The sequence below is a fragment of the Acinonyx jubatus genome, chromosome B4, assembly GCF_027475565.1.
Source record: "Acinonyx jubatus isolate Ajub_Pintada_27869175 chromosome B4, VMU_Ajub_asm_v1.0, whole genome shotgun sequence".
NCBI classification, from domain to species: Eukaryota; Metazoa; Chordata; class Mammalia; order Carnivora; family Felidae; genus Acinonyx; species Acinonyx jubatus.
The window spans coordinates 69,258,155-69,537,670 of NC_069387.1; the positions used below are offsets into that span (position 1 = coordinate 69,258,155).

The window sequence follows — 279,516 nt, forward strand, 5'->3', positions numbered from 1 at the left end:
GCCATTGCAACTGCAGTTCCTGGAAAGTTATGAGTAAGTAAAGAATGTTGGGGCTTAGCTGCCTCCTAGATTCTCAGATGAAGTTGTTTTCACCGTAAATTCTTCACATCCTATGAAAAACATTCCCTGAAGGCATGAAGGGAAGTTGTATTTATGAGAGAGGTTTTTTGAATGAGCAACACAGGTTTGTAAATCTAAGAATCGAGACCCTCCCTTCTCAGCTCCCATCCACCCTCCATCCATGGTTTTACGCTCTGGTCAAGTGTGCTGGTGGCCAGATGAAGTATCAACGTGCTAGTTCCACTGCAAATGTTGTGAGGACTTCCAGCAGGTTATAGAAATGCTGCTGAGGATCAGATCTACCCACACTGCATTGAAGAAGAGACTCCCTCAGCAGCTGGCTGTAGTAGCTATTGGCAGAGTCCAGGATTACATGTTCCAAGGTGATCTGACATTCATTTCCTTCTAGAATATGCTGTTAGTGGTGACAGCTGAATAATTTCAACATTCTAACATTTGGAAAGAAGGCCTGCCAAGTATGGTAAGAACGAGATCACCAGTAGTAGGTGAGTAGTAGGTGAGCCTGCTACTGTGCCTTTATCAGGATAATCCATATAGGGACTGGGGTAATCTTCACAACTACTCTGTAAAGCAGAATCTATTATTATCACCATTTTACCCAAAGTGGCCAAGTAACTTCACCAGTGTACATGGCCAACTTTGCCGGATTGTACTAGGGTTTGATCTCAGCTGTCCAGCTCCAGGGTCTATGCCTACTTTATGCTAGCTCTTCTCACCACACTGAGATATTCTTTTTGGGGTGGTACAACCACAGCTGAGCATCATCTCTCTCTTCTGAGTTCTCATAACACCATCTTTTGTCTTCTTCTAACGCCAGACTTGCTGCTGGTGGTTTTATTGTTTCATCGATTTATGTTTTTTCTGTCCACTTAAATTGTAAGGTCATCAGGGCAGTATCCATATATTCTTCATTTTTGTAGGAAAGGGCACTTACAAAATGGGTGGTAATTCACAAAACAGCATTTTGAATAAAGCTATTAGACTCATAAACTCTCATCAATGTATTCATTCATTCCACTAATACTTATTAAGATCCAATTGTATGGCAGACCAGTTTCTAAGGGGTTACAGTGTTAAATCAAACTGCAGATGAGGTTTTATGATATAACGAATGGATTAACTGTTCCAAGATTTTAGTCACAAGTCTTCCATTAATGCACCTTTTTATTAATGGTTAATTATTAATAGAAAAGTAGTTTGCTAATCTACCTAACATTATTATTGACAGAGCAACTCAGAGATTGTCCATTGTATGTAAGAAGCTTCCTGGGGAGCATTTTAGTATAAAATTTAGAGGCATTATAGACAGAAAAACAAATCATTTCTACAGTAGCAATGGATCAACGGTGCAAATAATATAGAATTTTCTAATCTTTGGATATGGATAACCACTTGGAATGTGTTTCCAATAATATTATAAAAACCTGGCAGAAGGTATGCAGACATGGAGTTCTTAAGAAAAAATGAACCAGAATCTAGTTCTGTTTTATTCATCCAGTAGATCAACTATCTTCCACAATGAGTTCAATTTGACTTGGAAAGGTAAAATTTATCTAACATTATTCCTTTCTGGGTGGAGCTTTTTTGCCCCCCAAAGAATTTTCTTTAAGGTGCTGTCCAGACCTGATCCTGTTTATCAGATAATATTAAATCAAATAGTCTCAACTTGTTTTGACCCCTGATGGATGACATTTGGGAAATGACAGTCTGGGCTCCATGGGAAATTGCAGTTATGTTGAGTTGATTATGATTGTGTGTGGTACACACTTTCATTTTTTCTGCTTGGCCCATCTCAGTGGATAACTTCTAGCAAATCCAAATTTGCAAAACAAAATAATCTGACAACTTGTAAGGGTGGGAAAGGATGTTGGTTCATTTCCCTAAAGACTTATCTCATAGAAAAGCCATATATTATATGAAAAAGGAATATAATTCAACATTTCTCTGCCAGAAAAGGCAGCCAAAATTTTTATATTGTTCCAGGAAGAAAATGATCTTTATGCAATTTCCATTTACTCCTTCCTTACCAAGCCTAGAACTTTAGTCTTTTGGAGATAGCAATGGTATTGCAACATTTTCAGGAAGCGAAGCTTTAAAGTACAAAGAAATTTTATTGCACAACCCCCCAGCCTCCCTTCTTTTTCTCAGTGGAGACCCATTGTTGTCTTTAACTTCTCCGCTCTGAGTTCTGGCTTCCTGGTTACCTACATCCTCTGTTCCGGTCTTGTCTGACCCTTCACCACAACACTGTGGTGTTCACTGTAATAACAGGTGGGCCAAAATGAGCTCACGCTTATTAACATAGAGCATGTAACGTCATAGGAATTTTATTATAATTGAGCAATAATTCTTGTAGAGCTATTTTTTAAATGTATCTGTAGAGCAAATTATAATAGAGTATTTCCCCAAGGCTCATAACATTATCTGTTTTTAGGAATTCTTTTTCATGCTGGTACTTTAAACTAATGAGCTCAATAGTCTTGACAAGAGAAAAGATGAAAGAGGTAGAACTGTTTAAAAGTTATTCTTAGTCCAAATCTGGGCTTATCACTGTAGCAATGTGTCCCCTTAGTGCTACCCTAGGGCATCCAGCCAAAATAATCAGAGTGAAATAGATAGGAATCTAAATTGAAAACCAATAATCTGCTGAACACCTATTTCTCCATTATTTTATCCTACCCAATCCTCATTATATATTCAGGTACAGGTAGGATAAGCATTTAGTTCTCGCATTCAGTAGCTTACTGTGGATTATTTTCTTGTTTGTTCTGTCCTAGATAGGTTGCAAAAGGGGGTGGTTATCAGGATAGATCTTGGGGTGGAGAGGTGAAAAAGGAATGTTTATTTGTTCCTATATAGATATTAAAGTATGCTTTACACGTATCCTCTTACTCAATGCTTGTAACTAAGCTGTGAGTCGGTTAGTATTGCCTCCCATAAATGACCAAACTGAGTTTTCAAGACGACAGTGTATCCCAATCTACTGGTAATAGTTTTTTATCTGTTTAAATGCTACAATTCGAAGCAGAGATGTATGCAATGGAAACGGCTTTCTTCTCCATTCTTCCTTCTCTTCAGTCTCTCTTGCACACATGCAATGACACATGGGTGTGTGTGTACACACTTAGAAAATCATAGACCTGTCCCACAAGACTCAGGAAAGCCTACCATCCTGAAACAGAAATGCAGTTAAACTTCTCAATTTGTAACCCCTAACAGAGTAGTTTAACTATCAATGCGATTAACACTTAACTGCCCCTAAATGTTATTTCTTCACCCTCTCACCCCAGGTGTCGCCTCTTATCATTCCTCATGTTCCATGGAACCATCCCTACTCCTCTCACATCACCAGTTCTTAGAACATGTTGTCCCAGCCAAGTCTGATGATTTTCCTACGGACTCTAATAACAAGTCAAGTAGAGCAGGCCTGGCCTTGGGGAAATGACTTTTAACTCCCTCCATGCAGTGTAAGCCTGGTCGATGACAGAACAGAACATTTGCTTTCTTTCCTTTGTTCACTTTGTTATTTTTCCAGCAATCCAATGAACTCTTTCTTTCCTAATTCGTTTTCTGCTCAGCGGCTTATCAACGGTGTCTCTTTCAAACTGCATAGATCAAACAATGCTAGATCGTTGTCAAGAGACAAGAAAGTTAAATCATTGGGGAGAAGGTAAAAATAGCTCTGACTAAATCTCTACTGGGCTTTGGAGAAAACTATAATATGTTCGTTTTTCTTTCATATTGGCTGGCTGGCTTCATTCTTCATTTCTAGAATGACAGTAAAGTGCATTATTACTACTATTATTATCATCATCATCATCATCATCATCAACAGCATGGCAGTGTTTAGATAAAGCTGGGTAGCCCTAGTCAAACTTCTCCTCTCCTGGATGGAGACAAACAAAACATCATGTTGTGTCAGTATGGACAGTATGGATTTTTCTCCACCAAGATAGTCAGCTCAGTTCTATATAAATGTTATTAAACTCCACATTAAACAGCATGTTTGTGTGGGTACCAAGCCCAGAAGTGCTTGACAGCTAATGAATAAACATATACTTTATTTCTAGCAAGTCTTTTTTAAGGATACAGTGCCTGAATACTTTTGGCAAAAAGACACATTTATTTTGTTTAAAAAACACATATGCTCACATGGAAACGCAAGTAAATCAGGCAGTGTCACTCCAATTCTTGAGTATATAAATAAGTAAATGTCTGATTATTTTGCCTGAAGAATGTCAAAGGGACTAAATCCCAGTCAGTTCAGAGAAAATGCTGCTGCCACATTTCCTGCTCCGACCCCACCCACTCAAGGGCCTGGTGTCACTTACCCATCTCAGGCGCTCTCTGGAGCACGTATCTCTTTTTCAAAACACAAGGACTTGTGAACACAAAGTTCAAAGGGCTTTCCAGAGCACAGCCAAATTAGCCCTTATTTAGAAAGAGAAACATGGCTTTTTTAAAAGAAAAACCTAACAAAGACAGCAGGTATAACCTAATAATAGAGTTTAGAGCTGGAATTTTCGTCCCTTCTCTCTGTGTAAGTATTTTCATTCATATTTGTTGGCTTTCAATACTTTACTCCTTCTTGAAACACATATGTGCCTAAATTAAAGAGTTTACCTTCTTTTGGCATCATCATTAAAGAAAGGATTACTTGTTTTCTCTATCTCACTATTACTGAATTTATTAGCCACATTTCCCTAATTTCTCTGGGGGATCTTGGGTCGTTGATAGCCAAAGATGTTAATACAGAAAACTACTTACTCTAAATGTACAGCATGAAGTTCATACATTCAAATGGTGTATGGGGAACTAATAAAGCCAGAACAGCAAGTGTGATAGGAATATTACATCTATGTGGAATTTTCAAAGACCAAGACTACCAACCACATGATATTCTCTCCTGGTTTACCAAAATGAGAGGAACTCTTCTGGTAACAGTTACTTTTATGGATGGCTAAAACTTACATCACCCACCAAGTACAATGAAGCACTTAAGAGCTGGATCCCTGAGACGACGTGGACCTGCTCCGAAGGAAATCCAGGGCAGTCATGGCTGGTGACTGCTCCGTGGACAGTGTCACGGACACACCTTTGCATCGTCACCTGGGCACTGGAACTGTGATTAACAACCGGTCAGCCTGGGACTGAGAGCCTCTTAATAAACTCCGAGCTTCGGAACAAAGCTATCATTCTAAGGAGTAGTTTAGTGTGTTATAATGAACTGAAAGAAGGCAGAAAGTAAAGGCAGGGAGACACAGGCACTCTGCTGGAAAGCACAGTCATTAAAAATAATGAGCAGTCTTTCACTTCCTTCTTTTTATTAACTTTCTGTAAAGGACAACCCGACACTTTATTATTTAGCGCAGTCTCCACTTTTACTAATATCCGTTAGCAGATGGCTAAGAATTTTTCCACAACATGCTCCATAATACTTAGAACCACCCTGGAAAACACTCAGGGTCTTTTCCTTTCCCTTTTTTGTTTTGTACGTCTTAGAATTGGCTTTTCCAATAACTGCCTCTAAGCTAAACAAAACTTTGCCATCCCTCTCTACTTCTGAAATACACAACGGTAGAATTTTAGGGGGAGAGTTGAACACAGAGAGCAAGGACAAAGAAAAAGACTTCAAGCGCTCATCCTAAACTACTGTTCGGTCCAAATTTCTCCCTCCAATTGCCCCGGCGGTGCTAATTTATGTCTAGGAATCTGTAGGCATGGTGTCGACACTTAATTGCTGGCACCGTTTGCGTTAAGAATTCTGATAGGAGAAGAGAAGGCTGAATGAACCGGATGGTTGGTAAAAGGCCAGAATTTTAGTCTGGAAGAGATTTCTAGAATGAATTATGAAGCTAACTGCTCTGAGTTAGTACTTTGTTCCCTTGGAGAACTGCTGCATTAGTGCCACAAATAGCAGAACTGAACTCTGATCTCTTTCCCTTGTAGTTAATAACTTAAGCCAAGCTTTTGATCAAAGGGAAGGAAACACAACAGCTGAGACCCAGGGAAATTACTGGCTTGACCAGAAGTCCCTCTGACCTGTGGATCCAGGAGACCCAGGCCTCTATTAATCAAAGAGTGGGAGAGGAAGTGGTATTTGAACACCTATTAAGTGTCAGGCACGTGCCAGGTACTTTATTTATGCTATTTCATTTAGTCCTCACACTAACCCCAAGGAATTGGCATTTTATCCATGAGTGATATATACAAGAAAGGTTAGGATTCACGCATTCATTCATTCATCAAATATTTATTGCACAATAACTATGTTCTAGGCATCATGCTAGATGTTAGGGATACAATGATAAACTAGACGGACATAGCGCTTGCCTTCAGAGAGCTCACAGTTTAATGGAGATATTGCATGAGTAGTGAGAAGCCTGATTAGCATCACAGAAGGGGCAGCAGGTGCTTGAGCAGGTGTAGAAAATCGATGAATTACTCAACTGTTCAACAAAGGATTGTTGGAAGCCCGCAAGAAGCACTAACTTTGAAGTTTACCCCAAACTTTGGTCTTGCTCTTATGGAAATGTTCTACATCTGTGTTAATACATAGACATGTGACTATTGTAGTCTATGTAACTGAGGGACTAAATTTTTTATTTTATCTAACTTTAATTAATTTAAAATGTAATTCTAATAGAGATTGAGGCTTAGTAACTACCATCTTTGACGGCATAGTTATAGATGATTCTCATGGGGCCGAAAGTATTCTGAAACTTATCCCCCTGCCATTGCCTTTGGAGGGATTTGGTATGAATTGCTCTAGGAAGCCTAAGGAGTTTGTTTCTGCTGTAGTTATATACTGAGACCCCTTCAATCTGTAGGTGTCTTATATTTCTGGGGTGGTTCCAAGGAAGATATAAGGTAGCTCTAAGAAACCAGCTTCAATATTGACTCCGATTGGATTCAACTACAAATAGACCTGGATGAGTTCGTATATCAAAGTATTCTACTGGGTTTAGTCAATATAGAACTAATTCAGCATTGGGCCATTTCACACAACAGCAGAGTCCCAGGTTCCCCTGCAACCCCTCAAACACGGTGGGTCCCAAGCTCTGCTTTAGTCCCAGTTAGAGCAAGAGATGAAGAGGCAGATTAACCTCTGGTTATCTCAGTTGTGTAAAAGGGAAGAGGATTCAAGGTCTCCCCCAGGGTCAGAGCAGTAGTTGCAGGAAACACCGTATGTGTGCATGAAAACATAAACGCAGGCACGTATATACTCCCACGCAAGCACAGATACACACTTGCCTTCAGGTGTTGGTATCTCCAGCGGAGCTGGCGATATATATACCAGACACGGTAATTTCGTTAAGAGTTCTAATCAAGAATTGAAGTAAAGGAGAGGGTGATTTAAGCCTAAATAGAAGTGGAACTGAAAGTGTTTTAGATCCTTTTGCCAAAGCACCTAACTTATTATATGAGCTTGTTTTAGATTAAAAAGATACTATCTATCGAGCAATAAATAAAATTAGTCCTGTCGGATATTTAATTGTTTATGATAAAATTTACTTCTTTGCTGCTGACTTAAGTTCCCATAGTTGATCCGTCTTTTCGCCTCAGAGACATATTCTCTTAGCTCCAGAGTATTTTTTAAAATAACATGCAGTCAGGTATACTTCATATTGCCTCCTGGATGGAAAGAACTATTTTTCTTTCTCTCTGCTTTGAATCTACAGAATGCTACCTTCTTAGCCAGCCACTTGACCTCACACCGCCCAACTATGAGATGATGCTCTGCGCTTCTGACATGACTGCACCTTATTACTCACTTGGACCATTACTGACAGACTCCCGCCTACGGGCTTGCCATGCAATCTGGCAGCCACATCAAGAAACAACAGGAATCAGAGTCACAATTATCTCTTGCTTTATTCTTAAAGAAAGGAAAGGAGTCAGACCATTAAAAATATGATACGTATTGTATTTTAGTATGCTTGCTAGTTGCCAATTACCTGCTCAGAAATTGGGCTTATGCAAGCACTATTCAAAAGTAAATTGGCTTGGTGCATGACTGACCTCAGATCATTTCATGAGATAGTAGCAATAAAAGCTTCCATTTATTGAAAGCCAATAATGTGCTAAGATATTTATTACACACATTCATCATTATATTCAGTTTTCACAACCACCACTAAAATAGAAACAATTATTTCAGTTTTTCAAGGGAGGAAACACAGCATCTATGAGTCAATACAACTGGTGTAAGATCACACAGTTTGGAAGTCACAAACTCCTATCTAACTCCGTGCTATTCCATTTCACCATTCTCTCTTCCTGTGAGTAAGGTCCCTGGGAGGAGAGATGGAAACAGAAGGGGTGGAGGCACAGGGAAGAATGCCAAGTTATGTAATTTTTTTCAAGTTAGTAGAAAATGATAAAATGTTTGTCTTTCAATTTATGTCCTAGCACAATACTAGGCACAAATGAGGTACTTATTGAATGAGAGAACTTTTATTTTATTTTCTTTCAATGTTTATTCATTTTTGACAGGGAGGAGGGGCAGAGAGAGAGGTGGGGACAGAAGATCCGAAGCAGGCTGTGTACTGACAGCAGACAGCCCGATGCGGGGCTCAAACCCACGAACTGCGAGAGCACGACCTGGGCTGAAGTCAGATGCCTAACCCACTGAGCCACGCAGCCATCCCGGATGAGACAAATTTTTAAAAATCTGTTTTCAAATATTCATTTGAAATACAGTTTTGAGTGTGTATTACATGCAACCATTTTGTTAGGTACAAAGGCAAGAAAGAAAATGTCCTTACCTTTGAGGGCTTATGTTCTGGTAGAGAAAACAGTACAAGTAAGCACAGCAGTGAGCAATATACCAGGTGTTGCTGAAAGATGTGAAGAAAGTAGAACAGAGTGACTTGATCTGACGCCCCTCGGGGCTGTGAGGGGCAAGAGCGCTAATTCAGATTGAATGCTTGGGAATTACTCACTGGGGGGATGGCTTTTGAGCTAGGAGCTGAACGCCAGCAAAAAACCATCAGGATCCTCAGAGATCTTGATGTGCCAAGGAGAGTAGACCGACAAAAGGGAGTATCCTACTGCATGGACAGTAGGGGAGGGGAGGAATCAAAGATGCTGCCTAGAGTTTGGTTTCAGCAACTGGGTAAGACATTGGCCATTTCACCAACACCGGAAAACTTGGAGGAAGCAAATGGTGTGGGGGAAAACAAGAGTTCTATTTAATTTCCAGAAGACATTATTGTATTGCTTACTTTTACCAGGTAGACTGAATAAAATACCTTAATACTGGTGATTTTATATGGAGATTTTAGACATTTAGTGAACCCATCAGATATTTCCACTTGAAACAAAAAAAGGTTTTTTTTGTTTACGATTATTCTTTTATAAGTTCTATTTTGAAGTTTGTCAAAAGTTACAAATTGGAAACCAATTTGACAATAAATTTCATATATTGAAAAAAAAAGTTATAAATAAGTCATTGGGATGTAATGTACACCATTGTGTCTATAGTTAATAATACTATTTTGCACATTTAAAAGTTGCTAAGAGAGTAAATTTTAGAAGTCTGCTCAAGAAAAAATTTCAAAACTATGTAAAGCGATAGATGTTAACTAGACTTACTGCGGTGATCTTTCACAATATATAGAATATCTAATCATTATGTTGTACACCTGAAACGAATAAATTGTTACATGCCAATTATAACTCAATTAAAAAATTAGCTCTACTTTATCAATTTTAATTAAGGAAAACAGGTGGGGCATCTGGGTGGCTCAGTCCGTTAAGCATCCAACTTCAGCTCAGGTCATGATCTCACAGTCCATGAGTTCAAGCCCCACATAGGCTCTGGGTGGATAGCTCAGAACCCAGAGCCTGCTTCTGATTCTGTGTCTCCCTCTCTCTCTGCCCCTCCCCTGCTCACACTCTGTCTCTCTCAAAAATAAAATAAAACATTACAATTTTTTTTTAATAAAGGAAAACGGGAACCTTTGAAAACGTCATTTTCACTTTTTCAGACTGTCCAGAGTATTTTTAACTAGTCAATAGTATTCCTGAACATGTTTTTAAAAGAAAGTTTGTGTTCAATCAAAATTCAGTTTTTTATTGGAACTACTCAAAAAGGTACATAAAATTTTGTGAGAAAATTCTTTTTTCATGCACCTACATTCCTTTGACTCAAAGAAGATTACGAATTAGTAAAATTTTTCATTTCAAAGTACAACGATTTAAGGGGTGCCTGGGTGGCTCAGTCGGTTAAGCCTCCGACTTCGGCTCAGGTCATGATCTCACAGCTTGTGGATTCGTGCCCTACGTTGGGCTTTGTGCTGACAGCTCAGAGCCTGGAGGCTGCTTCGAATTCTGTGCCTCCCTCTCTCTCTGCCTCTCCCTGACTCATGCTCTATCTCTCTGTCTCTCAAAAATAAACATTAAGAAAAATTTTCATTTAAATACAGTGATTTATAAAGTCAGTTCTGGAAGACACAATATCATAGTTACATTATTATAATGCAATAATTGCAACCCAGCTGGCAAACGAGAATCATCTACCTGTTGTGGGGAAACAAGTCAAATCTCTTAACCCAGTCTTGGAAGAAAGTTCTTCCTTAGCAGTCAAATGTTGGGGTTGTGGGAAAGACATTCCAGGCCAACACAGTCACAGATGCTTGAATCTGGCGGGGGGAACACAATGTGCCACATGACTGGACAATTTAGTTTTCTCTAGGCATATCCACCCTAAAAGAAAAAGAAAAATCATGTGGAAGCCTTGGGATCTGATCTGTCTTGATGTTTTGTTGAGTTTTATCAAAGTACCTTTTATTTCCTACATTTAAAAGTATTTCAGAACATCAGAAATGAAAGCAGAATTTTAAAGGTGGACTGACTTTTCATGCCATTACTTATTCCTTTAAAACTATTTCAAAAACATTATTTGATAATTATAAACTTAATTATATACATATATGGAGGGATATTCATTTGTGTGTCAGCATTCTGATATTTGTATAAACAGAATAACTGGCAATTGGCTGAAATTTTTATTTTTTAATTAGATATTTCAGATTTATGCAATACTGTCCTCCATATCATTTTAATGTAAATGCCTTCTTATAACTTTTCACATACTTGGAGATTCTACAAGTAAAAAGCACATTCAGATACAAACTGAATTTGAATATAAAGTATACCTTAACTAATTTCTTGACCTAATGATTCAATCGCCCTAAGTTACTCGGAATAAGACTCTATTTAAAGATCATTATACAATCTAAATAATTTATTTAGATGTATTTATTTAAAGATAATTATAAAATCTATTTAAAGATAATTATAAAGTCTAAATAATTTAATGTGTGAAGCCTGTATGACTTGGTCAGTTTCTGCTGAGTAGCAATTATAATAATTAAAAATATATATTTGTTAACGTCAGTGGTCTAGATAAATTCTAATTTCCCCTTCTGTATTTAGATTTAGCCGGTGGCCATTGTGTATAGAGTTTGATGGTTTCTCATCGTTATCCTAATTGTGAAAGCAGTAGAGTATGCAAATTATCAGAAAAAAATCTCCTACTGATAAACTATGCAAATGAAACATCAGGTGAGTGGATACATTCTTCTGTGTCATTAATCAGTTGATTAAGCTCTCCTAAAATGCAAATGACATGGCTGACCCCACCTCTCAAGCCTCCAAAGAATCCTTTATGTTGCCAATAATGCAGCCAAGACAATAAATGCAAATTCCCCGTGTTTCCTTTTAAAAGCCTGGAGGCGTTTAGTTATCCTTGTGAAGGCCCAGTGCTATAGCCTATCTATAATACTATTTATAATAATAGCATTAGAATCCCAAGCAAAACTCAGGGTGAGTGCGCTGCTCAGTATGCAATGCGACAGTAGATGAGTTTTCCAGACAACAGTTTTGAGGAAGAAAACCTGTAGGAAAAGAAAAGGAAGGATTTCAAGCATTGTTTGTTTTCTTTTTTAACTTGGCTTTTCTACACTCCTTCTTCTAAGATGCCATTTGTACATACAAATCACTTCAGTTTATTTTTAAAACCCACACAGAGAGATATTGTTTTGTTGTGGTTACATCCTAGTCAGTAGAGACCCAAAGCCTCCCATCGTGAGAGGAAATGAAGCCTGGCTGGGTCTTTAAAAGGCCTCCGTGTACATGTGGCTCCTTTCATCTCAGGCCTGTAATTGCTGTGATTCAGCCCCGAGCTTATTTCCAAAGGTAGCCTACTGAGAAAATTCTCAGTATCCAACCCAAGATACATTAAAGAACGTTGGTCCCACAAATGAAGCAAAGGTTACATTTATGTTAACAAGCAAAAGGACAAAGTCACTCTCCTCCCTCGTCCAAAGCTCCTTCAGCTGTAACCAATAAGCTGCCCTTCTGAAGTCATCCTGCTTCTAGGAGAACCAAGGCACTTGGATAAAACACAATAAAATATCAAGGCAAATCAGATCCCAAGGCTTCCGAGTGAATTTTTTTTCAAGGTGCATAGACCTGGAGAATGTTGAGTTGTCCAGGCATGGGGTAGATTATGTTCTCTCGGTAGTTCCTGTTTGTGTGCCTGTGTTGGCCCAGAATGTCCTTCCCACAATCCTAACACCTGCCTGCTAAGGAAATGCTTTTCTTCCAAAACTCTGCTAAGAGTATCCTCAGATTTGATTCCCTTCTCCCAAAGGGGAGAGGATCATCTTCCTTCTTACCACCTCTGTAGCAAGCAATTGTGATGGTATGTCACCGTTTAGCAACCTGGCCTCCAGATTAGATTAGACCGTAAAGCCCCTGAGGCGGCAGCCTTCGCATCCTGTTTGTACCCTGTGTGCATGGCACGTGGTAGACCCGACTAGATATTTCATGACGTGAGGAAGCGTGGTCTGACCATGTGTCCAGATTTAGATTCCGAAAACTGGCCCACGCCCATGCTGATTCTAATGTCTTTTGATGATGATACATTTTCTGACAATACTGTCAGGTGAATACAAACTTGTGGACCCTGAATGGGGGCATTTAACCACTTCAGAACTGCAAATGCTCCTCAGAGAGAGAAAAGGAAACGAACAGCTAAAGAAAGCGAACAGAAACAGGAGGCAATAATATTGCCGGACAAAAACAAGTAATCGAAAAGTTTCATTTTTAGAATACTTGACAAGGCTAGCAGGTTCCCCCACTTTCCTTTATTCCTTTTTTGTGTACTGCACTTGCAGACTACCTAGAAAACAAAGTTTTGGGTTATTTGGGAGAGATTATTCCATCCTTCCTTGTACAAATATATTTTATGTACCTATGTGGTATATTGCTATTCTCGTACCGTGGTCTCTCTAATGCCTCTAATTGCCTGTAATTAAACATATTTAACAACCAGAAATAAAAATATAATATAAAGTCAATTGTTAAATCAAGATAAATTTTAAGGGTGCCTGGATGGCTCAGTCTGTTAAGCATCTGACTCTTGATTTTGGCTCAGGTCACAATCTCACTGTCCCTGAGAAGGAGCTCCACATCAGGCTCTGTGCTCACAGTGTGGAACCTGCTTGGGATTCTCTGTCTCTCCTCTCTTCTCTCTCCTCTCTCTCTGACCCTCCCCAGCTTGGGCGTTCTCTCTCAAAACAAATAAAAATTTTTTTAACATTTTTAATCTTTCTTATTTTCTAAATAAACCAAGATACAAATAACATAGAATTGCTTACAAAGTGATATGAGTCATTGTGCCCGTAGATCACCAAATCGTTCTAATAATTTAAAGTCATTTGTTGAATTTTAGGAATTATTGGTGTGCTCTTTTGCTTGATGTTACTGTTACTGGTTCAAAGATGCCCCTATCTGAACTGCACAACTGCACAATGGGGACGGTTTCTCCCCATTAAATTAGTAGTATTAGATGCCTGCTGGTACTTAATTGCTGCCTGCGAGAGGCTGGGCACTGAGCCTACATCCAGACACCTGACCCAACCAGCATCACTGTTATCCCCACCATCTGCCCTGTTATGTGCCTTGTCGCCCTCATCAACTTTGGGCCACTCCAGAGCAGGATATGAGTGACGTGGATGTTTCTGTCATTGGCCATCTCAGTCCACTCTGCAGCTGCTGAGAGTGACCCTCACCTGCAGGCACTGAACACCTGGGCTCAATATCCTAAATCATTTGCCATCTGGTATGGAAGGCCTGTGTTTCAATAATTGAATGGCCAGTATGTTTTCGGCAGTGCTTACCAGCTAACTGTCGGCCTGCCTAGAATGTTCTGGGCTCTATAGGTAATTAAATGATGAGAGTCTAATTTTCTTAAATTAGCCAAGTAATCATCTAGAGCCTGCATAATAATTTCTAGAAACTTGGCTTTGACACTTGTGAACACGAAATGAGAAGTTGAAAGACAACCACATACACTGTCTAATTTCCATGAATCAAATAAAAATGAGTACTTAGTACAACTCACGAGCTTATTTCATTTAATCTTTATATCATCTCTGTTTCGAGATATTATTATGATCATTTTATAGGCAGGAAAGTTGAAGCACAGAAAAGTTGCCCACGGACCCGTTCTCCGGAGTTGGAAAGACAGAATCAAAACCCTCATGATGTGTCTTCAGATGTGCTTTAAACCACTGTGCTCTACTGTCTTCCTAGTAAGTAAAGCCATTTTATGTAACTCATCAGCTGTGTGTGGTGAAATGCATAGAACTCTGGTTTGAATTCTGGTTTTGTCACTTACTGGCTGAACCTTTAGCAAAGTTATTTTATCACTGTAAACTTCAATATTCTCACCTCTAAACTGAAAAGCATAAAACCTTCCTTGAAATAGTTATAAGAATTAAATAATATAATAAATAACATAATTCCATTGTACCTAGAATATAACAAGCCTGTGATGAATATCAGTTCTGTGCTCTACATACCATGCCTCTCAGCCCTGTGAAGGCAATGGCTGTATCTGGTTCATTGTCACAATTATAGTGATAATCATTCTTTAACTACTCCATATGCAAACTTCATAAAGTGGCAGATAGTGTTCTTAATCTTTCACTTACATTGATTCATTTAATCTCAATTACCTCCAATACCCATGAGATGTTGTTATTATTATCATCATCCCATTATAAAGGTGAGGAAATGGGAGTAAGAAAATTAGGAAACTCGCTCCAAGTCACCCACAGAGAGTGAGTGGTAGGGCCTGGATTTTCCCACAGACAGCCTGGCTCCAGAGTCTGTGCTCTTAGCCACTATGTTCATTCTTAGCATTTACTAGGGTTTCAATAAATATTTGTAGAAAGAATGTATAATTCCTGAAGTTGCACAATTATTATTTCTCTTGTTAGCTTTAAGCCTTCCAATCCCTAAGTAACATGAATCCTACTGGTAGACTGCTATGATTTTTGACTTGAAGTCATGAATTTGTTTATTGGTCCCATAAGGATAACAGATTTTGATAGAAGAAGAGAGAGAAAATTATAAACAACAACAAATATGACCAAAAGAGACCCGTTTAAGAAGCTATATTAAAACACGAGACTCTAAATTTGGGTTCCAAATTTTGAGCAAATGGGTAAAATAAGATACAAATCAGAAAGTAATTCAATTGTCATTCATATTTTGGTCTGGATTATCTCAAGAATGAATCAAATTATTGTAAATAATTTTGAAAATCTTATGTGCATTTTACAAGAGGAAAATCTTCTTTGATTAAAAAAAAATATTTTTGATTACTTCACCTAGGTTGTCCTTCAATGTACTGGCAGTTTAGAATTCGTTCATATATCACTGTCCAAGTAAGCTGAGAACTATGAGACATAAATACTAACAAACCTAGTTCTTCCTAAATATAAAAACCCATTGTTTAGTATGGTTATTTAACCTCTGTTACTGCTTTTGAGGGTTTACACAAAAAAATGTAAGTCCAAAACAAACTTCTAAATATCTTCAATGATTTTTAAGGGATATAGCTTCTCTGGTTAGATTTATTTTCTCTCCTTAATTGATATTAGTGAAATCATTCCATGCATTGAATTTGCTACTAAATTTTCTCACATTTACTGTGTTGAAAAACCATAAATCTGACAAATGAGAATAGATTTTATATTATCCCTTATGGTGGTAAGAATCCTTTCAGACCTGAGAGGTTTTCTAGTTGGCCAAATATAATTTCTGAAGCTAACAGTCATCTCAAGGCCGTTTCAACCCGATGCTGCAGTATTGAGTATTCCACATGTGTCCAAATGTCAGACCATCCAAAATATGTTCTGTGGAAAAGGAAATCTGAAGACTAAGCCTTAACATACTAATAACCCGGAAGTTTGGCACACATCAGTTTTTGAAGCAAAAGTTCTTCCAGAGAGATGTAGGCAGTGCTCATTTCTTTAGGTCCAGTTTTTTTTTGTTTGTTTGTTTGTTTCTTTTTTTTAACATTTTTTCATTATTGAGAGACAGAGACAGACAGAGCATGAACATGGGATGGGCAGAGAGAGGAGGAGACACAAAATCTGAAGCAGGCTCCAGGCTCTGATCTGTCAGCACAGAGCCTGACATTGGGCTTGAACTCACAAACCGTGAGATCATGACCTGAGCCGAAGTCAGACGCTTTACCGACTGAGCCACCCAGGTGCCCATAGGTCCAGTTTTGAATTCTTGGGTGAAAACTAACCATTTGGACTTGTTTGGGAATTAAATGAGAAACCAAGTACAACCCATTTTGAGCTTTAGCAATGCTTTCAAGTAGAAAATTCAGAAGTCTTTTATTTTATGTTTATTTATTTTTGAGAGAATGAGAGAGAGAGAGCGAGAGAGAGCAGGGGAGGGGCAGAGAGAAGAGAGAGACACAGAACCCAAAATAGGCTCCAGGCTCTAAGCTGTCAGCACAAAGCCTGACGTGGGGTTTGAACCCATGAACTGAACCATGAGATCATGACCTGAGCTGAAGTCAGACGCGTAACCGACGGAGCCACCCAGGTGTCCCCAGAAGTCATTTAGAAAGACAAACTATATACTGGTATGATCAGGGGTTCTGGAGTCAGGCTAACCCAGATAAGTCTTGCCTCTATCTTTATTGAATCTCCTCTTAAATATCCTCACCTTTAATGGACTGTTGTAAAACTTAAATGAAGTAACACCTGTAAAGTGCTGAATACAGTGCCTGGCCAAAAAAAATCTCCACTAAACCTCCCATCTGCCAGCTGTTTGACATTACGCAATTCACATACTTCTCTATGCCTCAGTTTCAATTCTTATGTAAAAATAGGAAATATAATACAAATTTTAAGGGTTTGTTATAAGAATTGGAAACGTGAAATTTCTGACATTCATAAGGTACTTAATAAATGGTCATTATGCTTGGCATAAAGTAAGTCTCAATTCTGCAACATATATTGTGTATGTATATAGTTATGTGTAAATCTTACTCTACTATTTTTTTAAGTTTATTTATTTTGAGAGAGAGAGAGAGTGAGCATGAGCAGGGGAGGGGCAGAGAAAGAGAGGGGGAGGGAGGATCCCAAGCAGGCTCCCCACTACCATCACAGAGCTCCACTGGGGACTGAAGTCAGGAAGCCAGGAGATTGTGACCTGAGCTGAGATCAAGACTCAGATGCTCAACTGACTGAGCAACCAAGGTGCCCCTACTCTACTGTTTTTAAATGGCTAAAATGCAGCAGGGAGAAAAGAACTTGTACCTCTGCGATGTTGATGTGCATTTGAATGAGGAAAATAGTTAAATAAATCCTGTTATCTTAGCTTAAATTTGTTCAGATACAGTCAATCTATAGACCTAGGCTAGGAGCTGTTTTTGAAGGTCGGACATCCAAATGATTTCTTTGAAAGTATCTTCAAAAACTCCACATTATAGAAAAAGGCACAAACTCTGCCTTTTGGGTTCGGAGTTAGTCAAGCAGAATACTTTATAACTTGAAAAGTAATTTTCCAGGGTGCCTGGGTGGCTCAGTTGGTTAAGTGGCCGACTTCGGCTCAGGTCATGATCTCACGGTCCATGAGTTCAAGCCCCGTGTCCGGCTCTGGGCTGACAGCCTGGAGCCTGTTTCAGATTCTGTGCCTCCCTGTCTCTGACCCTCCCCCATTCATGCTCTGTCGCTCTCTGTCTCAAAAACAAATAAACGTTAAAAGAAAAAAAGAAAAGTAATCTTCCTATCTGTGTGTTCTGGATGTTCCTTTTGGTCCTTTTGAATTCCTTTCTTAATTTTTGTCCCTTTGAGCTATGGTCTGTATTGAAATGATTCATGATTTTTTTCCCAATAAGGAAGGACTTCTTAAAGTCTTTCTTGACTTTCCTTGGCTTTACTCCTGCTCAACACAATACTGTTTAGCAAGGAGCACCACCTGAGCATGAGAAACCATCTTTTAAAAGCTTGCTATTTTGTTAACTACTGTAGAAAAACACTAAAAATTTGGCTTATAAAAATAAAAGTGTTATCTATGTTCTTCCCACACTTAAGCAAATAAAACATATGTAAACTGCAAGCTGATGTCGTTTCATTGTCAGTCCCTATGTAGACACAAGATGGCTACACAGATCCAGATCCATCACCTTCATCTCAGAAGAGTGATGCCAATGTACAAAGTCCCCAGATCCAGTTGGATTGGGGCTTCATTGATGGGTTTGAGTCACTTACTCATCCCTGAACTCATGCCAGAGGAATGGCCTTTGTTGATTGGTTCTTGTGCATCCTATTGTCTTTCTAGTTCACGCCAAGTAAAAGCCAAACTTACTGAAAATGACCCAAGGGGCACCACACTCTGGTCTCCCAATTATGTCTCTGCCCTCACCTCCTATCTCTATCTCTGCTCTGCTCCAGCCAGTCTGGCCCTGCCACTGCTTCTCCAAAATCACAGGCCAGCTACTAGTGTCCCTAGGCCCGAATCATTCTTCCCTCAGATAGGCATGAGGCTCACTCCCTCTCCTCAAATTCCCTTCATTAAAACATTCCCTGGCCAGCCTAGCTCTGTCCTATCTGCTCCATAAACTCCCATTCCTTCTTCCCTGCTGGAATTTTCTCTATAGCCTTTATCACCACCTGAAACATCTATGTTATTTGTGATGTTTATTGTTGTTCCCATCACTGGAACATAAGGGCCGTGAGGTCAGGGGCATCAGATGTTTTGTTTCAGGAGTCTATGTCCCCAGCACCAGAATAGCGTTGAGCACATATGGATGTTCAGGAAATATCCACTGAATGAATGGATAATGTTCCACTTCTTTCATTCATGCCCCAGGCCTTAGTGTGGGAAATGTCCCCTGGCATTGCATGCCCTAGGAAAAGTGAGGCACTCCTATCCTGTACTTCATCAGCACTTTCTCCATCACTCTGGTCTCTACAACATAGATGCTGTTACCCTCCCTCACTTGTATTTCCCTAATGTCTAGCACAGAAGACATGCTCAATAGATACATAAAGTTGAATGAATAAAGAATGTTCTGAGTATGGCATTAACCGTGAATGCGCAGAAAAACTTCAGGAACTCTTATACCATACCAAATTGTCAGTTATCCCAGAGAGAACAGTAAATTCACATGAAAGTAAACTTTGTCAGTGTACTGTTTTGGCTACTGTATCATCCCACTTACGAGAAGTTAAGTATATGCCCTGATGAACCTATTCTAAATCAAACCAAAGACTTAAACTTTTTCTAGCCAATCACATTTTCTATTTTTCCTTCAACTCCCTTGCCCCAACGTGTGCACACACACACATACACACACACACACACACACACACACACCGAGACAGTGTATCATCTAATACAGCATATTACAGCAATATATTCATTAACACGAACATAGTAAGAGGAACTATTAAACTTCTAAGTCTCTGTGGCTTTCACGTAGTGTTCCGAGGAGTGGAATAAGAGGCAGAAGTCTGATCTAACACAAGGGGAAGTGGGAGGGAGGAGGGAAAGGCCCAGAGGTGATGCACCTATGTAGACTCCCACTTTGGCCGAGTAAACCAGGCAGGCCTCCAGCATGACTCACATTGAAGCCCCCTCAGAAGACTTGGCTAACATTACTTCCTGCCCCAGTCAGACTTGGCTCAAGAACTGGAACAGGCCAAAACATGCTAAAAAGTCCATTAGTAGATTCAACAGTCGGGAACTGGGGGAAGGGGAAGCGGAAATAAGGCAAGAACAGAAACCTTCTGTTAAAACAATATTAATTCCCCATTACTGTCATCTTTTATCAACAGAGCTCACATAGAAGGCTTGTGAAAGGTCTGAAATTCTAAAAAGGATTTTTTTTTTTGTGCTGGACACTCTTCCAGACCCAATATAAGGTCCAGAATAATGTTAAGTTTCTCACAATTATAAATCTGAAAGTGTCAGAACATCAAAACTTCCCAAAAAATAGAGTCCAAAATAATCTGACACAATTATTCTAGTCCACCAAGACTATATGTGAGTAGTCCGAAGATACCTTGTTTGGATATTGGACTACATTTTTAGAGAAAAAAATACATTGATAAATGTCAAATGAATTGAGACAGAAGACAGTTACTTATGGAATTGCACAGAGAAATAAATGTAGGTAGTTCAGAAAGTCAGCTTCCAATACTGTTTTTAAGACCTTCTAGGTAAACACTGACTTTAAAAATCGCAGTGCTACATCTCTTGGGTATTGTGGAACTTCTTGATTTTCTTGGATGATAATAATATTACAATACTGATACTATACATCAAAGAAGACATTCTGAGATACTGAAGATAACTCATTTAATCCTCATGACAGCTCTGTAATGAAGGCATGTTAACATTATCCCCATGTATACAGCTGAGCAAACAGAGGCACAGGGAATTTAAGTAGCTGCCCTCACACAGCAAGCAACCTAAAGAGCCAGGATTTAAACCCACACTGCCTGGCTTCTAAGATCACAACATCAACTATCTCACTGTGCATCTTCTGTGTGAATAACAGCCATTTTAGTAATCGCTGAATCCTTCTAGTCTATAGATTAAGAGATTCTCAAATTGGAAACCAATGATGCTGCTTAGGCATTCAAGGTATATCCTCCACCCTTTAAAAGGAGCTAAATCTCAGTAAGTTACTGCCTCCCAGAAGCATGTTGGGTCGTCTACATGTCCTTCTCAAATTCCCATTCTGTGATAATGAGCTACTTTTTGGCTGTTCTTGGCCTTGGCTCTTATTCATACTTCACACTATTACATTTGTTCTAGTTGGCTCTTGGATCTTCCTATCATATCAGAAAAAATGACTTTGCTTCACACTTCTACGTGACTTATCTCTCAGAATAGGATAAGGATCTGCTTTTCTCTGTCCTGCAGCTGGGATAAAACAATCTGGAGGCCTAGAATCAAACTGAATATTAACAATTCCATAAACAAATACACAATATGCTAGAGTGTCTTATAGACATATTTTCCCCCATGGGCCATGACCAAGATCATTTATATTTAGGAACATTCCAAATGAAGATTTTATAACAATTTCTCAAAATGACTAAACTCATCCTTAGGCTTCTCTCAAATCTTCTAAAAAAGTTACAATTCTGTACCTGGTGTTTGCAATATACAACGTGGCAAAAGCTATCCTTTGGCTATATAAGCTTTGTTGAACTGGAGACTAGAGATTTATCCAGATGCTACTGTCCTACATCATTCTAAACCAGTCAGTGGATTGTTGGGGAGATTAAGTAGCCACTGTTGTCAGCTTTCTTTATGTCCCAGCTATAAGTTTATGAGCAGCAGTACGAAGAGTTTCAGTAAGGGAGGGTGTATGTCTCACTCACTGGCCTCTATCCAGACTTAGCTGAAACTTAAAAGACAACTATGATTTTGATTTTGGAATTAACTCAACAAATATCTGTTAAATATAAATTGTAGGCTAAGTAGTATGATAGACTGTGGAGATATAAGAACCAAAAATAATAAATAATAGTAGTGGTTACTAATAAATATAGTAATGATTAAGCTCTGTGCTAAGTACTAAAAATTTATTTATTTCATTTGATCCTCATAACGTTATGATAATTCTATTGTGATGATCCTATTACCTCATTCTATAATGAGGAAACTGAAGCACAGGAAAGTAACTTGTCCAAAGTCACACAGCCAATAAGTGAAGGAGCTGTCTGGCTTCTAAGTTCAGTCTGAATCCAGGGTCCTCACTTTGACTACTCTATATACACATACGTTTATAGAATAGAGACCAAACAGATGTGCAAATAAACAATGTTAACACTGTTCCTGCTTTCCTTGGCCCATGAATTTAAAAATCCTTCTCTGGTAGACACTTATAGCTCTAGCGGTGTGCATGGGGCTAGAGGGCTCTCCTGCACAATGTCCAGAGCTCAGCCAAGCTAGTGTGGTAGCTCCACGCTAAGCAGTATTTTAGACATTGCTCCCAGGTTGTTAAAAGGCAGCAGAACGGATAGGAGTGTCTTATCCATGACTATGTGACCTTGAGTTTTTGTTATAACTTGTGTTGGCTGAGGTCACAGAGTGAAAGAAACAATGGCTGTTGTTTGTTGTTTACCTACTACTGCAGGTGCTACAGCATATTGTCACATAGTATTTCCCCTCCCACCAGTGTTGTACCATTGGAGCTTCACACTGGAGTGTCACCTAAGAGACTGGTGGCTATGGACTACCAGGCAATTCTGTCCTTCATTGGTAATGTTTTTATTTCTTTTCAGTTATTGGGGCTGTTGGCTAGTGAGTTAAAGCTTAGAATTATGGCCAGATAATAAAGAACCTTGCAGGCCAGGCTAAAAAGTTTAGAATCTATATTGTATATCATTTTTTTTCCAAATGCTTGACACCCTAACATGGTTTCTTCCTCAGGTCTAGCCACACATGTATACTAACATTTGGTAAAGTCTCTCTCCTTGACCAAACTTGAGTCAGATTCCTGAGTCTCCTTTGATTAGGTCCCAATCTTGGGTTCTCTCCTTGGCCTCCTTAGACCAATCTGAGCAAGAATCCTACTGGGTCAGTTTAATGATATCTTATCACTCTGGCCTACCTTCAGCAAGAATTCTGTACTGTCAGATTACAGAATCTCCTTAGCTTTGGTATTTCCTCTTAGTAATTCCATCCACTGCCCCCCACCCTGCACTTTGGTTATAAATCTCCACTTTTCTCTTTTGTATTCAGAGTTAAACCCAATCTCTCTTCCCTAGTGCAAAACTCCCATTATGGTAGCTTCTCTTGAAAAAAAGCATTTCCTACCATCTTTAACAAGTATCATGAAAAAATTTTCTTGAACACTTTTTAATGCTTTCCTTCTGTTTCATTAAAAAATACATATCTTTTGGAATCAACTGCTTTTTGTGAATATCTGATTAATCACAACAGATGTGCCATGTGTTTCTGCAGAATTTTAAACTTCATATCATTACCTTTTCAAGTGTTCACAGAACCCAAACGATACTGATTTTTAAAAATACAGAATTGTATCTAGTAAAGCTGCTTAGAATGTTTTTATAAATATATGCTCTGAACTCTGTCAAGTCCCAGAATTAAGCTCATAATTAAACTCATAAATTTAGTTAAGTCCCAGACTTTAAACTCTTAATGATTTTCAGTTGTCTTTGATAGAGAAATAATACTGGACAGTATAGAAAAAAATTGGTCTGTAAGTAAAGCCCAAGTCAAGTAAAAGAGCTGAGCATCTTTAATTTGAAAAAGACACAATAAATAAGTGACCAATAACCATTAGGGCTCAGATCAACTTGTAAACTTACTATTTTTCCTAAACAGAAAGTAGTTTAAAAATCTTTTTAATTGAAGAATTTTTCACATAATAAGGATATTGTTTTGAAAACTACATTTCAAACCAGAAAGGGAGACTTACTATAATTATATCAAAAATACTATTTCCTTTTACTAGAATGGATTTTCCCATTTTCTCACTTCCTGAAAATACACGTTGGTAACTAATAACTGGATGGACCACACCCAGAAAATGAAGAAGACCAGCTGAATTGTTAACATTCCACTTTCCTGCCTTAATCTCCTTAATCTGATGGTTCGGATCACTCTTACAAGGGTCCTAAACCACATTAAAATTTCTACCTGGGGGGCATTTCTAACTACTAATGAGATAAACAGGATGTGTTGGCTGTAATTCTAAAAGGCTTGCATAACTCAACTAGCAACTCTGGCAGTTACCTACCAAACTATTTTTAGACTTCAGGATCTTCCTCCTCCTGCTTTTTCTTCAAGAGCTTCAAGCATAGAAGCAGACTCATTCTATATAAATTCTACCGAAAACCTACTTTGAATGCTGGCATAAGGTTGACAGACCCCTCCTGCAAGGATATTATTTTATGGGTGATTCTAACTTTCACTATAGGAAGCTATGAGTTGACTTTCTCCAGGTAGGTAGAGGATGAAGAAGAAAAATTCCAAAAGATTTTGGTGTGTAAGTTCTGAAACTATGATGTAATTTCCTATAATGAAAAAAATTAAGCATTAAATATAAAGAATAATAAATAACCACCCATGTATTCACAACTGAAATTTATCAAAGTTGGCATTTTTGCCTTAATTTTTAAAAATATTTTTTAAATAAAGTATTTCAGATTGTTGAAGCTTACAGTGTACCCTTTCTAAGTTTACTTTCTTTCTATCCCAAATGTAACCACTATCTTAAAGTTGTAGCTTTCTATGCCCATAAATATTTTATACTTTCATCACAAATAATATATTCATTAACAATATGTTGTTGTATCTTTTGTATGGTTTTAAAAATTCTTGGGTGCCTGGGTAACTCAGTCTGTTAAGTGCCCAACTTTGGCTCAGGTCATGATCTCACAGTTCGTGGGTTCGAACCCCACATCGGGCTCTGTGCTGACAGCTCACAGCCTGGAGCCTGCTCCGGATTCTGTGTCTCCATCTCTGCCAATCCCTGCTCTCTCTATCTTGCTCTCTCAAAAAATAACCATTAAAAAAATTAAAAATTCTTTTCTGCAATATAATTTTTGTATACTTAAGATTATATGGCATATATACAATTTGCTTGGTATGTGTTTTTTTAACGTTTATTTATTTATTTTTGAGAGAGAGAGAGAGAGTGTGTGTGTAAGCAAAAGCAGTGGAGGGGCAGAGAGAGAGAGAGAAAGAGAAAGAGGAAGACACAGGATCCAAAGCAGGCTCCAGGCTCCGAGATGTCAGCACAGAGCCTGATGTGGGGCTCGAACCCACGAACCGTGAAGTCATGACCTGAGCTGAAGTCAGATGCTCAACCGACTGAACCACCCAGGTGCCCCTGGTTGGTATGTTTTTTAAGGTTCCATATTGTTTTTTACCCATTTTCTCCTGCTGATGGACATTTAAGTAGTTTCCAACTTTTTCCTATTATCATAATTCAACTTTGATGCTTTCACAACAAATGCAAACAATTTCACAGAACATCAACATCAAACATGGCCATTCTGTGGTGGTGATGGATCAGAACAAAAACTAGCAATGATTACTTTGTGATCATGCCTGAATATATACAAAGACCTGAATGCTGTTCAACAAAAATGACCCAACATCCCTCTCTAGCTAATATGACGGACAGCTTCTTCTTTACCAATTATGGCTTTAGATTCATTCTAGACTTCTCTCCTTCTAAATTAGATTTAATGCAATACTTGATTATCCCCTTATCCCACTCCTGTACAATTCAGAGCAAAGCCACACTTTGTAAGCCTTCTCTCGAACCACCTCACACAAGGTTAAATCCATAAGTTCTTTCTAGCCCCTCTCACTTGGGTGCCTTCCACTTCTCCATAGTGAGCATTACCCTTCATGCAACAAGAAATCCAAATTGTTCAAACTTAGGTATGGTCCTCGTGGCCTGTGGCTGGAAAGCAAGGACACTAATGAGCCTGAACATCTTTTCACACCTACGTTGGTCAGAATAACCATCAGAGGTGCGAGTTTATTTTGTCTCTAAGATAATTAGAGGGTCCAAAGCTGTCTATGGTCTCCTTTTGTTTTTTTTCTGCATTGTCTGTTTGTGCCCTTTGACCATTTGTTTTATTGCATTGTTTTTTTTTCATTTTGTTATATATTTATAGTCCTTCACATTTTTTAGATATAAAACCTTCACAGGTTGTACTGAAAATTTATGTTTTCATTTAGTCATCCTTATTGATTTTTTTAATGGTGTGTGATCTTTGTGACCCAAAAAATTCTTCCTTATATAAAGGTCAAGAATATATCCTACTTTCCTTCTATTTCTAATATTGAAGTTCTGCTTTTTCAAAGTTTGACTATTAATCTCTGAGAATTTATTTTGTGTATGGTGAGTGGTATTAATATGGTTTTATTTTTCCCAGAGTAACAAACTATTCTGATAAAATATATTGGACGGTCTTTCCTTTCCCCATCCCTATACCTGACATTTACCAAGCTTCTAAAGATGTGCGAATCTGGTTCTTGATTCTATCCTGTCCTAATGTTTAGTCTATTAATATACATTGATATACACTGTTTTCATCACCACTATGCCCTAGTCTTTTCCTTCAAAATACCTATAATTTGTAATTAAATGTGTTTTTTTGTGATGTCTAACTTTCTCAGAAGTCTATGTGTTCCACATGGTAGACTCAGCATTCTGCACCATGCCTAACACACAATAGAGACTCAATATATACTTGTTGAATGAATGAATAAATGAGTGGAAGAATAAATTAATGTTAGAATAGAGTCACAGTAATAAGTCAAATGATCTGACCTTTAGATCTCTGTGGCCTTCTGCGTGTCCAGTTCTCAACTCTTCTACTTTGGGCAGATTATTGGGGTTCAGTAAATGTCTTCTCGATTTATTGCTTCCTGTTCTTGCTGTTGCTCAGAAAGAAGAGTTCCCAGCTAGTTCTTATTGTTTTATTTTGATTTCATCCCTGTGTTTTATCAAACAGAGATACTTAAATTTTCATGCAGGTAAAGATTTTATTTTCTCTTTCATACTCTTCAAAGTTTCCCCCAATATTTGCAACAACTTTTTCCTTTATTATTATTATTTTTTTAATTTTTGAGAGAGAGAGAGAGCACACTGTGAGTGGGGGAGGGGCAGAAAGAGAAAGACAATCTTAAGCAGTGTGGAGCCTGATGCAGGGCTTGATTCCAAGACTGTGAGATCATGACCTGAGCCAAAATCAAGAGTCGGATGCTTAACCTATTGAGCCACCCAGGCACCCCTTCCTTTATTTCATAATAACAACCTTAATACTAAATGCTCATATAGTAAGTACTATGGGCCAGGGTCTACTCTATATATACTGTAAATATATCAGCTCATCTAATCTTCACAAATATCCCACGGGCATGTGCTCTTATCATAGCTGTCTATAGATGAAGGAACTAAGGCACAGAGAATTTCTTGCCTAAGGTAACTCAACTAAAGCATGCTTAAAACAGGATGTGAACCCAGGCAGTTTGGGTTTGGGTTTGGGGGAAGGAGAGAATTTAAAGTCTATATTTATGGCTTATTTTATGTAGACATTACTGATTCTATATTTTGAAATGTATGTCTAATCATATTACTTTCATAAAGGTAATTTATTAATTATGTAAGGGGGATATTCAGGGGTCTTGCTTCATTCCTAGAAACTGTGGAGCCGACCTCTTTAAGCCTGCACAGTTATATGGCTTAAAATCCTAAAGAAAGACCCGCCCTCTTTTAGAATCTCTATGTTAAAAAGTATCACACATACATATGCACAGATATACATTACATTTTCTTCTCTGAATTACCTATTTCCTCTGGAGTCAGATGTTCTCTAGTGTTAGACTGGCAAGCTTCTTTTTAGCTGGCAGGTGAAACCAAGAGAAGAGTCAGAACCACCACTAACCCCTCTAGCTAACTTGCCCTCCCCCTGCATAGCTTTTCATCTCTTTTAAAAGCCATTTGTTTAGCCTGCTTTTATGGTCTTTGTATGCATTAGAGTCGGGGCTGATGTTCGAAGATTTGGTTGCATTTAATAATTTAGAAGGTTTGGTTGCATTTAATAATTTTGTGTTTTCAAGCATGCAGTCCCATGATCAATTCATAGCCTTCCCTTTCCTCCCATCACTGTCCCAGAGGTATTGGAGGCTCTATCAGCAAGAGTGAGTTCCCACTGGTTTGTCCTTTAGAAAGGTTTAAATCTCACATCTATCTTTCAGTCGGGATTCTTCATAATCTCTGGACGACTGATATCCCTGTGCTGTTATGGACTTATTTTCTTCAGTGCATCTTTACTGTAATAAGGTTGAGGAGGGTGGTAAATTAAACGCATGTTCTCTGTCTGCCATCTTGAACTGGCAATCAGAATAGAAATAACTTATGAATTCTTGAGAAAGATTTCAAGTTTCCCTAGATGTGTCACTTGACTTTTACAAGTTTGAAAAAATTAATTTATAAATGAATACCCTGAACAAAATAGATCAACTGATTATAACTTAGCTAGAAGTATGCCAAAGATCACGAAGTAGGTAATATTTTGCAGGAAGTTATTGTGACTTCTCATTTGCTTGTAATACATTCTGCCACCTGCTTTCATTTGCTCGTTTCATTTTGGAATGAATTCTCCAGGGTAATGTGACTTTTTTTTGCCAGAAAAAATGAAACAAAGAACAAAACATTTTGCTAAAAATATACTAAGATAGTAATATATACTTAAAAAATCTGTCCATAGCATTTAATAGAGCTAGTTTGATCTATCAACCTCAACGCAAAATATGGGAAATAATTTTTTAATAAATTTTTTCTTGCTGATTATAGAAGTAGTTCATGTTCATTATAGAAAATTATGGAACACATACAGGCACAATGAATGAAATAAAAATAAACATATCTCCTAATCCTATCATTAGAATGAAGAATTAGTTTAATCTCTGCTTGGCCTGTGACTTCTCAGACTGTTTAATAATGATACCAAGAAATGTGTCAAACATTTTGCTTACCTGGTCTTCCTAATGATCAGTCAGTTAAGTTACTTTCTTAGCATCATGCAGCAAGCTGCCCTAATGAAGACTTTAGAATTACTTTTCTTTTTCAAAGGCATAAATTAGGCTCTAAAAGATTTGACGAATAATACTTTTTTTTATTCATACTCTCTCAGTCAAAATAGGGATTCTTTAGCCATTCGGTACTAACTCTAAAAGTCAGCAATTCCAAGCCTGGTTTGTCTGTATTTTTCCTTTTTTTGTTTGTGCAAGTAAGATTTGAAAAATGCATGTGGGTTTTGAAACTCCTGCTGCGCCAGCCACGATTTCCCATAAAAGGGGGAACATTTATTTGTGTATATGAAGTCCTGGACAGCAGTGCTTGGTCAGACGTGAGACAGATGTATGTGTGCACAGCTGTTTGTGTTTAAGGACAGAATACAGACATAAATAAGGTTAGATATCCTTGGTTTGATGCTAGAATATTTTCATACACCATATTCAAAGGAATATCTGTCATAACTGAAAACAAGGGGAAATTTATCAGAAACAGAGCACAGACCCTTTCCCCAGAGCCAGGATAAACAAAACCAATATGGGCCTATCAGGCTATGGTCTTGTAAAATAAACTTCATTGTACAAAAGAAAACCACCTTACTTATTCATAAAAATATTGTCAGATATTAAAGTCAGATAGTACTGTCCTCTATGAAATTAAAGAGTAGAGCAAGATTTTTCTGGCTTGTCTGTCAGTATCAAAATTGCCATTGTGTTTAAAGCAAATAACTCTAGAAAAGAATGCTTCGTGAGAGAGTACTGTTGCTGTTTTTGCCAGGAGACCTCCTTTCCTTAGCCAAACTTTTTCTTTACTGTGAAAAAGTTATATCGAAACAAAACTGCTGCTTCTATAGTATATTTCAGTGTAAAATGATTCCCAGAAAGATGTTTTTCTCTGCATGACACAAAAAGCACAGGATAAAAATGACAAATCTGAGATCTGAGGTCACAGATATTTTTAGAGAGATCTTAGAATTTGTTTTATGGCTATGATAACACAGAAGTTTGAGGAGTGCCTCGGAAAAAAGGCTAATGGGGAATATTGCTAATTCTTTTATTTATTTATTTATTTATTTATTTATTTAAATTCTAATTCTTTAGTCCAATCCAGTTAAGAGAAATCATTTATATTACATGCTAACTGGATAAAATAATTTATTGGTAAAGCAAAATTCACCCAAATGAATTTTTCTAATGCATGCTCTAAATAATACTCATTTTCATATTATAACTGCCAAGATTTTCACACCCCAAACCCTTTCCCTTTCCTCTCCCCAGGTCTTCCCTCCAAAAAAATCCCATTAAAAGTTCAGAGCAGGCCTTCAAAGTAACTGCACACTTTGTTTAGAAGGTACCCTTGTTTTGATGAAAATCCTAAAACAATTCCTTTAAAGGGTTTGTTTAAAAGAATCTGAGACACAGAGATATCCATAAGACTGAAATGCTATACTTTATTTACATAAGTTTGGACTTTGAAGAAGTGTTTTGTTTTGTTTTCTTGTCAACCCAATAAATCATATTGAAAATCATGGGTGACTTACAATGTTCAAGACCCAGAGAAGGCAACTTAGTCTGTCCTTTTAACCTCTACTCTGGTAACTCGGCCATTATTAGTTTAAGTCATATGATGAAAACAGAAGACTAAAAAATAGAATTTGCTGTTGCAATCTTTATCTGTGTGATTAAGGAATTCCACACTGTGTCTAAAAGTGGACACTTCCTAAAATTCTATGGGTCTTCAAAAATTGTAAAATCTCTTTGATATGTATATATAGCACTTGTGTAACAATTTTTAGAAGTACATATTTTGTGTCATCATATGTACAGAGAAATATAACAGGAAAACAATGGAAAGGAACAAAATTATGGAGCAGTGAAAAGTCCTTTTTCCCCCCATAAACTTGAATACATGAAGCAGTGTTAGAAAAAAGTTTATACCATAAAATAAAATGTGCTTTTTACTACCATAGATAAATGATAGCATCATCATTTGGAAGGGGAAAAATTACCCTAAAGACTTATATATTTCCAAGAGGAAGCTTTTAAATTATATTTTGTATGAACTTTCTTTAGAGTGTTCATTTTTTGATTTGATTATTTTATTCTCAATTTATTCTTTCTCAGAGTATCATGTTAATAATAAAGACTGAAAGCAGCTAGCAGAGATTTGCAAATTTACAAGGTAAAACACTATTTCAAGTCAAAGAAAAAAAAACAGCATGCAATCTTTGGTGATGCAAAGGTTTTCTCCTGATTAGTGCCACACCTACCAGCAGAACACCTACAACACTGGATGACAATGGCTTGTTTGCTTGTCTGTCCTTACTCTACTTCCTTTGTACTTGAGCCCCATGAAGCAAGATAAGACCATATCTTAAGTCATTCTTTTATTCCACACACTCGGACAATGTCAGTTTTGCAGGTGAAAGAGCCAGTTCTCCCACATGGAAATTAAGTAAAATATGTCACATTCCATCTGCTGATGTCACCAATCCCAAGTGTTCCATGTGGAGCTTCAACTCCTTAATATCACAGGAGCATCATCACTCCATCCTGCTTCCACAAACATGTGTCATAAATAGACCCTCTTTGGTCTGTGCCCCTATTATCCCATGCCAACACACACACACACACACACCATTTACTCTAAGATTCCTGAATCACCCAGCAGAGTTACTAGATTAAGTTCCGCCTTCTCCCCACTGGGTTTGAGCAGTCTCTCTGAAGCCCACCCATTGGTGTATTTAACTCTAGAGTCTTGTCAGCTGCCTCCTTTCCTGCCATGACCCACCAGTCTTGTTTATCTAGTTGCTGTGCCCACCTCATTTTATTATTTTTTAAAGCAATCTCTACCCATAATGTGGGGCTCGAACTCATGACCTCGAGATCATGAGTCACATGCTCTACTGATTAAGCCAGTCAGGCACCCCTCCACCTCATTTTAAATGAAATATCCCTAGAGTGGGAGAGAGCCAAAACATAAGAGACTGTTAAAAAACTGAGAACAAACTGAGGGTTGATGAGGGGTGGGAGGGAGGGGAGGGGGGGTGATGGGTATTGAGGAGGGCACCTTTTGGGATGAGCACTGGGTGTTGTATGGAAACCAATTTGACAATAAATTTCATATATTAAAAAATAAATAAATAAATAAATAAATAAATGAAATATCCCAAATATACAGAAAATTATGATATAATAAATATGTGTGTAATCACCACCAACCTTATTAATCCTCAATATTTTGCCACTTTCTTCAGATCTCTCTCTTCTTTAACGCATAGAATAGATATGGTTAAGCTTATCATGCCACCCACCTAGAACCTACTTCATACCCCCTCCCATGACATATGTAAAGGTCAACACTAATCCACATTTGGTGTGTATTATTCCCTTGCATGGCTTTGTACATTTACTACAAATGAATACATCTAAACATTGTATAGTACTGACTTACTTCTTATATATAAATATATATGTTTCATATTTTACATTTAACTCTACAAATTTTCTTTCAACATGATACGTTTGCAATTTATAGATGTTGGTTTTGAGTCATCTCTATGTTTGTACTCAGAAGTATATAAATAATTCAGAACCTAAAATGTCCTCTTTATAATGTTTATGCATTCTGGAAGGAATACATTCATTGTAAATATCTAAAATCTTTTTCTAAAGTATTGCATATAACTACAACAGCACTTCAAAAGTATGTCTTATTGCAAAACTGCCAAATTAAACTTTTAAAATTAAATGTTTGCCCATTTTACTAGTAGACAAGCAATTATTTTATAGGAAATTTCCTCAAGAATGAACAAATAAGTTGAGATACGACACTGAATGGCATATTCATTCCTTATTTGTAAGATACCAAGATTCTGGATAACTGCCAATATTCATCAGAATAATTTAGAAAAAAGAGTTTTCTTCAGCAAAAATAAAATTTTTAAGCAAACAGGAAAAAGAGAATTTAAAAAGATGCATGTGCATTTTGCTATTAATATTTAGGAGTGAAATACATTGACAATGTTAATTTTAATTATTGAAATGCTATCTGGTCCTCAAAAGCATATGATAATCTCTCCTCAATTTGTGTGAAACAGTATGTTTAATATTATATTTTTTTAAACCAGGAGCACACTGCTTAGATTTCCTAAATCAGTTGTAAAATATTTAACAATAAGAGAGAGCCTTGAATGAAAAAAATCCATGGATTCACATTTTTGTTCTTAAATTAGTGATGCAATGATAGTAAGGAACCAAACATAAGAAGGACATGGTGGACAGAGATTGAATATTGAATGAACTGTTTTATATGTTCCATTAATGTGCTGTCTGAAAGCTTACATGTTGTCGATTTTCAACAAATACTATTTGTTAACTAGGTTTAAAAGATTCCATTGACTTGTAAGATATTATTAGCATTGGCAATAACAATAAAAGCTGCATCTTATTGAGCTTCCAATATATTCCAGACACTCTATATAATGTACACAGTATACACATAGTATATTATACATAAAAAGATTACATTATATAATAAATATTTCATAATTTTCTTGATACTCCAGTAAGAAAGCTTTTTGTAGGATTTTTTGTTTGTTTGTGTTTTTTGTTTGCTTTGTTGTTGTTGTTGTTGTTGCTGCTGCTACATTTTATGGTATGGGAAACTGAAATTTAGAAAGGTGAAGAAAATTTTCCAAGGTCACCCAACTAATAAGTGGAAGATCCAAACCCAGATCTATATGATTGTAAAGTAAGGTTGCCAAATTTAACAAATACAGGTATAGAACAACCAGTTATTCTGAATTTCAGATAAACAGTGATTTTTTAGTATAAGTATGTCCCATGTAAGATTAGGGATGTAGATACACTAATTACTTATGGTTTATCTGAAATTCATATTTATCTGGAACTTTTGTGTTTTAACTGGCAATTCTACTCTGAAGTTGATCCAGTCTTAACTCTGTTATTGTGACTCTCAAGAACTAGGAAGTTTGCCCTGGATGAAGGAGACAGCCATTATTTTGCTTTTCTAGACAAGTGAAGATCAATTATAACTGTCTAGTTTCCCCTTCAGCATTACACCATAGTTCAGTGGTTCTCAAATTATAATAGCTGTAAATATCATCTAAAGTGCTTATTGAAATATGCATTCTCCACCGAGACTTTGGCTAAGCCTAGAAGTGTATATTTTTAACAAACACTCCAGATGTTTCTGATGTAGGCAGTCCTTGGCCTGTTCTTTAAGAAATAGTGAAATAGTTGGCCCACTCAAAAGAGATGTAATGTCATTGGAAAATGTGCTAGGAAAAGTAAAAATCATCTTAGTAGGCCATGTGGGTTTCCCTGTGAAGTCTGACTAAAATTATTAGAAATGCAATCTGGAAAAACATAAGCTGAGAAAAGATCCGATAGACCTCCATGTTGCCATGACACCTAATGGTCAAGGATATTTTTTTAAATGGGGCAACCAATTAAATCAATGCACATTTGATAGTCTCCTATTGTTCTTCTGGACACTGGCCATGGGAATTAAGGATGATGTCCTTGAACATGCTATAATATATCATATTTTAATAATTCTTTTTCTTCACTGCTAAGTAACTCCTTCACATGCAAAGCCTGTTCTAGCTATCAATGTTGGTCATTCAGGGCAGAGACAATTCAATCATTCTGACCTTTCAGATTTTGAATTACTTACTGATCTTTAGAACCATCATACAGATGAAGGAAATAAGAATCAATTTAAATAAATCAGTGTAACTAAATGTTTTTCTGCTAAATGCCTAAATGCTATAAAGGAGTTCAAATCCCAAGAAATCTTAGAAAGATATAATTAACTTACTTTGAGATTTCACCTCTCCACATTCTTTCAAATGTTGTCTGTAGACATTTTATTACCCACACTCTTTTTTTTTTTAAACTGAGTTGAATCCTCAGCAGCTTTTTTTTTCAAGTTTATTTATTTTTGAGACAGAGAGAGACAGAGCATGAACGGGGGAGGGGCAGAGAGAGAGGGAGACACAGAATCCGAAGCAGGCTCCAGGCTCTCAGCCATCAGCCCAGAGCTCGACGCGGGGCTGGACGCGGGGCTGGACGCGGGGCTGGACGCGGGGCTGCACGCGGGGCTGCACGCGGGGCTGCACGCGGGGCTGCACGCGGGGCTCGAACTCACAGACCAGGAGATCATGACCTGAGCTGAAGTCGGACGCTTAACCGACTGAGCCACCCAGGCGCCCCTTATTTCCAACGTTCTTAACCACTGCCATGTACTTCCTCGCTTTAAATGTACACGGTATTAAAAAAAAATCTTATCTCAGTAATTTCGTAACAATGAGAGCCAGAATTGGGAAAGTGGTATTATAAACATGGAGAGAAGAGAACAAATACTAAAAAAATTTTGATAGCAGAATCAATACAATGTGGTAGTTCATTAAATATGTAGGATGAGTATCATATCAATTTGTCTCTATTGTCATTATGATCATTTTATTATTAATTCTATCCTTCCAAGTAGTATGACATGCATGTTTTGGTTAGATGTTATTAGATGTGAAGGATTAATATTCTTTTTTCAACTAATTAGATAATGGCTGGTGATGGCTATTCTTTTAAATATTCACTTGTAGCCATAATCCCAGTGCCCCTGATTTATTGTTTTATCCCTCCTAGGAAGAGCTGAATGCCACCAGGAGACAATAGTTGACCAAGACTTCTAAATAAATGTTAATTTTATATGCTATCCAAATTATTTTCTCAAGCTATATATACTGAAAGACAATGTGAAATAGGTTTGAACCTGCAGTAAATCTTTTAGCCATGGATCCAGTAAACTGTCACAGTGAATCTCCAGAGACATTATTAGGTATGAATTATTTCCCAACTATATTAGACTCTGAAACCCTATTTTTCTGAGGATCCTGTCTTGGGTATGATATTCCATTAATGTACATGCACATACATACTCACTTAGAAGCACTTTATGCTGGGGTGCCTGGGTGGCTCAGTCAGTTAAGCGGACTTCAGCTCAGGTCATAATCTCACGGTTCATGAGTTAGAGCCCCTCACTGGGACTCTCTGCTGTCAGCACAGAGCCCGCTTCAGACCCTCTGCCTCCCTCTCTCTCTCCTCCCCTGCTTATGCCCCCCACCTCTCAAAATAAATAAATAAACATTTAAAAAAAGAAGTACTTTATGTTAACATGTTCTGAACTAATGGTGGGGAAAGGTTTCTCATTCCTCTGACATAACTTAAAGCAGGAACATCGTGTAGCCATTTTCTTCCTCCATGAAAACACTTTGTTATGTCATCAGTTTTTTTCTTGACAGCTGAGTTGCTGGGTAAATGAGATGGTGCTATTCTGTTCTTGCTAGGAATTATGTATTCCCACCAATAGATAGCATATGTAATTCCACCTACCTGATGAATTCTGGGTCCTTTTCCTTTTCCCATGAGTTCTTTAATAAGCTTATCGGTTTCTTCAAAACTGCCTGTTAAGATTTTGAATAGGATTGCACTGATTATTTTAGAGAAGATTGCCAGGTTAACAAAATTGACTCATCCATTTCATAAACATGGTCTTGTAATTTGTGACATTATCCCTCCATTTGTTTAAGTCATCTTTATTTCATAAAGTTTATTTTTCAGTTTAGAGTTACCATTTGGTTCTTTCTATGGTTTCCTTTTTTTTTTTCTTTTTTTTTTTTTTTTGCTCAATTTCCAGTTCTCCATTGAGACTTCCATCCATTGAAATCATGCTTCTTTGCTTCTTTGTTTGTTGTTGTTTACTTTATTGAGGGCAGTTATATCACTTGAAAAACCTTGTCCAGTGGTTCTAACATGCAGTTCGTCTTCACTCTAGTTTTTTTTTCCTCTTGAAAATTTCTTGGGAGGACTGGAAGGCTTAGTTGGTTAAAGGGCCAACTCTTGATATTGGCTCAGGTAGTGAACCCCCGGTGGTGAGACCAAGCCCCACATCAGTCTTCACACTGAGCGTGGGGCCTGCTTGGGATTCTCTCTTTCCCTCTCTCCCTCTCCTCCCTCTTTCTCTGTCCTCCCCTACTCGTTCATGCTCTCTCTCTCTCAAAACAAATAAATGAAATTGTGTTTCTTTTTCTTTTCTTTCTTTTTTTTAATATTTTGGATATTCTTGGATGTTATAGATTTTAATACATGAAATGTATATAATGTGTCTGGATAGTATACATTTTAAGTTGTGGAGATTCTGGATTCTGTTCTCTCTGATGAACATTGCTACTGGTTTAGCAAGTAATTTTCTCTACTAGGGTTGAATTTCAAACTCTTCTGGATTTCTGGAGTGGCTTCTCCAGTCTAGTTCAGGCCTTCTGCCTTTAGCTGGGCTGCTTTTAGTCTACTTCACATATGCATGGTTCAGGGGGCAGGGATTTGGGCAGACAGAATTTGGAGATTCCATTTTTGACTCTTACCCATGTGAGGTTTACCCACTCTCCCCTGGATCAGGTTTTGTGGATTCATGCTTCTAATTCAGCTGGCCAGGTCTGGGTCTTTCCACATGGATCCCCACCCCTCTGTCTGTATCCCCTGGATGGCACTTAGTCCTGGATAAGAGCTATAAAGAGGGGACTTTGCTTAAAGAGAGCTTCCTGTATTCCCTCCTCTGAGTGAACATGGAGTCTCCATCAGGTCTGTCTTCTGTTCACTGCCCAGTACCTTCAGGTAATTATGTTATGTGCTACCTCCAGATTTTATAATTACTTTCTATATTTTTTTTTTTCTGGTAGAGGCTTAGTCTGTCATTTCAAGAAATAGAACTCCCTACCTAAAAACTGATCTTCCAAACTACAAAGATATCATGGAATCTATGATTTCAACTTGGATTTGTTTGAAATACTGTCTTTACGCCACTAGAAACAACGCTTTTAATTGCTGGTGAGCCCAACATGACTAAACACTCTCAATTATTCTGTGTTGGTCATTTGTGAACATCTAGATTCCAAGAATTCTTTACGTGGTCGTTATACCATAGCCTTTCCTTGTCAGTATGGCCATTGACCTACAACCTCAAATAGCAAAGTTGGAAGTAATAAACTCCTGGTCATTGCTTTCAATAAAAACAAATAGGAGAGAAACTGGGCAGTTTTGACTCTAGTGAGATTTAAGAAATTCCACAGGATCTGTTTTCCCAAGCTAACCTTCATCCCTGTCCTTATTTTAGGTGTACAGCCTGCTGTTCCACATTTCTGCTTGGAACTAATTTTAATCACTCTCTTTTTATTGGGTGGGTTCATCAAATTACTCATTGCTATTTATTTTCTCAACTTTTAAAACTTCCCAATTGTATTTTTTTCTTTATTTATCTCTATCTTCCACGTTTACTTCACTTTTAGTGGACCATTCCCCACACCTGTAGCCTCCCCCTGATAAAGCTTTTTAATTGAGTAGTCTTTGTATTCTTCTTGCATTCTCAAATCTTTATACGTTTATGGCACGGACCTAATACAAGATCTATATTTCTCTCCTGCTTTTACATCATCCATTTTGTCCCTGCTAACTTAGAGTTCTTCTTGAAATTGTGTAAATATGTGCTTAGGATTTTGTTCTAATACCCCCACTCAGTGAGGCATCAGTAGTAATAAAACAGCAGGGACATGTCACAGGGAATTTTCTACATTCTACAACTTAATGACTAAAGGGAATCTTTATTTAATTAAAATTTTATATCTGTCTTATTTCCGCTCATACACAACAATGAATTTCTCAGGGCCCTTATTTGCATTTTCCATTTCCTTTACATTAATGATGTTTTGAATTCTTGGCTAGACCTCATCAGAAAAGTCATTTGCCCTTGAGTATGAGTAGCAAATGAAGTATACCTCTTAGACATACTTTACATTTCCCAAAAGCTTCAGAATAAAGCGGGTCACTGCCAAGGCCATCATCAGGGGTGTCCCAAATTCCACAGGTCTAGACATTTAATCAGAGAGGTCAGACAAGACACAAATAAACTGTCAATAATTATGTTTTTTAATGTTTTTTTTAACTGTAGGTTAAAAGAAAGATAATTTGCAGTTCTATACGGATACAAAATAGTTCTGCAGTCATACTCTGTGCGAGACACTGTTTGAGCACTTTACCAACATTAGCCCAACCATGGTGGGTTCTATTATTATCCTCATTCTGTTAAAGTTCAAAAACATGTATAATGTCATACATTATATGTATGACAGGAAGATTTGGCAGATCTGGGGTTTGATTCTCTGTGCTATCTTAGTATGTGTCATTTATGTCTTAATAGAGAAGAGTACTCTCCAAGAGAGGATCAAATCCAACAATAACTGAAATAGAGATGCCAAGATAAAATAAGATGCTCATAAAATCTTGGAATATATAAATATAAATGAGTGGTAATAAAGTGAATGGGAATGCATAATGTAAGTATCAAGTTACACCATATGAAATTGCCATTTTTGTGTATTGAAATGTCTGAATATCAACAATTTCAAATGGTTCAATCATACATTAACTCAAGATACTTGAAGTTGGTATTCAAAGAAAAAAATCTACTAGTAGGTTAGAATCTAAAGTATTAGCTGTTTTAGTAAGATCTGGGAATTAGTGAGATGGCAGATGTGAGGAAGTATGGGGAAGGAAACTGTGCTCAAGGTTTTATCTTAGTGAGGAGACACACAGCTGGGAACAAGAATGCGTTAGTGTAGCAGGCAGTGGGTTGGGATCTTATTTTTGTAGAAGAGTAGAGAAATATGTGTTTGATTACAAGCATCAGAAAAGGAGAGATGTTTCTGGGGAACTGACCTTCACTGAAGGCATGTAACCAGAGTCTGCAGAAAAGGCAGGTCAGGAAGGGTGGTGGGTGTTCAGGACCCCACCCTTTACAAAGCCCATTGGGAATGGCAAAAAGGAATTTCTCACACCTGGTCAGAGCTTCGCTCTCTGTGGGTGGTATCATCCACAGCTGTACATAATCTAAATATGCTAGTCTTTTATGAGCTGCCTCTGGTGGAACACAACAATGTAAAAATATTGTGACCTAAAGAAATTGCCCTACTTTGAACTCTAGGCAAACTTGTAAACACTGCTGACATTTCTTGATGTCAATTTGATTGTGTTTTCTAGCATTCTTTCTTAATTGGTTTTGACTGGACTGAGAGATACTGATGACTACAGTATTCTTAATAATTACATCTATAACTTTCCAAATTTTTTTAAAAAAACTAGAGCACACTAGTTTCACACTATTTCAACCGCTTGAGATAAAAATTTAAATATGACTTTAGTGCTTATGAGCATGAATAGTTAGAAGAGAATTTGAAGTAAAATCTGAAGAACTGGATTTGTCTCTAATGTCCATTTCATTTTGCTTATCTATTGAACAGAATGCTCCCTGAGCTATCATGATTTCCATGCTTGTGGTGTATTTGGTGTGCCCTTGAAGAACTGGGATTTCCTTTTTACTTTTGTACAGAATGAGGATATTTAATGGAAACAGCACATTTAGATCCAACTCTAAGGTTATTGAAGAGGGAAATGGAGAATTCAAACTTAAGGAAAATACTAATTTGAACACATTGTTTGATATGTTTATTTTAGCATGGTATATCAAATCTAGTGGAAAGAGGAGGAAATGTATTAATAAATTCTTATGTTAAAACAAAGTAAAAAAAGAGTTACTTGAATTGGAAGTAGTGATATAATTTATGACCTGGGAAAATCAGTTTTCTGTGGGATAAGTGAAATCAGTTGCACCCACCATAGGCTACATGTCCATGAGGATGCTTAAAAAAAAAAAAAATATATATAAAGTATACTAGAAAAAAATCATACCCACTGATGGGAGTGAAGTGTTCAACAATCAATTTCTACTAAAAATGGAGCAGGTTCAGAGAAGATAAATCATTCCATTAATGACAATGATTAAATATAGTTAACCCTTGAACAACATGAGAGTTGAGGCACCAACCCCAAAAATGGTCAAAGATCCAGATATAACTTTTGACCTGCCAAAAACTTAACTACTAATAGCCCATTATTGACTAGAAGCCTTACCAATAACATAAAGAGATGACTAACACATATTTTGTTGTTATATTATGTACTGTATCCTTATAATAAAGTAAGCTAGAGAGAAAAAATGGTAAGAAAATCATAAGAAAGAGAAAACATATTTATAGGACTGTACTGTATTATTGAAAAAAAAATCCACAAGTGGACCTATGCAGTTCAAACCCATGTTGTTCAAGGGTCAAACTTTGATATGTTTATGTGATAAATTACATCCTCCTTCCTATACTCTGGCTGTGATGTGAAAAATATTAAGAAGACAACAACAGAAAGAAAGAAAGAAAGAAAGGGGAAGAAAAAAAAAGAAAAAGAAGGAAAGAGAGAAGATAAAGCCCGTTAAACTAACACAGATGGAATTTTAGGTACTGGAATGTGTAGAAGGAGCTGACTTTAGACAAACTGAAGCCTGAATCTGCTGAGGAATGCTCTGGGTTTTTGGGAAATTGATCTTTGTTTTACCCAATATCTCAATAAACATTCTGGAATGTGCTAGAATTGTTTACATCAGCCACTTGCTTCTCATGAGCAAGGCAGTCTTTAGAACTACCAGATGTGAGGGAGATCAAGAAATAAAGCCTTCTGTAAGAATTACAAAAGGAGCTTCTCTGTCTTGTAGAATCCTCACTGTTTGTTAGTGATATTCATACTCCATATTCTTTGTTATTGAAAACATTTTGCATCTTCTTCTGTTGGCATTTCGCCATCAATAACACTATCACCTCATTTTAACAAAAGTGATAAAGTTTAGCAATTAATAGAATGGATACCTGAATTAACTTCTAAATTAGCAAGTGGGAAAAAAATTTTTAAATAGCAAAGTTAAAGATAGAGCAATATAAAAAGGGCAAAAATAAAATCATATACATTATGTGTGTCAGTGAGAAAGACCTTCCTCTGCCCCAGGGTCCTTCTAGCTATACTTAGAATCAAATTGACATGACATAGAGAAATAGGAGAAAATGAAATTTAATAGGTGAACGTACCAGGAAACCACACAGGCATGAGATTCCAAAGACAACGAGGAAACATGAAGTTTATATGGGCTAAGGAGAGGGGTAGGATCAGAGGATACAAAGGAGAGGAAGGCCATTAGCAGGAAGGTGAAAGGAGGTATTTGGGAAAAAAAAGCTTATCCTATTATGCAGATAAGTTCCTTAGGTAAAGGGGAGTCTCTGTTAATAGCTCTCTTCCTGGTACAGCTTCTCCTTTCTAATGTAAATTTAGGCAGTTGAGGGGGAGGCAGAGAGCTTTTCCTGCATGTGTTGGGTTTTGATTACTTTTAACTCAAAATAATCTTTATGCCAAAGTCGCACATTCTGGCCTGGCTCATCCTGCTCTCCTTCACCTGAAAAACTAAAAGTAATCAAGATTAATTTCTCTCTTTATAGTTTTTAAATTTTACGGATATGGATGAAAAATCAATTATTTTGCCACAAAGAAGCCTGGATGAAATCAAAACAGTAGAGATTTTACAGATAAATCATAAATTTACTAACCATAAATTAATAAGATATAAAAAGGTAATGGGGAAACTTCATTATATAGAACTACCTGGAAATTAAGAATTATCTTTCTAAAGAAACTTTAAATGACAAACTAAAAACTAAAATTTCAAAGCTATAGATAGTAAAAGGAGATATTATACCAAAAACAGGGTATAGCTAAAGTGGGAATACTTTCAAATTTAAAGAAGTTACACAGTATAAAATTAGAAAAAGACCAGCAAAATTAATCAAAAGAAAATAAATAAATAAAGTTAATAACAAAAGTTGGAAAAGGAGAAATCAAAAGCAAAATATTTAAGAAAGTATAGATAGGCCCAAAGTGCATTATTTGAGAAGGCAAATAAGAAAACAATTCCTAGCAAGATTAATTAAGGGAAAAACAAAGAAAGAAAAATGATACAAGTTTAGAAATGAGGAAAAGATATAAGTTATATATAATATAATATAAAAGTTGATAATATAAGAATTATAAAAGGAATGCCATCTACAATTCATGATAGGCATTTTCAAGACCCAGAGAAAATGGATTTCTTTGCAAAATATAGAAATTTACCCAAGAAGGAGTAGAATGCTTATATAAACTGATTACAAGAGAAGGGGTTTACAATGTGTGGTACATTCCTCATAGTACATACATCCATACGTGGTCGTTGTGTATTTTTTTCCCCTCTTGACTTTAGACTTGGCGATGAGACTTTCTTTAACTGATAATATATGGGTGAAAGGAGAATGTGGCAACCTGAGCCTGGTCCTTCAAAGGCTTCAGGTGTTTCTGCACTCTCTCTTTGCCTCTGACACAACCATAAAAAGGATATGCCCCTGCTAGCCATCTCTCTAAGAAGGATGTGAGAGACACATGATACAATGGTGCCCGCCAAGCCCACCAGAAATCAATGATCCCCAGCACGTGCACAGATGAATAAGGAAGATCAACTGAGATAAGCAGAGATGCCCCAGATGAAGCACAGACCTGTGAGAATAAAACACCACTGTTTCCATTTCTAAGTTTAGAGTTGGTTTGTTATGCAAACATTACTGAGTAAAAGTGAACACTTTTATCATAAAGGACACAAACAAAAGGTTTCACAGCTGATTTTCGCAAATCTTACATACAGATAATTTTAGGATAAATTGGGTCTTTCCTAGACCATAGTAAAAGAATGTAAAGCTTCTTAGTTCACTTTAACCACACATCTTAATACCAAAACCAGATACAGTAACAAAGAGGGAAAAAGAGACAGAGAAAGAAGAGGGGGAGTGAGGGAGAGACAGAGATAGAGAGGAAAAAAGGGGGAGAGAGAAAAAAAAACTATAAGCCAATCTTATTTTTTAATGCACAGCACAATTTATAAATATTAGTTTAAAAATCTGATTAGTAACTCAAAAAATTCACATTTCATGACCAAGATGGCTAAGGAATGTAACATTTGTTCAATTCTTTCTCTGTTGTCCTTCTGGCATAACAATTCTACATTTGTTAAGCTGACTGATGTTGCCCACAGCTTCTGATGCTCCGTTCTATTCATTTCAATCCTTTTAGTCTTTGTGTTTCAGTATGGGCAATATCTTTTGACCCATCCTCAACTTCACTAATGCTTTCTTTAGCTTGTTGAGTGTTCAAATGGGCCCTAACAAAGCCATTCTTCCTTTCTGTTACCATCTCTGTTATTTCTAGCATTTCCACTTGATTTTATTTTTATATATGTATCAAGCATACTTCAAAACCAATGTGATTATACTTTATATGTGTGTTAATTAGATCTTCTGTACCTTCTATACCCAATTAAGAAAGGTGAGTTAAAGTCTCCCACTAAGACTGCCAGTTTGCGTTATTCATCTTTTGAACCCATGTTATTGGTTGCATACAGGTTTATGATTATAATATCTTTCTACTGGAAGCTATCATTATGAAATGTTCTTAATCTCTAATAATGCTTTGTGCCTTAAAGACTACATTCTCTTGAGAAGTATAGACACACCAGCTTTCTTTTGGTTACTGTTTGTGTGATATAGTTACTTCCTGTCGTTTTCTTTTTAAACTTTCTGTGTACTTATATTTAAGAGGTCCCTTGTAAACTGCCTATAATTATCTTTTGGCTCTTTATCCAATCTGACAGTCTTTTTTTTTTCTTCTTTCTTTTTAAGTAATCTCTACATCCAACATGGGGCTCAAACTCATGACCCCAAGATCAAGAGTTGCATGCTTTACTAATTGAGCCAGCCAGGCACCCCATGACAATTTTATTCTTTAACTCAAACTATTTGGAGCCCTTACTGGTAGACAGATAGATCTTCAGGAAAGGCCTTGTTGCCCTACTGTAGGGAGTGTTATCAGCAGATTGTGTCCTGCTGTCAGCTCCTTTGGGGTCAGCCTTAACATAAGAGAAGCACTTCACCCAAGTCCTTTGGCTTTCTAGTGCCACATGCATCTGGTGACTGAGCAAGTTCTAAAGGCCTGGGCATTTCAATCCAACACTAGACAACTGTGCTCCAGTTGGCAGAGAATTTGTCATGCCTGAATTTCAGTCACCCTCTCCCCCTGCCCCATTCACCTACCTCTGGCTTCTCCTCTGTTGCTCAGCCATGGCCTATGATGGAAACATGACAGAAATCTGTTACATCTGATAGGGAAGAGTTTGTTATAAGAGGGCCAACAGGACTGATATGGAAATCCCAGTCCCCGACCAAAGACTCTCCTTCCGGTTCTTCTTACGCCACTTGCATGTGCGCACCCCAAATTCCTACTAATGCGGAAGTAAAAGACTGTAAATTGTTCCCTCTGCTTATGCTTGGGACTCACACCTCTGGAAAGTGATCTCCTCTGAGCCTGCTGGTATGAAATAAACCTCCTGCTTTCCAAGATCTTCAAGTGTCCCTTGGTTCTTCCACTGGGTGATCCAGACCAGGTTCCGTAACACATTAACCCTGACTGTCTGTTGGAGATTCAGCTCTGTTCTTCAGTGTTTCTAAGCCCTGTGCAAAGGAGCTCAACTCTGTCAAATATCTTATGAGGGAGGCCTGTGCAACGCTTTGAGACAGGTCTACATTTCCTAAGTACTACAATACTATAATACAGTTATTTTGCCTATAAAGCCTGAGGACCTGGCCCCTGGGCTCCTCTACACCCACAGCAGAGTTCAGCAAACATGTGGTGGCGGAAAAAAACCAGCGAATTTGAGTCCTTACGCCAGATCCCTAAACCAGTACAAGCTTTGTTGATTTCTATTTCGCCAGCAGAGATTCTTTCTGCTTAGGTAATCCCAAAGTTGGCCTATGCTCACACTCAGAATTGGCAAACTCCAATCAGGGAAAAAGAAAACAGCAAGAGATCATCAGCTCACTCAGGAAAGATCTTCCTCTTCAGAATTTTAGTTGTTCTCATAATCTGCACTTACACAGCCGTCTGCACACTTTAAAAATAGAATTTTAAAAGAATGATTCAACTTCTCTACCTCCTACAGTGGGAGTATTGGTTTGCTGTGACCTTCTACATCCTACTCAAAGTAGTCCCAGTCACTGATAAACCCTTCCCTTATTCTTCTCCTTCTTGATTTATTCTGCCGCCAAGTCCCATTGATTCTATTTTCCCAGGGTTGCTTGGATCTCATCCTTGTCCTCTTTCTTTCTGTGGCAACAACTTTAGTTTGGTCATTCTAAGATGGTCACCAGTTTCTCCTGCACACCTACCTAGACCCTGCTGTAGACTAACCACTGTTAAACACAGATCTAATGATTTGGGTTTCCAGATAGAATTTCTCCATGGCTTTTGCCACAGTTTAATCAAAAATTTTCCCCAAGGTATCTGCTTAGTGATTTCTATTGCTTATTCCTCTACATCTACATGCATATTCTATTCCCCTACATCTCCTTCTAGAAATCCTCCCCATTCTTCAAGCCACTGTTTATGCCGCCTCGCCCATAAAATCTTCATTTGTTCTCCAACAAGTTCTCCTGATTTTGCATTCTTTTAAATCTTCTGTTATATAGTTTTAACTTCTCTCCCGGTGCTTACTTCTTACTCCTTACTTGTGGTGCCATTCTACCTTATATTTGGGGATCTCCACTACTAAAACGAGGAATTTCAAGATCAGGGGCCTATGTGTACTATGTTGCATTAAAACACATTAATTAAACACATTTTGCACAGGGAAGAACAATCAACATTTGTAAAGGAATAAGAGAGTGACATGAGTGATCAAAAATAAGCTGGTACCTAATTGTATAGAGAGACTTTCTAATGTGGGAGTCTATTCTCCCCCCTTTTCACTTTGTTTTTCACCATATCTCTGCAATATTTGGGTAGGAGGTAGTCAGATTACCTGTAATGGATGCTTGGCGCAGGGTAAGGCTGGTTGTCTTTTCTCTTTTAGCTTGGTCACCTTCAAGCCATTGTTATAGAGAAACATGATTGGGACCACGTACAAAATGTTGCTCTAGGCAGCATAATATGTTTGTCTTAATTTACAAGTCAAACTTTAAAAATTCAGTATTTGTCTGCAAAGTGCTTTCAGCACCTCAGAGGAGTAACATAATCCAAATACAAAGTACCATTATGTTGTTATCTTCAGCTTCCCAGTTTATGAGGTCATGCTTATTACTCATGAAGTTGGATACTTTACATTTCTACAAATCCTTCCCAGAAATAGTCCCACCCTACATAAAACTGTTCAAAGTGAAGATCCTTAGTTTTAAAGTAAAAATAAATAAATGATGAAACTGGATAAAACAATCTGTTACACTCTACTTGGAACATAGAGCATCAATGAAAAACTTTATAAATGAAGCAGAGAAACATTTGTGCATCAGCTACACTCCTTTCTCTGTCGCCTACAGAGTATCCACTGTCATGTTCTATAAAACAGTGAGCTATGAGCTGCCAACAAGCACTTATCATTGCCAGTCATCAGTCCATGTGGACTTGGAGTTGGGGTAAATAAGCACAAGAGTCTCGAGCTTGAAATGATTAAGAACTGGAGAGAGATTGCAAACGGAGAGTTCTTTTCTATCCTTGCATATTCTGGTATAAGCTATTTTGGTGGTATCTATATAAGAAAAAACTACTTCATTCAGTAACTTGGTTTAAAAATAGACAAATTAATAGATAATAGAAGCTGTGCATCCTATATTTAATAATGTAAATCATGTAAATAAAACAAATATAGGGGCACTTGGGTGGCTCACTTAACCCTCGGTGGCTCAACTCGGTTAAGAGTCCGACTCCAGCTCAGGTCATGATCTCAGGGTTCGTGAGTTCGAGCCCCGCGTTGGGCTCTGTGCTGACAGCTCAGAGCCTGGAGTCTGCTTCAGATTGTGTGTCTTCCTCTCTCTCTGTCCTTCCCCCTCTCACGCTCTGCCCCCCCAAAATAAATAAATATATATATTAAAAAAACCAAATACATGTTCACTGATCTGCATAATTTAAAACCAAGTACCTTTATCTCTAAACTCCAGGATTAAATTGAAAAGCAGCTGAGGGTAAGCAGAAGGGTCAGGAGTGTGGACTCAGAAATAAGCCTGCCTGGGTTCACATTCCCAATTCAACAATGAACTATGTAGCCTTAAGCAAGTTAATTAGAATCGAGGTTGCTATGCATTGCTTACCTTGATTGGAGTGTGTGTGTGTATATATTTATATATATTTATATTTAACTGAACACTTAAGATCTATGGATTTTATTTTATATAAATTTTATCCGAATAAAAAAAATTAAAACTCAGCATTCCTGTAGGAAAGGAAAAATCACAGTAGTTACTACATGTTTGTTGTATGATTAAATAAGATAATGCATATAAGATGCTCCACAAATCATAACCAGTATCATTTGAATAAGTGATCAAAATTTTGCAAATAAATGTTCCTTTTTTTTATGCTTTAAACTAATGAGGAAACAGAGTCTCAGAAATGTGGACTACCTTGCCAAAGGCAAGCTTTAAGTCCTGATCTGTTAAATACCAAAGTTTTCTCCACTCTAAAAAAAAAAAAAAAAAAAAAAAAAAAAAATAGTATGGACTTTTTAAAGGAAGTTCAGCTGCAATGAACAGTTTAGATCCTCTTGTAACTTAACCCTGGGAAAAGAGCACAAATCATTCAAATGTTTTAGTGAGAAATAATTCTGTTCTCAGAAAATTCAAATGTGAAAGTTTGCAATAGAAAATCTTATACAAGGGTACACTAGGGAGGGAGAGTAACGTTATGGAAGATGGAAACCTCAGGCTTGCTTTCTGTTAGCTGCGGAGGGAATATTTTGTTGTTTCAAATATGTTTAGACTGGTAGTTTTCAGACTGACAGACTAATGTATGATACTACAAAACAGATAAAGAGGTAGGTCTTCCTTCAGCATGTGGTGAAATATACATAAACATGGATTTAGCTGCAAACATGTTGGTTATATGGTTTGAATACAAAGAAAACCACCATGAACTATACGGTTTGCCTATGTGAACCTATTTCCAAATGATACTTTGAAGGTTATGAAATATTCAGCTAAATTATTCCTGTATAAAGTATTTCTGTTAAAAGTGTTCCCAAATCTCTGCTAAATCACAGTTGAATTTAGTTCCACTTTTTAGCCATATGAATGTGATCTTGAGAATTAAGAAATATTTTTAAAAAGTTTTTTTAATGTTTATTTATTTATTTATTTGAGAGGGACAAAGCATGAGCAGGGGAGGAGAAGAGAGGGAGACACAGAATCCAAAGTAGGCTCCAGGCTCTGAGCTGTCAGCACAGAGCCCTACACGGGGCTCGAACACACAAACTGTGACATGATGACCTGAGCTAAAGTTGGATGCTTAACCGGCTGAGGCACTCAGGTTCCCCTAGAAAAAAATTAAAATAAATCATCAGTTTTGATTTTGTGGAAGTATTGTAAACTCATTCATATCTCATAATTCATTCTAATTTTTGAAATTCTGACACTTTAAAAAATGTAAAAAGCTTGACTATTCTTTTGGAACCTCATTTAAAATACTGAAGTGTATGGGTGCCTGGGTGGCTCAATTGGTTAAGCGACCAACTTCAGCTCAGGTCATGATCTCACAGTTCTGAGTTTGAGCCCCTCATGGGGTTGTCTGCTGTCAGCACAGAGTCTGCTTTGGATCCTGTCCCACCCCCCACCCCCGCCCCTCCCCTGCTTGTGCTCTGTGTCTCTCTCTCTCTCAAAAATAAATATCAGCATCTTTAAAATATTTAAGTGTCAGCATCTTCAATCACACTTCAGAAAGAAAAACAACCTGGGCACCTGGGTGTTCAGGCGGTTGAGCATCTGATTCTTAATTCTGTCTCATGTTATGGGATGTAGTCCTGTGTTGGGCTCAGTGCTGAGCGTGGAGGCTGCTTAAGATTCTCTTTCCCTCCCCCCGCCCCTCTTCTCAGCTTGCTTGTGCAGGCACACGCTCATGCATTCTCTCTGTCTCTCTTGGAAAGGAAAGAAAGGAAAGGAAAGAAAGGAAAGGAAAGGAAAGGAAAGGAGAGGAGAGGAGAGGGGAGGGGAGGGGAGGGGAGGGGAAGGGAGGGGAGGGGAGGGAGATGAGAGAAAGAAAGAAAGAAAGAAAGAAAGAAAGAAAGAAAGAAAAAGAAAAGAAAGAAGCCTGCACTAAGCGAGGTTGGTATACAAAGGCATCCTTAAAGAACTTTCAATTTAGCAAAGGGAAACAGAATTTATGCTGAAGTGACTATCATAGAAATCAGTACTTAAGGACATAATTTAACCCAAGAGCTGTGGGAGCCAAGCAACAAATATTTCTGAAAAGGCAACGTACTCTGCACAAAGTTCAAATTTGGAAAATCTTATATTTGATACAATAAGGATATAGATTTGACAGAGGGTAATTTAGTGAGAGGAACTAAAATAAGACACAAGAACACAAGAGCAGAGACTCGTGACTAGGAAAAAAACCAAGAAGATTAGTAGCAACTGGTCTAACTACATAGTTCAGGTAGTAGAGACATGGGAGATAAGTATTGGGATGGTTGCGACCAGATGGTGAAGGTCTAAGAATGCTAAAATACATTTTAGACTTTTAGTCCCCAGCTTGGGAAATCCTGGCCTTGTCTTTGTTCTAAGCAATGGTTCTCAAAGTGTGACCTAGGGAGCCTTAGGGGTCTCCATGAGACTTTCAAAGAGTCCACAGGTTAAAATCATTTTCATTACAATACTAAGACATTAATAGCCATTGTCACTGTCATTGTCTCACAAGTTCAGTGTGGAGTTTTCCACAATGTGTGACATCCCAAAAGACTGAATGCTGAAGCAGATGTAAGGATCAAGGTGTCTTCTCTTAAGCCAGACATTAAAGAGATGAAAACATAAATACATACCATTCTTCTCAATAACCACATTTTTGTTTTAGAGAATATAGTTATTTTTCATAAAAACATATTATTTATATTAACATATGGTTTATTACAGTTGGCAATAAATATTTTTTAAATTGTCACTTTTTACTCCTAATACTATATATATTTTTCTACATCTGTATATGTGTGTGTGTGTGTATCTCAGTATATATGTATGTGTATATATCAGTATATATAAACCCACCTAAACCAAAGCTGTTTGGGGTCTTCACTAGTTTTTAAGAGTTTAAAGAGATAAAACCAAAAGGTATGAAAACCATTGTTCTTAAGAGTAATTTGACCTTGACAGAGACTCAATCATGACCTCTAGTGGATACATCCAGCAATATTGTAAACTTGTGGGAATCTGATTTAATCACCAAAATAACAGGACATCATTTGCAATTCCATTGTCAGTTCTTCCAGAGACTTCTTCCTGTATCTGGGGTGCCAAATCCCGTTTCAGCTAGGGTCAGGGTCTCTCCCAAGATAGTCCTGGATTGCTGGCATGAAGCAGGCTTCAAAGGAAGTTCTTGGGCCCCTGTTAGGACTGCCAGCCATCGCTTGTGGTAGATCCTGTCTGCGTTCTATCAAGAGTCCCACGTTGTTCTTATGAACACTGCTGTTTAAGATTATTGTTTTAGTATATTTGTAGTGTACTTAGGTTTACAAAGAGGCATCATAAAATGGTCATTAAAACTCGCATGATATCAAACATTTCCACTCAGCTAGAATTTCAGTTGCCACAGATTTAAATGTTTTTCCACTAGTAGGTAACTTATTGTCAGGCAAAACTTGAGAAACTTGAAGTTTACCTGGCTTGTTGGGGGGGGGGGGGGGGCAAAAGTACCTGTGCTAAGACCTTAATTTCTCAAATACCACTCTGCTCTCATGGAACAGGAAAGTGGAGATTAAACCTGAGCTTCTAAGATTTTAATGTGCAAGGGAATCACCAGAGACCACAAAACCTAAAATATTTACTATCTGGCCATTTACAGAAAAAGTTTGCTGACTCCTGCTCAGTGCTCTTTAAATTTCAATAAATTAATCTTCCAGGGATCTTGTTAAAATGCAGATTCAGATTCAGTGGATCTGGGGTCAAGATTCTTATTTCTAATTAGCTCTTACGAGATGCTGCTGGCTTGCTGGTCACTTCAGAAAGGGGTTGAAATGCAGACCTCAGGCCCCACTGGAGCCCCACTAATTTGGAAGCTGCATTTCCCCAGGATCCGCAGATGATCTTCCTGCCCATCAATGATTACACCAGAAGCACTGAGATAGATGATTAAAAAAAAAAAAAAAAGCACGGCTTTTGACTCCAGACAAACCTGGGTTGGAATCTTACTCTTCCTTATTAGGTGTGGAAATGTCAGCATGCAATTCAAGCTCTCTGAACTACCTTTCTTCATCTTTAAAGTGGGGGCAAACATACTTTCTCCACCCACTTTGTAACTGTTATGAAAATCAAATGAGGCAACAAAAACAATTTATAAATAATAGCTAGCACATAACGAGAGTCTACTCCATGTAAGCCATTATGGTGAATAATTTACAAACAAATAGAGATTCTGAGAGGTGAAGAAACTTGTTCAAATTCACATAACAAGCTAGATAAGGGTAGAACCGGTATTCAGTCCCGGCCAGTAGGTACCTTGCTCTTACATACCTTACAATCATAATTGTGCCATCCCGAGGGTCTTCCAGCCCTATTCAAATGCCCATGTTGATGACTGCTATTATTTTTTTGCAAACATATCCCAAGACACTTCTTCATGCATAAGTGAAAGAAATATATAATCTTGGCCAATAGACAAAATGCTACAAACTATAATAAACACGTTGATCTTCCCCCAAAGTCAAAAGGCAGTGGAGCAAATAAAAAGTTGTCCTAACCCATGTTGGAACAACTTTGTTTAATTATGACCAAGCTTCCAGAAAACCAGAAACGGTCAACTCTTATGATGACTACATCATCTATTGAAGGAGATGGCAGTGTGCAAATACCTCAATTATATAGTCTCCTTGTCTTTAAAATCACCTTCGAGTATTATTCTCAGGACAGTTTTGGCAGCAAAACCTCCATCTGCTTATAATTTCCCTAGTGTTTTCATGGCTTTTTCAGTCCTTGCTGTTTTGCTCAGCAGGAAGTCAAATTGCATGAATCATTTTCACCAGGCAGTCCCCATCTCTGCAACTCACTTTCATTTTCCCTTCCTGCTCTTCCTAGAGGGTCACAGCCCTGGAAAGCTTTCTTTGAAAGAACACTTTATAAAAGATGCAACAGCATCCTCTACTGACAGTGGTTCAAAGTGTCAAAGGGGCACTGTAGTATTTGAACGTGGTTTGGATCATTCCTTCTTTAGTGCTTATTAGTACTTTTTATTTTCTTATTTTATGAGGTTTTTTAGTGAAAATGAAACATTGGTTTTTAATCTTTTAAACCACTTTACTGAAGTAGGAATAAATATGAAAAATTGTATATACTCAATGTATACACCTTGGTTAGTTTGCAGATAAGTATACATTCATTCAAGAGGCCATCACCACAGTCTACGCCATAAACATACCCCTGATACCCAAGTTTCCTTTTGTCCTATTTATTATTATTTATTATTATTTATTATTATTATTATTATATCATTGATACTTAACATAATATCTGCCCTCTTAGTAAATTTTTAAGTGCACAATATACTATTGGTAACTATAGGCTCTATGCTGCACAGTAATCTCTAGGACTCATTCATCTTTCATACCTAAATCTCTGTACCCTTTGACTACTACCTCCCTTCCTCCCCCTCCACCAGCCCTTGGCAAATACCAGTTTACTCTCTGCTTCTATGTCTATTTTTTTTATGTTTTTAAAATTTATTTTGAGAGAGAGAGACAGAGCACAAGCAAGTGGCAGTGGGGGGTGGGGGGAGGCACAGAGAGAGACGGAGAGGGAGAATCCCAAGCAAGCTTTGCACTAACAGTACAAAGCCCGATGTTGGGCTCAATCCAGTGAACTGTGAGATCATCACCCAAGCTGAAATCAAGAGCCTGACGCTTAACCGACTGAGCCACCCAGGTGCCCTGTATCTATTTTAGATTCCTCATATAAGTGACATCATGTTGTATTTGTTCTGTGTCTGACTTACATCACTTAACATAATGCCCTCCAGGTTTATCCATGTAAAAGAAGGATTTTCTTCTTTTTCAAGATTGAATAATATCCATTGTATTATATACCACATTTTCTTTATCCATTTATCTGTCACTGCACACTTAGGTTGCTTCTACATCTTAGCTATTGTGAATAATGTTGCAATGAACCAATTCACTGGTGAATTCCACCAAACATTTAAAGAAGAATTAATACCAATCCTTCTTACGCTCTTCCAAACAACAAGAAGAAACACTTCCAAACTCATTTTATGAAGTCATTATCACCCTGACATCAAAGCCAGAAAAGGACACCACAAAAAAAAAAAAAATCCGTGATGAACATGGATGCAGACTTCCTTAAGAAAATATTAGCAAACCAAATTCAGTAGTCCATTAAAAGGATCAAACACCATGATCAAGTGGGATTTATTCCCGGGATGCAAGAACAGTTCAATGTACACAAATAAGTGTGATACATCATATTAACAGAAAGGATAAAAATCACTTGATCATCTCAATAGACCCAGAAAAAGCATCTGGAAAAATTCAGCACACTTTCATGATGTAAACTCTTAAAAATTAGGTACAGAAGGAACTTATCTCAACACAATAAAATCCACATAGGACAACCCCCAACTAACATCATACTCAATGGTAAAACACTGATATATGGAACAAGGCAAGAATGCCCACTCTCATCACTTCCTTCCAGCATAGTACTGGATGTCTTAGCAATTGTCAAGAAAATAAAAGGTATCCAAATTGGAAAGGAAGAAGTAAAATTATCTCCATTTGAAAATGACATTTTTTTATATAGAAAATCCCTAAAGACGCCACCAAGAAACTGCTAGAATAAATGAATTCAGGAAACTTGTAGGATACAAAAGTCAACATAGAAAAATCAGCAGTGTTGCTATGCACCAACAACCAAATATCTGAAAAGGAAATGAATAAACTGCTTTTGAACAGTGAAATATAATGTATTTCAGCAGACTAGCATATCAGTTGTTTTGACAAGCATACAATTCTTCTCTCCAGAACCTTGTTCCAGCCTTGCTCCAGAACCTCCGAGCCTTGCATTATGACTCTTCCACTAAGTCTTATCACAAAATTCACGTATTTCCCCCCACGATTGTTACCTCCAACACTATCGCATCTGTCAGATCACATGGCCCGTGGCGAAGTTGCTTTCGCTCTGGGATCCATTCAGAGAGCTCAGACTAACACAGAACGTAGTATAAGGACCAAAGCAAAATCACATAGTACCTAGAGCATAATAAATATGTAAACAATGTTTCTTGAAAGAGAGAATAGTTGAATAAAGGACATGTTTTCGGGTTGGGAAATCTTAAGCATATTTCTGAAATGTAACTATAGTTTAGACATTTCCCAGACTTTCTTTTAAGGTGGGTAGAATAGAATCTCAATAAAATAGATCTCTGCCATTGTCAAATATATGTTTAACTCAATAAGAGAAAGTACTTATATAACCTTCTTTATAACAGTAGTAACAGAATAATATTGGAGCACTTTATGAAGAACATTTATATTCTGTTTACATATGATATGCATCCTCAGATGTAGCTGTAGAATAGCTCTCCTTGGAACTGACAAGATTGGCAAAAGGTATGTCCCACTAAAAATCCTCATTCAGATATTATGTATTTATTTTTAAATAAGCCTCCATACATTAAAAAATTTTTTTAATGTTTATTATTTTTTGAGGAAGAGAGACAGACAGGGGTGAGTGGGGGAGGGACTGAGAGAGAGGGAGACAGAATCAGAAGCAGGCTCCAGGTTCTGAGCTGTCAGCATGGAGCCTGACGTGGGGCTTGAAATCACGAACCACGAAATCACGACCTGAGCTGAAGTCAGACGCTTAACCAACCCTTAACCAACTGAGCCACCCAGGCGCCCCCAAGCCTCCATACATTTTAACTTTGGTAAAACTTTTTAGAGACACAGGCCTTTTATTCTGCCTAGTTGTGAAACTCTTATCTCTAGCCTCAAATTTTATTTACGAAAAAATTCAAAAGACTCAAGAAAATCATGCTAAGAAAAGAAATTTCACTATTTTGTGGATTATGATTTGGCATAAGATTAGAATCAGAAACAGAGCTCTCTCTACATTATTCAGAAAAACTACCTTTAGCAACCCTGAACAAAGACTGATAGTAAGTATGCCTGTATGATAATCGTTCTTTGTTTTGTTCCTCCTTGCTTCAGAAACTGATTTGGGTTTATCCAAGACCAAATAAAGTGTATCTGGTTGAAGCCAGGAAAAAGGGCCAAAATCATTCCACTAGTTGGTGTGTTGAAGATTCACTGATGTGATAGCAAGGCACTAGACTCCTCAGCTCACTCTACTGATACAGGATGCTTCCACAAGAGTTCCCACTGCTGTCTCTGGGCCTTCAGGGAGCGGTCACCAACATCACCATGTTATCAATCCGGATTCTGCACTGCCTCTGCTTCTTAGAGTCACTGACTTCTGACTAAATTCAGAGATAGTGCTTCTGATCGACAGAGTAAAGGTCATAACGACTGTGTTTTAAGTGCAAGAAAAATAAGACTGAAAATACTTTCAGTCTCTACACGGGGAAACATGGTCAACATGATAAGATGGGGCATTCACGGAGCCTGGAAAGAATGGCTTAGAGGCTACGCACCAAAATTAACGATGACTATCCGCCAGAGTCTATCTTTGTTCTAGATTCTGTGCCACTTTCCTTTTCAGTTACTTTCTCTCATATCTCACCCCCAATCCCAAGTCTAGGATTTGCCCTGCCTTCACTCCAAAGACACAATGCTTCATAGCTTTTGTTTTTGGGTTTGTTTTTGTTTTTAATGGCCCGTCTAATGAAAACAAAAGTGAAACAGAAGAAAACAAACAAAAAGTCTCTTGACTACTTACTTTATTAGAAGGTTTGGAAAAGCTGTTTATCAAACTATGCACTGTGTGATGGCAGGACTGTATCTACTTGCTCAACCATTCTTAGCTGAGTGTTCAGGCCAGAGTTAGTTTCTATAAATATATGCATAATGGCTTTGGGAAGTTTTTCTCTCCCTAATTAGACCACTAAGCTAGGCTCTGGAAGACTCAGTTCTTCCTGGCTAGCTACACCTTATTTGGAGAGAGCAGAGAGGTATTCCCATTATGTGGCAAATATGATAAATTGGTAGTAGTTACCCACAGAACTATACCAAGGAGAGTTTTGAGGATATATCTGGGCCGATTAGTAGAAACGTCTTGAATGGGTACCAAATGGAAAAGTCTGGTACTTTTCCTGGTATTTGCTATCTCTGGCATAGATATAGAGAGATTATCATTATTAAATATATTTTATTAGTTCAAAGCAAAATAGGGCTTCTTCAAAACACCCCTTTTATAAAATGATGGAAAGACAGAACCAAAAGGAAGAATGAATACTAAGTTATGGGATGGATAAAAGTCTCTAACAATGTGTTCATGCTAATGTAAAAGAAGTTGACTACTTTCTGGCTTGGCTGGCACTTTAACAGACATCATACTGACATAATCTTTTTCTGCCATCCAGGTAAGAAAGCTGCTGAGAAATCACTCAACATTACTTTCTAAGATGGTGTTATGATAGGTCATATTGTTGCATTCATTATGTGGTATGTTGAAAGGGAATAGAAATCAGTCAAGGGAAAAGAGCAGATGTAAAGGAAAAACCATAGAGTCTGAAGGGACAGAAATGGCAAGTGCTAAATGAGACCAGTATTGAGAGATCTAATGTACAAACTGGACTGTGGCTAATTACTTCCAAAGTGAGGGGTGGTGCCTAATTTAGAAGAGGTCAGGTATATAAGCAGTGGTGTTGAGTAGATGAAAGCATCAGAGTAAGTCAGATTGCCCAAGGAGATCTAACTGGAAACAACATATGAAAAAGCAAAAAGCCTTTCCACTATCCCTGAGGCCCTAGGTCTCCAAAGAAGCACACCCCCACCCACCTCCCTACACACATTTATATATGAGCTGTTTCTGAAGACAAAGGTACAGAGAGAGGCAGCCAACCACTGTTGCACAAACCCCTACAAACACACCCATTGTTGCAAGCCCTTTATCCTCAGATCAAAGCAACACCCAGGAGACTTAAAAAGCCAGTTCCTTTCCCACCTTTATTTTTCTTTTTCCCCTTTTGGGAACCAGATAATAAAGAACAAGACATAAAAACAGAAACAAAAACGAAAAACTGCTTTTGAATTTACAAAGCTAGCGTGCACATTCAGGGAGAGGCACAGACTCAGAAAAACCTGAGAAGACTTTAAATTTATACCCAGGTTGATCCTTGTTAAAGAAACAGCCTATATCAACCAAGACCAAAACAGAAAAAATAAATAACAAACCCTGGGTAAAGCAGAGAATATGACTACCAGAATTGCCACAAAATTCCAATGTCCAGTTTTCAACAAAAGAATCATAAGACATACAAAAAACACAGGATGGTATGGACCATTCAAAGGGGAAAAAAAATGAACCAATGAAACTGTCCCTGATAAAGACCAGATGGCAGACCTACTAGATAAGGACTTAAGAACAGTTGTCTTAAAAATGCTCAGATAACTAAAGGATGAGCATATACTCAAGAAAACAATATATTAAAAAATAAAAATATCAATAAAGATGAAATCTGAAAAGAAATTTTAAAAAATGCTAGAACTGAAATATATAATTTATGAAACAGAAAATTCAATGGCAGATTTGACTAGGCAGAAGAACCTATGAACTTGAAAATAGGACAATTAAAAGTATTAAGTCCAAACAACAAAGAAAAAAAGACTGAAAAAATGTGAACAGAGCCTAAGGGGCCTGTGGGACTCCATTAAGTGGACCAACAAATAGATTGTAGGAATCCCAGAAGGAGAAAAGACAAAGAGCCAGAGAAATAATGGCCAGAAAAATTCCCAATTTGATGAAAGACATTAATAAAAACATCTAAGGTCAATAAACTCCAAGACATATTAAAAGAGATCCACACTGACCCACATTATAATCAAACTGTTCAAAGCCAAAATCAAAGAGATAATATCAAAAGCAGCAAGAGATAAGCAATTCATAATGTACAAGAGTTCCTCAATAAGATTATGAGCAGATTCCTCATCTGAAACTTTGGAAGCTAGAGGCAATGGGCTGATATATTCAAAGTGTCAAAAGAAAAAAAAAACTTGTCAGCCAAGAATCTTATTATATGGCAAAACTGTCCTCCTAAAGCAAGGGAGATTAAGATATTCCCAGATAAATGAAAGCTGAGGGTGTGTGTTACCATTAGACCTGCCCTGCAAAAACCAAACCAAACCAAACAAACAAAAAACAACAAAAAGAAAAATGCTAGGGGCGCCTGGGTGGCTCAGTTGGTTGGGTGACCAACTTCAGCTCAGGTCATGATCTCACAGTTTGTGGGTTCGAGCCCCAGGTCGGGCTCTGTGCTGACAGCTCAGAGCCTGGAGCCTATTTCAGATTCTGTGTCTCCCTCTCTCTCTGCCCCTCCCCTGCTCAGCTCTGTGCCTCTCTGTCTCTCAATAATAAATAAACGTTAAACAAAAAAAAATTTTTAAACAGAAAAATGCTAAAGACTCCTGAAGGATGAAATGAAGAACACTTGCTAGTAACTCAAAGCCATAAGAAGAGATGAATATTTCAGTAAAGGTAAATAAATGATATATTATAAAAACTAGTATTATTATAACAATGGTTTGTAACTCCACTTATTTTCTACATGATTTAAGAGACTAACACGTTATAAAAATTAATTATCAGTTTATGTTTCAGGACACACAATGTATAAAGATGCACTTTTCTGACATCAATAACTGAAAGTAGTGGGAAAGAGCTATAAAAGAACAGGTTTTTGTATGTTATTTGAAGCTGGTATAAATTCAAATTAGAGTGTTATAACTTTAGGATGAAATTTTAAATGAAATTCTCATGGTAACTACAAAGAAAATAGTTATAGAATACCACGAAAGAAAATGAGAAAAGAATTAAAATGATTAAAGAAATCAACCAAACACAAAAGACAATAATAATACAGGAAATGAGGGACAAAAAAAGGGAAGAGGTATATATAAAAAATAGCAAATAAAAGAGGTCCTTATCAGTAATTAGTATAAAAGCAATGGGATTAAGCTGTCTAGTCAAAAGACTGAGCTTGGAAGAATAAATAAAAAACAAAGACAAAAACATGTTATTAGGGCTCTTCCTTGGCTCAGTCAGTTGAGTGTCTGACTCTTGATTTCGGCTCAGGTCACGATTCTAGGGTCATGGGAACAAGCCCCACATTGGGCTCTGTGCCGAGTGTGGCACAGAGGGGATTCTCTCTCTCTCTCTCTCTCTCTCTCTCTCCTCTGCCCTCTCCCCTTCTTGTGTTTTCCCTTCTCTCTAAAACAAAAACAAAAACAAAACAAAACAAAAAAACATGTTGTCATGTTGTCATCTCAACCACTATCTACAAGAGACTCACTTTAGCTCCAAAGACACCAATTGGGTGAAAGTGAAATGATGGAAAAAGATATTCATGCAAATAGTAATCAGAAAAGAATAGGAGAGGCTACACTAATATAAGACAAATTAAATTTTAAATCAAAAAAGTGTATGATACAAAGAATGACATAATATTATTAATAAGAGCTTCAACACAGTGAGATATAATAATTAGAAACATCAAGTGTGCCTGGGTGGCTCAGTTGGTTAAGCGTTCAACTTCAGTTCAGGCCATGACTTCACGGTTTGTGGGTTCGAGCCCTGCGGTGGGCTCTGTGCTGACAGCTCAGACCCTGAAGCCTGATTCAGATACTGCATCTCCTTCTCTTTCTTCCCCTCCTCCACTCACACTGTCTTGCTCTCTCTCTCTCAAAAGTAAATAAACATTAAAAAAATTTTTTAAAAACATTTATGCACGTAACAATAGACCATCAATATACATTAAGCATAAAATGACAAAATTGAAAGGAGAAACAAACATTTCTATATTAATAACTGCATATTTTAATAATCCACTCTCAATAATGGATAGAACAACCAGACAGAAGGTAATTAAATAAACAGAGGATTTAACACAATAAACCAACTAGACCTAACAGACACATGGAACATGCCATCCAACAACAGAATACACATTCTTCTCAAATGCCCATGGGACATTTTCCAGCAAGGACATAATAGGTGTTAGAAGGTAGATATACAGAGCTTCTTCTCTGACTACAATGAGATGGGGTTAAAAATCAGTAACAGAAATAAAACTGGAAAATACATACATTTGTGGAAATTAAACGATATACTCTTAAGTGATGAAGCACAGAAGAAATCACAAGGGAAATTAGAAAACAGTTTGAGACAAATGAAAGTGAAAGTACAACATAGCGAAAGTTATGGGACATAGCAAAAGTAGTGCTAAGAGAGAAATTTATAGCTGTAAATATTTACATTAAAAAAAGAGCTCAAATCAACGACCTAACTTTACAACTTATAAAACTATAAAAAGAACAAACTAAAATTAAAGCTAGCAAGTGGAAAGAGTTAATAAAGATTAGAGCAGCAATACACGAAACAGATAGTAGAAAAATGGGGGAAAAATCAGTAAAACCGAAAGTTGGTTCTTCAAAAATATCAGTGAAATTGAAAACCTTTATCTAAATTAAGAAAAAAAAGAAGAAAAAGACTCAAATTACTAAAATCAGAAATGAAACTGGAGACATTACTACAAATTCTATAGAAATAAAAAGAATTATAAGAGATAAATATGAACAACTCTGTGCCAACAAATTGGATAGCCTCGATGAAGTGAACAAATTCTCAGAAACACAAAACCTGATCAAGACAGAGTCACAAAGATATAGAAAACATAATTAGACTTATAACTAGTAAGTAGATTGATTGAATCAGTAATCAAAAACAACTCCACAAAGAAAAGTCCTGGATCTGAAGACTTCTCTTGTGAATTCCCCATACATTTAGTGAAAAATTAACGCCAATTCTTCTCAAACTTTTCCCAAAAAATTGAAGAAGGGAAAACAATTCTTGACTGCTAATTCCTCCTCTGAAGACAACACTTCTCTGATACTAAAGCTAGACAACAACACAACAAGAAAACTGTAGACCAATAGCCTTATGAACATTGATGCAGTCTATGCACTGGGAGAAAATATTTGCAAACCATGTATTTGATAAAGGACTAATATCCAGAATATGTGTGTGTGTGTGTGTGTGTGTGTGTGTGTGTGTGTGTGTATAATTCCCACAATTCAACAAAAAGCAAACATCCTAATTAAAATATGAACAAAGTACTTGAATAGACATTTCTTCAAAGAAGATATACCAATGACCAGTAATTGCATGAAAAAATATTCAAAATTACTCATCATTAGGGAAACGCAAATCAAAACCACAGTGAGATACCACCTTCTATTCATTACTATGGCTACTATCAAAAATAAATAAATGATGATGAACTTGTGGAGAAACTGGATCCCTTTTGTTCTATTGATGAGATTATAAAATGGTGCAACCGCTATGGAAAACAGTTTGCTTGTCCTTTCAAAAAAAATTAAACACAGAACTACTATATGATCCATCAGTTTCACTTCTGGGTATACACTCAAAAGAAATGAAAGCAGGGGCTCAAAGAAATATTTGTACACCCTTGTCCTTACCAGAATTATTCACAATAGCTAAAATATGTAAGTAACCTAAGTGTCCATTGACAGATGAACGGATAAGCACAATGTGGTATATTCATAAAATGAAATATTATTAGCCTTAAAAAGGGAAGGATATTCTGAACATATGTTACAACATGGATGAAACTTGTATAGGGAGTTATTATTTAATGGGTAGCATTTAAAAATTTTTATTTCTTCATTTTGAGAGCAAGCTTGCACATGTACGAGTCGGGGAGGGGCAGAGAGAAAGGGAGAGAGAGAAACCCAAGCAGGCTCCGTGCCGTCAGCACAGAACTCTACGTAGGGCTCAATCTCACAAACTGTGAGATTATGACTTGAACTGAAATCAAGAGTCCGATGGGGGCACCTGGGTGGCTCATTTGGTTAAGCTTCCGACTTCAGCTCAGGTCATGATCTCATGGTTCTTGAGTTTGAGCCCTGCATCAGGCTCTGTGCTAACAGCTCAGAACCTGGAGCCTGCTTCAGATTCTGTGTCTCCCTCTCTCTCTGCCCCTCCCTTGCTCACACACATTCTCTGTCTCTCAAAAATAAACATTAAAAAATTAAAAAAAAAAAAAGAGTCCAATGTTCAGCCACCCAGGCCACCCACGCACCCCCTGAGTAGCATTCCTGTTTTACCAAATAAAGAGCATTCTGAAGATGGATGGCAACAATAGTTGCACAAAAAATTAATGCACCAAACACCACTAAACTGTATTTTTTAACAAATGGTTAAGGTGGTAATTATTAAGTATTTTACCACAAAAAAAAATTTAAAGAAAAAAACCCCAACTTAAGTGCATGACCTAGTGCAATATTTTACAGATTAATAGTTTCAGCAACAAAATGAGAAAGGTACTATTACTATCTCAGATTTATAGCTGCAACCATGACATTTGGAAAGATTGAGTGATTTTTCTCAATGTCACAGAGCATACATAACCAAAGCTGGGGTTTAGGTCCCCCAGAGCCTGCCTTCTCTTCACTACATTACTTTCCAAGTTATCTCGTTTATTTTAAATGAGGGGGTGGAGCTAATTTAGTACTTTCTACTATTTAAAACATATTCACAAACAATAGCTCATTTGATCTCATAATCTATGTTAAGAGGGTAAACAGGGCAATTTTTCTTCTATCCCTTTTACAATTCCCAATACTGACGTTCAGATTGTGTGCTTTGCGATGAGACCCCAGAGCTAGAAAATGGCAGAGCATGTCAAGAAGTCACATCTTTTTAACTATGAAACACTGGGTATTAAACTATGAGAGGAGTGTATCTTTGCTTTGTTTGCTAATTTGAACACTTTCTGCATAACACACGTGGAAGAGTAAAGAGGTGATCTACTCTCTCACTGAATTGTGCTTTTTACTCACATTAAATACTGAATAGCTTTATTTATACAGCAAATAGTAACTGCCAACTAATGTACCAGACACAAATTACACATGTAAGTTTTTAGAGCTGAAAACACCTTAAAAGTTATTTATTTCAAACCCTTTATTTTACAGCTGAGGAAACAGACCTAATGTTTAATGTTACATTATTTATTAATATTAGAGTATGTTCTAGAAAGCTGGGGTGTCCCCAAGCTCTAACTCCCATCCCAAGTTTCCTCTGTTTATGGCATAAAGATTCTCCACAAATAATTATTGCATTAAAAAACAACTTCTTTATTTGTCCCTGGAAGCCAAAGAACATTTTATATTGTTAAGAATGTTCTCAGATCGACATAGTGAAAAGAATATATGCACATCTGTATGACAAAAATATAGATATGGCTATGATATGGTTAGAGGTGTCACTGTTAAGTTAAAATCAAAGACAGTTTGCCTGGAGCCTGGCAAGCCATTGCTCCACAAGCTCTTCAGAAAATTGCAGAGGAAAATCCGTTCGACACATTTTCTTTATTCCACTGGGGAATAGTTAAAAGTGACCAGCAGATGCCACTATTGTCAGTTGTAAATAATTTTTTACATTTCAAATAAAGGGGATGAGTAGCTACAGAAAGAAATGGGTTAAGTCACAAAATAATCATGTTATCTTAAAAAACTAAGTGATAAAGGTAATACATAATTGGATCTTTTGGCTTACCTTTAATTAGACACTTGGCAACTAAAAGACAAGAATGACTTAGAAAAACATTAAGGAAAACATTAAGTCTTCTATGTTTGAAAATAATGCTCGTGTTAACAATTAGAGGTTGAGGGGCGCCTGGGTGGCTCAGTCAGTTGAGCGGCCGACTTCGGCTCAGGTCACGATCTCGCAGTCCGTGAGTTCGAGCCCCGCATCGGGCTCTGTGCTGACAGATCGGAGCCTAGAGCCTGTTTCGGATTCTGTGTCTCCCTCTCTCTAACCCTTCCCCGTTCATGTTCTGTCTCTCTCTGTCTCAAAAATAAATAAACGTTAAAAAAAATTTTTTAAGAAAAAATTAGAGGTTGATGTGATGGACGACCAATGTTGGCTGATGGCTGTATCTAATAGCAAAGATATATCCTGATGAGTGACAGAGTAAAATTAAAAAAAAAAAAAAACAAAAAAAAAACTTCTTTGCTATTGTGGCATCATAAAAGAGTTTTGTATTTCTCAAACCTATACTCAGTTGTAAGTGAGTTCTTACTGTAAAACTTATTATTATGTTACTATCTTCTATTTTCATCAAGGTTTGTAGGTATTAAGTCTTTTTAAAATAATTTAAAACATTCCTTGAGAAAAAAATTCATGGTGGCTTTTGTTTACTTAAAAAAAATATTTTTAATGTTTATTTTTGAGAGAGAAAGACAGAGAGTGAGCAGGGAAGGGGCAGAGAGAGAGGGAGACACAGAGTCCAAAGCAGGCTCCAGGCTCTGAGCTGTCAGCACAGAGCCTGACATACGGCTCGAACTTGTGAACCATGAGATCATGGCCTGAGCCAAAGTCAGATGTTCAACTGACTGAGCCACCCAGGCGCCCCTATGTTTACTTTTAGGATGACCTCATAAATTCCACAGTGGAGCATGATTAAACTCTGTAAGAATACCAAATACCTTCCTGAACATATTCTTGGGATGCCTCTTCATCATTTTTTTTAAAACATTAATCTCACCAAATACCTATAGCTCATACAGATTTTTTTATGTATTTTCAGATGGAACTGAATTTCTGCATATTTTAATTTATTCACAATGAAATATCAAATCTATGCTGTATCTTCAACACTCTGAGAGTTGCTGGGAGGGATTCAGAAGAGAGCATAGCTTCTGTCCTTAGGCAAAAAATAAGGTGGAGCGAAAAGAAAGCCTTTGTGTTTGGACAGATCTACACTTGCTAAAAAGTTTCTGCCACCACATGACATGATCTGCAAAACAGCAATGTTTCACAAGGTTGTTGTAAAAACCAAATTAGAGGGGTGCCTCGGTGGCTGAGTCAGTTAAGCATCTCATCTTGGTTTTGGCTCAGGTCACGATCTCATGGTTTCATGAGGTTAAGCCACACATTGGGCTCTGCCCTTGCAGTACAGAGGTTGTTTAGGATTCTCTCTCTCCCTCTCTCTCTCTGCTCCTCCCACACTCGTGTTGTCTCTGTCTCTCTCAAATAAATAAATAAACTTAAACAACAACAACAAAAAGACTAAATTAGGGGTGCCTGGGTGGCTCCGTTGGTTGCGCATCCAACTTCAGCTCAGGTCATGATCTCACAGTTTGTGAATTCGAGCCCCACGTCAGGGTCCGTGCTTACAGCTCAGAGCCTGGAGCCTGCTTCGGATTCTGTGTCTCCACCTTCTCTGCCCCTCCCATGCTCATGGTGTGTGTGTGTGTGTGTGTGTGTGTGTGTGTGCGCGCGCGCGCGTGTGTGTGTCTCAAAAATAAACATTAAAAAAATTTTTAAAAAGACTAATTTAGATAAGGATGTAAAATGTCTCTCAATATCTGACACAAAATAGTAGTTAAATAAGTACTAATTTTTACTCAAATAAGTCTTGGAGAGCAGATAGGAGGAGTGGTCAAAGACCTAATCATAGACAAAGTAGCAAATAATAACAGAGATAAGGAAGAGAATAAATGCAAAATTTTAAACAAAATAATCCAGAGAGAATAGTCCAGGAAATTTTTATGGAGGAGGTCACACTGAGCTAATACTTGAGAGAAAATCAAGCATTTGAGGTGTAGAATAATGTGAGATAATTTAAGATACAGAGTGGGATACGCGAGAAGAACCAGTTAAGCGTGACATTCACTCCCATCATCATTCCTACCACTAGCAGATCCAAAATAAGTTGTGTGCTTTAAAGTCTGCTTAGAAATTAGGTGATGAAATTTTTGAATTTCCTAACTGTACTGTGGTTATGTTATAGACAATCTGTTTTCTTAACAAATTCATACTTAAATATTATGGACTAAAAATCAACCTACTCTCAACTTACTAAGATAAGTAATACATGTATATGCATGTAAATAATGTGTGCATTATGCACAAAAAATGTGTGCATATCTATATGCATACATAAAAAGAGAAAGGCAGACTGATGGAGGAAATGCGGCAAAATGTTAAAAATTAGTGAATACAGCTAAAGGACATATGGTAACTATTTGTGCTATTCGTGTATGTTGTAAGTTTTAAATTGTGTCAACATTTATAGATGAAGTTTAAAACTAGGAAGGTGAATTAAAGACATTCAGATAAATGAAAGCTGAATTTGTGCCAGCAGACTCAAACTGTAAAAAATTATGGAGAATGTTCTTCAAGCTGGGGAGAAATTATAATAGAAACATCTATAAGAAAAGATCTATAGGAAAGAATAAAGAGCAGGAAATAATAAATATGTGGATATGTATAAGGAATAATTTTATATCATCTTATTTATTTTGAAAGACACTTGGCTAAAACAAAAATTTATATAAAATGTATTTTGGGTTTATAACATATGAGGTAGATTGTGATAGGTTAAGGATACATCCTGGAATCCCTAAAGCAAACATTAAAAAAAGGGGGTGGGTAACATAAAAAGAGAAGTGAAATTGGATACAAAAATAATTAATTCAAAAGAAGGTAGAGAAGGGGTAATAATAGAAGAAAGAATGTACAAAACAATAGAACACAAATAAGACGGTAGACTTAAATCCAACTATATTAATAGTTGCATGAAATATAAATGGTTTTATATTCTTCAAGGAAAAAATAGTCAAGCTGGATTTAAAAATAGAAGCACAGAACAATTACAAGCGATTTGCAAAAGACATTTGAAATATAAAGATGTATTGTTTAAAAATAAGGGATGGCAAGATGTATCATGCAAATGCTATTTAAAAGAAAGCTGATGTAGTTATTTTACTACCAATGTAAACTTTAAGAGAAGGAGTATTACTAGAGATTATAGGAACATTTCATGACGATAAGAGTGTCAATTCATCAAAAAAGACATCACACTCATAAGCATATAGGTACCTAATAGCAGAGCTTCTAAATTCATGACAAAATATGGCAGAACTAAAGGGAGAAATAGACAAATCTACAATTATAGTTGAAGGATTTAACATTAATAATGGAATATCAATGTGAGCATATATTAACAGAATAATTAATAATTTTCAGTTAGAAAAATAATTGCTAGTACGATTAGAAAAAATCTCAATCAATACCATATTGACACTACAGCTTTAAAAACTGTATCTCTCAGGGCACCTAGGTGGCTCAGTCGGTTAAGCTTCCAACTTCAGCTCAGGTCGTGATATCACGGTTTGTGGGTTCAAGCCTCACATCGGGCTCGGTGCTGACAGCTCAGAGCCTGGAGCCTGCTTCAGATTCTGAGTCTCCTTCTCCCTCTGCTCCTCCCCTGCTTGCACTCTGTCTCTCCTTCTCTCAAAAATAAACATTAAAAAAATTTTTTTAATTGTATCTCTCAATAATTGATACTGCAATTAGAAAAAGAATAATAAAAATATAGGGAAATATTTGAACACTACAATAAACTAATAACATTATTTACTTACATAAATCTACATAAAATTACTGCAGAATACACATTATTTTCAAGTGCACATGGAACATGTACCAAGATAGATCATACACTAGATTGTTAAACAGATCACAGGATTTCATGGAACTCTCCCTTGTCAAATGCTATTCAGAAGTTAAAAGGAAAAAAAAACACACCTCAGAATATGTAATTGTGCTTGGCAATTAGGAATTCATTTGTGATTTTAGTTAAAGCAGTATCAATAAAATATTGAGGGTTGGAAGCCATGTTATAACGGGCCAATGCTGGAGTGAAAGGTGGAGATGAAGAGACCATGAGGATAACAGTTTCTCTCTGGAAGTTTCTCTCAGGATATAAGAGGAAGAACAGTGAGTAGTAGTGGGTGAAGGGGGAGACACATATTTTTGTTTTAAAATAGAGGGTATGTTGCTAAGTGAAATAAGTCAGAGAAAGACAAATACCATATGATTTCATGCATATGTGGAATCTAAGAAACAAAACAAAAAGAACAGACTAATAAATGCAAAGAACAAACTAGTGGTCCCCAGAGATGAGGGAGATTGGGGGGGGAGGGGTGGGCCAAATAGATGAAAAGGATTAAGAGGTAAAAACTTTCAGTTATAAAACAAATAAGCCACAGGGGGTGAAAAGTATAATGCAGGAAATATAATCAATAATACTATAATAACCTTGCATGGTAACTGGTGGTGATTGCACATATCATGGTGAGCACTGTGTCACGTTTGGAATTGTGTAAGTCAACTATACTTGTAAAATAAAACGTAAGTCAACTATACTTCAATAAAAAATGATACAAAATAAAGTGGAGAGAATTGAGCACTTTTTTTTTATTTGGATGATGAGAAGGAGCCAGTGGAGAGAGAAAGGAAAAAGGAGAAGACAGAAAAATCTGTGGGAAGAGGTTCTGGAGAATTCACAGTGAGAAGAAATCAAGAGCAGAGGTTGGGGAACTGGCCTTCATCATGAGCAGGGAAACCATTGCTCTTTAAGGAGTGGGGGAAAATGAATAAAATACATGTAGAGAATGCTTCATCTTAAATGATAAGCAAGAACAGGAAATTATTATACAGTACATATTAATATTTGCAAGTAATTTAAGGTAGAATCAAAAGCAAGCTTTGTGATAAGGGATTCTCAAATGTTTTAAATCACATTCACATAAAACTCCTTTTTTCCCTCATGTATGTTTTTCTTTCTTTCTTTCTTTCTTTCTTTCTTTCTTTCTTTCTTTCTTTCTTTCTTTTCTTTCTTTCTTTTCTCTCTCTTTCTTTCTTTCTTAATGAATTGGGGAGTGGGTTGGGGGATATGAGAAGATGGGAAAGATGGGGCAGAAGAGAGGCAAAGAGAATAAAAATAAGCAATTCTCAGAAAAAGAAACCTAATGGCAAAGTGTATGTAAAAGAATCCTCATCCAATCTAGTAATGAGATAAATATAAATATTCAAACAGTGAAATACTATGCTATATCCCAGCAGATTAGATTTTAAAAAATTCATTGGGGGCACCTGGGTGGCTCCCTTGGTTAAGTGTCGGACTTCGGCTCAGGTCATGATCTCCCGGTTTGTGAGTTCGAGCCCCTCGGAGGGCTCTGTGCTGTCAGTTCAGAACCTGGACCTGCTTCAGATTCTGTCTCCCTCTGTCTCTGTCCCTCCCCCACTCACGCTGTGTCCCTGTCTCTCAAAACATGAATAAACGTTAAAGAAAATAAAAAAAAAATTCATTTGTCATTCCTCAGTGATACTCTAAATGGATACTCAAAATACAAACTCAATGGATACTCTAAAATTTTTACACCTGGCCAGTGGTAATTTAAATTGATTTAACTGCTTTGGATAGTACTTTGACAATTTCCAGGAAGGCTGAAGATGGATGGGTAAAATGTATTCTTGTTTACAAGGACCTGCTCCCTCCCCCTGGGAGAGAATTCTAGGCCCTCACCCACTTGCCTGTGCCTGGCAATCTTGGCCCATGGGGAGAATATATTTCCCTGTCCCAGAGACTAGGATTTGGGTCATATGATTTAATTTGGCCAATTGAATGTGAATAGACATGGATATCCCTTGTATAAACAGAAGCTTTTAAAGGCATTGTAAGTTTTTGTCACTTCCTGCCCATAGTCCCTCTGCCACGAGTAGGGTATACACAGATAGGAGCCCTTTCCATCCCAACTGCAACAATTAAAATAAAAATTCTTGGAATTTCTGGAGTGGTTTTAGTGTTATAGACTTTTGGTGGAGGACTCATTTTTTTGCATGTAAGGAAAACGAAAACAAAATGCTAATGTATCACACAGATATGTTTATTATTTAAATGTTTGTAAGATTTTAATTATGAATGAAAACATTTCTAGAAAATGTTACACATTTTGTATTAATGATTGTAACTGGTTTAAGGCACATAGTGCAAAATACTTCATTTCTGATACAGAGATCCCTAAACGTTTATCTAACCACACTGGCACAAATAGCCTTAGTACCTTATATGGTACAATATATGTTTGGGAAAAAAGTGTTTGGGGAAAAAATAAATAATAATAAATGTTTGGGGGAAAAAAAACTTTGTGGGTAAAACTAGTATACTAACTATTTCCTGGCAAAAATCTATTAGTAGATTCATTTTTTGGTTTACAGAGAAGTTGCCATAGGAAAATACTATTTGTCTATGATTCTTTTAAAATCACATTATTATATAGTACACAAATTATTCACCTGAAAAAAATCTCTAAATACCTGAGAATTTACCCATGAATAGTTAATTTTTGTATACTATCTTTTATGTTTTGGCTTTGAAAACCTCAGATATAAAATAACTTGAACATCTCTAATAAAAATTTTGCATATGTAAACATAATTTTGTTTACCAAAATGGGATTTCCAAAATTTCAATTATTCTCATTTCTCTATTTGATTAATAAAATACGGTGTATAGTTTTTGAGAAACTAGATCTTTCAGAGTAAATATATACATATATAAGAGTTATTGAGACAGAATATAAACATTATAAAAACAACATATTGCTTTTGTATGTACAATCAAATTAGAGGTAGGTGTTTTAAGTAAAATTCTACTATATCATATCTTCTGCGTTATACCCACAAATTTTCATATTTGTATTTAACCCAAGCATATATTTTTAATATAAAAGTATACTGCATTTCCAGGATAATTTTTTTTATTTGAAGCACCATAACCCACAATTAAAAATTAAAGGAAATATAAAACAAGGTATCTAAGCTGTATCAGTAGAAAGTATAATGGCTATGTACTTTTTGATGTGACTATGGATTTGCTATTCACCTGACAGATTTAATAATGTTTATAGTTGTTTTAAATAAATTCATTTTCCTAATTTTTACTTGCTCCATTTTAACAAGTAGAATAAACATTTCATTGTACAATTCAGTACTGAGTAGATTTATATGTGCGATTATAGGTATAATATAACTGTAATCCATTCCAAGCTGTTTGTTAACAGCAACATCACCTTGGTATAATTCATTCAAATATCTGTATATTCTACCATAAATTATTGTGTCCTTTTAAAAAGATCCCGATTAGAATCATATATATGTTAAGCTTATTTTGAAGGCTTTGGAAAAATTAAGCAGTGATTTGATTCCCTGATGAGCACCCTGGAAAAAAAAAAAGAAAGAAAGAAAAGGAAAAGAAAAGGCACAGACATTTTGGATGTGGAAATCTCAGGAAGGGAAGAGTAAAGAAACGAGCACCGGTTATTCGCAGATATTCCAGAGAATATCTCCTCATACTTCCCATTTCTGAATGTTCATATTACTTGAATTGGGAGACCAGTAGTCATGTGAGGAATACACTTTCCACAGAACCCTCCACATCTCCCGTAGACTTTGGTTCCATCCTGAAAATAGGAAAAGGCAGAAATATAGGATAACCATACATGAGCTGGTATCTGTGCACACAGGCAGAAAGAGCAAATGCTTTGAATCATGGGGCTGAAATCATTTAGCCAAAGTTTCCTATAACAATTACATTTGAGGTCAAAGATCATACCGTTTCAGGCTTAGTTGAAATTTGTGGTCATGGGAACTGGATAATCTGAGATTCATATTAGCTACTTGATTATAATCCACACTAAAATTTAGACAATTCATCTCAAACTACATATTTTTTATCGAGGTGTCTATTTGCTTCAGCGAGCTCGTTAAAAACTCTCCCAGTTTGCTGTCTGATATTTACATGATTTTACATAAGCTTCACATAGGCTAAATAAAAAATATATTATACGAATTTGACCTTAACTGACAAGTCCTATTCTCCCCCATTAACCTTAAACATCTCACAGAAGTATTAAAAACGCAGTTTAAAGAAAAGTATAGAAGGGGAGAAGGTGATAAAATGGATAAAACTGGACTAAAAGCAGTAATTATAATTAGAAAAGGACTAAGAAGGGAGATTCCTCTCTTTTTTTCTTTTTTTTTTCCCACCTATTTTAAGAAAAGCAGAACCATTCACTGACAAACAGGTAGACAGAGGCTGGTGAGGGGGGTGTGATGCATGTTCTCTCTAGACTGCTTTCCATCTTTGACCAAAAGCCAAAAGACTGAAGACATTTTAATAGGATGAGGCAAAAAATAGTTTGAGCTCCTATATGAGTATATGGAGAAAATAAGGTTTTTTGTTTGTTTTGTTTTGTTTTTCATGTTAAAAGGGAGGGCAGAGAAGGAAACTTTGAGTTCCTAGAACATTTTGGGGTAAAGAATGTTTTGAGATCAGGGGTTTTTAAGTTGTCTTTTCTTTCAGAAGCTTTTTAACTGTCAAGAATGTAAGTAAGCAGAGAAGAAGAGAATGGCGGTAAAAATTCCCATTCATATACATACATTCTTATCCCCAGATTGTTTAAGTAAAAAGCTAATCTGGATAAAATGTCCTGGCAAGTAAAAAGAGGTTTGCATTTCATGCGTAAGTGTGGGTTCCACCCATCTCAGCTTCACACCAGGCCTCAGGTTTCAGGAAATGCTTTCATATGCAACATTTTTGATCAAGGTCGAAATTCTCAGTCGATTAAATAATTAAGCTTTACAATGGAACTTCAAAAGAAGCAAAAGGAATGACTGTACTAAATAGTCACACCTACTGGTGGTCTCTTTACAATACCAAAAAGATATCTAAAAGCTGGATAAATAAGGTGAAATATTTCATTGAGCTCTTTGCACTGAGACCTGCTCAGAATATACTTCAAGTAATTCATTTATTCCCATACTTTCTACCAAACGGGATTAGACCTAAATATGCCAAATCAAAATTTAAAAATAGCCATTTGTTCTAAAAGCCTACTTCTGACCCAAACGGCAGAAATGATAAAAATTTAAATTCTTTAGGTGTTCATTAAAACTCAGTTGCAAAGTCTTCAGAAATAGAATGTCTTAGTGTCTATGAATATTAGAAAATTGAGTTTCACTTACAAATAATATTGATACAAGTAGGAGTATAACAAAAGTAACTTCTATCAAAAGAAAGAAAAACCCTAAAATCAAATGGGCAGGGGCTGTCGATGGTGCTGACTTATGAGTAACACAGGTGAAAACACTTACAGATCCTGATTTACTGTAGATAGAGTCCTGCTATCTGAGACATGGTAACCGGAAGTAACAGGAACCATCTCATAAAGGGTATGTGCCAGGGCAGTGTATGAGCAAATTAAATGTGTTCTACATGTAATACGTGTGCTACAGTAAAAGCCAAGTACGATGTTATCTAGATAAAGGCAGAGGAAAATATGCATACACCCATAAAAATAGTCCTAATTCTTAGAGAAACTATAAAGAACAGATGTTAAACGAAAAATGGCTTTAACACCACCCCCATCACTGAATCAAAGCACTGAGGTAAATAAACCAAAAATATACTCCTCACTTTGAAATATTAAAACTACCACATCTTTAATAATTAAAGTATAGCTAACAGCACTACCTCTTTTTGAAGTACTGGCATATCAAGTCAGCAGCCCCAAACAAGCCAGATAAAATCTCTATGCCCTGGCATTTGATATTTCAGGTTCAAGGATCTGTAGCCTACACATGGATTTATATGCACGTAAAAACACATGTACATTAATAACAATGAACCCAGTTTCATTATTTCATAGATTAATATTATGCCCCATTATATGTAACATGCCTCATATATGCAATAACTCATTAGTCATTAACTTTATAACTCTAAAGTAGAGGTCCTTTAATTCCAGTTCACATCACAGTATTTCAGACAGGCATTTTGGTCCAGCAGGACTTACTTGTGATCTGTGGATGATGACAGAGGCATAACTCCCCTGAGCAAGCCACTTTGCTGTGCTGGATATCCTCATTCCAGTTCCTGCCAAGTTAATGCTGAACTGTCCCTACATTGTAAACAAAACAAAATAGGTGGAATTAATAAAATATTTAAGAATGCTCCTGGAGGCACGTCGGTGTCTTAGTTGGTTAGGCATTGGACTCTTGGTTTCAGCTCAGGTCATAATCTCACAGTTCTGAGTTCGAGCCTGGCGACAGGCTCCGTGCTGACAGTGGAGACTGCTTAGGATTCTCTCTCTCTCCCTCTCTTTCTCTATCTCTGTCTCAAAATCAATAAATAGACATTTAATAATATTATTAAAAGAAAAAAAGAATGCTCGGGACACCTGGGTGGCTCGGTCGGTTAAGCATCTGACTTTGGCTCGGGTAATGATCTCGCAGTCCAAGTCCGTGAGTTCGAGCCCCTTGTTGGGCTCTGGGCTGACAGCTCACTTGGAGACTGGAGCCTGCTTCAGATTCTGTGTCTCCCTCTCTCTCTGCCCCTCCTCTGCTTGCATTCTGTCTCTCTCTCTTAAAAATAAATAAACATTAAAAAAAAACTTAAAAAACCAGAATGTTCTTGGATAAAAGCACCTCAATTTGAATTACATAAGAAACACCTCAGATTATTTTTCAAGGGTCTTTCTTTAAAAAATGAAATAATATTGATATAATCTTACTCTAAAGGAAGTGAACCAGCTAAAGCTTTTTAAACATTGATTACAAACAAATCTCAATATGAGACATCTGAATCAATACCATATAATGTTATTTGTGCAAAAGTAATTCTGTCCAACCCTAGGACTCCACGGCTTGACAGCTAGAGCTCGTGTCCCTGTAGCAATAGGCAAGTCCTAAGAGATGGGGTGTTCACAGGGACTAATGCCAGACTTTCACATTTCTCCAATTTCTTTTTTTTTTTAATTTTTTTAATGTTTATTTATTTTTGAGAGAGAGAGAGAGAGAGAGAGAGAGAGAGAGAGAGAATGAGCGGGAAAGGGGCAGAGAGAGAGAGAGAGAGACACACACAGAATCCGAAGCAGGCTCCAGGCTCTGAGCTATCAGCAGAGAGCCCAACGTGGGGCTCAAACCACAAACCACGAGATCATGATCTGAGCCGAAGTCGGACTTATCCAACTGAGTCACCCAGGTACACCTCTTCAATTTCTATTCTTGACCTCTTCTTACTAACTTCTCTGATGAATTACACCTGTTTAATGTATTTTCTGGACTCTCCTGTTAATGTGACTTTCTCTGTTGCCATAAAAATGTTACTTCTTAACCCCCTACACAAAACTAGTCAGTGTAATATTATTGTCCCAGCTATTACATCCCTTTTTAAAGTGCCCTGAAGTGTATGATGCCACAGGATTTACACACATGGTCTGTGAGCCCCCTAGTGGCATTATGATCTAATTCTTTTCAAGACACAAGAACCATTTTCATGTCAAAATATTTCAGACTATCTTTGCTAAATATTAAACCTTAAATATCTGTTAATTGAGAAAATGTGTGACAAAACTGGATAAAATTTGGGCACATTTATGTCTTGCAGTACACAATTACACATTCAAAAGTAGAATTAATTAATGCTAATTAAGCTTATTGCCAATGTTCCATGTACACATAGATTCAGAGTGATCTTCTTAGATTACATCACTATATCCCATAGCCTAAGATGCATGAATCTTGAGCAAGACTGTGATAAAATATTAGGAGTTACATTATGTGATTGAAAATATTATCTTGTCATGAAGGCAAAGATGAAATAGATTTCAAATATAATTATAATGTGAATTATTACTATTGCTAAAACAATTATATATCAATTTAGTTTATTGCTAAGAAGTCTAAGCTATTTCTTAATTAAAATCAAAATAGAAATTCAAATACATTTATGATATAATTTTGATATATACAGAATTTCCCTGAAAGAGAACTAATGTTTAGATAAATTCCAAGGAAAATATATCACATATATCATTTGGTTATAAATTTAGAATATGACCTGTATGTTTCATTCCTGTATTCTCAGAGCCCAGAATATGGCTTAGTGTTTTTGAATGGATAAATTAAGTGCAACATTACAAATATTAAATTTTAGCATTACATACACATGAATACACAAATACACATATAAACTTTTCATATGCCATGATAATGAATGACATTAATACTAGACACATTGGTATTTTATATTGGCAAATACTAGACACATTTGGTATTTTATATTAGTAAATAACTAATTCTTAGTCAACCTGCTACAAGTTTGGCATTGAATATCTCCATCTCACATTAACTCATAAGTAGGCTTCTCACCAAACAAAACTCCTTAAAAATAGACGTATATTCTGTGATGTAGGTTTCCTGTGACAAGCCACTTACTGAGTGCCCCAGTAGGCCATTCGGTGTTTTCACAGCCTAACATTCTACACTTTCCTTAATTCTTTACCCTCCTGCTCAAGGTTGCTTGGAAGCATTCAAATGTATATACACTGAAAATGAAAGGAAAAAAATGACTGACTACTGACAGACTTAGGTGGTCATTGACACAATCAGTTGGTCTAGAAATATCTATTCCTCCATTTCTCCAGACTAATTTTCATGAGCTTTATTTATGTCTTTAGTAGGTAAAAACTTCCAGTTTTAAGATAAATTTTGGGAATATAATGGGCAGCATGGTGATTCCAGTTAACAACACTGTATTGTGTATTTGAAAGTTGCTAAGAGAGTAGATCTTAAAAGTTCTCATTCAAAGAGAAAAATGTGGTAACTATGTGAGGTGATAGATGTTAATTAAACTTACCATGGTGATCATTTTGCAATATATACATAACCAAATCATTATCTTGCACACCTTACACTAATGCAATATTCCATGATAATTATATTTTACTAAACAGGGGGAAAAATAAAATAGCATATGTATATAAATAAATGTAATGCATTGTAGAGAATTACAGGTGTATAAAAAAGGTACTGGTATGTTCTTATGGGACTTCAGAAGGAATAAATGATTGGATAAATTAATTATATTAGCTTCATATTTTTATTTAAGAGTAAAATGTATACCTCCTTAAACCTAACCTTTAACTTAAAAAATTAGTTCAATGTAGCTGCTAAAAATTTGTGTTTTAAAAGTAGTATGAGGTTTACCTCCTCTTCTACTCTCAACCTTTTTTAGAAGAGGCGGCCATAAGATGTAAAATTCTAATAGCAAAGTCACAAGTGGAAGGTGATTCAAATATCCAATAATTCAACAAATTGGAATGTCTTGAGTAATTAATTGACTGCATCAAAGGAAAAAGTAGTTGTGGATATAAGAGAAGAACTATGGAGGTAGACATAAGTTTAATGTTCTACTTCTTTTATTGATTGGTTGGTTCATGTGGTCTTATTACATCATTATTCTTTGATAATTCTAAAATGTGTTGTACATATTTTATCATGAAGGGATCTATAATCTGAGGCAACTGCAATAAAAATTCCATGGAGAATTTTTGTAGCTCTAGAGAACTGATTCTAAAATTTATATGAAAAGACAAATTAAAATAGTTAAATTAATTTTTAAAAAGAATAAACTTGAAGAACCCACACTACCTTATTTTGACACTTATTATAAAGCTATCATAACCAAGACACTGCTGTGTTGGAGAGATAGGTAGATCAATGGAACAGAATAGAGTTCAGAAATAGACCCACAAGTGGACCAAAAATAGGTCCACTTGATTTTTAACAAAGGTGTTAAGGTAATTAAGTAGAGAAAATATTGTCTTTTCAACAAATGGTGTTTGGACAAGTGGATGTCTACGTGCAAAATCCATTAGATTTTACACAATATTAATTCAAAATCAACCACAGGTCTAAGGGTAAAACTATAAAACTATACAAATTTTTGAAGGAAACATGGGAGAAAATCTTTGTCACTTGGAGTTAGTCAAGGAGTTCTTCAATATGAAACTAAATGCACAACCCATATAGGATAAAAGTAATAAATTTGACTTCATTAAAATTTAAAAATTTTGCTGTGTGAAAGATACTTGAAAGAAAAGCTATGGCTCAGATCAGGAAAAAATATTTGCAAATATCTTATGTAACAAGAGACTTGTATCCAGAATATGTAAAGAACTCTCAAAATTAAACAGTAGGAAATGAACAATCCAATTTTTAAAATGGGTAGAAGACTTGAAAAAAAACACTTCACCAAAGTGGATATGCAGATGACCAATAAGGACATGAAAAGTATTTAACATATTTAACTGTGAATCAAATGCAAATTAAAACCACAATGAGATTCCACAGAACATGATGGGGCAGAAAACAAAACTTGACAATACTAAGTGCTGACAGGGAAGCAAAGCGACTAGAACTTTAATCTTGGCTAGTGGGAATACAAAATAGTACAGTTACTCTTTAAAACAGTTTGGTAGTTTTTTATAAGGTAAACATACACATTCCCTATGACCTTACAATCCCATTAATCAGGTAATTATCCCAGAAAAATGAAAATGTATGTTCACACATACACCTGCACACAAATGTGCATATCAGCTCTATTCATAATCTCCCCAAACTATAACAATGGATGAGTGGACAAACTATAGGACCACTGTACAACTTGTATATGATAGAATAATTCAGAGCAATACAAAAGGAACAAATTACTGACACATGCAACAACACAGATGAATCACAAAGGCATTATGTTGAGTGAAGAGAGCCAATCTTAAAACATTATATACTGTATTTTCCATTTATGTGACATTTGTATGACATTCCAGCAAAGGCAAAACAATGGCAACAGAGAACAGTTCAGTGTTTACCAGAAGTTAGGTCCAAAGATTTGGAATTGCCCTATATGTTGATTATACTGATGGTAATGTGAATCTGTACATATGTTAAAACTGTATACTAAAAAAAAAAGGTAATTTTTCTCTATAACTTTTTTAAATGTGAATGGGTATAAAATTTATTTAAAGAATAAATTTTCCAAAAGGCTTGCAAAATAAACCCAACAATCTGTTGTATGTAAGAGACATACTTAAAATAAAGTGATCCATAAAAGCTAAAATTAAAAGGATGGGCAAAAAAATACCAGGAATCTGAACATTAGAAAAGAAGAAGGGTAATAATACTAAGGGACAAAGTAGAATTCAAGTCTTAAATCAGGAAAACATGACAAATAAATACTAAAAACCATAATCTACAATGAAGAAATAACCCATGAATATTATGAATTGAATAAACAGTAACTTTTATAAAATAAAACTATAGGAGATACAAGTAGAGATAGATAGATAGATAGATAGATAGATAGATAGATAGATAGATATATAGATAGATACCCCCAATAGGAAATTTTAATATACCACTTTTAGTAACAAGACAAATCAAGCAGGCAAAAATAAGGAGAGGGATAATCTAAACAATATAATCAAAAAGGTAGATCTTTGGATGCGTATCAAACTCTGTATCCTTATGGTAAAAAATACATGTTTGAAATATTTAATGACTGGTTCTGAATTCTCAAAATAGATGCTGGCCATGATCTACTTGCATTAGCTGAATGCAGTTATTTCTCTTGCTCTTGTGTCATCAATATTAATTATAAAACAGCTAAAGAGATACACATTAGGTTTTATCGTCCAATTTTTGTGGCTCTTTGAAAAGTATCAAAGGTTTTCCTTTACTTCACTTTTGATATATGTATTCTAAAGTCACATCACACTCCTTAACTTCATCTTATATTGCAATGTGGCAAAGTTTATTTTCCCTAAAGAGTGCCATATGTATCCATTCTCTTTTTAGAATTCATGTCCCAGAGTGCCCTGTCATATGCAAACACAGAGGATGTGGTTTTGATGAATCCCAAACAAAATAAGTTCTTTCTGTGACATCAAACATCTGGAGAGTATTCATGCAAATGTTGTATAACTTAACACAGAATCTGGTTTATATATTTGACAGAACACCTCTAAGAATACTGGACAGTTTGTATTTTTGGTAACATAAACCTCAGCCGGTTGAATTGTAGAGAATGAATATAGATAGGTAAAGTTCCTATTCACAGCACATACCTATCTATGCTCGCTAACATCTAATTTGGGAAATAAAACCTGGCATTCCAGAAATGCCTGGAGAACTACACGAGGGAGGCATCTCACCTTGATGAGTAGAGAGGAATATTTTATTACTGTACTGGTTCTGCCTCTGACTTTCTCAAGGACCTTGGACAGGTTATTAACATGGAGTTTCTGCTTCTCCTAACTATGAAATGGGATTGCCCAGTTTACAACTACATAACTTTCTCAAGATATTATAGGGGAGAAATGGGGTCACAGAGAAATTAAAGGGTTAGAAATTAATGGAAATAACTATAGTATCATTTAAAAACCTAACTGTGCTAACGCCTCTTATTCAGATATCAAGCTCAACAAGAAATATTCTGTTTATTGGGGTGTCATGGCTCATGGGTTCTAGCCCCACATCGAGCTCTGTGCTGACCACTCAGAGCCTGGAGCCTGCTTTGGATTCTGTGTCTCCCTCTCTCCGCCCCTCCCCCACTCATGCTGTTTCTCTCTCTCTCTCTCTCTCTCTCTCTCTCTCTTTCTCTCTCTCATAAAATAAACATTAAAAAAAAAAGAAATACTCTTTATAATAATTAGCTTTCTGTTAGATATTTCCCACTAGGAAAGTTAAGTGAGATGAAAGTGTGTTTAATGATTATTGATTTATTTTGAGAGAGAGAGAGAGTGGGTGTGTGTGTGTGTGAGATCATGAGAGGGGGAGGGGCAGAGAGAGCGGGAGAGATAGAATCCCAAGCATGTAAGATCTCACAAACCATGAGATCATGACGTAGGCTGAAATCAAGAGTTGGACACTTAACTGAATAAGCCACCTAGGCACTCTGAGATAAAAATTTTGATTCCACTTGACAGTTACATGATTTAATTGCTTATCAGCTCTCTTGTGAATTTAGTTTTTATTTCATCAACCCTGACCTTGCCCAATTTAACATGTAATAAAAAAGACTGGATTCCCAGAACTTGGCAACCTTTCCAAAGTAATGGCATCTGTGAGACCTTGTATCAGACTCTCCACATCTCTACGTGGCATTCTCAATTTGCTTCTTTCTAATAACATTAAGTATTTGACAAGACGATATAGCTTATAAGGAGGATGGGTTGTTGGACAAAGTTCATCAGTCTCGACATGGGTTGATCATTTGAGAATGAATAATCTCTATTTAATCTTTATTTAATAATCTCTAGTTAAAGGGAAGTGTTACTAAAAAATCTGTAGGAGTTTGGGCACTTGGTGGCTCAGTCGGTTGAGCCTCTGACTTCAGCTCAAGTCATGATCTCATGGTTTGTGGTTTCAAGCCCCGCATCAGGCTTTCTGCTGTCAGCTCACAGTCCACTTTAGATCTTCTGTTCCCCTCCCTCTCTGCCCGTCCCCCGCTCTCTCTCTCTCTCTTAAAAATAAACAAACATTAAAAAAAACCTTTAGGGGCGCCTGGGTGGCTCAGTCGGTTAAGCGTCCGACTTCAGCTCGGGTCACGATCTCGCGGTCCGTGAGTTCGAGCCCCGCGTGGGGCTCTGGGCTGATGGCTCAGAGCCTGGAGCCTGCTTCCCATTCTGTGTCCCCCTCTCTCTCTGCCCCTCCCCCGTTCATGCTCTGTCTCTCTCTGTCTCAAAAATAAATAAACGTTAAAAAAAATTAAAAAAAAACCAAAAACCTTTAAAAAATAAATAAAAAATAAATTTAAAAAAATCCATATGGATTAAAAAAAATTGCTGAGAATGCTAAAAGGTTTAGATTAGACTTGACTTTAGAACAGGTGTCTGAAGACTTAAAGTGTGACTTTAGAACAGGTGTCTGAAGACTTTAGAACACAGTGTCAGGCTTCATAAGGGGGAGTTCATCAAGGTAAGGACTGTCCTGGGAAAAGAACTGAATAGAAGCTGTGGGTCAGAGAGTCACATTCTGGGAAGTAGACCAATTATGTGATGGACTGATATGAATGAAGGAGAAAAGGAGAAGAATGGACATGCATGGAGCTAGCCAGCTTCAAAGATTGAATGAGAATATGAGCCCTCTCTGCCAAGTTATCTACCTTTAAAATATGACCAAGAGAGGAAGTGCTTCTGGAATGGCAACTTGAGGAGCCCTGTGCCCTCACTCTTCAACAAAATAACCATAACTCATAAAAATTATGAAATACAACAACCATTTAAGGTCTCTAGAAATTATCCTAAGGTTATACAACAAATGGGAAAATATTTATTCACAAAAAATCTACTATATCTGGGTAAGAAGAGGGAATGTCTATGACATTTGAACCATGACCTGCCCTTTACTCTTACCTCAGCAAGATGACAGTTTTAGTCTTGATAGGAACACAAGGCTCCATTTCTCCAGCATTCTGTTAAGGTTAAGTTTTCTCCCTGGGAGGGGAAAACTGCCAGCAATTCTCATTTCATGCAGTTCTGTGCTACAGAAGCTCTATTACAGATAAGAATAGCTAAGCTCCCATCCACCACTCAGTCCCTACTCATAAAACAGAAGATCTACCCCAGGCATGGTTGGCCAAGAACACAAGGCTCCAGTCATCCCCATTCAAAATCACTGGTAGGGCAGAGGTTCTATGCTGAGAAGGGCAAGCCAAGAAGAGCAGGGGTTACTGCTATGACTCAGGATCCTGCTTATTAAAAAGCAGGATTGTTACTCTGAGAAGTTGGGCCTATCCTTAGATCCACAGAACTAGTGCAGTTTTTTCCTTAGGATAGAGTCATGATGTTAAGGTCGGAGTGTTCCATAGCTTTTTCTAAGGAGTATGAGCTTATTTGAGAAAGAAATAGGAGAATTTCAAGACTAAAGATGCAACTGAAAACAAGATTTTAATGACACGCAGCTAAAAAGGGAGTGGTGATAGCTCAGTGAGAGCAACAAAGAAAATGGTAGATCAAATTGAAGTTTAACAGAGAGAACCAAGGAAAGAGACAGTTAAGAAGGGCTCCTCTTGAGGTCTGACTTGACCTATAATACTACCTTGGCCAGAGGGCTTGAATTTAGTTGGATTAGTCCATGGAGTAATTTACTCCTCCAAGATGTTATCTAGCAATTAATGGAGTCTAAGAGCTGAGTGTGATATCAATAGATTCAGACCAGTTTAAAAACGTAATGGATATTTGTATCCTTTGGATAAATTCCTAGTAGTGCAATTGCTGGGTCATAGGTTAGTTCTATTTTTAATTTTTTGAGGAACCTCCATACTGTTTTCCAGACTGGCTGCACCAGTTTGCATTCCCACCAATAGTGCAAAAGTGTTCCCCTTTCTCCGCATCCGTGCCAACATCTGTTGTTTCTGGAGCTGTTAATTTAGCCATTCTGACAGGTGTGAAGAGACTCTTAAATACAGAGAACAAAGTGGGGGTTTTGGGAGGGAGTAAGTAGGAGGAGAATGGGTTAAATGGGTGATAGGCATTAAGGAGGGCACTTCTGCGATGAGTCACTGGGTTCTACTCTTGAAGCCAAGGCTACACTGTATGTTAACTAACTCAAATTTAAATTTTAAAAAAGTTAATGCGCAAACTAGGAATAAAAATAAAAACTTGGGGCACCTGGGTGGCTCAGTTGGTTAAGCGTCTGACTTCGGTTCAGGTCATGATCTCACTGTCCGTGAGTTCGAGCCCTGTGTTGGGTTCTGTGTTGACAGCTCGGAGCCTGGAGCCTGCTTCGGATTCTGTGTTTCAGTCTCTCTGCCCCTCCCTGCCCACACTCTGTCTCTCTCAAAAATAAATAAATGTTAAAAAAAAAATTAAAAAAAAACTTCATGGAGAGTTGGGAAAGAGACAAAGAGATCTCAGCAAAAAACACTATCATTCCAGGAGGATTAGAGTGACTGTACATGTCCAAGGCTGTGCCATCCAAGGAGTGACATCAAAGACTGCACACTACAGAGAAAATAGATGTCACCAAAATAGTCCAGCCAAGGAGCTAAGCAAACAAACAAGCAAGCAAACAAGTTCTAGAGGAGAGGGGAGAGGAGATTTAGTGTCCATAGTTACTAAAATACATTCCCTAAAATGCTTGGTTTTCAAGAAAAAACTGAGATATGCAAAGAAATTGGAAAGGATGACTCATTCAGGGGGAAAAGGCAATAGAAACTGCCTTTGACAGGTTTCACATGTCTGGCTGAGCAGATAAAGACTTCAAAGCCACTATTATAAATATGTTCAAAGAACTAAAGAAAACCATGTTTTAAAGAAAGGTATGATAATAATGTCTCATCATATAGAGAATATCAATACAGAGACAGAAGTTACATTTAGATAAAGAGCAAAAGGACAATTCTGGAGTTAAAATGTACAATAACAAAAGAAATCACTATAGGGGCTCAAACAGTAGATTGAAGCAGGTAGAAAAAAGAATTAGCAAACTTGAGCAGGTATCAATAGTGATTACATAATCTGAAGAACAGAGAGAAAAAAAGCACTAAGAAAAATGAACAGAGCCTCAGAGAAACAAAGGGATACACCATTAAGTACACCAACATATGCATAATGCAAGTACCAGAAGGGAGGGAGAGATACAGGAGCAGAGAATATATTTGAATAAATAATGTCTGAAATTTCCAAATTTGGTGAAACCCATTAATCTATACATCCAAGAAACTCAATAGATTTCAAGTTTGGTATATACACAGAGATCCACATCCAAATATGTGACAGTAAAGATGAAAGTCAAAGACAAAGAGAAAATCTGAAAGCATCAAGAGATAAATAACCACATACATAAGAACCCTAATAAGATACATAGCTGACCTCCATGTTTTTATCTATAAGCTAGAAGACAGTCGGGTGACATATTTAAAGTGCTGAAAAATAAAAAGTGTAAGTTGAGAATTTTATAACAAGCAAATCAATCTTTCAAGAACGAAGGCCAAATGAAAACTTTCAAAATAAACAAAACAGAGAGGATTTGTCACTAGTAGACCTGTTTTATAAGACATGCTAAAGGAAGTTCGTCAAGCTGAAATCAAGTAACACCAGACATTAATACAAAACAACCAAAGAGTACTGGCAAAGGTAATTGGCTAGGTAATTATACAAGACATTATAATTGCATCTTTCTTTTCCTTTCTTCCCTTAACTTATTTTAAAACAATTTTATAAACCAATAAGTATATGATTATATTATTGACCTATAATATATATAAATGTAATATATTTGATAATAATAGCAAAAATGAGGCAGGTGGAAGCAAAGCTCTTTGAGAGTAAGGAAATAATAACACCAGCCAATAAATCAAATCCACAGGAAGAAAAGAAGAAAACTAGAAATGCTAAATAAAAAGGTTCACATAAAAAGCTCTATGAATATGTAATTCCTCTCATTACTTCTCTCATATTCTCTAAAAATCATAAAATTATAGAAAGTTATTATAAAAACGTAATGTGGATTTTTACATATGTAGGTCATGTAACAAATATAACACCAAAAGTGGGAAGAGGAAATAGAGCATAAAAAGGAGTAATTTCCTATATTTCACTCAAAATTAGGTAGTGTAAATCTGAAGTCGATTCTGATAAGTTAAGATGTATATTGTAACCCCTTAAGCAGCAAGTAAGAAAACAATTCAAAAAATACAGTGAAAAAATTATTAAGGAAATTAAACGTTACACTCAAAAACATTCAATTAAAAAAAGAAAGTGGTAAAGAAGGAATAGAGGAACAAAAACAACTTCAGACATACAGAAAACAAAAAGTAAAATGGTACATCAATATCATCAAACAACTCAATTCAAAGGCAGAGATCCAATAAAGTGCTCTCTATAGAAGATACTCTTAAGATTCAAAGATATAAATAGGTTAAAAGTAAATGGGATAAAATTATACATCATGTACTGTCTATGAGCTGAGCGGCCATCTAATGTCAGATAAATTAGACCTTTAAAACAAACAAACAAAAAAATGCTGCTTCAGATAAAGAACATTTTATAATGACAAAAGTGTCAATATATCAGGAAATTATGACAATTATAATCATGATCATATATAAAAACCCCATGGTAAATGAATAAAATACCAAGTAAATGAAATAAGACTAAAGTGAGAAATAGACAATTCAACAATAATAGTTGCAAAATTTCAGTGACTAGAACAGCTAGGCAGAAGATAAACAAGGGAATGGAAAAGTTGAACAATACTTCAAACCAACAAGGCCTGAAAAACATGTATAGAATATTTCACCAACAACAGAATACACATTCTTTCCAACCACATATTGAACATTTTCCAGAATAGCCATATGTTATACCATAAAACAAGACTTAGTGCATTTAAGAGAATGAAGAATACAAAGAGTATTTTCCAATCACAATGGAAAGAACTGAGTAACAAAGGTAAATTTGGAAAACTCACAAATATGTGGGACTCAAACACTACATTTTTTTAGAGAGAGAGAGAGCACAAACAGTAGAGGGAGAGACAGAATCTTAAGCAGTCTCCATGACCAGCATGGAGCCCAATGTGGGGCTCAATTTCATGACCCTGAGATGACAATCTGACCACGAAATCAAGAGTCAGACACTTAACCGACTGAGCCACCCAGGAGTCCCTCAAACTACACTCTTACAGAACCAATAAGTCAAACAAGACCTCACAGGTGATAATGGAAAATACTTTAAGATGAATGGAAATAAATACACCACACACCAAAACTCAGAGGATGCAGCAAAATAAGTGCATAAAGGAAAATTTAAAGTTGTAAATGCCTACATCAAAAGAGAAAAAAGATATATCAATAACCTAACCTTCCACCTTAAGACACTGGAAAAAGAACAAATTAAATAAAGCAAACAGAAATAAAGAAATAGTAAAGAACAGACTAAAATCTGCTGAAATAAATAAAAAAGAGAAAATCAACAAAATCAGGTGTTGGTCTCTTTGTTCCTAGAAACATATAACCTACCAACACTAAAGCAAGAAGAAATAGAATATTTGAACAAACCAATTACCAGAAATAAAATGGAACCAATAATCAAAAAACTCCCAAAACCAAAAATTCAGGACCAGCTGCTTCACAGGTGAACTCTACCAAATATTCAAAGAATTAAACTTCTCAAACTATTCCTAAAAATACAAGAGGAAGGAAAACTTCCAAGTTTTGGTATCAGCCTGATACCAAAAAGACACCACAAAAAAGGAGAACTATAGGCCAATATCTCTCATGAACATAGATGCAAAAATATTCAACAAAATACTAGCAAACAGAATCCAACAATACATTTAAAAAATCATTCACCGGGATCATGTGTGATTTATTCCTGGGATGCAATTGTGGTTCAGTATTCAAAAAAACAATCAACATGATACATCATATCAACAAAGAAAGGATAAAAACCATATGATTATTTCAATAGATGCAGAAAAAGCATTTGACAAAGTACAATATCCATTCATAATAATAAAAAAAATCTGCAAAGTAAGTCTAAAGGGAACATACTTCAACATAATAAAGGCCTCATGTGAAAAATACATAGCCAACATTATATTCAATAGTCAAAAACTGAGAGCTTTTCCCCAAACACCAGGAACATGACAAGGATGTCCACTCTCACTACTTTTATTCAACATAGTACTGGATGTCCTAGTCATAGCAATCAGACAACAAAAAGAAATAACAGGCATCCAAATTGGTAAGGAAGAAGTAAAACTCTCACTATTCGCAGATGACATGAGACTATGTTCAGAAAACCCTAAAGACTCCACCAAAATACTACTAGAACTGATAAATGAGTTCAGTAAAGTCACAGGATACAAAATCAATGTATAGAAACCTGTTACATTCTTATATACTAATAATGAAGTAGCAAAAAGTGAAATTAAGAAAATAATCCCAATTGCATTTGCACCAAAAACAATAAAATATCTAGGAACAAAGAAGTAAAAGACCTCTACTCTGAAAACCAGAAAACACTGGAAGAAGAAGAAAACACTGGAAGAAGTTGAAGACAACACCAAAAAATGGAAAGATTCCATGCTCATGGGTTTGGAGAGCAGATATTGTTAAAATGTCTATACTACCCAAAGCAATCTACAGATTTAATGAAATCCCTATCGAAATGCCACCAGCATTTTTCATAAACATAGAACAAATAATTCTAAAATTTGTTGAATAACCAAAGCAATCTTAAAAAGGAGAAACAAAACTAGAGGTATTACAATTCCAGATTTCAAGTTATATTACTGGTACTGACACAAAAATAGGTCCATACATCAATGGAATAGAAGAGAAAACCCAGAAATAAACCCAAGATTATATGTTCAATTAATCTTTGACAGAGGAGGAATGAATAAGCAATGGGAAAAAGAATGTGTCTTCAACAAATGGTTCAGGGAAAACTGGACAGCTACATGCAAAAGAAGGAAATTGTACCATTTTCTTGCACTATACCAAAAATAAATTCAAAATGGATTAAGGACCTAAATGTGAGGCCTGAAACCATAAAAACCCTTTAAGAGTGCATAGGCAGTAGTTTCTCTCACATTGACTGTAGCAACATTTTTCTAGATATGTCTCCTGAGGCAAGAAAACAAAAGCAAAAATAAACTATTGGTATGACATCAAAATACAAAGTTTCTGCATAGCAAAGGAAACAATCAACAAAACTAAAAGGCTACTCAATGGGAGAAGGTATTTGCAAATGACGTATGTAACAACGGGTTAGTATCCAAAAAACTTATACAACTCAACACCAAACAAACAAAAAAAAACCAATAGTAAATAGCAAAAGGCATGAAAAAACATTTCTCCAAAGAAGACATACAGATGACCAACAGACACATGAAAAGATGCTCATCATCCCTCGTAATCAAGAAAATGCAAATAAAAACCACAATGACATATCATCTCATACTTAACAGAATGGCTAAAATCAACAACACAAGAAACAACAGGCATTGGCAAGGTTGTGGAGAAAAAGAGAGTACAGTTGGTAAAAAGGCAAACTGGTGCAGCCACTGTGGAAAACAGTATAGAGGTTCCTCAAAAAATTAAAAATAGAACTACCCTATGATATAGTAATCACACTACTGGGTATTTATCCCTAAATACAAAAACACTAATTCAAAAGATTCCATGCATCTCTATGTTTCTTGCAGCAGTATTTACAATAGCCAAATTATGGAAGCAGCCCAAGAGGTGAAATATATAATGGAATATTACACAGCCATAAAAAGAATGAAATCTTTTTATTTGCAACAACATGGGTGGATCCAGAGAGTATAATGCTCATTGAAATAGGTCAGAATGACAAATACCGTATGATTTCACTCATATGTGGAATTTAACAAAAGAGCAAAGAAAAAAAGAGAGAGAGAGACAAACGAAGAAACAGACTCTTAACTTTAGAGAACAAACTGATGGTTACCAGAGGAGAGGTGGGTAGGGGAATGATCATATGAAATAGGTGATAGGGATTAAGAGTACATTTATCATGATGAGCACTAACTAACGCATAGAATTGCTGAATCACTATACCGTACACCTGAAACATGATACTGTACGTTAACTATTAAATGTTAACTGGAATTAAAATTGTTAGAAAAGGAAAAATAAGAATTAATTATTTACAATCTCTCCCAAAAAAGTAGAAGTGGAGGGAATACTTCCCAATTCATTTTACAAGGCCAATATTTCCCTGATATCAAAACTGGATAAGGACCTCACAAGAAAAGAAAATGATTAGGCCAATATGCCTTATGAAAATAGATGAAAAATTCCCAACAAAGCAAATCAAATCTAGCAACATATAAAAAAATATATATACACCAAGGCCAAATGGGATTTCTCAGGAACATTCCCAGGAATGTTGTTTCAACATACAATAGTCAACCAGTGTGATATACCATATCACCACAATAATGGACAAGAGATACAGGATTGCCTCAATACATGCAGAAGTATTTCAAAAACAAACACTCTTTCATTATAAAACCACTTAAATTAGGAATAGAAGGGCACTTCCTCAACTTGATCCAAGGGGATCTGTAACACATCCACAGCTAACACACTTCATGATGGACTCAATGCTTTTCTCCTAAAATCAGGAACAAGACAAGTATGTCCACTCTCATCACTTTCATTTAATACTGCTCTGGAAGTTTTAGGCAGGGTGATGAGGCAAAATAAGAAATAAATGGCATCCAGATTGCCAAGGAAGAAGTAAAACTATATTTCTAGATGGCATTGCTGTGTATATAGAAAATTCCAAAGAATCCAAGAAAATAATTATTATAACTAAAAAGTGAATTCAGCAGGGTTGCAGGATACAAGACTAATTCATAAAAACCATAGGCAAAAATTCGTGATTTATTTGGGCCCCAGATCTTGGGGGTCTTTTAACTGGACAACTCTCCCTTGTCAAAAGCCTTCTTTAGCTTGAGCTGGAATCTTCTGCCCTATAACACATACTGACCTCACCCCTCTTTCATGGAGCTCTTCAAATATTTAAAGATAGTTACCATAGCTTCCCATTCTTTTCCTAGCTTCCTTTATTTTCCTTATGTGACATAATGTGAACTCTCCTTTTTTCCCCTGGTTGTTGCCTCCTACACTCCTAGACAGATTAAAAACTTACCTTTTCCAGACAGAGATTTAAAATCTTTTGGTGTTGATATTGTGTTTGGGTACTTTATGATTATACTGGGTGGTTTAGAAATTACTCCATAATCTATGTGAGTCATATTGAACTTGTGGTGGTTGAATAAAACACCTCGGTCTTTTTCATATGACATCACTATGTTCTATTTGCATTTCTGTACCTAAAGTTTAGAAATTTATTTTTTCTTATTCATTTGAGTCCATAGTTCTAGTGTCTTTTGATCTCCTTTAAGTGTCCTTTTATAATATAGAAAACGCCTTCTCTTTTTAACGTAAGTATACCTTCTCTGTCAGATGGTTAAAATAGTGAATGGGAAATTCCAAGACGAGAGGGCTATGGCAAACCATTAGCCACTTCTCTTGAAAATATCAATATTATAATTATTACCTCTTGTGCATGATTTCTGAATTAGTTATGAATCCGCCTAACAATGCTACATTAATCTAGCTTACATTTCTCCATCTTATCATAACACTGTTGTTCACATAGACTCTATAAAATCTCTTGTTAAGGGGTGCCTGGGTGGCTTAGTCAGTTGAGTGCCTGACTCTTGATTTCAGCTCAGGTCATGATTCCAGGGTCTTGGGATTGCCACAACAGGCCCTGTGCTTAAAGTGGAGCCTGCTTAAGATTCTCTCCCTCTATCTCTCTTTCTCTCTCTCTCTCCTTCTCCCCTCTCTATTCCTTTCTCCCCCGTTTTTTTATTAAAATTAAAAAAAAATTCTAAAAACGGGATAGTAAATTTCTTCTAGAAAGCATACTCTACACTGGAAATCACAGAGATGGCATAAAGGGTATGTGAAGAGAACTCTGGATATAAAAAATAAAATAAGAATAAAGTCATGGAAATATACTATTTCACAAATAATAGAAAGTTACTCTGGGTCTGGTACACACCCAGACAGCTAATATAGTCAATGTTAGCAGCAGTATAAGAAAGTCACAAGCTTGTGATCCAGTTTTTTACTTTGTTATATACTATACGTTCATTTCCACAGACTGGGTAGAAAGATTAAAAATGAAAATGCATCATGGAAGGAGAAATAGGCTCTGAATAATTTGAAAATCCTCGCTATTACACCTCTTAAGCAAACTTAAAATTGGCAAAGGTATTTTTCCTCCAAAATTTATCTATAAACTTTGAAATAAAATTCATATAGGAAATTCATATTTTCTATTTACTTATGTTTCTTGCAATATTATGGTCAAGAAAATTAAGAGAAAGAGTATCCTTTTTTTTTTTTTTTACAGTGAGGGAAAAATAAACAAACATGACATACCTGTGGACATCTGGCAGCACTATAGCAATCTCCAGCTGTGGCAAATGGCACTGCTTTTCCAAATATTGTCTGGGCAAAAAGAAGGTCTGTGGCTAAAAAATAAATGAACCTTTTTAGTATTGAGGGATTGTATACTTTCCAGTCTTCACTGCAAAGCATACTGTCATTATATTACATTCTTAAATATATTTATATAATTAATTCAAAGTTTTAAGCAAATATGCTACAAATTATACTACATAACATATATCAGGTTTTCAAGAAATAATTTTTATTTTATTTTAGTAATTTATTTTTTAATTTAATTTAATTTTTTTATTTACATCCAAGTTAGTTGGCATATAGCGCAACGATGATTTCAGGAGTAGATTCCTTAATGCTCCTTACCCATTTAGCCCATCCCCCCTCCCACAACCCCTCCACTAACCCTCTGTTCTCCATTTTTATGAGTCTTTTATATATCGTCCCCCTCCCTGTTTTTATGTTGTTTTTGCTTCCCTTTCCTTGTGTTCATCTGTTCTGCGTCTTAAGATCCTCATATGAGTGAAGTCATATGATATTTATCTTTCTCTAATTTCGCATAGCATAATACGCTCTGGTTCCATCCATGTAGTTGCAAATGGCAAGATTTCATATTTGAAACCATACACACACACACACACACACACACACACACACACACACACCACATCTTCTTTATCCATTCCTTCATCGATGGACATTTGGGCTCTTGCCATACTTTGGCTATTGCTGATAGTGCTGCTATAAACATGGGGGTGCATGTGTCCCTTCGAAACAGCACACCTGTATCCCTTGGGTAAATACCTAGTAGTACAATTGCTGGGTCAAAGGGTAGTTCTATTTTTAATTTTTTGAGGAACCTCCATACTGTTTTCCAGAGTGGCTGCACCAGTTTGCATTCCCACAAGAAGTGCAAAAGAGATCCTCTTTCTCCACATCCTTGCCATGTATAAATATACATTTTGTTGCCTGTTGTTGCCTGAGTTGTTAATGTTAGCCATTCTGACAGGTAACCTGGTATCTCATTGTGGTTTTGATTTGTATTTCCCTGATGATGAGTGATGTGGAGCATTTTTTCATGTATCAGTTGGCCATCTGGATGTCTTCTTTGGAGAAGTGTCTATTCATGTCTTTTGCTCATTTCTTCACCGGATTGTTTTTTGGGTGTTGAGTTTGATAAGGTCTTTATAGACTTTGGATCCTAACCCTTTATCTGATATGTCATTTGCAAACATCTTCTCCCATTCCATCAGTTGCCTTTTAGTTTTGCTGATTGTTTCCTTCGCTGCGCAGAAGCTTTTTATTTTGATGAGGTCCCAGTAGTTCATTTTTGCTTTTGTTTCCCTTGCCTCTGGAGACGTGTTGAGTAAGAAGTAAGAAAGTGGTCCAGGTTCATTTTTCTGCATGTTGCTTTCCAGGTTCCCAGCACCATTTGCTGGAGAGACTGTCTCTATTCCCTTGGATATTCTTTCCTGCTTTGTCAAAGATTAGTTGGCCATACATTTGTGGGTCCATTTCTGGGTTCTCTATTCTATTCCATGATCTGAGTGTCTGTTGTGCCAGTACCATACTGTCTTGATGATTATAGCTTTGCAATACAGCTTGAAGTCCATCAATAAATAATTTTTAAATAAAAAATGTGTATCTCAAAAATTACCCTAAAAATGGCAGGTACATGAGTAATTAATCAAAAAGTTTTAAAAACCAAAATGCCTTATTATATTTTACATAATAGTGAGTATCTAAAAGAAAGTGGTGTCAGGAGCAAATTACAGAAGAAAAAACATTAAAGCTTAACAAATTATGACAAAGCAACACATAAGTGCTTATAGACCACATATATTTATACATATATGTATCTATGCATATATATGTGTATATGTAAATAATGTATATATTACTGCATTGTATTATTATTTTCTTTGGAATCTTACATTTGCTAAAATTGTTAGCAAAACTTGTTTGGCAATAATGCTGGGGATTCTGCATGAAGTATCAAAAATAGAGTCATTGGATCAAAAACAGGTTGGAAGGAACCCTAAAATCATTCTTGAATCACTTAAATAATATTTCAATCAACAGTCTTCCAGTTAGTGGATGTCATCTCCACTAATGTTGTTTTAAATCACTTTACTTTTTTTTTAATTAAAAAAAATTTTTTAATGTGAAATTTATTGTCAAATTGGATTCCTTACAACACCCAGTGCTCATCCCAACAGGTGCCCTCCTCAGTACCCTCCCTCCCCTCCCTCCCACCCCCCATCAACCCTCAGTTTGTTCTCAGGTTTTAAGAGTCTCTTATGTTTTGGCTCCCTCACTCTCTAACCTTTTTCTTTTCCTTCCCCTCCCCCATGGTCTTCTGTTAAGTTTCTCAGGATCCACATACGAGTAAAAACATATGGTATCTGTCTTTCTCTGTGTGACTTATATCACTTTACTTTTCATGACTACTGCATTACTTTTCATGACTACTGCATGCCCCCTATGATGACACCAATCCCCTAAAGGCAATCCCCAAAGGGGGCATTGCTGGAAATACATCACCAATGGCAGTTTCCAAGACTAGGAGGCTTTCAGTTATGTTCCAGAGTCAGCTTGTGCCAAATCATGAGCACCAGTTGGGTATGTCTCTTCCTAACTCCATGTACAATGAGCTCAGGTTGGTAGCTTAAAGTTGGCATGGTGGAAATATATATAACTACAGACACTGGCAAATTCTACAAATCAGATGTTATTTCCTGGTTGTTAATTCCTGGTTGTTAAACATTTATCCTCACACCACGGCTTATGCTGGCACTTACGGGTTGGGCGGAGGCAGAGCAAATACAACTTTCAAATCAAACATGCTTTGCGACTATCTTCTCCATCATTACCCTCGTAACCCACAGATAGCTCCATCTCAACCTACCCAAACTAAATGCACTACCTTTTTCTCCAAACTTACTTCTTTTGCTATATTTCTCATCTCAATGAACTGTGTTACCATCCATTCTGTTATTCTGGAAATCTTTCTAAATATTGTATGCTGCTAATCCCCATATTCCTTCTGTTAGAAAATCCTAAAAAGTGTACTTCTTTAAAATTTCTTGAAGGCCCTCTCTCCTGAACCTAGTCCCTACTCTAAGCCCTCATCACTTTCTATCTGGATTATTATATTAGCTTCTTAACTATTTTCATGAATAAAATTTGTTCTCCTTCCAAGTGTCTTTCCTCCTGCTGAAACTTACACCCAATGGTTCTCATAACTTATAAAACTCGACTGTGTAGTTAGTATATACTGTTCTTCATGATCTGCTCTCTGGGAACTTCTCTAACAAGCTACCATCCCCCAACATCCATTCATTTTATGCTTGGAGAAAAATGGACTTTTTATTCTTTTTAAAAATTTTTAAATGTTTATTTATTTATTTTTTTGAGAGACAGAGAGACAGAGCACAAGCAGGGGGAGGCAGAGAGAGAGGGAGACACAGAATCCAAAGCAGGCTCCAGGCTCAGAGCTGTCAGCACAGAGCCCGATGCTATGAACCGTGAGATCATGACCCGAGCCAAGGTCAGATGCTTAACTGACTGAGCCACCCAGGTGCCTCTGGACTTTTTGTTCTTTAATGAAACCAAGATGATTCACATTTTCCAGGCTTTTGTTCCAGGCTGTTCCCTCCTCCTGAAACTCCTTTTCTCTGCTTTGGTTAATTCAAATTTATCTTCAAGATTTTCTCAAGATAGTTTCTTGAGGAAAGTTGAAGACTTTTCATTCAAACAATATTTATTCAGAACCTATGGTATATTGAATATTATTTTAATTACTCTAAGCACACATCATTAGAGGACATAGAGGCTGATGGAACCGGAGTCCTACCAGAGTGAGACAGGTAATCAAGTAAATACCACATTATGTTAGGGGTGATAATTGCTATAGACAAATTAAATCAATTAAAACAAGAGGAGAAAGGGAGTTTAGGAGTGCATGCTGGTCCAGGATGGCCTGATTGAAAAAGACAAAACTAAGCAGAAATCCAAAAGGAGGAGTAAACCATACAGGTAACTGTGCCACAACTGTTCCAGGCAAATAGAACAAAGTGCAAAGGCCTTGAGGTGAGAGTATGCTTGAAGTGTTCAAGAAACAGCAAAGAAACGAGTGTGTCTGCAACAGAGTATACAAGGAAAGAGTGTGGAAAGAGAGAGCAGAGAGGCGTGGAGGTGGAAATATCATGTTGAGTTTTGTTGACCATTGAAAGTATTTTTTATTTTCCTGAGTCAGATGGGAAATGTTTGGAGAGTTTCGATCAGAGTTCAAGGTTGTCAAAAAGATGAAATGGGGTAATGTATGAGATATGGCATGGCTTATGTTTCATAGGATCACTCTGGCTTCTCTGCTGAGAATCTAGGTCAGGAGGTGGGAGAGTCATGCAATACTGAAATAGCAATACTATAATTTTAGTAGGCATGATAACCCAGGTGAAAAAATGGTGTGGACTCAAACCAAGATGGCAGCAATGAGGTATGGAGAGAGTAATTTTTGATAGGTGTCTTAGCTCAGGATGCCCTAACAAACCACCATGAACTGGGTGGCTTAAACAACAGAAATGCACTTCTCTAAGATCTGGAGGCTGGGGGGTGTAGGTCAGTGAGCCCATAGGGTCAGGTTCCAGTGAGGGCCCTCTTTCTAGCTTGTATATGGTCACCCTTCTCACTGTGTCCTCATATGGCAGAGAGAGAGCTCTGGTGTCTTCTCTTTTTTTTAAAAGGGCATTAATCCCATCATAAGGGTCCTACCCTTATCTAAACCCGATTATCTCTCCATTACCAAATATCATCACATTGGGGATTAGGGCTTCATCACATGGATGTTGGGAGACATGATTCAGTCCATAGTAGCGTGTATGTTAGAGATTCATCTGACAGAATTTGATAATGGATTGCATGCAGGTGTGATAGAAAGGGAGAAGCTAAGATGTTGCCAGATTTTAGCTGGAGTAACTAGGAGACTATATGTGCCATTTACTGAAATGATAAAAATTTGAGATGGAAGGAGTGGATGTGGGAACAAATACTGAAGGCAAAGTTTTGCATACTTTGAGTTTGAGATGCCTATTAGGCATTCATGTGGATTTGCTGAGTCAAGAGATGAATATTAGAGTTTAGCATAACAGTCCAAATTGGAGATACATATTTGGGACCATCATTTGAAACCTATAAATAGAAAGAGATTCCCAAGGGGTGACTGTGTCCTAAAGCTTTTCAACATGCTGTAGAAGATGAAGAGTAGCCAGTCAAGGCAAGAAACAGTAAGAAAGACAGGAGAGAGTGACCAGGTCAGGCACAAAGTGATGAGAGCATGGGGACCTGGATAAAATGCTGCTGATAGATCAAGTGAGATGAAAACTAAATTTGTCACTGGATTTAGAGAAATGGAGATAGAACTGATGATGTAAGAGAGAAGGGAAAGTGTGCTGAGAAATGTTCTTGAGTAGGTACAATGTGATGAGCCTAGAGCACAAGAGAGAGCTACCTTAGGTGGGAGCAGGAATAGTTCATTCACAGTAAGCAGGAGAGAAGGAAGTCAGTAAGTAAAGGTTTGGGTAGGTTGCAGATGGCGTGGTTGTAGAAATCCTTTTCCAGTTGTTCTTACTTTCTCAGTGAGATAGGAAGCAAGATCATTAGCAATGAGTAGATAAAGTGGAAGTGTTAGAAATTTTAGAAATTTGCAGCAAGAGGAGAAGATGTTCGGCATTTAGGGGGTTGGGGGTGGGAATAAACTAGGGGACGACAACAAGATTACTTAGCAGCATGAAGGATTTTCATGAGCTTAGTAGCCATGCATTTAGGTGAGAGCAGTGAGAAGAGCAGTGGATGAGGTACTACACTCATGTTTCATGTTGCAAGTGCATCGGAGAGGAAATATTTAACTGAGACTGGTTTTTGACACCCAAATGTGAGGAAAGAAAAGAGAGACTAGGGAGTTGAAAATGTATGCATTCAACATTATATCCTTAGGACCCAGTCTAATGCCTGGCAAATGGCAGGATTGTTCAATAAAATCATGAATTATAACAACTTAATAAACAGCAAATAAGTTACCAAGTTCCCCTTATGTACTTAGCAATGCTACAACATACATTATTAATAACAACCAGTATTTACAGAGCATTTACTATATGTAAGGCACTTAATAGGTATGTTACAAGTATTATCTTTTAATCATCACCAGAAAGGAAAAAAGAAGGATAGAAAGAAGAAGAAAAAAATCTGAGAGTCAGTTTCTCACTATACAGATGAAGGAATTTAGGCTTAAAGAGATATGCCCAAAGTTAGGTAACTGGTAAATGGATGCAAAGAATTTACTCCCAGGCGTTCTAACTCCAGAATTGTAAACATAACAGTATAATGCTTCCCCACTGCAGTAACAGTGGGTGTTCAGTAAATGGTAGCTATTATTACTAACAATAGTTCATCATATGACTGTGATTTACAGATGATGTACTCATGCATCCTCTGTCTCAATGATTTTTTGTTTCTTTTTATAGTTTATAAACTATAAACTGGTTTTATAAACATAGTTTATAAAACTATGAAACTGGTGATTCAATTGCAATTTACAGTTTCTGTTTCTGAAATGAACTTCTTTGCCTTTTCTGGTAGGAATGCAACTTCCAGGATGGCAGGCTGCTTCATATACAGTGTGTATCAGGTTTTATAAATATGTTTTGATTTGGCTATACTCTGAATTACTTCCTAGAAAGGCAGCAGGTCCAGAATCTGGGATCTGTGGGTGGGACTTTATCTCTAAATGCCAGTTACTAACTGTATGAATTGAGACAAGTGACTTAACTTTATAAGTGCATCTTAATTTCATCACTTGCAACCATGTGATGCAATTCTGCCCTGACTAGTACAGAGTTATAAAAAAGATCAAAAGAGACAATTTATGAGAAAATACTTGACAAATTGTGAACTGAAACTGATGTTAATAATCACTCTAAGCCCTGCAAAAAGCTTATACACCTATGTTGAGGATATTAACTTCCTTGCCCTTAATGTAATTGAGGATTTTAAGACAAAGGGCTGTATCTTGGAAAGGCAACATCTTATCACTGTCATTACCACAACGTTTTTATTTAGGATCCCCATGGTCCATGTCACTGCTAAGAAATTATGTAGCTAATAACTTCTTTTAAAAATTTAGGTAATTGTTGCACAATGTGAGGCCGTTCTCTGTACTTTAGCTATCATATACACCAGCATATTGTTTGAATTTCATTCGCAACTAGAGGCTTTTCATTTTAGAGTTGCAGCACTTACTTTTAATTTGCATGGAACTGAGATCAATTCTTATTTTGCTGAAAACAGTGTGTCCAGCAGCCAGGTAGTCATTTTTACACTCACAATCTTGCCTCCTACTTCCATTAAAAGGACATTCGTATGGATTTTGTAGTCTGAAACAACATTAGAATAATTGTAGTATGCAGTAATTATCCCATCATGTAGATAAAGGTAAACTTTGGAAGTAGGAGAGTAAAAGATACACTTCTTCAATATTATAGTGTCAGTAAGCTAAATGAGAAAGATGTAAAAATCACCAAAGATTAACATCTGATTCTCAATGGGAAGTTCAAGCATGGTTTATGGAAAAATATTTCAGCTATAGTTCTCCTAGCTTTTATTATTGTTATTAATCTTCTTTCCTTTTCTAAGTTTATTTATTTCTTTTGAGAGAGAGAGAGAGAGAGAGAGAGAGAGAGAGAGAGCGCGCGCACAAGCTGAGCAAGGGCAGAGACAGAGGAAGGAGAATCCCAGTAGGTTCTGCACTGTCAGCATGGAGCGTGATGTGGGCTCAAACTTACAAACCATGAGATCACAACCGGAGCCAAAATCAAGACTTGGTCGCTTAACTGACTGAGCCACCCAGGCACCCCTTATTCATTTTATTTCTATTAAAATAAACATAGCTCTTAAACTCTTCTCTGTTGTCCCACGGCTCACCTTCTGTGAGCCCATGTTAATATTCAAGTCTTTATTAAACAGGCCTGGACAACATCTGGTTTAGGTCCTAACATGTTCACCTGCTCCTAAATTGTGAGCTACTTGCCCCACTTGTGAGCTATTCTAGTATCACTCTGAAAGCTGGAACTTCTAATTCTCTTGGTGGACCGTAAAAATGCACAGAGAAGCCAAAATCTCATACCTAACACCATACACTTCAGAAAAGTTGTCTTCTTCACCTTTAACCAATGATATATATTCCTTGGGGTTCTCCAAGTGCATGCCTGCGCAATAGATCTAGAGGGAAAATGCAAACATCTAGAAAAGGTTTCTCCAGTCAACGGCCGATGTTAAAATCAAATACAAACTGCTTTCAAAATACCTTTATTATTCTTCCCTTAATGTCAAGGTAATAGTCACCATCCATGGTAATGTTGTTTTTCACTTGGATTTCTTTGCAGCTGGTAAATGTTTTACCTTCAAGGACAAATGAATACGTATCAATAATGAACAAAGAACAAACTTAGCATGAATTTAGCTCAATCATACTAAAATTGTTATACTCTGAAAAAAATAGACATTCTGTTTTGTGGAACGCATGACTACTACAAATATTTACTTTCAAAATTGTTTCTAAATTTTTTCTGCTTATGGGACGCCTGGGTGGCTCAGTCGGTTAAGCGATCTGCTTCAGCTCAGATCATGATCTCACAGTGCATGGGTTCAAGCCCCGCGTCAGGCTGTGTGCTGACAGCTCAGAGCCTGGAGCCTGCTTTGGATTCTGTGTCTCCCTCTCTCTCTGCCCTTCCTCCACTCACACACACTCTCTCTCTCTCAAAAATAAATAAACATTAAAAAAAATTTAAATTTTTTCTGTTTATTTATTTTTGAGAGAGGGCAGGGAGGGACAGAGAGAGAGGGAAGGACAGAATCTAAAGCAGGCTCCAGGCTCTGAGCTGTCAGTGCAGAACCTGACGTGGGACTCAAACCCACAAACCATGAGATCATGACCTGAGCTGAAGTTGGACACTTAACCAACTGAGCCACCCAGCCACCCCTATTTTCAAATTTTAACTAAAACTTTCCAGGAACACCCAGGTACTAGGTAGATTTTTAAAGTCTATTACTTACAATCATTGACATAACACTTCTTTTGAGCATCTGGTTTTAAACGCTTTAAACATAAGTTACTGGACCGACCATTTATAGACACGCATTCTACTCTTCTCTCCATTTTCCCAGCTCCACAAGTCACTGAGCACTGTGAACAGGATACAGTGATAGATAATGTTAGATAATAAGGCCAGTAAACCCATATTTTCTCCTTTCAGACTAGGCCCCTTTGGAACAAACTGGTGATCCATAGTGGCTAGAACTATTGCAGATACAAAAATATCCTGGAGGCTGGACAATCACAGGTGAAAGTAATCCTTAGGCATGAGCCAGAATCTATTATTTCTCAGTTACTGTCTTCTTTTCATTTATTTTGTATAGTTATATCAACAGTATATTGTAAATACTTGATAAGCATTATTGATGATGGTTATTAAGACTATAAAGTTTTTTCTCATGGTTAGATGCTAAGATTACAAGGCAATATTCATTCACTTGCTTTCTATCAAATAGAGAATGGAATATAGTGCCAATGACTTTCATTACTCATACATCCGATCTATTTGCTTCTTCACTTAACCAATAAATATTTCTTAAGCATCTACTCAAAATGCAAACCACTGTGCCAAGTTCTCTGAGGAATAGCAATAAATTATTAGTCATGGTCCTTGCTTAGACCATGGCAGGCAAATATAGAAAGCAGGCAAGCATAGAAAAAGAGATATTTATAGAAGTAACTGATAGTGGTTTTTAGACAAAAGCGGTATGAGACAATCTAGTTAGCGGTGCAGATTACCAGGCATACTAAACCTAGAAAGTCTCATTCAAAAGGTTTTAAATTCATAATTATATACTGACCTTGCTCCATTTTCCAACTTTCCAAGTGGCCACATGCAAACAGCTCCTAAAATTGCATTTGTAAACCTGAGGGGAAGGCAGAACAGGGCATTCTCGATAGTCTATAGGCCAAAGCTGATGAAGCTTATATTTCTCAGTAGACCAGACTGCAATGCAGTATGTAATCCTTTGTCGGTAACTAAATCCGCAGTTACCTGCACACTGAAAAATATACAATTATAAGGAGAGAAAAAGATGCCCTTAATCTTAATTAGGGCCTATGTTTGCCAGGTGCTTAATATATACTGGACTATAATCTAATTTATTAGCCTCATTTATAGATGAGTAAACAAATGTTCAGAGACATTGGATAACATTTCCAGAGTTGTACCAATAAATGGAAAGGATGCAGATTCCAGCTAGACTGTCTATTTGTAGTGCCTGTGCTTTTTTGCTTTTGTTTTCCATTACATTGCTAACAGTTTAATTGGATGAAGCTTTATCTCCTGAAAGTCACAGCTTCAGAGAAATGGAACATATTATGGGTTCTTATCTAAAATAAAGAACATTTATTATCCTTAACTTACTAGTAATTATATATAAGTTAGCATACATTTATCTTAATATATATACTGTGATATATAATACCATTTGACTAAAACAGGTAAGTGATATTATTAAAGATGAAAAATAGGCAAATATATTTGTTTCCAGCAATAATGGAGTGACAAGAAATAAGTTGCCTTCTAACCTGAAGCAGCAGAAACGTCTGGACACAATGTATCAAACAATGGCTTTTAAGACACTGGACATTAGGCAATAAAGTATAGTGATACCCGGGAGATGGAAATAAAACAAGTGATCCCATAATTGCTCTAGCCCACTACTTTGAGAGTTTCCAGATCTTGGAACAAGAAAAGGAAACACAAGGGGACAGCACGGTTCTGACCAGTATACACATACATGTAAGGACACTAACCGAGGCCAAAGAATGAACAAACCAGAAGTCTTACCAGAAATTACTATATCTGGTACTCACATGAGACCAAATATACTGCCTGTTCCCTCCAGCTAGACTGGAAAATCTTATATACATGGGACAATAGGTAGAGTACTCAAAAGGGTCTCGCCACAGTAGAGGGGAATAATTAACCTTAGATTAAGCAATGTACTAGCCTGACCTAATAAATCTTAACAGCAAGGCAAAAAAGGATCAAATGGTTTCCAGACAGAGTAACTTCATTCCAGAAAGAAGCTCAAAATATATGCATATGAATAAATAAAATAGCCAACAGCCAAAAAGGTAAAATTCATAATGTCTAATATGCAATTTAAAAAATTAACTGGAATGCAAATAAGCAGGAAAATATAACCCATGAGGAGAAAATCCATCTATCAAAAGAGGTCAAGAGGGGGCAGTGAAAAGTAGGACCTCTAAAAATTCTCTCCTCCATAACAGCAATGAGAAAACTGGCAAAATTTGTCAGAATTAACTTTCCCAGAACTCTGGAAATTAACCAAAGGCTTGCAACAATCCAGGAAGCATTTATTTAATAAACAAGCCTAAATTTCAGGATGAAGAGGGAGCTTTGTGGTGTTTTGACTTACCCTACACCTATTTTCCCCTCTCTAGCTCCACAGTAGCCTTGAAAGTCCACAGCCCTGCAAACATGGTGAAAAGAGCAGCCTGGTAGCCACAAGAGAGGCACAACTGGGTTGGACATTTTTCAAATCCCCCTTTCCACATAATTGTCATAATTTGAATTGCTTGATGGCTTTCTAGAAGATCCCACCTGCAAGGCTTTCTTTCATTCTTTCTTCTTTCTTCCTTCCTTCTTTCCTTCCTTTCTTTTTCTTTTTTTCTTTCTTTCTCCCCTCCTTTCTTTTCTTTTATTCCCTTTTCTTTTCTTTTCCTTTAACTTCTTTCTTTCCTTCTTTGACTTGACCTGACTCAGTGCTAAAAGCCTTTTTCCCCTTAGGGACATTTATTGAACCCAATTAAAAGCCACTGTTTAACTTTGTAGCTCCCAGAACAGGGATAACAGTTGGAGCAAAAAATAAGCCAGATTAAAAAAAAAAAAGGTTAAGAGGAAAATCTGGGAAATGAGATGTCTGTAATGGCAGTGAAAAGCTCCAATATATTCATAGAAATCTAGAAAGCTGTGCACATGCATAGGGGTGAGTTCATGTCCCGGACTGCACACATGCTCAGGAAGCACCTGGGACAGGCCTACATTTTTACCTCTGGTTGACATCCAGGCCATGCACAAAAGCAAGACAGTAAGCTTAAGGACGAGTTGTCAATTATCTGGCTGAGTGTTAAAGGTTCCTACACAAACAGAGATTCTTGGCAAAGGCTGGAGATTGATTCCAGGTGTCTAAGGAAATCGCAACCCAATCATTAGCTCATAATTAAACTAATCAAGCAAAACTTCGGTGATTACATGTGACAAAGAGTACAGACTTTACAGTGAGTTTAAAAAAGAAGTCATTAAATAAGAAGACATCAACAACCATATGTGCTGGGGTGGAGGGAGAAAGAATAGAACTATAACAAGAAAAGAGATTGAATTAATAATAATAATAATGATAATAATAATAATAATAACGATAATAATAAACTTCACACAAAGGAAAGCCTAGGACCAGAGGCTTCACTGGTAAATTCCACCAAATGTTTAAAGAAGAATTAGCATTAAACTTTCCAAAACTCTTCCAAAAGAAAGAAGAGTAAGGGACACTTCCTAATTCATCCTATGAGGCCAGTATAGCCCTCATACCAAAACTAGACAGACAAAGATATGATGAAAAAAAAAAAAAAGGAAGAAAGAAAGAAAACTAGAGAGCAATATCTCTAATGAATGTAGACACAAAAGTCCTCAACAAAACATAAGCAAAACAGTTCCAAACACAGATAAAAAGGATTATACACCATGACCAAGTTTTGAATTTCCTCAAAAGTTAAACAGTGTTATCATAATACTCAGCAACTTTACTCCTAGGTATTTGCCCAAGAGAACTGAAAAGAAATGCTCTTAGCAGCATTATTCGGAATAGTCTAAAAGTGGCTCAACCCAAATGTCCATCAACTTATGAATAAACCAAATGTAGCAGAGGCCTAAAATGGAATATTATTCATGCATAAAAAGGAATGATGGCTGATATATACTACATCATGGATGATCCTTAAAATACCATGTTAAGTGAAAGAAGCCATATAAAAAAGACCACATATTGTCTGATTCAATTTATATGAAATGCCCAGAACAGGAATATCCATCAATGTAGAATACAGGTACGTGGTTGTCTGGAACCAGGGGGAAGAAGGCAATGAGGAATGACTACTATTGTATATGGAGTTTCTTCTTGGGGTGATAAAATGTTCTAGCAGTAGATCATGGTGATGGTTGCACAAACTTGAGAGCATAATAAAATTCCTTCAGTTGTAAGTGCACACACATAGACATTAGAATTAGCAGAGAAGGACATTAAAAAGTTATTAATAACTGTAGCATACTCAAAAAGTAGAGACAGGGAAAATCTAAAAAAGCTGAAATCAAACTTCTAAAGATAAAAATTATAGTCCCTGAGATTAAAAAAAAAAACTGCATGGGGATTAATGGCAGATCAGACATCACAGAAGATTTTAGTGGACTTGGAGATATCCATATCCAGATATCCAACTGGATTAATGTTCAATAATAAAAAGGGATAAACTATTGATACATAGTACAACTTGACTGAATCTCAAAATACTTAAAGTCATCAAAATCATGAGACAAAAAGTAGTTCGTATGGTACGATTCCATTTACACGAAACTCTAGAAAATGCAAAATAATATAGTGAGGGATCACTAACATGAAAACCACATTAGGTTATCTGTAGTTGGAAGGGAGAGGGGAAGGAATTATAAAGTCGCACAAGAAAAATTTGGGGGGTGATGGAGATGCTCTTCATTTTGAATATGGTAATGGTTCTATGGGTGTATACACTTCAAATATGTGTGATCTATTGTTTGTCAATTATACCTCAAGAAAGCTGTTTTTAAACAGCAGGCAATTCTGCAGGGCCAGTTTTCCTGGTGGTTGCTTTCACAGTCGGCCCCAATTGACACTTGAGAACTGAGCTAGAGTTGAACATACATGCTGCTATTACTCTCTCTGTACCATCCATCCGTGGTTCCATTGCTTAGATTGCTCTGAATACCACTATCTGGCCCCACAAATTTAGACCCAGTTTCAACCACATCAAGTGTTAGACTCAGTTGTTTTTAGACTCAGGAGCAAAACTTCTTAACTTTTTTTTTTGCCTTACCTGTGATGAGTCTCCTGTTACCACAATATACTTGCAGGAAGGGTTCCTGCATTTCTTGATTGAAAGAGGTCTGGTGGAAGGCTCACAGAAACTGTCATTCACTTGAATGTTTTGTGCATCAATGCACTTCACTTGCCGATGTGTCTCTTTTTTATGACATGACGTTGAACACTAGAGGTGCAATGACAAAATGGGGTTTTTTTCTGTCAGTCTTTTATGCAGTGTCTCTCAAAGTTTACTTCTCAATACTCACGTTCAGCCACTCTCCTGCCACCCACTGGTACTGCATGCAGTCCTGACGCCAACATTGCCGCTGAAAATCAGGCCGGGTGGATCCAGCACACATTTCTTCAGCCACCCGACCAACGCCTCTCAGCCGACAGTACACATCCCTTTGCTGAACTCCAGGACCACAGGTCACAGAGCACTACAAAGACGCCCGAGTGAGTTGAACAATTAGCGAGCAAATATCGAATTAGGTACAGATAGCAAAAGAGTGCCATGGCCTATTTTCTTGTTTCTTTGAAACATAGCCTGACATTACATCAGGCATTGGGTAGAATAGACATGCAATCAGTATTTTTAAGGCTGTCTGGGGTGAAGCATCTATACAAGTACGCAAGTAGATTTTTATATTGCGGTACCTACTCAAGCCTTATGGAAACCATGACAAAATACACGAGAATTTATACCAGACACTCCATCCCAGTTGAAAACTATTCTGACTTCAACATTCTTAATATCTATAAAACTCACTGCACAATGAAACTATTCTACTACATTGCTTTTAAACATCACTTAAATCCTGAGACTGTATGCATAATCTCCCTTAAAGGAACAATAATTTCCAAGATTGTGTGAAGCTCACCTTTATACTTGCACCATTACAGTTTGGGGATCCAAATATTTGCTAATCTGTTGATTCATGATTGTGTTTCAATGGACAAGTGTTTGGGGAAGCTGGTTGTACAAACTGTAAACTTAGACAATCTTGCCATAGCCTCTCAGGTTTCCTTTTTCTCATCTGTTCAAAGATTTTGTGTTATTTGTAAAATTTCATAGGATGTGTCCCTAGATTTATTGCTAACAACAGTTCTACCTGTGACCAGCAGCGTTGAGGACCTGAGGCTCAGAGATGGTAAGTCACTTGCCTGTGCTTCTGCCTCTATAAGGCAAGATGAGGGGCGCCTTGGTGGCTCTGTCAGTTAAGCGTCGGACCTCAAGCTCAGGTCATGATCTTACGGTTCGTGGGTTTAGCCCCACATTGGGCTCTGTGCTAACAGCTCAGAGCCTGCAGCCTGCTTTGGATTCTGTGTCTCCCTCTCTCTGCCCCTCCCCTGCTCACGCTCTCTCTCTCTCTCTCTCTCTCTCTCAAAAATAAATAAACATTAAAAAAACAATTTAGAAGGCAAGATGAAGTTCAGTTCTTTCTGACGCCTTACCCTAAGCTGTCCTTGCCTTTGGGCGATGGTGAAGGAGCTGGTAACCTTTCTGAGCCCTTGCAGTTCTAGAATGCCAGCTCATATTTACAACACAGCTTGACCACAACCAAGAGCTGTGGTGCCAACATTAATAAAGTATGGAGAACGCCCAGTGATACTGATAAAATTTGTGAGTTTGTTTCATATATATATATATATGAAATATATATATATATGAAATATATATGTGAAATATATATATGAAATATATATGTAAAAAATATATATGAAATATATATATGAAATATATATATATGAAATATATATATGAAATATATATATATGAAATATATATATGAAATATATATATATGAAATATATATATGAAATATATATATATATACATATATACACACACACACACACATACATACTCTGGGTTATTCCAGAAATGATTGGAAGTCCTATTGAGGAATATCTGGGGTTGCCCCACTGTTCCCACCTGTGATATTGTTAGGGTAAAAACTCAGGTCTTGCAAGGGCACCTGGGTGGCTCAGTCAGTTAAGCGTCCAACTCGGTTTCAGCTTAGGTCATGATCCCACCGTTTGTGAGTTCCAGCCCTACATCTGACTCTACGCTGATAGCGTGGAGCCTTCTTGGGATTTCGCTCTCCTTCTCTCTCTCTCCCCATCCTCAAGTCATGCTGTCTCTGTCTCTCTCAAATGAATAAGTAAAACTTAAAAAAAAAAAATAAGGTCCTTCACCAAACTTTATGTTTCTGTAGGAGTCTCAGAGTAACAAATTTCTTTTTCTGCAACAATAAATGTATATACCTGCAGAATATGGATTTACCATGAATGAAAAAATATTTATATCCCACAAAAGCTAAGAACTTGTAGACTTGAATTTCTCTTACAGACTGTTGCAGCATTTCTTTCTAAATGCACTTGAAAATTTAGTTTTCTTTCTTGTGTGTACAAGTAATAACCACTGACTTGAAAGAGAATTTATATATATGTTTTAACTTACGAAGAACAGTATACATATCTACATAGCTTACATTTACCTTCATTCTATGCTTAACCAGTTGAATTTTTTCCTCATTGAGTGCTTTCACAAAACCCAGCTCCTTTGTATGGAGAAAACAATAATTTAATGTGTGTTTGGTGCAGGGCACTATATTAAGCAGACTAAAATGTCTAGATGTAGTTTAGCTTATCTGAACCTCTTTTGAAAATGTTTAGCCTATAAAATAAGGCTCCTGCAAACATTTTTCCAGGGATAATTTCAGAAATATAAACTACATTTGGAAAACTTCCTGCCTCTAAACCTGAAAAAAAAAAATCCTGGAAAAAAAGAATTCACAAAACACAGCTTAGCAAGTTGTTCTATCAGACAATTATAATTTTCTGAAATTCAATAAGCCACAGTGGTTTATTGGTCCCTTGGTCATAGCAAAAAATCCACTGAAAAATCCACTATGACCATGGGTAACTACTATTGTGGACCTCTTCCCTAAAAGGAAAAAAAAAATGGTCTACTGCTTGAAAGAAAACAAGTAACTTTTTGTTTTTCACTTTTTTTAAGATAAGAATAGAAAAAAGCAATTTGATGCAATTTTAGATTTGAACAGAAAAGAGAATTTACATGAAATATTTCTTAACCCAATATCATCAATAACCCTAACTGAGAGATCCAACAAAAACTTTTCAAATCTTGTCTTAATCTCATGGACGCATTCAGCAGCAATGACCACTTTCTGTGGAGCCATTCTGGCTTCTGTGATTGAAATCCCCTTGGGCTCCAGGTACTCTATTCTTTTTAGATTGCTCCTTCTCAGAGTCCTTACCTGACTCTATTTTCTCAGTTCAGCCTTAAATATTAGCAGATTCCGGGATTCTGTTTATAACCTCTGAACTCTCTGAGCAATTTTTTCTATGCACCAATTTTTAAAATCTGTTCTCTCCAGCCTTGATCCTAATTCTGACCTCAACATGTGCATTTCCATGTATTTACAAGAATGTTTTACGTATTTACAAGAACTTTCCTGTGTTTTCTACCTAGATATGTCAAAGGCACCCCAAATTCAACATTTCCAAAGCAGAACCTTTGCCTGGTCAGTCTCCCCCACAGGGGTAGATGCTATGAAGATATGATTACTCACTCTTTAGTCAAGTGACTTACTAGAATGACCTCTCACGGCACACCTCTAACTCTAAAATATGTATCCTTACTTAACAGCTTCATAGAACTCCAGATTTATAAGCATGTTACATATTATCTTTTTTTAAAATCCAGATAACTAATGTGAAGTCAATGGGAGACTATAATTACAAGTATAACACAGATACTGAATGCACTAACTCACCAACGCAGCATTATTCAATTCAGACAGGAACAATCAGACGAACATCCGATTTATACATAATGTACTGTAACTGCACAGGCTGGCACTTGAAAGACTTGACAGTGGAACTGGAGAAGGTGAACTTTCACCAATCCACAGGTACTGTAGTCATTTCAGCAACTGCTAGAAATGCCAGAACGTGCATTGCAAAAGTAGGTTCACCAAGCTGCTATTTCATAAATTATTTAAAATTCAAATAGTGATGTCGTGTCTCTTGATGCATTATTTATCTTTTTTTTTTTCCAATAGACTCCACACCCACTGTGGAGCCCAGTGCAGAGCTTGAACTCATGACCCTGAGATCAAGACCTGAACTGAGATTGAGTAGGACGCTTAACCAACTGAGCCACCGAGGTGCCCCTATAATTTCTTTTTATTTTTTTTATTTTTTTTATTTTTATTTTTGGGACAGAGAGAGACAGAGCATGAATGGGGGAGGGGCAGAGAGAGAGGGAGACACAGAATCGGAAACAGGCTCCAGGTTCCGTGCCATCAGCCCAGAGCCTGACACGGGGCTCGAACTCACGGACCACGAGATCGCAACCTGGCTGAAGTCGGACGCTTAACCGACTGCGCCGCCCAGGCGCCCCCCTATAATTTCTTAATAACAGATTTAGGTTTTGATTTTACCATAGCTATTCTTAATTGTGGTCTATTTCAGGGTGTCAATAATGTAGCAGCAGTATTCTCAATAGTAGAACGTTTGGAGTTAGGAAAGATTCTAGGAATGTGTAACTTCCATTTCTCTTCGATTTTGAAATTCCTTTTACAGCAATAGTAAATGAATGACCATCAAACCTACCTATACTTTCATACCCTCAGTCTGGGTATATTCGCCATATCCTGAAAGCAGTCATTCCATTTTTGGGTGACTCTAAAGTTAACAAATACTCGCCCAGACTGAGCTGAAATAGTCGTCTTTAAACATTTACCGACCATCTGGAATCTGTCCTCCTTTCCAACACAGAACAAATGCATATTCACTTTCATGTGAGAAAGTATAAAGGGGTAAGTCCTAAAACTGTGGCAGCTATTTTATGACCAGTAGGAGCTGACCAATAAAATCACAGAAATGCCAATCCAGCACCTTGACCTTGTAAAGCTGCTGAGTCAAACTTAAAGTCAGTGACCTTCTGGTTTTGTTATGTAAACAAGGAATGTCTTTGAGTTGAAGTCACTCATCATTAGGACTTTTCTTAGTTGCAGTAGAATACAATGGAACTGACATAGAATGGTTGTAACCATTTGACTGTACTTCTCTGGGGATGTGGGAATTTGTCAAGACTTTTCTTACAGCGTGGGTCCTGGAATAGGCACTGCTCCAAAAATCTGACCAGGATCTGTGCCAAAGATTTGAACACTATCCATCACTACTGTGGCCTATTATGTTGCTAGTAATTTAGACAACTACATCATATTTAATATGTGATCAACTAAACTGTTTTTCCCCATAAACTGTAAAATCCATTATGTATCTTGTACTTAGACAACATACCTTTTTTTAACAAAAATAAGCTTGCAATGAATTCAGTACACATAGGAATTAGATTGCTATTGAATGTGCACTATGTGACACAGTGACAATCTACAATTGTTGACTGTAGGTGCCCTTGTAAGAGTGGCAATATATTGCTAAGGAAATATAACGATGACCTGGTATATAATGATGATAATGAAATAATTATGACTGCAACTATAGTAGGGAAAGCTCAAATAGACCTGTGTTCACATGCTTCCCCCCCACCCCCAACTTCCTTGCCTGCTGCAGATATAAGCAACTTAACTTCTATAGCTGTAGTTGACTCTTCACAGGGTCAGGAAGTGGCTGTCCCTTTTTGCTCCCTTCCTATTCCCAATTTTTCACTTTTCTTGCAGAGATAAAATTATTTCTGCCTCGAAAACTTTCTTGATACATGCCTTAAACCGGAGAGTTAGTCATCTGAGGCCACTCAAAGAAAGGCCATCTTAAGTATCAAGAAAGAGGAGAAAGGAAGAGAATGAACAGGCAGCATAGAAATGCAAAAACAGGATTGCTGGGACCAACCAGAAGAGATTGAGAAGCATAGTTCACTCAGTCCCAGAGCAAAAACACATCTTCCCTGTCCTGGGGCTCCAGCCTATCTTCACTGGTAGGAACATCGCTTGGCCGGGGAAGAGAGATGAAGAGGTTCTGGGCTCTTGATCAGAGGCTATCGGGACTTAATTAAGATCTACTATCTTTTAGGCTATAAGAGATATATATGTATACATCAGAAATTTTTGAAAATATGTAAATATGGATTTATGTATTTGGGAAATATGGAATTAGAGAAATACAAAATCACTTAAAATGTTAGCATTTAGCATATAGTTTCAAAAAAAAAAGTGTTTTCAGGGGCTTTGGGAGAGGGGCACCAGTCAATAGATGTGTGAGATTTCAGAACTTCTATCACCTTTGGTTCCAGCTCTGATCTTAAAATACTAGAAAGAAAATGATGGGTCTCAGAGAAAGGGAACCAGGCAAGTGGTTGATATCACGTGACTCTAGATTCAGTGGGTTGAGTGAGATCCCCTTTCCAAGTTGTCCAGCAGATTAGCCATGATCAAGAGGAGGCAAGAATTCTGGACTTTTTTTTTTTCTGAGCATAAAAGCTACATTTGGATGGTACTGTCCTAAGTAGATGCAGCATGAAACAATGAGGTCTCCAGCACCATGCCTTAAAAACTTGAATATACAAGCAAAGTTAGTATTCTCAAACAGGTAAAATTAAGTTTAAAACAAAACAGAACAGAACAAACAAAAGAACTCTTATGAACTCAAAAGAACTCTTCAGAAAGTGGAGGGAGATTTTTTTTTCCTTCCTAAATGATTCTAGTATTTACTTTGCTTCTAAAGGTATACATCTGGAGTGAGAGGACAAATGGCTCTGCACACCAATGCTTGTTTCTGTTTGGCAGCAGTTGCTAAAATGAATTACTAAATCCTTTCCTTGAAAAATGATATCAAATACCAAATGAAGAGAGTTACCTCAAAACTCGCTGGAGCACCTTTGTGGTCACAATTTGCTAAATGAGTCTTTCCACTTGAGGTATAATGTAAAATAGTAATAAAATGAAATTATTTTATAGTGAGTGATTATACTAAAGCAATGTTACAATTTATACAGTCGGAACAGAGTAGCAACCGGTGATTAGCTCGTAACTACTTCTGAAATTACACTTCTGTTGAATATATTATTACATGTAGCACAGTGACAGCCTGCAATTGTTAACTTCATGTGGGTACTTTTTATAGAATAAATCAAAAGCCAACGACTTCACAAATGGTCATTTGTTTCTGGCAGAGATTTGGGGACTGTGTGGGTGTATGAAGCTAATTTCTATGACAAGGAAAACCAATTCAAAGAGAAGAAAGCAGACTCTGTACAAAAGCATCTGTGTTTTTTTATAGTCTTTGAATATTCATATCTGTATCTTAGAAACCCCTTAAACACGTCCATTTAGTGAGTCTTATATAATTTCATACTTGGTGGTAAGCCAAGGCCAATTTGTTAGCACTGATGATTGATTTGTTGTTGTGGGGCTGGAGGTCAAGGGTCAGAAAGTGTCCCTCATGAATACCAACCACAGCAGCTGCACAGCAGAAGAATCCTGGGGATCAACAGGAATGCTGGTGGCCAAGAAGCCAAAGTCTGTCCCACTTCCACACCCATCCCCCAGTGGTTCCTGGCTGGTGTCAGAATTAGAAAGTCTCTGCCACATGCAGCGTTCAGTGCTGCGTTCAGTGACTTTACAGTGTTTCACCCTTTGGGGAAAACCACTTTGCCATTATTCTGGTGCATTATATCTTGGTGCAGATAAAGTAAGGCAAACCCTGATTTTTTTTTAAATGTTTATTTATATTTGAGAGAGAGAGAGAGAGAGAGAGCGTGCGCGCGCACGCGCGCGGGGGGGGGGGGGGGGGGGAGGGGCAGAGAAAGAAGGAGACAGAATCCAAAGCAGGCTCCAGGCTCTGAGCTGTGGGCATGGAGCTCAATGTGGGACTTGAACCCACCAACCATGAGATCATGACACGAGCCAAAGTCAGACGCTTAACCAACTGAGCTACCCAGGTGGCCCAGGCAAACCCTGATTTTAAGCAAAACATAACAACTATATAAATTCAGAGTTGGAAAGTCTTTTTTGCAACTAAATCACACTATTCAAGGTAAGATATTTAGCCCAATACTAAGGCTCTTAGTGAACAAGTTATCCATTGTCCCTAAGATTCAGTGGCCTGAGACAATGCTGAAAAGTAGGCATGGATTTTGCTGAGTCTTTCCAGGTGTGTTCACTCTAGCCTTCGACCAGCTCAGGCTACCTAGTTCTGACATGTTCCTAACTCTTAAAAGACTCCAATGATGCTCCTGTTTAGAACTTAGCAGTCCCTTCTCCAAAACGTAACCTTAGCTCAAAATCCAAGATTTTGGTGTGGAAACAAGGACGTTGTTATATATATCATCATCTATACTTGACTTAAAAAAATTTTTTTTAACGTTTATTTATTTTTGAGACAGAGAGAGACAGAGCATGAACGGGGGAGGGTCAGAGAGAGAGGGAGACACAGAATCTGAAACAGGCTCCAGGCTCTGAGCTGTCCGCACAGAGCCCGACGCGGGGCTCGAACTCACGGACCGCGAGATCATGACCTGAGCCGAAGTCAGCCGCTTAACCAACTGAGCCACCCAGGCGCCCCTATACTTGACTTTTAAACTACCTGGAATAATATGATCATCAATAGTCACAAAAATCAACGGACTAATTTGTTATTTAGATATAGACTTAGCAAGTGCGTTAACACTGTACATTAATTCAGAGCATAGTATAAAATCATGTTTAACAGAGTAAAACACATTTTAGTGGAGTAAAATTTTCAAGGTTATATCAACATAGGGATTTGAGATTTTCTTTATAAATGCAAGAATACATTTATAATTATAAAATACATCACTTACCTCCTTCCACCTATTGGCTTTCCATGAAGGGCATCTGACAGATCTACAAGCTTTGTGAGTTCGAGGTTTCCGTAGATGACTGCAATATGTTTCTTCTAATTTCCCTTGGAACTGGTCAATGCAAAGCACCTCACGGTACTTTAAACCTTTACCACAAGAAGCTGAGCACTAGAAAATAAACACGAATATACTTGATTCATTTTACTTGACTAATTTATCTTCAAAATATATAAAACGAAGCAATCAAAACATCATTGCTTTCTTGGATATTTCTAACTGGAGAGAATTTAAAATTTGTCCATCTGCCCTGGACCATCAATGGACATTGAAGTACATTGACGGACATGAGCTATCCATTAATTCCATAAGAAGTAGTGTCTACAGTATACCAAGCATTCTTCTGGTACGTAAATGGTTTAGATCCCCTAAGGTTAAAGAGTATCTGAAGCTAACTCTGGTTACCACACATGATCATTTAAATTTTGTATAGTCATCACTATTCTATTTTTAACCCTATATGTTTCCCACACTGCAAAGTATGCTTAGGATGTATAAAGAAAATGCAATGATTTCTCAATGCAGGGAACTGTGATTGAGAAAGGAGAAAACTTATTTTTTAGGTGCACTCCAGTTCAGGTTTGTTTTCTGCATCAATCTGGAAAAATATCTCTGTACAATCAACCCTCCAATATATTCAGTAAAAAGATAACTAAAATCTCTGTAAAGATATAAGTGAAACAATGACTTCATTTTTCAGCCAGTTTCCATTTAATGAGTGAGGCCAGAGCCATGTTGTGGAAAGAGCTTGGGCTCTTTGAAAGAGCTCTGCTTCTTACTACCAGGGTGACTCTGGGTGCATTTCATAACCTGTCCAAGACTGTTTCTTCATTTATAAAATGGGAATAATAACACCAATATTACAGGTTCATTATAAAGATGAGACAAAGAATATGAAAGGTCTGATCCAGTCCTGTTACATACAGTATGTCCTCAATAAATATTAGCTTCCTTTTCTACTGTTTTCCTTTACATGGTTTCAGGATGTTGGCAATTTTCAGCATAATATATGTACCAGAGAAAACTTAAGACACGGATTCCAGACAACTCCTATCATACCTCTGAGACAGCTGTTCACATATGGTTTCATTTAGAAACATACACTGAGTTCTGAGAATATTAGATAATATATTATATATTTTAACTATAGTTCAAAGACTGTGAGACTATCTAATACAGACTATTAGATGCTTAAAATATTTTAAGTTAAAAAAACAGTTGGGGTATAATTTATCATTTTATATGATCTGCAATACTATATCTCATTTGTGTAGGCAATTGATTTAATTCAGTGCCTTGATTATTAAGACTTATTATCATATCTGAAATGTCACTTACAGGTCACTTAGAACACACTTAATTCTGTGAAAATCCCTAAGGGAACTTCGTAACTTACAGTGAGTATGCATTCTTTCCTATTGACCTTCTCTCTTGGATCTAGCTATATACTCTGTTCTTTCTGACTTGGGTACTTCCCTGTTTCTTGACTTCACTATCTGTTTTTCAAAGAGTATGTTATCTTTTATACCAGAAACATTACATATTATTGAGCATGAAGCATATATCATCAGGAAGTATATATACATGTTCACACATGGAAAAATGTTTTTCTCCTGAGGTACATATTATTATTTCTAAGCTTTAGATCTTTAGAACAGAAGAGCATTCATTACTCTTCCTGTCAGCAAGCATTACTGTGGATAATTAAGATCAACACAATTGTTCTTATGGAAGATGTAAACATATTTGGTAACTTATTTGTCCTATTATTGAGTTTCTACTATATACCAAGAGTTGAAGACACAGATTCATTAAACACCTTTTGCTTTTGCCCTTTACTCTCAAAATATTTATAACCTAAATGACACATACCACCTATTAAATCAATTATACCAAAGTAGATCGACAGAATATTAAACCCAATAAAAATCAGAAAAAAACACAAGTCATAAAGACCATTAAAATAATGCAACAAAAATTATGGATTTAAGAAATTCTGAAAAGTAACCATTCCTTTTGGGATGTTTGATAAGTACTCAAGCAAGGAGAAGGTAATATTTAAAGTCGTTTTGAAGAAGTAAGCTTGTCGATGGACAAAGATGGATGGTCATATATTTGTTTAGTAAGTCTTCTCTGGGCATTGCCCATGTGTCTGTTTTGTAAAATTCTGAGTTTTAACAATGCCAAGAAATCCAAGAATCACACAGTAAATATGCAGCTGATTATTGATATTTCTGATAAAAATGACCATTCATTTATTAAACTATGTACCATAAGAGGGGATACTTAAGATTCTACTTTAGAATTCAGCGATGTATTTCCTCTACGAGCAATATCTATGAATGGAATGTAAACTCAGACATTGTAGTGCACTATCGAAGCCAAGATTATTCTTCACAAAACTGAATAGTGTCTCCTATTCTAACTCAAGATCGTCTTTCTCTTCATCATTATTCTAATCTTTAACCAAGACTATTATTAAACATAATTTAAACATTTTTTTGGCTCAAAAACTGACAATGGTTTCCTATTGCCTTCAATAGTAAATCAAAACTTATATTCTTTTTTGCTTTCTTGATCCATTAAATTTCAGTCAACATACCTTTCTGACCTTATATTGTTACTTTTCAACACACACCTTTGCTCTACTTAGGCATAATACAGTAACTTTCTCTTTAATGTGACATATTCACTCAACAAGAGTGCCTAATTCACATTATTTCCTTTTACCTCAATTAATCACTTCCTTTGATGCTTGCTAAATGTGATTTATCCTTAAAGCTCTAAGTCAATCCTATGTCTAAGGTAAATACATGTCAATCTTTCACTTCTCTAAATTCTTCTGAGTCTCACTCTGGTTTTAGCACTTCATCATTTTCTACTTTTGTCACATTCTTTATCTACCCAGACTTCTGGAGGTCAAGGACCTTTTAAAGATTACCCACATCACCCACAAAAAGGCACGTAGAGTAAATATAGGCTGATTAATTGATGTTGATCTTTGGTGTAAGCAATTCCTTTTGTTTTTCTGAAACTCTAAGGTAATTTATTAACACATTTTAAATTCCTTGGAATGTATTTATTGGTTTGTAAACACAAAGTTCTCTAGGAAAGACAGACATAAAGCACAAAGAATTGCAAAATAAATTATGCTTGGTTGCACTTTTAAAGTAGAGCTCTTTTTCCTCAAGATTTGAAGGGGAGTAAGTATATTATTCATCAAGGCTGATGAATTCTATATGACGATTTAAGTAGAAGAGATCATGTTATGCAAAGAATCATGTTTTAGCTGGAATGAGGTTTTCATAAAGTGAATAACTAGTGAAATGCTACCCTCTCTCTTGCAAACCACAATACATTCTGAGTTGCAAAGATACCACAAATTGGCCTACTTGATAGGAATACTCAAACATGACAATTCTTTTCTTTGGTACTCAGCAAATTTTTTTGTTTGTTTTTCTCTTTTATATTCCTGATACCATCCTACTCCCTTGAGATTTTACTAACACTGTGTATTTTCCTGCATTCTCATCAAAAGAATTCTTAAAAATCATCCCTATTGTTCTTAGTTAACATAGTGTTAAGTTCTGAGATATTTTCATAAATGCGGTGGGAGAGTAGAAATAGGATACAATCTACTTCAGAAGCGCTGACATTAAATACAAGTAACCTGAACTGCCTATTCCCATAAACTAGGTGAAGACAAATGTCTACTTAAGGCAAAAAGAAAATTTGAAACAAATATAGGATTTTCAAGCTCTAAAAATGAAATACAATCTCCAGAGTTGTGCAGGTTGGATGGCACTTTCAATTCCAAGGTGGAAAGTTGGAATTAATCATTTTAATATGACTCACTTTGTAACAAGTCTATTCTTGTTTTTAAAGTTGTACATAATTCCAGAATAAGATTATTTTTAATATTTGAGGTGTGGGTTATTATTTTGTTTGTAAAGATATCATAAAGGAGGGAATTGACAGTTTGTGACAGATGTTGATTCTAGACACTTAAATTGCTACACAAAATAAGGAAATGAAGTTTACTTAACTCCAGTTCTCAGAAATGGAAAACATCACCATCAGGTACATGAAATGGTGCTCAACATAACTAATAATCAGGGGAATACAAATTAAAAGTACAATGAAATATCACATCACTCTTATTGGGATGACCATAACCAAAAATATGAATAATTAATTCTGGTGATGACGTGGAGAAAGGAAACACTTGTGCACTGCTGGTGAGATTGTAAACTGGTACAGCCACTATGGAAAAATAGTATAGAGAATCCTCAAAAAATTAGAAATAGAACTACCATAAGATCCATTTCTTTTGAGAATTTATCCAAAGGAAATGAAAACACTAACTTCAAAAGATATCTTCACCCCTACATTCATAGCATTATTTACAAAAGCCAAGACATGGAAACAACCCAGGTCCATCAATGGATAAATGGATAAAGAAGTTATGGCAGGGGCACCTGGGTGGTTCAGTCAATTAAGCAATTTTGGCTCAGGTCATAATCTCATGGTTAGTGGAATTGAGTACCACATTGGGCTCTGCACTGATAATGCGGAGCCTGTTTGGGATTCTCTCTCTCTGAGCCTCCCTGACTCGCATGCTCTTTCTCAAAATAAATGAATAAACTTAAATTAAAAAAAAGAAGCTGTGGTACACATATATACAATGGAATATTATTCTGCCATAGAAAGTGAGAAAATCCTGTTATTTGCAACAACATAGGTGGACCTTGGGGGCATTATAAGTGAAATAACTCAGAGAAAGATACTGTATGATCTTACTTATATGTGGAGTCTTAAAAAAACAAAAACCAAAAAACTCAGAGATAAGATTTGTGGTTACCAGAGGTGGGGGACGATGAGAGGGAGGAATTGGAGCAAAGTGATCAAAGGTAGAGACTTCATAAGTACTAGAGATGTAACATACATCCTGATGACTATAGTTAACACTGTGATAATATATACAGGAAACTGTTGAGAATAAATTCTAAAAGACCACAAGGAATTATTTTTGCTTTTGTTACTGTGTCTATATGAGATGATGAATACTAACTAAACTCACAGCAGTGAACATTTCACAAGAGAAGTCAAATCATCATGCTGTACACCTTAAACTTCTGTATTGGTGCATGTCAATTATACCTCAATAAAACTGGAAAAATTGGATGAAGTGAATTTTTGCTGGATTTCTGGCTAGCACATCATCTGTCTCCTGACAGCAAGGTCCGTAGTTATCTGCCGAAAATGTGAACGCTCATAGCCATATGTCTGGGCGTCATATCTATCCACTTACTCATTGTATGGCAGGCATTAGCCCATTTCCTCAGACAACCCAGGAAAACCTACAACCAGGTAACAAAAGCATTCACACAATCATTTTGTTTTAGAAGAGCCAAACTCCCAGGAACGCAATCGTTGCACATTACAGATCTAAATCTGAATGCACTTTATTACAAACCAGAAATCACTTCCATTACATGTGACTGAAGAAGCATCAAACTACTATGTATAAAATGGTAGGATTTAAACACAATGATAGCAAAAAATATAATCAGGTATTAGAGTGTCTCTTGAAATAATTTGAGAGAATTTAGTTGTGTGTTCCTTAGCCTTAAAGTGCCAGTTCTAAAAATATCAACTAATTTCTCAATATAGGAACATGTATTATTTATCTTTGATCTTTTGCAAAACTGAACTGTGTTATGCTTCTGTAGCAAAGATAAAAATTTTTGATGGGAAATTTTGACCATAACTATTTGGCAGGAGACTTTTTAAATTTTTTGGTAATTATATGATAAATGTCCTTACAACACTATCACAAAACAAGATTGATCTATGAAATGACATAATAGGGAAATGAGTTTCAGATCAAGACAGACCATAAATTAGATATTTTGCGGAATAAAACACTTGTGTGTAAGTGTACATGCATATATGTTTTATCTATTCTTTTTGATTTTTAAGAAGCCTGTAGCATTCTTTAAGTAAAATGAGAAGGCTGTATCTGAACCCAGGAACAGCACGGTTTTTGAAATCTTCAGGAAGCCAGTAACATCTACATATCTAAGGGTAAAGCCCAATTTCAGTAAAATTTCAGATGAGTTTTATGCAACCACTCTGTAATTAGGGGAATGCCCTACATTGGTAGGACACTATTTTAAATAGAATTCCTCATTACAGAAGTAACACATTACTGTAGTTAGAATAAATAGCCAGACTATAGAATAGGCTTAAACAAACAAAAAAAGACAAAATATGCATGGTAAGAGTGGGGTGTTAGCTCTGTAAAATAGTACTGCTACTGTTCCTTTAATTCAATGCATATGTGCACTAAAGAGTAAGATACTAAATCTATCAACAGTGACCCTATTCACAGTATTTCCTGAAAGATTATACGTAGAGTTTCAAAATTAAATGGAGTTTGAAAATTCTTTTTAACCTGTTACAGACATTCTTTGATTATACAGCTTTAATAAGCCAAGACAGCATTTGGTCTTAAAAATAATCACTACTGAATATGAAATATTTCATATTCTATTGCATTGCTTCTGATTAATTTAAAGTTTGCAACTCCAGACATTTAAATTTTTTTTTAAGTCAGATTCATTTGCAAAAATGTTTTGAGTCCCAACTTAAGGGACAAAGAAATACATTATTAACAAACATATCCAGCAAACTTACATTGCATTCATGTCATTGTAATAATTATAACACTTTTTTAAATGTTTATTCATTTCAAGAGACATCGAGAGAGAGCGCTAAAGAATCCAAAGCAGGCTCCAGGCTCTGAGCCGTCAGCACAGAGCCTGACTGGGGGCTCAAACTCACTGACTGTGAGATCATGACCTGAGCTGAAGTCAGTGGTTTAACCAACCAAGCCACACAGGCACCCCGATAATTATAATTTTAATTTCTATTTCATGTTCTAAATTGTTATTTTAAATATACATATTGTTTATATTTATGTACATACACAATGAATTTATAGTTCTAAGCTAATATCTCAATTATATTTCAATATAATTAATATTGTCTAAATTATGACTTTGGACAAGTTTTGTGATTATTTTCACCTTCAAATATAAAACCTGAAACAAAGTTGCAATCAATAACTAATGCAAATACTTTACAGAAATTTTCACTTATACAATATTATTTTATACGTATAAAATATCAGAAAATCAGAAGGAAAAATCATCCCAGTGACAGATAACTATAGTACCCAATCATCTGATTAGTTTTCTTCAATAATAAGATTTGATGAACAATCATTACAAACATGCCAACATTAGTTATTGAACTCAGGTTTATTTTGCTGTAAGAGTAAATGTAAATTTTTAAATTTTTATTTAAATCCAAACGAGTTAACATATAGTGTAATAATGGTTTCAGGAGAATTTAGTGATTCCATCACTTACATATAACACCCAGTGCTCATCCCAACAAGTGCCCTTCTTAGTACCCATCACCCAGTAAGTGTAATTTTTATTCAAAATGTAAGCACTATCTATAGTTAAAAACAAAACAAAACAGGAAAAACTCTCAAGTTTAAATTTTGTAATTTATTTTCTTAGCTTTCTAATAGTATAGTTGTGTGTACTACGAAGGGGTAATGAACATTTCTGATTCTTCTATAAAATCTGTTTAGCAAGTAGAACTCATCTAAACAGTTCCTTGGGGCCATCATTGTAAGTTTACTTTTTCTTAATATCTTTATACAAATCACAACAACTAGGACATTACTTTTGTAAGATTGTATGGCACATTCCAAGATGAAAACCCCACTCTTGTCCTCTGGGAGCCTACATCCAGAGTCATGAGCACCTGCCTCCCTGGATGGAACAAACTAGAAAACTATTTAGTGTGGGTAGACCATAAAAAGTTTAAAAGGTCAGAAAAATGACGAAAGCATACCTTTCAAAAATATTGACTTTTAAGGCATTGCTATGGTAACATTTATAAAATTCTTAAAATCAAGTGTCAGCAGAATAGCAGGATTTACCATTTCAAGTTTCTACAAATGTTTTGTGCTAGTTGTGGGAGTTAACAGAAATAAAGCCAAGAAGTTTGCTTTTAAGTAGGGTTATAATGGTCTCAAAAGGACAGAGAACTCTCAGATGAGAAATAAAAAAAGATCTATGAATGCTTTGATAAGGAAAAGTCAGAGTTGAAATTAAAAGAACAATACCCGTTGAACATATTTACATCTATTTATCATATGTAATAAAAGTTGTGAAGCAAGAATGTTTTAAGGATTAATTTTAGTGAATTTAAGCTAATTTCAAAATTATCTTAATTAGATTAAAATGAATTCTTTGTGTTAAAATTTAAGTTGGGGTTTAATAGTTTTTACTATTGGGAAGTAGAGCGTAGAATAAAAGGGCATGGGATTTGGAATCGGACACCTACATTTGAGTGTCCATTGTCAGCTGAGCAACCTTGGGCTAGGTGCTTAACCTTGCTGATCTTGTTTTCTCACAATAAGGTGGCAATGATACCCACCTCAGGGTAGTTGTGAGATTAAAGGATAATATATGAATAACCTAAAACACTGCTTGACACAAGACTCAAAATGCATATTAAACTTCCATTCCCCTTTTTCTTCCTTTCCTAATCCTTAGGAAATACAAACTGGTGAAAATACAATCTATGGCATGGATTTCTCTATGAAACACTTGAATAGAACATGGAGGTTGTTCAAGGCACATACATTTAGAATTCATTCAGCGATGAGATAGAAGGATAATCACCCCAATGGAATTCCAATAAGATTCTATCTTGTTCTCCTCAAAAACAAACTCTGCTTACCTAGACACTGAAAAACACACCAGACATACCTTAAGTTATTGTCACAGTGGGCATGAGGTAGAGAAACAGGAAGGGAAGGCAAAAGACATCTGGTTAAAAAAATAAACAACCAGATTCAGTTAAAAATGGTGGTGTGACCATATGTATTCATTTCCCCTCCCTCAATCCCACAAAGTCAGAGTGAATCAAATAGATTTCAGTAACTTTGGAAGATCTAAAGAGGATAAAGGGAATGAAGAAGACCAATAAGAAGGAAGACAAACTCGTACCTTCAGGGCCAAGAGGCTCAGCACTGGATACACTCCTCATTGGCCAGATCAGAGGCTTCTCTGAAGAAATTAAATGGGGTAGGGGGTGGGGAGGGAGGCTCTTGAATTGGAGATGATTGATGAAAAAATAATGGAATTCCACACGTTGAACTCTTGAGCCTTACTTAGCCTCTCTGCCCATATTTCTCTTGCTCGCAGGTAGGGCATTAGAGGGTCCTTCTCTGAGAAACTGGGTCTCCAAGACAACAGACCTTCGAGAACTGACTGACAGGGAAACTCAGTCGTTAAACTCTATGCAAATGCAGAGTTTCCAATCAATTCTCTAGTGCCCTATTTTTAAATAATAAGGAGCTGCAGAAAATCATCAACTTTTGGAGGAAATCGTCAATAGGAAAACCAGAAAACCACTCCCACCCTCACCCTAAAGAAAGTGTATGAAGGTTAAAGAGATAATCAGGAATTGCCCCTCAAAAAAACTGTAATCAATATAAGAAAATAGATGTTGTATGGAAGAAATAAGAGTATGAATACTATGACCCCAAAGCAATTAGAATGCAAAGAAAAACCTTCTGATAATTAAAAACATAACTAAAATAACTCAAGAGAAGGTATAGATATTGACAGTTTCCCAGTGTGTGAAACCAAATGACAAAGATAGGAGAATAAAAAGAGAATTAGAGGATAAATCAAAGAATACCAACCTTCCACTAGAATGAGTTCAATAAAGAAAACCACTGCATAGAAATTATTTTAAAAAATATAACCAATTTTCTGATTACAAGTATCCTTAATGTAAGGGCCCACAAAATGGCTAGAAAACTGAATTTTAAACATATAAAGTCACCTCATCATGAAATATTAGAATGACAGGGATAAAGATACCAAAAGCCTGAGCAGCAAAAGTATAAAGATAAGGGCACAAAAAACAGATTAGATTTCAGAATCACTAGATCTCAATAAATAGGTCACAATGCTAGAAGATGCCTTACAAATTCTAAGGTAAATTTTATTTCACTCATGTGTAAGATCTAAGAAACAAAATAAAAAGATAAAACAAGACAAAGGAAAAAAAAAAAAAAACCCTGCACACCAGACTCTTAAATATACAGAACAAAATGGTGGTTGCCAAAGGCAGTGGGTGGGAAAATGGGTGAAAGAGAAAGGGGATTAAGAGGTACAAACTTCCAATTACAAAATACGGAAGCTACAAAAAGTACAGCACACTAATTTGAAAAGATATATGCACCTGTATGTTTACTGCAGCATTACTGACAATAGCCAAGATATGAAAGCAGCCTAAGTGTCCATCCATAGATGAATGGATCAAGACGTTGTGTGTATACACACTAGAATGTTACTCAGCTATAAAAATGAATGAGATATTGCTTTTGCAGCAACATGGATGAACCTGGAGGGTGTAACACTAAGTGCAAGAAGTCAGACAAATACCATATGATTTCACTCATATGTGGAATTTAGGAAACAACAACAAAAAAAAGGAGACAAAAAAACCCCCACTCAAATACAGAGCATTGGTGGCTGCCAGAAGGGAGGTGGGTGGGGGGATGGGTGAAATAGATAAAAAGGATTAAGAGTACACTTATTGTCATGAGCACTAATGTATGAAATTATTGAATTCTGTTGCACACCTGAAAATATAACACTGAATGTTAATTATACTTAAAAATTATGGAAAAAAATTGAGGGAAATTATTCTCAAACTAGAATTCTATAACCATTCAAATTATTAATCAAATATGAAGATTGATTAAAGCTTCACGTTTACAAGATGGAAAAGTGTTGTCTCATTTTTCTTTTTTTTTAAATTTTTTTAATGTTTATTTTTGACAGAGAGAGAGGGAGAGATAGAGAATGAGTGGGGCAGGGGCAGAGAGCAAGGGAGACACAGAATCCAAAGCAGGCTCCAGGCTCTGAGCTGTCAGCACAGAGCCCGATGCGGGGCTTGAACTCACAGACCGTGAGATCATGACCTGAGCTGAAGTCGGATGCTCAACTGACTGAGCCACCCAGGCGCCCCCTCATTTTTCTTAAGACATGGGTAAAAGTGTTTCAGAGAGTAACTTTCTAAAAAATTTTTAAATGTTTATTTTTGAGAGAGAGAGACACAGAGCGTGAGCGGGGGAGGCGCAGAGAGACAGGAATCCAAAGTAGCTCCAGGTCCTGAGCTGTCAGCAGAGCCCAACCTGGGGCTGGAACTCACAAACTGTCAGATCATGACCTGAGCCGAAGTCAGACTCTTAACTGACTGGGCCACCCAGGCGTCCCTAGAGAGAGCAAATTTTAAAAAGAAATATGTGATGCACGAAAAAGTCGTCAAAATTGAAGATGAGTGAAACGACTTTCACAGGATCAGAGACTGGTACGACAGGGTTAAGTCCAGATGGGAGGAGGAAGATTTTATTTTGGAGGGAGATCTCTGCAACAAGTCTAGGTAAAAGGAAATATCTGGGCATTTTAGAAAAAAAAAAATGTTCATGGAGATTTTACATACCTACCTGTTCAGGCACTTGAAAGAAAGAATAGTGATTGAACGTTAAAAATCTAAGCAAATTTTTAAGCAAAGCTATATTAACTCCAGGGAAAATAAAGAGTTCTGTAAGAAAGGAGTACTTCAAAGTACACTACAGTGTAGACACTGGCAGAAGGTGTAGTATTAACTGAAATTTATTTGGAAGATAGGCTTATAGGATTATAGAGTTATTGGTCATTTAAGAGAGTTAAAGTCTTGGGGAGCCTGGGTGGCTCAGTCAGTTGAACGTCCGACAGGTCATGATCTCACGGTTGACGATTTCGAGCCCCGCATCGGCTCTGTGCTGACAGCTCAGCGCCTGGAGCCTGCTTTGGATTCTGTATCTCCCTCTCTCTCTGCCCTTCCGCGCCACCCCCCACCCCCCGCCCATGCTGTGTCTCAGTCTCAAAAATAAACATTAAAAAAAAAAGTTTGAGAGTTAAAGTCTCAACCTCTATTAAATGAAGCCAATAGGTGATGTTTTTTGATGCATCAAGAGCAGAAAAAGCCTGTTAATTGGAAATATGGAAGAAAACAAATCAAAGGATTTAAAGATTATTTCTGGGGCAGGAAACACTGTACCAGGAGATAATTTTTAATCAACATTTTAGCGCCATATCTTAACTATGTACACGTCACATCAATAAGACTATTCAAAACTATATCAGTGATATTTGGCTCATTAATGGAGATTAAGGGCAAACTGGAGAGTTGTTTCTAAAGGTATGTTCTAGAGCTCTAGATCCACCCTGTTGGGGACACTAGTAGGTACTTTATAAATACATGGAAGGCATACTTCTTGATTTACTTGTGATATGAAGTTGAGAGAACTTATTTAAAAGTCAGATATGAGATTTAAATTAAAAAACTAAAAAAAACCCTCAGATATGAGAATTAAAGAGTAAATGAATTGAGGCTATTAGGGAAGAAATAAAAGTACATCTTGGCTTAAAAATATTTACTGCTAAGGAGAAAATGATTAAGACAATCATCACATGTGATACATATAGGTTTATACTGATGTAGGATTGGTATAAGAAAACTGGGGGACTACTAAAAACAAATTTGAGGGATACCTGGGTGGCTCAGTCAGTTAAGTGTCAAACTTGATTTCAGCTCGGGTTATGATCCAGGGTCATGGAGTCAAGCCCCACAGCAGGCTCCTCACTAAGCATGGAGCCTGCTTAATGTTCTCCTCGCTCTCTTCTCTCTCTCCTCTCTCCTTCCCTCCATCCCTCTGCCTCTCCCCTCACTCGTGCTAAAATAAAACAAGTCTGATGCAATACTGAATATATTGGGTGCAGCATTCACACCAAGGGGGGCATTATTCTTTACAGCTATTCCTTACAGTTGACCATTTTGCTAACAAATTCTAAATGCCAGATTTTGAGAGTAATAACAAAGGAGACCGGGATGGTTAAATAGATACATTTAACCAGGAGAACAGATGAATGGTTGTCTTCAAATATTTGTCCTGTGGAGGAGGAATTTAATACATTCTTACTTCAGTGTGCAGAAAGAATTACAGGTGAATTTTCATATATATCAGTCTCAGCTCAAAATGAAAACCAATCATACTTTTCCTGTGCTGTGTGGTATGGTCTCCAATTTAAAGATTCACTAGACATGAAAACTACGTATACTTCAGTTGAGAAAATTGTTGAATTTATGCTTCGTGTAGAAGGATAAAAAAATTGGAATTCTCTCCTAATTTTAAAGATGTGATACCAAAAAAAAAAAAAAAAAAGAGAGAGAGAAACCAGTGGTTTTCAAATATTTTAAGAATCACAATTTAACTCTTTAGATATGTATGTAATGGATTGATAAAAAGTCTATTATTTGCTCGAATGAGAAGATGCAAACTTCATACCTGAATTGTTGGGCATCTTATTACTGAGCATCTTTGATAAGAAGAATATGCCATTCTTTAGTTCTCAAGAATTATTAAATAAATCTGGTTTATATTGCCTTTTACTATGACATCAATTACCTGAATGAAATCCTGAAGTTATTCCCAGGTTTCAAAATATCAGTTTCTGAGAAAATAGGCTTCCAAAAAGAATCTGCTTTTTATTATAACCACAAGCTAAGATCTTTCTAATTTCTCTTTTAAGTTCTCTAGAGTTTTCCTGAGCATTAAAATATATATGAAAAAACATTTTCCCAATGTATAAGTGAGACTTACAAGTTTTCCCCATGTTTTGACTTAAAAACTATAAAATATTCTCATAGTTGGAAAGTGACAAAAATCTAAATATTTCAGAAAATGCAAAAAAATCTCCAAAGCTGTCAATATAAACCATAATCTTAACTGACCTACATTACTGTATCTAAATAAAGGGAATATCTTAATAAAATTGGATATTGGGATGATATTCATGCATAAATTATGCATAAATGACCTACATTACTGTATCTAAATAAAGAGAATACCTTAATAAAATTGGATATTGGGATGATTTTCATGCATAAATTTATGCATAAATTATTTTCTAGCAAAAATAGCTAGAATTCCTACCAAAATATGCCCACACATTAAAGATGTTGAATTATAAGAATACTAAACCTAAGAACGGAAGCACATTTATGTACTGAACGAGTGAATAAATACTATGTCGAGAAAAACTTGTGAGCAACTGTATATGAAGATCTTTTAAATATGCAATCTGTTTTATCTGAATGAGATAGAGTTGAATTTTGTTCTACAAAAATAACACAGAGGAAAGCTTCATGTAACAGAGCTCTTTCTTCAAGATTTTTGTTGTTTTGCTGCTGTGGGGTGCCCTGTGGATCAACAGAGATAAGGGCCTCTTCCTGGTTTCACCTGAAATTGAGAACTTGCCAATTTCAGCAGAGAGGCTGGTATGGAGGTGGGAGCCCATATGAGCTACTGTGTTTGAGCCTGTTCCCTGACACTTAAGAAATGCCGGGAGTGAGGACGGAGCCATGCCTGATTAATTTCCATATTACTAGACGTGAAAATCTTGCCAAAGCCCAGAAATCAACAGTAAAAAATTTCCATCAGATGGAAAAATGGGAACTCTCTCTGGTGGCAGAATAGGGAGTCATTTTTTATTAATGTGGGAGTATAAATTTCCTTTTATTCTTTCATTCTCCTAAAAATATATCATTTACACAATATAATTTGCATCTTAATTTACACTATAATTCTTACCCTATACTTAATGGTCTAATTAATCATACAAAATGATTTCTGGTTCTACCTATCAATTATATTTGGGTTTAGGATAAAATCTACTGTAACAGTACTGTACTGTAACTGTAAAATTGTTCTGACAATTTTAATAATTGCACCAAAGTTACGTTCCACGGAAATCTAAATGTTTGATACAATATTTTCATTTATGTATATTTTGGAACTAGTGTTGGAACTATAGTATTTGCTGTTAAATAAATTCCCATTAAAAGGAACATTTGTCCCAAAAATAAATGATAATCATCTCTACCTGTTGTAATGAGCATTGGGTATTGTATGTAAGTGATGAATCACTAAATTTTGTACTTGAAACTCATATTGTATACTAACTGGAATTTAAATAAAAACTTGAGGAAAAAACAAAAAAAATATAGCTCAAAAAAAAAAGGCATTTATATCTGCCCAACTTTTTAGCCTTCTCTAAAATTCTTACATGACTCATATTTTTATCAGCTCATAAAATGTTTAATTTATAATTCGCATAAAGGCTTATTTCATATTTAGTTTACATAATTATTAATATATTTAGATTTCAAATAATATTGAAAAGAGCCAAGTAAAACCAATATTTGTCATAAAAGAATTTCAACTTGCTTCAATAATATCTAGTTTGTTTTCATTGCTTTTTCTTATACTTGGTTTTTTCGTACTCCGTCATTAAAATCATTTCCAGATAGTAAGCGACAGCAGTACGTTTATCAGTATATTGATATATTAAATACTTGTGTGCTTTAATAAAATAAAAATGCTACAAAATGTCTACCTTCCAAGTCAAGACACAGGATATTAAGACTTCCAAAGCCTTCCATGTGTGTCTCACAACAGCACCCTTCCCTCCTTTTTTAGGGACAACTGCATCCCCTAGTGTTTATTAATTATATCCTTCCTTTCTACATAGTTTTAAAATTATGTCTGTTGTACCTGTAACGTTTCAAACTGGAAAGGAAAACCACTGTATTATGAAATATGAATTATAGTATACAAATTAGCCCTTACACAATTGTGGGAGGGGATGAGGAAGGAGAAGTCCAAAAAGGATCAGAAAAACTAACCAACAATATTTGGTATTATTAAGATGTCAGAGCTGGCAGGATGCTAGGCACTTCCAGCTACTAGAAGTACAAAGAGGTTTGGTGGAAAATTCCAAGGAAGGTTATTGGCTCTTGGGGCTAATGCTTCATGTGTAATGTGCATGTAAATTTCCTCCATATATTCTATAGTCTGGTAACTCACTTCCTTTTAGTGCTGAATAATATTCCATTGCCTGAATATACCACAATTTATCCACTCACCAACTAAAGGAAATTTTTGTTGCTTCCAATTTTTGGCAATTGTAAATAAAGCTACTGTAAACAAAGTATGCTTTTTTAGTCTTTACTAGCTGTAAGATGTAATATCTAATCTCCTGATCCATTCCTATTGTTCTCCACTGTAGCAAGTGCTCTGTAAATATCCCTAACACACAGTAACCACCACGTAAATATCTATTGAATGAATTAAATAGAAATTCCCAAAGATTCTAAATGGAAAAGGCTGATAATATCAAGTGTTGACAAGGATGCAGATAACTAGAATTCTCATTCAACCATCCTCAGAAAATATTTACTAAACCCAAGCATGTGCATACACTAAGATTCAACTCCCGTCTACATATCGAACAGGTCTGCATACATGTCGGCCAAAAACACAGGTGAGAAATGTTAACAGCATTATTTGTAAGTCTCAAATTTAAAACAACTCTAAATGCTTACCAGCTGGATAACCATATAAATCATATTCGTATGTCATACAATTGTATATTCATACTAGATTGCAATGACAAATCACAATTACAACATGAATCTCAATTTTGTGACTCTCAATTTATCCAAGTTCTATTCATGTAAGGTTCAAAGGCAGACAAACTTATCTATGATATTTCATGTCTGAATACAGGTTACCCTCGTGGGGGGGGGCAGTGACTACAATAGGGTATATGGGGAATTTCTAGGGAGTGGATATTGATTTGGGTGCTGACTACACAGGTGCATTCACTTTGGAAAATTCATCGAACTGGATCTTTAAAATTTTGCTGGATAGGGGTGCCTGGGTGGCTCAGTCGGTTAAGCATCTGACTTCGGCTCAGGTCATGATCATGCAGTCCCTGAGTTTGAGCCCCGTGTCAGGTTCTGTGCTGACAACTCAAGGCCTGGAGCTACTTTGGATTCTGTGTCTCCCTCTCTGCCCCTCCCCTGCTCTCACTCTCTCAAAAATAAATATTAAAAAAAATTAAAATTTTGCTGGATGTCACATTTCCATAAAAGTTTACTTAAAAAACCCTAGTCCAAATTGATTTCTCTTATACTAGAGTATAACTTGCTTTAGATCTTATTTCAGATTGTTCAATGTGTTATTAGCCTTATACAGTATTAGGGTTTTTAGCTCTTGAACTAAAAGAATTATTGGGTAAGTGATATTAAGCAAAATACATCAAGTATTTAGGTAATGGGCCTGAATGACAGCCACCTTACCTATTGTTCCATTTAACTCTAAAAACCGTTTTTTGGTAGTCACTGTTTTTATGCCAAGAAAATTAAATCTTGTTTCTTGACATGTTAACTTGCCATAGCACACGCAGTGAATTCATAGGAGTCTTGATCCAAACCTAGACATTCTACCACCACAATGGTACTCCATACCACAAGATCTAGGATAAACTTAATATGTAAATTGCAGAAGGCTTGAGATTAATGTCCTCTCTCCAAACTCTTCTGGTAAAAGAAAGTTTACATTTCTCTTGGTGAAGTCAAGAATATATTCCCTTATGTAAGACTAATACAAAACCAGCTTATGCACCATCAATCTGCAGTTTGTAACCCTAGGGCTCTCAAAGTAACTTCTCGACTGAGAAAACTTGATGGACTTTTCTCTTTATTCTCTGGACAATAAATTTCTTCACAGGATGTTCTCTTGTGTATCTTTTCCTTCCATCCTCCAAATGCCATCTCACCTTTTGACCAAAAATAGTCCCCTCAATACCTCTACTGGCTCTTCCCCACAACTTGAATGTTGTAACTATACATATGTAAATAACTGAATGGTCCCTAAATCATCACCCTTAAAAAGATCCCCCTCTTGGACTTCCCATCTCCAACCTGTCTTATTTTCAATGTGCTTATATTTTATGATGAGGATTGTCTGATAATCTTCCTAGAACACAGCTTTCACACCCACTCCGAAAAATTCAATGATTTAATATATTTACAGAATTTTTAAATTTTTAAAAATCTCAAACATGATCCCTATTGATCCTCCATGATAGAATCTCAAGTCGTATTTTTTTCAAGGTTTAAACACCATTTAGTTCACAGTGTAGTATTAGTTTCATGTGCACAATTTAGTAATTCAACACTTGCATACAACACCCAGGGCTCATCCCAAGTGCCCTCCTTAATCCCCATCACCTATTTAACCCATCTCCCCACCCACCCCCCCTCAGGTAACCATCAGTTTGTTCTGTGAGTCCATTTCTTGGTTTGCCTCTTTTCCCCCTACCCCACGTTAATGTTTCTTAAATTCCACATAGAAATGAAATCACATGGTATCGGTCTTTGATTGCCCAAGTCATATTTCCAACCCCCCTCTCTGAAATGAGCCACTGTTTCTGGTGTCTGGCATTGCTAAGGAATGGTCTCCTACCCAAGTTCTACCCGTCAAGGCCAATGCCTGCAACTGAAAGTATACTTCCTGACTTCCCCTAACAGGTTTCTGCCTTATTTGGGTGGTTTTTTTTTTGTTTTTTTTTTTTGCATGAACTGTGAGAGTCCCTTGAGAAGATATTATCTTTAGTTTTCTACAATTCCTAACCTAGTGCCTGATACAGACAGCCTTTTAATGATCTTGAATAGATAGAGGATTTTTTTTTTTTTTTGGCAGTTCAGTGGCACCCATTCCTTTCATAGTTACTTCCACAATCTGAGTTTCCCCGGGTCACTACTGCAAAATAAAAACCCAGGAAAATAAAAATTCAGGACAGTCTTAGAAGATCACTTTAGAACTTCGTTAACAACTGGTAGAACTTATATGGGCTACCAGAAACTTTGCAGTATTTCATCTCTCACAAATATATATCATGATGTAGGAGACTTAGTACAAAGCTCCCATTACAATATGATGTGATAAAGTACCTTCTTAAACACATCCTACTAGATTTAGGGTTGAGGCAAATAGGTGCAGGAGCTTAAGAATAATCTTGGGGATGGGAGAGGGAGTACAACCAGGAAGCAGATGGTTTCTATGGAAATAAAGGTAACTCCAATCTGCTGTAATTAGGAAGTTTTAGGGAGGTTACTAAACTTTAGATAGTCATAGATTTCTATGAGGCATGAAGTCTTTTACAAGTCTGAGGTGGCAAGGTGATTCAACAGAGCACCAACAAAATTTCTTACAATCTGTTTATATTTGTTTGCCAACCTGACATGTAACCTACTTTAGGTATCCTGATGGATCTCTCTGCCATTCTGCTTTGGGTACCACCTGCAGTTCATACCTGCCCACTCAAGATGATAAGTGGATTATATGTATAGACCCAACACTCAGTCATGACAAACCTTTGTTTTAGGCCCACAGAGTTTTGCTGGCTGTGTTTAAATTAGTAATTCATCTTTACGAGCCCCTTTGATAATCCATTACAAAAAGGCTTGTTCCAAATTTTTCTATAATGAGTGTAATACCTACTACTTTAAAAAACAGACCCATAATTTTTCCTTTAGACACCTAAGAATGGAAGAAAGAGCAATGGTTTTTGGAAGTTTCTTCTTCTTAGAACATTTTTAAACATTTGAAGTGTTTCTAGTATTATGTGATTTGTTACCATAAATATGTCAACTATCAAATTTTTCAAATGTATATTTTTAAAGTTTTCAAGCAAAATTTTCTGATCTGTTTAAATGGCATCCAAATCTTTTGAAGTTTGAGTTTTAACACTATTTAGTAAAGCAAAAATACAAAGTTACAAAACACCACAAGAATCATCCAATTAAAAATGGGCAGAGCACCTGAAGAGACATTCTTCCCAAGATGACCAACAGGCACATGAAACAATGTTCAATATCGCTTATCAGGGAAATCAAGTCAAAACCACAAGGAGATGTCACCTTACACTTATCTTTTTGATACAAGTCTTTTGGTAAGTGTTGGCTCAGGCATGGAGAAAAAGGAACCCTTGTAAACTGATGCAGCCACCGTAGAAAATAGTATGGAGGGTCCTTGAGAGATTAAAATAGAACCACCATAAGATCTGGTTATTCCACTATTGATATTTGTTCCCTCCAAAATGAAAATATTAATTCAAAAAGCTATATGCATCCTTATGTCTATTGAAGCATCTACAACAACCAATACATAGAAGCTACCTAAGTGTCCATTGATGGATAAAGATGTGGTACATACACACAATGGAGTATCACTCTGCCATAAAAAGGGTAAGATCTTGCCATTTGTGACAACATGGAGGGATCTAGAAGGTATCATGCTAAGCCAAAGAAGTCAAGGGCAAATGTTATCATACTTATATGTGGAATCTTAAAAGCAAAACTACTAAGCAGAAACAAACCCATAAATACAGAGGGCAAACCATGACTGCCTGAGGGGGAAGAGGCAAAATGGGTGAAAGGAAGTAGTGGGTATTGGCTTCCAATTATGGAATGAAGAAGTCCCTCAGATAAGCAATACAGTCAATAGCGTTATAATAGCACTGTATGTGACAGGTCATAGCCACACTTGTGGTGAGCACAGCACAGTATAGAGCTGTAGAATCATGGTAGTGTACTCCTGAACCAACACCCTGTGTCCACTCTACTGAAATAAAGCAAAATTACAAACTTGAAAAATATAGAATTCATTCTAGTACTTTTCAAGAGCTGAAAGACATTATAGAAAGTGAAAATTTGTTACAATTTTTTTTGTATAATCGGTAATTATACTTAAAGTCAGTTACTAATATACAACAGAAACACCCAGTGATAAACTTTTTTCTGTAAGAAGGTATGTATTTCCATGAAATAATTTTTTTAGCTATGGAAGCTACGGAAGTCACATATTGGGATAAACCAGAGTTTTGAACTTCTGTAACAGTGTGGAACCAAGATTTTCAAAATTAATGAAACACCATCCTACTTTTTTATTTTGAGCCAGCACAAGCAGGGAAGAGGCAGAGAGAGAGGGAGACAGAGAATCTCAAGAAGGCTCCATGCTGCCAAAGCAGAGCCCAGTGTGGGGCTGGAACCCACAAAGCCATAAGATCATGACCTGAGCTGAAACCAAGTCAGATGCTTAACTGAGCCAGCCAGTACTCCCTTAAAATTTTTTTTTTAATTCCAGTCTCATTAACAAAGTGTTACATTCATTTCAGGGATACAATAGAGTGATTCAACAATTCCATACTTCATCCAGTGCTCATCACAAGTGCACTCCTTAATCCCTATTATCCTACCCCTTTTTAAAAATGAAATTACTCCTGAGGCGCCTGGGTGGCTCAGTCAGTTAAGCATCCAACTTCGGCTCAGGTCATGATCTCCCAAGTCCGTGAGTTCAAGCCCCAAGTTGGGCTCTGTGCTGACAGCTCAGAGACTGGAGCCTGCTTCAGATTCTGTGTCTCCCTCTCTCTTTGCCCCTTCCCCACTCCCACTCTCAAAAAAAATAAACACAAAGAAAATATGCATTTAAAGAAATAAAAATGAGATTACTCTAACAGTTTTATAGATTTGTAATGTATTTGAGAAATGTTACCTATGATCAAAATAGAGAACAGTCTAGAAAATGTCAAAGAGACACTTTACAACATTAATGTCAAAACCTTTGTTGTTCCTGTGATTATATAGGAACCAAAATGGTTTTCTCAAACTACTGAAAGTTGACAAATACAATTAGGGTATCTAAATGCACTAATATTAACAATGCCTATATATCCCACATAAACAGAAATCAGAGTACAGAGATATTGTAGAGTACTGAGAGTATGTTCTTATAAAACATCTAAAAATCTATTTCCAGAGATTCTTAACCATTCCAACCATTATGTCTGGGAATACAGAATTATCAACACATGTCCATTTTAATATAGATGTGTAAAGAAAAACAGAATATCACCATTTCATGTTTTTTTTTAGGGTTAACATTCTAACTTCATTCAGTATAAAACACAAGTCTCTTATGATCTCATCAGTATATATCTACTTAAATTTTTTCTAGGTTTTCCATTTTAAACTTACAAGGCCCATTTGTGTCTCCAAGATTATCTTCATACCATCCTCTATCTTGGCGCATGCTCTCCCTTTTGGTGAGGCATGAAAGCCACCTACATCAAGGAGGCAGATGCCCAAATTATGCAAAAACAATTCTCACATAGGGACTTAGGACACCACACATTTCTTGCCAGGCTATAATGAAATATATCCTACTAGTTAGGCTTTCTAGAAAAATCTGTCAAAATTATGTTCTCAAGTACAATCCTCATCACTAATTATTGGATAATTACAGTGTATTAAGGTCCCAGTATTATGAGTCTGCAATATTATAAATCACATATAGTTACTGAAATGAAAGAGGAATCCAATTCTGCATTCTGACCATTTGTTTATGTAGTACATTCATCACTAAACTGAAAACTTCTTGTATGCAGGGATTGTGCCTGATTTATCTAGTGCCCAGTGTCTAACCTGTAGGGGATGCACATTACCTTGGTGACAGCCCATGATGTATAGTAGAAAGATATAGCAACAAATGGAAACAGTTTAATACTTCCTGATAAAGTATGTTCAACTATAACATGGAATAAAATAGGTTTCCAGCTTTTTACTACGGTTATGTAGATCTTTTCCAAATATAAGAAAATAAATTACTATAGTTTTACTGAATTCTCCACTCCACAAAGAATTGACAGTTTCTTGAACCATTTCCCAACACATTACCTTTCCCCTGGCTGCTGCTGGCCTTAGGGAGAGGCAGTAAGTTTCTTTCACCCAGAGTGAGAGCCCCAGTGGAAGAAGCCTCCCAATCCCTGCCCTGAGACCCTCAACGTTCTTTTGTTACAGGAGACTGTGAACTTGACAGTATAGATTTATTAGGTATATGCTGGTACCATATGCTCATTGCTAAAAGTGCTTCTCTTGGTTGCATTCTCTGTCACATTAGAGATTACAGATACAAGCCTCTGTATACATTTAAAAAAAGAAACACTTTGGGAGAAAGTCCTAGAATCTAGAAGATTCAAATATCAAGCTGTCTTTTTTTAATGAGTTGTCTCGGGAGTGCCTGGGTGGCTCAGTCGGTTGAGCGTCTGACTTCAGCTCAGGTCATGATCTCACAGCTCTGTGAGTTCGAGCCCCGCATTAGGCTCTGTGCTGAGAGTTTGGAGCCTGGAGCCTGCTTCCCATTCTGTGTCTCCTTCTCTCTCTGCCCCTAACCCACTCGCATTCTGCCTCTGTCTCTCTCAAAAATAAACATTAAAAAAAATTTTTTTTAATGAGTTGTCTCGTTTTTGGAGGAAAAAACAATTCTTAACAAAAAGACAAAAAATAAGTTCTTTAGTTCTGTTGGATCATTAACCCTAGAACACAATGGGATGCCTATTTTCTTACCAAACATGACTTCATTTTATGTAGAGAATAAAAGCATTCTAGGAAAATGAACCAGTTAAAAGAGATAATGGGAAAATAAGTTATTATGAATTTACTTAAAGGGCATTTGCTAGAACAGTTTGACTACATATGTAACATTAATAGACATGCAACAGAAGAGAAAAACAAAACTTTTACTCACCTTTTAAGGACCATCTTGGTCATGAGCACATCTATTTTTTACTAAATAATGTGACACCATAAATTTTTATTGTTTATAATATATAGAAATATAAAAACTTCTAGTATTTAAAATTGATAGCTTAACAATAGATCTTGTTTTTAAAATGCCAATGTTAGTTTCTAAAAGATTTAAAATATTAATAGCTTAAAACTCAAATTATTAACACCATGTACTATTCAACAATTAAATGTTTAATAAGAAATTAATATTTTGTTAGTTTAAGAAAAACAGCACCAAGAGAAAAGAGGCTTTCATTACAATACAGGATCTATTCAGAGACTTAAAACATTTCAGGTATTGATCCAAGTAGTAAAAATACAACATACATACAAATTATGCAAAGCACAAAGCCACAACACATGTCATTAATAAACAAGGGTTAAAATAGAATCATTTCACATGGACTAATCACAAAAATAGTCATTAAATTAACAGACATATGTTAAGATTTATTTCTTTAATCATGCTCATAAATTACAAGATTTTCCACAAGATGGAGCAAATCTAAATGTGTATTTACAACTTTCTTCCTAGTCACATTTAAATGATTTAACACTTTACAATTTTACTTTAAAATGAAACGTTTGAGATTTCATGTCATTCCTGTATGTATATGTATACATATACACACACATTTGTAATTTTCTAACCTAGTGTATATGATCTGCTGAAATTAAAGTTACCCTTGAAAGAACATTAACCTGATATGTTAATAAGAGGTATTCTGAAGTTTGGCTAATATGTAGCAACACAAAGAGGTAAAAGGTTATATCTAGTTCTAACAACAACAACAACAAAAACCATTTCAGATCCCTTAAACTCTTTTAATATAAAAGGCTAATTTAAGGAATAAAATTCTTCATATAATAAAAGAAATCCAGGCACTTTAATATGTGTGTACTTTATACCTATAAAAAGTGAATAAATAAGTTTGTAAAAACTCTGATATAAACATTGTGATTTTAAAATTTTCATCTTCAATTTCTGAGAAAAAGACACTACGATTCCTCACTAGTGCAGAGTGTGAATTATTCAGTGAGATCCTTTTGGAATAGACACGCAGTAATGAAGAACTGTGTACTTCTGTGTTACTTTTTTGTAACTGGGTATTTTCTTGGTTATTGGTTTTTGTGAGGCTGAAAAAGTTATCCATGCACACAACCTTACTGAACATTCAGGTTTCTCACTTACAATTTACATACAAAAAGAGCATGACACAAATATATCGGAATACAGTATTAGATGACTTCCAACACAATATATAAACATTGTGTGATACTGTATACCTTAGACTTACACAACGTTCTATGCCAATTGTATCTCAAAGCTGGAAAGAAATTGTGTAAATACGATACTGAGTATGTAGAGAAGGCTGACAAACCTCGTAGGAGGTTTTAAAATACTGAAGAATGAAAAACACTGAAAACTGACCCCAAATGAATATTTATAATTCTAATAGTCTATAACTTTCAGTATTTTATGCTAAATTTAAAAAGCATTATGTTTATTACATAGAGTAGGCATCAGCAAGCTTTTCCCAAAAGGGGCCAAACTAAATATTTCAGGCTTTAAGAGCCAGTCTCTATTACAATAACTGTAGTACCAAAAGCAGCCATGGGTAACACTTTGAAAACAAAAAAGTGTGGATGACTGTTCCTATAAAACTTATTTACAAAAATAGGCAATAGGCCAGATTTGATCTATGGGCCATAGTCTGCTGACCCCTCAAACAAAAAATATCACTGAAACAATTTTAGGTACTTCAGAAATAAATGCCATTACAATTTAACCCTCTAAGTGGTTAGGAGTCTGCTTTCCGAATTGGGACAAAACTCCAAGAAACAATCCATAGCCTTATTAAGAACTAGGCTTGTATTGTCAAAAAAATGAAGGACACCGTAACAGATCTAGTAAAGAGAAGGTGAATTTCCACTAAGATAGTTGACCTAAAAAAGATATCTTTTTATAGTGAGTTCCTATATTATTTCAAATCTCTCCAACTAGACTATAAAACTCCATAGGAGTAAGAAATCGGTCTTGATTTCTGTTACATTACCTGGATATAGATGGTCAATATTTTACTAAGTAAATATGTGAATGCCTTCTATGGCAAAATAGGTTTACGTTAGTTCCAACAAAGTGATGCAGCAGTTTAAGATCCTCCTATAATGTTAAACTTGCCTGTCGTTTTCCATCAGTCACACTGACTACAGAGAGGCATTTCAGCCTGAACTAGAACTTGACCTACTCTTCTAATAGGAATTGGAACTTTTGTTCATATCACATTGTACAGCTTTGACTTGGGGAAAGCAAACCAAGTGCAGACATCAGGGTTGGATCATAAAGCCAGAGTTATAATTATTTTCCAAGTAAAGAACTGTAGAGCTTTATAGAGACAGACTCACAACAGTTCTTCAGTTGGAAAAAGTATATTGTTCATGATTTAAAATATGAAAGGTGACCAAAATGTTCATTTCAACATATTTATATATTAATTATTCTTCAAAGCCTGGATATTTGAAATATACTTAAATAAACCAGTCATGAACAATACTTATGAATTTTGTCTATGGCTTCCAAAAAAAAATAAATTAAAACATCCCCAAAACGTAACTCCACACAGTGGAAGATTCATATAAATTACTATACAAGTATTTTTCTGTGATGTATGTAACAAACTTTAACAATTCACTTTAAATTTCTCTTTTAATATTTTCACATTTCCAAACAAAATACTAAGTTTAACAATGATAAAAAAAAAAAAGACAGTTTTAAAGAATGTTATTTGCTTTTGGATCAGTTACTAGACATTGACAGACAAAAGCCACGTACAGTTATACACTTAAACAAGACACAGCCTTAATTTGCCATTGTAACAAGCACAATGTTAACATTATTTACAAATGTATACAGTGAAACAATTATAATTAGAGGACAAGCCAAAGATGTACTGGAGGAAAATATGTCCATTAGAATAGTGCTATGGTTCAAAATTCACTTGTAAAAAAATAAATACATCTAAGATTATATACATTACATTACTTGAAACTGAATGGATTCTTCTTCCAAACTATCAAATTTAGTAACATAAGCCAAGATGGCCAGTGATCTGCTTAAAAAATAAGATAAGAGTGTGCACCACAATGTATAAAGAAATTAAGGTAAAAGGGTCACAGTAAAACACAACAAAATGGACAAAAATAAGAACACTATCGTACCGACTTCCATGGTCCCCGATGCCATGATACGTCACCAGGGCAAGCATGCACATGACACTGCACCACACTAGGTGGCTTGCTTAAGATCTCACAGTTTTGCTCTTGTGACATTTGGCCATTGGGAAACTGACATATTACGAATCTTGATTTTATTCCTCCTCCACATGTTTGTGTACACTAAAAATAAGAAAATTCAAAACTATGTGGTTTGAAAGACAGTATTATATTGCTTAATTCACTGTTTCATACCTAAGTCGTAATGCTAGAGTTTTCTTCCTGAGTAAAAAAGTGTTAGTTCTATAATTAAAAAACTAGACAAAATTTTCAGAATTATACCATAAGATGTTGCATTAAGATATCAAGGGTCTATAAGGTAGACAAGTCAAATAAAACTGATTTAATAATTAACTACATAATTTATGGTAGCCTATCAATAGATACCTGGCTAGCCATGAAAGCTAACAAGATCTAAATTTGTAAATAGGGAAAGATTTTCAGTATGTGTTACATGACAACAGCAGGGGGCAAAGAAGCCCATGTAATATGATTCTATTTGTGGAACCCACGCAAGAAGAAAAGTCTGGAAGGAAATGTATCAAAAAAGTTCTCATCTCTTCGTAATTTTTCATATCGTTTGAGTTTTTACAATGAGCATGCCTAAAGTCAGGAGTAAAAATATCATTTTCATTTTGGAAATGGTAAAAACTTTTTAAAATGTATTTGATATTGGCACCTGTTCAGAAATGTATCTTTAATCAATGATTTCCAAGTACTCTGGGGAAATATATACTAAAACCCATTAAAAATATTTGACTAGGTGGTTTATTTTGTTCATCTAAAGCCAATATAAGTCTTATTCTTTTTCATGCATAATATAGGTGGAATTAGTATTCATTACAATGGCTTTAAAAATTATTCTTCCTATCTCCAGTGTCTAGAAGAATGCCAGCACATGAAGTGCTTGATAACTGACCACCTTCTGCTCAGAAAATTCACTAAATGAATGGCTCAGTAATAAGACACAAGCATGGCCAACATAGCAGTCTAATTTTCTATCTTTAGATCAACCATATTTTCTAAGAAAACAATAATATACTCGTTTTAGAAAGGTATTAGTTTCAGACATATTGGCATGCATAGGAGATTCTGTTAAAAAATCTGGACTAGTTTCCTATTGCAAATGAGTGATTTAGTCTATTAGAAGAACTTGATTTTACTAAAAATAAATCTTTTTGTATAGTATAGTGAAGTTATATCATCCAACAGGAACAGGGTGAAGTACTCAACTTTCAGTCTTCAGAGATGTTATCATCTCTGCAAGTTTAGAAAATGGAACTTACTTCTCCCCAGCTTCCAAAGTTCCACCGCGGACAAGGTCCTGAATCGCAGCGCTTGGACTCCGGGGGCCTTGCGGCCGCATCGCAGTAACTGGCGCTTCGTCCGTTTTCATCCTGGCAGACCACGACTCTGTGCTGCACGCCGCCCGCACAGCTACTGGAGCACTGACAAGGAGGACACACACACACCGGAGACACCGCAGCGTCAAATTACACGGTGAAAAGGCATCGGCATTCTGACTCTCCATTCTAAAATCCCCATCACTGGGACAATCTCAATCGAGAAACTCTGCCAGAAACATGAGCGTACTTGGATTTGTCGATGAAAAGGTGCAACAGTAAAGCTGGCAAGAGCAAATTCACCCCGTTCCTGGGTGTGAAGTAAAAAGGAATTAAAGTTTTAAGATCTCACTAGGAAGGAATTAAAAAAAAAAAAAGAAAAAGATTAAGTCTCTCAGCTTTGATATTGCTATTTTTTTGTCTCCTAACTTTTATGTAAAAACAAAAGGCTATAATTGCCTTTTGTAGTTTCATGATTTTGTACCAGCTTACTGCACTCTTCACGTAATTTCTAGGTTTGATTTTTCTTCACAGTCTTAACCTATTAGAAGCTTCTTTTTATTATAATGCACTCCAACCAGATTGTTTTTAAGTGCATTCTTCTGTAATCATAATATCACATTAGTGTATAATTCAATAAGAACTCTGGGGATTTGTAATTTGCATCAAAAATCGCTTAATCCTTTTACGATTTAAACTATTGATCTTCAGATAAATTTAGCATTAAAAGTATTTGATGTCATTACATACCTATCTGTTAAAAGGCTATAACAAAATTACAGAATTAATATAACTCAATAGAGACGGCTTACTGATCCCCACGGTCCTGTTCTCCATTGATTTCCGCTGATGGACAGATGGACCCTCTGATTTTGATTATCTTCTGGTTTGTGAGTTAATGGAAAATTCCTGCCTGGAAAACGGCTTGGCTGCTCAGAGGAACTTGGAAAGTGACTGTACATGGGTGGGCAGGCTGCCAGGTTACATTCTCGTTCGATCAAAGGGCGAATTGCAGGGTCACAGTAATTCTCATTAATTGGCTGATGGTAGTTGATGCATAAAACTTGTCGAGTTGTTTTTCCATGGCCACAGGAAGCTGAACACTGATCACAAATTTAGCCACCATTTGTAACGTAGTAAATTATATTATACTAAATATTAATTTTTTTCTCCTAAAAATACTTACAGGTGACCAATTCCCAGTTTGCCACTCTCCACAAGGGTTAAAACAGACAGATATTTCAGCAGGTCGGGGTAAATGGGCACAATAGGATTCATCCGCTATTCCATCATAAGCATCACGACAGCTTACATAGCGGGCTTGATTACCTCGTCCACAAGACACAGAGCACTTAAAAAAATAAAAGGATTATACCAACAGGTTACATAGTAGCCCTCCCAAGTAGCTTTTGCTCCAATGTCTAAAACATGCTTCTTGGAAAAAAATTGTAAACCGAGTGAAGTAGAGTCAGAGCAATGAATCCCCCTGATTAGTTCAGATCATAAATTTCACCAACAAGATATCTGCAGTGAGAACAAGATACTACTTCTTGGGATACTGATTATTATTTGCTCAAAAAGATACAGAAAACATTTCATAAGACAGCTTATTTTAGGGGTGAATGGGTGGCTCAGTCAGTCAAGCATCCAACTTTGGCTCAGGTCATGATCTCAGTCTGTGAGTTCGAGCCCCACATGGGGCTCTTGCTGACAGCTCGGAGCCTGGAGCCAGATTCAGATTCTGTGTTGCCCTCTCTCTCTGCCCCTCCCCCACTCATATTCTGTCTCTCTCTCAAAAATAAACAAAAATTTAAAAGTCAGCTTACTTTAAGTAACTTTAAACACCTAACAGAGTCTAAATGATCCCATAAATTATTCAGAGAATACATGAAGCTTACAAATATAGCTTCTAAGTAAGATTAAAGCAAACCATATACTCCAAAGACATTAACGTTTTCAGTCTAGAAAAACATGAAAATGTGGATAGCTTAAATGAAGGCTGATAAAAAGCCTAATTTCACACCTGCTTCATATAAATATCATCATTCCCCTTTTGTGGATTAGAAAACAGACCCAGAAAACTTCCATTTCTTGCCCAGAGACACAGCACTCCCAAAAGATACAGCAGGATTTAGCCATTACATCATTTCAGAACCCCACGCCACCCATCAGACTACCTGAGAATGAACGCATAACATTCATTTGGCTAACCTAAAGGAACCATTTTGATGTATTATGGAGGCTTTTAGACAAACACTGTACTTCTTAAAGGATTTCACTTACTGGGGTCCAAGAACCATGTCGCCACTGAGCTATCTTTCCCATGGGAATAGCTGGCAATGAAGTGGCCCCAATTTTAGGAATAACTGGGCAAGGCATAACCGAACAGTCCTGTTCAAAAGAAAAATGCATCTCAAAATATCAGTAAGTTCATCACTCTAATTTATGTCAAATTCTATACTTCATTTCTTCTTCTGCATGTGTAATTTAAAAAGAGCTGAATTACAAGTTAGTGATGCAAAAGTTTTTATTTTTCAGAAGTACAAAGTACTGTCAAGGGCTCCCAGTGGGTAGTATAAATCTGAATTATAAAGTTTGGATCATCCTGTCTGATGGTTGAAAGGAAAGAAGCAAAACTAGCACTAAGCTGAAATATCCTGAATGAACATAGGACACTATTTTCAAGTAGTACAAAACACTTTAGAACTTCATATGCACAATAGACACTATCCGTGTGCATTTCAAAGGAAAATACCTAACAAATGAGTGATTCAGTGGCAGATCAAGTGTAAAAAAAGCTACAAAACTGGCAACACCAAAAAAGATAAATTCTCCAACACACAGGTACACAAACATGTTTTCAAGGGATAGAAGTAGGAAAAAAATATGTATGAAATAAGTTAAATACAGGAATCCTCCTGTAACAAGACTTTTTGTTTACTATCCGCGAAGAGGTGTCCTTTACCTGCCTATCACTTGGGCGACTAGCTCCGTGGCACGCTCTGTCATCTAAGACTGCGCTGAGTAGCTCATTGACACATTTAACAGCACGCATCTGATACCCTCGTCCACATGTGGCTGTGCACTGAAAGGATAGAAGCACTTATCAAACGCCATTGTTCAAAAGTTGTATACGTTTTCTTAATATGGTTAATATACTTCCAGATCTTATTAGTGCTTTACACCAGATTCCACACAAAATCAGCAAATGTAATCCATATATATCATTCCATTTAATATAGATAATAAAATATTGAAGTTAAAATGGACAACTGTCCTATCTTTAAAAAGTTATGTAGGGAGGGCTTAGTTGGTTAAACGTATGACTCCTGATTTCGGCTCAGGTCATAACCTCCTGGTTAATGAGTTCGAGCCTTGCATCAGACTCTGAGCTGACAGTGCAGAGCCTGCTTGGGATTCTCTCTCCCTCCTTCTCTCCCTCTTCCTCCCCAACTTGTGCTCTCTCTCAAAATAAACTTAAAAAAAAAAAATTCTTAAGTTATGTAAAGTAGTGCCTGGGTGGCTTAGTTGGTTAAGCATCCAACTCCTCATTTTGGCTCAGATCATAATCTTGTGGTCGTGAGGTGGGATGTTCTCTCTCAAAATAAACAAACCAAAAAAAAAAATAAATAAATAAAAGCTTTGTAAAAATTTCAATAGAGTCTTGATATGTTGGAGGCAGAGTTCATACAATTTAAGAGAACTAAATAATTTTCAAAATCTACCTGGTGTATGTATATATGGCTTTTAATACACTAAATTATCTTCAAAGAGATAATGAAAAATGATCAAGTTGAATGAAGAGGAGACAAGGTTTCCTATCCACGGTGACAACCTGCATGGGTTAATGGGCTGCCCATCTTCATCCAGCCTGACCACTGCTCATCCTGCAAATTCCTAGCTGTCTGTTTGGCAAAACTTCTGAACAACAAAACTTAACTCTATCTAAATGCAGTAAAGATAATTTAAGACACAGACAATGAAAATATTTAGAATTTAAACAAAGCTGAAGAATAAATTTGCAGCATTTTAGTGAACAAGTGAAATCAAAAGCAAAGCTGAACTATTTATCACAGCGAAATTGGCACTAAAAAAAATTGTTTAGATAACAGTTCACATTTTAAGGGTATTTTTCCAAGAAGCCAACCCAAATTTAGCTGCATCCATTGAAAGAGTAAAGACACCATAATTGTTCTGCTATTCTATAAAGATGAATTTAACCAGGAAAATCCTTCTCATATACTCACAGAACCCCACGGTCCGACTTGCCAGGAAGCACACGCGTGAAGCTCACACGGTCTTAGAGACTCAGGTTTGGTTCTTGGATTGCAGAGACTATCCCTCAAGTGGTCTTCATTCAGCTGACACCACACCTGCCGCTGTTTTGTTCCTTTTCCACATGTAACATGACACTGAAATACAAGTGATTATTTTCAATATTAGTTAACACAAATACCGAAAAAAAAAAAAAGATCAATTCACACATTGATATGTACTTGAAAGACCATTCTAAGGACAGTTTCCCTTCACTGCTTCAGAGATATTCAGCAAGTAACATCAGCCACCTCAATCCCACTGCAGCTGTCCATTTGTTCTAGAAAAAGGTACTAAACTTTAGGTTATGTAAATATCTCAGGGTACTGTCAACACTGGGACTTTCTTATGAAAATGGTTAGATATTCAACACTAATGTTACCGTTGCCAGATAGTATATGATTTAAATAATTTAAGAACCATTAATTTGTTATTGCCTTGATAATACATTTATAGAGCAAGAATAAGTTACTTTTGAGTTCTTTAAAGCCTTCGAGCACAAAGCTTTCCTGTAGAAAATTTTAACAGTTCTTAGCCTCATCTTTTTAATGTTACCTCACTCCACTCACTAGTAGCCCAACTGGGGCAGGAAAATTCATTGCAACTCTCTGTCGTCACGCGGGGAAGCTCTTGGCATTCTCTGTTAGCAAGACGGTGGCCAAAGTTATTTATACAATAAGATTCTCGAGACCTTTCCCCTCCTCCACAACTCCTAGAACACTGACAAAACAAAACGAAAACAGTGTGACCTATGGGAAGAATGAAGATTTTAACAAAAATATACTTTAATAATTAAATAAATAATAATAATTAAATAACAAATTTTTAATAAGAAAAGAGAGGCAACTTTTCTTAAGTAATACTGGTTATTTGTACCTGGGACCATTCTGAATAATGCCATCTTGTTAAGACACAATCACCATGGCAGGGTTCTCGTGTGGGAGGTTTAAGTTGGTCACCACAGTAGTGGTCATCTACTGGAACAGTCTGTCCTTTATGAATGGAATACTTCATGCAGTGAACATCTAAGGACCTATATCCTTGACCACAATGGGATGAGCATTCACTTTTGCCAATGATGTGCCACCTAGAAAAAAGGAGGTTATTTTACTTAGGGATGCTAATTAATGCAGTTTAAAAAAAATGGATTCAGGGGCGCCTGGGTGGCTCAGTCGGTTAGGCGTTTGATTTCAACTCAGGTCATGATTTCACAGTCTGTGAGTTTGAGCCCGCATCGGGCTCTGTGCTGACAGCTCAGAGACTGGAGCCTGTTTCGGATTCTGTGTCTCCCTCTCTCTCTGACCCTCCCCCATTCATGCTCTGTCTCTGTCTCAAAAATAAACATTAGAAAAAAATTTTTTAAAAAATGGATTCAGAGAAACTCTTGCATACATTTTTTAAAATTGTTAAGATTGATGAACAAGCCACCTGAAGATACCTGATATACCATTAATTTCGATGAAAAATTCTGAGATAAACCCAAACTTCCATTTTTATAGATGAGAAAATGAGGCCTAGGGATATGTGTTCACATGGTAGAAATGCTGAACTTTTGATAAAAATCATTTTCCCCACAAATAAAATCTAACTCTTTAAATATATAAAAATGGAGGTTGTCTGGTTAAAGCTGGAGATAGGGAGCCAGCACTATACCTGGTGACTTCATTCTGACTTTTGGTGGTGGTTTGGGAGGTAGGTCCAAGAAACCCCAAGATTTCCAAAAAAAAACCTTTGCAAACAACTGGTCTAGATCAAGATTACCCAATTACTTAGTGGCAGGTTTAAGACTGAATATATTTAACTCATCAGGTAGAATCTCACTATGCAATCACTCAAAATGATCAGGGAATATCTGGGAATCTGACTCTATCAGTAAGACAAAACCTTTAGAAGTTGGAAAACTACGTTTTTGTAAAGCATATCCCATTTCTCATTCATTCTTGTACTCTGTTTTTAGACAGGTCTGCAGAGAAAACTTTTTTTCTGCAAGTAAGAATCTGCTAGTTTTAGCTAAACTATCCCAATTATATATAGTCTAGCCATCTATCCAGCAATATGGGTGCACCAGTATAATGAAGCAAAGAGTTCACGGAGTTCAATTCCCAGTAGCATCTCAAGGATTACCTGGTGCTTCACTCCACGAGTGGATGAGATTTCTTCAAGCAGTTCTTTCCACTATGTCTTTAAACAACATATACAAAAATTACCATTCTTGCTTAACAAGAGGTTTTGGCCATCCCTGAATCTTAATGGTCACTCGCTAAACGGGGTTGTTCTTAGCTTTAAGGTAAGACCAATACGCCCCTCTCCCGCAAAAAGACAGGAAATTTAGAAGTGGAAACTCCCCTGCCCCATAATCTAGGATCACATTTCTTAATGTTTAATGGACAAAATATTGGGAAGATTGAGGAACCAATCTACTAATTCTTCAATCCTCAAACTTTAAAAGTTTATTGGCTCATGAGTTCACCACCATTCTACAAAATTTATTGTTTCAGATCTTCAAAGCACAGATTTTAAGATTAGAGTTTACTTATATATTTTATAAATTTGTTTCCATTTCCTAGATAGAAGTTTGAGGTATTCATCAAATACTATGAATAAACTGCCAAGTTCACTTGCCAAGTTTCACAATAAGTTATCGAGCCTGTAATTTTGTATTAGCTGGGACAAAGGATAGACATTAACATATATGGCCATTCAAGCAGGCACTGCACTAGATGCTTTAGATGCTTTACATCTTAGTTCACTTATGGATTTTAACCTGGTTACTTTACACATACACCAATTATATTACACATTTTTTTTTTACCTTAGTTCACAGTCTGTATTGCACCTTTCAGTCACAAACAATGGAAGTGGTAAGTGGTCACATCTCTGATCAGAAACCACCATATGATCACTCTTCCGAACGCAGGCAATTTTTCTTCTATGAAGACCTTGGCCATTGTCAAAGGAAAATTAGAAATCAAAGGAAAAATTCTCTTAAGCAGATGTTGTAGGATTATTTAATTCTGCTAATAGCCTAAAGGATTTAGCTAAGAAAGCAAAAAAAAAAAAAAAATCCAACAGGATAGACTAGCATTTTAGTCAGGAATGACTTTCTAGAGTAAGCAAGCTGAATCCTGGAAGACTGAAAGTTTGCTTAGTAAAGAGACTTAAGGAGGGCAGGCCACATGTGGAGGAGAAAGAAATGCATTAAAGATGGCTGGAGTGGTTGTTAGTAGAGAAATGAGTGGTCAGGGTTGGCAATGATGCTACGTAGTACATTGCTGTCCCCCATTATTTGCTTTCCTTTTCCCTAGAAGAAAATTGTACATCTCCACTTGCTACAATGTTACAACTGCCTTTGGGAGGAATATACTTCCTTGTTCATGGACACTGGCTTATGCCAACCAACTGCAAAAGTCTGTGACCTTTCCACTTGTAAGCAGAAGCGCTAAAAGCCATAATATGTTTCTGCCCAGCTCACTTTCCCTTTTCTCTCTGTCTCTAAAACAGCCTTCCACAGGTGGGGTGATCTTTCAGCCTGGAATCATGAATGAAAAGACATGGACAATAAAAAGACCACTGGTTGCCAAGTTTGAGGGGGCATGGAGGGATTTTTAGGGCACTCAAAGTATTCTTCATGATACTGTAATAGTGGCTACACACCATTAAAAATTTGTCAGAACCCATAATATGTACAACACATAGTGAACCCTAATGTAAACTATGGACTTTAAGTATGCATCAATTGTAACAAATGTGCCACATTAATTCAAGATGTTTATAGATGAACTGCAGGGAGGGAGGAGGTAAAAATTTGTGAATTTTCTATACTTTCTGCTCAATTTTTCTATAAACCCAAAACTGCCCTAAAAAGGTGGTCTTAAGTTAAAAATGACATGGATGTAGATACCAAGCTAAGAAGAGTCATAGCCAATTAGCAGCTAAAACACAGCATGAGCAAGAAATAAACTTTTGGTTTTCAAAGCCATTGGATTTGCTGGTTCGTTGTATGCAGTATAACCACAGAAAAGGCAAACTAGAAGAGATATAATGGGTCCGAGTAGACAGAACTTTACACTTTCTGCAATGCGGAGACAGGAAGACTTTCAGCAGTCAGTGACATGATCAAGTTTCTGTTTCATCAAAGTTCAACTGTATGCTTCCCGTTAGCTAAACATGAACACGCATGTTTATCTTTATTCCTTCCTAAATACCATCTGAAATAACCATAAGGAATTTTGAAAAGGCACTAACCTAAAAGAACAAAAAGATTAAAAAAAGAAACACAGTAGGCAAGAAAAGCAAATTTTAAGTATGAAAAGTAGATGGATACAACTAACAGAGCCAAGAAAGCTGAAACTTAAGCCTATGGAGGGGACAAATGAATAAAGAAACTAACCATTCATGCCAAAGAATAAAAGAAAGTCCCAGGAATTGAAAACACTAAGTTCCTCTGAAGAGGTGAATGTGTGAGGGGTAGGCCTGAAAAAAATGGAAAACTGATTGAAAAGTATTTACAATAGTTAGTATTTACAATAGTTAGACCCCCTACCCTTCTAGTTAAGAGTGGCACTGTCCATTAAAAACAGAATGTGAGCCATGTGTGTGATTTCACATTTTCTAGTAGTCACGTTAAATAAAGTAAAAAGACATAGGCGAAATGAAAATTTATGTTTAGCCTCAAATATCTAAAATATCATTTTATGAATATGAAAACTACAATATATTTTACAGCTTTTTCATACTGAGTTCTCAAAATCCATTGGCATTTCACACTTATATCACATTTCAATGGGTGAGCTACATTTGGCTGGTGGCTACCCTATTGGGTAGCAAAGCTCTAGAGAGGTGAACTTAAGGACACAGACATAGCTTAGGGAAGTTGGTGAAGCACTGTGCCCACAAAGGGGGAATTAAGTAAAAGTCTCCGTAGTGAATGAGGAGAACCAGGCCTACTGGAATCTTTCTTTCCATTTCCCTCCAGCATTGAGCCAAATTTATGGTTCCACAGTCTCCCTGCTGACCATTTGAAGATGAAAAGATTCCTCTCTTGAGAGGCTCTTTAGCCCCCCAAAAATCAACTGACAATGACATGTGGGGCTTCTCCCCAATGACACATGAAAGGGTCATTTTGTGATCCATTACTCTATAATGAGGTCTTACTTGACTTGTCTGACCAACACAGAACTTGTAGCATTTTAGCCTTAAATATCAACAGCAAAGTATCAGCAGACATTTCAGGAAATCCACTAACACAAAAGAGACCAAAATAATAACAAAGACTAAAATGAAACAGGTCAGAGAGAAAATTTAAAGACTATGATTAATATGGTCAGAGACACAGATATTACACATTTATGAAACAAAATCAAGAGGTTATGAGCAAAAACATTAACCACGTAAATTCAGATCAGTAGAGGAGGTTGAATGTCCAAAATATACACATTTCAGAAAAGTGGAGGAGAAAATTTAATGTGAGGAAATTATCAAAGAAACTATGCAGTAAAATTTCTCAAGTCAAAGAATCCATTTCCAAATGTGAATGCCATCCTAATGACCTAAGAAAATAGATGGAAAAAAAACACCAACATCAAGGCCAATTGTCCCTAAATTTCATACCACTAGAATTAGAGAGGAGCCACAAAATTACCACAGTGGAAAGTGTCACATAGAAACACAGGCAATCAGAAAAGATGACTGTCAAAATTCTAAAGGACAATCATCTAACTTACAATTTATCCCAAACTGATCAAATGTGAAAGTAGAATAATGCTACTTTCAGATAAGAAAGGTCTCAAAACAAAAACAAAACAAAAACAAAAAAACACCATAACACCACACCACCACCACAACAAAAAACAACTACCTTTGTTTCTCAAGAATATCCTGAGGAATATGTTCCACCAGTGGGGAAGTAAAAGAATTCATGGGATTTAGAAAACCAGAACTCCAACACAAAGTAAAAGAGAATCCCAGAAAAACAATGAAGCAGAAGTTCAAGAGGGTAGCCATGTATCAGGACTAAAAGCAACACAACCGAATTAGAGCAAGAGAAAAGAGGGCCACAATAACAGATGAAAAAGTACAGGAAAATTGAAACGGACAGATTAAGTAATGTACTTGAAAATATGAAGATGAAATTTATAGCTCTCACAAAGTCTGGGAACGGAGGACATTCCATACACAGAAAAGACTGAAGGAATTTCATTTTAGACAAACTAAAAAGTTACACATAAAGAGGGAATATCATCATAGTACACTATGTGGCAAATCAACTAATAGCTTTTCCCCTCTAGCACAACATTATTTAAGAGACCTCTGTGCAGTTCAGACTCCCAAACCATTTCATCAGGTCTTGTCGAACCTTCCATTTGGAGCTTGCTGTTCTTTACTTGGTATGTCCCTCCCCCGCCCCCCGCCATTTTAGAAGGTTCCTTCACTTACCTGATGTTTGTGCTTGTTCCTAGCTCCCCGTATCTACTGCCACAGCCCAGCATGCCTAGTGGGTGCTGCAATGCCATTCCCTGCTTCCCAAATCTCCATTCCCTTCTGTAAGGCAAATCTAGGGTCCCTCTGTCAAAATCAATGTCTCCGCCTGTGTTACTATTGTTCCTCCTTCCAGTGTTTATCCTAGTCAGTCTTGCACCATCTACAGCAGCCTCCCTCCAGAGACGCTGTCCTGACAAAAACATCTGTTCCCATGCAAGCATTCTGAGTACCACTATCCCAGCATCACAGGACCAAGTCTGTGATTTTTTTCCGAAGAGGACACCACCATTTCCTCGGTACCTTGAGGTCAGTTTGTTAGTGTGTCCCTCACATTCCCATCACCTCTATGGCTACTGCCTCTGGCAACCCACCTTATTTCAGCTCATTTCCATATGGTTCTAAGAACCCCCCCTCCTCTGAATCACTGCTCCCCTAAATTCTCAAACCTTTTCTCTAGGCCCTGTGAGAACTACTTTCCAGTGCATCAAATTTCCCTGCACCTTCAGGCTGAATCTCCTCACAGCCTGTTCCACCTTTCCTGTGGCTCTCTGTGCATACCTGTCACATTACATTCACTACTGTAAGCCAAGAAAATCTACTCGTGCTGGTTTCATCCACCAGAAGGTAAAACTTGAATGCAGGACTGGGGTCTTATTTTGAAACAAAGTAGTCCCTCAAATTTAACTGATTTTTAAAGTATTACACCATTAAGTATACACGATTACAGATTTCCCAAAGACCCCACTCTTCATTTTCTTTCCCTACCGTAAGTGCCCCTGGCTTTTCCATTTCAAACTATTCCTCTTTCAGGGATTCATGCCATCAGTACAAAATATATTTCCCTGTGTTCATGGAAGGAAGACAGAGGAATGGAAGAATGTCAGACCCCAAACACTGGAAGGAGACAGGTTATTAAGAGAGTGTATGGAGGGGAATAGAGGAGAGGGAAACCATATACAATACTACCCCTCATCTTTGGTTTTGCTCTCTGTACTTTCAGTCACCTGCAGTCAACTGTGGTCCAGAAGATGATCCACCTTCTAATGTACCTTGGCAAGGGTCAGTATAGCCTAATGCTGTCACAAAGCCTACAGCATTCACCTCACTTCCATCTCATCACAAAAGCATTTTATCACCTCACATCACCACAAGGAGGGGGAGTACAGTACAATAAAGTTTGCAACAACATTCACAGAACTTTTAAGTACAGGTAACCCTTGATCAATAGAGGCTTGAACTGTATGGCTCCATTCACTTATTTTTTTTTTTTGATAAATACACTACTGTACCATAAATGTATTTTCTCTTATGATTTTAACATTCTTTCCTTCAGCTTACTTTACTGTGAAACTACAGCATATAATACATGTAACATACAAAATACATGTTAATCAACTGCTTGTTATCAGTAAGGCTTCCAGTGAAGAGTAACCTATTAGTTAAAATTAGTAGTCAAGAGTTCTATATCAATTTTTAACCGCATGGGTGTTGGTACTCCTAATTCGTGTGTTGTTTAAGGGTCAAATGTATATTGTTGTAATTGTTCAATTTTATTACCAGTTAGTGTTAATCTCTTACTGTGCCTAATTTATAGATTAACCTTTATCATAGGTATGTATGTATAGGAAAAAAAACATAGCACCTAAGAGGTTAGATACCATCCTCAGTTTCAAGCATCTAGTGGAGGTCTTCTGGAATGTATCCTCCATCATAAGGCGGGGATGAATGTACAAGTTAGAGAAATTTCTTGTGACAGAGAAAGAATGAAAAAATGCAGTAAGAGAAAATGCCTGAAAAGGTAGAGATAGAAAAGGCTGTTAAGTATAAGAATGAGTGGGGAGAAAAGTCAGAGATAAAAGAAACCTTTGTGTGTCTTTTTGATGGTGTTGTGTGTGTGTGTGTGTGTGTGTGTGTGTGTGTGTGTAGACAGTTGGGGAATTCCAGAGGCAGACAGCCCCCAAAGTATCCCAAGTTATATCAGCATACACACATTTCTGCCTCCTTTACTTAATTCCAGGGTACCTTGACACATCTTGGTACAGTCTTGCCATGGTCCATGCGGATCCCAAGCGAACAGGTCGCTCTTCTCTTCCACAGGGATATTGAAGGAATATCGTACATCAGGGTTGTATAAATTACCCACACACAAAACCTCAAAAACACACAGGAGCATATAATTAATTCATAAAAATATATTCTTGAAAGACATCATTATTATATTTAATAAACGCAAAGCCCTTAACCATCAATTTACTAACGGGATTAAAACTAAGTCTTATTAAGGACCCCTGAGAATTTACCTGCAGAACAATTTCTTCCTCCAGCCGATCAGTACTATTAATTCTTTCAATTGAGCTGTTTGAACCACTGTATTCAAAAATAGCTCCTTGTATGTTGATTTCTTTTTTTGACATACTTACAACAAAATTCCCGTTTAAAAGAAAATTCCCCTGAGTGTCAGATAATGCTGTAAAAGAATAGCACCCATGAAATAGAAAAACAGTACAGTCAACAGCACAATATTTAAACTTTAAAATTCAAGTTCTTTTCTGAAATTAATGTAAATTCATTTGTAAAACAAATTTTATTTTACTGTAATATGTTATCTAATCCATACTTAAGGAAAAACTATAGCCTATCAGTTTAGGATATTAAATTCACCCTGAGAAGATCATCTTTCATGAGGCCTGCAGTTTTAGAGGGGACATAGACGAAGAGGGAAAACAGAAATCATAGACCCAGAAGACACATCAGCTCAATCAGTTTTGGTCATGGATGCTGAGGCAAGAAAGGACATCTAGACTGCTGCAGTGTTCCATTTATACTTGTCTTGGAAAAAATGCACAAAGCTATAAAATTCTAGGAGTCTATATTCTGAAAGGCCATCCAATGGCCATACTATTCTCTATATAAATGTCTGGATCTTTTTCATGGAGAGGCACTATGGCTACTGACACACGTACGTGACTGCTTTCCAGAATACTCCTATCTCCCCTTCTGTTCATGCCCCGTGTTCTCATTCCATTGAGGTCTTAATGTAAGCCTATCAAATACGTGTATGTGTATACTTATCCACTATATATTTGTATATACATAAAGTAGTATAGTATATACTCACAATTAGTTACTTTTAAAATCTAAACTGACCTGGTGTCCACAGTAGTAGGGTAGTAAGATGAACCAAATTTGCCTGAGAACAATGGGTTTATATTCATATGGTTCTACGTGATCTTGGACAAACCAGTTGCTTAGTTTCCTAACTGCACCAGGAATATTAATTCCTACTTCACAGTCTTTTGAATCAGGATCAAATATAGAAAATGTTTGTAGAAACGTGTAAGTTGTAAAGCACTGTCTTTTTTAATTTTCAAGAGGATGTCTAATATTTCAAGTGTTATGCTAATAAAAACTCCGTACTAATCAAGCACTATTTTGCTTCCTTTACTTATATACTTTTTAGTAGAACAATAAGCTTTCCAGAAAACATCTGTGTGGCCCTCCAGAGAACCTCACCCAAAGCACACAAGTTACCGAGGGCTAGACTTCTTAATGAATACAACACCCCTGGACAAAGCAATCTTGAAGAGATTATTGCCAAATAAATTTGGACTGTAGTCCATAGTATGGACTACAATGACTGTCTTCATATTTTCCTGAGTCCAATGAAAAACCAGTAAAGCTCTAGACATATCCCCTAAAATGCAAATTCCTCTAATGAGTTTGTACTTTATCCAAAGTGGATAGGTCCATTTACAGAACTTTCAGTCATATTATAATTAAGGGAAATAAAATTTACTGAGAAAAAAAAAACATATAAATTTTACTACTTTTGGTTACCAAAGCTGATTTTATAAATATGCTTCCAAATCCCTTCTAATAATTTCACCTATTTGCTCAAGTTAGACTTTGACAGTCCCATTAGTACCTCTCTTATAAAGTATATTGATACCTTATTGGTAAACATTTCTAGTTTTTAAACTTGGGCAGAACCTGTTGTCCATTCCTAGGAAGATACAAATATCTACATTTGGAACCTAAGAGCAGCATATTAAATACCTACAATATGGTTGCATATATATCTATGTACATGCACCTAGGTACTATTTTTGGCAAAGGAAAAGAAATGCAACAAAATGAAAAAGGAAAATATCAAAATATTTAGGTTTGATTTTCTTTGAAAATTTTTGTTTGCATTTTTTACAAAGGGGAAATCGATTGAACATAAAATTAATCATTTTATATATATTTTTTTACATTTATTTTTTTTTCAAAGAGTGAGACAGAGTGCAAGTGGAGGAGGGGCAGAGAGAGCAGGAGACACAGAATCTGAAGCAGGCTCCAGGCTCTGAGCAAGAGCTCAGCACAGAGCCCGATGCGGGGCTTGAACCCATGAACCGTGAGATCATGACCTGAACCGAAGTCGGACACTTAACCAACTGAGCCACCCAAGCACCTCTAAAATTAACCATTTTAAATTGAGTAATTCAATGGCATTATATTCACAATGTTATACAACTACCACCTCTAATTGTAAAATTTTTTCATTAACTCAAAAGGAAAATCTGCATCCATGAAGCACTTGTTCCCTTTGCATTTACTTTATAATGTCAATTTAAGTCCTGAGATAAGCTCTTCATTATAGATTCAGATTCCTACTTATAAGCAGTGATAACTTGGGCCAGTATTTCACATTATTGTGAAACAGATACTTTCAGTATCAGCTCTATACCATCACTTAATTCCAGCGTGGTGAGTTGAGGTAAGTCAATATTAAGGTATCTCCCAGACAGAAGGTAAAGGATTTGTAAAGCATTCTTTTCTTTGGGCCTAAGCGAAATTCTTTAAAGCCAAAAGCTAATTTCCAAAAATAAACAACAAAGTTTATACCCTGGAAGTAGTTGAAGGACAATATACTGTGACTATATTTATTAACATTTAAAAGTCTGAAATCAATTCTCAGTCTTGCTTTAACAGAAGTTTTTTTTTCAAGTCTCTAAGTACTTTTGATACGTGGTTAAAACATTCAATGAAACTCTTTAAAGAACATTTAACCCCAAAGAAGTCTATAATTTTAGATAAAAAGATTTTATATTCTAAATCTAACAGAAAACACTGTTGTGTAGAAATATCCTGAGTTTGGAATCTTTATATTCTAAATATACATGCAACTTTAACTGAATATAACCTTTGGTTATATAAAACGCTCTTATGGGGATAAAGCAAATTTTTCAGAATTTTGTTCTGTGTCTGTAACAGTAAGATCTAAGGAGCCTTATGGTGGCTCAGTCAAGTTAGTGTTTGACTCTTGATTTCAGCGCAGGTCACGATCCTCATGTTGTAGGATGGAGCGCCACTTTGGGTTTTGTGCTGAGCATGGCACCCGCTTATGATGGTCTCTTTCCCTTTGCCTCTCTCCCCCATTTGTGTGTGCACTCTAAAAAAGAAGATCTAGCATATAACTCAAGAGGAAAACATTCAGGGAGTCAGATGACTTGAGCCGAGTATGAACTGAAATGCCTGTTTGCTCAAGGGGCTCTTCTTGCCTTCCAAGAATTCACATCAACCGCAGACCTCCATGAAATTGCACACAAATCACATATTGGCTGCTATTTACTAGAAATGTTTACCAAGGTAATTGTCATCTTCTGGTTTTCCAGAATAGCTGTGCTGAAGAATATCAATGTTTGTTGCTCCTGCGGGAATCTTGACAACAACATTATAACCTGCAATATAATTTTATGCGTGTTAATTTTCACAAGCTGATGGCCCAGAGGCTATTACTGAGTGACTGAAAAATCTGAATAGTATAGTCAGACTTAATTTCATCTTCAAAAAATGATACAGTGTTTATTCTTTTTGAACTTTTTTTTTTTTTGTAGAAACCACAAGTTACTAAGGATTGAGAAAACACTGTTGTGTAGAAATATCCTGAATTTGGAATCTTAAAGTACACTTCCTAATTTTTCTTCTAAAATTCTGAATGTAGAATGAGAATGGAAATTAGGATTCTAGTTCCTGAGATATTTAGAACATATTCATTTTTAAATTTGATGAATACTTTTGGATTTTCTATTTTCTAATGGGAAAAAAATTGGGGTTTCAAATGCTATTCAAAAATCTGGAAGAGATGAAAATAGTTGCTCATTGCTCTATATTTACACAGAGATTCAGTGAACAGCAAAATAAAGTTAATAACATTTTTTAACCATTTAGTTTTTACTGTAAGCAGGAATTTCTGTAGCTACCTCCAAAATGTTACATTATTCTTAAAAGTCCACTAATACATCATGGCAGAAGTAAAACGTTTATTTTAAGGAAATTAAAATATTTCTACTTTATGAGACCAAATTTAACAATACTGGCACTGCTCAAAAGATGAGGAAATAGTGTATATTAAGAAGTGTTTTCCCTACACCATAAACATTGCTACTACATAGTTTTCCAAATACTCTCGGGTTTAGAGTGAGCCATTAATTTTGCTCTAGTGATTATTATAAGTGGTTCCTTTTCCTTATTAGTTTTTCTTTCTATTTAATACATGGATAAAAACTTGTGATTTTTCTCATATACTAACTTTGTTACATATAGAACAAAATTAGGAAGTCTTAAGAGATTAAATTTGGGGCATCTATCTGAGTGGCTCAGTTCATTTAGTGTTTGACTCTTGGTTTTGGCTCAGGTCATGATTTCACAGTTCAGGAGTTCGAGCCCAGCATCAGGCTTCCACTGGCAGTGCAAAGCCTACATGGGATTCTCTCTCCCCTCTCTCTGCCCCTGCCCCACATGTGCTTGCACATGCTCTCTCTCAAAATGAATAAAAAATAAAAATCAAAGATTAAGTTTGTAGCCCTGATAGATTACCTTGCATGTTTTTAGAGTACCTTTATCTATTTCCCTTTAGGGGATCAGATTTTAAAAATAAAGTGATAAATGGTCTGAAACTACATACACTACATGCATATTGGTTTTAAGCCAACAGCCTACCAGAAACATTTTTAATTAATTTTTTCAGTATAAAATATTCCTACTACCACCACTACTCAGGTCTTTGCAGTTATGTTTTTCAACAAAGCAATTTCTAGGTATTGCAAATGTGAAAGACAAAGGCTACCACCAGGGGGCAGAAATGTGACAAAGGCTACAACTGTACAAATGAATTTAACATCTTTTTCCATTTGCAAACTGATTAATTCATAATACAATTTTGGCAAGGCTATATATTTGATCCTAATGTGGTACATGTGGTTTTCTACAAAAAAAAATTGTTTTTCAGTGGATACAGACCAAACTGATAAATGTGCCATTTTTAACTGGATCAAATGTGTGTGGCTCCTATAAAATAATGGATCTTAACCACAAAAATAATGTCAAATCTAGTGATTGAGATTCATAAGCATCACCCGAGTGTAAAATGTACTATACTTTTCATACGGATAAAAACAAAGTGTTGGTTTTAAATTATACTGCTTTAATTGAAGCAATTCATACTAACTTAACTGTTTGAACACAATTTAAGGCTGATAAACTGTAAAAAATACATTTTTCATTTTGCAAAGAAAATTCTACAGAACTACATTTGCTACCGTAAAAAGGAAAAGATTGTCCTAGCAAAGTCTCAGAATAGAAAATATGATATATTCTCCTACTAATTTTAAAGAGAAGTGAAATTGATTATATTCCATTTTTATACCACATATGAGGGAAAATTAGAAAAATACATAGCTTACCATAATGAGCACTGTTGAAGACACCTGCCATTGTCTGGCATGAAGAATTATCCCCACCACACACTCCACATTTGTCTCTCCTGGCCTTGGAGTTTAACACATGATCACAGCCAGCTTGCTTCAAAATAACCATTACAACCAAGATTATAAAAATGACTCATTATAAGCATGATGCCTTACAAACTTTTCACAAGTACTCTTTCAATTAATAGGTGATTCGATACAATAGGATTTTTCAGAGGATCTATTGATTTTGTTATACATCAATATTTTCACACACCTTTTCACATGGTTGAAAAAAAAGGTTCAAAGGGTCATCCACATACCTCCTGCATCAAAATCACACGGGATGGCATTTTAAAAGGCAGATCCCAGATTTTCTGAATTAAAAATCCTTGGAGGTAAAAACTAGGAATCTGTGTTGTAACAAACATGGACAATAATTCTTATGTCCACCATCCATTTAAGCCACTTTTTAAAGAAATTAATTCAAAGAAACAAAAAAAATCTGATTTAAGGAGCACATTTAAAATAATTTCAACGGGATGTTTTTTGTGATTTTTTTTTTTAACTCAAAATCTTAGAACTCTGGGAATAGAGTACATTTGAAAATTTACTTCTCCAAAATTAATAACCAGAAAAATAAGTTTATGTAAAGAATGTGTTTATGTAAAGAATGAGTGATTTGATAAAGGTGAGAGTGAATGGTTTGATCCAGGGGTTAAGAACAAGCACAGTTCTCTATGCAGATACTGTCATCTGCAGACACTGCAACAACTCTTTGTTCTTTAGAATACTCCTAAAATTTAATGATCAAAAAAAATTTCATGAGGTTACTCAAATTTATACACAGAGTATTTCCCAAATTTTGACCAGATATTTTCTGAAAGTAATCTGCATCTATAAGTTCAGATAATCATTGTTTTTCCATTGTATAGGACTTCCTGCTAATTTAGATAAAACTCAGGCCACAGAGTACCCCTTTTCTAGCCTCCAGGTTATTTTTTCCTTTTCTTTGAACATCTCATCAGACCTTTGGGTGCAAAGCATTTTATCATCCAGGTAACTGGTAGGTAATAGATGTTTGGCTAACAGAAAATTAGTCCTCTCAAGTTCTGCCTTAACCCAAGGAATGAGTTCATATTACATTTGTAGTCTTTAGACCAAATTCACTATCCTAATTCTCAAACCCACTGTTTTTTAAGATCACCATCTGTAATGTATGTGCTTTAATTCAGGGTCTCATCTGCTTCTCACCCAGAATCTTAACCAGCTGACCTATCTCCAATCCTCTCCTAAACCACTGGATTATGAAGATTCTAACATGCAGATAGATCAAATCACATCTCTCACTCAACTCCAAATTCTTTCCAGGGACCTTCAGGACTTCAGACAAGAAGTGCATGTAATAGCCAATCCCTATGTCCAACCCTTACTTCCTCACCTTTACTACAACCTACTCATTCTCAATTAGCTCAAGCCTCACACCCTCCACAAGGGTTCTCTGAATCACTTACACCCTTTTCTCACACAACATCCCTTCCTCAAGATCCCTACGGCACCCTGTACATGATCCCAAAGTCCTGCATTTGAATTATTTACATGTCTCTCCCCTACTAACCTGGGACTATCTTTGAGTAGTAACTAGAACAGTATCCAGTATTTAGTAGATACTCAGTGAATGCCTGTTGGATGCACGTGGGAAGTGAAGGACAAGGATGAAAAGAGGGAGGGGGGAGTATCATCAACTAACCAACGGGGGAGGGGTCACCAGAGAGGGTCTCATTTCAAGTAGCAAAAAGGACTTTACAACCCTGTGTCCTAATATTTTCTATCTTTTGAAGAAGCCGATCTCATGCCTCATCTTGATTTCGCATACCTCAAGCAAAACAAAATCAGCAAACTTTTCAAAAAAAATTTTTAACATTCATTCATTTTTGAGAGACACAGAGAGAGAGAGTACAACCCGAGGAAAGGCAGAAGGAGGAGAGACAGAATCCAAAGCAGGCTCCAGGCTCTGAGCTGTCAGCACAGAGCCTGACGCAGGGCTTGAACTTACCAACCACAAGATCATGACCTGAGCTGAAGTCGGACACTTAACCTACTAAGCCACCCCAGCACCCCTTAGCAAGCTTATGTTAATGTTTTGTGAGTCACTCTGGATGACAGAGAATTCCTTAGTCATAGTCTCTTGACCATATTCCTAAAGATAGGGTGATATCACTAAAGGGCACTGCACTGGAATTCATGAGAATTCCAGAATTGTACTCTGATGCTACAGAAGTAATATCTGGTTACAGAAAAAGAAAAATATTCTCAAAGTCATTTTCAATATAAGTTACCTACCCGACACAGGCCTTGAACACAGATGTCATTAGTTTCAGTTCCACAAGGAGTACCATCGGCAACCCTATCCCTCAACTGGTAGAAGTTTGTGGTTCCAGCAACCCGACAATAGAGTTTACAGCGGTCTTTTATGGCAACTGTAAGAAAAAGTCAAATTTTTGGTGTACAATAATACAGCTGTGTGTTCCTAGGTCTCAAGAAATTTTTACGTCAAAAAAATATTCTAACTACTTACTCCCACTGTATTTTGGAAGCCACCTCACATTAGGGGAAAGACCATTGATGTTGAAATGTTTACCATCAAAATCAGAGCACTGCTTCTCTCGAAAGTCTTGCTTGCCTTTTGGACATGAATCAGTATTACATGATCGAAATTTCATCCTGCGGCCCACACAGTACTTTCCTCCGTTTCTTGGCCTAGTCAAATTCATTACATTTTAAAGCACATCAGTACAATATTCTTTCTGCCATTTACTTCTCAAACTGTTCCATTCTGTTCCGGGATCTGGAAAACTAATTATGTCCCACTAACACTTCCTGTTTAACAGAAGTATATTACATGGTTTTCAAGCAATTGTATGGCTAATGAACTGTAAAGACATTCATCTTAAGATGGACGCTGTGGTCTGGAGGGCAGCAATGATAGCTTATTCATGACTTAACTCACAAGGAACTAATTGATGGGAATTTGGTTTAAAATTGCAGAATAGGGTTTGTTCATTTGGGGGGTGAAAAACAAACATAGTGAACCAAAGATAATCCAGATTATACCATGTTAAAGAAATATCCAGGCATCACTGTTTTGTGTATACTACTTATCGCTCACTTCCACGAGTTTCATGCTATCTATATCCATCCATCTCTATTTCAACTTACACTGGAAAATAAAAATTTGTTTTGTCAGCATTTTGTAAATATGAAAACTTCCAGCATAATTTAGCTATTCTGGAATTCCAATGATCGAAGTCATTTCAGAGTATTGTCATCTCTGCATCAAAAATTCTTTATTGCTTACCAATTTATCATAACAACAGACACAGTACTTAAAAATCTTTATGGAATCTCTATGTTCTTTTAAAGATTTTGAGGAGGGGGAACATATGCTTCAGTACTTATTTGAGCTAAAGACACTGATGCATCTATGAAAAGCAGAGAAAGAAAATATGACATGTCAAATTACACAAAAGAGTAACAACTGGTCATGAAGGTACAGATTTTATCCAGAAGAGTCAACACACAGTTTAAAGGAGCCAGGATTTCAATGGAAACACAGTATTAAAATGCCCTTATATTACTGTCATTTCATTTTTACAACTATTCCTCAAATGTAATCTAAATCAGAAAAAAAGCTCTTAAATTCATATTCTAAAAGATTAAGCTGGTTAATATATATATTTACATAATATATAAATATTTATATATATTATATATATAATACATATAATTATATATATTAGTTATATTCATTAATTTTAAATAGTTATTAAATAATTATATGTATATTATTATTAAAATAAATAATATATATATATTTTAAAGGTTTGAGTCTACGAAGATATAAGGTAATGGGGCTCAAAGTATTCCAGAAGTTTTCTAAATCTCAGAAACTTACAGACTGACCTCCTCCAGTATAGAAGTGAATGAAACTGATGTTTACTTTCTGGTGCCTTGAGATAATCTTAATTTACAGTGACATAAAAAAGACATACTCGGGGCGATTACAGAGCCTGCTTGTGCTTTTGATTCCACCTCCACATGTTCTTGAACAAGAGCTGTAAGGTCCCCATGGTCCCCATTCACCATCTACAGGACGTGTTTCCATTTCTTTGTTTACACATAGCCCGTGGTGGCAATGCTTAAACAAACAAAAAAATACACAAAGAAATGATTCGTACATACCCAATTGCAGTATCACAGTAATTTAAATACCATAAATATCAGTGGAGAAAATGCACACAACTTAAAGATATTGATTCAGAAATGGGATTACATTTGACACTCAAATATTTTCTGAATATCTGCTGAGTAAGATCTGTAGAATGCAAAAAGAAGGAAATTTCCCTTGCCTTTAAAATGTTGAGTTTCACTGGGGGAGGGAATACTTGTATGGGGAAAACACAGTAAGATGAAAACTTTAAAGAAGTGACTATTAATACAATATAGATCTATGCTTCTGGTTTTTTATGCAAAGATACGTATCACTCTCCCACTTTTTTTAGCGGTTTACTTCATCTCATCCAAAGCCTCAATGATCACTTTCTTACTTTCAACAAGAAAATGGAAATGTACACGAGAAGCTGCTCACTATCCACTATTCCTTTTATCCACCTAAGGGCACCTGTGCTCAGTCCTCAACCTTCCCACCGGTTAGGGTACATGAAAAATCCATGATCCTAGTCAAAGTCAATCCCTCTGTGCACTTGATCTCAACTACTCTCATGGCTCCAAACATCACTCCAACAATTCTCCCCTCTCTCCTACAGCATCATTGTTCCAGTCTCTAATATATAAAAACTAACCAAGGGTGCCTGGGTGGCTCTGTCAGTTGAGTGACCCACTTCAACTCAGATCATAATTTCATGGTGCGTGAGTTTGAGCCCCGCCGCAGGATTGTGGCTGTCCGCCCAGAGCAAGTTTCTGTCCCCCTTTCTCTGCCCCTCTCCCACTTGTGCTCTCTCTCAAAAACAAAAACAAAAAAAAGCTAACCAAAAAGTGGGCCATGCACTGATGCCAGTCTGTGAACTAGTCACTGCAAGGAGTAGAGAAATTGAAAATAAATACTGAATTTAGAAACGTTTATAGGATTTGGGCAGTAATTTCATGTTTATCAATGTTAAAAGTGGGCTTATATTGGGGCACCTGGGTGGCTCAGTCGGTTAAGCAAAGGACTCCTGATTTCAGCTTGGGTCATGATCTCTCTCACGGTTGGTAAGATCAACACCCACATGGGGCTCTGTGCTGACAGCATGGAGCCTGCTTGGGATTCCCCCATCTCCCTCTCTGCCCCTTCCCTGCTCATGCTAGCATTTTCTCAAAAGTAAACGTCAAAATGGCTTATATTTGTTTCCGTTGTGGTACAATACCCAACACAAAATCACCATCTTAACCATTTTAAGTGTGTAATTCAGTAGCATTAAAATGCATTCATATTGTTGTGCAACCATCACTGCCATCCATCCACAGACTCTTCATCTTCCCAAACTGAAACTCTATAACTCTTAAAACACTAACTCCCCATTCGCTCTCCCCTCCCCCGCCCAGTCCCGGGAAACCACCATTCTACTTTCTGTTTCCATGAATTCGGCTACTCTATATATCTCATATAATTAAAATCATGCATCACTTGTCTTTCTGTGACCAGCTTATTTCACTTAGCATAAGGTCCTCAAAGTTCACCCACATTGTAGCATGTGTCATAACTTCCTTTTAAGGCTGAATAATATTCCATTGTATGTGTATATAACATTGTTTTTTCATTCATCCACTGATGGCCACTTGGGTTACACTTCCACGTCTTGGCTATACAGAATAAATGCTGATGGCCACAGGCCTGTACAGAGATCTCAAGGCTGTTTGTAGTTCTTTGGCATATATGCCCAGAGTGGTATTGCTGGATCAGATGATTCTATTTTTCTTTTTTTTTTAATTTTTTAACGTCTATTTCTTTTAATGTCTATTTTTGAGAGAGAGAGAGAGAGAGAGAGAGAGAGAGAGAGAGAGAGAGAGTGTGCAAGCAAGGGAGGGGCAGAGAGCAAGGGAGACACAGAATCTGAAGCAGGTTCCAGGTTCTCAGCCATCAGCACAGAGCCCAATGAGGGGCTCAAACCCACAAACCGTGAGATCATGACCTGAGCTAAAGTCGGACACTTAACTGACTGAGCCACCCAGGCATCTCTGTATTTTTAATTTGAAGATCTGCCACACTCTTTTCCATAGAATTGGCTTACATTTTGAAGGTTTTTGTCATTTTGAATTTTTTTCTAATCATTTCCATCATTTTGTACAAGTATTGATTTAAATTATCAGAAATTTTAAAAAAGACTGGTCCTTTACTAGAGCTAATTGGAGAAGTACTCCATTAGTTCATTCTCATTAATATACAAACATACATAATTACCCTCTTTAACAGAATTTTCCTTAGATCTCACTTTCCCCACCAGCTACTGCCTTGTTTCTCCTTGAAAAAGCCATCCATGACCATGGTCTCTCACTGCCTCTGCTCTCACAGCCCCACCCTCCATGAAGCAGCTCATGTGGACATCACCCAATGGCCAGTTCTCAGTCTCTGTCTTACTTGATTTAGCAGTATCATTTTTCCCCCTTCTTGGTTTCTAGGTCTCCACTTAATGCTGAACTTTTTGGGCTCACATTACCTTTATGCTTCCCTATCAACAACGATCACTCCCAGCTCAGATCCTTCTCCTCAACTCCAGGCTTGTGTATATAGCTGTTTACACATCTTCACTTTAACGTCTTACATTTCACACATCACACCAAAATTCAACTGCCAACCCCTTAAAATCTGCTGATACGATCTAAGTTGATCAGCCAAAAACAGTCAACCTCTTCTTTACAGTTCACATTTAATGTGTTAGCAAATGTTCTAGTTCCTTCAAAAGCAAATTGACTTTTAAGTATCAACCTGGTGCTCCCAGCTCTGGTGTGAGCCACTGTCATTTCTCATCTCTATCACTGCCATACCTCTCCAAGTAGATCTCCTCTGTTTCCAACTCTTGCTCTCTAGAGTTTAGTCTCAACAGCAATCATAATGATCCTTTTCAACTTACTTTAAAAATTAGCTCAAATCAGGGGACTCCTCTGCTCAAATCCGTCTTTTTGATTCTGAATAAATGCAAAGTTCTCACAATGGCCGACAGGGACCTACAAAATTCTCCTCCAGTTACTTCCTATATACCACCCTTCACCCCAGCCACAATGTCCTTCCTTACTCTTCCTTGAACCACTCCAATACTGCAGATTTAGGAGTTTAGCTGTTCTTTGCCTGGAGCTCAGTTCCCCACAATATTCTCCATAGCTAACTCCCTCATTTTAACATAGCTCATTAGGCAACTTCCCATAAAATTTGCTTTGACCACTACATTTTAAATTGCAGTCAGCCCTCTCCCACTACGAATGTAAGCTTCATGAAGGCAGCGATCTTTTCTGTTTGCTGATGTATCCTGAGCACCTAGAATAGTGCCTGACACATAGTGGGTCCTTGATAAATCTTTGTTGAATGAATGAATCCTATAACCAAGCTTATTAATTAGCAGGAAAAAAGCTTTGTGCCCTCCATTAAGATGATTCAAAATGATAAAGCCATTAAAAGCGAAAAAAAATCTCTGAATAGAATGTACTATGTTCATGTAAATTTGGGGAACATCTTCCAGAAACGTTTCAAATAATCCTTGAGCACTATTTCTGAAAAATCCAAGAAAAAGAATGTTGTATTGTTCACCATGTAAAAAAAAAAAAAAAGTCAAGTCATTGTCAGGTGAGTTCCACTATATGTTTATGCTAATAGTTTTACTACCACAAGTATTTAAAAGATAGTTTTACATGCAAGATAGTCACAAGATAAAGGGACTAAAAGAATATTGAGGCAAAAGATAGGACATTTATTTAGAATTTCCCTTGAAAAAAAGGTCCATTTATTATTGAATGTGGCTAATGCAAAGAGGCTCACTCTCTTCAATAAATGATAAAAGGGATTTTATATCTACATGATACACATGTTACCCCAAATGCATTTCTGCTTTTAATCTATACAAGTTTTAAAGTAGGTCCCAGTGTCTCAACACATTTACCTTGAATTCCAACAAATCCAGGCCCTTTACACTACACCTCATATTTGAACGGCTAAGTAGTACATGAAAACATGCTCAAGATGGAGAATAATCAGGATAATACAAATTAAAAACATAATAGTATTCCATTTTGCACCTAAAGTGTCTAAAATTTTGTTACAAGATTAACAAGATCATCAACTGGCAAGACGTGCAGCACAACTGGAACTTTCATACATCACTTGCGAGAGTCTCAAGTACCCATTTGGAAGATGGTTTGGCAGTTCCCTATGAAGTTACATACATGCACCTCCCCTATGACCCAGCAATTTCTAGATATTTGTTTACTTCAGAGAGATGCAAGCACATGCCCACAAGACTGGTATGAGGATGCTCATAGCAGCTTTATTCATAATGACCAAAACCTGGAAGTGACCCAATTGTCTATCAGCAGAAGAATGTATAAAAAAATTATGGTGCATTTATACAGCTGACTTACACTGCAGCATAAAGGAATGAAGTATCAATACACACAACATGGATGAAACTCCAACATCTTGAATAAAAAAAGCTTGACCCCTTTTCCCTCTGCCCACAGAAAGGGTGTGTGTGTGTATGCGCGTGCATGTACATACGCTATATAGTTCGATTTACATTAAAATCAGGAAGTATGTTCTCTCTCTCTCTGGAAAGAGGGAAACTCTACAGAGGCTAGACAACTTTACAGTGATGGAAATGTTCTCATCTGGATTGGGATATTGGCTAAGTGTCCATCTATATTTGTTAAGACTTACCAAATTGAACTTTTGATATCTGTGCATTTTACTCCTATATCTCAATTTTTTATCATGCTAATGCATTGACCGGATTTAGACTACTCAGTTATAAATGGTATATGTGATGCATGTAAATATATCCATCGTTATGTTAGCCACATGCCATCAAGCATGAAGTTTCATGGCATAGAGTAAACTTTAAAGTTTGCTAAGACACTTAAGGCCCAACCAGATTTGAATCTGGGGACTACCTTGGAGCAAGTCTTCTAATGAGCTAACAGCTGTTTCTAATTCAGCCTACAACAAGGTTTTTTTCTCTGCTCATCCTTAGATAATCAGTAACTCTCCCAAATGCCACTCTTGTCTCCCCCAAAAGCCAATTACCAGTACTGGTCACAAAAAGTGAGAAAAATAAAGTCTTTCATATTTTTGGTCTTCAAAATAACAATTTTAAATAAAGATAAAATTTTAAAGTTCAGTTCTAGCTCCAATCGACAAACTGAAGAAGTCCACTAGAATTTTGGTCCCAAGGTAATCTGAGTGCTAAACCATTTCAGAGGACTTCAGTTACTGCAAAAATTGCTCAAGTCCCTATAAAACTCTGTAATGCAGGCAACATTCACAGAAAACACATGCCTTTTGACAGAAGGCAAGGAGAAGGGCAATGGCTGGTGCAAACATTTCCATGAAGCCAAGAGCTGGTAAAGCAAAAGATCAGCTAGTGACCCGGTCCTTCAGTTTCTACTTGTGCCCAATGTGAAGTTAACAAAAGCGGCAGCACTAGCCAACCCCATTGCCAAGAAAGCGTTCATTTTGTGCTGAGGTAGCTCAGAGGAGGCGTCAACAGACTCAAGCTTATTCAGTGCAGGCGGCACTGGCTACCAAGGCCAATGGAACTTGCCTTCATCCTGAAGCACCAAGTACCACCTGACTTCATCCTCACATTGATGTTTGGTTATCAGGGTAAAACCTGTCTCTCAGCATCATGTTTGCAGATGTAAATTAGTTCATGCCTGATGTTATATGTTCAGGCGTTTACTTTAGGGATATGATGTACTTGAAGACATTTACAACCAATAAATATCCGAAGAAACCACTTAAAACTTTCCATTATACGTGGTTGAATTTTATAGGAGAAAATGTAAACAATGGTAACATCCCTGAATTTGGGGAAACTGCTGATCTATTAGGATCTTTATGTCTATACTCATTGTTAATAAGACTAATATACTTAGGTAACTATCTGTTCACATGGCAACATTGATTCACTAGCAGAGCAAGAGTTGACCAATCATGAAGAGCGCTGAAACGCAGAGCAATCACTTCCTTGGATAGTCTCTTGATACAAGACTCACCCTTCCAGGAAACCTACCATCCCAGGACCACAGTTTGTTCCATCTGCAAGGGGCATGTGCTGAGTGCGACAACCCTTGTGAACTCCTTCTGCACTCGTACACCAGAGACGTCTGCATTGCTTCTGCAAGATAACAAAAAGCAGACAAGAGTAAAATAACACTACAACCACCAGATCAATTCAGTGTAAACCATCAGTTTATACATTGATCTTACAGATTTCATGGTTTCAAGGTCAGAGCTGGAAATAATCAAGCCAAAAAAAAAAATTCACTAAGTTCTAATCATTGATTTGCCTCTGAACACATAAAATGGCAACATTCAGTTTTTAAGAACTTTTGGATTTTCATCATACACTGAACAATGGGAGAGAGAAATTAGAGTGGAAATATTCAAAATTATGGGGGACATTTTTCTCTTTGCAAGACATTTTTCTAAAGGACTTTTTGTTGTTAAATGTTATTCACAAAGAGTTTCCAAAAGCCTCTTTTGATACGATAGAATGTATGAATAATGTGCATAGAAATACTGTATAATGTATACTGGTTTCCTACTTTGTGAATAGAATGCATACTTTCAAGTTGAACAAAGGGCTCTCAAGTTTTCCTAAGAAACAAAAATCCAGAGGTTCACAGGAGCTATACCCAAGATAATTCCCTTTTTCTGAATTTAAATTCAATATTTATTTAGTGGGTAGGTCAGGTAGAAAAGAAATGGATCTCCAAAAATTATGTTAAATCTCCCCTCCTCAATATGGATATTTAAAAGCTTAACTTTTTTTTTTGGGGGGGGGGGATGCAAGCTGGTGCAGCCACTCTGAAAAACAGTATGGAGGTTCCTCAAAAAACTAAAAATAGAACTACCCTATGACCCAGCAATTGCACTACTTGGCATGTATCCACGGGATACAGGTGTGCTGTTTCGAAGGGACACATGCCCCCATGTTTATAGCAGCACTATTAACAATAGCCAAAATAGCCAAAGTATGGAAAGAGCCCAAATATCCATCAAGGGATGAATGGATAAAGAAGGTGTGGGGTGTGTGTGTGTGTGTGTGTGTGTGTGTGTGTATACATACATACATACAATGGAGTATTACTTGGCAATCAAAAAGAATGAAATCTTGCCATCTGCAACTACGTGGATGGAAATGGAGGGTATTATGCTAAGTGAAATTAGAGAAAGACAAAAATCATATGACTTCACTCATATGAGGACTTTAAGAGACAAACCAGATGAACATAAGGGAAGGGAAACAAAAATAACATAAAAACCAGGGAGGGGGACAAAACAGAAGAGACCCATAAATATGGAGAACTGAGGGTTACTGGAGGGGTTGTGGGAGGGGGGATGGGCTAAATGGGTCAGGGGCACTAAGGAATCTACTCCTGAAATCATTGTTACACTATATGCTAACTAATGTGGATGTAAATTTTAAAAAATAAAAAATAAAATAAAATCAATAAAAATTAAGATAAATAAAAGCATATTAACTTTTTTAAATTATTTTTTTAAACGATATTACTATATGGAATATGTTTTGCCCATCGCTGCACCCATGGCTATATAACTTTCACTCATTCAATTCAACAAACACTTAGTTTGTGGCACCTAGTATGTGTCAGATCCTAAACTGACCACTGGAGATGCATATTTCCATGAGTGAATGAATCTGCATTCCTGGTCCAATGATCCTCACAATCTAGTAGTGGATCTAACCTATGAAAAATCCTCAAAGTTCTAAAGTAATTATTTAATGATAACAACAGGCCCTAGATTGTTTTGGATTCAAATCTGTGTAAATTAAAATGTAGTCTATTAAATTCCTGGGTCCTTTAATACAACCAGTTATCAAGACACTTCTGTCTTTAACACCCCCACCCCCCCAAAATAGTATTTGAAAATAAATATTTGAATGTTTTTAAAACCTGTTTTCTTTTTATTTATTTATTTATTTTTTAATTTTTTTTTTCAACATTTATTTTTGGGACAGAGAGAGACAGAGCATGAACGGGGGAGGGGCAGAGAGAGAGGGAGACACAGAATCGGAAACAGGCTCCAGGCTCTGAGCCATCAGCCCAGAGCCTGACGCGGGGCTCGAACTCACGGACCGCGAGATCGTGACCTGGCTGAAGTCGGACCCTCAACCAACTGCGCCACCCAGGCGCCCCTTAAAACCTGTTTTCTAAATGGGAATACCTGACATAGGATTTTGTGAGAGTTAATGTCTGAGCTGTCAGCACAGAGCCTGACACAGGGCTCAAACTCAAGAACCGCAAGATCGTGACCTGAGCTGAAGTCGGACACTTAACCGACTGAATCACCCAGGAGCCCCCGAGTTTCCCTGTTTTTAACCCCTTTCAGGCAAACAATCTATGTCTCTAAAAGTTAAAACTTCAAAGATACATTTAGTTCACCTTCTGTTCAAGAGAATAAAAGTACATTTTGAAATATGTTCTAACTTTAACTTTATGGTAGTTTAAAAAACAAAAGAAGGACCTAATTTTCTTACCAAGTAGGGACATACTTGTGATCCGGGGCCAAACATCAGTTCACACTGCTTGTTCACATCGTACATTAATCCAGGAAGTTGTGAAGACAGATCATATATTCTTCCATTTGGTTTGTCAAGGAGGCATTCCCCATGGCCAGTACTGTACCAAAGACCAAAAATATTGTGAATACAGGTGGATACATAATAGAAGATTCTTCATCACAGTCACTGCTCTACAGTTTCAGAAACAGTATGTTTTTTCATAATTTAAAAGTGAATACATATGAAAGTCGCAAAAAAAATCCGTTTCTCATTTGAGCCCCATAACTGCTTTGAAGGTGTAATTAAAAAAAAAGTTGTAAATTCATCAGAATATAATTTATGAAACCCATTTATGTAATCACACTATATTTTTGATCTATTTTGTTGTCCAATAATAATCCCTTCTATTAAATGCCTAAATTCTCAAAATTTTTATATTTTTTTAGTTTACTTTGAGAGAGCAAGAGAAACACACAGCAGGAGCTGGGGAGGGGCACAGAGAGAAGAGGAGAGAGAATCCCAAGCAGGCTCCATGCTGCCAGCCCAGAACCAGATGCCGGGCTCAAACCCAGAAAACCATGAAATCATGACCTGAGCTGAAACCAAGAGCTGGATGCTTAACCAGTTTTGCCACCCCAAGCACCCCCCCACCAAATTGTCAGTATGTTGTAGAAAAAAGTTTTTATATCATTTGAGAAAGTACATTTATAGTTCTCAACAACAAAACAGAGTTTCAGGAAGTGTTACGTTGTGTCCACTTCAAAGAGGCAGAGTTTGTGTTTTGGTATTGCTGCTTCCAGGATGCCTGCCTGGTTGTAGACAAGTTAACATGCCAGAGGCTAGGACTCCTCCTCTGCAGTAATAGTGACACTATCCACCTTGCAAATGGCTATTCAAGGATACATGTAAAGGACTTAGAAAGTGGCAAATAGGAGAAATATTTGTTGTTCACTTCTGGTTTGTAATGCAGTATTTAGCATATAGGAAACTGAAAATATTCAACCATCCCAACTGGATTAAAAACAATTCATTCCATTACCGTAATTTTAAGAAATTTAGCAATTTTTACTGGCTAGAAAGATGTTAAGTTTCATCCAAAAATGAACATGTAACTTAAGTCAGCTTGTGTGTGTGTGTGTGTGTGTGTGTGTGTGTGTTTTAACATTTCCATTGGAGAGAATCCCATTAGCACCATTCAAAAATAAACACATCCCCTGGTATTTTTAACCAATACCTCAGCTAGCCATTGAACAAAACTATATGCAATTATGTATACAACAGCAATTGTGTATTATGCTTTTAAATCAACTCCCCATACAAGGATAAAAAAACTGATCTTGGGATTTATGAACATATTACAAAGCATAGTTTCATTTATTTCCATAGTTCTCACAAAAGAGGTAACTAGCAACCACATATACTGGGGATTAGAATATATAAGGAAATGAATATTGCTTTTAAACAAAAAAAATTACTTAGAGCTTGGCCTTGCCTTTTGGTAACTTTCAGTAAGATAGAAACACCATTTGGATAAAAATGGGGAAGCAGAGAAACGTGCGAGATGGAGACGAGGCAAGAAAAATCGATCTGCCCCCTCTTCAGACCTAGGAAAATCCTCCAGAAGAATATGTAAGCATATAAACTACTCCACATCCCTCTGGCCACAGAGAGCTATTTGGAATACTCAGAGTTGGACCTCAGCTATTGTCTGTCCTTCTAAGGCACCTCAAAACTTGAACCACTTAAGCTCCTCTTGTATTACGCAGTACCTACTGAAAAAATTCAAACACATAAGAAAGCTGTGAATCTAAGTCTCCCCTTAAAAACAAGTTATCCTAACAGAGCTCCCAAATCTAGGTCTGACCTGCCCCCACCAAAATATTTTAGGAGTGAAATGTGTACATACAACTCTTTCCTTGTTTTTAAAAACCCAGTTGTACAAAGTAAACAAATTTAAGCCAAAACTGGACAGAAATTAAATCACTTTAAAATAACAAAGTTCAAAGTCTATAGTCTAATAAATGTTTCATTATTTAACTAAAGTAATATAACTTTAGACTTACTCTAGGAATTCAGTGATATATTTCTGACTACATTTTGACCAGGTCCAAGGACTTGTGTGGTAATTTAAAGTTGGAGCCATTACATGATATTGATGTTTAATCCCAGGTTCCTTACATTTAAAACTATCATCATGTGGAACGTTGAATCTAAAAATAAAAACAAAGAATATGAAAATATGTAACAGATCTTAGAAGATAAAATACAAAATTATACTCTTGATCTTTCCCATAAAACATTATAAAATCAGGGTTATTTTCATGTTTAGAAGCACAAGATCTCAAACACTACATTATAGCTTTTATCAGTAGCACTATTTGTTGATTTTGACACCAAATTGGAGTCTAAACAATAAAAATGTGGACTCTAGCTTACCTCATCACAAAACTGACAGAGCACTCACATAAGTACTTGCAGGTTTCAACATGCATAGTTGTAAGGCATGTGTGAAGATCAATTACATAAAGGTGTTACCAGTTTCTAGACCACGGACTATGACTACAGTATCAAAACTTCTTTAATCTCTCATTCCTTATCATTTTATAGTGTCTACATGTTTCGTATGAAACAGACTAAGGACTGTTTCTGGTCTATATTCACTAAGTGATTATTGACCGAATTCGAATAACAAAAACATTCCTCAAGGGCAGCCAAATCTTCCTAAGAGCAAATATATTAAATAATTAGCTGGTCAGCAACAGATCCTATGCCTTCATTTGAGGACCCAAGTATAAACTTGCATTTACAAGGAACATTGAAAGCACCTAATTCAGCTCTTTGCCTGCAGAGATTTGTACTTAAATACCAGTCTTTTAATTAAACTACTTACCCATACTCTAAAGACACCTAAAGAGTTTCTCAGGAAGAAAATAAAGGTCTAAGGTGGTATTCTCTGCAAGAGCAGTTTTTCATTAGTTAGTAGCCTTGGCGATCAGCTAATAGTGCTTTCCAGATGTTGCTGCAATGCATCTACACCCCTCAGGTAAGCTCCTGGTCCTATCCTCCACTTTAACAATTTGAGTGTGCACCCTGCTAATAATCATGAAACATAACCACACTGCAGGGGAACTAAAGAGGCATTAGTTTACTAAAAATGGTTTCCACTTGAAATTATCCCTGTTGAATATGCTAATGATGTAAGGTATGACCAGGAAAAGACAGTATATTAAAGAGGGCATTCTAGCCTCAAATCCCTACTAGCGGATGAACAAGAAATCCCAGGAGTGCTGGGGTGCACATTCGGAATCCCTTTCAGAGGATGAGTTTGTAGGGGTTTCTGACTTTCCATGGGAGCTCTGAGGTTATCTCATGGAATCATGGCCTCCATTCTTAGAGCACAGAACCCCAGCAGAACTTATAATAATGCAGGAATGGATAGAACCCCTAATTTTTAGAAAAACACACACACACACACACACACACACACACACACACACACACACAAACTACGGAGCTGGAAGAATGACTTAAAAATCTTTTAGTGATTAAGTAATTCCCACATACCACATTCTCTGCTGGGGCTCTGAGCTTTAAGAGCAAAAGTGAGTTGGTATTGTCATTATTATCAGGAGTTCCCCAGAACCAGAAGCCCCTGCAGGCCCTCCCATAAGATGGTAGAGGACAGTACCTGGTCATGTATGGGATAACAAGGGATAGAGGCCAGAAGTGCTGGTCATAGTAATCCAATACAGTAAATGAAATAAAAGAATTCCCAAGTGCTAGTTCTTTGCTTAGTCTGTTGATCAGTGCAGCCTGTCTGACCTAACAGATCACAAAAGAGCCAGAGTTAGCATTTCAGGGATGAAAATTATACTAACAATATTTTTTTTAAGACATAGAGCTGCTGGGGCGCCTGGGTGGCGCAGTCGGTTAAGCGTCCGACTTCAGCCAGGTCACGATCTCGTGGTCCGTGAGTTCAAGCCCCGCGTCAGGCTCTGGGCTGATGGCTCAGAGCCTGGAGCCTGTTTCCGATTCTGTGTCTCCCTCTCTCTCTGCCCCTCCCCCGTTCATGCTCTTTCTCTGTCCCAAAAAATAAAATAAAAAACGTTGAAAAAAAAAAAAAACACATAGAGCTGCTAATTACTCAACTGAAGATGGAATTTTAGGTCTTCTATGCAGTGATTACTAGAAAACCTATTACTGAGGTAGCAGAAGGTACTTACACATGGCCAAGTTCGTGGGCTATGGTAAAGGCAGCACTCAGTCCATTTTCTTCACTAATAGAGCAGCTCCGTAAAGGATCACACAGGGTACCTAATTCTGCTAAACCTGAAAAATTTCATAGTTGTATTTGAAAATGGGAAACATCAAATCATAAATAAAACATTTACTATGGGCATTACTACTTAGAAATGGATGCAAGGAAAAAAAAGGATGTAGAGTTGGCTGTTAATACCACATAAGGAAAGATGTGTTTTTTAACGTGAAGGAAAAAAAGAACAGAATGATTTATCTGCAGTTGAAATATTTTTTGCCAATTCCTGGATTTTGCTGAAGAATATTTTCTTCAAAATACGGGCAAACAAGTGTTTAAAAAAAAAGGAAGAGGAAAAAGTATTTGTTATACAAAGGATGAAGTTTTAGGCCCCACTAGTGTGGATACTAGAAAAGGCAATGAATGTTTAAATTGGTAATAGAACTAATACAGAAAATACACCATTATAATAAATTTTCATTTTAAAAACTTTTGAGGCAGCATACAATTAAGTATAATGAATGAATATATGTTAAGTGCATAGAATAGCACCTGGTATCTAATATATATTAAATAAAATAGGATTCATATATTAAGGGCACCCAATAATTTTGTATTTTAGCTAAAGAAGGTTTATTAAGATAGATTTACTCTTTAAGATAAAGGATATCATGTCATGCCAATGTGCAGTATGAACTGACTGAACAAAAAGAATTAGAGTTGATAGAATCCATGAAAAATAGTCTAGAAGAAATTGACATTAAGTGTTCCTTACAACAATACGTATTACATCAACCAAGTTGGCATTTTCCTTAATAGCATAGTTTTCACTACTACCATCCTCTATTATTTTCTTGTAAACTATCTGCTCTACTAGGTAAATTCCTTTCATAAGAAAGCAGAATTTTTCATATATAACCCGTTTCTTACTGGAAAGTTTGTACATTCATAAATTTCTTAATACAGACCTCTATTAACCACTGTGTTTTAACCCCATGTGCCTATATACTATTTCATTCATAAAACTTAAGAACATGGACATTTTCCTAGCACTTAAATTTCATACTAAGTGTGTGTGTGTGCGTGCACTTGTGCACTTTAAAAGAGATTAACCTGAGGAATCTAAAAATGCTGGAAAAATTCAGACTAACAAGTTCATTTGCCAATGCTTTTCTCTTTAATAAAAAAGAGTATTTGCTCTTTCTGAACCCACACCCAAAGTCATTGCTTGGGCAAAGCTCCCCACCAAAAGCTTTTTCTTGGTCAGAATCTAGGCCAAAAATGAGTAAGGGAAAAAATAGGATTTAAAGTCTGCTGTCCAAAGTATGAAAGAATGGTTTTCCTTAACTAGGACTTGATGCTTGTATGTGCCATTTTTTTAGTCAATTTTGGTCAATTTTACATTTCTCCTTTACTAAAAGTTAAAACTAACCATTTTAATTGAGTATCTTGCCATTCCCATGCCTCCATTAGTATTTTCAATCTGTTAAATCACTCCATTTCCATATATTCATTTTTAAGGCTGTGTAGGCATTTCAAACAAAATATGGACTCTTATCACCCAAACTTGGTTTCATGCTCAGAGATGGATATATTCTAAGCTAAACATTTTAATCACATAACAGATCTGTGGAAACATGTATTGTGTATGATTGAAGTCCATACTCAAGTATGCCCATAAACAGGCAAGAACAAACAAAATCAAAGTGAATATATAACATTATGGTTCGAAGCAGCTAACTGATGGTTGTGCCTACATTCACTCAAGCGGATATTCGGTTCTATGAAAGTGGTCAGAGGTAGGATAAAGTGGTATGGGCCCTAACCTCATACCCATTCCCTGTGTTTGGAAGTTCAAGAAGCTGCACAGAGTCCTCCAATCTAACCACCTTAAAGAATAAAACTCCTTTTTTAATTTTTTAATGTCTGTTTATTTTTGAGAGAGAGAGGGAGACACAGAATCTGAAGCAGTCCCCAGGCTCTGAGCTGTCAGCACAGAGCCCAACGTTGGGCTTGAACTAATGGATTGTGAGATCATGACCTGAGCTGAAGTCAGAAGCTTAAATCCTAGGTGCCCTAGAAGTAAAAATTATTTTACAACATACTTTGCAAAAAGCGCTCAGAGACTGGGGCAATGGCATCTACAAAATACAGCAGAAAAATCTCACAATTTTTCCACATATTTTATATGAGAAAATTAAATACTAATACTTGTGTTAATATAAGTTGTGTACCCGCAGGCAAATTACTTGTCCTCATCTATGAAACTGAAAGCTATTCTTAAAGATTTGTTGTGAAGATTGAATGAGTTAAATCACACAAAACCTCACAAGAGTGTATGATACATACACTCAAATATCAGCTATCATTATCATGACCCTTGATTTAAAGGATAATAAGAATACCTTCAGAGAATTAAGAACAAAGCTGGAGATAACACCATCCCAGATTTCAAACTATACTACAAAGCTACAGTAATCAAAACAGCATGGTACTAGAGTGCATGCACACGCGTGTGCACATGCACACACACACACACACACGAGTAGAAGAGGATAGCCAGAAATAAACCCACACTCTTATGGGCAATCTATAACAAAGGAGGCAAGAATGTAAAATGGGGCAAAGAGTCTCTTCAATAAATGGTATAAACTGAAAAGCTACATTCAAAAAGCCAAAGTGGTCCAGTTTCATAAACCATACACAAAAATAAATTCAAAACGGATCAAAGACATAAATGTGAGACTTGAAACCATAAAATTCCTAAATGAAAATACAGGCAGTAATCTCTTGGACATTAGCCTTAACATATTTATAGACATGTCTCCTCAGAGACAAAAGCAAAAATAAACTATTGAGACTACACCAAAATAAAAAGTTTTTGCACAGCAAAGAACTCCATCAGCAAAATGAAAAGGCAACCTACTGAATAAGATATTGGCAAATAATATATCCAATAGGGATTAATATCAAAGATATATAAAGAACTCAAAAAACAATCCAGGTAAAAAATGGGCAGAGGACCTGAACAGATATTTTTCCTAAGACGACACACAGATGGCCAACACATGAAATTATGTTCAGCATCACTATTAGGGAAATGCAAATCAAAACCATATGTGGTATCACCTCATACCAGTCAAAATGGCTAGTATCAAAAAGACAAGAAGTAACAAGCATTGAGAAGAATGTGGAGAAAAGGTAACACTCATGCACTGTTAGTAGAAAGGTAAAATGGTGCAACTGTGGAAAATATGGAGGTTCCTCCCAAAATTAATAGAAATATCACATGATCTAGTAATTCCATTACTAAGTATTTACCTAAACAAAAACACTAACCCAGGAAGATACATGCACTCCTATGCTTATTGCAGCATTATGTACAATAGCCAAGGTATGGAAGCAACTCAAGCGCCTATTAATGGACAAATGGATAAAGAAGCTGTAGTGTACATATACGATGGAATATTAGCCATAAAAAGAAAATGTTAAAAATTTGCAACAATATGGACGGACCTAGGAGGTATTATGCTAAGCAAAATAAGTCATTCAGAGAAAGACAAATACCATAATTTTTTCAAAGAACCAGCTCCTGGTTTCATTGATAGGTTCTACTATTTGAGTTTATATATCACTTATTTCTGCCCTAACCTTAATTATTTCCCCTCTACCACTGGCTCTATGCTCCATTTGTTATTCTTTTTCTAGCTCCTTTAGGACTAAGGTTAGGTTATTTAAGATTTTTCTAACCCAAACTACGATGAGGTATCACCTCACATCTGTTAGAATGGCTAAAATTAACACAGCAAACAGGTGTTAGCAAAGATGCAGATAAAGGGGAACCCTTTGCACTGTTGGTGGGAATGCAAACTGGTGCAGCCACTATGGAGAACAGTATGGAGGTTCCTCAAAAAGTTAAAAATAGAACTATGACCCAGCAATTGCACTACTAGGTATTTACGCCAAGGATACAATAACACAGATTCCAAGGAGTACATGTATCCAGATGTTTGTAGTGGCATCATCTACCATAGCCAAATTATGGAGAGAGCCTAAATATCTATTGACCAACGAATGGATAAAGTTGTGATTGGTGTTTGTGTGCATATATACATATGTACACATACAATGGAGTATTACTCAGCCATCACAAAGAATGAAATCTTGCCATTGGCAATGATGTGGATGGAGGTAGAGTGCTATAGACTAGGCAAAGTCAGTCAGAGAAAGACAAATACCATATGATCTCACTCACATGTGAAATTTAAATGAAACAAATGAACATGGCAGTGGAGGGAAGAAAACCAAGAAATACATTCTTAACTGTAGAGAATGGATGGTTACCGGAAGGGAAGCAGGCAGGGAGGGGTTAAATAGGTGATGGGGATTAGGGAGGGCACTTGCTGTGAGGAGCCTTGGGTGTTGTATGGAGTGTTGAATCATTAGATTCTACACCTGCAACTAATACTACACTGTGTATTAACTGGAATTTAAATGAGAACTTAGAAAATAATTTTTAAAACTTAAAATAAGCAGTAAGAAAATGACTAACACCAAAAAATAGGAAAATGGGTCTTATTTCATTTCTCAAAAGAAGTGCGAATGGCCAGTAGCTATGAAAAGATGTTCAAATTCAGTAATCGTGGAGCTGAAAATTACTACGATAATGAAATTACATTAAAATGGCAAAAATGATAATTCTCTAGATACCTTGTGTTGATAAGGACATAATCAAAAGCAATGTTTAGAATAAACTATTGATAAAGGTGAAAATTGGTACAACCATGTGAAGATATACCAAAGTTGAACATTAGCACATTTAATGACATAACAGTTCAATTGTAGAATATACACTAGATTTTAAAGTGAAATTCGTAATGAAAAACTGGAATTGGCCAAAATATCCACCAATAGCATGAAATATGTAAACTGAGGAGAAAATATTACACAGCAGTGAGAATTCATGAACTACAACCACTATGCTCAAAAAGCAAAATCGAACAATTTCTTTTATGAGCACACACATAGAGAACTGTTTTTCAAAAGATGAAAGTAACTGGGACATACAGAATTCATGGTATTCGCTACTAGCTGGAAGCACGCAAAAAGGATAGAGTAAGGACTTAGCACAGGCCATATGATAGTATTAAGTTTTGGCTCTTAAATCTGGTGGTAGATTTATGGCTGTTCGTTTTGTTTTTGTTTTTGTTTTGCTTTAAATCCGCATATAGTTTATATTTTGTGTGGATCAAATATTACATAACTAAACACTTCATGTCCAGCTTTGCACGACACTTGATATTTAGCAATGGGCACCATATTTGCTGTTCTTCTTTAAAATGTATTGAAGCAGAAGCTAATAACGACCATCATTACGACAATCAAAAGGATTACAATGTAAATTAAAGGAAAAGAAACATTTTAAACAATTCAGGAAATAATTATGTAAGTTGTATTTAATTTGCAAAATAACTTACCTAATGTGTCACATTTCTCCCTAGCTCCACAAATGTCTTCCCTTAAAACAAAAAATTTTGAAACATTTTCAGCAAAGTTTTTTGCAACAATTCAAAACAAAGATAAAGAAGTTTAAACTGTAATATGACCATTACCATCAACTGCCTTCCAAATCCGGGTCTTAAACTCTCAATAATTTAAACCCAAGGTATACACCTCTTGTATATATCAATAAGCAATAGAAGCTATAGAAGAGAGTCTGCTGTGAATAGTTGAAGCTTTAATCAAGTTCAGTAACAAGCTTTCTAATTACATTTTTCACCTCTGCCTTTACTTATGCAGTACATGTAATAGAGTTTACCCTTTCCTTGATGCTTGTGCATCACTATGAGCTGCAGTGATTATTCTCCACGACAAATAAGGACGTTTTCAGATATCACCAACTTGGTTTTGTTTTGTTTTTCCTTCTGCATTACTTAGTCCCTAACCCATCTGACAATTCTCTGGTCTTTCCTACAGGTCAGCTATTTTACATGGACTGAAGGTTTCATTTCAGGGTTCTAGAAAGCAGATTATGAGTCTGACCCCTAAATGGAAGAATTATTTCCTTCTGTCAACCAACCAGCCAATCCTAAAATCTAATTATTCTGGTAACCAGTGTTGCTGAAGCAAAGGCATGAATTAACAATGTAGAGTGGTGCTTGTAAAATGGATATTTTTTAATAGCATAAGTTGTTTTTAGTAAGTAAGCACATTAAGACCCTTGCAAATACAGTCTAGCAATTAAGATATGTATTGAGCATCAAAACAATAGGTTTTTTGTTTTTTTTCTTTTTAAAGTACAAGTAGCCAAAAAAGTAGGCAACCAGTTAAAATTCAAAAGCTCTTCCAAGTGATTGAAGTATCAAGTGGGGAAGGAACATAACCTGTTTTCAGTTCCATAACTATGTTTGTTTCCAAATATTTTTCCTAGTTCTGTCACTAATAAGGAAATTATTTTGTTTGGGTCAGTTCACTCCTCAGCAACCTAACATTGCTAATTTCCTAAGGAATCCATTTGCATTTTGGTCTGCAAGAACAATGTTTTCATTCAACAGTATCTTTTGCAAGACAAGTTCTTAGAGAACGCTTCCATGTATCGATAAAGAAGGTAACAAGAAATAGCAGTGATCACGCAGGACAGAAAGGTAAACCACTGTGGTGGGAAGGTTATTTCTAAAACTGTACCTAGTGATAAGAACAGCAGTGTCATGGTGAGAAGGGTGAGCATCATCAAGAACATTCTGAGTTTGCTGCCATAAACAAAAGTTACGTAATGTGGTAGCTGCATTGTAACTGATGACTGGTCCTTCCTGCACACAAAAAAATTTAAAAAAAAGTATTTAATAATACATTAAAACATCCATATCCTCTTTTCTCCAAGCTTGTCAGCATCCTCGTAGTTTATCAAATAGCATTTTCAGAAGCAGATAAAGTGACACCTGTCCTTCATATTTTTAAAAAAATATCTTAGCAATATTTAAAACATCAGGATCAAAACGGAATCTAGTGAGACCTTTTCCATGAAACCATCTAATATTTAGAATCAAAAAATTTGTAAAAACTGTTACAAATCCTTCAAGGGTAGGATTACAAAAGGGAATACTGAGTTGCTTTTAAATTATTATTTCCTTTTATTTCCATCACAAAGTAAGTTAATCACTCCCATTCAAGTTTTTGAATGTAAATTTTTAGAACTAGCTCATTTCTAGTAACAGTTTTGTGATCTGTATGTAAAGTCTACTACTATTAAGGATACTAACTTCAACCAGTTTCTTACCTGTTCATTATGAATTACAACTAATTTCACGATTACTATGTTGATAAGATTTCCAATACTTGAGTCCTTGTAGATTGCTGCAACCTACAAGGGAAAACAAAATGTTTCACATTCTACAAGGTTAATCCTACATCAGAGTTCATTTCTAGTTCTTGATAGAACTGCACTTTACTATTGACCTTTTAAGAGCTGTGGTATGAAAATATGTTCTTAGTGTTAGGATCTTATTACATATGCTTTCAGATTTTATAAGACAGCCCTTCATATGTCGTACATGTAAATTTTGATGTATTAACTGCTAAAAAATTATAGTATTTACTTTAGAAAGTGTAAGATCAGATACCTAAATGAGTTATTTCTTCTCAAAAGTAAACTGAATCCAGTCCTAGAACATCAATTGTCTGACCTACCTGCACAGTGTCATCTCCCAGGGACCTTTTCACAAATCCTGATGCCCAGGCCACATCTCTTACCAATTAAATCAGAATCTCTAGGGTTGAGACCCAGACATCAGTATACCTTCAAAATTTTCCCAGTATTTTTTTTAATGATTCCCATGTGAAACCAAGTTTGAGAAACAGCAACCTTAACCCTATTACTGAGATCGGTCCATGTATCAGCAGCATCTGTATCACCTGGAGCTGATCAGAAATGCAGAATCGCAGACCCCACCATGAACTAGTGAATCAAAATCTGCATTTTAACAAAATCAAGTAATTTGAGCACTCGGAACTTGGAAAATACCCTTGAGGATTCAGCAGGAATTTCACTTCATTCTGTGCCACACTCCCTAATTTACATACCATTATACTCCATAGAGAAGTTTTAACTAATATTTTCCAAAATGGCTGTATAGTTCCAATTCTGAATATGCTTAGAATTTTTAATGGTTAGCATTCCTGGAATCCACAGGGACTGATTCATCTAAAATCACATAAGAAACCCGACAAGAGGTCACAGGTCAATAGGCAGGTCACCACCTGGTCTTTAATTTTCCAAAACTGAAAAATGCAATTCTATGAGGCCCTCTACATGGGCTCAGTTTATGATTCTTGGTTAAGGTGCTAATTCACTAATTTATCTCTTCTTGTACCCATCATAGCGGTTTCTGCTGCAGTAGTGTCTTCCATGTTCAATGCCTCTTTCACTCCTTTCAAGACAATCCCCTCAGGACCTGGGCCACCTGTGCAATGAAAGTCATTTCCAAACATAGGTAGTAATCTCTTTGACAATGGCCTCAGTAACATTTTTCTTGATAGGTCTCCCTAGGCAAGGGAGAAAAAAGCAAGACTAAATGACTAAGACTACGCTAAAATAAAAAGCTTTTGCACAGCAAAGGGCATAATCATCAAAATTAGACAGAAACCTAATATTTACAAATAATATATCCATTGGGGATTAAGTATCAAAGATATATAAAGACCTTAAAAAACCATCTGATTAAAGTAGGGCAGAGGACCTCAAGAGACAGCTTTCCAAAGATGACATATACATGGCCAACAGACACATGAAAAGATGCTCAACATCACTAATCAGGGAAATGGAAACCCAAACCACATCACTTTGCATCTATCAGGAATAGCTAATATCAAAACGACAAGAAATATCAAGTGTTGGTGACGATATGGAGAAAAAGGAACCTTTGTGGACACAGTTGGTGTAAATGTAAACTCGTTGCAACCACTGTGGAAATCAGTATAGAGGTTTGTCAAACAAAAATAGAAATACTTTGCGATGCAGTTATTCCACTACTGGCTATTTACCCAAAGAAAACCCTAGTTCAAAAGGGTATGTGCACTTGTGTTTATTACAGCATTATTTACAAGAGCCAAGATATGGAAGCAATCTGTGTCCACTGATAGATGAATAAAGACATCATTTTATATATATATATTTATATATATATATGTGTGTGTGTGTGTGTAATAGTATTACTCAGGCATAAGGAGGAGATCGTGCCATTTGCAACGACATGGGAGGAACTTAGCGAGTATATTGCTAAGTGAAAGAAGTCAGGCAAAAGACACTTGTAAGTGGAATCTAAAAAGCGAAACCAAGCATTAATAAACCCATAAATACAGAGAACAAACAGGTGGTTGACAGAAGGGAAGAAATAGGCAAAATGAGTGAAAGGGTGGGAGGTACAGGCTTCCAATTATGGAATAAGTCAGGAGTATGAAAGGTACTGAATAGGGAATATGGTCAATGGCATTGCATGGTGAACTATGGTAGCTACACGTGAACACAGCATAACATGTACAGTTGTCAAATCACTGTCATATACTTGAAACTGATACAGCATTGTCAACTATACTTAAAAATTTCTGAAACCTGGATCACCATCTCCTGGACCACGACCCAGACCAAGATAGCAATTGCTTCAGGAGATACTACTTGTCCCATCCTTTTGATTAACATTCAACACTACACCTTGCTGTAATCCAGAGACAGGGAAGACATGGACCCTGATCTTGTGGACCTTAGAGTTTGCTGGAAGTACTAGTGGTGGAGTCCTCATTCCATCAGCCAAAGAGCTGTTGCAATATAATGAATCACCTACATGACTGCTCCAGTTTTTTTTTTTTTTGCTACATGGAATAATGACCAGAGCAAGAGCCAAAAACATTTTTGGAAATGCTGACACTGCAGGGTCACCGTGGACTTCAATACACTTTCCAGAACTTTATTGTTTTAGCTGTGCAGCCATAGGCATTTACAGGTTGGTTATTTCTACCTACAGTGGTGCCTTTGGCAGAAGTTGTGGTCTTCTGGCATTGAGAGTAAGTACGGGGACAAATCGTTGGCCATTTCAAGCAGGTCTGTTAGCCCCGCAGCACTGCTCACTTAAAAATGGGAGCTGTGGAAACTGGTAGCTGAATTGGTATTTTCCATGCAACTTAAGAAAGTACATACTTCCCATGGAAAACAAAGTATACCCACACTTCAGACTTATCCTTTGATTCAGTGAGTTTAACAGTGGATGCTTTTCTAAGTCCAATTACAAAAAGAACAATACACCTCAGATTTATGCTCAAAGACTCTCTTCCACTTAAAAATGAACAGTTGTGAAGACTTCTAGGTCACAAGAGACCATGCATTCTCCATACTTCACATAGGAAAGAGCTTAAGTACTATGAATTATCTACAGGACTAATTTCTTCACTCATTACTCGAAATAGGTGGACTACAAGTGGCAATCTGGAGGTTATGATTTTGTAGGTGATACTATATAATATTGAGTTTAAGAAACAGATGTTGCACCTTTATTGAAAAGTAGCCCATCTGCAAGATATGGTATATACACATAAATAGATGTATATACATATACATACACACAATGGAAGATTACTAAGCCATACAAAAGAATGAAATCTTGCCATTTGCAATGAATGGATGGAGCTACAAAGTATTATGTTAATCAGAATAAGTCAACCAAATACCAATACCCTATGATTTTAGGTGTGTGGATTTTAAGCAAACAAATGAGCAAAGGGGGGAAAAGAGGCAAACCAAGAAACAAACTCTTAATTACAGAGAACTGATGGTTACTTGAGGGGAGGTGGGGGGTGGTGGTGAAATTGATGATGGGGATTAAGGAGTACACTTGTGATGAACACAGAGCAATGTATAGAAATGTTGAATCACTATGTTGTACAAGTGAAACTAACATTATAATGCAGGTTAACTGAAATTTAAATGAAAACAAAAATATAACCTCATTCGTCCTCAGGTAAAACATACAAAAAACAGTTCAACTTAATTCTTTACACAATCTCCCCAAAAAACCCTCAGGTTGATACTTTGCTTTTATGCTAAAATGGTATCATTGAGTAATTAAGGCATCCTATTTAGTTGTATGCATTTCCTGTTTTATGTATAGACCTTCATAATGTGCTTACATTCAACGTATGTTCCTTTTACTTTATGTGTATATTTAAAGGTGTTACTGTATAAGTATTCAGTTAAACTGAATTATGAAGCAGGCAGATGACAAGGACCATTTAATTAGTCAGGGGCTTTTGTAATTGACATGTACAATGTGCTTCTCTTATTCCCAAACTACCACCCTCCTATTACATTGCCGAGATGGTAAGGTACCATGCTTGCTACTTTTTCATGACTACATTCATAGATTGGCTTTAGCTCTGACCACTGTATTTTCTAGAACATCAGAATTCTATCCCCTAAGTCCTTCTAATTAGCTCTTGGTATAAAACTTTCTTTCAGAACCCTGATGTGTTTCATGCCCTAGCCCTGACACTACCACTGCAGACACTTGACCATGGCCTCAGAGAAGTCCCTATGCAGCCAGGAGCCCTTGGTTTTAGTTCTAGCTCTATTGCTAGTTACAAGGAAGTTGGTCAATTCTGGAAATGGATCTCTTTTTTGTCTCCGTTCTTGCAACCATGTTGAGGCACCAAGCATCCCTGGTCACCATGCCATAGTGTATTCAATTAGTATTTACCAGATGCTATTGAGGGGAGGAGAGTAGAGGCCATTTGTGTTTTAAAGCACAAAAATCATCCTACGGTTTGAGGAATGTGGAGTAAAAAAGTTAAATAGCCTATTTGATACTTTTGTGAAGATACCTAACAAATCCACATTATCTAGGAGAGGAATTTCACACAAATGCTTCAACAGTTTTTTTTTTCCTTCTTCCCATAGAGCATGTCACATGACTAGTATCCCATTCCATAGACTACACAGTAGAAAAATGCTACATCAGCTTTCTTAGATAACCTTTTGTTCTACAGCACCATGTAATATTGATATATAACTATAATCATTACATATTAGAGTGCTGTATTTTAGAATTTTATTGACCTAATTAGAATGTATTGAATATTTTATTCTTTAAGTGTTTGTTCCCCTAGCATATCATGTTTATGTTTCTCTACAAGTCTCACAAAACAGTACTTCATGGATATTTATAAAAAAAAAAAGTAAAGAAATGATATAAATTCTGTTTAAATATTTTAAGAAAATTCTAAGCAAAATACACTTCGTGCAAATAATGAGGTTTTTGTCACCATTAACTGACCAACTATTTTGAAATAATTTGTATACACAGCTTCAGCAAATGTATATATGGCATGTTTAGAGGCTGCCTTTTTAAAAAATGATTTAGCCATTTTTAATGGAGATAATTGACATTATATATATAATCACATATATATATAATGAAATCACCACGATAAATCATCACATAGTTCTATTTTCTCTCGTGAGGAGAACTCAGATCTACTCCAAGCAATTTCAAACATACAATAGTCACCATATCAACTATTCACCATCCTGTGCATTACATCCCGAGGACTTGTAACTGTTTACCTTTTGATCGCTTTCACCTTCAAAGTCTTCTACACAAAACTGATTTTAACATAGTGAAGAGACTGTTTACAAAGATCACAAATCTTGTATGATCTTTTTGCTCGAAATTAGAAAATGATATTCCACAACAAAGTAAATATGCGCAAGGAACAAATTTATCCTTATTTACTACATGGAGTACTACCAGAACCAATAATGTAAGTCAACTATACTTCAGCTAAAAATAAATAATCTAAAAATTAAAAATAAGAAGACGGAGTTGAAGGAAAAGTGAACATAACGGTCCTACCTGAAGTATGAAAGTATATCATTGTTTTTATTTTAGTGTGGCTAAAAATTTCCTCTACCCTGAACATCAGTGAAATCAAAGGTATTAAGTCAGGGTAATCCAAGTGAGGCTTTTGGTTGATAAGTGTCTCCAACAGTAACTGTATTTTAATAAACAGGACTCATTCCTGATGATCACATGATGTGCCTTACATTTACATGATTAATTGTGTAAGAAAGTGAATGCTATCAAGTCAAACCTTTATAAACACAACAGAGTATAAAAGTCTCTGACCTACAGTATTTTCAAGGTTTATTAAATAAATCACTGAATATCAAAGTAAGTTTGTTAAGAAAATAATTGCTCTCATTACAAATTCTTTGGTTGTTTAGTTATATGTGAATGCCATTTTAGCCTAATACTGTCACCCAAATTCTCTACAGATAAAAGCTTTGGTATTGAAAATAGTTAAACATCTTTGGTCATTTAACACAAACTCTTATTTTATTGGATACACTAAACATAATTCCGTTCTTCCCAATTTTCATATTAATGCCAGAATCACTTTGAATAACAGATCACTAAGGTATCCGTACAGCACTATAGTGAATTAAATCACACAAATTTCTCCATCGCTGTACTCATTTTGTTGAATTGTTGAAAGCAAAGAAAAAGACAGCACAATTGTCTGTAAGGTTAAGGGCAGATAATCCTCTAAATGGTGTCCATAATCCATGTGCTCAGTGTTGAAGCATTAAGCTCTTTCTCCATTTTACATAGAGCCAACATACAAAAACTTTATCATTTTGAACTTTTCTTTAAATGGCTCACAAACTTCAAGTATAAATCACATTTTCTTGTCTTTTTCCTAAATTACTGTCACCAAGAACATTACCAATATCCTGTGTGTTTGAATAAATGTAGTTAATGTGCAAAATCTCGGTTTCCTTCCTCAATCGGAAACACATCTGCAGACACTTACATGGAGACTGCATTCCTCTTATCACTTCAGAACAATTTTGGAAATGGACTTCACGAGTGGAGATGAAACAAGTTGAACTACACTTGACTATTTCTGCAAGGTGTGCCCAACTGTTCCAGTTTGCTAGGACTAAGGGGTTTCCAGGGCCAGGAGTCTCAACCCTAGAACTAGAAAAGTCCCAGGCAAAATAAGAAGAGTCTGTCACTCTTGCTCCAAGATTCCATTCACATGGTTTACATCTGCAACTACAGCTATGACCACAGCTTTTCACTAATAACATATATACAGAACCATGAAGTCTGACTTTCCTGTATTCTTACCTGAACATTCTTTAGGTTTTTAAATTCCAGTTAGTTAACATACAGTATAAAACTAGTTTCAGGTGTACAGTATAGTGGTTCAACACTTCCATATTACACCTGGTGCTCATCACAAGTCCACTCTTTAATCCTGACCTGTTTTTCCCCGTCCTTACCTCCCCCCTCCCCTATCCAGTAACCATGCGTTTGTTGTCTACAGTTAACCTGTCTTGGTTTGCCTCTTTTTCCCCCCTCTCTTCCTTTGTTTCTTAAATTCCACATATCCTTTTAATGAAAAAGAATGGAGAAGCACTAAACGCAGGTAATTTGTCATCTGAACTTTGACCTTTGACAAAGCAAGCATATACAAAACCCAAACTACCTCAAAACAGAAACTGTCCTAAATTTTTCCTCCTACCTATCTACATTTGGAATGCTCCCCTCTTCCCTAACCCTGCTTCAGTCTATCTCCTTGTGAATGAAAGCTCAACACAACCAGCTGACTACATCTACAAACATCTCATCTTCAACTGCAATTGGCTCTCCTAGTGGGACTACGGGTCTAGGAAGTAACATGTGCATATATTGGGCTACTGTTTCAAGCAATCTGAGAAGCTGATTTACTTTCTATGAAGTCAGAAGAAGGTCTGTTTTGCCCTTTATCAACTGTGACTTTATGTCACAGGATCTTCTCCAAACAATGATTATATTGATTTTTATGTGAAATACAGGTACCAAAACATTTCTGAGTATGCCAGTATTGCCAAAGCTGTGTGGCTATTTCCTTCTTCTAGTCATTATTTCTACAGCATGGATATCAGAGTTACCCATAATTAAACAGGCTTCAAAATCTGTCACCTTTACAAAATCTAGTGTTTTCCTTGGGAATCTCTACCCTCCTTCCCACAATTTTCTTAATGACTATCTCCTTTACCCGCATAAATTTACTAAGTTTATCTTACACTGTTCCATATACTTGATACAATTTCCTACATTATCAACTGACATCTTCCATGCCTGTACTCTCATTAGAATCCCCTCATAATGAGCTTGCCAAACTCAGATGTAGATAGTTATACATCTAGATAATTACACTTTTCGTTACTTCAGATTCAGAAGTAAAAACATGTTATCAGTATAAATTTCCACGTATTGCTCTGTTTTCATTTTAAAAACTCAGGTCAACAAATGTCCTATTATACACAATCCAGAAATCACTTTGAGTCATCTATTACAATGTCATGCATTCTGAAAAAGAGTACTACTTTTTTTTAACATCAATTTATTATTGAGAGACTGAGCATGAGCATGGGAGGGGCAGAGAGGAGGAGACCCAGCATTCAAAGCAGGTTCCAGGCTCCGAGCTGTCAGCACAGAGCCCAACGTAGGGCTTGAACTCACAGACTGGGAGATCATGACCTGACCCAAAGCCAGACACTTAACCGACTGAGCCACCCAGGCACCCCCCAAAAAGTATTACTTTAATCACCTATTTATCTTTCATGAACTATTGAATGCCTACTTGGTACCAGATACTATACTTAGGCAACATGGGCCATTTATTCTTAGCACATATAAGAATTTAAGGTAAAATATTATATATAAGGAAAAAAACAGGGTCTTATCTTCAAATAACAATGTACTGAACTGGACATTTCTAGCCAAGAAAAATTTACAATAACCAATAGATGTATCCTGGCCATGTCTGTTCCATCAAGTAGATCTAAATTCCTTACATGTGAATAAAGGTACTTCCAGCCATGAGATATGTTCCGATAGCCTGAATCTGTATAAATAGGTGACTATATAACTCGTTAATTAAACCAGGGGACTCTTGAGCATGAAAGACGCTTTTAGTAATTACTCCAAAATAACAGGCCTAAATCCAGAAGAGTCCAGACAACAGATTTACGTATGTGTATGTATTTGGTATATATAAGATATAGAGTTCTACCACTGTAGAACTAGTCTAGGTCCTTCACTAGGTCTAGAATTCTGTTCCAGGATACTGCCACCACCCCTACTCAAAATAGATGTTAATATCAGGTCAAGAACTCTGATAGCTACTGTGATCTTACATTCCAAATTTGCTAAAGCAGCTCTCTAATAGCCTGTCCTTTAATCTCCATAAATACATTTATAATGTAAAGTGTCCTTTTGTCCCAATGAAAATGAAAACAATAGTCCCAAATCTTTGGAATGCAGTAAAAGTGGTCCTAAGAGGGAAGTTTATAGCAATACAGTTCTACCTTTCTACCAGAAGAAAAATCTTGAACCACCTACCTGTATACCACCTAAAGGAGCTAGAAAAATAAACAACCCAAAACCAGCAGAAAGGAAATGATAAAGATTAGAGTATAAATAAGTAATATATAAAACTAAAAAAATACAACAGATAAATGAAACCAGGAGCTGGTTCTTTGAAAAGATCAACAAAATTGATAAACTTCCAGCCAGACTCAAAAAAAAAAAAAAGTGCAGAAAAAGTCACAAATATCACAAATTAAAGAGTAACAAAATCAAAGAAACACAGACAACTGTAAGAGGAGATTATGAAAATTCATGCCAACAAATTGAACCAAGAAAAAATGAATTCCTAGAAACATAACCTACCAAAACTGAAGCAGGAAGAATAGAAATTTGAACAGATGGATTACCAGCAATGAAATTGAATCAGTAATCAAAAAACTCCCATTAAGTCTAGAACAGTTGGTTTCATAGGAAGATTCTGAACATTTACAGTTAACACCCATTCTCCTCAAACTATTCCAAAAAAAGGGGAAAAAATAAAGGAAATTCATTCTGTAAGGTCAGTATCATCCAGATATCAAAACCAGATAAAGACACCACACACACACACACACAGACACACACACAGAACTAGAGGCCAGTATCTCTGATGAAAACACATGTAAAAATCCTCAACAAAATACTAGCAAACTGAATCCCATGATACATTGAAAAACCATTCACCATGATCAAGTACGATTTATTCCTAGGATACAAGGTGGTTCAATATTTGTAAATAAATCAACATGATACATCACAATAAGGATAAAAACCATATCATTTCAACAGATACAGATAAATCATTTGACAAAGTACAACATCCATTCATAAAAACCCTCAACAAAGCAGGCTTAGAGAGAACATACCTCGACATAGTAAAGGCCCTATATAAATAACCACAGCTAACAACATTCAACAGGGAAAAACTGAGCTTTTGAACCAAAGATCAGGAACAAAACAAGGATGTCTACTCTCATGACTCCTATTCAACACAGAAGTAACTCCTAGCCACGGTAATTAGGCAAGTAACAAAATAATAGGCATCTAAATTGTTAAGAAATAAAACTTACACTAGTTGCAAATCTAGTGATACCATATGTAGAAAACCCTAATGATTCCAAAAAAAACTAGAGTAAGAGAATTCAATAAATTTGCAAGATTCAAAAATCCATGTACATAAATCTGTTGCATTTTTATACATGAATAAAGCAGGATAAATAGAAGAACACAATCACATTTATATCAGCACTAAAAATAATGAAGTATCCAGGAATAAACTTAATCCAAGAGGTGAAAGACCCTTATTCTGAAAACTATAAAACAGATTAAATAAGTTCAAGAAAATCTAAAGAAATGGAAAGACATTTTATACAGGTTGCAAGAACAAATCTTTTTAGAATGTCTATAGTACCCAAAGCAATCTACAGATTTAATACAATCCATATCAAAATACCACCAAGGATTTTTCACAGAGAGAGAACAATCCTAAAATTTCTATGAGACAGATAAAGACCCTGGTAGCCAAAGCCATCTTGAAGCAGACAAATAAAACTGGAGGTATCCTAATTCCAGACTTCAAGTTATATTAAAAAGCTGTAGTAATTAAAACAGTACTGTACTGGTATAAAAATAGACCTATAGATCAATAGATCCAAATACAGAACTCTGAAATACACCCATAGTTATATGGTCAATTATTCTTTAACAAAACAGGAAAGAACATCCAGTGGGAAAAAGACAGTCTCTTCAACCAATGGAGTTGGGAAAACTGGACAGCGACATGCAAAAGAATAAAACTGGATCCTTTCTCACACCATGTACAAAAATAAACTCAAAATGGATCAAAGACCTACACATAAGACACGAAACCATAAAAATCCTAGAAGAGAGCACAGGAAGCAATTTCTCTGACGTCAGTCTAACAGTTTTTTTTCACATAGGCCTCCTGCAGCAAGGGAAATAAAAGCAAAAGTAAACCATTGGGACATCAAAATAGAAAACTCTGCAGAGCAAGGGAAACCAACAACAAAACTAAAAAGCAACCTACAGAAAGGGAAAAAAGCTATTTGCAAATGGCATATCCATGTACGAGTATGGATGGATATATATCCAAAATACATAAAGAATTGATTCAACAGCCAAAAAAACCACATAATCCAATTTTAAAAATGGGCAGAAAACATGAACAGGAATTTCTCCAAAGACATACAGATGGCCAACAGACATGCTCAAAATTTCTCATCAGGGGAAATGCAAATCAAAACTACAAGGGGTTATCAACTCAGACCCATCAGGATGGCTAAAATAACATAAGAAACAAGTGTTGGTGAGGATGTGGAGAAAAAGGAACTCTCTTGCACCACTGGTGGAAAAGCAAACTGGTACAGCCACTATAGAAAAAAGTGTGGAACTTCCTCAAAAAGTAAAAACAGAACTGCCCTATGATCCAGTAATTGCCCTACTGGGTACTTACCCCCCAAAATACCTAAACACTAATTCAAAGTGACACATGCACCCCTATGTTTATTGCAGCATTATTTACAAAAGCCAAGTTATGGAAGCAGCCCAAGTGTCCACTGATAAATGAATGGATAAAGAGGTGGTGTGCATGTGTCTGACATACACACGTAATGGAATATTACTTAGCCACAAAAAATGAAGTCTTGCCATTTGAAACAACATGGATGGAGCTGGAGTATAATGCTAAGCAAATTAAGTCAGAAAGACAAATATGATCTTATTCACGTGTGGAATTTAACAATGAGCAAAGGTAAAAAAAAAAAAAAAGACAGACTCTTAACCATAGAGAAGTAAGGATTACCACCAGAAAAGGAGGTGGGTGAAATCGGTGATGGAGATTAAAGAGTACATTTATCATGATGAGCAACAAGTATAGAACTGTTGAATGTTCACCTGAAACTAATAGAACACTATGTTAACAATATATTAAGCTGGAATTAAAATTAAAAACCTTAAAAATAAAATATCATTTATTCCAATTTCTGACTTGACAAGTATAGCAATAGCAAAATAGTTTCCATTCCTTCTGTGCAGAAATAAGATTTAAAAATCAGATTGGGGGGTGGGGAGGCACACCTGGGTGGCTCAGTCATGGTTCTTGAGTTCAAGCCCCACATCGAGCTCTGTGCTGACTGCTCAGAGCCTGGAGCCTACTTCAGATTTTGTGTCTCCCTCTCGCTCTCTGTCCCTCCCCCACTCATGGCTCTATCTCTTAAAAAACGAATCAATGTTAAAAATATATATATAAATCAGAATCACGGAAAGCTCAGTGGGTCAATTGGTTAAGCCTCCAGCTCTGGATTTTGGCTCAGGTCATGATCTCACAGTTTATGAGTTTGAATCCCACATTAGGCTCTGCACTGATAGCACGGCACCTGCTTGGGATTCTCTCTCCCTCTCTCTGTACCCTTTCCCTGCGCACATGTGCTAGCAATCTCCTCCCCTCCCCCCAAAACAAATAAGCTTTAAAAAAATAATCAGATTCAAAGGGTGAAATATCAGGGCTACTAGAATCTTCCCTGCCACCAAAGGGTAGAAAATATAGGATACTGAAAATACTCGAATTATTCTTTAAGTGTTTTCAGAGACTTTCAAATCTTTTAACAAGTTCGAATAACTTTTCAGATAAATGTGAAGGAAACATTACACATCTTAGAAAGTTTAAAGGACAAGTTTACTTACAATTGACATTAGTGTTAGTACATAGTGCTGCAAATTCTGTCCATGATGATGAACCATTTTAGCGTCAGCTGTAACCATAACTTCCACATATCTTGGGTAGGATAAAAAACGTTTTTTCCTGGAATGTAATTGACTTCTTTCATCTTCCAATGATTTATTTTTTGAAGGGTACCCTAAAACCATTTCCTTCTTTACATTAAGATCTTCATTTGTGTTGCTGTAGTTTTGAAAGGGTAAAGTGGTTTTCTTTATTTGACTTTCTGGGGGGAGAAAAGAATATAATGCAGAGCCATTAAATTAGGTGGGACTAAAAATACTGCACAAAATAGGCAAAAATACACACACATCACCTTCCAACATGAAATAAAAGATAAAAAGAAATTTAACTCTGTGATGCAGCAGGTTATTACTATTCCCAGTAATAAAATGTTATTTTTCATAGATTGGCCCAACAGAAACCAAACTCCGAGTCTTTTTTTTTTTTTTTTTTTAACAGCTAGGACTGTTCAAAAGCATTTATTAACGGTAGAAAAATTTAAAACTGAGGAGTCCCCCTTTTTTTCCTCAGGTAAACTGGGTGCTCAAGCCAATGGCATTTCAACTCATTATAGATCAATCACATTTTGTATGATACAGAACAAAACCTTTTGTTAGATATCATGTAAAGATCACCAGACAGAAAAACCATGAAACATTGGTAACTCTTTGAATCCAGAAAAACTGTAGATCTGTATTTTATAATATTTGATTTATAAGATATCTGATTACTTTGTTTGGTTATGTTTAAATACAGAATTCAGGGGCACCTGGGTAGCTCAGTCAGTTGTGTCTGACTTCGGCCCAAGTCAAGATCTCACAGTTCGTGAGTTTGGACCCTACAGTGGGTTCGCTGGTGTTACTGCAGAGCCCCGTTCAATCCCCTGTGCCCCTCTCTCTACTCATTCCCTGCTTACCTTCTTTCAAAAATAAAACTTTTTAGGAATGAAAAAATACAGCAAATTATTCAATGTTAATCACAGATGCCATGTGTAAGTCCTTTATTCTTCTGTATTTTTTTCTGACAACTGTTTGCAAGTATTTAACAGAAAAGCGGACCAAAGGAATCAGGTAAGAAGAAATCCAAGGTCCCGGATACTTGATAAACCAAATACCAAAACTATTCAGACTCAGTTGTACTATAAGGATTAGACAGAGATATAAGAGTATGACAACAATAATTTCATTTTAAATAAGCAGTAATCTTATGGTTGTAAGTAATCAAAGTCCTTAAGCATGGTTTCCACATGTCAACTTTTTCTAATTCTTAAAACCATCCTGCCCTTTGATACTACTGTGCACTTAGGTTTTGAAATTTATCTCATTGGGAAGTTCTGAACTTGGCAAACCGTGTATAGCCCTAAAACTTTGTCCTACCATCTTTATCCGGGGGTGACTCCACCACTAAAATATCCACTTCGTAGACCCAGATGTAACTTAATATACCAATCTCAGAGTCAATAGGAAGTAAATATACTCTGACTTGTTCATCAGTTTAAAATAAACATTATACCTACTCTACATCAAGGAACATTTAGAAATTGCAGAGCAAACAGAACCTTATAAAGTTTATACTCTAGTAGGAAGAGACAAGAAGTAATACGTATTTAAGAATAAATTTCAGAATAACTAAGTGCTTCAGTAACAATTCAACTTCGAGACAAAAAGAAACTGATTCTGCCTACCCAAACGGCTTAAATTTAAAAAACAGCACCAAGTGTTACAGCAACCACTTTGGAAAAACCACTTGGCAATTTTCAAGTTTGACACATATGTACACCTCCCCTGTAGTTCTACTCATTTTATACCTATGCAAAGTATGTCAACAAAAAGACTTATGTAAGACCATGCATAGCAAGACTAGCACATATAGATCAATGGAACAGAACACAGAGGCCAGAAATAAACGCTGATGTATTTGGTCAAATGATCTTCAAGGGTGCCAAGACCACTCTATGGGTTAAAGAATGATATCCTTGACAAGAGGTGATGAGTAAACGGAATATCCACATGCAGAAGAATGAAATTAGAGCCTTAGCTTGTAAAACTCAACATCTTAAAGACCTAAAAGACCCCAAACTCTCCAAGTCCTGAGAAAGAACATGGAAGAAAAGCTTCATGATATTGGATTTCCCAAGGACTGCTTGGATGGGTAGGACACCATAGCACAGATGACTAAATAGACAAATGGGACTACATCAAATTTTTAAATTGCACCAAAGGACAGACACAACAGACTGAAAAGGAAGACTACTGAATGGGAGAAAGTATCTACAAATCTGTTTTCCTGAAGAGGAGAATTAGAAAGCCCATTTTGCATCTTTTTAAGGCCTTTAGTTCAAAATAATCTGTATGCTAAAGTGGCCTATCTTGGGTTAGTATATTCTACCACCCATCCCCGACCAGGTTTTCAAAAGATTAGACCATTCACACAGAGCTATTAGATCAGGACTTAGTAAACAGTCGTTATTATTTTTGTCATTACTAGTTATGAAGAAATAATGTGTTGACAGACACATGCCCTTCAAATTAACTTCAAAAAAAAATGTCTAACTGCCATGTCGTTTAGGAAAAATGGTCAGCTATTTTGTTGCTAGGTTTATAAAATTAGAGTTAAAATGCTCATCCACAGAGTTGTGCTGTGATGCTCAAATTCTTGAGGCAGGAGCAGTGGGTGATTCTGTTTGGCAATCTCAGGGCATTGTTACACAAGCATGCGTCAAGTGGAAAACAAAGTTGTTCATTCTCATTACTTTAGGAAAGTGATTCACAAGTGTTTAACAGCTCTTATAACAGACTCCGGTGTACCATAATCCCCTTGTTTTAAAAATATTTCTAAACCTCATGAGAAATGTAGCCTTAGTTTTGGGGTGATGGTGATATATAACAGCAGGTGCTTTATTTTTTGGGGGGGGGCGGGGTTGGATTTTATCTTTAATTATTTAAGACAAATGGCTCTCCAAAGCTATTCAGCTGTGTTTCCACTCTTCTTTAAGTCTCGATGTGCCAGGTTCTGGAGCTTTTGCTTAGATGCTTTCGGGAAACCTGAAGGGAAAGTATTGATTAGGCTCTTTCTGGCTGAGAGTCATATACTGGTGACCTATTCACCTATTTGGCTGGCAGCAAAGTCTTCCTTTTTTTCCACTAGGTTCACTACTGGCAGCAGAATCTTGCCTAGTGATACCGGATGGTCATAAGCACGGTGCACCATCTACTTGCAATTGTTGTTGGTAAGCCATCATGGAAGTAAAAGAACATCCTTGGATCTGTGTTTAAATTTTTTTTAATGGATCTCTTTATCAATACTTACTAGATAAAGCTCATGAGATTTTCTGTTTATTTGCTAGAATAAGTCATTCTGGGATATGCTCCTTGAACTCCATTAAATGTACTGTAATCTGATTTGAAATTATCATGGGAAATTTTTTCAACATTGTAGTATTAATGAGTATCAATTTAATAGATGCATGCTGTGAACCAGCGTTATAGGAACTTGATAGATTGCAATGGTTAGGACCATAGTAAGTACCATTCACTCAAACTTCCTATTTAAAAAAAGCATCAGAACTATGATGAAATGCAGGATGTAGTTTTCTTATTATATATTTGATTATTATTTATGGACTAAAAAAGGCAAGCTCCATTAACCCACTGACCTTTATTTTCTCCCCCAGATAATTACATTCTAATGGAAATACAGGAATGGTAGGGGATCATAAATACAACTCCCTGAACAAATGGGGAGATGTGTGTGTGTATACATTGTGTGTATATACAGATGTATACACATACGATGTCTTTTTTAATTTTTTTTTTTAACATTTATTTATTTTTGAGACAGAGAGAGACAGAGCATGAATGGGGGAGGGGCAGAGAGAGAGGGAGACACAGAATCGGAAGTAGGCTCCAGGCTCTGAGCCATCAGCCCAGAGCCCGACGCGGGGCTCGAACTCACAGACCAGGAGATCGTGACCTGAGCTGAAGTCAGACGCTCAACCAACTGAGCCACCCAGGCGCCCCATACGATGTCTTTTTAAAAGACTCCTACAACTCCACAAAAAATAGTCCTATTCAAATATGGGCAAAGGATGTGAATAGACATTTCACCAAAGGCAATATATAAATGGCCAAACAACCATGTGACAAGATGCTCATTACTAATTAGAAAAATTCAAATGAAAGCTACAGTGAGGTATCACTTCACACCCACTAGGATGGCTACTATAAAAAAACCTAAGTGTTGGTGAGAATGTGCAGACATTGCAATCCCTGCAAACTATTGGTGGGATTATAAAAATGGTGCAACCGCTACAGAAAATAAAGGTGTCTGAAAATTTTACAAATAGAACTACTCTAAGATCCAGCAAGTCTACTTCTGAGATGTTCAAAGAAAAAAATCAAAAGCAGGGTCTTCAAGAGGTATTTCTACACCCACATTCCATGCAGCATTGTTCACAATAGCCAAAAGATGGAAGCAACCCTAATGTCCATCAATGGATAAATGAAATGTGGTATATACATACTATGGATTATTCAGCCTTAAAAAGGAAATTTTTACATGCTAAAGAACCTTGACATTATGCTAAGAAGCCAGTCACAAAGAAAAGGCTGTATAATTTCACCTACATGTGTCTAAAATAATCAAATTCATACAAAGCTGAATGGGTAGTTACACAGGGCCAGTCAGTATCTCACTGAGAAATCTCCCCAAGAGTGTCCAGCTTGGATGCTAAGAAATCAACTATTTCCCTTGCTAGCAATAGTAGGTAAAATGGGAATATAATCCAATTAAGGAAGCACTGTGGTTTGAAGAAGTTAGACTGACAAGAGTTATTTAGAGTAGATGGCTCTATATAGGCTAAAATAATGAAACAAATGAGAACTCCAAACTGGAATGATTAAAGGCAACAACATAGCAATTAATAGAAAAAATAGAATAAAAGGGGAAAGAAGCTTCTGGAACAATACTACAAAATTGCACGTCTAAAGATTTAATTCTGGCTAAGTTAAAAAGGAAAAACTAGCCAGTATCAAGATCCTATGGACATTAACAAGTAATACAAGCAATTTGATGGAAACAAATTTAGAGCTGTTTTCTAGAACATTCTTGGAAAAACACAACTTATCAAATATGGCCTATGAAGAATTAAAAAGCCTAAATAACCACCTAACTTTTTAAAAGTTTGTCCAAATAAAAAAGTCTAAAAATTGAGTCCTAATCAATTTTCCCCCAAATAATCCAAGTTCCAAGAGCTTCACCACTAAATACTATTAAGTATTTAAAAAAAGAACAGTACTTTTTCAAATACTGTAAGATTTGCAAAAAAGAAAACAACTCCAAATTTGTTTCATAAGGTTCTTAGAAGATGACAGGAAAGAGGATTTTCATGATCTTAGTTAAAATTTCAAAAAAGGAAAGGATTCCTTAGGACACAAACAATACTAAACATTATAAACTATTCATTTGAATAAATTAAGACTGAACTTGTGTTCACTAAAAACACCATTATGGGAGAAGATAGTTGCAACATAAACAAATGGCTTATATATGGGTTATATAGTTAAACCATAATTGATAAAAACCAGTAAAATTAAGGGAGGCTTGAATACTTCACAATAGACAAAATCCAAAAATATATGAACATATGAAATGCTGCCAAAATATTGATTATCATGAAAAAGCCAATTCACAATGAGACATGACTATATACCTACCCAAAAGGCTAAAATGAAAAATACTGAGAAATCACAGAAATATAATGTGGAGCACCTGAATGTCTCATACTGCTAACAACACTGAAAATTGGCATATTCAGCTTAAGAAAATTTCAGTAGGGCAGAAGGAAATAATTCATAAAGCTTAATGCAAAAGGGATAGAATTTACTTTTAAATACAAAATGTAAGTGTGTATACATAGTTACTAAATATAAGCACATTAGAAGGGAGAAACACATACCCAGAACTTCCAGTTTTAAAGGGAGGAGGTAATTTCTAAGAAGAAAATCATCTTACGTAAGGAATTAGGGAAAAAAGAATTCAACCATCGATATAAAATACAATACCTAACAGACTGCTTACAATGAGTCAAGTGCATTTCTGGCAAATTTCATTATATTAACTCATTTAACAGTCCCAAAGGACATAAGTATTGTTGTTAATCCCGTATTACAGATGAAAATCTGCAACATGGAAACTGAAAAATTTATAACCACAGCTGATCATCAATTGAGCTGCAAATAAAAGGAACAAAACTAAATAGACTACTTATCATAACAGTGAACAGTTTAGATTTGCCTATCACAAACAAAAGTTTCATAGAATCAGGTTAATAAAATCCAGCCATATATTAAATAGCACATCTGGGATACAAATTCTGGGAATCTGGTTCCAGCATCAGTGGTTTTAACCATTAAAAGATACTGTTTGACAATGAAGGTTAAAGAGGGAAAAAAATAACCATAATTTAACAAACAGTATTAGAGATCCCAAAAATTTAATTTCTATAGCAAATGAAATGATAATGTTGTATACAACTTTGCCAAAATAATTGACAAGAAATAGGATTTCATACTTCCTCAAAACACAGCAGAATGAATGAATCTTTTCTCTGAGTTTTGGGATTTAAAAGTGATGGCTGCCTCAGGTGAGGGAAGGCAGGTGGACACAATGGGAGGGTATGAGCGGAAGTACATGGTTTTACACGGGTTGCTCACAGTCCTGCATTTCATGTTGATTCATATATTCATGATACATATTAAGGTTTTTTTTATGTTTCTTTTTGAGAAATAGTGATCAAACACAAGTGGGGGGTGGGAAGAAGGAGAGAGGAAGACACAGAATGTGAAGAAGGCTCCAGCCTCCAAGCTGTCAGCACAGAGCCTAACGTAGGACTCGAACTCAAACTCTGAGATCATGACCTGAGCCTAAGTTGGATGTTTAACCAACTGAGCCACCCACGTGCCCCTATTATATTAAGTTCTTAAATAATGTACTAAACTAACAGCTATTCAAGCAATAGGACAGCTCTCACTATCATATACTCTTGTTCTGGTAATGCTACCTAAAGCAGGACAAAATGAAATATACAATAGGAGTATTAGGAAGAAAGTTTTCATTGTTTTGATTTTGCAGATAAATGGCTTTTATAGCTAAAAAATCCAAGAGGCTCAATTTAAGAATTTTCAAACTAACATCCTCAACAGAGAAATAACTGAATGAAATGTTATACAACTGTTACTGAATTAGGTCTCTGTGTTTGATATGGAAGGATGGCCATGTGTTTTTTTTTTTATTTTTTATTTTTTTAACATTTATTTATTTTTTGAGACAGACAGAGCATGAACGGGGGAGGGGCAGAGAGAGAGGGAGACACAGAATCGGAAGCAGGCTCCAGGCTCTGAGCCATCAGCCCAGAGCCCGACGCGGGGCTGGAACTCACGGACCGCGAGATCGTGACCTGAGCCGAAGTCGGACGCTCAACCGACTGAGCCACCCAGGCGCCCCAGGCCATGTGTTCTTAAGTAAAAAATGTGTACGATCTTATTTTTGTAGAAACTTTCATAGAATACACAAGTACTTAGCCATAAAAATGTATATAATGAGCCAAAAAGTACTTAAGTATACAGCTCAAATTTTAACATAGGCTACATGGGATGGGTGTGATTCAAAGTGAATCAAACTATGTAATTAACATCTCAGTGTCCATTAAGTCATTACAATAAACTTGTTTTTTAATTGTAATTTTTAGTTACATTTCTAAAAACAGCATCTGTAACTTTCACAGGCTTAATGTCTAATATCATTACTTTTTGAACTTTCTAATTAAGCAGTGCAACAAATGATCAAGTGACCTTTCCAAATATCTTAAATGGGCATTGAAAGCTCATTTGTCAATTACATCATCTTTATGAAATGTTTGTCTTTATTTATGTTCCAAGTCAAATGCTAAAGTGATGTGCCATCCTTTATTAGTAACAAGCGTATTACAGCCCAAAACTAATTTAGAGCAAACCAAATCCATCAAATCAGGAACATCATGCAATGGATAATGTGCCCACTAGAACTTAAGATGTTTAATTACATCTGTAAATACAACACTTAACCATATAGTGTTTTATAGAATGCATGGAGATTGTTTCACAATTTTTTAGTAGTTTATATCATGGATTATTTTCAACAATGTAATTAGGAATCCATGATTCTACTTGAACATCCTCCTGGCACTTTATATTCAAAATATACTAAATTGAGTTTTCTATCCCTATTCCCAGCTTTACTTTCATTATGAGTAATAACCTATTACATGTAACTCACACTAAACAGTACACTACCATTGAGCTCTTCTTGTCCTTTTACCCTTTTTATCTGGTCCCCAAGTTGTATCATTTCTCTTTCACAACCTTTTTCGTATTGCTCCTATTGTCATTGTCCGTGTCTCTAAACTCATTCAAGTCCTTCTTAGAATATCAGCATTATGAATGCAAAATTAGACAAAGTCTCCAAAATGGCCCCATCATCTTCCATCCCGGTCCCTCTCACTCGTCCTTCATTCATGTCCAAACAAAGTTATTTTCAGGAACATCCCTGTTAGCTCAACAAGTTACCACTGATCCGCACTGCCCATAAGTCCAAGCCTTTCCCTATAGCCCACCACTAACACAATCGTCATACCACCACCAGCAAGCTATGTACTCTCCAAAGACTAAGAACACTGTGGGTAATGTGTTATGGCCTTTGTAAGCGCTCAACAAATGTTCATGGGAAGAAGGAAAAATTAGGACAAAGGATAGAAAATTGGGAAAGAGAAGAAAGGAACACACTTCGGGACACAAGGTTTAGGAAACTAGAAATTCAGGGTATGAGTTCTCCTAACTGATGTACAATAGCAATTCAAAGATGGAGAGATTACCTTTGGTTTTCCTGATAGCAAGTGAAATATTCACTCTGGTCTCTACATAAGTTAGAATGGACACAAAGGCTCTGTATTTGACCAAATGAACAAATTTTATACTTCTACAATAGCAGGAAATTGTTTTTGAAAATGAGCATAAAATCAGAACAAGCGTATTCTGGATCATCAACATTTCAAACCACTGGTAAAACAGTCAAAAGGGCTCCCAATTCAAAGAATTGTGTGTGCCTTGAAATAGTGATCTTATCAGATATTATAAAATCTAGCATACTTCCTCAGGATTTCAACTTTTCTGGGTGATCTGTCCTATTAGGCCACGCTATTGATGATGTTAATACTAGTGTGAATTATGAAAAAAGCACTTAATGAGTAATCACCATGTACTGGTACACTTCATATATGTTATCTCCTTTATTATTAATAGTTCTGTAAAGTAAATACTATTAGTATCCTCATCTTATAGGTGAATAAAGTGGTGAATGGGAAGATTAAACTACCCAGGTAACCTAGGTAATAAAATAGGATTTTAGTATTCAGTAACAGATTTAGAAAAATCTTCAGTCCCCCATGATGTCAGTTTTAGAAGTCTCTACCACCCTTACAGAATTATGACCTATAGCTTATAAAATTTATAAAGCTTTATTTCAAAGAGGTTCCCCAGTTAATTAGAACCCCCACCTACTACTAGCAGTAAATGTGCAATTATGGACTTGCCCGTGACTGGCTGAAACTTGAAACATAAACGAATTATTACATCACTAAGTCCTTGTTGTATCCCTGAATCAGTTTCTATTATAGTGCACATTTTAAAACAGACATGTGACACAGGTTACACACAATTTCAACAGCCACCAACTGAGTAAGTGGCATAACAAAGAAATGAATTCAGATTTCCTCAATATTCATTATTACATTTGAATTCCAGATCACATGACTCTTCAAAAGGTCACATGAGGTAATACATGTAGAATGTTAAGAATTTAGTAACTGGGGTCACAATGGAAAATGCTGTCTCCTACAAAACTAAAAGGAACTAGCTAGTCATATTCATGAAAATATAGGGTCTAGTCCTTCTTGAACTACAGAATCAGAGCTGAGCCAAGATTTGGTATACTGTCATTGATTTCTGTCGTGCACAGACCTGGGACAGACCCAGTACTGTCCTTTCACTAGGGAGGCCCTGAAAGAGAAAAAGAACACTGCAAATCCCCAAATCATTCCCATTAATCCTACATCCAGCAAGCAATTTTAGTTCCTTCTGCTACAAAGGCTGACAGGTCAAAGGGAACACAGGTCCAGCAGGTCAAGCATGAACTACCCTTTCCTCTCCTACATTCTCCAGAAGCCATCCCATGAGTTCACTCAAGATGTATAGGACAGGGCTCCCTAAAAAGCTGAATCAAGAATTCTTAAATAGATTAGGAGTTGAAAACAGGCACACATTCACTCCTAATTTCAAAACCTTTAGGACTGTTTTGGGTATAAAGAAATACAAGCTGGCTGTCCCTTTCAAGCTTCTGGCATCCCAACCTCTACACTTGAAGGGGATAAAAGATGAACTATGTAATCTTTGCATGTTACAAAGTCTTTTTTTCCACAACTTCAAATCTTGTCTTATCAGAAATTCTAAGCAAAGTAAGACAGATAAATTAGCCAACTGACAGTATAAAAATTTAGAGAGACAACTCTACATTGGCTAATGTGATACTCCAAACTCCTACTGTAAGGCTTCTTGGAGAGATGTTTGAAAATCTTACAAGTTAAATTTATACCCTAGTATCTGAAAATGCAGATGAAATAGAACATTTCATTCTTTAGAGAAAAATCATTTATTCAGAACTCATATGAACACTGATCTCTAGGGAGTTTATTTTACAATTCTACTTTATTAACGTTCCTACCTTCAGATCAGCCTTTGTGGCAATCCTTTTTTTTTTTTTTTTTTTTTAAATTTTTGAGAGCATGCACAAGGGATGGGGCAGAAAGACAGGGAGGAATAGAAGAATTCCAAGTAGGCTGCCCACTATCAACATGGAGCCCTATGTGGAACTCGAACTCCAGAACTGTGAGATCATGACCTGAGTTGAAATCAAGAATCAGATGCTCAACCAACCGAGCCACCCAGGTGCTCCCATGGCCATCCATTTCTAACCTATATCCATTTTATCATTTAACACATAACCTAAAACTGTTTTCCAAACTTTAGAGGAGTGCTCCCAAACTACAAGATTTCCCACATTATTGGACAGTCTGCCTCATGCCTGTGCAATCATTCCAAAAATACTTTGAGGTCATTTTAAGTATTAAGTATTCTAATACCTCTCAAAATGCAGTTACATAAGAGTGGGAATTTAAGCCTCTCTACTTGTTCTATCAAGTACTGATAGAATACTTTTTTTCCACACTATTAACTTGTTCATATTAATATTTTTAACATTTCCTATTAACTAGTTTGTCTTGAATGTTTTTTGGAAAAATTATGTTATAGCTCAAAAATCTAAAAGGTCATCTAACTTTGTGCTTTAACTCATTTTTGTCTACTGCTACTCTGGTCACTGTAAGTTATTCCTCCTAGATCTGTCGTTCCTGAAACAGGCCTCAAATGAAAATACTATTCTCATGTGAAAAATTCTAACTTTTGATATTTGCTTTAAAGAGTTTTTAAAAGAAATACTAAAGGTATTTTTCAAAGTACTTTTAATGTTTAAAAAAAACTTAGGTCTAATTAAAGGCAGTCACTGAATATAAAATGTTAAAATTTAAAACTCTAAATTTTAATGGTACTTAATGTCTTTATCATGGAATTAGTTTTTATTCATATTGCTTTTGTCAGTTTTTATTAAGTCTACTAATTTTGGTGTGAATATGTGGGAAAAACCTAGCTTTGAAATCACTGATAAACTGAATTCTTATTTTCAAATAGGTATCCTGTTATTTTACAGTACATATCAGGATTTACTGTATCACTTTTTAAAAGAATGTTTTTGTCAATCTTAACATCAGGATGTTAATCTAACATCAGGTACGTTTATGTATATGCAAAGAAATCTGTATACTGCAGACTAACACAATGAGGGAGTTTTATCCCTTCAGATTACTGGCTCTCTTCCAAGAAAGAAAAGCCCAAGAAAGCAGCCTTCTTGGGGTAGGTCCAAAGGTCTGGATATTCTCCACATGAAACAGTGTATCTGTCGCCTGACCTGGCAATGGGCCCAACTCGTACTCTAGCAGTAATGATCTTCACAAAGAGTGGAACACAGGCTGGGACCAGCCAAGAACATGGACCATGCTTGTGCAGTTTCCCCTGCATTTGTACTCATTTTGAGAGCAGCCCAAGCTCAGGTCTCCAGGTCTTTAAGTAGGGCAGCAATAGTGAATCAGATTCTAATTGCAAATAATTAAAGTCTTTACTTCCTTTTCATGAGGAATTATCACATGGGTAAGCAGTGGAGAGCCAAAGATTAAAATTTACCTCACTAAGCATTTGCAATTAAATTGTGTTTGGTAGACCAAAGGAAGACTATAAAATGAGCTATATGGCTGATTAGCGATCTAAAACAATAGATTTACATTTATTGCTCTCCACAAGTCTATGGAGTTATTTTCACTTCTTTCCTTTACCTAGTGAGTACACATGTAAGATTAACTAAACAAAAATGAGGATATCCTTCTACAGCTCACATACCATGGTCCATCACTTTAATCATTCCCTTCAGGACCTTATCTTCTTGCTCTTTCAATGTGGCAAGGGAAAATTTACAAACCAAACAGACTCATGAAAACATTCACAGAAACTCTAAAGACATTACGAAACCTAGTCTGGTAAAAACCTAAGGTGGACTTTCTATTTGAAAATCAATTATCTGAACAAAGGAGAAAGATACAGGGATCACCTTGGGATATGCAGAGGCAAACAGTTTTGCTAAAATTCAACATCCATTCACAATAAAAATTCTCAGGCTAGGAATGTAAGGGAACTTCCCTAAGTGGATAGGTAGTAAGAGAAGACTACAGACATTGCACACATTAGAAAAGGTTGAAAGTTTTCCTTGTAAAATTGATGAGGCAAGGATTTTCATTATTGCCATTTCTAGTCCATTTTGTTCTAGAACTCCTAGCCACTGCAATAAAGGGGGGGGGGGGGCGGGGAAGGCTGAAAGATTGGAAAATAAATAGCCATCCATATGATAGTTCATGTACAAATCCAAAAGCATCAACAGATAAACTATTACAATATATGAGCAAGGTTGCTGAATATTAAAAATTACCTGCATTTTCATGCAGAGAAAAAAATTTTTTTAAGTTATACCTTTTGCGATAAAAAAAATCACAATACCTCTACGAAGAGATGTAGAGGCTATTATGTGACCAACAAATTAATGGTGAAAATACCTTATTGATGGGTTAGAAGACACATTATAGAGATGTCATTTCATCAAATTGATCTCTCGAACACGAAAATCAAAATTTTTCCCTTTGCGGAAACCAACTCTGATTCTAAGATTTATGTGTAAATGCAAAGGATAAACAACAAAGACAATCTTGACAAAGTCAAGGGATGCTCCTCCACATTTCAGAACTTCAAGAGCTATAATATTTTTTTAAATATAGTATGGTAGTAGCACAATGAATGGACTAATCGAAGTCCAAAATAGATCCACATATAGAAACACTTTTCTGAATAAATGATGCATTTTTAAAATTCCTATGAAATATTTTCAGGGGCACCTGGGTGGCTCAGTCGGTTAAACGTCCGACTTTGGCTCAGGTCTGATCTCACTGTTCATGAGTTCGAGCCCCGCATCGGGCTCTGTGCTGCTAGCTCAGAGCCTGGAGCCTGCTTCAGATTCTGTGTCTCCCTCTCCCTCTCCCTCTCTCTCTGTGACCTCTCCTGCTCACACTCTGTCTCTGTCTCTCTCTCAAACATTAAAAAAAAATTTTTTTTTAATTTCTATGAAATATTTCCATCAACAAAATAAAGTTTTATTTACCATTGCTTTTGATAGTTTTAAATCTCCTATTTTGGGATTTTGACAAAACAATGTTTAAAACTGACAGATTGAGCTCTTTCATTCAAATAGGTTTTTTTTATTTAATGTTCTACCTCAAAGTTTAACATGTGACTTTTGTAATGATGGTTTTCACAACATAATTAGAACCCAACAAGGCCACGTAAAAATAATTCATTTAAGTCTCTTCACAATACTTAAGTTTTGTTCATGCCAAGACTTTTGAACCCTTTCAGTTAACACATTTGAGGTCAGCAATCATCGCTACTTTGCAAATTCAATAATCAGTTCCAAATCTTCATATTCTTTTAATTCCTAACACCATTTAGCAAATTAATCTGTAGTATCTTTTTGAAAAGTTCACATGGCTTTGGGGCACACATTCCTGTCCTGTCTTCCTGACCTCTTAATTTTTCCTAGTTTAATCCTCACCTCTCCAAGTGCTAAACATTGGCATGCATCACCATTCAGTTCTTGGAATTTCTCTTCCATACTCTTATCTATTCCCTACGCAATTGCGGGCAGCCTTAAAACATAGGATACTCCTAAGTTATTCCAAGTCCAGACCTCCATACCAACCTTCCCATTCATCTTCTATTGCCTACTTTACTAGTCTCCCCCCAGATGTCTGACTGGGATCTCAAAGTCAAATTATGAACATAGGGGATGGGAGGCAAAAATAAGATAAAAATACAGGGAGACAAACCTTAAGAGACTCTTAAATACAGAGAACAGAGTTGCTGGTGGGGTGTTGTGTGGGAGGGATGGGCTAAGTGGGTGATGGACCTTAAGAAGGGTGCTTGTTGGAATGAGCACTGGGTGTTGTAAGTGATGTATCACTAAATTCTTTTCCCAAAGTCATTATTACACTATATGAAACCAACTTGGATTTACACATAAAATAAATCGGATGTTCCTTCCTAACCTGTGGTTCCCACAGCCTTACCCATTCTTGGTAAATGAAAACTCCATCCTTCATCTGCTCAGGCAAAATTAAACACACACACACATGTGCACGCACACACACATTTTAGGATAATCTGACCACTCCTGTCAACACTCAGCCCCTCACACCTGTCCAAAGTGCATATTGAACGTGGCTACTTCTAACTTCATGGCTACACCCTAAATTCAAGAGGTCAGCATTGCTCAACATAATGATTGCATTATCTTTCTTGCTTTGTCCCTTGTTCTGCTAGCTTTTCTCCATGTAACTATCTGAGTGATCCCTTTAAAATGCAGGCTGATCATGTCCCTCTTCTGTTCAAAATCCTACAGTGGCTTCTAAGGTTAGTCGTAGCCAAAATACCTAATGTGATTTATAATATCCTATGTGCTGGGGTGGATTCACCATGAACCTAAAGCCGCTTAAAACTTCTGGTCTCTCGCAAAAATCCCTTTTAAGGCCTTGAGAAGAATCCTAGAGATTTTGCATTCATAATTTTTCTATTTTTTCATAAAGCCCCTCATTTGTTTAGTGTTCAAGCCCCACAACCTGGATCCACCCACAACTACTCGACTTAGCCTCCCACAAACACTGTGACTTCATCTCCTACTACCCTCCCTCCTTCCCTATGCTTGTACAGGCTGGTTATGGGACATCTTAAACAGGCCTCAGCACCTTTGTAGTTTCCATGAAGGAGGTACTCAAATATTTTACAAATGAAGGAACAAATGAATAAACAAATCCATGTTGGGACAAGGTTGAGTGAGGCCTCAGCCTCCGGAGCTATTAATGTGGAACAAGAACAAGAACCTCCCCTTAGCAGTCGGCTCGTTTCTTCATTTACTCATTTGGAACATGGAAAACCAGTACAGGTCTTACCAATGCACTCATTTGCTCTCCTTCCTCCAGCCCACCATGAGGTAGGAAACAAAGGGCTATGTATTGACCCTACACCATATATTTTCTCTTTTCCAGATGAGTACTATGAATGGAGCCCTCTAGGGCTAGTAGTGGATATACTAAAAAGAAGTCAGAAATGTCTATTCGCCATTGCAAGATATTTTGAAGATCACAACATAAACTTTACCTTTGGCCTTTCAATTTGTACTCTTCCCATCCCCCAAATAAAATGCTGAGGAATGTGTGTCCCAAAAAGCCAAGTGAATAATCCCAATCTGCTATCATATATACATAATTACTGGATATAGAAGAGAAAGGAGTTAACCTAAAACTCTGAACAGTGTCACACTAAGAATATTACTGGTCCTTGTACATAGCCTGTATGTTAGTTACTAATATCTCAGTCCTCTATCCATTCCACCTCTCAGCACAAGTTTAGCTGTGAATCTATGGATGCCAAAAATATCCTATATTCTATATTTCTCATCAGTTTTGGGCACCTCATTTTGTAGTGCTCAAAGTTACCTGAATTTTTCCAACACCAATCACAACTGTCCACCTGTTGGTGAACTTTCTGGTTTTCCCTACCCAGCATCTGTTTATCTAACAGCCCCCGGCTTCAAATTGGGTGTCTATCCCCAAACTCCATCTATGATACAGTTGCATTGTCCTGACTCCACAAGTAGGGTGGCTGATTATAGCTCTGCTACCAGTAACAGCAACTGGGTGAGGCCAAGTCAGGTCAAACAAAATCAGACCCTATATACCAGGACCTCAGTTTGAACTATCGGGGGAGAGGACTCCCAACACCCACTGGATTGCTTTTAAGTTAAAGCCCAAATCCCTTGAAGTTTACTAATACCTTCACTAGTTTGCTCCTCCTTACCTCTCCAGCATCACATCATCTTGCCCCCTGATATCCTACACCTTAACTACTTTTAGTTACTTGAGTGGTTCAAGCACTGTCTCATCACCAGGCATTTGTACATACTGTTGCTTCCATCTGGAATACTTTTTATCCTCTCCCTTTCTCCTGACCAATTCCTGCTCATCTTTTGGGTCTCAGATAAGGAGTTATTTTTTCCTCAAAGAAGCCTTCTCAGACAACCCCATCTGAGCTATGGTCTTTCCAGGAGGCCCCAAATCACCTTCTGAATGAACCTTGTCTTACAGACCTGAACAGAAAGGTTATTTTGGTAATAATTCCTCACTTGTTTGCACAACAGTTACTGTATTATGTAACATAGTACTACTTGCTGTGAAGAATGTAAAAGATGGAATAAAATGCTATTTTTTTTTTTACTTTAAGGAACATAAAACCTTCAAGTTAATAAGTGAGATAGCAGAGATCTAAACATCCAAGGTAGTGTTAATTACATGCAGAACAATACAGCCCCTACATTGAGATATTTTATAGCTTGATATTCTAAAGACCACATTCTTAATCTTACAGAATTATAAGCAGGTACGTACATTAGCCACATGAAAATAAGGTGCTAATTATAAAATAGCAATTTTCAGTAAAGCAAGGGTCTAAGAATGTACAATTAGTCAGAGACCTAGAAACGAAGGACTCTAATCATTTTTTCAATCACATTTTCATCTGTATAAATGAAGAGTATCTTAAGTATTTAAATCAACTCCTATTTAAAGGTATTTTTAAAAATAAATCTGAAATGTTATGGAAGTGGAAGATTAAGGAGAGATTGCCTAAAGACTAAGTGACCAAATAGGAAACAAGCCAAAGGAAATCCAAGGTGTAGATCACAGAGGAGCAAGCACTGTGAGAAGGGTCAATGGAAATGTATTCCACTTCTGCAGCAGAGGCATACATTGCTGTCTAGTAAAAACTCATAAGGACTTTACCAAGTTGCGAAGTGACTAAAAACCTTACCTAGGAATTTCAAAGACAAGAAGTGCACCAACTTAAAACAAAGATGGCAAAGGCCTTAATGGCAGAACAGAAAAAACAGATGTGCAATCTATTTAAAGAAGGGTTAATAGTCTCAGACCCTCCTCAGCAGATTTAACAAACCCATGAACCAGCATAAGCAGACAGGAGTCAAAATAAATTTGAAATCCTAGCAACAAATGAGAAACTAATTTTACAAACTGAAAGGTAATCAGATTGTAACTGATTTAGTTTGACACCATTATGTTCAAGACACTGGCACATTTTACTCTTCAGTTAAAGGTTATGATTAGGATAGCTTCTCTTATACCTTAAAATTCATAATCTCTCCTATACATTTCCAAGGCAGCACAGAGAAGTCATCAAGGGAAAGAAACCTTACCTTCAAAATTAAGAATACATCATTTCTACCCACAATTTTTCCAGTATAGCATAAATATATAATCCTTGAATAAAGAGAAGATTTTTAGAAACCTTTTAGGGTTTATTTTTGAGAAAAAACACTTGGGGAAGGGGCAGAAAGAGGGAGACAGAAGATGGGAAGCTGGCTCTGTGCTATCAGCACTCAAACTTATGAGCTTATGAATGATGCGGGGCTCAAACTTATAAACCATGAGATCACCTGAGCTGAAGTCAGATGCTCGACCGCTACCCAGGTTCCCCTAGAAAAACTTAATTCTTAGGAGTGGACAGGTAGTTCTTCCTAAAGAACTATTATTACCACACATGAAATGTAAGATTAAAGTTACTTTCCATGTTCTGTTTTCAAAATGCACTTGATCAGATTAAACACACACTCTGGTTCCCTTTTCACATCATTCACCGGATGTGGGAATTAGCCACCTCGTTAGAAATACAAGATAAGAGGCACCTGGATGGCTTAGTTGGTTACATCAGCCTCATGATTTTGGCTCAGGTCATGATCTCACAGTCCTAACATCCAGCCCCACGTGGGGCTCCATGACGAGCATGGAGCCTGCTTAAGACTCTCTCCCGAGCTCCTGCTCTGTCAGAAGAGGAAAAAAAGAAAAGCAAGTAGTACTGGATAAGATTTTAGAGAAAACAGGACTTCAAAGCTCTGGGACACTGCCACAGACTTAACACAAAGCATCATATGCAGCAGATTGATCCTGGTTCTTGGGATACATTATTACCCATAAATTTCATTCTGTGAAGCAGAGCACCCAACTGGCAAAACAGGTCTTTTAAGAATGCTGTCCTCGTCGAACTGTCACAGCACTGCCAGGCTCTCCCCCTCACAGAAACCATCTGTAAAAGTTCACAATGATCACAGCTTATCGTTCTTCCGAGGGTCGGGAAGAGGACCATGAAGAGCATTCTGAGAGTTTTTCATAATCCATATTAGGCAGATGTAGTGCTGAGGATTCATAATCTCAAACATCTTAAAATTTCACAATTTAGGATCTTTGTTTCGGGGATAAAATTTAACATTACTGGGACAACTGAAGAATGACCACTGAAGAAACTATCCTAAAGGGCACAAATGTTAATTAACAAAGCAAAAAGGGTGATTTGAATGGTTTGGGCAGATGATGTTATTCAAATACCAGTATTTTCTAGATAATAGGACTTTCAAAAAGTAGCACTTGCTAAGTTTCCATTACAGTATGTGTTTGATTTAGAGTTTAAACAAAAAAAAAAGGCTTCTTTGGTGGGGAGGGGTACAAATGGAGAGTAAGGTGGAGGAGACTGGTGGTTTCTTTTCAAGTTTATCAGTTCAAAATATTGGCCGCGGTCAGGGACCCTGGAAATCTTTAAGATTCTGTAAACGGGTGGCTAACCAAACATGACAGTTTCTCCCCCACCCCCAATTGAAAAATCCTAGCTTTACGTTATAATACAAAAGATGTGGTAATACTGGTCTCAAGTTCCCTGTGCACCTTTTGCCAGAAGCACGTCCATCCCACTGCCCAATGGACACCTCAGTGTCCTACTGACACCTCACTTTACTCATTTCCTATAACTGCCTGGTCCCTATAACTATGAGGTACTCAAGTTAATAAAAAACTGGAGACTTGACCTGTACTGAAACAAATTCATTAGCCATTTATTACCTACTGTAGGTTAAGATCCAGAGAAGTAAATTCTCCAAGTCAGTAGGAGAGCCAGAAGTACAACTCTGTTACCAGACTCCTGGCTTCCTAAGTCAACTGTGGCCCTTGCCGACACTAAAGACATCATATTTCTTCAAACCAATGCTGATTAAGTCTTTAAAAGGGAAATAGCCTGTATACAAGTAAAATTTTACTTAAAAGAATTCTCATGCATTCATAGGATTATCCGCCTGGGTTATACACAGAACAATCTTTACCATCTCAAAGCTGAGGAAAAAGCTTTAAAGGAAATTATCTTCAATTTACTCTTTTATGTGCAATTCACTTGACGTCTAAATCCTCTGTTGACAACATAGCTCCTTTCAGTCCCCTGGGCTTGAGTCTCTCCTCATTCAAATCCAAAATTATTTCTTTTAAATATTAGAGAAAGAGAGAGAGAGAGACAGACAGACAGACAGAGACAGAGAGAGAGAGAGAGACACAGAGCATGAGCAGGGGAGGGGCAGAGAGAGGGGGAGACACAGAATCCGAAGTAGGCTCCAGGCTCTGAGCTGTCAGCGCAGAGCTCGATGCAGGGCCCGAACTCACCTACTGTGAGATCATGACCCGAACCGAAGTCGGTCACTCAACCAACTGATCCACCCAGGCGCCCCAGGCACACTGAAATTATTAAAAATCCTCTCACTACAAACCTCAGTATCTGTTTTACTTCCTGCCCAACGGAGGACCTCTCCACTACTATAGTAATAAACCCTTTTGCCCATGCTTTCCCCACACTCCTTCCTGCCTCCTGACCAACCCACATGCTTCATAGCTTGTCATGGGGTGGCATGTCCCCTTCTCTTGCGAATTGTAAAATTCTTTCAAAAGGTAGTTATTTCCAGGTCTGTCACCTTACCATACTTGATCTAAACTAATCTTGGGTGCTTTTTTTTTTTTTTTTTTAATACAAGTCCCCTCTACCATCAACCTTTTACTTTTGCTTTGAAAATGCCCAAAAATCCTTCACAATGAAGATTAGGTGCTTTAAGTATCACTTCCTTGGTAAAAACCCAGGAAGTTGCTGCTCAGCCCCTTGAGCTGCTTGTAATACAGCTCCTTGCCCACAGCAGCCTCGATTCAGTTTGTGATTTCTGTTCTTGTGTTCTTTTACCACCCCCAGGGCTTTGAGAACCTGAATGAAGAGAATCACTCAAGTTTTACCCAGTACATTCCTTGGCACATGTTAGGGACTCCAAGACTAAGGATAAGTTTAGAAAAAACTAGGAAAAACACAGAAACTTTGAAACTGGCCAACATCATCTAAAACCCATTCAAAGACCTTTCATTTTACTCATGTCAAGTCCCATTTAATAGAAGAAATGTTTTAAGCTCCTAAACTCCTGACACTGAGAGGAGAGGGGCAGAGTAACAAGGGAAAAGACTGCAGAGCTTACCAGGACCAGTTGCGCTCTGCCGTGGGTGACAAGGGGGATAAGCAAGAGCAGAACTGCATGTAAAAACCCAGAAGATATTTCATTCCCAACCTTTTCAGAGCCTCCCCCTTCTGAGGTTTTAGTTTTGTTAGGGTGGATGATGGTAGCATACAGAGGCTGTTTGCTCATTTTGTGGGGTTTTGGGGTGTTTTGCCATTTTGACTCAATTTTACTTAGACAATGTCGGAGGTCTACCTGGAGCCTGGCATCCACAATAGTTAGGTTTGGCAACCAAATGTAATTTGTATGGCCTCAAGGAGCCACTGTCAAACCTGATGTTGAAAACAACCATCAAGGCTTGAAAGCACTATGAATTGCAACACTTTAGGGCCAAAATGAATTAAGACCATCATAGAAATGTGGGGAAAAAATGACTTTCCCTTTTCCCCTTAACCTTTTTGGTTCATGTGCTCAATCTTTAGACCAACCCATTTGAAGAGGTCCTTCTGAATCAAGGTTCACCTGTGGAATAGAAGATCCTACAAGTATGTCTGAACAATAATGTGTGAATTGGGGAAGAAAAAGCCTTTGATAACATTTTACTAATTATGTTCACAAGTCTCCATTTTGCCTAACAAAATGATGATTAGCAGCTAATTATTTAGGCCATTAATTGATTGCTTTGTGATTAAAGATACGTAGGTTAGTTGTACTTAAATTACGTCCATTTTTAAGACTTGTAAAGGATACAGTCTTCGAGGTTTTAGTAGATAAATGTGGAAAAATTGTGATTAAAAAATGAAATTCCATAACTTTCTATTTAATTTTGTGTTTTTGTAATAAATGTGTAGTATAAAAAATTTTTAAACAAAAGACTGGCTTTTCTTGTTCCATTCTCTTTCTGATAATGAACACTGATTGTGAATGCAAAACCCTGCATATCATTATGTGAAACATTTATGCATTCAGAGTGTCTACTTGGTGGTTTTCTTCTTAAGAAGCTAAACAATTCATTAAACAAGCTGCTCCTGAATGGTAGATCAGAACAAGCATAAGCTGCCTTCTGTAGAATTCTATTGTGAAGCTGTACCCATTTGTGTTTTCTTTGAAGCCATAAAAATGAAACCCTTATGCTCATATTAAAAGCATAAGAAAGGCATCTATTATGTCAATAGATTTAAAACACGGCCTTAGACACAGTGAGAACCACTCCAAAATGGCACTCTTATAATAGCAAAGGTTAAGAAGTGCATTCCCAGAGAAAACCTTCAAAGGCCTACATATCATTATATCCCAAAACAGATGGCATTGCAGTGTTGGGACTATACTTTATGGACACCTACAATCTCAAATAAATCCTTTCTAATCCCAGTCCTTTGTCTAGATTTTGTACTTTGATGATAAGTGCAGGTGCCTTTCTCCGTTCTTCAGAGAATGACACAAGGATATGAAGATTCACGTACACACATGGACACAACTCTTAATAGGACTTCCATGCAATGCACTAATTTTACTAGCAACAGATTTATACTTTATAGATATGTATGATTTATATTTTACAGATACCTACTATTCCTAGATTCTAATCCATTATAATTCTTTGGTCTGAATTTTACAGAAACAAAAAAATATCACTCATTATTGGAAGCATAAACTCATAAAAACCACTTTGTAAAACAATATACGGAATTTTCTAATATCTGTGTATATATTTGGGAAAACCTCAAACACAGCAGATGGAGACAAGAAAATTCACAGCAGCATTGTTTATAATGACAAACTGCAAGTAACCCAAAAGTTTTATCTATAGGAAAATGGATATATGACCTGTAAGATACTGCACAGCAAGACTAAACCCCTGCTACACACACCAACATAAATCTCAAAATACTGAGTAAGAGTCAGAAAACTACACACAATGTTTCTTTTACAAAGTTGAAAGCATAGAAAATTGAACAACGGGTTATTACTTTGATTCTTCTTTAATTATCTAAAATCCTGCTGAGAAAAAGCATACTAGTAGTGTGACTAGTAAATGGATTAAAGTTTGATTATTAAATCTCATGCAGAATACTTTTTTGGATCTAAATTTATTTTACAAAATTGCCTACAAACTAATTTCTAATGGGTCCTTACAGGTCAAGAAAATTTGTTTGAAATATACTTCAGTATTTGAGGAACATATGTCAATTCTAACCTACAAGAATATTTAAATAGTGTAATTTTACCAAAAAAGTTTTATTCCACAGTTTACCTGAAACTTCACAAGGCTGGGGAGATTGCAGAAAATAGCTGCTCTTTAATTCCTGTCTGTATATAAGATGTGGCTTGTTATGATCATCTTCAGGTTCACTCCCATCTGCCTTCATTATAGGTTCTAAGAAATATTCACCATCATGCGCTTTAAATGTTCCCATCTGAAAAGAAAGAAAATAATTAACTTTGTCACTAGGAAGGGAAAGCATGCAGCGTCAGTTTTAAGTGAGCACACAGATGCAGGACATCCAGAAGTCCATTCATTCACTGTCATCCACTAAACATAACGTTTCCTTGCCATGATGACCCAATACATAAGAGCGTGAAGGGAACCAAGACTGGACAGCTTTCTAATAGGCAGTGTTGTGATGACCTGCATTCCAGTAAAAAGAATGGCATAGGCAATGTCCTCAGGATGGCCAAAAAAAAAAAAAAAAAAAAAAAAAAAAAAACGATCAACTTCTATAATAAGAGAGCCTGTTTAGCTTGGTTTATATAAGGCAGTGAGTTTTCTGGGGTCAGATAAGAGATCTTGAAGGTGATGCTAGCAATTTACAATTTGTAAGCCATGGAGAGCCACTAAAGAGTCTTCACGAAGATCTATCTTCTGAATTCCAGAAGCCACAAACTTGTTTTTCAACATCCCCACTTGGATAACTAGTAGCATTCTCAACCTAAACATGTCCAAATCAAAATTCCTCATTTTCAGTCCAAACCTGCCTTTTCAATGGTCCCTATTTCAGTAAATGGCAACAGTATTATTCCAAATGTTCAGGCCACAAGTCCTTAGAAGTCAAGGATGAGCTCTTATGCCTAAGGTAACATCCTACATTTAAGTCATCTGCAAATCCTGATAGCTCAGCCTTCAAGGTATAACTGAAATCCAACTGCTTCTGCCAAGTTTTACTAACACATCCATGATCTAACCTAATGTTTTGTTTCCTCTATACACCAACAGTCCTTTAGTTTAGGGTCTATGGAGGAGTCACAGTAATTTCTCTTTAAGTCTAGATCAATGTTCTTCAACAAACATGACCAAGTCATTCAGTAAAATCCAACGTCCTTACAATAATCTATGATGTCCTGCTGTGCTCACATCTTGCCTTTACTATGCCTCCAGGCACACAGGTAACTAATTCTGACTTCTAGCACTTCCACCCTGGCTCCTTCTAGAGCTCCACTCCTGGTGTCTCTGCGATTTCTCAAATATGACAAGATGTGTTCAGCTCACCTCAGGACCTATCCCCTTACTAAAACTTCTGCCTTCAAGCACTTTCATAATGGCTCCTCGAGCACTTGTTTCAGATTTCTGCTCCACATTCACCACCCCATATGTCAACCCACCTCCTAGATCTATCCCTCTTATCCCGTTTCATTTTTCTTCAATGTACGTATCAATACCTCTTATTTTTATTTGTCTGATACAATCCACTAAAACATAAGCTCTGTAAGAACAGAGCTTTTGCCCACACTTCTCTCTGCATGCCTCTCACGTCTGCCCCATACCAGATGTTGGGGTATATATAACATTAGTGAATAAGACTACAAGGGTCAACTATACTAAAAAAGACTAAGGTAGAAAGTTTAGCTTAGTAACTGTGTGTTATAGATGGTGGGGGGAAAATACTAGCAGTTATAAGAGGCTATAACATGAAGACAAAACCTCAATTGCAGTGACAGTAATGGCATGACAGTTGGGAGAGAATGATTACAAGATATCAATGCCTGAGAAAAGCAAAAAAAAAACAGAGGGGGGATTTATGATATAGAGGTTAACTGTTTGGTAAAATAGGGGTTACCGAAACAACTCCAGAAATGTTAAGATTCCAAAACAGACCCTTTATCTACCCAACAGAAAAAGAGGTCAATTACATCACAAAAAACTCATGTCTTTGATTTTACAGAGAAATTCCACCAAACCTTGAAAAAGCAGATAATTCCAGTGTTATTTGAAATTTTCCAAAACATAAAACATGTAAGTTCTTTTTAAGAAGGGAGTGTGATCTTAGAGCAAAACCTGATAAAGACAGCACCAAAACAGAAACACAGGACAAGCTCATATAGATTGAGATCAAAGTCCTAAATTTTACTAGCAAACCTAATTCAGCAACCTGCGAATACATGACAAAATGGAATTTCCTAGAAGAATGTAAGGATGGTGTAATACTGGGAATTTTCTTGTTTTTTGCAGTAGGCGCCATGACCAGCATGAAGCCCAACATGGAGCTTGAACTCAAGACCCTGAGATCAAGAGTGTGACTTTTGACTGAGCCACTCAGGCACCCCCAATACTGGGAATCTTAATTCGTTACAATCCCCTATGTGAATTTAAAAGAGATCACATGGCTTCTAAAAAAAATTTAACATTCTTCATTTTAAAAACACCCATAGAATATAAAACAAGTGCTTAAGATAAACTATCCCAGCCCAGAGATGATGTCACATATAAGATAGATTACATAAAAGATCAAGAATAGATTGCAAAGGGAGAGTTAAAATTATTCATAGATGCAATCAGCATGTACCTTAATAACTGAAAAGCTACTATAAGTGATTTCAGGGAGATAAAATACAGGTCTAACAAGTTTTCACATATATGAACAAACACCCATTAGATGATATTATGAAGAAATTATCCCATTTACAGATTAAATGCCCAGGAACTCAAATTTGTAAGATGTTAAATCACTACTAGAGAACTACAAATTAAATGGAACCAAGTGCCATGTCCCTGAGTAATAAGATTCCCCAGATGAATCTATAAATTTAACAAGACCCTAATTTTAATAACTATATTTAATATGTAAATGTCTGAAGTACATATGGAAAAATAAAGCAACCAAGAGAATTCTAGAGAACAGGGAGGTAGGACTAGGACTATTTAGATATTAAGATAGGATACAGCCACATTAAATTCTTCAATGCTAGCACATGATAAGCCCAAGGCTAATTAAGGAAGGCTAATTAATCCTACAGGATTCAAGACTTGTGCATAGACAACATCTCAAATCAGTAAAAATATTTAGGAGTATTGCAACATGTGGGCAGATATCCAGAATAATTTGGATACTTCCTACATAGAATTCAAAAGATCAGTGATGTAAGCTTTTGAAAAAAAACCATAACAGCACTAGAAAGTAACAAGAGAATGCCTTTATCACTTTGGAATAGGACAAGTCATTTTAATCCTGACTCAAAGCCTATAAAAAAGAAAGTATTAGGGGTACCACCCAGGTGGCTCAGTCAGTTAATTGTCAGGCTCTTGACTTCAGCTCAGGTCATGATCTGATCTCATGGTTCATGGGTTTAACCCCATACTGGGGCTCTGTGCTGATGGTGGAGAGCCTACTTAGGATTCTCTGTCCCTCTCCGATTTGTGTGCATGCACTCACTTTCTCTCAAACTAACATTTTTAAAAATGTTAAACTTCACTCAGGAAGAATATAGCGAGAAGCCATTTTCAACTAGGAAATTGGTAAAAATGTAAGTTTTTATAACATACTTCAAATGTGTCTGAAAAAACAGATACCTTCATACATTACTGTTAGAAGGTAGATTAGTGCAATCACAATACAAAGCAGTTTGGTGATATCTAACACCATTACAAATGCATTTGCTTTTGGAGGCAGCAATTCCCCTTCTGAGAATTTCTATTACCAATCTACATTTCCAAATATATGAAGTAACAAAGTTATTAACCATAGTATTGTTCTTAACAGCAAGATACAGGACCTAATTCCAAGACCACTGACATGTACGTAAACTATGGTACAGCCACACAATGGGATATTTTGTGGTTACAGGCAAAAAGTAAACATTGCATGTAGTGATATGAAAAGGCCTCCAATTATTTAAAGCAAAATACTACACCAAGATGTATAGTTCACAACCATTTGTGTAATAAAGAGAAACACTGAACGTTTGTTTGCCTGGGTGCTAGTAAAGAAACTAAGGATTAGAAATAGTACAGGTGAAGGTATATTACTTCTTTATAGGATACTGTTTGATCTCCTCAGAGCATTACATGTTATCTTCGTGCGTTTATTCTTTATAATTATTCTCCCTCACTAGACAAGAGGCTTCATGTAGGCAGAGACCTGAGCTCTGAATCTCCATGGTCTAATACAGTATCTGACAGAGTAGGCATAGCGCAGAGTATTTGTTCAACCATTAAAACTATGATTCCTTCAGCTTCTGTTAAGCTGAGGTAGAACAGAAATTAGGACACAGGCTGGAGCTAGAACATGGAGACTATTGCATGCAGGGAGGTTTTAATCAGGAAAGCCTTACCATAAACAAATGAGAAAAATTACATCCTTATGATCATGAACCTGTAACTAAAATTAGCATTTTCTTCAAGTGGGAACATAGGCAACAAATCCCAGTGATATTGCCGATGGCAAGCCGATTTTTCATCGTGTTCGAAGAGGTTTGCGATCTCACAATAGGTTGATACTCAATATTTAGTTATTAGATATTTAATGCATAAGTAAACACTTATATAGCTTTTTAATATCTTGATAACTATCTTTCAATATAGTTTTGTGCAGGGGCTTTAAAACATTCTGGGAAGGGTTCCATGGGCGAATTATTAAAGGGTTTGAAGAGAAGTGGGAAGAGGGACAAGAGTCAACGCAGTAACTCTGAAAGATCAGATCTTTGTGCAGTTAAGATCTTTACATCAGCAAGGGAAGAGTTGGTGGCAGTGGTAGGTAGTCAGCGGTAGGCAGTCAGCAAGGTGTGTGATGAGGGCTCGTATCCATTGGTAGTTAAGAGTGAAAAGCAGGCCTCAAATGGTCAGCTTTTATAGACCCCTTTCTCTAGTTTGGTGAGGTTAAATTGGAAGTAGGCATTGGTAATATTAATACCTAATTCCAATATATACCTATAGGATTTATTTCAACCTAACAGTAACTCTCAAGTTATATTATCCCCACTTTCTAGTAAGGACAAATGAGGAACAAAAGGTTAACTTATCCAAGTCTTATACCTAATAAGACGTAACCCAGATGGTTTGGCTTCACAGTTCATGCCTTAACCCATTACACAGTACTAGTTATGATAAACCAGTTTTGATAAACCCTACAAATTAGTTGACAAATACTTAATGAATACTTCTATGTGCCAGGCACAGTGCTAGGGGCCAGAGATGGAGGGGAACATGCAAATCCCTACCTTCCAAGAATTTACACTTCTATGGAAAAGACAATAATGCTATGCCTGGTGGTAGGAAAAACAAAGAAAATAAAGCTGGGAACTCTGGAAAGCAGTATGGAGGTTCCTCAAAAAGTTAAAGATAGAACTACCCTATGACCCAGCAATTGCATTACTAGGCATTTATCCACGGGATACAGGTGTGCTGTTTCGAAGGGACACATACACCCCCATGTTTATAGCAGCACTATCAACAATAGCCAAAGTATGGAAAGAGCCCAAATGTCCATTGATGGATGAATGGATAAAGATGTGGTATATGTATGTATGTGTGTGTGTACACACACAAAATGGAGTATTACTCAGTGATCAAAAAGAATGAAATCTTGCCATTTGCAACTACATGGATGTAACTAGAGGGTATTATGCTAAGTAAAATTAGAGAAAGACAAATATCATGACTTCACTCATATATGGAATTTAAGATACAAAACAGATGAACATAGGGAAGGGAAGCATAAATATAAAAACAGGGAGGGGGACTTAAGGGACTCAGATACAGAGAACTGAGAGTTGCTGGAGGGGCTGTAGGTAGGGGGATGGACTAAATGGACAAGGGGCAGTAAGGAAGAGCCTTAATGAGTTGGGATGAGCATTGGGTATTATACATAGGGGATGGATCCTGGAATCTACTCCTGAAATTATTGCACTATATGCTAACCTGGATGTAAATTAGAAATAAGTTAAAGAAAAAAAACAAAGGCAGGGAGACAATCAGTGGGGTAAGGATGCACTTCAGACTGAGGCTAAAACAAGGTAGCCTTGGAAAACCCTGGAAGGACACTCCAGAAAGAGCAGGGACTCAAAGGCCCAGAAATGGGGAAAAGCTTGGCAGGTCCAAGTGACAGAACAGGGAGGCTGAAGCCGTGCTAACAAAGGGCAAACTAGACAGCTGGACAGGCTGCACTTGTGCTTATCACATCTCAATACTCAAAAATATATTGGTCTAGGGGCGCCTGCATAGCTCAGTCAGTTGAGCATCTGACTTTGGCTCAGGTCATGATCTCATGGATCATGAGTTCAAGTCCTACGTTGGGCTCTGTGCTCACAGCTCAGAGCCTGGAGCCTGCTTCAGACTCCAACTCCATGCACGTGTGTGTGTGTGTGTGTGTGTGTGTGTCTGTCCCTCTCCTGCTCATGCACAGTCTCGCATATAAATTAAAATTTTAAAAATGGATTGGTCTGCATTTAAAATGTCATAATTTTTAAGGACACCGGGGTGGCTCAGTTGGTTAAGCATCAGACTATTGATTTTGGCTAAGGTCATAGTTCAGGAGATCAAGCTCCATGCTGATAGCCCAGAGCCTGCTCGGGATTCTCTCTCTCTCTCTCTCTCTGCCCCTCCCCACTAGCTCAGGAGCACACATTTGCACTCTCAAAATAAACATTTTAAACAATCTAAAAACTTGGCAATTTTCCACTTAAGCAAATCCTGTGAAGAACAAATTCAAAGATCAGTTACTGAATCACGGATAGGATAAGCACAGTCTTGATGAATGAGGCCTCATTTCCAGTTCTTAGTTATAAATATGTTAGAGAATAACTGAAGCTATTGCTTTAAATCTCATTGTAAATAACCTTTAAATCACAATTTTAAATAATCCCTTAAATAATCATTTAAATGATTATAGCAATTATAGTCATAAGTTTCTCTTCACACACAATTATTACTAGATCAACATGTCCTTAAAGATAAAGCCATTACTATGCTTACAGTTCCAAAAATCTAAAACGTTGCTTAAGATGTAGCAGATACTCAATACATATCCATAGAAATGAACATTTTTGTAAGAAACATGGTGAAGCACCTGGTTTTCTCCCCTTATTTTTTCCTCTAACATTAAGTTATGGTAGTTAGGGGACTTGTCATAAATTTACATGCTTTGGTTTTCTTTCAATGCTAACTGGTAAAATGTTTTGGCACTCAGTTACATAATAGGTTAGGATTACACTTTTTTAAACGCTTAAAAGATAATTGAGTTCTAGTATATTAATGTTCCAGTCTAAACAATGTAGCTATATATTAAGAATTCATCTATTTCTTGGATATTCTAGTGGTCTATACACTAGCATATTTAATTCTACTAATTCCTGTTTTCCAGCGATAACTACAGATCACTTATTTTCAATATATACCAAAATTTCAGCTCCCTGCGCATTCCCAGAAAAACTTCAACTATGCTTATCAGGAACAAAGACACTATTTTTGAAACGTGAATAAATGGGCCCATGGAAAAATTGCTTTCTGTCTTTTTAAAAAAGCATGCTGAAGAAGGGAAATGTGATAGCATCTTGGTAAAAGATACAAATAGACATGAGGTGGCTTATTACATATCTAAATGCATCTACAAAACTACTTTGAATGCCAAACTACTGGGGAAAGCTATACTGAAGCTCTACCTTGGAAATTTTTTAATTTTTTTGGATCAAAATCTGACAATGGGGTTTTTCTAGCATAATGTTCCAATAACACTGCACAGGGGTCAAGCTTGTATTCCCACGTGAAAAGTGAAAATAGCTCTATCCAGAGTCCATCAGAACTTCCTTTTAAGTTGTACCAGAACACTGTAGCCTGGTAAGAATATTGCTTTTATAACTCAAAGGCTTTTCTCCAACAAAAACCTTATGTTTTAGGAATACTTAAAGAATCATTTGTCCTCACAGTAACTCCTCTGTATTTATCAATGAGGAACTTAAGTATGTTACTCCCATCATGTTTTCTATAACCCACCCCACTGCAGGGGACTTTCTGTTCAAGTAAAAATACTAGAGCTTTGCCTAAAGGCTTGTAAGGAAGCTTTTAAACTTGGAAAGGAACCTGGTAAGAAGTTGGAAGACTTAAAACAGGTGGTTCATGGAATCCTATTTAGATCATGCCATATTTTTAGCAACCTGCCTGTCTGCAGAGGGGCATTGCAATTTGATTCATGAGAAATGCCAATCAAATTCCGAACACGTTCTTTTTATGACTATTAAAAGCAGCAAAACTAGTTTTCACTTGGGCAAGGGTTTCCCAGTTACTTGAGCAACGATCTTTTTACCAAGCTGTATTGAGAAGCATTAAGCAATTATGCATACAACTGGTTCCAATTTATTCTCATAGGTCAAAATTTTTATGTAGAGTATTTTTATATATGTAATTGTTTTTCCAAAATGTTCCTCCGTATTGTGCCATTTATACATACTTTTTTCCAGATACATGGCAAACACATGTACTGTAGCCACAACTAATAATGTACTCAGATTTCATTATATAGTAAAAACCAGAATATAAACTGGACACTTTTCCAAAGTCAGTTATAGTTATCACATTAGCATTGGCAAGTACAGAACATTCAAACATAAATTCCAATTGAGTAGGGCAATTAGAGCCTCTAAGAATTTTAGGAACCAATTGCTCTCAATGATTAAGAAAATTGAGTTTTAATTTTAGGGGTGGATCACTGGTAGTATTTTGGTCTTTGTGGTGGTAGTTTTTCATAAATTGGAGGAGAATCAGGCTAATGCTATTTATAAGAGAGCCGGAGGAGATGATCTGTGTTTGCACTTACAGAAACTTAAGCAAGTCACTTCATATTGGACTCTCCATTCCACAACTTGTAGAATAGAAATAATTCTACCTAATTTCCTGAGAAAGGCAGAATTGTTAAAACATCAGTGATTTTGAGATGAATTTTGAAATAGGATAAAAAATTCTCCACTAAAAACACAGATGTTGGGGCATCTGGGTGGCTCTGTCGATTAAGTGTCTGACCTCGATTCAGCTCATGGTCTCAGGGTTCAAGAGTTCCAACCCCACATGGGGCTCTCTGCTGTCAGCACAGAGACCACTTGGGATCCTCTGTCCCCCTCTCTGTCCCTGCCCACTCTCTCATAAAACAAACTGCACACGTACGCACACATTACAGCCACCCTTTTTCCCCTAGGCAGAGCATAATTATGTAAGATCATGAAGATTAACTCAGATTTTTATTTTGAGCTACTCCATTGGATGCAGGTTTTTCTCCGTTACATTTCCTCATAACACCACTGATCATGCCTAGGAAATAGCATCATACATACACACACTTCAAATATGAAGAATATCTAGTTGGCTCCAGTTGTCTAAAGTAGAAAATTCTAAGACTTTCAAGAGGAGTCCTTTCCTCTGGCAACATTCATTACTCCCCATTCCACAAGGCAACTCCAGATCTCCAGTATAAAAGTGGGAGGAGGCAATAAAGAGAAAATGCATTGCCAATACTTCCTCTGAAAAGAGACCACACTCACCAATCCTTGCCCTTGAGGATCAAGAGGACGACGCCAGACTCACCCACCCAAGCCTTATACAGCCAAATGACCCTGGTGCAAGTGGTGTCCCAGCAACAACAACAAGGAATAAATTCTGTAGTATTTCTTGTGGGCACTGAGGATTTGTGAAATTCTAGGAACTCACAAGGGTAGAGAAACAGTCAACATTTTGGGAGGTCTAGGGAGTTTTCAGGATAGCCTCTCTCAAATTCTAACTGGAATATCTGAAGACATAAAACCTAAAGGCATTATAACAATTAGAAACTTTAAGAAGTCATTCAGAATTGTTTTATAGATGTATAATGGAAATATCTTCATGACTGATTATGGAAATGTTTTAAGTCCATACTACTTGAAAATATATGTAACATCTAGGACACATGCCATATACCTGCCAGACCATCTGTCATATTTATAGCATGTTTCTTATAGTCTAGTTTACAAATAGCATGTAGTTTTCAATTATTTAGGAAAACATATCATTTTTTCATTTATGTCTCCTGGTATAGTTTTCCCTAAAGTTTACGATTTATTATAGTTTGTTCTACTTTAGTACAGCTGGACTTTTATCAGTAAGGGAAAAATCCAATATTTTGCTTTTCCTTAGGAGATATTCTTGGCATTCACAGATTTAACGTGAATGCCTTTGGCAACGGTCATAGATAATTAACATGTAGTAATTACCAAAACTCAATCTGCCGTCTGAAGTCAGCTAAGTTTTTTTTTTTTTTTTTTTTTTTTATGTACCAAACTGTCAGAGAAACCACGAGCCTGGACTAAAGAAGCCCCGATTGCTTTAGTTGTAACATAAACCATAGCCCCTCAATTACCTCAGCATTCCTAAAACCTGCCCCAACCCCCATCTCCACCCCCCAGACAGCATCCTCCCAGAATCTTAGATGTGGCCATGAAGCGATGGGCAAGACCCGCCCAGAGAACAGAACCAGGGGCCTTGGTGACTTGGCTGTCCAGAAAGAGGAATCCAAGAAGGTGATTAAAGAGCTTTCCTGCCAAGGTAGCAAGGCTCCACAATCCCTCCTCAGAAGTTGTCCAAAATGGCTATAAATCAGGTTTCTTTTTTTCCTGTAGGAAGTTTAAGATTAGGGTCACAGTCATGCTGCGTATTGGGTTGGGGATGAAGACCGTGCCCCCAACAGGTGGTCTCCTTGTAGATGAGAGAGGTAGGCTTGCTGTGCAGGAAGAAAAGGACAAGTGGATATTTGGCCAAAAGAAGGGCAGCCCGTGGCCAAGATTGGCGGTGACAACTAGCATATATTCTATCCTCCTCCTTGTCCTATCACTGCCCCTCATTTCCCAGCCCTTTTCATCTACATCAAGTCAGGCATTAGCACAATGTCAACGGTAGTGTGTCACTTTGGGACTAAGGCAGTCAAGAACCAGTAGGTCTTCATGCTATTACTGCGCTGATACAGCATTTATGTAGCTCATGAATATTTGAAGAAGTTTAACACTCTTGTACTGACATTACCACCGATATCTAACAGTGGCTAGTATGTAATAAACACCTTCTTGGATAGCTTAAGTATATTTTATGGAAAACAGGAAGTACAAGCAAAACAGAAATAAAGCCTCCTGTAACAAGAGTGCAATATAAACCCACATGAAAAACACAACTTCGTTATCTTTTAACCTATGCACAACTTTTTAAAGTATGTTCAAGTACTTCAACAAATTGCTAAAAATTTCCTTGCATTTAGGACTGATGTAATGAACTAGTGTAATTACTTTGCACATGTTAAAAGCTGCTTTAGCTCTTTCACCTGAGCATTTCTGTGTTCTCCATTGGGTGCTACAATCATCATCCCTGCACTGAAAGTCTACAGAAGAGTCAGTAGCTACAATTCGATATATGATACAGGAGGAGGAATCCAGTAGTGGAACAAAGGCAGGCCTGGTCAGCTTGGTCTAGAGAAAATCAGGGAAAAGGCTTAAAACTGATCTGAAGGATGATAAGTTTAAGAGAAAGAACATTCTAGACCAAGAGTAAATTCAAGTTCAACTATTATAAACCTATTCTAGAACCAAACACCTGTTTCTAGAATAATTATCTCTTCCTTGCCACCTATTCTGTCATTAGCTTTCTTGGTTAATGGTTACAGGATCATGCAGTCATTTAAGTCATCAAAATCATTTTGGTCTTTTAGGGTCCAAAATTCAAATGTGTCCCCTTATAAGGCTGTTCAACTTCAACACTAACATTTTGATGGTTTGTGAAGGGGGTTGTTCTATGCATTGGGAGAAGTTTTGCCATATCACTGTCCTCTGGCCACAAAATGCTAATAGCTTTCCCTATACCACCCTCCCCCACAACCTTAACAGCAAAAATGGTCTCCAAATATCACCAAAGGTCACACGAGAGAAAAATGCCCCCACTTACGTGACTAAGATAAAGCTTCTGAACAGCAAAGGAATCAATCAAGAAAACTAAAAGGCAACCAATGGAATGGGAGAAGAGATTTGCAAATGACATATCAGATGAAGGGTTAGTATCCAAAATCTATAAAGAACTCCCCAAACTTTACATCCGAACAAATAACCCAGTTGTTTGGATTATTGGGCAGTTATTGGATTATTGGAAATGGGCAGATGGGAATAAACATTTTTCCAAAGACATCCAAATGGCTAATGGACACATGAAAAGATGCTCATCAGGGAAATACAAATCAAAACTACATTGAGATACCATCTCACACCGCTCAGAGTAGCTAAAATTAACAACTCAGGAAAGAACAGATGTTGGCGAGGATGTGGAGAAACGGGAACCCTCTTGCACTGTTGGTGGGAATGCAAACTGGTGCAGCCACTCTGGAAAATGGTGCGGAGGTTCTCAAAAAATTAAAAACAAAATTACCCTACAACCCAGCAATAGCACTGCTCGAATTTATCCAAAGGATACAGGAGTGCTGATTCATGTTTTCACAGTGCTATCAATAGCAAAATTATGGAAAGAGCCCAAGAGTCCATCAACTGATGAAGGGATAAAGAAGATGTGGACACACACACACAAATACTACTTGCCAATGAAAATGAAATCTTGCCATTTCCAGCAACGTGGATGGAACTGGAGAATATTATGCTAAGTGAAAGAAGTCAGAGAAAGAAGTTTCTCAACTTCCACACAGGAGTGAAAACATAACAGAAGACCGTGAAGGAAAAGAAAAAAAATGTTACAAAGGGAAGCAAACCATAAGAGACTCTTAAATACAGAAAACAAACTGAGGGTGGAGGGATGAGCACTGGATGCTGTATCTAAGTGATGAATCATGGGAATCTACTCCCGAAGCCGAGACTACACTGTATACACTGTAAGCCAGCTAACTTGACAGTTTTATAAGAGTTAAAAGCAAGCCTGACCTCAGTTGAGAACTACTAGTCTACATTAGCATACCTCACACAGGCACCTACTCTTTCCCTTCATTGCTGCAACCACATTAAGTGGCTTTTCTTCCCCTCCCATAGACTGCAAGAGTGGTCCTTTCAGTGACTCCCTGCCATCCCTGGTACCCTGCACAGCGTTGCATAAGGAGAAGACCCTCCCAACACATCAAACCCCCCCACCACCACAGCTCAAGCCTCATGCTTTCACAAGTCCACGCTTTAATGTGATGTCTCCCTTAGCCTCATCTCCCAATCCACCCTATTTTCCAGCTGCACAGGGCCAGAAGCTGCCCTTGAATTTCCAGATCCACATGGAGTTATCCCTCTTAAAGTCCAGTGGAGAGGCCTTTTCCAGCACAGGTCTCCATGCTCTTACTCCTTTCTCCAAGTTCACACAGTACACGTCCTGCACTGCTCTCAACAGCATCAGACTTTGGGTTTGTGTGCCTGGTGGCAGTACAGGATGGCCCTGAACATGCGAAGCATAACTGGCCAAGGGTCCCAGCCACTAGCTTTTGAAATCCATCCTAGTTTGCAACCCAGCCATCTCTCAAGTGATGCTCCCATTCAGTAACTGAGTGTGGCAAGGATACTGAGGATATACCCCTCCTTAGGGGGCATGGGACTCCTCTTTCAGCCCAATTCGGCTTGAGGCAAGCTTCACCGAATCTTGCTTGGATTCCCCAGTAGCCTTGGATGCTTCTACCTAACATTCTCCTCTTCCATTTCAGAGTTCCTTATTTTCTCTAACATAGGCACTTCCCCTACACAAAATACTTAGTCACACAATCCCATCTTGTCACCCCTTCTTGGAGGACCAAAACTAACAGAATATTCACGTAAGAGATATAAGAAATTCTCCCTGATAGAGTACTTGATGGAGTATTGAATAACTGAGAAGTCCTTATGAATTTTATACATAGTGCTTGACACACCACAGAATGGTTATGAGAAACTTCAAATAAGTACACAGCACCACTGCAAGTTACTGTAGGAGAACACCGTAGAAGCCAGATGCAGGGTCTGGTTTTAGGACATCTGGAAACAGTTTCTTTCAACCAAGACGACTGCATTGCTTCAAATCCCACCAAGAAATAGTGAAGCTAACAGTCTAGGCAGTCAGGTTAGTCCCCGAGGGCCTTGGGAAGAAGGGAACCCACTGGGTAATAGAGGACTGGTCGTCCCAGGGGCTGTTAGGAAAAGCCTGGATGTAATTTACATGTGCCATCCTGACGAGTATACACCAAAAGTTCAGCTTAGTAAATACTGATCTCTACTTTGGCAAGGATGCTAACATTATAAGATAGAGAATAGGACCATAAGAGCAAAGCTTAGAGTTGAAAATAGGAGTATTAAGGCCTGGTAACTGTACATTCTGTGACAATTCATCAATGGACTAAATAAGTTACAGAAAAGCACAAGCGACGCACACATGAAAAAGACTTCTGGCAGACCCTGTGCTCCTGATTCTTGGGTCCCAAACAGTTAAAACTAAAGAGCACCTGGATGGCTCGCTCAGTTGAGCGGCTCTTGATTTTGCCTCAGGTCATTTTCCCAGGATCATGGGATCAAGCCTGCAGTCGAGCTCCATGGGGAGTGCAGAGCCTGCTTGGAAACCTGTCTCTGCCCTTCCCCTGCTCGTACCCTCCCACTCAAAATTAAAAAAAGCCACTAAGTACTAGCTCAGGCTCAGAGATTTAGTGAAAGACATAAATATGAAGACTTCTGAATAATGGGGAAAAAATTAACCACATACGAATTAAAGTTCGCCTGTTTGGGGTTAATCCAACACTAGCAGTCCACTAAATGGGATTCATGCTGAGGTGTCAATTTTTTGTAAGCAGCTCCATATAGAGAGATATTTTGGAAACACTTTGGTTTTCATCTCCTTCCTCAATAGTCACCGTAAAAAGGGTAGAGGCTACCTCAATTAAGAAGATGGAAGGAGAACCAGTCAACTAAACAAGATGTGGAAGGGAACTCCGCAGATTTCTTCACCCAGGAGGGTGACTGGAGGCCAAAGAAACAGATGGAAAGATGTGCATGTGCCAACTTCTCCACGGAGGACGAAGATCCTAGAGACAAAGGCATGTTAGTTTAAGGGGACTGCCAAAAGTGGAGTTTCAGCAGGTTAAGCAGGATTCAGGGAAGAGACCCGCCAAAAGGGATCCCTCCTCCTCCACACGCCCTTCACAAAGTTAGGGATGTAGCAGAATTCAGCAAAGGGAAGAACTAAGTCTGCCTTGAATTTCAAATACCATGGAGGACTTCAGACCCTTAGAGGAGTGTGGAAGATCAACAGCATCACCAAACCACGTTACATAGGGAAGGTACAGCAGCAGAAGCAAAGTGATAAGAGCTGCACAATGCAGTAGTCAGACACAGAATGAGGGCTACAGCCACAGCTCACAGGGATACATAGCAGCAGTGAGAGCCCAGGAGGGGAGTCCATTAGACTTGACTGAGCAGAGGCAGCCCCAAGTTCTCAGATCTCGAATTACACTGATGGTACAAGAGGCAAAACAACTAAGGCACAGAGGAACTAGAAGTCCATCTCTCCACCTTCCTCCCAAACAATGATATCAGAATGAACACTTTAAGGCCCTGTATGGGGTCCATTTTTGTCAGTCCATGTATGTTTGAGGCTAGCAATGTAAACATAATACACATTAGCAATAAAGTGAGGAAATCAGATACTCATTTCAAGATATTTGAGGAAAGTACAACATCCATTTATAATTAAAAGCAAACTTAAAGCAACAAAAACAAACCAGAAAAAGAACTTAAAACTAGCTCTAACAACAATCCTTCAGTAAATTTCAACCTCAGTGGTTAATGGACAAGTCAAAGCTAGATCACAGTCACATACAAAGAGCAGTCAGGAAGCAAGGAGGAGCAGGGCCAGAAGATTAGTATTAATTTCGCAGGCATTGGATCAAAGTTGATCTTTAAACAATTCAACTGGTCCAGGCTATGGGTACCACAATTTTATTCAAGTCTAAAGACTCATCTGAGACTATGAAGAACTGGTTATAGTGACAAGTGGACTATGGAACCTACCAGGAGTTCAGTTATTTGACACCATTAACCTAAAGGAAGTTAATGATGGAGTTGGGGTAGAAAGATCTATGGGTAGTACGTATATGGCTAATATAGGCTCCAGTGGAAATACCCAAAACCGACAAATGTCACTTCTCTTAGTAACTTGGACTTTTAGTAATTGGATCATGACCAATTAAAAGATTCTTAGCTGATATTTGCTCCATCACTCGAAGTTCTTGCTCTACCATGACTGATGTCCTCAATGCAGCCTTATAAAAATTAAAACACTTACATAGGTATACAGTTTTTAAAAAGTTAAAGTGAGAATATCAATACATTTTCAAAAGCAAAGTAAATATACTTAAGTCAGAACTTAGACAACTATATCCAAATTGGCATAGCTACAGGCGAGGATAACTCTAGTCAAGACCTAAAAACATTTCCAACTGTTTGATTTCAAAAAGGGGAAATTGTATAATAATTTGAACTACACCAGCATTATGAATCAACATGAACAGAAACATCACTCCTAATAATGTTTCCCATCTGGAATGTTTTTCCATGCCATGAAATACTAAATCAAGAAAACATTAACCATGACAAATTGTGGTAGTAAATCTAGAATTTTCCAGACCAGTTACACATTGAGAGGTTCTAGGAATATTTTTCTTTCCTTTGATATATAGGTGGCTGTGTAAATATTACTGTGTTTCTGCCATTCTGATGTTTCAAGCTTTCTATTTAGATACACCAGAAAAGGAAATTGTTCAAGACATTCCATGTAAACACAGGCCAAAGTAACATGAAAAAGAGCAAGTAGATCTTCCAAAATTTACTTAGTCAAGACCAATACTCACACCCAGGAAGACATCTTAGGTCAATTAACCTGAGAGGAAGCATTACATGTGAATGCTAGAATCCAGTAACTAAATTCCTAGTTGCTTCTTCTTGAACTTGTCTTTCATCAGAGTTAATGAAGTCGGTTTATTTTAACAGAACTATGGAAACCTGGAGTTTCAAAAACTTGGACAGGAAAGTGTTTGACCTATTTTCACTAACCCCTGATAATTCATTTTGATCATAGGTAGAACCACAGACATTGTGACTTTGTTACCAATAAAAGGATACCTTTGTATCCGTTATGGAGCTATCCAGTTTATACTTCTTGCCACTACAGTAGTGAATAGACCCCGCCCCAATAAGATTGCTGGGTTGATGAAGTATTTCTTATGAAACCATAAATTGTATTTGTAACATTTTGACTACTGTTAGTATTTAAAAAGGAAGCTAATTAACGCTTTACACATTTAAAGTTATGCTCAGAAAGGTCCTGCTGAAGAAGTTCATCGTTGGGAATGGAGGGGTTAGGGCCTCTGCCTTCAAGGGAGAGGAACACAAAGAACCCATTATTTTTATTTCCTCCCTCCACAATAAGGTTTTTTCTTTTACACAAAAATCTTACTCCCGTCACTCTAATGATCATTTCTCATTTACTGGCACCAGGTCTCTGTAGATACCTTATCAAATATGGTGCAATTTAGACACCGGCAGATTCCGCCTCTATGGCCACCCCCATACTAACAAAAAAAAAAAAAAAAAAAAAAGCCAACTTTTCGAGTTCTTTTCATTTTACATATATTCATTTTCATTTCCTTCTAATTTCAAGGAGATTTAAGTAAATTCAGGGGAGTCAGCTTCAGTAAGTGGTCTGGAGTTCGTGTCTGAGTGGTATCACCTGCCCTGTTAGAAGAGACATTTCACATGTGGCACAGGCCCCATAGGTCCACTCCCTGACTCACTAGCTCAACATCTGACACTTCAGGAGTTGCCCACCTTTGCGGAAAGGGTCAGTTTTTGCCCAGCAGGTAGAGACTACAGATCTTCCAAATGCCTCTCCCCCATGGCAGGAAGGGGTGGCCTCAGCTAGGGTTCATCTGGGTGTTAATCCCTCTGCTAACCCACTCTGACCTCTCAGGTCACCATCGATTCGGGGAAAACCCAATGACGACTGACTCTCTGAACACAGCCCTTACCTGGGTCCCCAGAGAAATACCAAGGGGCCAGAGGGCACTTACCAGGCCTCCACAGAGGCTGAAGACCGCCGTGTGATCCGCCCGAGCATTGACCTGGCCTCGATAGAAGCAGTGGCGTAGATCTGGGGCCACCACGCTGCGCTCCTCGGCCCCGCGCGCGGGGGCTCCCAGGTGCACCTCGGTGTAGCCAGCGGCCAGGAAGGCCGCGTCCGCGCTCAGGTTCAGCTGGAAGAGCTGCCCGTAGGCGCTGATTCGGTAGTGGGTCCTGAATGGCGGGGGCTCCAGGGCCTCCGAGCTGCGCTTCCTCCGGCTGAAGTGGTGGCTCTGAGGGAACACTTCGCCAAACTCATTGACCCGCGCGGGGGTCACCACTTCGTAGGAGGCCAGCGTCCTTACCAGGGCTTCTACAACCACAGAAATATGGCCCCTGAGCCCCCGCGCGTTACCAACGTCCCAACCCCAGACTTGAACCAAACGCCCCAGGTCCAGATACACCAGGGGCACGACAAATGCACACACGCTGGCGAGCGCGCGCGCACACGAACACACGTGCTCCGCTTTCCCACACCCCCGACTCGCTCCAACCTTCCCAAGCAAAGACCCTGACACGCCCGGCCCTGCACAACCCACTCCTTCTCCCATCCCTCTTTGCTTCCCAACAGCCCACTGGTGCCCTGCGGGCGCACGCGCCTCTCTGCCCCCAAGCGCCCCCACCGCGTGGACCCGGGAGGGACACGGTGCCCGGCGCGCACAATTCCTCGAAACCCGGGGCAGCCGCAACCTCTCAGGATGCTTGGGGCTGGCTGATCCGGAGTCCCGCGAGCCCCTGCAGGACCACGATCCTCACAACGGGGCTGGGCCACCCACCCCCCCTCGCCCCCACCCCGCTGCTGAAGGCGCCCGGCGGTGACCTTACCTTGCCTAGGGTGCAAGTGAATTTCCCAAGATCTGGTGATGAACAGCGAGAGCTGGTAGAGCAGCCCCGTCAGCCACTTGGCCACCCGCATGGTTCCACCCGGGGGATCCCAACCGGGGAGGCCAACCCGAGCCGCCGGCCGCCCAGCCCGGCTTCCCCGCGCTCCGCAGCCTCTCCTCCCTCTCGCCCGCCGTGCTCTGCGCCGGCCGCCGCGGCGCCTTCAGCAGCCTCCGGAGCAGCAGTCCCGGCCCCGGGCCGGACCGTCTCGCCACACCGCCAGCCTCCGCTCCCTGAGCCGCTGCTTCATCGCACTGCAGCCCCACAGCTCCCGGCTCGCTCTCGGCAGCCTCGCTCCGCTCCCTGAGCCCGCACTGCCCTCAGACGCCTTCTCCCTGGGTCCAGATCCACGCGAGGAAGCGAGCCGACCTAGCAGGAACGGTGCCAATATAGCCACCCCGGGCCGGGCGAACGCGGGGGAGAGCCCGCCTCCACGGGCAGGGCCGGGCCAATCAGCAGGAGGCGCGGCCGGTGCTCTCCCTCCCGCGTGCAGCCCGCCCCCAACTCCCAGCCGCGCCCGGAGTGCGGTCCCAGGGGGCTCCGGCGCCGGTAGGGCAACATGGTGTGGAGCCCGAGGGCCAGCTGGACAACGTCCCGGTACCTGTAACACCCAACACCGATGCAAGCTGTGCGGCCGAGGTCCAGAAAGGTGATAGGTGTGTGAGGGTTTTTAGTTCTTACAGTGAAATGAAAAGCATCAGTTGGAAAATTTCTGTTATTTAGGTTTCAGGGTAATTTTAGGCTTCTCAAGCAAGACAAAATAAGCTACAGCGGGAAGTTCCTGAAGGCAAGGGATTCTTCCAATGAAGCTTAATGACCTGCCTTGATTGGCAAGGCCCCTGTGTGCTCTGGGAATTTAAGAGCATTGTAGGTGCAAAGGGGAAGGCGAGGTTGCAATCAGCAAGCACTGCTGGGTGTGAATTTCTGGGAGTTGTCTAAGGAAATGCTAAATGAATCGCTCAGTCTCCACAGTTCCCGTAGTTGTCATTTTTTTCTTTTAATATTCATTTTTGTACTTAATTTTGTATAAAGAGCTCCTCAAATTACAGAAACGTCAAGCCCCACAAAACTCGTATCTGCCCCTGCCATTGTAGCTGCCTGTCATTTTATGAGACTTCCTGCTGGTAGTTTCACAATATTAATTGGCCCTCCCTGTATGATACCCAAATGACCCCATGTATCCCTACTCATTTTCCTCAACCATTACTGTAGTAGTGGATCCAGGTGTGTTGCCTCGTGTCTCAAATTCTATAAACCTCAGCAGCAGCAGAAAGAATTGTCATTTCAGAACTACTCTCTCATTTCTCAAATCCACCTGTTTGATCTGCAGATTCTTTATTGCTTCTTGCTGTAACCAGTATGAAAACGAAAGAGGAGGAAGTCGTCAGATTGTCTTGAAATCCAACCAAGGGGGAGAAAGAATGTGAGAGAAAAAGGGAAGGAATACATGGGTACATCTTCCCAAACACAAAGGAATATCCTTTCAGTTTAATTCCTGGCCGCCCTTCTTTCCTGAGCTCTCCACAACAAAAATTCTGTTGACTTTGAATTGACCTCTCCTGGCATGCCTCCTTACTTTTATATCATACACTTGGTCCATCTGTTGTTCACCGCTAATGTGAGCCAATCTTGTTTGAGGAAGGAGAGTTTAATTTTACTTTTACCAAGGAAAATACCCAGCTGGGTGATGGTAATTCTTACACAATCAATCCCCTTTCTTTTGTGCCTCTTCCTCCCAAATGTCATTTCATTCATCACAGAGTTACAGACATCTAATTTTTCCCCCTTAAGTTAAGCACACTGTTACTCTAAACAAAACAAACCCACCTGTCCTATTACCCACACCTGTCTATTTAGAGGTTACCTTCAGTACATTGTAATTTAGAGTCATTTTAATTACATTGCAGTTCTAAATGTATCTTTACATCAGGAGCCATGCCTTCCCTCATACAATAACAGAAAATAGAACTGCACCTGTTTCATTGGCTATCTGCTAATGAAGGCAAAATAAATATTTCATTTCCATCACTGAATTTTTGCCACTCAAAGTAGTTTTCTCAGTGGAGTATGTGATTTTCAGCCTGTTCTAATGTTTTGGAAATGTTATTTTAAGAATAGGCCTATTTTATCTTTTATTAAAGAAATGGGAAGTTGTTTGGGATGTTTATTCTATGCTATTATAATCTTTACCATATTCAGTAAAGAGCATTATTTCCCACATCTTCTAGAAGATAAATGTTACATTTCCATTCAGTATCTATGTAACTAAGCTGAGTTTCCTGAAATTCTTTCTGGCTTCAATGCCTTCTCATTATATTAGGCTCAACTGTTACGATATTCACATTGTCTCTCTTCCTTTCTCTGTCTCTGCCAATGAAAATGCCATGAGTAAACTAATCTATGCCATTTCAATCAATTTCCTCATATTGATCATTACAGCTACCACTTAGGGAATTGCTCTGACATAAGCATTATACAAGGGACTTTAGAAAAATTACCTCATTTAATTTATGCATTCTCCCCATGGAATTCAGAACTTACCCAGATCACATATCAAGTTAGACTCAAATATCTTTGGTTTCAAATTCCATACTTTTTATAAGAAAATTGTACTCTTTATACCAGCTCCAATCTGATGTGGTACAGTTGTAACCAGCAACAACTCAGAAAATGAAAGCCATAGTTATATTACATGTAATTGTATTTGATTCATAATTTTGACAATCATCATTATAACTATAAGCTATGTTATGAGGTTGGCACAGTGTAGAGAAAATATTTTCAATCTTCCAAAGCAGGAATAGGCTCACTATACTCAAGATAGACTTTGTTTTTATAGTCCTAATTCCACCATAACCAGCTGTTTAAAGTTCAACAATTTACCGAAACTCTATAAGCCAATTGTATTGGACAAAATGTGCTCAATGCATGTTCATGTGGATTACGATTTTTATTACAATATAATATGAGACTGATGTTCGTACCGAAAGGAACAACTGTTTGAATAGAGACTGCTTTTCTAATATTAGTAGGTAGGAAGTAGGGTGATCAATCCTTACAGTGTAACTGAGACTAGGGAGTTTCCTGAGATGCAAGACTTTCGGTGCTAAAACTTGGGGAGTCCTGGGCAAACTGGGATGAAATGGTCATTAAGTTCAGGATTTCTCAACTGAGGCAGTATTGACTTTGGGGGCCAGGCGAGTCTTTGTTATAGGGGGAGGGGAGCTGTCCTACTTGATATAGAATGTTTAGCAGCATCCCTGTCCTCTACTCACTCGGTGCCAGTAGTACCCCACCCCTGTTGTGACAACCAAAAATATTTCCGGACATTGGCAAATGTCCCCTGGGAGCAAAACTGGCCCTAGTTGAGAACCACTGGCCTAACGGGGGGATAAAATTGGAAAATGATAAATGCGAAGAAGTGGGTTTGGCAGGAGACCCCACAGATGCCCCTCCATTCTTAATTACAAATGGCCAATTGTAAGTAGAAACATTATATTGTAGCAGGTGTGGGAGATTATCCATCATTCTAGTTAAAACAGTACAAGCTATGGTCATTGTGTTAATTCTTAAAGCACTGTTATTTCCAGGTGTACAGAGAATCGATCTCTTCCGCCCAAGCAATTATTACACTCTGTTCAGATTGTAAGGGTTATGTGGGGAGGGGACTATCAACAGGCTCTTTGAGGCAGTATCCCCAGCACCAAATGTTGTGTCCTCTTAGAATAGAAAAAAAAGTAAATATTCATTATATAAACAAATAGTAATATTAACATTTATATAACCTGGAAGAATAGGCAAATTACCAATCTTACCATTTGCTTTTAATGAGGATATTTACACCACTTAAATTTAATATAACACTTAATATATTTATATTCAAGTCCATCATCTTGTTTTCTATTTGTCCTACTCTTTTTTATTTTCTGCCTTCTTTTGGATTAACTAAATGGATTAACTATCATCCCATTCAATCTGTGTTAGCTATAACTTTTTCCTTACTTAGGCAGTTACCCTAGAATTTATAGTCTACATCTTTAATATATCTCTGACTGGCTTCAAGTATAGTATGCAAATTCAATTTCATCCCTCCCAACCTTTGTGCTGTTGCTATCATCATACATTCAACTTTTGCATATGTTGCAATTCCCACTTTGCATTCATGCTATCTTTATTTAAACAGCTATTTCATCTGCTATCATTTTTGTTCTGTCTGAAAGACTTTCTTTAACGTTTCTGATAGCACACACTCTACTTGTGATGAGTTCTTTTTTTTTCAAGTTTTTTTTTTAAGTTTATTTATTTTTGACAAAGACAGAGTGTGAGCCTGAGCTGGGGAGGGGCAGAGAGAGAGAGAGACACAGAATCCGAAGGAGGCTCCAGGCTCCAGGCTCCAAACTGTCAGCACAGAGCGCGATGCAGGGCTCGAACTCACAAACCAAGATCATGACCTCGGCCGAACTCAGACGCTTAACCAACAGAGCCACCCAGGCGCCTCTCAAGTTTATTTTTGAGGCCTGTTTTTTCCCGGGTATAGAATTCTAGGTTGGGAGGATTTGCCCCCCACCCCTTTTATTTCTCAAAAGCTGTTGATCAATTGTCTTCTTGCATTTTTTAATAACAAAAAAAAAGTCCTTATCCTCCATACATCAGGTATCTTTTTGTTGTATATGCTTTTAAGATTTTCTTCTGTATTGCTAGTTTCATTCAATTAATTTACAGTGTACCTTGATGTGATTTTTTTTCATGTTTCTTAGGCTTGGAGTCCATTGAGTTTTGGGAGACTATGAGTTTATTATTTTCATCAAATTTGTAAAATCTGTGGTTGTTACTTTGTCAAATATAATTTTTTGTTCCCTCTCTCTCTGTTCCTTCAAGGACTGCAGTTATGCATATATGAGAATGCACACAGTTGTCCCACAGCTCTCTGAAGCTCTGTCTGTTCTAAATTTTCCTCTTCCCTTCTGTGTTTCAAATGGATAATTTTTATTACTGTCTTCAAATTCACTAATATTTTCTTCTGCAATGTCTAATTTGTAATTAATCATATTCACTGACATTTTTACCTCTAAGACTTTAGTTTGGGCCTTTTTTTTGTATCTTGCATGCCTCAACTTAACTTTTTGAACATATAGAATACAGTTATAATCAACCTTTTGATATGTGTTCTAAAATATGGGTCAGTGCTTGGCCAATTTTGATTAATTGATTTTCCTCCTCAGTATTGGTCATGCTTTCCTGCTTCTTTTAAGCCTGATTATTTTAATGTTTTATTTTTATTTTTATTTTCATTTTGGAGAGAGAGAGAGACAGTACAAGCAGGGGAGGGACAGAGAGAGAGAGAGAGAGAGAGGGAGACAGAGTATGTGAAGCAGACTTCAGGCTCTGAGCTGTCAGCACAGAGCCCAATGTGGGGCTTGAACCCACAAACCACGAGATCATGACCTGAGCCGAAGTCAGACCCATAACTGACTGAGCCACCTAGATGCCCCAAGCCTGATAATTTTAGATTGGATGAATTTTACTTTTGTGGGTACTGGATATATTTGTGTTCCTACAAATCTTAAGTTTTGTTCTGAGATGCAGTTAGGTTTCCTGGAAATAGATCTTTCCATATCTTTCTTTTAAAATTTATTAAGCAAGAATGAAACAATGCTCAGTCTAAGCATACTTGTTTGCCACTACTAAAGCAAGAGCATTCTACATAGAATGTATGTACCTTACCTAATGCTCATATCTGAGATTTTCTAGTCCAGTTAGTGAGAACAGGCACTACTCCCATCCCTGTAAGAGCCAGTGGCAGTGGTACTTCTAATTCTGTTGGGTGCTTCTCTCCTAACTTTCTTGGACTTTTTTTCACCTGTGTGTGCACTAATTTTAAGACAGAACTCATTTCATATTGTATAGTGAGAAAATCAACCTAAAAAGTGAAACCTGGTGCATATATCAGGATGGTTAACGATCTCCTCCTGGAAATTTCTTTTAAAAGAAAGGAATGATAACTCCTGGATCATATACCAATTACCATAAACAAGTAAGATGGCAGCCATGTGAAGGAAGTAAAGAAAATATTCAGAAATGAGCAAGAAATCTCAGCAGGAAACACACAGCAATAACATAGGAAAAAAGAAGATGAGTGGCCACCCTGTTTTGTAAAAGCTGTAGTCCTTGTGTGAAACACCAAAGATTGGGTACATGAGCAGGTCCATGTCTTGTCTAGAGAAACAGAAGAAGTGGGCTATGCAAAAAATAACAAATAGGAGCCAGAGTTATAGGAAGCAGTCTGTCTCTGTGATAGCAGAGAAGAGAGCACCTAGTAGGCTACTCCATACCTCTCAGCCCAACAAATCCTGGTCTAAGAAAAGAAAGTTAATTCAAGGATGAAGGTGTTTTTTTTTTTCTTTTAAAAAGGATTGCACACAAGAAATTCAGTACACGCTAAGAAAGAAATTGGGAAAGAGCATCAGAATTTATCTACAGATGAAGAACACACACCAGAAGAATCTTGCTATGGAGCATATGAAAAGTATGACCAAATATTTTGTTACAGACTATAAAAAAAATGAAGAGATTACTTTTGAAGTCAGATCTACATCAGTGGTTTAGGACTCAGGGAATATACAGAAAGACAACAGGAAGAAATAAAAGGTGAGTTAGCAGAATTCAGAAAAGAAGTAGAGGAGGAAAAGCATCTTAACAAAACTGAAAAGAAAATAGAAAAGCATGAAGAAAATAGAAAATGTGTTTGTGATGGGGCAGGGAATATGGGGGAAAAAATGGGAAAATTGACCACACTGAAATGGAAATGAAGAAAGTAAAGAGAGAAAAGAAGGAAGGAAGGAAGAATAGAGGGGGAAGGAAGGAAGGAAGGAAGGAAGGAAGGAAGGAAGGAAGGAAGGAAGGAAGGAAAAAGAGAAGAAGGAAGGAAGAAGGGAGGGAGGATTTAGGAGAAAAAAATAAGTAGAAAAGATATGCATTAGAGATCCATATACACATATTTAGAGTAGCCTCTGAAGAAAAAAGAACCAGAAAAATAAACAGAACATATTTTACAGTTATAATTCAGGAGTGCCTCTGTTGAAATAAAAGACCCGAATCTATGTATTGGAAAGTAGGTTATATTCATATTTCTCCACTGCAACATTCAACATCAGAAGATAGTGGAAGGAAATTGTTAATAGATATACTCAAGGAAAGAAAATGTGAGGCAAGGGTTGTATCCAGCCAAGCTGTCTTTTAATTACATACTATAGACAAACAGTTTTGAATACACAAGAACTCAGAATATTTTTCTGGTGACCAAAATGCAGTCAACCAAGAATGGGTAAATGATCGCAAAATGAATTATATTGAACTTTGAATAATTTTAACCTAGAACTAAGACTGACATAAATGTTGAATAACGGAATGGAATGCAAATATTTATCTATTTTTTTAACGTTTATTTATTTTTGAGACAGAGAGAGACAGAGCATGAACGGGGGAGGGTCAGAGAGAGAGGGAGACACAGAATCTGAAACAGGCTCCAGGCTCTGAGCGGTCAGCACAGAGCCCGACGCGGGGCTCGAACTCAAGGACCGCGAGATCGTGACCTGAGCCGAAGTCGGCCGCTTAACCGACTGAGCCACCCAGGCGCCCCTGGAATGCAAATATTTAGAGTAAAATGAAAAAACAAAGCTATAAATAAGCGCAGTATAAATATATAACTACACAGCATAGCAATCACCTCATGTAGCAAATTGTGAATATTATAAGGAGATAGAGGAAAGAACAGTATAGTAGTAAGAGTTTTTAATTCACATCTATCATTTCATGACAGAGTAAAAGGGCAAGAACATAAGAAAATATAAGAAGACCTAAATAACGTAATTAATAAAAGAGTTCTGTCTTGAAAATATACCTTTTGGGGCACCTGGGTGGCTCAGTCAGTTAAGCATCTGACTTCAGCTCAGATCATGATCTTGCGGTTTGTGAGTTTAAGCCCCACATTGGGCCCTGTACTGACAGCTCAGAGCCTGGAGCCTGCTGCTTGGATTCTGTGTCTCCCTCTCTCTCTCTGCCCCTCCCCCACTAATGCTCTGTCTCTCTCTCAAAATTAAATAAACATGAAAAAAATTTTTTAAATATACCTTTTGTATAATTGTGTAACATTCATAAATTCCAAAAGATAAAAGTAGTTCAGACAACATTCTTTAATCACAGTTTAATAAAGCTAAAAAATAACAAAAGCAGAAAAATCAATGTTTATTATAGAGGAAGTTTTAGAAGACTTGGGTCAAATAGAAAACAAACATATATTGAAAAATTGGTTTAGAAAATCAGCAATAATAAAAAACTATATATCTGAACATATGGGATAGACATAGAACAGGACTCAAAATTTATAACCTTAAAATTTAAGATCACTTTGAAAAAATGAAAAATTAATTCAGCAAATAACTCAAATACTGATAAAAATTAAAAGAAAGCAGAATAAAGGAATTAATGAAGATACTGATAGAAATGAAAGAGTTACAAAACACACGATAAGCCTTCAAATTATACTAAAGACAATGTGTTTAACTGACTTTGGTGGGAAAATCTGTCACAAGAGAAGGAAGATTCAAAACCCACTTGAGAAGTTAGCCTGTAATATGTGAAGCTTAAAATTAAAAAGGTACTCATATTAATCTAGGGACAAATTTTTTTGATTTGCTTTTTGTCATGGCTAAATTTCTGAGAAAAAGAACTAGACATCTTATTCTCAGTTTATATAACTGAAAGGAATAAAACATTAATAGTAACTTTTATAACAGTACCATAAAGTAATGAAAGTAAATAATAATAAGGGGTGCCTGGGTGGCTCAGTCGGTTAAGCGTCCCACTTTGGTTCTGGTCATGATCTCATGATTCATGAGTTCAAGTCCTGTGTTGGGCTCTGCTGTCAGTGTGGAGCCTACTTCAGATCCTCTGTTTCCCTCCTTTGCTCCTACCCCCCTCATGTGTGTGCTCTCTCTCTCTCTCAAAATAAATAAACATAAAAAAACATTTAAAAAAAATAACTAATAAAAGCTGTATGTGGAAAGATACACCACAGTAGCTGTGATGGTATCCTTGGATGGTAGATCATAACTAATGTCTATTCTCTATGTTCCTCTACAACAAGCACATATACCTTAAGTAATATAATTAAAATGTAATTTCCTATCTTACAACATACTAAAAATCACTTCCAGATGGATTGCAGGTCTAAATGTGAAGGATAAAGCAATTGAGCTTCTAACTTTCATTAGAAGAATACGTGTCAGCCAAAAATGATAAACTGGATTGTAATAAGATTAAGAATGTCTCTTCGGGGCGCCTGGGTGGCTCAGTCGGTTAAGCATCCGACTTTGGCTCAGGTCATGATCTCGCAGTCCAAGTCCGTGTGTTCGAGTCCACATCAGGCTCTGTGCTGACAGCTCAGAGCCTGGAGCCTGTTTCAGATTCTGTGTCTCCCTGTCTCTCTGACCCTCCCCCGTTCATGCTCTCTCTGTCTAAAAAAATAAATAAACATTAAAAAAAAATTTTTTTAAAGAACTTCTGTTCATCAAGAGATAGTAGCATTAGAAGCCCAAAGAATGTGGAAGAAATGATTTGCAATTCATATACATGACAAAGGACTAGCTCCTAAATATATAGGTAAGGATCATCTTGGAATTATGGTAAAATCAAGAACTTTTCAAGGCACAATTAAGAGAGTGGAAAGTACGGGGAAAATTATTTGTAATACATTTATCTGAAAAAAAAATTGTATCCAGAACGCATTAGAAAAACCTCCATCAAATCAGAAAAAGACAGATGACCAAACAGAAAAATAGTGAAAAGACTTAGAAATACATTTGATAAAAGAGAATATCAAAATAGTCAACATAGGAAATGTGTTCAACATTCCATGTCATTAAGGAAATGCAAAAAAACCACAATGAGATGCTATCACATACTGGTAAAAATAAGTAAATTTAAAGATAGAAACAAACTAAAAGAAAATATCAAATGGTGACAAGGACTTGGTACAACTGGACCTCTCAGACACTGCTGATGGGGGTACAAATTGCTACAATCACTTTGGAAACTACAGAATATATAAATACTGTATAACTCCTTAGTATATCCCCACAATTAATGCATCCATAAGTTTGTAAAGAGACATGAACAAGAATGTTCACAAAAGCACTATTTTTGTAATAGTCAAAAACTAGAAACTACCCAAAAGCCAATCAATAGTACAATAGATCAATGAATTGTGCCAGATGTACACAATGGAATTCTTTGTACAGAATTCCATTGTACAGAATGCAAATGTACAATCTTACACATACATTCAACAACACAAATAAATCTCACAAAAAATATTGTTTATAGAAAGACCCAGATCCCTCCTACCCCCGAAAAAGAGTACAGAGCGCATAATTCAATATATATGCAATATATGAAAGCAGGCAAAACTATTCAATGTCATTAGAAGTCAAGATAGTGCCTAACCCTGGTGGGGGGAGAAAACAAAGATTGGAATAAAGATGAAGGGACTTCTAAGATGCTGGTAAAATTCTGTTTTTCGATCTGGGTTCTAGCTGCACAGGTGGGTTTGGTTTGTGAAAGTTCATATATCTGCATTCATAATGTGAATTTTCATATCATAATGCTATGTATAATTTTTCTGTGTATATGTGTATGTATAATGCTATATTAAACATTTTTAATTAAAATATTTACCATGGAAAAAACCTATTTAATATGTAGAAAAACTCTGAAATAACTTTAAATAATTAAATATTAAAACAATCTTTTGGAGTAAATATTTAATTCCAGACACAATTTAATCCAATAACCAGAACCCATAACTAGAATCTCATGAGCCAAAAATACCAGGAAAATTCTGAAACAATAAATATCTCCCATGGCTATTTTCTGCCACTTAACCACATATTCAATTTTTCTTTTTAAAATAAGAAAGGAGGGGTGTCTGGGTGGCTTAGTCGGGTAGGCATCCGACTTCAGCTCAGGTCATGATCTCACGGTTCGTGGGTTCAAGCCCCGCGTTGGGCTCTGTACTGACAGCTCTGAGCCTGGAGCCTGCTTCGGATTCTGTGTCTCCCTCTCTCTCTGCTCCTCCCCCACTCGTGCTCTGTCTCTCTGTCTCTCTCTCTCTCTCTCTCTCTCTCTCTCTCAAAAATAAATAAACATTAAATTAAAAAAAAATAAGAAAGGAAAGAAAGCGTTATGTATTTTCCTCCAAAGAACATATTTGTACTTAATTAAAATACATTGCTAACTATGATATTTAGCTCATAAGTTAGAAGAGGGAGGGAGGGCGGAAGGAAGGAAAGAAATTTAATATATTTGTTTTGATTTTAAGAGATTCATGAATAATTCTTTGGTCTTCTTTTAAACTATGTAGTGCTAAGTTTACCCAGGAGAATGTAGAATTCTGATGAATTCAATCATCATTTTACATCTTATTTGCAACTTTTTGACCTCTTATAATCTACTGCCTGTTAAGGTCATAACCTGTTGGTTGTTATAAATATTACAGGATTTCCTGATAGAAGTATTTTTCTGTCACGTTCTTTCTGAATAGAATTAACTTTCTATTCAGATTAATGTTAATATTCCATGAAAATGAAATATAATTGGAGGAGTCAACTGCTTTAAAAAAAATACGTTTTTCTAAACACTGACACAATTCTATCTGTTTAAAAGATATTTATATTGGAATAAACTGATGTGTCTTGATTATGAAAATTGGTCTTTTGGTCAAATACTCGAAAACAAGTTCTTGATAGTTTATGGGCTAAAATCCATATTAATAAAATGCTTCTTTCTAGACAAAGTAATAACTAATATATTTTTAATTTCATTTTATTAATGAGACAAAATTCTAGAAATCTATTAGGGATAAAAAGAAGGTCAAAAGAATTATTACCACTAACTTTTTTTAATTCTACACTAAAGCAAATATATACTATATTTAGGGGGAAAAAAACTTTCTTTTAAGGAGGTGTTAAATTGAAAATAGACAATGTGGCATTTGACCAGTAGAATTTTTTGCCAGGAAGAAAAATGGCAGATCAGAGGATCCCGTCTTGAATTTACTCCAGTGACATGATTGACTGCCAAATAAAGTGGAATACTACCAATATGAGGTGAAAATAAGGCAAGGAGCCTTTGGCAAGCCAATGAAGGAAAGAATGGCACCATTCCAAGGGCAAAAGAAGAAAGAAGTGCTCTCTCCAACGTCCAGCTTGAATTACAAAATTCTAGAAGCAATGGGAGGAGCTAATAATACAGCCTTGTTCTAGCTGGGGAGGTGCCTGGAAATCCATGAGACTAACATCATGATGATTGAATGGTTTAAATATAAGACTAGTGGTGTTTGCAAAGAGCCAAGTAAATGTGAGCACTCAGGAGAATATGACACCAAGCAAAAATTCATCTAGGATTTTTCATTTCAATATATATTACCACATTTTTCAAAAAACATAACCATTTATTTTCCAAGACTACAAACCGGTTGGAATGATGCTCAAGGACATTGCCACATCAAAGAACAACTATGTCAAATCTCTTCGTCTTGAGGTCTCAATGTGTTTTCTTACCCATGAACTGCAAAGACTGAACTGGATAACTTCAGTAATCATTTAAAAGCCTAACATTTTATTTGTTTGTAATTTTATAATTTAGGTTTTTTCTTTGTTTTGTCTTTTAAGTAGGCTCCATGCCCAACATGGGGCTTGAACTCACAACCCTGAGATCTAGTCACATGCTCTACTGAGCCAGTCAGGTGCTCTTGTAATTTTATAATTTATAATTTGAAATTTTGTAATTTATAATTTATAATCTTGGATTAAGATACCCAAGATACACCAGATAATGGAAGAGGTAGTGGGCTGAAGAAGGTCAATATGAATATTGGAACTTCATTGTAGAGGGAAGGTAGCAAAAATGGATGTTGCACTTTGGGATATTATATAGGAACTTGAGAAATTCCTCATTCCTTAATGAAACAAGATAAGATGGGAGTCAAAAGCTGAAATAAATATTTTAGCATCCAAAGGACGTCAGTGAAGTGCAGATGAATTACACGTAGTCAACCAAGTTCCATAAACAGGGTAGAGAGAAAAGTATACATTGCATTTGAGATGTTCCTTAGAAACAAAATTTATGTGCACTCACTACCTTAGTTTCATCTTTTTACCCTGCACACAAATATGGAAAGAATTCCTTTATTATTAAGGTGATAAAAATTGGATGAACTCTTAACAGAAACACAAAGTCTTCATTACTTCATATATGCACACAAGCAAACTGAGACAAAAATATATTTCATGTCAAAGTGTGTACTTTTTACAGAAAACTAAAGTAAGACATGCACTTTATAAAATAAGTATAATTCTATGTGGTTTTTCAATTGTTTATTTTTTCCTAATTTTATTTAAAAGTATAGAAAAATGGTTGGAAAAATGTACATTTCAGAGCCCAATTATAAGCCATATAAACAAAATACTTTACCTATTTTATTGCCACGTAGTTCTTAACTCGTTGCCCAATTTGCATACTTGCTCCCAATTGAATAGTGAATATATTCAAAACTTAAAATACCTCAAGACCTCCATTGAGGATCTTAAAAATTTTTGCTAATCCTTACAAGAGAAATTCTAAAAGAAAATTTCAATCTGTTTTAAGAAAAAGCAATGAGCCCTGTCACATAAGCATAATAAAAACAAATGTCGTTTTATTGAATTAATATTACATATTCTTACTTTTGGAACTATAAGCATAATCTATTATCTACATATCTATCTATCACATAATTTGCTTGACCAAAATTATTCAATGCATATGATTAAAAGATAAAACTTCATATCAGCCTGACATAGCTAATTAAGCAAACTTTCAGGAATTACTTTGAAAATATATCTGCCTAAGGAATGCCTTACACAATCTTTCTTCACTCACATAGTTTTAGAGAAATACACATGCGTGATATTCTAAGTTTCTCTTCCCTATGAGAAAATTCTGAGAATACCCAAAAGTTGTTGAGTATCCAAATCAGAAACATTGCTGAAATGCAAACAATATATTATCATCTCTTAACATCATCCTTTCTCCATTCCAAGGGATGACGGAAACAAATTCTAACAAGCACATTGAGCTCTCACCATATGGACTTGAAACTTTGAAAATACCTAGATCCTCATTTCCTTGAATACATATAAAATAAGAAATGTAGGCTAATTATTTATAGTTGACAATAGTTTTCCAGGATCTGTATCATAACTTACAGCACTGAAATATTTATTAATAATTCTTATTAGCTCTTTGTCTCATTTAAGGTAAGCTACAGGGATGGTAGGAGAAGCAGGGTGGGGAGCCTGAGCTATGTGTGAAATCATCATGGAAACCACATCTATGACCAATCAGTGAGAATTGGTAATCATGATTCTGCAATCATTATTACAAAGCCCTACATGTGAACTTATTTAAATCCCGCTTCTACAGGATTAGTTTATTACAACTGGGATTGGAAACGAGCTTTAGGGTGGTTCATTTTAAGATACTGTCTTAAAGAATCAGGATGGAAAGTTGAAATATGAGTCAACATTCGATTATTTAAGAGCCAAAGTTTCCAGAAGAACAGGTGTAGTCAACTAAGAAGGGGGAGGGTCAAATAAAATGAGGAGTGATAAGTATCTACTGGATTTCACAAAAAGAAAAGAGGAAATCATTGATGTCCTTGATGGAGCTGTTGGTGTGAAACTGGAGTCAAACAAAAGTGGAACAGAGGCTGATGAGGTGCAGGTAGTGAGCTCAGACATGCTTTCAAGTCACTTCATTATGGAGAGAGAGTGGTCTCTGAAAGAGATGTGATTGAAGAAGGGCTTGTAATTTCTAAACGTTTTAAGGGCAAAAGTGTCTTTAGTGTGTTTAAAACCTGATGAGATGGGGGTACCTGGATGGCTCAGTTGGTTAAGAGTCTGACTCTTAGTTCAGCTCAGGTCATGATCTCATGGTTCATGGGCTAGAACTTGTGTTGAGCTCTGAGCTGACAGTGCAGAGCTTGCTTGGGATTCTCCCTCTCTCTGCCCCTCCCCCACTCATGCTCACTGTCTCTCTCAAAATAAACTTAAAACAAAACAAAACAAAAAACCTCATGGGATGAAGCCAGTAGAGAGCTGGCAGTTAAGATTGAGACAACAAAAAGGAGCAAGGATGGGATCCCGGGAAGTGGTGGGTGGATTGGTCTTGGGAATAAAGAGATATCCAGCTGATAAAAGGGTGGCTTATAATCAAATGAATATTTCACTGTGCTGGCAGGAAGTTGAGGGAATCCCACTTTCAGACTCCTATTTTCCCTGGGATGCTGGTAACTAAGTTATCTTCAAAAAAGGAAGGGCAGGAGAGGGCGTAAGAGTTTTGGGGTAAGTTGAGAAGGCTTGAAACATCCTTTGGTCCTGATGAGGTCACAGAGGGAGATGTGGAGGGGAATGTTAAAGGATGGCCTGGAAGTATTGAGTCTCCACCTAAGGTCGGAGAAGGCTGAAGTGGTACTAAACTCCTGTTTTGGCCATTTTCTTCAGCAGAACCCTGCCACCCAATAGAAAAGATACTGAGAAAAATAAAATGGCCTAGGGATTCCTGAGATTGTGCCACTTAATGGAGATTTCATAACTTTTGCCGGCCTTTAGGATCAATTCAATTACATGAATACTGAAACTTCCAAGGGGACCCAAGATTTCTCATATTTCTAGGTAATGACACTGTAAGCCTACTGAGGGCAGTGATCATGTCTTTTTACATGGTGTCCCAAGGACCTAACAGGGCCAAGCATATATCAAACTTAATACATTTTCACAAATACATATTGAAATCAATGCTAAATGGATGGATTTCTTCATCCACTGTGAAAATAAAACACTGCCCACTTGTCTTCAGGACCAAAAGAAATCAGTGTAAAGTCTAAGTATAATGTAAAAGGAAGATAGATTACTTACTGGCAAATTGCATGTGGAAAGACATGTATGTACTTTGAATTTGTTACTTTTTCACAGGAATGTGTATTTAAAAGAGACCTAAGTACACCTACTAAAAGTAAGTAGTTGCTTACTTGATACATTAACTACAATGATCTCTGGTAGTAGCCAGATGACAGAGGACTGAACTCAGGAAATGATACAAATTTCACAGTCTTAATTGGTGGTCGATGGTCTTCATCATAAAATAAATGATAAGGGGCGCCTGAGTGGCTCAGTTGGTTAAGCATCCAACTCTTGATCTCGGCTCAGATCGTGATCTCACAGTTCCTGAGATCAAGCCCCAAGTCTGTCTCTGCTCTGACGGTGCAGAGCCTGCTTGGGATTCTCTCTCTCCCTCTCTCTCTGCCCCTTCCTTGCTTGCACACGTGCATGCTCACTCTCCCTCTCTCTCAAAATAAATAAACATTTTTTAAAACACAAGAAATGATAGTAGTTATTTATTATCAAAAATAACATTCTAGGATGCTTATTATGTGCCATGTTCTGGATTCAGCACTTAGATGAATTTTCTAATCCTCATAACAACCCTTAGAGGCAGGTACTACTGACATCCCCTTTTTGCACATAAGAGAATGATTCTTAAATAGATGGAATAGGGCGCCTGGGTGGCTCAGTCAGTTAAGTGTCCGACTTCAGCTCAGGTCATGATCTCACGGTCCGTGAGTTCAAGCCCCGTGTTGGGCTCTGGGCTGATGGCTCAGAGCCTGGAGCCTGCTTCGGATTCTGTGTCTCCCTCTCTCTCTGCCCCTCCCCCATTCATGCTCTGTCTCTCTCTGTCTCAAAAATAAATAAAACGTTAAAAAATTAAAAAAAAATAGATGGAATAACTTGCTTGTGATTATAGATTGGGTAAATGGCAGAGCCAATATAGATCCAGCTCTCTCTGTCACCAGATCCATACTCTTTTGCATGCTGTCTGCCCATCCAGTGCAACTCCTTCATTTGTCAAATGTAGAAACCAAGGCCCAGGGAATAAGGTGAGTATTCCAGCTTCAGATCCTCTGCCCCCTCTCTCTGCCCCTTCACCACTTGCGCTCTCTCAAAAACAAATAAACATCTTTTTAATGTTAAAAAAAGGGGGCACCTGGGTGGCTCAGTTGATTAAGCATCTGACTTTGGCTCAGGGTCCAAGAGTTCAAGCCCCACATTGGTCTCTGTGCTGACAGCTCAGAGCCTGGAGCCTGCTTCAGATTCTGTCTTCCTCTCTCTCTGCCCCTCCTCTGCTTCCATCCTCTGTCTCTCTCTCAAAAGTAAATATTTTTTAAAATGTTAAAAAAATGTTTCAAAAAAAGCGCCATGTCTACAGTCTAAAGGATACATCATCACAGGACTTACTGATAGGTTTTCCAACTGTTCCAGAAGCCATCACCCCTACCAGTCTATGGAAGATAAGAATAGAGATTTATTAGACGTTCCTCCTAGTGGAGTTTGTAGGATGAATCTTCAGTGATAGAGGGCAAAGAGAAATCTTTAGACAGATTGGTGGGGAGGCATTTTCATAGAGAAAGTCTACTGGCATCTCATTCCCCAACTAGATGCTTCATAAGCTGCATAAACTCCTTGGCACATCCGAGCCTAATACAAGAAGGATGAGAGTCCCGGGGGGAAGCCAAGGAATTCCTAGAGTTTGGAATGCAGAATCTACCAATCTGAGTCTTGCCTGGAGCAGCCCGGAAGCAGTGCAAGGCTGCAGTTGCCTTTGTCTGCTAAGTGAATAGAAAGAAGAGGGCAGTCATGGAGGTGACCAGCTTGCACTTCCAGAATTTGGCAGGACTTGGATGCATGAGTTCTGGTGGACCAAACGAAGGCCATTGAAGGAAGCCAGATTCCAGCCTAACAGAGTTGTCTACCTCAGTCCTGCCTAAGAAAGTTGTCTGATGGAAGAAGAAGACGCAGCAGAAAAAGACTGTTTCGGGTCCACCTGCAGCTCAGAAGTGAGGTGAGAGGCCAAACAATGAAGTGTGTGGGGTCGGCGTGTGCTCAGGCATAGAGGAAGTGAAATCAACAGGGCAGCCGTGACTGTGATGTTATGAAGTGTCAGCTGAGCAGTGGCCTTGGATGAATCACAGAGTTAATTAGGAACTATAGAAACAACCTCTTGCAGCTGCAGGAGAATACTCTAAAAGTCACAAGAAGCACATGTAAGTCACTCCACCAGGGAAAGGGGTTCAGATTTTAGTTGCGGCTACTTACCACCCTATATCCCAGCCCAGGAGGAATTGCATGTCAAGGGCTATAGACACTTAATAAATGTCTATTGAATAAATAATGAACACACTGTCGTCTCTAGTAGATCTCATTATCAGTTCTTGGAACTGATCTGGCATGTCTGGCAATTCTCACTATATTCCTAATTATTTTTTCAAATTTTTTCATACAATAGACATCTCTGTCTTCCTCAGCTAAACATGCCTCTTCTCCCTTCCTCTAGTAAATGCAACGTCTTCTTTTGTGAAACTGGCCTCCCCTGCTTAAACTTTTTGACATCAGTGAGGCTGCCAGTCCCAGGCACGTGAACCAGGCTCACCATTCAAAGGTCCCATTGTTTTAGCAACAGGGATTGTGTAAAGGATTGGCACAAGACTCAAAACTGGTAAATCAGCATTATTGCATAGAAGCGTTATATACAGAAGCAGGGAGAGAGAGAGAGAGAGAGGCTGTCTTTCCTCAGAGTCATGAAGCTATCATGTTTACAATGTTATAGCTGCTGCTACCAGCCATGTTCACTCTCACATGGAGAAAGCCAGTTTGAAGGACAGAATGAAGGCGAGCAAAGATAAGCTGAGGGGCGTGTGTACGTGTGTGTGCATGCGTGTGAGGGTGTGTGTGAAAGAGAGAGACTGACAGAGAGGAGCAGAGAAAAAAATAAAAGTTTTATAAAGAAGGTAGTAATTACATTTTTCATTTAAAAATTTACATTTAAAAATTTTCTTCATTAACATTTTCACATTGTTTAAACAAAAATTATTTTCGTAAATTGGAAGAAAACACAAACACACCTAATAGAGCACATAATGGGAAAACAAATGACAATGTTTATCATCCTTTAGCTTGCCTTTATCATCCACCAGGCTTGCCTTTTTTAGGCTGTTTATTTCAACGCTGTCACCATGTGTGACCCTAATGAAGACTCTAGCTTCATAGTCCCCATGCTAGGAGCTGTATTGTTTTCTGCAACACTCCGGAGTCCCCCATAAATATTTAAAGCATGCCAAGCTTGTTATCTACAAAGGAGGTTCTGGGCAAGAAGTAAGCTCTAAAACTCCCCCTAGAACATTAAAATGGGATAAGAGAGTCATTATCAAATTATAAGGCTCTGTAAAATTCAGGCTGACTTCTCCTTGTGTTAGAAGTTGTTCTTCATTTTTCTCATCTACATTTCTTTGTATATCCTGTTTCTGACTAGATGGTCTTGTTTAATGTTTCTAAAGGAGATCACCACACTGATTCTTAAAATCAAAGAATTTAAAGCAGGGGTGGGGGAAACTCATGGTTGAAAACTAAGCAAAGTATAGAATGTTAAAGAAAAGCAAATCAAAACTGTCATGAAACACCAACAGATTTGAAAGTTGAATTATTCAAGGCGGCAAATTTTCTGGATTCCAGCTCTATGCTGCAAGAATTGGAAACAGATAACAGAGGCATTATTATATTTTTCACTGCCAGCCTTCTGCTGCCACCACAAAGCACCCCAGTCTCTGTCCCTGTTGCCAGTCGGCAAGAACCTTGCATGGAAAATAACAAGCAGAGTCCCTGGTTTTGTTTTTCAGTGATAGACACACCTGTAGATTTCTACAAAGAAGATAGTGCATCTAAAGTTGTACCTAATCCATTTGTGTAATAATGTACCAGGTGAGACTTGCTTTTATCACTTTTTTCCACAGTTAGGCACAATTGCAAATATAAAGACTGGATATATTAAGGCAGACAAGTTTTGGATATGCGTAAAATTCCCATTATTTCTCTCCACCTTATAATCTTTACATTGACATTGCCTACAGTTATGCTAATATCACATAAATGATAGACTCTCTCCAACTTTTTTTTTTGTTTATTTATTTATTTTGAGAGAGGTGGGAGGAGCAGAGAGAGAGAACCTGAAGAAGGCTCTGCACTACCAGGGCAGAGCCCGGATGCGGGCTCAAACTCAGAACCGTGAGATCATGACCTGAGCAGAGATCAAGAGTCAGTCAGGAGCTTAACCAACTGAGCCACCCAGGCGCCCCTCTCCAACTTTTGAAATGAGTGGTAGGTGAAATGAGGCATCCCTCTTCATTACAAAGTCTAATACCTCCTAACTCCATACATGTTTTTAATCATTAAGAGATCAGCAAAAAGTTGAATTAACTCTTTTTTCAAGGAATGCCCCCCCTTCTTTTTTTATTTTCTTCCACTCATTTCAAAAGTATGTATCCATCGGATTTATTTCTTACACGAAGGCAGTACTAGTCTCTGTGTGATGTGAAGAGTTCTGAGGAAAAGCCCTGCCCACATACTTATTTTTACTCTCCTCAGACTGGTTTGTATCAAATGCCACATCTCTCAAAAGCTCCAGTCATGCTGCCGGGAAATTCCTGAAAGAGAGCATGAAAGGAAAAAAAGCTGAAGTGGGCCAGTCACTGCCAAGGAAGGGGAATATTATGGCAACACCCAGCAAAGGAATAACTATTAGAGTATCTTCTTTGTAGAAATCTAAAGGTGAGGTTTTCTTCAAAGTCAAATGATATAACATGAGAAAGCAGTACAGAGCCTGACATACAGAGATTTTGTACAAGTATCTCCTTCCTTCCTCTCTTCCTTGCCAGTTTTCCTTACAACACAGAACAAGACTGATGTGAGATGCCACTAAGACCCCAAAAGATGCATAAATGTCTCTCCTTTCAGCAACAGACTGTAGTTAAGCTAACTTGGTAGATACCACACTTGCGGCAGACTTATTCTAGACAATGCATGTCTAATAAAATAAGTTTGGAAGGACTAAAAGTTCCCACTCTATCTCTCTGCTAAAATTACATACAGATGCTGCTTAGTGCCTGTATTAACTTGTAACTGTGAACAAATTATAAGGTTTTAAGATCACAGAAAGGTTTTTGAAGTTGAAAATAACCACCATTACAGACAAAATAACCTGTCACTTCTTTTAGAGTTCAGGAAAATAAAATGTTGGTAAGAAAATAAAACATTCTGGCTTCGTGCCAGAACCTAACATTACACTCTCTCATATACTTCTAAAGGGCTTATCTTAAGTGTCAGCAAATGGCTGTTTGTTTAAATCCATCTCCCTTAAAAATATTTAAGGTCTTTTTGATGGACAATACAGAGTGTCTGTTGTATATAAGATTGTATGTTAACTTTGTTCTAAACGAATAGCATCCAAACTTTTATTTCATCTGAATCAAACTCATATTAATTGTAAGACTCATCCACAAATCAACGAAAGAAAAATATTTGCTATATTTAATGAAAAAGGTGACAACTATCTACATTTTAATTCTACAATGTGATTGTCTTTCTCCTGGTTTTTATTATTGAAACAAGCAACATGCCAAACTGGAATCTTATGTATGATAACTTAAAATTTCTCTCTGCAGATACTGTATCTTATAATAGTTTTAAGAAATATGTAAGTTCACAAAAGAAGGCCTAATTCTGTAGTTCTGAAAGTAATCACTTAATCATAAAGAATAAGTAACTGACATGAAATTTAAAGGAGGTTGCTTTCACCAACAGTCCGATTAATCAGAAAATATGTGGTATTAGCTCTCAAAGGGAAGAAAACTAGTTCTCTTGAGATTTCTCAACTGCATCTGTATCCTATAGAAGTCTAAAAATCATTGAAATATATTGCCCCAAGGTTCAACCCAAAATTTTTCTTTGAAGGGCACACCGAGGGTAAATTTTTGAGCCTAATTATTATGCCACTTCAAATACACTCTTTCAGCTGGATCAGTGGAACAGAGCCATCCACACGCAGGTTCAGCATCGCAAACGTCTACCCTTCTGACCCTTCCTGAGTTCCTCTTCCTGCATGCCACACTTCCCTGGCTTTTATTTTCCTTCTTCCATCTTTCCAGTTCTCAAAGAGAAAAACTAATGTGAAAGAAACTGAACCATGGTACCAGGTGCTTAGGTGTGTAGGTAAGCAAAGAGAACCTAGCATACATAGAGCTTAAACTCTCCATATTGTTTGCTTCAAATAATGACCACCAGGAAAATGATTTTTTACTTTCAGCAGCAATGTAAGGCCTAATATGATATGCCAAAATTCCAGAAAGTTCAAAGTCTGAGAGTACCTTCTGAAGCATGGCATTGATAGACACGTCACACCATTTAGCATGAGGATCATCATTTAATTTTGTGTTAACAGATCTAATGCTTTTGGTTATTTTGGGGTTGTATTAATTGGCCTAAAGGTCAGGAGACCTAGGCTCTCTGGTACCGGTAGAACTCTGTGTATGTAACCTTGAGCAAGTCATGTAAATGACCTATTGCTAACCAATTGTTCCCTCACTTGTAAAATGAGGAAGTTGGACCAAATCAGTTTCTAACCTAGGGGTCAAAAATCCCTTCAGTGCCATGAAGTTGCTAAAAAGGATCAGATAAATCAAATGTATAATTGAATAAATATTGTTATCGCACTAATACATGTAATATATGTCTTCAAATGTGTGCAGATATAATCTGCAAATATAAATATAATGTCTTCAAATGTGTGCAGATACTATTGCTGTTAGTAAAATATAAGTTCATTTAAATGGCTTATTAAATTCAGGGATGCCTGTGTGACTCAGTTGGTTAAGCGTCCGATTCTTTGTTTGTTTGTTTTTTTAACATTTATTTATTTTTGAGACAGAGAGAGACAGAGCATGAACGGGGGAGGGTCAGAGAGAGAGGGAGACACAGAATCTGAAACAGGCTCCAGGCTCTGAGCGGTCAGCACAGAGCCCGACGCGGGGCTCAAACTCACATACCAGGAGATCGTGACCTGAGCCAAAGTCGGACGCTTAACTGACTGAGCCACCCAGGCGCCCCTAAGCCTCCGATTCTTGATCTCCGCTCAGGTCATGATCTCACAGTCATGGGATAGCATCCCGTGTTGGGCTCCAGAGCTGAGCATGGAGCCTGCTTGGGATTCTCTCTCCTTCTCTCTCTGTGCCTCCCCTGCTCACACAGTCTCTCTCTCTCTCTCAAAATAAATAAAAGAAAAGGCTTATATAAATTTAGAAAAGCATTTAGTTACTTTGCATTTTTATTAATCATCCAATAGTAAAATTACAACTGGTATTATGTGAGCAGTCCCCCTAAAAATGTTTGCTGAAATCTGAGATTATTGCCACCTCTGAAATTCTAAAAATCCTTGGAACAAATTCCATGCAAAATTCAGAGGCTGCTCTTTAGAAGGGCTATAGAAATTTTAAAATAGAGCTAATGGGCATCTTTTTGTCCTGTGGCCCATTTTCTGCCTCAGTAGCCAAGGGTGACCATTACTGTACATAAGAGTATGGATTCTAACCAGTATGCCTTCAGATTCTAACCTAAGCTAGGAGTACCAAAGACCTTGAAACAGGTCTATTCTTCTTTCTCAGAATTACCCATGGAGATAGTCTAGCATGCAACAACTACAATGTTCTTTGAATGCAAAGCTTGGGCTATGAAATTCTCTGTTAGAAAACAGTCTTGGGACTTCACATGAGAAATTTGTAACAATTCCTTTAGAATAAAAAAAAAAGGTAGTATTGGGGAAATAATATACTTCTATAAAGTTACTCCCAAAAAGACAGGAAAAGCTATTTTTTGTATCCATTGTGATGCTTTAGACATGATAGATTTTCTTTTCTCTTTTTTTTCTTTCATTAGTCTTCTATTAAAATATATATACCCCAAACTGCAAGTGGGCTACAGTTATTATCAGATTATCTACTGATTAATTACCAAGATAATTGATAATTCTTTCTTTCGTTGATTCATCCATTGTCTTTATCTCTATTTTCTACATATCTTCACAATCCCTTCAGTGGAGTTTTCTCAGGTTTCCATACCTTCCAAATCTCAGAGCTCTGGATCCCTCTCAGCAGCATTCAGAATGCTAATGTTTACCTTCTATCTGCATTGTGATTTCTTCCAGGTAGAGTTTATGTTATCCCAATGAAAGCACCCCTTTCCCATCCTTGACTGATTCCAGTCTACTCCCTAATCAAGTCCATTCTACTCTGCTATCCGAATTGTTTTTCTAGAATAGATTTACTTAGCACCCAAGTTTTCAAAGAAAAAAATCTTAAATTACTTCCCATTATTTCATTTAATTTTAATTTTTTAATTTTTTTTTTGAGAGAGAGAGTGATTGGGAGAGGGGCAGAGGGAGAGATGGGGACAGAGGATCTGAAGCAGGTTCTGTACTGACAGCAGAGAGCCAGATGTGGGGTTCGAACTCACAAACCGTGAGATCATAACCTGAGTCGAAGTCAGATGCTTAACCAACTGAGATACCCAGGAACCCCACTTCCCATTATTTTAAAGAGAAAGTCTACCGTCCTCAACATAGCCTACAAAGTTTCACAACCTGCATGTGAACTTGACTTTTTAGCCTCATCTCCAACCAGCTGAATCTTGCTATTACTTGAATGCACCATGATTTTTTTTGTAATTCATTGTCTTTGGTTCTGTTACTTATTGTATTTAGAATATTCTGTCTCCAAAGCATCCTCATCCCTGTATCCTGTGCTGTAAAGCTTTTATTTATTATTTAAGATCCAGATTAAACACTCCTCCTATATTTAGCTTTCTCTTACTCCTTTTTCCATAGAGGAATTGATTGAATCCTCTGTGAGACATTAACTGAACATCTGTGTGTGACACCATACTAGATACTGGGGGTACAAATGTTCATGACAATACAAGTTTGTACCCTCAGTGATCAGACTTGTAAAGCAGACTGTAAAAAAATAAATGTTACTGTTGTCAGTTCTATGACAAAAATATGTACCCAGTGCAGTTGACCACAAACAAGAGAATGGTCAGTTCTCTCAGAGAGGAGGGGGAATAGATCAAGACAGTCACCATAGAGGAGATCATTTTTGAGCTGAATCTTGAAAGCTCAGATCACTTGAAAGTGTAGATCACTAGATCTACAACAGGGGATAAATAATGATCAAGAAAGTGGGGAGAATCTATTCACTGATTTAATTACTCATTCAACCATCATTTACTGAGTGACCATGATATGTCAGGCACTGCACTAGGTACTAAAAACATAAAGATAAAATATATTATTTATTTTATAAAAGGCAACCAAGTAAATAAACAATTATATTATAAAGGATATAGTAGACAGCCTCTAAAGTAGACCCTTGTGATAAGAATGACTCCAACTTCATTTTTGATATTTGACTCCTGACAGCTTTCATGCCTTAACCTTCCCCTTTCCCTTTTGCTCCATATCAGGGAAAGAATATAAGAAGCCATGCATGATTCATGGAAAAGTTCATACCACCTTAAATCCGTTCCTGTGGGAAGCCTCAATGATGTCCCACCTTCCACCCCAATAAAAACCAAAGCCACTGGCTTCTCTCTTCTCTCAAGACATTCCAGACTGGCTTTTGTGCCTGTCCTACTTTCTTCAGAAAGACCTATTGTGTGAGTAATAAATATTTATACACCATCTTGGTGCATGTGTGGTATCATCTGTCTTAACATGTGAACCGATTAACAGTGGGGATTTAGTCCTCCACGGGGCAACCACAAAATGCCCTCAGTGATCCCAGCCTCCTGCTTATGTTCTTGTATAATCTGCTCCATTTGGATGTGGGCTGAGCCTGACAAATAGAATATACCAAAAATGATGTGTCTTATCACTTTTAAGTAATAGGAGTAAAGTAATCCTGTGCATTTAGATTGCAAAGACCCTGGTTTGTCTCTTGCTCATGCTGTATTGTCTTCCTCCCTCTGATGGAAACCAGCTACCATGTTGTGAGGTACCCTATGAAGTCCATATAATAAGGAACTGAAGGAGGCCTGTGGTCAATAGCTAATGAGGAACTGAGGACCTTAGGATATCAGCCTTTATGAAATGGAACCTGCCAACAGCAATGTCAGTGAGGTTTGAAGTGGACCCTCTTGCAATTGAACCTTCATATGAGACCACTGCTTTGATCAGCAACCTTGTAAAAGTCCCTGAAATAAAGGACCTAGTTAAGCCATGCATGGATTTCCGACCTACAGAAGGTGTAATATAATAAATGTTTATTGTGTTAAGGCACTAGCTTTTAGGGTAACTTGTTAAACATCAATAATAACTAATATAATGGAGTATGGAAGTGATGATAATATACAAAGACAGTATGATACTTTGGGGTGGTAGTGAGGCATGAGTGGCTAACCCAATTTGAATGTCACAGTAAAGCATGGAGACATGAAAGACATGAGAAGTTTGATGAATTCATGAAATGTGGGTACTTAAAAGAACTCCAATGTGGCTGAACTAGAAAGTTTGAGGATGGTTTTGTCTCTGGCTGAGCCCGGAAAGATATACTAAAGCAGGCTATGAGAGTGCCTTGTAAGGCCATGTTAAATGACAAAAAGAAGCCATGAAGGAATTCTAAACAGCACAACAACATGATCATATTTATGTAACCTGAGCTTGTGCTGTTTTCACCCTCAGATTCAGACACGTCTGGACAGGTTTTGAGGGCTGGTGGCCCAGGCCCTCAGTAATCTGTTTTCATGGGTAGTCAAGAAATATCCTGGGAAATAAGTCAATCTCTAAGAAGCAAGAGTTCCTAGGACTCAGAGTCAGTGATAGAAGAGAGGTGGTTTGAAACATAGCAGTGTGGTATCAGTCACTCTGATTATCCTTCATTCCAGCCCCTAAGGATTGATGCCTGAGCCACAAGAAGAAAGAACTACAGTCACCAGCAAGAAACTAAAAGGACTAGTTCACAAGATTCCCATGAGACTCAGATCCCAAGACAGCACCATCAAATCAACAGCAGTGTAGTCAGTAGATTTGGCAGGAAGAAAGGTACTGGCTGCTTTGCAAGGACATTGGCATCTTAACTATTGGACACCAGCATTGGCATCGGTGCCCTGGTAAAGACTCCAGACCTTCCAGAAGGCATTATTCTCTTGTTGCTTCCGGAGGAAGAACAAGAGAGAAGAAAAATAGTGGACCAAAAAAAATGCCCCAACCCCACAAAACTACTTTAGAACACACATGAAACATCACTGACCTCCAGGTTCCCATATCTGGAGAAGAATTTGAGAAATCTAGAATTTCCTTGATCAGGGGACGGTAAAAAATAAATAATCAATTAAGTTTTATTAAACTTCATTCTTTGAGCAGTTTAGATTTACAGAAAAACTGAGCAGATAGAACAGATGTCCCACATGCTGACCCCCTGCAGTTTCCCCAATTATTAACATCTTACATTAGCATGGTACATTTGTTTGCAATTAATGAAGCAATATTGATATGTGATTATTAACAACTATAGGTTATGCAGATATCCTTAGTATTTACCTAGAGCCCCTTTTCTTCTCTAGGATTCCATCCAGGAAACTACATTACATTTAGCTGTCGTGTCTCCTTTTAGGCTCCTCTTGGCTGTGACATTTCCTCAAACTTCCCTTATTTTCAATGACCTTGAAAATTTTAAGGAGGACTAGCCAGGGAGATTGTAGGATTCCCTTTCATTTGTAATTCTCTGGGGTTTTTCTTATGATTAGACTGGGCTATGAGTTTTGGGGAGGAAAAATATTATTTAGATATTGAAATTGTGCCCATTTTTGTCTCCATATTGCTTTGGCCTGGGAAATGCAAAATTAATTACATTTGCATTTTGGAAAAATCACTATTGTAGAGGAAATAGGGAGTGGGGGCAATAAACTAAGTAGCATGACCGGCTTAAAGACTACTTCAATGATTTGAATAAGATATAATAAAGATCTGAGCTAAGGCAACTGTGTTATAAAGAGTAGAAGGAAAAGATACAAGATATGTTAAGAACTTAGAAATGGCAGAACTCTATAACCAACAATATATGAATGGCAGGAATCTGCAAAAGTGACTGAGAAGAGATGGTTCAAAATGTGGAATAAGAACCAGAAAGAGTAGGTTTCCAAGGCCAAAGAGGAAAAAAAATCTCAGGAATGCTGTAGTCCAATAAATGAGGACCAACATGATCTTTGGACTTGGAAATTAATAGGGTTAGTAGTCAGGGGCAGCAGCATGATTAGGAGGTCTGGAAGGTGAATTGGATGAAAAGAAATAAAAAATAGTGAATGCCAATATTTCTGATTCTAATTATAAAGAAAAGGAGAATAATCAGGGTAGAATCATCCTCTTGAGAATTAGGATGTTTAATGATGTATAAAACACGTGCACATATTTGTAGGCCATACAATATAGAAGAAACCAGTAGTTAAAAAAAAAAGGTTGAAAACATGGCAAAATGAAAAACTGGTCTGAGAGCAGATGAAAAGATGAGATCATTAATGATAATAAGGTACACAGAGTGAGTATTCACCTATCTATTCCAGGCACTGGGGTAGAGCTTTGGTGCATTATTTGCATTAACCTTAACAACACTCCTACGTGGTTAGGTGTTGCGATTATCCTCATTTTATGGATGAAGAAACTAAAGCATAGAGCAGGGTGAGTCAAGATTTGAACCCAGGCAGATCAACTCTACTTGCTTAATCACTGCTATATATTGCTTCTCCAAAGCGTGGGTGGTAGCCTGAAACAGCAGAAGAGGCATCTGTGAGATGGAGGGAAAACAACAAGTGTGGGTGGCTCAGGGTGGTTGCATAATAAATATTTGTAGGATGAATGGAAAAATAACAGAGTGAAGATATAGATATGTAGCTATAGGGGCAGGAAGTTGATGGAGGGCACTCTTTACAGTACTGATTACATCACCATCTATGAATGTGCAACACTTTGTACATGAACAGTATAGCACTTGTTTCACTACATTACAATTCTATATTTCACCTCTGCCTCCTCACTTACCTAAATCCCACTTCCTCAGCAAGGAGAGAGTCTACGGCTGACCTGTCCCTTGGATTTCTTACGCCAGAACTGGGAAAGGCTTCAGAAGGTGTCCAAGGCAAGGAAGGAGGACAACTCAATGAAAATCAAAGGTCCTCACATAGATGGAAGCAGCAGAAGCAGGTTTGGAATCCAAGAGGGTAGAGCCAAGGATTTGAAATCCTGGGAGTTGAGAACCAGAGAGAGGCCTGGGAAAATGACCTCAACAGGTGTCACATTCTGAGTCTGACTTTCAGCTGCCAGTCATCGTGATGGATTGGCCATGCTGGCAAGTTAAAAGGGTTGTGAGAAGTCACAAACTCCAGGTAGTGAACATCTTAGGGGCAGGGGATTTGTCTTTTTTTAACCTACAGCTAAGTTCCTAGCATTTGACACAATGTCCAGTACAAAGAATGTGTTAAAAACATTGAATCCGTAGGAAATCTATGGATTTACACTAAAATCTTTAGAGTGATTCATGACTATATACATTATAACATCTGAATGTGAACTTGAGAATTATGTTATAATGTCATTGGTTTATGTCCCTGGTTTATCATTGGATGTTTATTACTGACACATAGAATATATAGTCCTATTTAAGATGATAAATGATTACCCTTCAGAGGGAACAATAATAGAAACATGATTCATAAATTTATTGATCATTCTTTCTAATTACAGACAGTCATACCATCCCCAAACATTTTTACTGAATACATGTGCAACCCAGCTGCCTCTTCTAGTCTTCAGGTTTCCCCAAGAGTATCAGTTAAATTTGATCAGGGAAATAGAAACACTATAAATAATTGTAATAAGTAATTTATCATAGGGATTAGGCCTTATGAAATTTTGGGAGCCAATGAAAAAGTTTATAGAAGACCATTGGTAGTGGGACTGAAGTCACTAGAGGTAAAGGTTCTGGAGGTCTGAGCATGAAGAGGGGATTTCTGAGGACAAACTGGTACCTGAAAGGACAAAATGAAAGCCATGAATAAAAACTAGACCCCACATCTGTCTCTCACCTCTCCGAATTTGAGATATAGGTGGCCTGAAGAAGGGGCCCATCCCCATTATCCACAGAGCTGCACATCTGCCTAGCCCAGGACTCTAAAGAAGCTGAAGGAAGATATGGGGGAAGCTGGAGACCCCAACAAACCGGGCCATCATAATAGCCACAGCACATACAAGCTTCACCGATGTCTGGAAGTCTTCACCAAGGTTCAGCTCATAGTTACTGCTGCTTTCCTTATGCCTCCCAAATCTCACATAAATTTTTCCTTGGTCGATTGTAACCTAGAACCATACAGAGAAGGATATTCTGGGAAATGTTTTAGATTAGCTAAATTGATACAATATAAAACATCCATACTAAGTAACACATGCTCTGCAAATTCACGTTTGCCCCTCACTTGGGAATTTCCCCTGCTGCAAACCTGCGCAGATTATTACCAGATTGTTGGCTAAGTATTCATACCATCTTGTTCCCACTTGAAGGTAGTCACAGCTAAGTCCCTGCTGAAACTTTGGATACCTGGAGCAGCAGAAGTATGACACAGCACTAGGAGTGGTGAGGCCAACAGACCTTTTACTTCCAGCCACCAAGGAAACACTAGATGCCAAATGTCACCTTCAGTTCCCAGAATAGAAACCCACAGTACTAGAGAAAGGAGGAAGATTTCAAATTTCTACCTCCACATAGCTCCACATCCAGCTTCCATACCTGCCTTTGCCTCCTCTTCACTCAAAGCCACCAAGGGAAAATGACAGTGAGAACACACATTCCCTCAGGGAGAAAATATCCCCTTGCACCTGTCAAGTGTGGTTTGGCTGCAATGGCCCAGACAACCAAATAAATAACAGTGGTCAACCTAGCACATTTCCAAAACCAGCTAAATTAGGCTTAAATAACACCCTTTGTGGGATGCCAAAAATGAAGTCAAGTTAGTGTTGTGCAATGTGTAGCCTGGTTGTTTTGTTAGCTTTTCCTATAGTACGATGAAGCAATCAAGTCTGACTTTTTTCTGCTATGTCGAGTCTCATGACCATCTCACAGCAATGCTCTCTCTCTCTCTCTCTCACACACACACACACACCTTCCAAGAATAATCAATGCTTTTAGATATTCGGCAACTTGAAACCAGACTTGGTTGGGGGGACAAGAGATTCTGTGTCTTCAGGGTTGAATGATCCTGCTAAAAATTTCCAAATACCTATTACTAAATAGAAGCTCTAGCATCTCATCTGAAGCATTTGCTTTCAAATTCATGATTGTGTCATGATTTTCTCCAAGAACTTTAGGTCAGTATTTGTCCTACATTTATGTAACTTAATCTCCACTTCTGTGATTCCCACAACCTCCACCACCAAATCAAAGTCTCTTCCACCAGTCAATTGACAATTCCACCTCTCAACAGAGAAAACTGTGAGCAAGTTTTAAAGAATCCTTCTGTAGTTGAAAAAAATTAACAAGTTCAACCAGTCATTTCATTGCCTATACAATGCACCTCCCCACAGATTCATTAGCATCTCTGAATTTCAGTTTGTGAAGCTGGGATAATACCTTTCTTAGAAGGGTATTTAAAAAAGTAAATGACATTTAATATAATATTCTCTTGACACACACTTAGTGTATATTAAGTGATCAGTAAATAGAAGCTACCATTATTGCATTTCATCTGTTACTTATATCAGGAAAAAAAATTATTCTTTCCATATTGAGCCCACATGTGAAAGAAAAAAATTCATCTATATAGGCAGTGGGAAATGGAGTGAAAGAGGCAGAGAGGTATTGAGTGAAGAAAAGTTCACTGAAGCAAAACAGACACTCTCATAAAATTAACTGTTGCAAAATCTCATTCATCTTCCAATTTTGAATCTACCAACAGATATGCTTGAAAAGTCTGTATGATGTCAAGTAAACCAAGATCAACTGCCCTTGACCTTTATGCTTACTATAAAAACAATACTAAAGCTTTTGAGGACAGTTGAGTTCTAACAATTTTCCAAGGTTTTGGGTAAGAACAGATGGTTGTGTACTATCTAATTTTTCACCTCCTTCTAAGCTGCTAAATCATAACATATGTTTATTATGCTTAAATGCACAAAGTTGAAACAAAGTCAGTTTTTTCCTGGCATTTCATATGCTTCAAATGTTTTTTATTGTTTTCCTAAATAAGGCTATTTAGGTCCTATGGGGTAAAATTGCTGTATTTACATGTTTTTCTAATTTAGCAAATTAATACAAATAATAAATCATTTAACTCATTACTAATGAATTCCCTAATGTGCCCATTGCTCACTGAATAATTACTGAGATCACACTGTGTGTCAAGTATTGGTCTAGACTCTGGCAAAAGAGAAACAAATCTCAGTTTCTGATTCTAACAGGTTTATTAAATCTACTACTAGGGTAGACATATATTTTTTCAATCACTACACAATGTGATCAGAGGTAAATACAAAATACTGTATGGTAAAGGAAAGGAAGTCATAAATATTCTGTAAGGAATAGAAAGAAAGAAATTAGAAAATAATGGTATTATCGAGGTGATATTTTAATTGAGTATTAAAAGTGTGGCTCAGACAGACATAGTCAAAGAGGATTTTCAGCAGAGAAAGTAGCATGGGCAGTGTCAGGGAGAGCTGAAAGACCATGAGACATGCTGATTTAAGGCAAATGATGCCCCAGGGTGGAAACATTAGCAGCAGAAGCAAACAAATACAGCAGGTAAATTTGGAAAGGCATTGGAAGAATTTGGACTTTGTCCTGTCAGAACAGAAAATCTTTTAAGGATTTATTTTCAAAATACTGACTTTGCTAAATATTCAAAAAGTGAAAATCAAATAAAATGTATAGAACTGATATTTTCCTGTGTATTTTTCTTCTTGAACATTAACCTAGGCACCACAGTATTATACTAGGTTTCCAACCAGTTTGGAATCTATTAAAAAGATCTGTTAATGAACTATGTAATAAAGGTACAAAGTAAAGAAATGTTAGCTGATGTAAGTCTGGAAGTAAGCTCAGAAATAGAACACTGCTTCCAGTTGAAGTTTCTCTCACTCTGCCACTATACTGTTGAAAGATTTATACTTAAATGATTCAGGAGTTTTTTCCTTCCAGCTTGCCCATCATTAGTAATTGTAAGCTATCTATAAAATAATGTTTTTAATGATTCAGTCCTATAAAAACACAAATGAATCTTTAAAAATATATAAGAGCACGGGTGCCTGGGTGGCTTAGTCGGTTAAGCATCCAACTTCAGCTCAGGTCATGATCTCATGGTTCGTGGGTTCTAGCCCCATGTTGGGCTCTGCGCTGACAGCTCAGAGCCAGGAGCCTGCTTCGGATTCTGTGTCTCCTTCTCTCTCTGCACCTGCTCGTGCTCTGTCTCTCTCTGTCTCCCCAAAATGAATAAACATTAAAAAAAATTTAGGTAAAAATAATAAAAATTTTAAAATGTATAAGAAAAATATATTTCTGCATTGAGAGGACATCGGCATAGAAAAGGTGGAAGAAATAAAGACGTGATTTCAAAGAGGCCAGACACTGATTTATTAGAACACAGTAGAAGAAATTTTGTATGTGAAGCTTTACATTGTGATGCAATGTCTTTGAATAAATAACAAATAATCCCAAGTAACATTTAAACCACCCCAGAAGCTAACATTCTCAAAAAAGAAGAAAGAACGTTGATAGAAGGAATACAGGTCTAAGGTAGATTGATATTCAGAATGTCACCAGGTCAGGGAGGAAAAGGACACAGAAGAGATCATGAACTTTTGAAACTCCAATGTCAGAATTTCTAAGAGTTAAAATAAGAATAATCTTTTATTAATTTTAGTTTTATAGTAAAAATCAAATCTATTTCAATTTATAACCATTTACATCCATTGGTTCCCATTAATTGACATAGATATGTTGTGCATAGTTGTTATTAAGCTGTACATTCCAATTTTATTTAAAAAAAATTTATGTTTATTTTTTGAGAGAGAGAGAGAGAGAACAGGAGACAGGCAGAGAGAGGGAGACACAGAATCTGAAGCAGGCTCTAGGCTCTGAGCTGTCACCACAGAGCTGGACGTGGGCCTCAAACTCACAAACCATGAGGTCATGACCTGAGCTGAAGTTGGATGCTTAACCAACTCAGTCACCCAGGCGCCCCTCATATTTGTATTTTTATTCACTATTTCTCCATATACTTATATTCAGGCACAGTCATTTCTAATTACTATAATGTGTTCTACTTAGTATCTCTAATTGGACCAACAGTATGAGAAGGAATTTCTACCATCTCCAAATCAAAAATTACTGCCATTCATAATCAAATAGAATTGCATTTAAAAGTACACTAGACCAGGAATTAAGAGACCATATTTTAGGCCCAACTGTACTATTTGTATCCCAAGTAGCTTGCTATGAACTATTTTACCTCCCTCAGACTTCGTTTTCCCAATTGCAAAATGAAATGTTTCTAAGGAAGATACGGATATTTTCCAGGCTCCAGATGTAGATCATTCATTCTTTGATTCATTGATTCATTCATTTATTCACTTGTTTATTTATCCATTCAACTGATATTTACTAGGTATCCTGTCTGTGTCAGGTGCTGGAGATATAGTCCCTTGGGGTACAGCAGTGGATAAGACCATTAGAAGTCCCTACTCTCCTGGAATTTATATATTCATGATAGGAGATAAATAATATACCAAAAAGTATATGAGATAATTTCAGATAGTTATAAATGCTGGTAGTATGGTTGAGAATATTTGATGAGAAACAAGGATTTGGTTTGGTAGATATGTACAAATGGATGCAAAATGCAGAATGTGCTTTGACCCATAGTCCTTCATATTTGAGTGATATTTCTTGTAATTAAATTACACACTGGCACAAATAGCAAAAATAAGATGCTTATAGACACCTCATATATTGTTCTTAACAGATTAGTTGTCCAATTTAGGCAAAAATCCCTTTTAAAATATAACCTGGAACATATAAACAGAATATCAACATGAAGGTAAAAAGATATCAAAATGAAAGGGAAATGAGAAAAGGGTCATTCAGTTGTCCCTTCTTGGGAGACCGAGACAGATCAGAAGGTGGGTAATATTTGCCATGTCCAGAAGGGTAACACAAAAGCAGAATCAAGAAGACTGTGAATCCCAGTTTTCCTTACAGGATTTCCCCTGGATTATGGACATCTAGGTTTCAACTGTTTTCTTTCATTAAATGACAAAAGCTTGGATACACAACTCACAGCTAAAGAAGGCTCCACCTCACACCTGGCCTGCCTGTGTAGATGCTGGAGACTTCCAATTCAAACTGACAAGAAAGAGAAGAAATAGCTGACATAGGCTATGGACAATAGACTGCTTCCTCCCAAGACCACGAACCTAGACTTCATACTTTAAACACGAAACCCTTTCTCCTATGTTTCTTTTATTCTCAAACTGGCCTGGAAAGATAACAACCTCACCTCATCTCTCAGGCCATTGCTAAGGTGGGATGGGAGGGTGGGCACAGGGAGGGGGGAAACTCTGGAATTAGAACAACCTTTTATTCCATGCTAGGAGAAAAATCTAACAGTGCCTCTAACTTTTCACATGCAAAATAAGAGATCTCATTAGTTGACTCCCATGAATTGACAATGTTGAGTTAGAAAAAAACCTACCAAGGAGGCTTTCATGATTCAGGATACACTCCTTTCGGCAGGTCCCTGCTACCCTGGTTAGGGATAACTGTAAATGAGGCTAAGAGAGGAACTTCTTAATTCCTTAAATTGCAGAATCTGCTGCTAGAGCAATAGCTGCCCCATAAAAATCCTTAGACTCTGGCCAAAGCCCTTGTTACTAGAATAGCCTTTGATTATCTTTTAGCTGAAAAATGAGGAGTCTGCTGTGGCTAACACCACCTGCTGTATCCAGATTAACACTTCTGGAGAGGCTGAAAATCAGTTGTGTAAAATCACTAAGGAAGCCACTTGGCTCGAAAGGGTGACTTCCTTCAATGGGGTCTTTCTTTGATTGGTTTGGGTCTTGGGGAATATGGCTCTAAAGTGCATTAAAAACTTTGGGAATTATCCCACTTGTAGTTATCATCATAAGCTCCCTTGTGTGTTGTAGCCTCTCAAAAGCTTTCAGTGCAGCCACTAATTACCAAGCTGATGATCTTCCTAAAAAGTACCACACGATATGGAGTAGATTTGTAAAAGAATAGACAAACAGTCAAGTTATGGGTGATGGAGGATGTCTACTTCATTTGTTCACATAGGACATTTGTAAAATAAACTCCCAGAATTCCAGAAGGGAGTGGATGAAGATCTTCCCTTTACACAGACATAACATCAAATATAAAAAGCTTTTTTTTTTAATAGGCCAAATTGTATCTTCTTTAAAACATGGATCACATGGACCCAGAATGCTACTCACACCAGCTTATGGCAGAACAGGTACTGCCTCATCAAGGGGCTCTGGGCAGTGTAGTAAAATGGGCAGAATCAGTTGGCCTTAGCCAGACTATGTAACTGCAGAAAAAAATCTGCCCAATTTTATTATTTTTAAGTATTTATTTATTTATTTATTTATTTATTTATTATTTATTTAGAGAGCGCACAAGTGGGGGCCAGGGGGTGCAGAATTCCAAGCAGGCTTCGCGCTGTCAGCACCAAGCCCAATGCAGGTCTTGAACTTACAAACCGTGGGATCATGACCTGTGCCGAGATGAAGAGTCAGACGCTTAACCAACTGAGCCACCCAAACTCCTCCAAATCCACCCAATTTTAAAAAGTAACAAAATACTCTGAGAAAGTACTTCAAGGTCAGTGCTAAAGATATTACCATTACTTATTTAGATTTACAATTTCTCTTTCACAATACAGAATTAAAGTATACATGTTGAAACCATTTTAGATAATATTGA

At 37.0% G+C, this 279,516-nt stretch overlaps 1 protein-coding gene across 5 annotated transcripts; it reads right to left on the bottom strand.

The window, feature by feature from the left end:
* Window positions 1-69,924: 69,924 nt before the first annotated feature.
* Window positions 69,925-242,584, bottom strand: ADAMTS20 (ADAM metallopeptidase with thrombospondin type 1 motif 20). 5 transcript variants are annotated; one of them, XM_053226139.1, is made up of 39 exons: window positions 242,454-242,584; window positions 241,580-241,941; window positions 223,558-223,720; window positions 200,099-200,358; window positions 187,228-187,311; window positions 186,636-186,760; window positions 185,429-185,469; window positions 179,920-180,025; window positions 177,760-177,906; window positions 175,688-175,814; window positions 173,180-173,284; window positions 166,955-167,100; window positions 165,481-165,662; window positions 165,246-165,382; window positions 162,900-163,017; window positions 160,800-160,895; window positions 157,473-157,639; window positions 157,195-157,324; window positions 151,505-151,631; window positions 149,569-149,779; window positions 149,248-149,412; window positions 148,626-148,790; window positions 147,344-147,463; window positions 146,662-146,769; window positions 145,565-145,729; window positions 145,191-145,481; window positions 144,322-144,483; window positions 142,982-143,158; window positions 116,024-116,191; window positions 107,475-107,648; window positions 107,222-107,392; window positions 102,928-103,128; window positions 102,088-102,217; window positions 101,339-101,433; window positions 101,159-101,253; window positions 100,276-100,409; window positions 92,956-93,047; window positions 74,969-75,073; window positions 69,925-72,574 (listed from the first exon to the last, which is right to left on the bottom strand). In XM_053226139.1, the coding sequence occupies exons 1-39, from the start codon at window positions 242,542-242,544 to the stop codon at window positions 72,485-72,487; spliced, it is 5,733 nt and encodes a 1,910-aa protein (XP_053082114.1). In that variant the 5' UTR covers window positions 242,545-242,584; the 3' UTR covers window positions 69,925-72,484. The 5 variants fall into 5 exon arrangements, with proteins under 5 accessions (XP_053082114.1, XP_053082115.1, XP_026891730.1 ...); XM_053226140.1 differs by having other exon boundaries at window positions 165,544-165,662; window positions 175,673-175,814; XM_027035929.2 differs by having other exon boundaries at window positions 102,928-102,993; window positions 175,673-175,814.
* Window positions 242,585-279,516: the final 36,932 nt, after the last annotated feature.

What these genes read in the sequence shown, in the direction of transcription:
- ADAMTS20 (XM_027035928.2), bottom strand. Translation starts at nt 242,544, where the DNA reads ATGCGGGTGGCCAAGTGGCTGACGGGGCTGCTCTACCAGCTCTCGCTG. An exon ending in AGAAGATGACAATTACCTTG is followed by an intron (nt 157,640 to 160,799) that starts GTAAACATTTCT and finishes ATTCTTTTACAG; the next exon opens with CATTATCTGACACTCAGGGG. An exon ending in AAACTGGGAATTGGTCACCT is followed by an intron (nt 145,482 to 145,564) that starts GTAAGTATTTTT and finishes ATTTGTGATCAG; the next exon opens with TGTTCAGCTTCCTGTGGCCA.